We start from the raw sequence: 276,945 nt of genomic DNA on the forward strand, positions 1-276,945 counted from the left end.
TTCTTATTAATTATTCCCCACATTTCCTCCTGGAGTTCTAAGTTCTACCTATGTTACAACATCTAATTATCTGTACCGAGATTGCATGTAACCCTTGAAAAACTACATGCGCCACAGTCACTATAGCAATACAAGGTTGATGGGCATTTTTTGCCACATGTATTTAAATACGAAAGTGTAGGATTAAATTCTCTTTTCATGTTACATTCATTGGCTGGGTTTTGTGTAAAGTGCTGTGTGTACCTTCTTTCATTTTCTTTTATATGCTTGTTTAATAGATACATTTTAGAAAAATTAGGCCAAGAGAACTACTGAGACCAATCATGAAGCAAACAAAAACACAGATCTGAGGCTTTTCTTGGGAGCATCAGACAGCAGAGAATACTAAATAAAAAATTTCATAGTGGGCTAAGCAAAAAAGGTCTATTGTATTCAAATTTCCTCTCCAAATAAAAGATAGGAGAAGGGGAATTAGGGGAAATAAAAGGGATGAGCTATGGATTGATTTTTATTTATTTGAATATTATGTTTAAAAGAAGTAACTCCTGTTTCGTTCTGGTTTTATTTGTTTACTGCCAGTCTTCAAAAATCACTTTCTGTGAAGAACTAACTTTATAGGCATTTTGAAGTTAAAACACTTCTGCTTGTTTCTTGACAAATAATTTTTAAATTATTCCATATTATTTTCTAAATTGTAAATACTGTGTACATCTGTGTATGGTTTATGGCTGTTTCAATCAGGTAGCGATAAGGGAAGGTGAGGAGTGTAGCCATAGGGGATTGGATACAGTATTGGGTACTAACATGACCCACATATGATCTTCGGTATTTTACTGGGAAAGCTAAGTCCTGAAAATAAAGATTGTTTCACTTAACTTGTTTATTTTGGCTACCGCTATGGGTACTCTTACTGTATCTGGAATATTAGCAGGGCTTTGGTTTTTGCTACAAAACATCTGCTTATATGCAGAACTGCTTAGGAAGTTCTTCCTGCCTGCCAAAGCTGAAATAAAACTTGTACGATTTTGATTCAAATTCATACTTGAATTTTATTAGGCACGCAATTATTGTTCACAAAATTGTCTTTGCTAACTCCATTAGGTCTTGATTGTTTGTCACTGAGTCGTGAAAGCAGAATGTTTCTAGAGTTTCTAAATTTATGTCTGAAACCTTCTCAATGAAGGTCCTTGCTTATTGGCAAATTTGTCCATTTTGACTACAAACAAAATCAGAAATCTTTACAAAGGATCCTAATGTTTTTACCATTTGGGAAAAAATGCAATTTAGAAGTCCAGTAAATATGAATTTGTGTAGCCTGAAACACTACTGATGTTTTTTGAGGGAATGAAAGCAAAATATCTGGTTTTAACTTGAAATAAAAAGCAGTGTGGATTCTGAAATGCTGTGTTATTGACTTGTTCTAAAGCTGAGTTGCAGAGAAATGCCACCCTGGCTCTTAGTGGAATAAATCCCCAAGCTGAATAAAAGTCACATTAGATTTGCCTGCTCTAGATGAGAGACAAGAAACTTCACACTATGTTTACTAAATTTGCTGATTCTCTGCAACAGCCTTCAAAGACCCATGCTAATATACTGTGTCTGAAGACTGCATGTTATTTAGATTACTAAAAATCAGTGTTACTGATACAGCAGTGCTAATGCTATATATGATGCTGTTCTGTGCGTTTTCATTAATAACTGATACGTATGAAATCTTGTAAATGCGATGAAATTTAGAAGGATTTAAAAAATGGTGAATGAAAATGAAAATGTTTTTGGTTATATATTGAGGTCTCTTAAAGTCCTCAAAGGATTTATGAGAATTGATAGCTTATATTGTCAGGTGCCGAAAGTCTCTTGATGTTGAGTAAGGTTAGTATCTCCATGTGATGTTATGTTATGGTATGGTATGGTATGTTGTATGGTATGGTGTGTTGTATGTTGTATGTTGTAAGTTATAAGTAAGTTATATGTTATGCTATGTTATGTTATGTTATGTAATGTAAAAATTCTTTCTCTTTTCAGTCAAGTATTTGTATCTGTTTCTGTGAAGCTCTGTTGGAGAGATCTCTAGTTTCAAAAGCAAATGCGGTATCCACAGGCCTCCATCATTTTTAGTGTTACAGCCACGCCTGTAATGTGGTGGGTGATAGCTGCAGTGATTTCAAAGACAAAAATTTCCTCTAAGACAACAAGCAAAAAGTGAAGGAAGTCAGAGCATGATACAGGGTACTAATTTTAGAATTAATACTGAAAATGCATCTATAGCTATAATTATTTGTTTATTTGATTCTTGCTTAATTCTTTATTTATCTTAACAATTCAAGCATGTACCCAGTATCTCTCTGTGAGTAAGAGAGCTGTGTTGGACTGTAGTTGTCATTAGGGGACATTACTTCTCTGGAGGCCAGTGGTGCCAGTTTTCTGTCAGGTCCATCACCATGAAGAGGATGCAATCTCTTGCACTTAGCAATGCATGCTGGAAAGCTAGGGTAATTCCTAAAAAGTCTTGATGCTTTGAAAAACAGGTTTCCTCTCACTGCTCAGCAACAGAAGCTGCCTATTTTATGTTATAATTAAGTGAGACTATAATTAAATGCATATAGAGAGCATTTAGAACATCAAAATCATGTAACACACGTGCTTATAAAAGATGCAAGTGATGATACGAACTACACTTTGAGAGACTTTTCTGATCTAATCGTACTGAATTACAGTTTTTCCTATCTAGATGACTTTGTAGGTCTCCATTGGTAGAGCAGCCATGTGGATTTTTCCCTTTGTGTGCCATATACCTGAGACTGCAGCTCTGAAGTAAGAGCCTTCATCACAGAAATCCTGTCTCAGTAGCCCAGGTAGAGAAAAAAATACTTTAAGCCCAAATGTCTCTTTGAAGTTGGGTAATGAGCAGCTTTCATCCTTCATTTACTCTACTCATTCCTGGCTAGAGCAAATATCTAGATGTTCTTAAATAAAGGAAGTGTACTCGTGTTTCTCTTCTCAAGCTAGACAGCATCCCTTTGTACTTGACTGGCTAACTAGCATATTCTCATCCCTAAAATGAGTAAATCTTTTGCTCTTCCTTCTGTTGACTAATACAACTCTCAGTGTGAAGTGTTGGTTCGTGTACTCTCTCTAACTCTGTGAGTTAACAGACTTACATAATAAAAATACTGGTTGCTCAGTAGTGCCTCTAGATTGGTTAAGGCAGGTTAAAACTGTAGTTAACCAGACAGGCACAAGTGACTTCTAGCATTTTTGTCCTTGTTATACTGCAGTATTTCAAATAAAAAAATCTGGTAGAGTCTTCCTTCTGTTGTCTGTTCTAATTGTGTTTTATAAATTTGTGTGTCGGAAGACAGCTGAAGGTTAGGTATGATATTGCAGAACTAACTGGGGAATATCACTAGGTAGAAGGATGGTTTCCTGATGATGATGATGATGATTTTAGTGGGAAAATAAGACCTAGTTAAAAAACAAAAAACATCTCGAATGGTCAAGAATCTTATGTCACAAAGGCTTGTTTCTTTTTGTGCCGAAACACACTTCTGCTGTACATATTCAGGAAGGAGGGAGTGTGGAATAAACTGAATTTTTTCAGTGTGTCTTGAAATCTCAATTGTTCTGACAATTCTAGTTAAATGCATTTTTTCTTTATGGGATATTGCAGTTTGTCACTCACTACTCCCTCCACTGTTACCTCAGGTAATTCGCAATCAATCTGTTGCTGTGTTTGCGAGAGGCCAGATGAAAACTGTGGCGCTGTTTTGGTTATGTGGTAAAGCAGCACTTCAGGACTGTTCAAAAAGGTCTGAAGTGCATTAGGAGTATTTTGACATTGATCTGTACCTTTGAACAGTTTTAATAGTCATGTTACTGTAAACCTGTTACTAAACTTGGGACGCTTGAGTCCTGTGCCCTGGAAAATTAGCTACTAACAGTTCACGCAGCCACTGTCCCAGCTGGGTTGGTTTTTTTTTTCTGTTAGAGCAGAGTGAACAAATGAACACGTGCCTATTTCTTAGTCACTATTCTCTGAAATGGTAGCAAGAATATGGTGAATAGCTAAAGAAAAGTAGCATTTTAAAGTTTTGGAACAATGTGGCATAGAGTTTTGAGTGGGAGCATTTAATTTTGTGGAGGAGCAATGTGATTAAAGTTATCTCTGACCAGCATGAGTGAAGACTTTATTTTAACATAGGAATACAAGGTGCAAGGGCAATTGATTTTTGTGTCACATAGACGTGGACATGTTAACAAATAAATATGCAGATGATGAGTAAACTGGAAAAAATACTTTGATTTTGCTCTTCTATGTATAATCAGTAAAACTTGCTGCACATTGCATAGAGCTGCGCAAAGGTTCTGTGTTGGTGCTAGCAGTGAACTCCAGGCCACATGCTGTCCCGTGAGGCTGCATTTCACTGCCAGGGCACGATTCTCATTTTGTGGTAGAGAGCCTTTTGGAAAGGACGGCAACATCGTTGATTGGTTGTGGTAGGAAAGAGAAGTTGACAAAATAGTTGTACTTTCCTAAAAAAAAAAATCTGTTTTTTAAAAAACAGTGACTTGAAGAGATAAGAAAATACTTGTACTTTCAGATCATACAGAAAACATAGGTGGTGTGATTTTTTTAAGCAGTTAAAACCTGTGACTTGAAGAGCAATCTGTTCTTGTTCATGAAATGTATATAATATTTGCATCTGTATAAGTGTAGTAATATAATTATGTTAAGAATCTCCATAGAGTGCTGCAGTCTATTTCATTGCATTTGTGTATATTGCAGTAGCTTCTAAAAGTATGAGACAGACCCTGAATTTCTCATGTGATGTATACTCTACAAACACGTAACAAAAGCATTATTCAAAAAATTTTGGTGCATATAGTGTTAAGTTGGTTTTGGGTTGGTTTGGGGTTTTTTTTAGGTATCCTAAAAAGAGCTTCTGGTTTTATTTTGATTATTAGAACTTTCACTTTGCCTAATATTCACACTGATTGTGATTTAAATTTCCTTTGCAGTTTACGTGTGAACTTGGACATGGGTAAGGCAGCCTATGGGTGGATGATTATGAAAGATGAGAATATTCCTGGAACAGTTGTTCGAACTAGCACCATACCAGAAGAGTTGGGACGATTAGTTTATTTACTAACGGATAAAACAGGTATATCAGGTTACAATTCTGAAATATGATGTCTTTACAAAATTTCTAAACTTTATTCTATATTTGAGTGTGCTATATAAGAGCAGGTATACTGATTTTTGTTTTTCAGTGAAGTTTCAAGCATGTGCTTGAGGACTTTGTATCAGTACCAGTAGGCTTAGGTAGGCTGGTACTTAAATTTTAAAGTCGGTGTTTGGTGGTAATCTAACTTATTCCAGTGGGAACACTCCTACTATAGCAGTAGCACACTGGATAACATTAGTTAAGAGTACCATATATATCACTCTGAAAAGACTCTGGATTAGCGCTCAGGTTGCTGTTTTATTCTGCACCTCCTTCTACTGCAAAATTGTATGATAGTAACAGTTAAGAATGGACTTCCAGAAAGCAAGTTTTTTACACAACAAATCTTAAGATTGGTCTCCAAAATGACATCATTATTCCCATGAAGTTAGTTGCTCTTTATGTTACAAAGACCAGTTCTAGAGCTGCTGTATGATTTCATCTTCTTAACTGTGAACTGTTACTACGCCTGACTTAGTATATTGGGAAACCCAACACTTACCAGAATCAGAGTATAGGTAAGTGTGTGAAGAAGTAATAGCTTGTGCTAGGCTGCTGTCAGCTGTTATGGCTGAAACTTGTTATAGTTCTACCACACTCTTAGTTCTAGATGTATTTAAGAAATCTTAAAGTTTATTTTGAAAAATATTATAACAGATGTCAAGTTAAATTCTGTAGAAATATGGTATTTCTTCTCATTTCTTGATTATTTCTGTGATTGAATAGATCAGTTCTGGTGGACATACTGTTTTTATAAGAAGCTGAACTTTTGAACTGAGAAATATGTTTCCCAAACAACTGAAGAAATCTTTTAGTGACATTAAATATCATATAGCTCAAAATAGTGAGAAGGCATTTGAGGGGGGGCACAGGTTGGACTCTATTGTACTGTTCAGAAAGCATAATACATAGTTTACATCTCTTTCTGCTTGAAATAGTCCTACATTTCATCCCATGCTGAACACTCCCATTACTGCACATTTCAAAATGAAATGTAAATTTAATATATTGTCACAGTTTCAAAATATGCTTTCATTTTTTTCTATAAGTACGTATGTTAGCGTGTACACTTCCGAATGCTGTTCTCCTGTTTTGTAAAAGATAAAGACGACTGCCACCTCCTTTCTTAGTATGTAGAAACGTGTATTGCTAATTATAGTGTAGTAATTCTTCAAAGCAAGCGAACAGTTCTTTTAACAAGTTTTGTTTCAGTTAGCTAATGATCTGTATGCTATTTGAAACTGCTTATTGATTTTAATTGCACCCTTCATCATTATAATTTATGTAACTTTTAAGAGTGCTGTCTCATCAAAGACTTGAAATATGTAATTTATAGAATACGTTTGGAGAAAGGGAAGTATGTTGAAAATAATGAATTTTCAAAACAATGCAGTTGAGTACATTTTCCCAAAGCGCTACATTGTAAGCGAAACCAATGTATACTCATTATACTTTTCTGATGGAGAATCCAGATACCATACTGAAGAGGAAATGCAGTTCAAGTGTTGAGGTATTCTGCTTACAGTTAGACTGTACAGAAAATTTTAAGAGGCTTGCTAAAGAAAATGCTAATAGTTCATTCGCCCAACTCTACAATTATATTCTGACTCCTACTAGTCTGTTTGAGAAATAAAAAATTGATTGAGAAAGAAAAAAGAATTAAAAAAAAACCTGCTGTAGTTCTGCTGCTAGAAAGACAACAAATACACTTAACCTAATACAACAGTAATTAAAACCAAAGTTTTTCTCCTTAAAAAAAATTCTTTTTCACAACATAAAATTTAGTGATGCTGTATTTTTCCAAGCAAAAATACTGTGTTACATTTATAAAGCTTTGAAAGGATACATCTAATTGACTTACATATACAAAGAGAAACAACCCTGCTTTTGTTCTAGTTGTTTTTTGGCGTTTTTTTTTTTCAACCCACGTTATGCCACTTGCAATCCCAGTAGTTCTGTTTAATTTTAAGAAGCACTTGTATTCTGGCTTTTCAGAGTATGTGCTTAAAAGAGGCTCAATAGAGAAACGTTAAAATGTTTTTACCAGCAAATATGTTTTTGTATGCCTTGGAAGTTTGCTAGTATTCAACCTCAAAGGTTTTTCAGAGTACTGAAGGCTGCTGAGTTCTGGAGGAAGGTCTGAATCTGTAAGCTAGGGATGTAAAAAGGAAAATAAAAGCAGTATTCTAGGGCAGTACTTCCAAAATGTTTAGGACTAACAGTCAGCAGTGCACTTTTATTCAAGTGTTTGCTGAAAGCTGATGTAAGTGAAAATAAGCCTGGAGTGCAGCAGGCATCACCAGCTTCAGAACACTGAACCCAGCCTTGCTCTTCAGATCATGAAGGGAAATGCTGCTCAATTTTGTTAGTCTTAAATTTTAAACTGTTTTTAGTTCTGGACAAACATGTAGCCAATGTACCTCTTCCATGAGTGTATTGGTAGCTGCTTCCAGTTTCTCTTCCTGAATACATTTGGTCTTATTCTGCTTTTTAGCATAAATGTGAAACGTAGGTAATGAACAGGATCTGTACAGTTAATCCATTATTTCCATTGCATGGTTGTACACTGTTCCTGTGAGCTGGCTTCAGTACTTTCTCAGTTGAATTTTCAGTTCTACTCATAAAAACCAGTTGATTTTGTTCTTCTGCCCACCGAAGACTTGGCTTTCAGGGGAGAAAGAAGAGCCAGTTTTTTAGCTGTGTACCTCCCAGATGGATACTACTAAAAAGCAGGACTAAAAAAACGTGAAGTTTTTCTCATTGAAAAAAGAAAAAAGGGAATCCAGAGAACCGTTTGCAAAAATCTTATATTGTGGTCCAAGCTTCACTGGAAATGGTTGAGAATTAGTTGTTGAGACTAAGGAGCATAGCATTACTAACATAATTGCAAGGTAGTCCTTTATATGATTGTAAATTGGGTTTGTGCTTCATCAATAAGGTTTTTGACAAGAAGCGTCCATCACAGTGGCGCTCTCATTTGCCACAGTAGAATAGAAAATGAAGTATCCCAATAATTGCATTATAGTTTCCTTATTGTGGGACAAGAAAGCAATGTGGTATAATTAGGTTTGATTGGAGTGCATGTTTCCGGTAAGATCTGAAATTAATGATGTTGCTATAGTGACACATCTGTGGCCACCAGTGCGTGAAACATAAAGTAATTCATTCGACAAGAGAAGACATCTGTTAACTGCAAGGATGCAGAGCATATTGACACTGACCAGAAATACTAGACGTTATGTGATAAATGAACAAATGATGCTGAAACAGGAGGACAGATAATTTGTACTTAATCTGCTGGGAGAACTTTAATCTTCTCACTGGTTGCATTTGACAATGCCATTGTTTAAAGAACAATGCTGCAGAGAACTCATAAATTTTAAAACTTAACTCAGGGTGCAACCTATTAAAGCAATACATTAATTCCTTTGTTAGGGAGTTTTTATCTTCATGTAGAACAAAGCCATTGCTAAAAACACCCACTAAAACAACAGGTTTTTTAGGACTCACATTTTAATTATAGCATCCATTACCCAAAATGCCATGTTGTTTGGACTTGAATCACATATAAGTTTGACAGAAAGGCGTCATCCGTTGTGGCGGCGGGGGGGGGGCACTTATCGGGAAGGAATGGTTTCCACCATTTTCCAAGGGCAGCTGAGCATGATAGCTTCTCCTAGGTGCAAAAAGATTCTAATCGTGAAAGAACAATAAAGATATTTGGCGGTATTTATTGAACATTTCTGTTGCTTAGGACATGAGATGGCAAACATTCTGCCGTTCATGACAACTACCAGAGTATTCAGCTAAAACAAATGCTTGCAGTCTTCCAAGTGTAGTTATTTACTAATGCATAGACCTGTATTTGAGTTCTGTAATTAACATTTTAGCTGGTGTTTGGACCAAATGAGATACCTAACAGATTCAATAGTTGAACAGATGCATAGAGCAATGGGATTCTTGATTTTCTGGGGAAGCCTTGTGTTAGAGGTTGGTGGATATGGGTGTTTTTATTAAATGGGCCCAATGTGATGTTCTGTTAGACTAGTGAATTTCAGTAGAAGTTTCTGAAAATTAATCTTTTAAGGTATACTTTAGTTGAACATTTATCTGTTCAACATACGCTACCAAGAGAGAAAGAGTAATTAAAAAAATGCTGGTAGAATGGTGTTTCTTCTCTTTGATAGGGCAATAGTGTGTATATACATCTTACGCTTCCTCTACTGCTATGACTTTTAGTACCACTAAGGTTGCAGGGTGAGTAAAGCAGACTAGGAATGGAAAGTTTTGATAGAGAGATTCTACAAGAAGTTTCCAGACATGCACTCAAAGTAGATCAGTCAAAGGCACCTGTACTTTGTGGCTTCTGCTGCTCTCCCATAGACTGAAAATATACAGTGTATCCACTGAGCATCCATGTTGCTCTTAGATATTGTTGTAATGCTTCTGGGAGACAGAAGTCACAGAGGAAATAGCTGCTGCTGTTACCTCTACTGTTACCTTCTGCCCAGGAAAGAATGAACATAGCTCAGCTCTCTCTGCCTTCACATTCGTTTGTGATGGGTTGTACTGGCGTTTGTTTGGCTTGAGGTTTTGTGGTGGTTATGTTTATGGCCTCTTAGTAATGAAGCAGCTGAGAAAGTTGGCATATTCTAGATATGTGTTTACCATGAGGGTTTTTTTGGTTTTGTTTTTTTTTAACATTCTGTACTAGGTTATTTTAATTTTTTTTCCTGGGTTCATAGAAAGAATTTTTACTTCCAGATTGTTGCCAACAGTCTAATTATTAAGAGTGTAGGTCCCAAACTTCCTAAAAGTTTCCATTAAAATGTTTACATTTACACTAATTTTTCATCTGTTTAAGCAAATAGCTCAAAGTACTCCTATTTTATGAGTTACCATCTCAATTTCTCACAATATTATTAATTCTTCTGCTGTATATATTTTCTTGCTTTTTTGTTTTGGCCTTTTAGATTGTTGGTATTAGTCCAAATTATCATGTAGTAATATAGGATCAGAAAGATCTGCATCTGCTTCTCAAAAACAAAACAAAAAAAACCCTCTACTGCTCTGTTGCGAATCACATCTGTTACCACCCAGGGAATGATGCCTTCAGGACTTTTTGCTTAGAAATTAATTTCCTCTCTGCCTGCTTTACTCTGTGTTTAATGATACAATTGTAGGGAAAAGAAGAAGAAAAAAAGCACTCTTGGCTTCATTAAAGAACATACTAAATTTTTCCTCAACAATTATATACTAACTTTTTTAGTCAGAATATTTTTCCTGTGTGGTACCTGCATTCCAGAGCAAAATTTAAGAATGTGTGATAGTGATAGTAGATCATACATCGACTAGCATAATTTCTGGAAGCTTTTCTAAAATAAGCTCTTTTTGTCTAATAATTGTTCGTATTAGCAGTGTCCTGGAATCAATAAGTAGGTCTTGGAAAAACATTATTAAAAATAGAAAGCTCTTTCACTGTTCTTTATCACCCTGAGCAGTCTAGAGAGCTCAATTTTGCATTGCTTTTCATTCCTAAAGTGGGCTATGCTAGGTATCTAGGTATTTGAAGGGTTTGCATTTTGGGACTTAAAGTAAAAGATATATTGCTTTGTCAAGGTGTATTAATCTTCAAGTAATGACTAAAATTTAAGACAGAACTACTGCTAGAATTATAACATGACTGATTGGCACCATGTAACACAAGTGGGAAGCGTTTCTGTCACATTTTGGTGTTTCATTCATTAGAAGATTTTAGGAGTAAATTCTTAATTTGCACACATGTTGAAACTTGACTTCCATGTAGATGACTGGAAAAGGTGTATTTTGTATTATTTTTGCAGAGATATTTTGAGCACTTTCCTGAGTGCAGCTACCGATGTTTATCTAATATCACATCAGGTTTATTGTGGCTGTTGTTGAAAGCCTTATACTAGTCTTAAGAAGCATGAGTAAACTGAAATTGTTGTTTCTTTTCTTTCCTTTTCTTTCCTTTTTTTTAATTACAATTTTGTGTAGCAGGTGCCAGTGTTTTTGCAGCCTCTTTTTGTAGGTCATAGATGTTTCCTATTACTGTAGCAGATAAAAAGGATTGTGTGAGTAATGTATAAGATGCAAGTATTGCGTCAGGATTGCTGGGATGTTAATTTCTATGTCTTTATAAGTTGATTATTTTTCCTTGCCCATGTTTCCTAAACTCGCTTCCTTGGCTGCTGATTGTTGTAATGTAAGAAAATTCAGGCTTTTCTTCTCATAATCTTTTCTTCTCCATTTACTGACAAGGAGTTTGAGGAGTGGGGAACACACAAATTTTCCACATATCTACCTTTCCCTCACCAAGCATCATTTGGACCGATTTAATGGTGTCAGAGGAAATAATCTTTCCATATAATAATCATAGGGCTAATTTTGTTTCCTGCTCTGTTCTCCCAAGCAGCAATTACAGAACTAGTGGGAAGCGGGTTTGACAGTTGCCTGCTGTCTCCAGTTTTGAGTAGCATTTAGTTTCCCTACTCCTAGGGAGTGTTTATTTTAATTCAAAGGCTTGGCTAACGTTAGGGCATTGAGAAGATATTAGAAAGCCTGAAAGGTAAGGAAGGTGGTGCAGATTTACTTGGAAATTTCTTGCAATAAACATTATTGAGCAAATTGAAGGAGTTTGTATTTTTTTTTCTGACTGAGATTTTAGTCTTTTTTGTCTCTCGTGTTTGTTAGTGGAAAGCTAGATGTTTCTCACGTGCAAGCTGGAGATGGGATTTTTCTAGTCTATACTTAAAGTATAAAATTTAATCAGCAATTTTAACAAAAATTCTCAATAGAAGTACAGGTTCTAAAGGCAAAAGAATGGCTTTGTATCATTCATGTATAAACAAAATCTTTTCTTGTCCTTTGTATGAAAGTAGCCAAGAATTTTGTCCTTGCTAATTCTAGAGGTCAGGAACTTTTTCTTTCTGGGCTGTTTCTCCAACCTTGGGAATATTCTGCTTCTCATGTGAATTTTTGATGATGTTAGGCAAATTTTGTTGAAAATTTATGCACATAAACTTTTATTTTAAATTTTTTTTAAATTTCAATAATATGACTATAGAAGAAATAAAATCCTCAACAACGTGGAGGGAAAAGCAAAATGGAAGTGTAATTTGTAATGATAGAGGAGGAATTTGGAATGATCATCTAGTGCTGGTAATACAGGAAAACAAGGTTTGATAGTGCTGTATGACGGTACTACAGTTGAGATAAGTTTCATTGTACAGATATTACAAGAGAGCGAGAGTGGAATACATCTCAAGTGTAACTGAGAAGGCCATGAGACTTTTACAGCCCGAATGAATCTTTGAAGATCACTAATAGTTCTAGTCCTGTTGGATGCATAACAGGATGCTAGCTGTCCAAACAGTTCTGTTTTCCACATAGTAATTATAGCATATGTCTTGCGTTTAAGTTTCTCTGTGTATTTTGGCATACTGGGAAAAAGACACAATATAAAAAATAGGCTAGATAAACAAAATTAATATTAAATATTTAATTCTATAATTTTCAATTATAGGTAATTATTATATCTTCCATATTAAAAATTTTGTAGAAGCTTCAAGAATGCCCCCACAACACAGAAACAAAAGTGACTTTTTTATCGTCATATTTATGCATTTTAATGACCCCAAAATGTGTAGTTAAATATAAGAATAGCGTTATACTGTATTAATTTCACTTCAGCTGAGTAACCATAGGAACAGACTTTTGGGAAGGGCCATTGTCAAAATAACCTTTTGTGAGCTGACCGCGGGAAGCTAGGTGGTAGTGACCTTTTTTTGCCTAATGTGCCATATCATGGAAGGCTGAAGCCCCCACCCCTCAATTACAGCTTTTCCAAACCAAAGGATGTGACGAGTTGGCAGAGGTGGATGCAAAGTGTCAGCCTGTGACTGACACCCTGTAGTTTCTTACAAATGTGACATGAGCTCTGAAAACACTGGTTTTGTTCATTCTGACTTATTCCGGTCGTAGGCTAAGTCTGTCAGATTTGGAGGGAAATTGGGTCTTAATGACTTACTATAGGTAACATTGAATTAGCCTGTTTGCCAGAATGTCTGCCTTCATACATGAAGTGAAGGATATCTGTATGAATTTTGAGGGTTTGGTGGGGGATTTTTTGCCTTAGGTTTTCTGATACATGTTGCAAACTCTTCCATTTGCTTTTGAAAGTCTGTTCCATACAAAGACTACATTTTCTGTCTCTGACATGAAGAGAAAAGATTGTGTCTTTTTTGAGCTTGTATATGTAGTTGTGTTCCAGAATCAGCTTGAAGTTGGAATCAGTGTTTTCTTCCAGTATGACAAACCCTGATCTTTCTCCACAAACATTCCTTTAACTAAACTGGTGCTAACTAAGGATTAATTCCTTCTTTCCAAAAGAAAATTTTGGAGGGGGAGGGGGGAGAAGGGCTCTCGCTGTCTCACAGTGTTTTTTGCTGCTTTGTGATATATTGCTGCTTTATTACAGGAACACTTACACAGAATGAGATGATATTTAAGCGCCTCCACCTAGGTACTGTGTCCTATGGAACAGACACAATGGATGAAATTCAGAGTCATATTATAAACTCTTATTCACAGGTACCTCATTTCATTAATTATTTACCTTTAATATTGAGATTTTTTTACAGCATTGAAGAATTGTTGTTGCTGATTATGTCTAGAATACTATGAAGATTGAGATACTATGAAAATTCTTTCATTTGTAGGCGTCTTTTAACAGATGTGATGAAAGGGAGAAATGTAAGACAGGGTGTAGTTCTCTCATGATTATGATGTTCCTCATAATACCCACTTAAAGCAGTTTACTTTTCTATTCCCCACTAGCAGAAATCTCTTAACCTTTCTATGTAGTGCAGTCTTTCTGCTGCCAAATCTTCTAAGAGTAAGCTATTCATTACTGAGACTGCAAATTAAAAGTAAGTGTCCAGAACAGGACAAACAGTAATTATATCTTTGAAGATATAGACATTGAAAAAAACACATTAATTGGTTTAACCAGAAAGTAAAAAAATAGTTGTCAAAATAAAATAAAATATATGAAGGCATATCTAAACAGTGTTTTTTAAAAAAATGAAGATGACTGCACGCAGCAAAAAGCAGGAGGTGGAGGGCGGGTGTAGAAAATGGAAAACTATATTGCTTGAGAGCAAAGTATTCCTGTGATGTGTAAGAGTGCTTGGACTGGAAAGTGTACAAGAGGATTGTGCCTCCTTGTGTGAGTCAATTTTGGGGTGAAGGTGGAAGATGGAATTCTGCAAGCATCACTTGCATCTCCCATGTATTTGGGTGTTTTGTGCAAACCTTTCTAAGCACCTGATTCCACTCTGAAATTAGGAATCTTTATTTTTCATTTCTCTTCTTTAAAACAGAAAATGATTAAACATGGCACAACAGGAAATAAATGATAGGTCAACTACTATTTCTACATGTTGTGTACAGTATAATAAAACTTTTTATATAGAAGTTCTTTTCCATAATTAAATTGAATAAACAAGCATGATGGTCTGAGCCAGTTTAAGTTGTAGACTGGCCTCCTTGACTGTGTCCTCATTTTCACTTGTGAAAGGATTTTTGGTTCCACACCTGATTTTAATCTTTAGCTGTACTGTGTTTTTGTACCATGGCTCCATTCTCATTTCCTTAAAATAAGAATTAAAAAGTAGCTGTTTGACACAGTGCTGGACTTGGCTAATATGTAGCTTTTGGGAATAAAGGCAGGAGGGAAAGCAGTAGTTAAGCAGTGTGTGTTCTAAGTTTGTGTATTATTTCCCATCTAAATACATCCACAGATCCACTTCTTGACTTCCTTTTCCTTTGATATATCTGTTTCAGCTTAATTCTTAGTAGGTATAGCCATGAATAGTAACTGAGATATAATATGACTTAAAAATGAGCTATGGAACTCTTTTACCTAAAGACTGGCAGTCCAAATTTGGTTTAGAATGGGTTACTGAAAGTAACTGCTACCTGACTATGTTTATAAAAATCACCCACACATAGTTTTGTTATAGTGGGTTGTTTGGCTATTCACAGTAACAACTGTAGGAATAAATAATATTAACTAACAGTCTTGAGCTGACACACATAGGTCTGACTGAGTTTGGTGGCTACGCACCAGTCTTCCTAGAAGACTGGCTTTGTATCTTGCAGCTTAAATATGCTGTCTGAAAAGAATTGCACGATTGCTGGAATTCTACACATGGTTAGTTAGATATTTAATAATTGTAACAGATTTGGCACTGACATATTTAAATGAGGTAAGAAATGTGAGGGAAGCTTTTTTCCTTCAGTTGTGGGAAAAGTTATCCCAAATCTACTTTTGCTGTTTGTTGATGATGAAAAGAACTTTCCTGGAACTTCCTTTTTTTCAGCTTTGTAATAGCACTACTTGATGTTAAATAATGCTGTAATTATGCCTGTGTTGGTTGCAACTCTTTAAAACCGAAAAATGAAGGAGTCTCGGTAACAAAACAAGCAACTGTTAAACAATTGTTTCAATCTGAAAAAGTACGGTGAGGTTTTTATTTAATCTATGATAACAGAAGCTGCCAGTTAGCTAGGCAGTGGTTCTTGTGTGACATTGATTTTATCCCTTGTTTGTGTTCTGGTTTATTATTACAGTGGACCTACTAGACTATTGTCATCTTAATGTAACACACAAATCTATTATAACCTGATTATATTTCCCCACTGGAAGCATTTTGTGATAGAGGGCATAATCTTTAATGGAATTTGTGTGAAATTAAATTATACAAGCATCAATAAACATAACATAATTCAGAAGGAGTAAATCAGCTTAATTTATTTGTGGCTGTAATGGCATCAACGTTAGCAGAATGCAAATGCAGAGGTTGAAAGCTGAAAAGCAGTGCCAGATGAGCAGAAAGTTAAACCCTTTATTAGACAACACTGTAATTTGATGGGCAGAATGTTCACGGTTCAGCAGATTGCAGTCAGGAAGAAAAGAGCGTGGTTTCTGAAGAGGTTGTCTGAGTTACCCTGCAGTGAACAGAGGAGCTTTTGGTAGTACTGCTGATATATTTAATGTCCTGACCTTAAATAAAAAACCAAACAAAAAATGAAATACCAAAAAAACTCACTGAAGCCCCCACCAAACCTCACACATGATAAAGCCTAAAACAAACAAACAGAAAATAAGCCCACTTATTTTAGACTAATTATAAACATATAGTACTTTTTCTTAAAAGATTCATTCAGTCTTAAAATAGTGCTAATTTAGTGGTTATGCAACACAAATGTGATCTTCAAATATGTGTCAAACTATTACTTTGCACAATTAATTTAGTAGATTATTGAATTCTTGTAAGGACAAACAAACTTCAGCCTGCAACAAAAGCATAGAAACTGCATTAGTTCACAAATAATATAGAAATTGTAGGGTTATAACTTAAATCAACAATATTTGTATTTTAATGACTCCTAATATTTGTAGTTAACAATGATACTTGCTTTTGTTCTTTTCTTCATTAACAATGTGGCAGTCTTCAAAATAAGGAGATTTAGGTGAAGATTTAAAAGAAAACTTTTTCAATTTAATGGCATTGGACTTTGCAACCTCTGACTATACACAGGTGACAAACATACAGAAGAACAACACCACTCAAAACACCACCCTTGCAATGTTGTTTTGGTGGTTTTGAACTCATCCAGTTGGTTGCTGGCTTAAATGCTTTGTTAAAAAACGATTCTTAGACTGGAAAGGACATTAAAGAATTATTGTGACAAATCACTGAAAAAAGTAAATTCTGAAGTGAGGAAGCAGAATACAGTCAGCCTATTGACCCCTTTTGCTGCATGTTTGGTTTTCACATTTTTCAGTTGTCTGCAGGCTCTGTTACTGAAATCTGACTACAAATGCAAGGTGGTGATCCCACAGTTATGTATCAGTTCTACAGAAAAATAGATGAGGGGTTATGGATCACAAATTGAAGGAGTTAACTGCAGTTTATATAGAATAAATAAATGGTTACTGTCTTTATCATTTATCAACCTTTGTAAAGGTAACAATCATATATTTATGTTTTGTTTCCGTTATTATTTGTACTGCCGTTCATTGCGTTGGATCTTAAAGGTGCACTCTCAGAATAGTGGAAACAGTACAAGTTCAACACCATCTAGGAAACCTCAGTCATCTGCACCCAAAGTCCGCAAGAGTGTCAGCAGCCGGATACACGAAGCTGTGAAGGCCGTTGCGCTGTGCCACAATGTGACCCCAGTGTATGAATCCCGAGCTGGTGTGTCTGGAGAAACAGAATATGCAGAGGTGGATCAGGACTTCAGCGATGAAAATAGAACTTACCAGGCTTCCAGCCCTGATGAGGTTAGTATGCAAGGGTGAAAAAATGCATCTCTCATAAAGAACACGACAAGCTAAGTTTAAAAGAGCAGAGCTGTGGAAGAAGAGTGTTTTGGGCTGGGATTTCTTTAACATTAGCAGTAATGTGGTTTTATTTCCTCTACAGCTCTAGAGCAGTGAGCAGGTTGAGAGGTATCTTTGTTTTTTTTAAAGACATTCTAGCAGTGTTTGAAGCTTGGGTGTACCGTTGGTGATGTAGCCGCTGAAAACAGTCAAAACAAGGTTGTGCTAAGATGTGAAGAAGGGACTGTGTATCTGAAAGCCAGTATGTTTTTCTAGCTATACAAGTTGATCTAGTACAAGATCATATTTCTTCCAGAAACCTCATCTTGCCGCAGCATAGCCTATTACTCTTGGTATACATTTGGTTTATGAGTCTGATATATCACCATATGCAACACTAAAAAAACTCTAGCTATTCAAACTGTGGGCTGTAATTGCTAAAAGCAACAAGTCTATAACTAGAATTTTTCAGAATCAAGAAATAAAATTGTCTGTTTTCATGTATTTTTGAACTAACAGGCATTACATGCATTTCAGATGCTATAAACAGTTTGTAGTGTCAAAGGCTGGTAGAATATAAAGAAGTAGCTGGTTCTTGGTGATTAAAAGTGGCAATCAGAACGTTTTTAAGAAAAAACTTCAGGCAGGACTTGAGATGCAGGCTCTTTGGCTGAAATCAATAATCCATAATACTATATGTAGTGTTATATAGTGTGAGTTGATCAGCGTTTTGAATTAAGAATGCTGGAAGTGCATTTGTTTATGCCTGAGATAACTGTAAACATAGTTTGTTAGTGTGTTTATATAATGTTTGACTTTTATTATGCGTATGTGTACAAATATTCATATGCACATATTCATATTTGCTAAATAGATCAGTGTAATGAGCCTATGAGGTATTACTGAATATAATGAAAGACTGCATGAACAAGTATCTACCTATGAAGGTATGATGACAGCTACGGATTAAGTAACCATTCTGCTTTAACAGCCAGAAATGTTAATAAATCAGCTGAAGAGCCATGCAGTTGAGAGAAACTGTGGGTTTTCTCTCCCACTGGCTCTTCTCTCTCTGTGGGCTTTTGTACATTCATTCAGTTGTTTGGAACCTGAAAATATTGCCATAAAGAGCATTTCTCCTCCTCCCGTACTTGCTAAAGGAAACAGCTTGTAAAACTTGAGAATTATGCAAACAGTGCCCTGGGAAGACAGTAGGGAATTTGACCTTGGAAAGAGGAAAGGAAACTTGATAAAATGCTAATATGACGGACTGGGGGCTCAGGGTGGAAAAGGAAGTGTAAACTGGCAACAAATAAACTGTTAGTGCTGCAAGGAAGGTAAAGCACAGGTGTCATTTTACTAAAGGTGTTTTCTTTATCATCTTGACTCAAACATTCAAACTATATGACAGTGAAATTAAAATCTTACATTTTAGAACAGCATTAAATTTCCTTTTCGTTTCTCAAAGATAATGCTTGAAACACTATTAAAATTATCATATTGAACAAATATGCTTTAATTTAATGAGAAATTGATGCTAAATGGAGTCTTCTAAAAAGATGAAGCTACAAAAACATTTAAACAGCATAAAAATTGCAGCATGACAGCAAAAAGCATAAGAGTTGAAAGACTAACAGGTCTTTATCATAATTTTTTAAGGAGTTCTATTGATGCAATGTTTGCAAATCACTGGAGCCTAAGGAAAATAACATAAATGGTTCATTATTTAGCTTATTGAACTTTCCTGCAGTTAGGTTGACGGATGATGCCAATGTTTCCCAATCAACAAAGTACCATTTTAAAAGCATTTTTTATTGAATAAAGTGCTTTGAATATTGCACCCTGGAGCTTTATTTAGGGAAATGGTTCAATTGATGTTTTCTGTTTAACCTCAGCACTGACCTATCACAACATATTTGGCTAATAAGCAACATTATCATTTAATAGACTTAACCAGTTTTATGCAATGTACTTTCTCAACATTGCAACTCTGTTCTCTTAGATTTTGTTTATGGATCTGACTTGACTGCAGTCTTTTGAATGATGATGTTATTTGCGCTGTTGTCTGTTGAATTATATAATATTGCATGATACCACTGTAGCACATAAAGAGCAGAGAGCAATGTGTAAGTATAAGCTGTTCTTCCATGTAGGAAGCTATAAGAAGCAATTTAGTAGTACTTTGACACACTTAACGAATTGACTTGAGGAATTCATTTGAAATTCTTCACATCTGTGTGTGTATATGTGCGTCCATATACAGATTAAATGTAACCATAACGAAGTATGCACATTTCGAAATAGGTACATGCATCATAAAAGATGTATTTATCCATTGTTAGAGTAACCTGAGATAAGTAACTGATTTTGTATTCATAATGTGAACTCTACTTATGCTAAGCTCTTTGTTTCTTATGATAAGTGATCAATATTTCATTTTCTCTGAAAGAGTGGAAAGTTTCAGTTGCTGTCACTTGTCCTCTACAGCTATAGCATAGGAAAACATGCACCAAGAACTCACTGAAAAATGTGAAAACAGGTCCTACTTGGACATCATAGGTGTAAGTTCAGCTCATCTGTAGAAAGCCAGCTACTTTAATGTAATGAACAATCATAAAAGGATATAAGTTAAGTAGGTAAAGCAATGGAGTTCAAAGGTCACAGACACAAGCAATTCAGGGGCATGCTATGAACAGGAGCCTTTGAAGACCTTTGCTCCCCTTGGTCGGAAAAGATTGATCAGTCACAATTTTTAATGACTGCTTACTCTCATAAACCAGCTATTTATTCGTTATGCTTTGTCCTGCACTGCTATATTCTCAAGCATTTCTAATTCTAGGATTTTGACTATTTAAATTCTACCTAAAGTGTGGTCAGTTATTTAATTCCAACATTTCTGTCCAGAGACAAGAAGGTTGCTAAAATTAATTACAAGGATACAAAGCCAATCATTTAAGAAGAGACAGGGAAATGATATACCCTTAGTGAAGCAGCTTTTTTGTTTACAAAAGTGAATCTGTAATGTATGAGACATGTTGTATTGTTTAATTCATTTTATTGTGTGTGCTTATTGAAGCAAGACTAATTGTGTTGTTTTGTCAATGTATTGTGAAAAGCAAATCACTCAGTAGCATAAACCCATCACTTTCATGACCTTCAAGACCTGCAAAGAATAACTACTCCATAGCTTGTCTTGAATATTGATTGGCAGTTTTTTGACATGATCAAGCTGTATTTTGTAAACTAATAATTTTATTTAATTTTTAAGTTTCTTGATGAAAAGTGATGGACTGCAAATGTTAGTTATCACATCATTGTTCATAAATACAAACAAACCAGTGCTGACTGGAAACATATGCAAGTTGTTGTTGAACAAACCAAACAGAAATTATTGACAACACTCAGGCAGTGGAAAAAAAAAATCTCACTGCTTCTTCCCTGTTTCCAGCCAATAGCTTTAACTTAAAAAAGTCACATTTATAACCTCTATATACTGTACATGGCAACCTGATTTTGAAAGTAGATCCTATTGTCTGAAGAGAAGATGCTCTTAAATACTCTGCAGTAAATGAAGGTTGGTTACATGAGAATTCTTCTAAGCAGCAAAACTAGCTTACAGATTTTCCATTCCTTGTCCTTCTTTCTCACCCTACAAATTGCTTCCTCATATATGCCAAAAACTTCAAAGCCTTTATTTATATGGGTTATTTTCCACTTTAAGTGGTCAGATTCATAGCATGACTCCAGAAAAGCTGTCAGCACAACTGTGGGGGAACTGCTGGAGGATGGAGAGAACTGCCACCACCAGCTGCGAGGTGAAGGATCTTTTTCTCAAACTGATGTTAGCTGAAAACAGAATATAGTATGTTGAAAGTGACAATCAGTTGGTCATAAACTGGTTTGAGCAACACTTCATAAATATTGAACAGTCAGATACTTCTGCTAGGGAGCAGCAATGGCAGGCTGACCCGCAAGGAAAAGGAAGCCGGGAGCTGAGCTTGATAGCCAGGCTGCTAGAGGCAGTGGTCTCAGTGGTGAGGTGTACAGCCCCACAATATCCAACCTGAAAAGAGCATGTACCATGATGGAAACCAGAGACAGTCAAGAGTATGGATTTTTGTACAAGTCTGTGGTGATGAGGCACGCCTGAATTCAAGCCGAGAAGTCAACCCATTAAGTCAGGATCAGGTCCCAAGACAGTTAACCACTTTAGCCACGGTTGGGTGATTGCAAGTAGAGTTCATGGCACTGAAGCAGGTCCAAAGCCAGGAGGTGCTGTCTGCCTTTCAGGGCCAGGTCAGTGGAGTGTGTGGCCAAGAGTGGCCATAGCTGCAACGTGACTACAGTGTAGCTCTCACAGGACCAAGCGAGAGAGCCAGCTGAAAGGGGGAGAGCAGCCTCCATGGAGCCTTCTTTGATCCATTTCTTCATCACGTGAGCCAGCTTTGACCACAGCTGGTTAGACTTCCAGGAAGGAAGGTGCACTCAGGGACTTGACAGTTTCAGTCTAAATAGTTTTTTGAATATCGTTTCATAGAAATTGCTGTTCTTTCTTGGTTCATAAAAGGTTGCGTTTGAGTCAAGTAAGTATCTAATCTCTGTTTCAGTTTATCCAAGCTAAGAATGGGGTTGCATCTGTTTCTGGTTTTTATTTACTCACTTCTGCTTTCTCTGTCAAAATGTTCTGCTATTAAAAAAAAATCCAAAATTAGTGGGTTAGGCTCTTAAGACAAGCTATGTTCCAAAGAGACTAGAACTCAAAGGGAGCAGTAGTAGTATAGTGGTTTCTGTGTTCCAGTCCTGACTGATGTGGTATCTCAAGCAAGCAAGAACAGCCTTAGCGCATTTTTTGGCCTTCTGCCAAGCAGAAACAGCTTTTTAGGATTGATCCGGTAGCTGAAGATCTTGAGGATTCAGCAGGGTGCTTCAAATCCTCACTTTGTGGATTTATAACCTGATGTGCCCAAAGACAAGGCAAGCTTAATTTTTTCGAAGTGACCATAACAATTTTTAATTGGGACTTCATGCCATTGTGTTCCCAAGATGACAAGTAACTAGAGGTTGTTATATTTTCAACAGAGCAAAGGAACATTGTTACAATTCCCCAAACTGGTAATTTTTTAGACAGCTAAAGACATTTTTTAAAGGTATCACCCACAGCTGGGTGATGAGTGGTATTTCCTGTTGCTCTGAGGAAGCTAAGGAAGATGTTGATCTAAAAGGGAGTATCCTTTCTTGTAGAAGTTATTCATCCTTACAGGGAAATGTCAAGAGAATTCAAAGATGGGCTTTGAGTTGGGCTGTGCAAGGACAGTCCTGTAGAAGATATCTAACACCATTTCAGAGAGAAACAAACTCGTTATTTGATAGGGCACAGAGGTACTTAACTCTTTAATCCTTGGAGTTGAAAGTTAATAAAGATACGGCTGTTCCTTTAAATGCTTTCTATGAACAATCTGCTTCATCTTACACGTTGGCCTTTGTTTTGGCTCGTGTTAGGTCTTTGTAGTGTTTTCTGCCACGTAATTATTTTAATTGGAGTTCTTAAATGGGAGTCATAGGCTAATAGAAATTACTGTAGAAGAGATTTTTTTCCTAAAAAAAAATAAAATAAAGTTGGCACTGTACTTAAAAATATAATTTAGACTGTAATTGGCTTCTGATAAAATTAAACACACAAAGGTTTTTGTGGCCAACCAGTTTACCTGTTTTCTAATTTTTTTTTAAAAAATGTTGCTCAGTATTTATTCTAGGCTAAAATCACTATAATGTTGTAATTAAATATGCAGTTCTGAATCCACAACAGGAATAATGGCTTGGATTTTTTTTCTGTGATACTGGGTTTATGAAGTACTGAACTATTCATTTTCTTGGCTTCAGTTTTCTGACTGATAAAATAGGCAACTGCATCACTGTCATTTAACAACCCTGTGTACTTTATGGAGCTTTCTAGAATCTGCCTAAGATATTTATAAGCTGCTTGTTTTGACTTATTTCTATAGATGAACAATTCTAAACAAGTGGGATGATATTGTCTCTAAAACATGGAAATAGTATGCAGGGCTGCAATGGTCTAACAACAGCACTTCTGAAGTTTCCCTTCTTTGTGACCCTCTCAAGACACACACATTCCGCAGGCAACTGAGGTAGACACACTACCCTGCTTGGGGAAGCTGTTTCCACCTCTTGAGCTGTACTGCTGTAGGTTATGTTGTGGGTAGCACAATTACTGCTTGAAGTCTTTGAATTTGGCTTTGAGTGGAAATCTGTACTGCAGTAATTAAAGGGTTTGGTATTTGCAGCTGTGACCTATGGAAGCTCTGAGAGCTTGGTGGCCTCTAGTGGAGAGACACTGCTGGCAGAGGCAAATGGAGCTCAGCAGTGGTGGTATGGTAAATAGAAACATCTGAAAGATGTTGGGTAAGAAACACTAAATAAGAGGTGTTTCTCAGTAGCTTTTGTCAGATCTATTGCATTTCTGTTTCATAATGCAAGTATTTCCTACCTTCATTTGTAATTTGGAAGTTTGCTATTTTGACCTTGTTAAGTGATAGTAGCTAGCTTGTCTTTACCCTTTGGTTTGCTATTGAGGAGGAAGACAACTAGCAAATCAGAAGCTACCAAAGCTGTCTTTGACTCCATCTACATTAGCTGTTCTGGGAACACTATGAAGTTAGTAAGCTCGAATGCATGCCTGTGTCTCAGTAGTGGGGAAGACCCTGTATCTACCAGCCTGCTTCTGTCTCCCAGGCAGCCACTTTCCATAGAAGGGAAGCTTGGTGATAAATCAAAGAAGATCAACAAAATTTTCAAATAAGTCTGTAACCTGAATTCAGGGTGATTGACATACTTCATCTGTTTGTGTTAGGAAATTAATGCTTATTCACAAATAAATATTATAATTAGAATGGATTCTTTTTTTTTTTTAAAAGTAAAATGGTAGCACCACAAGTGAAGGCCTTTGTGTTTGTCCAGCCTTTGATTCCTTTACCTGACTCCATCTAATCTATCAAGCTCTGTAGAAGCCACAGGTGCTGTCTTTACCTGGATATTCTAGAGATTCTTGATGTATGTACCCTAGATTGCAAAGCTATTTTAATGTAAAGTTTCAGTAACGTAGTGAAAAGAAGAGAATGGATGGGGGGAAGGAGGGGAAACTTCAAGAAGGGAGACTTCTGAGCTCTATAGCCAGTATATATTTATTTGTTGAGATTTATAAATCAGATTTTCATGCCATTTGTGAAATACATTTTTGAAAAATGGGTATTTTAAAAGCCTCAGATACTTAATGGTTAGGTTTGGTTATGTTGGTTGTGGTGCTGTTGAGGTATAGATGCTCCAGTTCATTCTGAATGATAAGAGTCAGACTTAATGTCTTGCTCCTGAGTTTGTTCACTTGTTTTTTAGGCACCTGTTTGACACATGAGCCTTATTAACTATTTCTGCTATGATATTTGTGCTGATGAGTTTAAAAGAAAAAGGAAAAAGATAGTTGTGTGTAGGCCAGGTATAAGATTCCAAAATGACTGTGCTGCAAAATGCTACTGCAAATGGTAGGTGAAGCCAAGCATAAACGAAATAATAAACAGATGTGAGTCACCAAATATAGAAAACAAGTCCTAGCTGCAAAGGGACACAAATGAGATGATAGGGTATTAGTAGAAAGATGCAATTTACAGGTCAGAATGTAATAGTAACCTTTCACTGTGAAAATTGAAAATTAACCTTGGGAGTATTGGATCATTTACAGCTTTTATGGTACTTTTATTGAAGAAGAAAAATCTCCAAAAAAGACTTCCTGCAATTTTCAAGTTTTTTAAAATGATGCTTTTCAAAGCATGTTTTTTTCTCTTCTGTAACTGCATCTTGCTGTATTTTCATTTGCAAATGCTACACAGATGTCACTACTAGGGTTTCTTAGGGGTTCTTGCAATTTTTTCCCCCCAATTTTAAATTTTCATGGAAGCTACAGTGATTTACGTGCTTTGGTTGAAATTCTTAGTTAGCATTAGTCATCCTGTTGAGCTTATATAGGCATTTTACTGCCTGCATGCCTTTTGTCAGACTGCTTGATTTTTATTTTTTTATCTTACCTGAGATAAATAGGAGAGGCAAGTTCCATAATAACTTGTTAACTTCATTATAATTACCTTTCTAGTCATTTAAAAATCTGATTTCCAATAGTGATTAGTGTTTGGAACAATAAAAATAGAATTGAGGAGAAATTAATTTTTTTTAATCAGAACTGCTCGTTCAGATATGGAATATAGCTTGCATATAAACTGGAACAGTGAAGCATTTTTGTATTTATTTTTTGAAGGAATAAACCAGATAGTGGTGTTGATAGGAAAAATATCTGTTGCATTATTTAAAGCATAACATAGGAGAAAGTAGAAACTGGATGTCACTCACTGTAAAGCAGCAAACTAACTAACTAGCTAACTAAATAGATAAATACATAGATAAATAAATAAAAGCTACTCTAATGCATACATTTAAATGCCATGTAGAGGTAGCTAATAATAATTGTGGTATGATGCAGCATTTCTTGTCAAAGGGACTTTCTCAAGGGTGTTTGTGGGTTGCAGTAGTGTAAGCTTGGTTTCTATCTCACTTGATAGGGTAAGAAGTCAGTTATATTATTGTTGAAATAAAGTAATAAAATGCAAGTGAAGAAAGTAAGCTAAAAATAAGGTGCTTTGCTTGTCTGTTTTTTACATGTCATAGTGTCTCAGTTTGCATGAACTGTAGATCTTACCAAATGTTTTGCACAGAAATACTCCCAAAATCTTTTACTTATATAATGGTGTCTTGGTACAGAAATGGTATTCTGGTTTTGCAGAATTTCTGCTGTATGTTATTTAGGTATCATTGAATGTATATCTGGGTTGGCTTTTTTGATTAGAACTATTTCTGAACAATATATTCTAAATATCTCATTTGCAGGAATGATACCCATTTTTATATTCTTCAGAAGAATTTTTGTAAGCTTTCTGAAGGAAAATACTCGCTTGATGTATTAAGATTTCATAGTCAGTCTTACTGCTGGGCACATTTTTTTTTTCCTAGATTCTTGGAAGACTTTAGACTTTTACCCTGGCAACAGTTGTTTGGCTTTAGCCTAATTTATATAACAGTATAATAGATTTTTCACACTTAAGCATGCTTCTTTCTTCCTTTTTTCTTTCTTTAGGTAGCTCTGGTGCAGTGGACGGAGAGTGTTGGCCTCACCCTGGTTAACAGGGACTTGACCTCAGTGCAGCTGAAGACCCCTGGTGGCCACATTCTGACATACTATATCCTACAGATCTTTCCCTTCACTTCTGAGAGCAAGCGCATGGGGATCATAGTTAGGGTAATTTTGGGAGTGTTCTGGGTGTTGTTTTCTATTTCTTAAAAAATGTTTTTACTGAATGTTTATTTTTATAAAATTTAACAGAAACTTGATCCTTCAGGGAATTAATTTCACAAGATTTTCACATGGAAGGTATACCTTTGACATGGGTACACATGAAACACTAGGCAAGCAATTGTAGAAAAACCAGGCTAACCTGATCTTGCAGAGAGCTTTATAAAGGGCAAACTCTTCTCGTAGGTGGGAACATGTTAATCTCACTACTTCAGGCTTAGCTGCTGAGGCTGCAAATTGCCTTTAAGCCTTTGTTTTTCATTTTCCATTTGTTATTTTCATACAAAATATGTTGCTTCTTCAACAGATAAATTAATGGCTGAAATTTCTCACAATAGTAATTGGCATATTTCTATACTGGTAGTACTGCTGCTTTTCCAGACGCAGTATCGGTATCTGAACTGGTGTACATATATATCACAACCCACAGGGTCAAAGGTTTACGAAATGTGTGCTTAGTTGTCTCCTAGATGCCCAGTTGGGAGCACGGTAATCATCATTAAAAGCTCAGATGAAAGGGAACCACAACACCATGCTAAAAGGAAGGAAGGAAGTTTTAAATCTCTGAGACTGTTAAGCCATCCACACTACATACTTCTACCTTTCCCCAACCTAAAATCAAATACTGTAGCAGAACAGCTTCAGACAGCACTGTTAGATGGTTACATCAGTGCCAAGTCTCAGTTAAACACGTATCAAACTCATCCCATTCTTTATTTGCCCATGATGACAAACCTCTCATGCAGTCAGCCTTAGGCAAGGATACTTAAGGCAGAATATGTGCGTGCTCATATCTGGAGAGACCTTGGCACGCTTGTATTTCATTAGTTGAGGTTGGCACTGAGAGTCTGTTTAGTAGTGACATGTTCAAAGATACTCTGAGAAGCTTGCAGATCAGACTAATCCATTCCTTCTGCAACAGACCATGCATCAGAAACTCCTGAGTTTGGACTATATGAGGTTTGACACACAAAAAAAAAAAGTCTCTGTCTGTAACTCCTGTAACTCTATTTAACAAATTAAGAGAATCAGCTCTGATCACTTTCAAAATATTTCCCTTCCCTTCTGAGCTGGCACACAGCTGCATATGACACTGCCAATGCTCGAAGCAATTCTGCAGATCATTTTCTGAAAAGCTGTTGTGGATCTCCATTGTTTTTGTTTTCCCATCTTCTACTGATTAAAAAAAGGGTTCCTTTGAGTATCAACTTGATCTTTGGGATCTCTTCATCATAAGCCTCAGTCAACAATTGAAAAGTTTCTATCACTTCTTCAGTTTCACCAGAAATTTGATTTTAACTCACTGTTCTCCCTTGCCCACTGACATTTTCTGAACAGAGATAAGAAAACATCTGTATTTTAGCACACATCCACTTGTACTGAGTGAGATGATGGAGTTGAGCCTTGTCTCGCTGTGACAGATTAGAATATGTTCAATAACCATCTCTTTGTCTCTCCCTCCCACTCTTGGTTCCTGAGCTATAGGAGTAGTCTCGGGGTGTTTTTGTCAGACCTTTGGTACTTGGTATTGTGTCTGAATTTTCTGAATATGCAATGAATCTGTCATCATTAAAACATCTGTAACAAGCATTTACACTAGGTTATTTCTAAACTTTTAATTACTTCAGTCTTTCAAAGGTACAGAGCAAACTTTCTATTGTGGGTTAGATGGTGTATGCCAACAAAGAAACAAAATAGTAGTTAGGCTATACAAGTGATGTTCTCAAATTTAAGCAGGCAGCTTAGAGATGCTGAGAATCTGTTCCTCTCATTGACTTCAGTTAGAACTGATCCTCTTATATGAGAAAATAGTAGGGAATGTGCATCTCAATGGAATCAGAGATGTCATTGAAAGTAGTAACGTCAAGTAATAAAACTTAGTGACCTTTTGGGAAGATACTTACCCTTTATAAGTGATAATACATTAACTAGTTCAAAAGACAACTAGGTAATTGCTAGGTAATTTTGACTGTATAAAGACATATTTTGCTTTTCCCTCTCTTCTTTTGTAAAATTTTAGGATGAATCTTCAGGAGAAATTACATTTTACATGAAGGGTGCAGATGTTGCAATGTCCACTATAGTACAGTATAATGATTGGCTGGAAGAAGAGGTAAGAAACAAAATCAAAATTTGTAAAAATAAAAAATTTGTAAAAGCCAAAAATTTAGAATCAAAATATCGAGTGTTACTGCAATAAGTTTAAAGGAGAACCTAAGCCAATGCAGTAATGGGTTTTGAAGTTCAGTTACACATATCCTGAATGGTTTTTAAGGGATTAGAATTATTTCCAATTCTTGAATAACCCACGGGGGATGCAAAGCTGGTAGTCATAGCAGAAAACATTCCTACTTAGAATAAGGAAATTTGTTTTTCATTGACTGACCTTTCACAGAAAACCTAATTACTTCTGAGAAGTATTCTGCTATTTATCCTGAAATGCCCTTGTTTTATCAAATTCTGCAGTGAGGTATGATTATGAATCACAAAGTTTAGTAAGGGTTGCAGTCCAATCGAAATAGGCTTTTTGCCACATTTATTAAACTTAATATAAAATAGCAAGTGACTGGATTTCAAAACTGATTAATATATTTTCACTGTCTGGCTCTAGTAGGTACCAGCAGTCATCTTATTTTGACCCTACATACAGACAATATGTTAATACAATGATTACACCATGTATGTTCATAATGGTATTGGCAATATGAATCAATATCTGCTGCAGGGCAGTTTGATTTATTTGGGGACATGAATAAATTAAACTCCCTCAAGACCTAGCAAAATGTCATAAAAATTACTTTTGGCGATAATGATGCACAATTAATTGTAAAATACTTGTTTAATTTATTTAGCTTTATGAGGTCAAATCAATAAGTGTTTTGCATTGGACAGACAGCCTTGTTTTTCATTAAGACACACTATTCCATGGCTATTTTGATGTCTAGATATTTTTCTGATTAGAGATATGTTCAGTGGAAAAAGAAAATGTTACATGCCTCAAAAATAGTTTTAATTCATTTTAAAGCTTCAACCTAAAAGATATTTTCTTTAAGCTAGATAAGGAAATCTAATTGGCTTGCCAATAGCATGCCACTTCATTTGGGGCACTGGAAGTATAATTGCTCTTTATTCTGTTTATGGTTTCTTCAAAATTATCTAGGAGTCTAAAAGTTATGGTATGAGTATACCCTGTTAGAATATAGTATAAAACATGTACAAACAGTTCAATATTTGAATAACTATTCTGTGGTTTGGACCATTTAGTGTGGTAATATGGCACGAGAAGGACTGCGTACGCTGGTTGTTGCCAAAAAATCACTGACTGAAGAACAGTATCAAGATTTTGAGGTACGAAGGGACAGTGGTCTTGTGCTTCACCATATTTAGTTACTTCAAGTGAAACATTCCTCTTTTTTGTTCTATTAAGGTGTCAAAAAAGAGGATTCATATATAAAATATTGATAGTTGAGCTATGGCACACAATCTGTTAGAGATTTTGTGATTTGTAATTGACTGTTCTGCAGTCACACATGGGATACTGTTTTGCTTTATTATGTGACTTGACACTGTTTTCCCAGAAGCTAGCAAAATGTTAATTCTGTAGCTTCAGCATGACCTAGAATGTCTACTTGATCTCAAAGATAAGGGCAGCTCCTGCTTAGATGCTGTGATGCCTAATTTTTATAGTTCTTCATAAGTCTTTCTCTTGCAGTGATTTATCAGAAAAAAATGTGTAACATTGGGTGTAAAGTAATATTCACTCTTTTAATCTTATTCATCATTGAAGATCTTTCAAGACAAGCATTTATCCTAATGAATCTGTATTATAACTGATGGGTAGACTGAATGTATGCTTTATGAGTCATAGCAAACTCTATAAATGGTTTTGTGTTTGTGCAGAGTCGATATAACCAAGCAAAGCTAAGCATACATGATAGAAACCTGAAGGTTGCTGCTGTTGTAGAGAGTCTGGAGCGAGAAATGGAATTGCTGTGTCTCACAGGAGTAGAAGATCAACTGCAAGCAGATGTTAGGCCAACACTAGAGATGCTAAGAAATGCTGGAATAAAGGTATTAAACACATACTTCTGGCGCAACAGGTTGTCATTTATTAACTCTTTTTAACAAGACAGAGGTTCTATTTGTCTATATTCAGGTTCATTGAAAGTAAGAAATATGCCAAGTCCTAAGCACATTCTGGGCATGAACTAGCACAAACAAACAAGACATTGTGTGTGAAGTTCCCTTGTCCACCACTGGTCTCATTAGACTTAAGCTTACTTTTGCAGGAAGACTACCAATGGATAAATGTGTTATGACTCCCGATCATTTATGATCTGACTGTCTACAGTAAACTGTCTTAGCTGGCCGTAGATGAATTTGGCTAAAGATTTATATGGTAACAATGTTTTCAGGCTTGGCACTCAGGAGAAGCTCATTAATTTTAGTTAAAAATGCACATATCAGTATATTTTCTCTAGTAATCTAATCCCAAAAGGTACCAGAAAAAGGTTGGAGAGAGATGTTGTTTAGATTTGGAGAACAGAAACATTAATGTCCAGTGGATTAAATTTCTACATTATTTTGCAGATATGGATGTTAACAGGAGATAAACTGGAGACAGCAACTTGCATCGCAAAAAGTTCTCACTTAGTGTCTAGAACTCAAGATATTCACATTTTCAGACCTGTAAGTATAGTTCCAAGCTTTTTTGTTGGTTCGTCAAAGGACAGCTGATAATGACGTTGCTTTATTTGAGTAGTAGTTGGCAGCTTGTTGAAAATTGTTAGGTTATTGTGACGACTGTCATAATAAGGGCCCAGAGAGTAGCACTTAGGTTATTATTCAAAGATGCAGGATTACAAAGGATTGCTCCTATTTAAATAAGCTGGTGTTGATATGCTACAAAAATGTTTGTAGCCGTGTTCACATGACCCAGATTCCACGTGCATTTTACGTTGTTCGTTTATGCAATGACATAGTAAATTACCTCTGAATAATGATGGAGAGGAGTCTCTGTGAGGTGCCGAGCCAGCAGGAAAGAGCATCCAGGAATTTAGGCTATCTGAATGTGCTTCTTGTTTGTCCTAGCATTTTTATTGATCAACTCTTTAAACTCAAGCATAATTAATCCTGATATTAACTGTGATGCCAACATCCTCTGTGTAGAAGTAGTTCAAATCAGTATCAGAAAATTTCATTTTTTTTAATATCTTGACTTAGCCTAATAATAAAATGCAAATATATTTATGATAATTATTAGAAAAGTAAACCAAGTATCTTTTTTTTCTGTACATTTTGGTTATATTTCCATAGCATCAACTGTTACTGAAGCCAAACAAAAATAGGTTTTCTAGACCTTGATTGATGCTATGTGATCAGACATAATATGTCTGTGTTTGTGCTAAATTAACCACTTGCACCTACAGAAATAATTATATGAATATAATTTACATGTAAATGTAGCTTCTTCCGAACCATCAGAATGGCAAATTAGGCCCTGCAGACTACTATTTGCAATTAAATTATTAATGCTTCCGATAAAACTTCAGATCAATTTTTGGTGACCTTTCCATGTTGCAACACCACAAATTAAGTCTTCTGAATAAAATCTATTTAGTTGAGTCAGATTTTTATTTTCATTACCTCTACTGGTAATAAGAAATCAGCCTAAAACTCTGTTAACTTAGAGTGCACAAAGTTTTAAATTAGAAAATGGATTTATACAGAATTATTTCTGTGGCTGTATTTATTGCAAAGAACTAACTGCTGGATTAAAGTAAGAAATGACCAAGAACACTGACGCTTCTATTTTTGTTATAAATTAGTAAATAAAGATGTATTTACTATTATGAGTTCGCCAAAAGATGCATTTTGATTTCAGTGCTGTTAGAAGTTTCAGCTGCTTCATTTTATAATGAAATTAATTGATACAGTGTTCCAGAAGTATTTACAAAGTAAAAAAAATACCTTTGTTAGGTGAAAGGTAGAACAGAGTGGGCAATTACTGCTCAACAGTATGCACCAAATACTGACATCTCTTAAACTCTGTAATGTAGAAAGGTTATAGTGAACTAGTGTAATCTGGGGTTCCTAACAGCTGGCAGACAAGGACCTCTCTCTTTACTTGTTTATTTGTGGGAAAGGAGGAAAAAAATTATGAATTGGGGCACATGCATGCGTTTTTCTGTTTGCGGGTGCTTTTCAGAGTAACTCAAATTTTATGCGTAGTATCTGGAGGGAGGAAGGCCTTTGGCCTGCATCTTATTTTCAGTAGTGGTGGGTGAAAGACAAAACTTTATGTTCAGACCTAAGACTCATATATTTTAGAAGTTACTTAAAGTTCCGACAGAGCCAAGCTTAGATGTTTCATCAGAGTTTGTGTTTTGTTCTGTGCTTGGAACTTTGTGTTGCATGGTAGCTCTAAAATACATTGATCTTTTATTGGAAAAAAAAAAAGAAAACAAACATGACTGCCAGTCTCCTCAAAAGCTGGGTTATAATTTAAATCTTTCATGTTCTGTGTCCTAGCTCAAAACTTTCCCAAATCTATCTGGTAAACTTTGATTGTTACTTGCATTTCACAGCTGGGCCTTTCTGAAAAAATAATTATGTACATTAAAAAAATCTATGGTGTAATTCTTTTGTATTATGCTGCTTGATCCTGCTTGCATACTCGTGCAAGATCCTAAAGGATTAGTGTTAATGAGCATTTTTATGTGCCTTTTGAAATCTGTCTGCCTTACTCAAACTGAAGGAACTATTAATGTGAATGATTTGCATTATTCTAAGAACATATTTTACTGGATAATAAGTAAAAGGTTTGGGGTTTGCTCGGGTTTTTTGTCTATTTTTTCTCTAGCTCTGCCTAGGAAATCTTCTAAGTGAGTATTTTTTATTGAAGGTTACCACTCGAGGAGAGGCTCACTTAGAACTGAATGCCTTTAGGAGGAAGCATGACTGTGCCTTGGTGATATCTGGGGACTCACTTGAGGTAAGAACTTGGTTTCTGTCAAATTAATTTTATCTATATGCTTATGTTCAAAAAATAAAGTATGTCTTCATGCTCTTAAACTTTTTTCAAGTATTTGGCCATACTTTAAGTTGTTCTTTTGTTTTTTACTGAGTGCTAATTAGAGGATATAAGTTCTAGATGGGTGGATGTTGTTGATTCTCTGGTCTCCTGTATGGTAACCCCGAAGTGCGTTGGCTCTTTAAATGAAAGAGAATGTCTGTTTTAAAGTCAGGAGGACGTGGCTTTTTTTCTCCCAGGTGGATGTTGTGCAAGCAAAACTCCATAGAAGTATTCTTTTATATTGTGCTTTTGTGTTAGGTTACATGTAGTAGTATTAAACTGTAAGTAAATTGTGTGGTTTGTTTTCCTTAGGTTTGTCTGAAGTATTACGAGCATGAATTTGTAGAGTTGGCTTGTCAGTGTCCTGCTGTAGTGTGCTGCCGATGTTCTCCCACCCAGAAAGCTCATATTGTGAAACTGTTACAGCACCACACTGGAAAACGCACATGTGCAATAGGTAACTCTTGTCACGATCTTCATTTGCAATAGCTAAAATCTGTAACAAATTTAAGCAGTAGATGGCACCATTGAGAAATAATTGAAACAGAACCAGAGAGCCAGGTATTACGTAGCTGTAGCAGAAAATGCCATTCTATGAGAAAGGTATGGTTATCTTCTTTATTCTGGATAGTCTTGATTGCTGAAGTAATTAATTATAATCCATAGATTAATTGTAAGAATTTAAAGGTGGATATAGGAGGTTTCTGTGGTATTGTGAGGCCAGGAGAGTAAAACCCCTTAAGAGCTGAATATTGCAGTGATATTTTCCAGGTGATGGAGGAAATGATGTCAGCATGATCCAAGCAGCAGACTGTGGAATTGGAATTGAAGGCAAGGTAATGTTAATAGTTTCATTGTCAAATATGTGCCACATGGTAGTTTAGTAACATGAGTGTAGAAGCTTTATTCTTAAACAGTAGCAAATTGTTCATTTCTTATCGAAGCATGTTGTAAAGGTGATAAAAATGCTTAGTCTTTGAACTTTGCTTCTTTGCCCTCTGCTTTATCTCTTTAAGTGTAAAAAAAAGAAAAAAGAAAGAAATAAGGTATGAAAAGCAGAAAACACTGTAGTTATTTCTGTGTATCACTTAACTGAAAGAAGCAGGATAGACAATTAAGTTTATTTGTTACAGCCACTACATCTTAGAATACACACCAAAAATTGTCTTCTGTGTCCTGTTGCAGGGTTGATTTCTTAAGCAGGAGCAAACTTGACTTTCAAAATTGTCACTTAGAATTTTGAAATTTAAAATGCATCTTTTACACTGGATTTCATATTTGCAATGTTTTTGTTTTGTCCTAGGAAGGGAAACAAGCTTCCCTAGCAGCTGACTTCTCAATCACACAGTTTAAACACATAGGTAGGCTGCTGATGGTACATGGTCGAAACAGTTACAAAAGATCAGCAGCACTTGGTCAGTTTGTCATGCACCGAGGCCTTATTATTTCAACTATGCAGGTATTTAAAACTATTTTCTGAATAGTTAAAACCACTATGTCTGTCTTTTTGAAATGTCACAAAATCTTAATCAACCAGTATTGCTGTTTTTTTCTTTATTGTAATATTTCTATGTAGAATGATATTAAATACGTATAATTATCTGCTTTTTGTAGGCTGTGTTTTCATCAGTCTTCTATTTTGCATCTGTTCCCTTGTACCAAGGATTCCTAATGGTAGGGTAAGTCAAACCTCACAGTTATGATAACTGTAATAAATATAGCAAACTTTTTAAATAAGATCATATAGTTGATGTCTGCCACCTTCATCATACATTTGTCATGGGTACGCTACCACAACCTGGAATGAGCGTACAAAAAAAAGTCAAAGTAGGTTGAATATTCACAGTATGAGAGGAGGAAGTCTCATTATCGGCTCTCTGAAGAGCGGGATCCGTGTAGACTTAGTAGAAGATACAAGATTTCACATGTACCAGGTGAAAACAGTAGACAAAAGGTCCTAGACCAGTTTCAGCTGTTACACAGATCAGCACACAAGCCTCTGTGAAAATCACAGGTTTTTCTCTTAAAAATGGAACTGAAGCTACTGACTCTGGGTTTTCCTCTGAGAGTGCACTACCCAAGTCTGCCCTATAGATTTCCATTCAGGTGAATGTAGCGCCTTTATCTTGTTGCAGAAGCTGCTTTAGTAATATGGTTCCCCAAGTCATACAACTGAGGCGTGTGCATATATTCATGTTTGTCTGTCTCTTCATTGTAGTTGGATGGTCTGTAACAGACTTTCGTCAGGCTATCTGCCTTGTTGGCCTTCCCCCTGATTCTTACCCATAATAATTAACCCTATCATCACCATCATTAAGATCTAGACAATCAAACCACTCCCTGTAACATACAGAGCTACCCCACTGCCTCATCTTCTTTGCCTATACCTTTTGAATAGTTTATATCCATCCATTGCAGCACCCAAGTTGTGCAAGTCATCCCACCATGTTTCAGTGATGGTGACTATATCAGAGTTCTCCTGCTGCACAGTGGTTTCTAATTCCTCCTGTTTGTTGCCCATGCTGCATGCATTGGTGTAGAGGTACTTCAACTGGACTGTCAGGCATGTCACCTTCTCAGAGGCACACCCCTTAATTCCTTTGAGGTTTTTCACTGGTGTTTCCCTCTTGGCTCATATTACCTCAGTGGCCCCTGGCTCATATTTGTACTACTTCAGCTGTGTTCCAGTGTACCCAGCATGTCTCAGAGATGCAGACTGAAGGGCCCTCACTAGCACCCCATACCTCTAGCCTTGCCAATATCATCCCTCTGCTTGTCTTGGGCAAGCCCCCTCCCCCTTTCAGTCTAGTGTAAAGCCCTGCAAGCTTCTAAGCAAAGATCCCCTTCCCCCTTTGAGAAAGGTGATCCATATCAGATGCTTTTAGTAGGCCTGGTGACGTGTAAGGCACCCCAAGAACGCAAAATTGTGCAGTATATCCAATGAATTGTTAATTAACCTCATTTTGAAGATGGTTTTTCTGGTTTGCTGCCCACAACTGAAAGGAGAGGGGAGAAAACCTGTGTTCCAGATGCCCTTGCTAGCTGTCTCAATGCCCTAAAGTCTCTATTGATTGCCCTTGGACTATGCATTGCAGCTCCTACATGGAAGAGCAGTAATCAGTAATAGTCCAAGGGCCATACCAGGCTAGGAAGTTTCCTAGCAATGTCCTTAACCTGGTCCCCAGGGAGGCAGCAGACTTCCATAACGGGAGGTTCTTTCTAGCATATTGGACCCTCTGTTCTCCTTAGAAGGGAGTTGCCCACAACTGTAACCTGTCTTTTCTTCCTCGTGGAGGTGGTCTTGATACGGAGAGCTGACTTTTCTGACCTTGCCAGCACCTCTGGTGTAGATCAGCCACCATCCTTATCGTCCATTGGCTGACTTTCTGCCTATTGTACAGAGGCACCTGAAAAGGTGAGGTGGGCAAGAACAGGGTTTGCCTGGTACCCCAAGTATGGACTTGCCTCCATTCACTCCTTTCCTTTGAGGTACTGCTTTTAGCCTGCTGGGGAAGGGATACAGGGTCCCCTTGGATTTTTTCTGGTGGCCATTCCTGTTTCTCTCTCAGGAAGGACAGAGCCTGGCTCCACCAGCCTCCCTCTTCCTCAGACTTCCTGATGCCCCTTAGCCTTTCTACTTCTTCACGTAGTTTTACGACCAGGCTCAGCAGATTGTCCATAGTCATTACGCCAGAGGCAAGCAGCAGACCTCTCCAAAATAAATGTAAATAGTTGTGCTAAGTTCTAGGCAAGTACATACCAACATATACGCTTGGCACATGCATACTAAAATCCAAAGCCACTTAGAAACTTTTGTTCGTTCACCTACCTATATATACCATGATGTCTGGAATGTAGTGTTTGTTTTTTCTTCAGTTTTCATGCCGTTGTCTGTGGATGAATTTAATTAGCAGGTCTTTGAACTGGTTGTCCAAAGTGCAAGTGCACAGAGAGTATGGTAGAAGGCTATAAGCTTAGCTGATATGTATACAGAAGGAAGAAATATATTTACTGGTTTTGAATGTGTAAAAGCTCTGTAGCTTCTCACAACTGACAGCTCTCAGAAGCACAAGAGCAGGTTGCATGTGTGAATCTGTATTGGGAAGCTATCTCAGTCCTGGGTACATCAATTAATTTAATTCCACTTACATAAAAAGAATAATTGAGCTCTGCAGATCAGTTTGCAATGACATAATACAAAAGTGCCAGTTTGCCAATTTGTGTGCTTTCCTTTCACCTAGGTATGCAACCATATATACTATGTTTCCGGTCTTCTCTCTAGTATTGGATCAGGATGTGAAGCCAGAAATGGCATTGCTATATCCAGAACTTTATAAGGATCTCACAAAGGTATGAATGTCCTCAGTGCTCAGATATAAACAAATGCTGAAATCTCCAGTCTGTAAAACTGGGAATTCTTACTATCATTTCCTTAAGATAGTCCATGCAACATGGATACCCAGCTAAGGTAATGTAGACTTTTGTACTATGAAAATAATCCATGGTGGCAAATGTTCCACTTAGTTTTATTAATACATTTGTTAAGTCAGCAATGGTTGGACTGAAATAATTCAAACATTAAGATAAATTGATGTAAAAGTTGCTCTCAGTCTGGCCCCAGGATCTCTGATCTAGTGTTATTTATGCTTACTTTTTCACAGATGTTTTTTTTTATTTTTAACTGGTAGATTAATTCAGGGGGGAGTATTCTCCCTAACTTCCAGAAATTACTATTGACATCTCCAAAAGCTGACTTTCTTCAAATAGCAGATATTAATAATGAGATATTTTAGCTGAATCATCTGTAGATACTGTCTCTCTGGGTTTGCACATACTTTAAAACAATGAAAGCATATAATTTCTTTACCCAGAAAAGTGAAACAAATCTCAAGATTCTGTTTTCATAAGCTTTTTGAAAAGTACTTCTGCTCCATCTTAAACTTTTAGCTCAAGAAGTTATGATCCAAGGCAGAATTAGATAGTCCTTTTCAGAGATAGCAGATTCCTTGACAATGCGTCTAAAATTTCAGTAGCAGACTGTAGTTGAAGAGGGTCCAAACTTTTCAGATCCTTTGTCTTTTTAATCGTACTGTATTACTCATTAGCCATTTTTTTCTCTTCTATTGGAGATCTTGATTTTCTCTTTTTCGTCTTCAGAATCTCTAAAGATTCTTTGTGAGATTTCAGCTTATGATTAATCTCAAAAACATATGACCTTACACCTGCTAAAGTTAGTTGTAAGCTTGCCTGTGGAAATCTGTTGATGGGATTTGGAAGCATCTTATTTCCAAAGAGAGAAGTTAACCTGTACTCGAAAACTGCGCAGGATGGGCTAAGCTTTTTGTTTAGTCTTAAATGACAGTTCTTGGAGATGCTGAATCGCTGGCTTTCTCAGCTTGTGCTGCACCTCTATGAACATTAAATCAGTAGAACCTAAATACTTCTCTTTAGAAGAAAAAAAAAGAGTTTGTGGAGAAACTGGAGAGTACAGTTCAGTGCGTTGTGTGGAGCAGGTGATGATCAGTGAATAATTATGGACGAGTAGCACAAAATGTTGTTTGTGTTACATTTCACTTTGGCATTAAAAGGTAATCTTATTGTGAGTGTGTATTGCAACAATTTGATTATGCTGCCTTAGTCATGATACTATGAAGCCTACGTATTTCTGAACATCGTTTTTCAAATTATGGACTCTAAATGCAAATCTCAACCAGTGCTATTCAACTAGTGCTACTCAAACACATGTTGACATGGACTGTAATTGTATTCCCTGGAACTGGGTTTCTTTTCTAGTTTATGCTAATGACAAAAATGCTTTTTAGCTTTTTTGAAAGAAGAAGATACAGTGGCACAAGTCGCTGACAGACTTTGCTCAGATGCAAGAAGAAGAGAAAATTAGCAAGGTTCAGAGAGATAGGTGTGGCCACGTACCCTGGAGGACACACTGATTTAGTATTACTGTGGCTCCTACAGAGTTATAGCTAGAAAAGCTGATGAAAATTTGAAGGGAAGTACAAGTAAGAGAGTTCCCTGCTTTCATCTGAAAATGATTCAGAGCCTGTTGTGCAGCATTCTCCTGAGGCTCAGGAGTGACTTACCCTTTCTAGTTCCATAAAGGTGAACCATAACTCAGGCTCATTCTTATTTCATGAACCTCACTTAGTGGCATGCTGTGATCAGAGGTTGAAGCAGTGTCCAGTACTCAAAGGAAGATGAGTAGGTGCTCAGAGGAGAAGATTTGAATGTATTAGGTAATAGTTACTTGCTGAAGCTTTATAGTAGTCCTGTGTTTATTCTATGAATGCAAACAGACAGTTTATCTAAGTGTAGAAGTGGTTAGTAACTACAGTTTTGCTTGAGGATTCAGTCACTAAGTACACGGTGCTATTTTTCTTGAAGACTCTGTTTTACAAAACAGACATAAAAACATTTTAAGTAAAAAATAAACTAATTTTACTGTAATAATGCCTCTGAAAACCAGCCAGAGCATTGCAAGGGAAAGCATCTTTGCTGTTTAAGGCCGTAACTGTCCCACCCCCAAATTTAGACTTTGTGCGATTCGTATACAAGTTTGTAATGAGTCATAAAAACAAGTAGAAGCTTTTTAGCCTGTATCACTTCAAAGACTGTTTATTTTACTTGTAAAATGTCTCTCTAGTGATTAACTATTAAAAATATATGAACTGAATAGATTTTTTTTTTTAAGTTGTGTTTAACTATCCTCCCATTTGTTTCTCTTAGGGAAGATCGTTGTCATTTAAGACCTTCCTCATCTGGGTTTTAATCAGTATTTACCAAGGTAGGAGAGAGTCCTAACTTTACTAAACCGAGAATTTTTTCTCTGCTATTAGCAATATTGTTTTTCAGCTGCAGGTTGAATTCCCAAAGCTTAACATTTCATCAGCAGTTAGATATATTTCTTTCTATTTATCTCATAAATCGATATTCCTGTAGTGTGCCAGACCTATTCAAAATATGGCATGGATTGGTGTTTTTGATCATGCATGTCACCTGGAAGAGGACATATCTTTAATTAAATGCTAATCCAGAAAAATTTTAATGAGTGCTTATCACGTTGCACATATTTACCCAGTAGTTTTCTTTCATGGAATGACATAAGTACTGTTGAAGAAATCTGAATTATGTAGTCGGTTAAAAGTAATTACACTTTCAACAATATCTCATTTATTTGTAGCACTTGACAAAATGAGGTTAATTAACAGTTCACCAGATATATTGCACTAAAAGGTGTTTAATTTTCTGGTAGTTTTATTTCTTTACGGCTTTACTTTGATGGTTTTATTTCTCACAAGGCACAGTAAACATCATTTCTGTTCTTTTCAAAAGATCACTGTTGTTATACAAAAAATTACTGGGCAGTTTTCATAATAAGCTATCAAATGTTCAGTGTGCAGTTATAGAAACTAGTACAATGAAATTTCACTGCTTAGTGCATAGCTAACTTTGTGTGCCTTTCCTAGGTGGTATTCTGATGTACGGAGCCCTGCTGCTTTTTGAATCAGAATTTGTACATGTCGTTGCCATTTCCTTCACTGCCCTAATTTTGACCGAGCTCTTGATGGTTGCACTGACCATACGAACATGGCACTGGTTAATGGTGGTGGCTGAATTCCTCAGTCTTGGCTGCTATGTGGCCTCTCTTGCATTTCTAAATGAATACTTTGGTGAGTATGACTAAAGCAAACAACTATGCTTTTTATTTTTAATATTTTTCTCATTTTTTTTTATTAAGAGTAGATGATTTTACACTTTGTGAAATACAGCTTTCTCCATAAGAAATATAAATGAAACTAGGCTTAATTAATCTTGGGTTAAAATATTCTCTTATCCTTTTCTCCTGAAGTTTGACAATCTTTATTCCTGTTATTATGATTAGGTAGAGGATAAACTTTACTCAAACCACAAGTGCTTTTCCCCTCCTTGATCTGATCTTGACAGTCCAAACTGCATATCTTAAATTGGATTTGAGATTTGCAGTATTGAAATGGATGTGATTTTAAAAAAATCAAGATCTTTCACTGAGCTGGTGAGTTATTTTGCATGCCAGACCACATGGACCTCATTACATCTAACCCACAAGATTAAAAGAGCTGAAGTATTGCTCAAGAGTGGGGCAGAAGGCTATTAGGATACTGTATATAAGAATCATTATTTCATAACTATATTAAGCTTGTATTAAGCATGCTTTACTTTAAATTGCAGCATGCCGTACTGTGTCTTAAGGTTCTGATTGTTCATGGTTCCCAAGACAAAAGAATGCATTTTAACTGAAAATCATAGCAGTCAAGGATATGACCATCAGCATAACACATATTTCTTCTTATATCACATTATCCTTCGTTAAAAACAACGATGTCAGTCTTAGTGTGATTTTACAAATGTAAATTTTACAGCAATGCATATAACAATTTTGATTATACCTCACAAGCAGTAGAATCCAGCTCCTCCTCTCTCTTTTTGCAGGAGCTGATCAGTAAGGAGTTGTCAGTTCTTCAATTGTAACTTCTCATAGCAAAATTAAATGTTATATGGTAGTTTCTAGGAGTCTCATATTTCTGCTTTTGCTCTCTGATGTCCCAAGTCTAGTTCAACACTAGAGTAGTGTATTTACATTATATAATTATTTTTTAATCAGTAAATGCTTCACCTTTCCCAAGTGTTCTGCTACTTCCTAGATTTCTCAGGAGTCAAATTTTAATGAAGAAACAACCTTGCTGGGCCTGGTTCTTGTATTGTACGTTATTTCAGGCTTGCCAGAGTACCTTTTTATTTTCTCTGACACCAATGCACAGACTTTTTAATAGAGATTATTGGATTGAGTCCTGAATCTCCACGGCCAGATTACAAATGAAAGGAATAAGCAAGGACAGACAGAGTTGTTGACTCTTAAGTCCAGACTTCCAGGAAAAACTTTATAAAGCCGAACTTCCTGCTTCACCTTTGCAAGTCTTTAGTATAGGTGACAACCAGTCCTATGCTTTGTAGCTGTGTTCGTGAAAAACACTTCTAGGTGATGTTCACAGTTGTGTAGAAACTGCAGGGTCTTTGTTTCTTGCAAACCTTCCTGTAAAGAGGAGTGCTTTACTATCCTCATATGTTTGCTGGGCAATTCCTAGCATGGCTCTTGCAGGTTGGGGATGTAACTTATGTATTTTTCTCATCTTTAAGGATACTGAAAAGGCTGCAGTTAATCAGTTCATTTGAGAAAATGCATTTCAGTTAGTCTCACTTCTGCTTAATGCTTTACTCTTATGTAATTGCCACATTATAACTGGGGGTAGGGAGCCTTTTTTGCACATGTTAATGTAGTATAAACCTAAGTTATGGTTTACAGTTCAAGATATAGAACAACTTCCATGTATCAGGGAGAACAATCCAGTCCAATAGTGCTTGACCTCATTGGCAACTAAACTGTTTCTTTCAATAATGTTACTTATAAGCATCATCTCCTTGCCAAAAAAAATAGAATAATAAGTATGACAGGGTACTTCAAATTAGAAAGGCAAAAATGCTTGGTACTGCTTTACAGCTCTGACCCATGGAAACAAATATATTTTTAGGTTTCTGAATTAATTGCACACCACAGCCTTATTAGCTATGTCCTATGATATGTTACATAGGGGTTTAGGATGTCTAACCACACTTAGGCTAAAACTGTAGAACAAATTTATACATTGAAATCTAACATATGAAGTATTTTTAATGAGTAAAGTTGGAGCAGTAAATAATTTCTTTACTGCATTGTATGAAGTGAATTTTCATTCACATTAGAACAGTTCTGATCAAGTTGCTTGTACAGTAAATTATACCTTGAAGTCAAACATAAGAAAACTGCCTACCTACTTACAACCTTAAAACACTATCAAATATAAAATCACTCTATTTTCTAAGTGGTTTGGGTTAATTGCTCTTTAAAATATTCTGATTGTGATGTGAAAGGCAATAATATTCCAGTTAATGTTACTAATGTCTCTTTCATTTCCTTTTTGTGTAGCTAACCTCTGTGGGGTTTTTCACGTAATTTTCGTATTTTCTGTAACTCTGTCCTTTCATTTTCGTTCTCCTTCTTTCTGAAACAGGTATAGGCAGAGTGTCTTTTGGAGCTTTCTTAGGTAGGTGAACTTTAACTTTACTTGATATTTTTAAGTCTTTAAAATTCATTAAAGAGTAGTAAATTATTTAGTATACACATTTGTAAATGATGAAAAAAAAAGCAAAAAAAAAAACCCTACTTCTTCACCTTAACTGGGTTCTGGCATCTTCCCGTGATAATGAAGTATGATCTGACCATTGCAGATATCATAGAATCATAGAATGGTTTGGGTTAGAAGGGACCTTAAAGATCATCTAGTTCCCCCGCCATGCCATGGGCAGGGACACCTCCCACCTCTCCAGGCTGCTCAAGGCCCCATCCAGCCTGCCCTTGAACACCTCCAGAGATGGGGCATCCACGACTTCCCTGGGCAACCTGTGCCAGTGCCTCACCACCCTCATAGTGAAGACTTTTCTCCTGATGTCTAGTCTAAATCTTCCTCCCTCCAATTTAAAGCCATCCTTCCTCGTCCTATCACTTGCCCTTGTAAAAAGTCCCTCCCCAGCCTTCCCATAGCCCATTCAGGTACTGGAAGCTGCTCTGAGGTGTCCCTGGAGGCTTCTCGTCTCCAGGCTGAACAACCCCAACTCTCTCAGCCTGTCCTCATAGCTGAGATGCTCCAGCCCTCTGATGATCTTTGTAGCCCTCCTCTGGACCTGTTCCAACAGTTCTATATCCTTCTTATGTTGGGGATTCCAGAACTGGACACTGAGCTCCAGGTGGGATCTCATGAGAGTGGAGAAGCAGAATCACCTCCCTCAGCCTGCTGGCCATGCTTCCTTAGATGCAGCCCAGGATACGGTTGGCCTTCTGGGCTGTGAGCGCACATTGGTGGCTCATATAATATAGTCAAAGAATTTCAGTAGCAAGTGTAGAGTGTCACCATTCTTGTTAATCTTTGTTCAAAAAAAAAACCAGCTTTCCACTGTGACATAGGGCAATATCACTACATTGTTTTCACTTCATTTTGGGGAGTTATAATTTAATCTTTATGGTTTAAGAATCATTCAGTCCAGTGGTTGTGACTGTTTCAGAGAAAAATAATCTGAATATGGTATAAAGGATCTGCAATGGTATCAGAATAACTGCTTGGGAGCTAGTATTATTGTGGCTAAAAATCGTTCTTACTAGTAGGAAAAAAAGCTGGCTTAACAGGTTATTATAAGAAAGTCTTATTTTTAAACTGAGATTCTGTTTCCTCTAAAATTATTTTGTGCTGCAAACCAGTGTAAGGACCGTAAAGGAACTCTGAAGTTCCTGTCTAAAGAAAATAGTTGGCAAAAGAAACCAAAACGTTGAGGTTAACTTTCTCTATCTATTGTTTTGTTGCTTTTATTATTTTTCAGTTTTGCATGATCTTGAACAATAGCATAAGCAAACAATTAAGAGAGTTTTATTGACTTTGCACTATGGAAGTTCCAGTTTCCATGTTATCAGCTCCCATTTCTTATTTGCCCTTTTTCTTTCTGCAGATGTTGCCTTTATCACAACTATGACCTTCCTGTGGAAAGTGTCAGCCATCACTGTTGTAAGCTGTCTTCCACTTTACATTATCAAGTACTTGAAGCGCAAATTTTCTCCTCCAAGTTACTCCAAGCTTACCTCATAAAAGTAATTATATTACTATGGGTTTTCATTCACACTGGTCTGCAAAGTGCACATTCACTGTGCTTTAGTGTCTATGGATTTATGTTGGACTAAAGAAATTTTAAAAAATCAAAAGTGATAGAGTGAACAGAGCACAAAAAGACAAGGAAACATCTGACAGGTACAGTAACACAGAAGTACAATAACAAGACTATCAGAGATAAACTAAATTTTCTTCATGGTTGTTTTTTTTTACTTTCCGCTGCTATGATTATAAAATAAAAATGAAACACCTTTGATTTGGCAGTGCTTCTGAATTGTTTCATTGCCACTGTAAAGGATTATTTTTCCTACTGTACTAATCTTCTGCAAGTTGAACTGAAAGTTTTGTTATTTATTATACAACTTCCTTTCTTTAATTATTACATAACTTCCTAATTCAAGTCCTTTAATGTTTATATATGAAGTTCATTCATCCATACTTGCTATAACAAACCTAATACCTGTAAATGCCCGTGTCTGTATTAGCAGCTAACTGTTACTCCTCATCTGACATTGAGTAATATGCACTATTTGAATTATGTACAGATGTCTGGCATAGCACAGTATTATTTTAGGAGCTGTTGTCCTGTTCTGTACTCTCCATTTCTGGCACCAGTAAATATTACAGACCTAAGATGTTGACAGCAGTTCTTTAAATGCACATTACAGCCAGGTTGCACAGAAGCTGTTAAAAATTGACTGATAAATTCTGTACGTAATTCCACTGCACCTATTGATCTGTACAGATGTCAAAGACATGGCTGCTCAGTGAATATGTTTTAAAATTCTTATTCATTTTGTATTTGTAAAACTGCAAATAGTGTCAAAGTACATTTCTATATATGAGAAGTCCAGTAAACCTTGTATTAGCTAATATGTTTAAATTGCCTTGTAATCTGTTTACTTAGGTTACTCAGGTAAGATAAGACAAACACATGAACATTATGGTAGGAAAATCTATCATCTTCCAAGTTGTAAACGTTATGCTTTTATAACTCAGTTTGGGTGCAAACTTGTTTAAAGAAAAATCAAAACATTTTTGCTTGTTGTAAACTGTCGGAGTTGAGTATCTTGGCTGAGTTATGACACTTCACAGCAGTTGAAGATTTGTTCCAGAAAATCATATATACTGATACAATCTGAAGGGTCCAAATCTCGCATGTACTGGGAAGTAGGATATATTATTTCAGTTTTCCATTGTGATACAACTTTGCTTTCTCAAGAAGTGCGTATAACAAATTCAGCATAGTCTGTTCATCAGTGGAAAGGTACATCAGAACTATATGTGTATGTGTATGTTTTTTTAAAAACACTTGACGTGAATGTCATTTTTACGTTTGACTGTATGCCTTTACAACAGAATTCCTTGTTTAGTCTCTCATAATTTTCCACTTATGCCATTATTATATTGGACGAGTAATACTTAAATGATTAATAGAACTACTTCCTGGGAGAGCAGAGGAAACTGCCGCAGAGCTATTTGGACACCACTCCACTTCATTAATTTTTGGTTTGAAAGTTTTTCTTACTAGCCATTTATCTGCTTTCTTTTTATTATTATTATTTTCATTCCTCATTATAAAAGCAATAAAGCCTAATTTATACCAAATATTACTAATGGTACATGTGTTAAATGAACTACTGAAGTAGTGTTTCTTTTAATTACACACTGTTGCTAGTAGTTGCTCTGTCCCTCTGTGAACTCACTTCTGTAAAACCCCCACAAGATGTCACTGTTCTTGCACACTAGCAGAAGCCTTTCTTCATTTTGGCAAGATATTCTTGGTTTATATTTTTAGTTTAATCCTGTGATATTTTTGTTGCTGATTTGCTTTAATTTCTCTTTTCCCCCAATATGTGGTAATTATTTTTAATCCATTAAGAAAAGTCACTGTAGTGCAGTTGTTCTGAAACATTGATGATGTTTTCTTCAGAATTTTTTGTCCTACACATTGTGAGTCTTGCAACCACATGAATAGGAGTCAGTAGATAAGCAAAAGCATCTGGTTGGTCATCCTTCATCTGTACATCACATCTTTGACATTAGGCAGAAAATCAGAAAAAGCAGCAATTAAACTAGCAGTATGAAAGTGTTAGTGTTACCGTAATGCAGCTGTATGAGATAAAATCATATCCATATGTACAGAATTTATAGCATACATATATTAAACCCCAGCATTAAGTCTGAGGTTAGTGTGATAGCAAATGTGTAGATCCTATGCACAAACATAAGACTTGCAAAAACTGTGTCGATTCTCTAGAGTGCCTGCTTTCTTGGGGTGTTTTCAATATATAGCAGAGGTCTCATTTCAGCTAATGCTTTATTTTGAAGGCTGTGGAAGTCTGATTTAGGTGACCTACCTTGCTTCTGAGGTTCAGTCGCTGCAAAACTATGGATACCAGCAAAGTCTGCTTTCTATTCATTGATGTCACTCAGCGCCAGCCCTGTAGAAGGGAAGCACTACCAAATCACAGTGGCTTACGTGTAACAATATGAATACAGAATTTAAGTACTGTAATATGACATCTTTCAGTAGAAAGCTTTAGTGCATTGTAGATTTAAGTACAAAGTCAGCTAAGCAACATCGCAGTCTCTGGCTTTTAAAACAGACTAGAATGGTAACCTTTCTGGTTCGCAAGTGAATAAATTTTTCATAAGAATCTCATTCTATTGTCATTTCACATGAGTATATGTCAGGAATAAGCCTGGAGCACCAGTTCAGTTTACATAAACACAGATTTAGGCCTTGGATCTGCAAGTTACACCCAGAAGCTTAGTTTTACTTGGTATCAAATACATGGTTAGCTCCTATGTCAGATAAGTATTTCTGAAATGGTAATCATTTCTCTTTGAAAACATATTTGGAAAACAATTTCAGAATTGAGATAGGATGGAGGAGCAAGACGTGAAATGTATCTTCACCAAATGTGGAAATGTATCTTCACCAAAACATACGTACCAATAGTGGCCTATTGTGGACCATGTTTAATAAGTAGATGAGATCAACATCTGCTAAATTTCTGATGTAGTTTGATGGAAGAACACAAAGGAAAAGGAGAATCCTGAAAAAAAGAGAATATTGGTAATTATTACACTGGGTTTTTTTCTGCTGCTATTCTAAACTTGTGTGTTCTTGTAATTGCTGGAAAACATTTTGCTGCACAAAGTATTTCGCAAATGGAAGCCAAAATTAAATCCTTGCATACGTAACATTAAATCTGTAGCACTCTTCCATGAATGTGAGTGTTTACAACAGTGTTTTTATGTTCAAACTCAGCGTGCCAAACTGACACATGCCGTAAGAATTCAGCTGTGTGGTATCTCCTGTTTTCTTCCTAAAATTTCTGAGTGCTTGTCCAGAAACATGCCATTGCTTTTGTACAAACATGGGAAATGTGTGTTATCATGATGAGCAGCGTCCAGTCGAGCCAGCCTGTGTTATAAATGTCCTCCTATCTTTTGTCTACAATAGAGTGTGAGCCTAAACATTTTTTCAGTCATGTTTTGAAATATATCTGCAAGAAGGAACTAAAGTCAGGAACCTTTTCAGACTGGACACCAGTTCTACAGATATTTAAGCAAGAATTTTAATATTAACTTCTGTAGCTAAGCAGCTGTTAGTCATGGAGGTCAGCTTCTGTAGAGAAAGAAGAGATGATTTCTGTATATCCTGCTCTTACTTATGGCCATTTATATATGTTAGAGAGCAGGCCTAAGTGGTATTGTCCGTACTCCTCTGCAATGTTATTGTTGTGTCAAGCCAATCAGATTACTTTGAGGAAGAACCGGCCTCAGCTCTTCTTGCTCTTGAGCTAGGCAGTGCGTTCTTGGGGTCATCCGCATTCTTGGGGTCATCCTCCATCCATATGCCAATGCACACCACCGCCTTGTGCACAAAATATACTGGAGGTTTCCTTCATTGCTGGAGGTTAGGGCTCTTCATGCCTGAACCAACTTTGTTTGCATATCTACCTCATGAAGGAGGGTTGTGGGAGGGTCTTACTGTTTAAATGACAGTTTAGACTTCCTTAGAGGATTTGGAGATGCACTGTCAATAAAGATATTCTGACATGACCTTTTTCCCCAGTTTTGCTGAGCTCTGTATCCCTGGGTTTTCTATTGGTGGGACAACTTCAAAAAGGGCTTTCATCCATTCCACACTTGCATCCCTTCGCATGTCCTAAAGTGTTAATGTGGTTCCATCAGCCCCTGCGGGACAAAGGAACTTATTGTGGAGCACATGCAAAGGGAGAGTGCTCCTTAAAAAGCAATAGCCACAGGAAAAGAGGTGGTGGTCTGATCTCATTACTGGTGCAGAAGCTATGCTTGTGGGTCCTGCTTGCTCATCCATTTGAATTTTAGCTCCCATAGAGTTTCTCCTTATTTTTGCTGGCTAGATAGGAAAGAATTGGGCCAGCAGTCTCTTATAACACTTAATAACCTTTCTGTATCTAGGCTGTCATTACTACAACTCAATTGAAACTTGAAAGCAATCAAAAAAAGCTTTCTGATATTTTAGCCCCCTGTAGGAAGAAAGATCAGTAGGAGTGAACAAAGACAACATGTATTGAACATTATATGTAAACAAACAGGAGGTGCAATATCTTTTAATGCCGTCTTAAGCATAGGAATTCCTTTTGTAAACAAAACACACTTAAAGTTAGATATTTCCCAACAAGTATTAACTACCTAGCAGATGTCCTCAGCAGGGTTCACAGCTGTTCCTGTAAGTGAATTTGCTAAGCCAATTGCTAACAAAATCCTTCTCAAATAGGAAATAATACTGAAAGACCTAATCGCTACTTCATCAACCAAAACCATAGTTTTGATAAAAATGTTTTACAGGAGGTTGTGAAAACCAAATGCCTTGAACAGAATAAGGTGACAGTGCGCCACAGTTGAGTTCATGAATTCTGTTTTATTCTCCCATTCCTGACCAGGTTTTAGCAAAACCTGCAGCTGAGATTTCTCCTTATTGTAGTGTCCTCCTGTCCTCCAGCATGCTTCCAACTTGAGATCATAATCAACAACAGTAAACCTCTAAATTGTTAAGGAAAAAGTGAGTTTGAAGAATACTCAACCTTTTTGCATTACTGAGTATAAAGAAAGATCATCATCTGCTCTAAGAGGAGATATTCTATAATTATGGTGCATGGTAAGTATTTATGGCCCTGCTTTTGTTCCTCTAACACTAAACAATGTTTATTTTGTCTTGTGACACCACTAGTAAGAATAAAAAGGGCTTTGGTTATAATGCTCTTGTAGCTTTTAGCACGCAGTACACAGAACAGACTATTATGATTCTTATTTGTTCAACTGCTTTCCATTGTTTCTCTATACTACACACATCAAGGGTTTTTTTTCTATGGGCCTTCTGCATTTTGCTGTGTTTTTCTCCCGGTTCTAAGTATGAACTTGGTTTTGCAAAGGAAACACACATTGTATGGAAGCAAATTATAGATAACTACTTCAAAAGTCTGTTGTAAATGAATTCCTGGCCGTTTGGGCTGGAGAGCTGGAGGATGTGAGTGGATGAGCAGGGCTAAATGCGAGTACGTATGTTTAGTATTTATTGCAATCATCCATTGGTTGTTTGAAGGACAGATCTGGGAATGCTCAGTCAAGATTCTTCCTTGGGGAAAACCTGCATGCCACATGTGCTCAGTAGAGGAAGATAAGCTGTTGTCTCCCCTGTGTGTCTCCTTGCTGATTGCTACCTTCTCTTGACCTTGAATTCCAAATTCATCCACAGGAACACAGCTACATATGCCCTTCCTCCCACAGCTTCTGGTTTCCAGAGTGTCTTCTCCCTTTATCTCAGGGTACTGACTCTTCCATGACAGTCTTTTGAATATAACTCCATTGCCTATCTTGATTCCAGCTGAACAGAGTTTATCCTAGCTGTAGGAGGTAATTTTTCTGACTGTCACTATTAATATGATACAGACATAATCTAGTAAGTATCTATCCCTCTCCAACTGCAGCTAAAGCAATTGTAGGCAATCTGCAAGTTTAAAAAAAAGAAAACCACCAACAACAACCAACCAGCCAGACAAGCTTCTACAGTTCTATCAAATTCTGTGAAAGAGCAGAAAAGGAAAACAAGATTTATTGGCTTCTACCCTGTGGCTGTAGTGGGTTTGCCTTGCATAGAGGCGCTTTTCAACTTTTGGCATAAACTTCTTTGCTGTGAGAATATAAGTTATTAAAAATATAATAATAATATAATTTTTTAAAATATCCTAGCTGGAGGCCTTCATATTACCTTCTTATTTGTGCTTGGCTAGTTTGATTCTGCTAGATCCTTTCACATTATTTTTGGTATCAGAATAGATGGAGGTTTGAAAGCAACATGAGGACATCTGTGCCTTTGTTAGGAATTGGGTGTTACAGTGAGGGATGCCAAAAAATTAAGAAATAAGTGTCTTGAAGTGTTTTAAGCTTATGTATATCATGCAAGCCTGGAAATAAAGGCGGGGGAAGAAATCTGTTGCTCGCAATAACTTGGATTTGTGATGCCTTTAATGTGTGCAGTCTTCAGAGCAAAAACCCACATGGAAATCTTATTAAAAAGAAAAAAAAACCCACACATTCAATAACATTTTCAGAAAGTAAGCCTTTTAAGGCAATCTACACCTGAATGACTGGAGTTACTGAGGGAAATCGTGTTTTTAACACCCCAGATCAGGAACACAAGATGGAAAGAAACAGTGAAAACGCCATGCATTTCTGCCTAGCTCTGCTATTGAGTCTGGCCCTGCCTGTGTTAGAAGAGATTTTTCCGGACCAGGATGAGCTCTGCCAGTAATATCCAGCAGCATCTCTGCACGTTTGCCTGTTACTGCATTGCACGTGTGTTGTTGCATTATCCTGAGAACAGTGATCATGCAAAGGTGCCTCTGTGCTTCGGTCCAGCTGTGCCCACTTGCTTGTCAAGAGACAAAGGAGTGGGTAGTCCCAGCCAGAGAAGTTCTCCAGTTGTTGAAGCAATCAGCTTCTGTGTAAACCGGTTTGTAGGGCTGGAAAGGAAGCAGGGCAGAGAAAAATAAGCTATCACTGTATAACCTGAAGCAGATTTCTTTTGGGAGGAGTGGGAAGAAAGCCAAGCTGCTAGTCACATAACCACACTACTAGCTCACCATCTGTCCAAAAGCAATTACTTGGAAATGGCAGGTGAGGCAGGAGAACAAGGTTATAGCTCAGCTCTAACACAGAGCCAGCCTGAGTCACTGATCTAGTACTCGGCAGCATGAGAGTCTCTCTTCTTGACATGCAGGTAACTCACTCTGCCAGTTCAGATGTACCAGCACAGTGAGTGATGGAGATTGCTGCCAGAGAACTGGGGAAAGTCTTCTTAAAGCAAAGCTTGTTCTGCCTTGAAGCACAAGAGCAGAGATGTCCAAAACTGCAGAACTTTGCATGTTCTGGTCAGCTCCAGGAAATGCCTTCAGAGGCAGAAGGCTGGGAAAGAAAATGAAAGCATGGGGGAAACTCAATTTTGCCCAAGACTCAACAAAAACATCCCTTCTACACTCTTTCCCACCTCCACGCCTTGCCCAGTGTGGTGAAAAATCCAGGCTGTGCCATGCTGCAGGATCAGTGCAGGTCTCCACAGCTTCCACTTCTCATTCACTACTGTGTCAGGAAAGGATTTACTGTTCAAAGGCGTCAAATTCCTACCCTTTTTGTTTTACCCTGTACCCAGCTTCTTTGCTGCCTACCATGATTAGCAGAGGAACCTAATGACTCCTAGTCCATTGGGAAAATCAGAAAGCTGCTTGCAGTTACCTTGAAGGACTCCCAGCGTGTGGGGCTTATCTGTCTGGTCCTGTGCTGCCCGGTGCTCGGCATGGAGGTGCGGAACCTAAGCATAACATGCTGCTTTGCCACAGGTTGGAACCTGACCCTGCACGCATAATGTGCCACTTGGGGATATCAGGAGGTCTCCCTCATGAGCTTGTCTTCCTGCAAACCATCTTGTAGATCATTTAATTGCCGTAGCCATTCCTCAGAGTCTTTCTAGCATTCCTGCTTGTATTTTCCTTCTGAGCAACCTGGGCGCTGGGGTCTCTTTGAAATTGCAGCCTGCTGATCTCAGAATCATAGAATCATTTTGGTTGGAAAAGACCTTTGAGATCATCAAGTCCAACCGTACCTGTCCACTACTAAACCATCCCTAACCACCTCATCTACCCATCTTTTAAATACCTCCAGTGATGGTGACTCAACCATTTCCCTAGGCAGCTCTGCCAGTGCCTGAGAACCCTTTTGGTGAATGAATGTCTCCTGGTATCTAATCTGAACCTCCACCAACACCCAACTCCCTACAGCCTCCTTCCCTGCAGTTGTAGACAGTGATAAGGTCTCCCCTCAGCCCTCTTTTATCCAGGCTAAACAACGCCAGTTCCCTCAGCCACTTCTCATAAAGCTTGTTCTCCAGCTTCCTGACCAGCTTCGTTGCTCTTCTCTGGACACTCTCCAGAGCCTCAGTATCTTTCTTGTAGTGAGGGGCCCAAATCTGAACACAGGATTTGAGGTGTGGCCTCACCAATGCTGAGTACAGGGGCAGAATCACTTCCCTGGACCTGCTGGTCACACTGTTTCTGATACAAGCCAAGATGCTGTTGGCCTTCTTGGCCACCCGGGCACACTGCTGGCTCATGTTCAGTCAGCTGTCAATCAACACCCCCAGGTCCTTCTCTGTCAGGCAGCTTCCCAGCCACTCTTCCCCCAGTCTGTAGTGCTGCATGAGGTTGTTGTGTTCCAAGTCCAGGACCCGGCACTTGGCCTTGTTGAACTTCATCTTGTAGCTGTTGACTCAATTGTAGTCACATCTGCATGGAGTAAACTGACTATAGTAAAAAAATAAATGTATTTCTGTTGTATTTATTTTTAAAGATGGGACATAAATTCCATGAGACAGACTCATCTGGTGATCATGGGAAGAGGTTGAGCAGCTGCTTGCGGCTGAGGTTCTTTCAGGCAAGCTGGATTCGGCACATGCTCTGCCAGTCAAGGAGAAATTTTGCAGGGGAGACACCAGACAAAAAGCCCTCCAGTAGCTCAAGGAAAGGCTTCTCTATGGTCTTTCTTGTTATCTTCCAGTCCTGTTTGAATACCAGACATCTCCTGGCTTTTTGCAGCCCTATGCAAATTTCAGTGAGAATATAAAAACTCGAGGCAGGAATGAAGAACTTAAGAGTCATGAAGTGGGTAAAGGAGGAAGACTCATTTTTGCCTATATAACAAGTTCCATTCCCTGTTGGAGAGGGTCTCCACCAGAAGTGACTGGTGATTCTAAATGCTACTATTATATTTTTACAGTGGTTGTTTTGTGAGTAGGAACTGGTTTCCAAAAAAGGATGCAAGGTACTCACTGTACAAGCCTTCAGTCTCTAGATAGATCTCAAGCTGGGCAACCAAAATCAGCACGGAATAAAAAGAAGAGTATAGGAGCAATGAAGAGATAATTGTTGTTGGTATCACATTCAGGGCCCTGCGGAGGGTGCTAGTGAGGACAATACAAGTTATTCAGAGAGAAGGAAAAAGCCCCTTTACCCATTAATTAAGAGACTGACAAGGTTTTGCCATCACTGAGAATGGATGGAAGTGAGGAAAGATGACAAGAATAGAGAGATGGGACTGCAGCCAGTGTGTAAAGAGGAAGGTCCTAAGACCTCCTCTAAGTGACTGGGGAGGAAAGAAATGGTACCTTTTTCTTACAAGGAGGCAGAACTTTAATCAAGGTGGTAAACCTGCTAACTTAAAATCTTAGATATATGGGAGCTTGATGGTATAGTTTAGACGAAGAGCAAAGGAAGGACTTAACTTTCAACCTGAGTCTTGATCATCCCACTTTTGTTTGAGTGGCACTTCACCTTAAGGATTGCTTCACTTGTGTCTTAATTTTTTTTCATGTAAACACGTTGTGATTTTTTTTGCTCTGTTCAGGAGTGGTCACTCTAGAAGTCAGCTGGTTAACTTCAGTGTAATTCCATACTTGTCACTCCATTTTCTTTTCATTCTCCTGACTGCTGCAGTCTTATGCAAATATATGCGCTTCTGAGTACACTAAATACATCTACAGAGGCTTCTGTCCTGCTCAAAGCTCTGGCTTGGTACTGCTTGGAATGGGTCCCACCTCCTGCTCTGCCCCCTCCCACTGCCCTAAGAGTTCCCCTACCAGAGCCTGGCTACCAGTTCTCTGCTTTGCCTGTCTTCCAGTGCATGAATTGCTTGAACACTCATTAATCGTGTCAATGGAAAAGCATGGTCACACTGCCAGAGGTGATTAGCGTGGAACTTAATCGATAAAATTGTGATTTCTTAGTACCGTGTTATGATTGAAATAGTTGTAAATTAGCTCTAGGGAGCAGAGAGAGAAGGACTGCACAACTCTGGATGCCGGCATGGTTTCACACGCCACGTAGCCTTATAACCCAGCCAGAAGCACCGTGTGCATCCTTTCCCTTCTAATTTAGCACTCATGCTTCCCAAAAATGGTCTCGGGTTCTGGCTGAATGACTGATGCTTTCCAGTAGCTCGGAGTCAACATCAATAAACATGAGGGGGTCGCCTTACTATTTTATTTCTAAGGGAATCGCAGAAATTCTCGTGAAAGTTCGTATTTCTACACAGGCCAGAAGAGGGCGGTGGAAGCTAACAAATAAGTAAAATCCTGCCTCCACTGCTAGAATAACCAATTAAAAAAAAAAGCTGCTCTTTCAGGGCACAAAGTGCCCGTTTTCTAAAATTGTATTTCCGTTGTATGGGAAAGAAAAGTTTCCCCGATGGCTTAGTCTTAAATCTTCCAGAGAAGACAGAAATCACTGTTAAGGAAAGGACTTATTTCCAGTGCAGCCACTGTCAAACACCATCACCTGCTGCTGAGGTTGCAGTCTCCACCCCGCAGGCTAATTTATCGGTGCAGAAAGGTGAAGGGGTTTCTGACAGCAGTCCATCCAGGCTGGTTTCAAATGAAAGTCTTGGGTGGTTGCAGCCTTCACCCTCTGAAGCAAGTTTGTGTTTTCTCTGTTGAACTTTTAATTTGCTAAATGGAGGAGAAAAGGCCCTTAAGAGAAAACTACACCAAGTAGCGTTTACTGTGATAGCCCGTGGACACCTGTTTCAATAGTGTTGGAGACAACTTAGTGACCTTCCAGTACCTGAAGGGGGCCTACAGGAAAGCTGGAGAGGGGCTATTTGTAAAGGCTTGTGGGGATAGGACCAGGGGGAATGGGTATAAACTGGAAAGGGGCAGATTTAGGCTGTACATTAGGAAGAATTTCTTCACCATGAGAGTAGTGAGACACTGGAACAGGTTGCCTACGGAAGCTGTGGATGCCCCATCCCTGGAGGTGTTCAAGGCCCGGTTGGATGGGGCCTTGGGCAGCTGATCTAGTGGGAGGTGTCCCTGCTCATGGCACGGGGCAGGGTGGAGCTGGATGATCTTTAAGGTCCCTTGCCACCCTAACTATTCTATGATTCTAACTGGATCAGAACAGACTTTGTGTCAAGGCCGTAATTAGCCACTTTTTGCCAGATTTGCCAGCTATTGGTGCTGACCATCAGATGCAACATGTTCCCATGCTCCTTAGCAAGGCAGGATGTTTCATCTCAGCAAGACATTCCCCTCCTCACCACTTCTGAATCATCAAAGTCCATAGGACTGCTGTGTCAGATCCAGCTCTATGGTTGGGTCTGTGACCAACATCCTGCCTATTCCTGCCCCATTCCAATCTTCACACTGACATTCCCGAAAGACCCCCATCACTGACCTGGGAGCTTATGCTTCATCTCCCTCCCTAGTTACACACACACTTACCCCAAGCTGATCTCTTACTATCCTGCCTTCACCCTCCTCTGATCCACCACTGATAACAGCCTTAAACTGCAGCTTGGCTGCTCATCCAAGCCAATCCAGGATATAAGAGGTGTCACTCTGAACTACCTTCAGATCCCTCCTCAAGACAAACTTTTACTCTCAGGTCACCAAGTCTGGCCAGCCAGGAACTCCAAATGGAGGAGACAGTTTTTTTGTGCATGTGCGCGTGTGTGTGTGTGTGTACACTCACGCACCTCTGTGACCATGCATGCACGATTTCTGAGGCCTCTTTCGGTTAGATCCCTCGTTTGCTCTGTACCTGCTGGCATTCAGACAGCAGTGACCAGAGGCAGGATCCTCCAGTCGAGGTGCTCCAGAGCTCCGTGCAGCACTGGACCTCTGCAGCCCAGCAACAAGCAGAGGAGCTTGCCAAGGGTGGGAGCAGAGTCTGTATGTGGGTGGAAATGGCCTTTCATTGTCCTGCTAGAGGTTGCTGGCCACTTCTGTAAAATCGGTCTGCATCTACTTATGGGAGAGCAGCCAGCAAAAGCTGAAGCCAAATCTCAGGCTTCCAGACTTGACAGCTTTGACTCCTGTAACTTGAGAAACACCAAGAAAAGCATTTCATTGTGGCACAGCTCTTACGGCCTGCTTGATGCATCAGTGCTGGGCAGCAAGCAGACAGCAGCCCTTCAGCAGTAAATCCAAGTGGCTTTAATCTCAAAAATTCACCTCTAGTGATGGATTCTTCAGCAAAAGACCCTAAGTGTCCTGTGAACCAATTTTCAGCCCTAGTCTTTGACCTATCTTTTCAACCTGCCTTCCCCAGAATAAGCTTGATGGATCAATCTAGCCTGAGTCTGTAGGTCAGGCAGGTTTTTCTGCCATCGCTCCCCCGCTTCGTTTAACAAAGGTGTCACTGTCTGCACGTATCTGCCTATGCAGTTTGTTTTCTCTTTCACCACACACACGTCTGTGGGGAGCCTCCTTCTCACACACCACAGTTGAGAGGCTTCTTTGATTTCATAGTTTACTTAGTCTGCTTAAAAAGCAACCTGAAAATATATTTAATTGGACTTTTGGGAGGAAGGGAGTAGGGAAAGGAATGTTCTGGAAGCAAAGAGGAGGAAGATATTAATTTGTATCATCTTCATAGTTTTCTTTCACTGTTCCAGGATTGCATCTGATACATCTGCATTCACTTGATGTGGAACAGTCTGTTGATGAGACCTGAACCACAGAGCATACCCAGGGCTTGGCGTCAGGCGGTTGTGTGACTTCATGGCACTTGTAGTTTCAGTGTTGCACTAAAAGAGGGTTTAGAGTAGAATAATTGTGATGTGCTTCCTGACATTTTTCTTAACAGTGAGGAAAATGATTCTCTGGCTTTGCAATGCTGAGAGTCTCATGTCTGAACTTCTGGGGCTGAAGAGTTCATCCTGGAAAACTTTCGCGTGGCCCTTTGCAAAGTCCTGTTCTGCAATATGTGCCAACAACTGAAACAACTTAACACATTTGGTTTTGAGACACTCTACTGAGGGATCCTGGAGAGAAGTTTGACCCTGCTAATGTTTGCAAATGTGTCTTATTCTAGTTGCTCGTGAATTTGCTCTCTCACATACAGCAACAGATGCAAAGAGAAGAGGTGGGGTTCTTCCTGAGACTTTCTGGTTCTGTGTGCTCATTTGGAAATCAATTTAATGCATTTTAATTGCCTATTTTTCTCCTTAGTTTTCTCTTTACAGCTACACACCAGAAAAATACAATCAGGTAGAGTCTAGCCAGGCAGCTGCTAATGAGGAAGCTTGACTCAAGAAGATTTTAATTTTCAGCATTTGTTCTTCAAGACAGCTATTTCAGCATGCAGGGTTGTCACAAAACAGGAATGCTGCCAGTAGCTAATGGAACAAAGGCATTGAGCTTGTATATCATTTTGTTACATGAAGAAACAAACACTTATATCCTTGACCAAACTATAGGAGTCCAACAATCCATTTCAGGATGCTAGTCCCCTCAGCCAAATCATCTCTATAAAGAAAACACCCATAGTGCATGAAACATGGTGTGAAAAGAATGAGGGAGATACAATTCAAGCTGCAAAGAAGGAAAGGGATACATTAATAAGCCCAATCACTTGCCAGCCTTTCAGAATCTCCCCGATAAAGAGAAGTTTCTGGCTCTGCCAAGCTGATCAAAGAGCTTCTCATAAACGCCTCATCCATTGGGCATTTCTGTGAGAAACAGGATTTAGCTGAGGTCTGTGACATTCCCTGAACAGCCAGAGCAGGCAGGGTTGCGCAAAATTGGACAGAGTTAGGATCAAAACCAGCCTGCTACTGAGGTGTCCCCGACTTCACAGCTGGTGAAGTTCAGTCATGACCTAGGTACCACTGAATAATCTATCGCTTGCCATCGCTATTGAACTAGTATCATACAGGCAGCTACAGACATCTGTGTTCAGCCTCTCCATCATAACCTTTCACATCCAATATCACTCAGCTTCCTATCAGTTCATCTTTTTGGCTGAAAAGCTTTAAGTTTCATCTCTGTCCAAGGCCACTGTCTTTGTACAGGCTGAACAGCTCAATGCTTGGTGAAAATAAGAAGGGAGGAAAGTTTATTGCTTTACACCATCAAGCTGTAGTTCGTCATTACCTACTTCACATTAAATATACAGGATGCTCCTCAATAATGCAGAGCCACAAGCGAGTTAACAAAACCTTGGCACCTCATTTCATCACCTGGAAAATATTTCCTTTCTCTCCCAATACATCTCATTCCCTGCATTGTCCTATCATGCTGAAAGTGCCGGGGAAAGGGGGAGCAGCGACTGGTGTTTGCAAGCATCTGGCACAAGGGTCACAGTCAAAATTGCTGCTAGAGTAGTCCAAATCCTATTCATAAAGTTTGTGAAGGTGAGCCCAGAAAAGCTTAAAGCAATAATTTTGTTTGCTGGAATTTAAGGAGGTTACTCACTCTGCAACAGCAAATGAGGTCAGTAAAAAGTATACAAGTATTTGAATATCGATATTAGAAGGATAAACTTGGGTTAGAGAAAAGTGCAATAAATAGGACTGCGCACACAAAGAGAGCTAACAGGCCATATCTCCTGGGGCTCTTCTGTTTAAGAGTTTTGGACAAATGAGGCCGAGGTTGGCACAAGCTGCTGGGTGTCCAGACGTGGATGACATCATGATAGGAGGGGAGGCTGCTGATAAATTTTAGGAATGCACCAGACTATTGGAGGATTTGGAGAGGCTGCGGGAACAACCAAATGTGACGGAATTCAATATTACACAATGGAAGGTTATTCGTTTAGGGAGAACCAACAGCACATTTAAATGCAAGTTTAATGAACTACAGAAGGAGGAAGCTAATGAAGGAAAAGACTCAAGCTGGTGTTGAGGAGCAACCCAACAAGTACATAATGAAATTTTAGAAAAGAGGGCTCAGGCTGCAGCCAGTGAGTCTAGGACTTCACATCGGGTCACTTGTTTCATGTGGCAACCAGAGTGCTCTCAGCACCAAACTGAAAGTCCAAAATGGACTGGTCCCTTATTACAGAGAGGGAGGCTACAAAGGCTAGCCACTGCCAGACCTGTTCTGTGTGTCAGGACATGGAGCCTTGGATCCAGATGGAGATGTTAGCATAGCATGCATCTTGGTGAAGACAGCTAAGGACATGTGTGGGCCCCCAGGGCACTTGATTGTGACCACAGCTCAACAACACATGCTGCCTTTGGTGTAAATCAGATCGGTCTAGGTCTCTTTTGCCTGCAGGGAGGAGATAACGCTCTGGGACCGACTACCAGCAGAGAGAGAGGACAAAGAAGAGTTACAGGGCCCTGTTGCTAAAACCAGACTTTCCAGGGAATGTAGAGCTTACAGATTTGTCAAGAGGGTAAGGAGCCCCTTTTACAGTGGAAGAGACACAAACAGCCTTTTCTAACTCCTGCCTAGCACAAGCTCAGATCCTTGCCCCGGGGCTGCTGGGTGAAGCAGCACTGCTGCACATGCAGCCCCCCCAGGCCTCATGTCCATGGGTCATCACTTCCACAAAGCCTCCTGCAGCAACGCCATTCCTACAGATGAAACATAGACATCTGGGAAAAACTGCTTCGTGCTACCTGAAAACAAAGGTGCGATCCCACACCTTGGAGGATGGATGAGGTGAAAGCCACAATCCCCACAGTCCACAGGAACCAATACTTACCACAGGTCCCAGTCTCCTGCAGACATCGTGATTCTGACATTTCCCACCCTCCTTCCCTGAAGAAGAGTATTCTGCTGCCAGCTCGAGTCTCTGTGTACCCAACCAACCTTTCCTTCATTAAGTATTATTTTTTAGGATAAGGCAGAAAGCTTATTACCACTCTCTGCACCAGCAGCTGGGGAAGTCAGGAACACATTAATTCTTTCTGGAACTAAAATCCATTGTATGGTAGAAAAATCTGTCACTGCTCCTTTGCAATTCTGTCTATACTGCACAAGCATAAAAATTTACCAGTTCTTTAGTACTATTTTACAAACAGAGCATTATACATGCTTTTATTTTTTTAACCACCCACTGTATTGCACAGTTCATTGGTAGAGTCCGGGAAGAAATGCAGAGTGCCAGTATTTTCACTCTTGACAGTTGTTTTGTCAGGGAAGGGGCATACCTGAATCAATGTGGCAGGACCCCAGAGTTATAGTATCAATCGTAGAATCACTAGGTTGGAAAAGACCTCTTAGATCATCGAGACCCCACTGTCAGCACCCACCTCAGCCCAGCCGCAGAGAAGAGATGCTGCGCTCTAACCCCAGCCAGCAGCGAAGGTTCCACCCAGAGCACAAGGCACGTACCTGCCTGTGATTTGGGTTTGTAGAAGGGGCAAACTCCAAAGGAAACAAAGCGGCTCCAATGCAGCGTGTATCATTATGAAATTATTTCTCTGAATTAATGTCTCATTTTAATTTAGGCTCCGCTTTCTGTATATGGGTCTGGTGTGGCTGTCTGATGTCTGTCTTGATTTTTTTAAAAGTCGCTGTCTAAATGGATGACTGTAGCTCCATAAAGGTTTAAGGTCCTTTGCCTGCAGTCTCTGGCTGCATTGCTAAACAGTCGTTTAAAAAGAGTCCACTAAATCAAAAGCCAGGTAAATCAACAGAGCACTCAGCGTTGTAATGAGACCGGTTATAAGGTAAATTACAACATTATTCAAGCACACAAAATTCCTCCTCTGGCATTTGTCCTGTTAAGCGCAATGCACCTTTAAAGTGGTGAAATGATTTCTGGCAGCCTGTGAAAGAGGCCGAGTCTGGGGGGGTGGGAGGCTGAGCCCAGCCCCTGCCTTTGCATCAGCTTCTGACTCTGGGGGGCTTCGTGCAGTAGCTGGCCACTGCTCAGGGGTGCTCTGTGCCTTGTTTGGACAATTCAGGAGGTGCTTTCAAGACAGTGTGGTACTGACCACAAACATTGACCCTGTGATCTCACACTTCCCAGCAAATCTTGTTATAATTGTCAAAGCGAAGTATAAGAAAGATTTTAATTGGGAACTTGGTTAGGGAAACTTGAGACTTATAAATCTTTTCTTACAATGAATGAAATTTTGAACAGATGCTGATGCTTTTGAAGCCGCCAAAACCCAAAATACGGGCACACAGACCCTAAGGAGATGGTCATTATTATGTATGTTAGATATAAAAGGCTATGAGGATATACGGACAAGAAGCCCAAAACAACAAAAATTCTATGCAGAGCATGGGTGGCATTTTATGATATGTATTGTGGATTATAGGGATCTATGCATTTCATGTAAGAAAATATTTGATATCGATAAACACTGGAGAGACAGGTTCCTGCTTTCAAGACACTTTTGTGCAGATGAAACTGGAAGATTCTCATTTTAAAAGACACAATATAGAGAAACAATTTGTCCCAAGGCCTGCAAGCAGGTCAGGGTGCAGGTCAGTAAGAGCAGTCTGTTGTGCCATGCTACTGACCTATATTCTCTGGTGAGATGATAACTAAGACATTTTGGTTAAATAAGAAGTTCCCTGAGAAACAGTATAGCTACTGCATACAAAGCTCAACGCAACCCCTCCCATCCAGCCTACCAAAGCCCAAAGAAAAGGAGTCCAAAGGAAAATGGGGCGGGGGGGTGGGGGGGTACACACACTACTTAATGTAACATGAAACTAACCTAGTGAGCGTGAATCAGACTCTTCAGTGATCAAAGCACTCTGTATAAATCAAAATACTCTGCAGGTTTAGGAGGATTTTTTTAAAGGATAGCTCTACATTTACATGCAAGAGCTGAGGACAGAGGGCGAATTTATAGCTTTGCTTGCAAAGATTAATTGAAGGGGTTAGAAACAATCAGAAAGTGCCTGTTCAAGCCTGCAGCATTTCTCTGCTTCCTGCAGCAGAGCAGTGTGTGTGATTTGGAGGTAGTACATGTTGGATGACTGAGCTGCCCTGGGCAACTCCAGCGTTGGAAGCATACAGCCCAGTACAAATCGATTGCCCTCAGGGGAGCAGAAAATCACTGGGAACCTGAAAAGGCTGTCTTAAGACAGATGCTCCATGGCCTGCTGTATTGCCTGCTGCACTAAGTCCACTTCTTTACAACCTCTTGCCCCAGTCCAGCTGGTTCCCTTAAGGCAAGCACTGGCTCATGCCCTCCTCCTTGCTGTGGGACTTTTGGATGGAGAAGGACTACCTAGGGACCTTGTACAACTCCCTGCAGCAGAGATGGACTGTGATAAAAGAGGGGCCGGTGGAACTGGTCGCATGGAAAGCTAGAGAAGGTTGACTGCATGGCAGCAAAGGAGAGTGAGACATGGCCTGGCAGAACACCAGTGGCAAGAGAGGGTGTCTTGTTTGGACTTCAGTAAAGCCTTTGACACAGTTTCTCACAGCATTCTGCTTCAGAAACTGTCAGCTTCTGGCCTGGACAGGCACACACTCTCCTGGGTTGAAAACTGGTTGGATGGCCAGGCCCAGAGAGTGATGGTCAATGGAGTTAACTCCAGCTGGAGGCCAGTTACAAGTGGAGTTCCTCAGGGCTCAGTACTGGGTCCAGCTCTGTTCAATGTCTTTATTAATGACCTGGATGAAGGCACTGAGTGCACCCTCAGCAAGTTTGCAGATGACACTAAGCTGGGAGGAAGTGTGGATCTGCTGGAGGGTAGGGAGGCTCTGCAAAGGGATCTGAACAGGCTGGACCGCTGGACCGAGACCAATGGCATGAGGTTTAACAAGACCAAATGCCGGGTCCTGCACTTGGGGCACAACAACCCTATGCAGCGCTACAGACTGGGGGAAGAATGGCTGGAGAACTGCACGGAAGAGAACCTGGGGGTGTTGGTTGACAGCCGACTGAACATGAGCCAGCAGTGTGCCCAGGTGGCCAAGGCCAACGGCATCTTGGCTTGTATCAGAAATGGGGTCACCAGCAGGTCCAGGGAGGTTATTCTCCCTCTGTACTCGGCACTGGTGAGACCGCACCTCGAATACTGTGTTCAGTTCTGGACCCATCACCACAAGAAGGATGTTGAGGCTCTGGAGCGTGTCCAGAGAAGAGCAACAAAGCTGGTGAGGGGGCTGGAGAACAAGTCTTATGAGGAGCGGCTGAGAGAGCTGGGGTTGTTTAGCCTGGAGAAGAGGAGGCTGAGGGGAGACCTTATTACTCTCTACAACTGCCTAAAAGGAGGTTGTGGAGAGGAGGGAGCTGGCCTCTTCTCCCAAGTGACAGGGGACAGGACAAGAGGGAATGGCCTGAAGCTCCGCCAGGGGAGGTTCAGGTTGGATATCAGAAAAAAATTCTTCACAGAAAGAGTCATTGGGCACTGGAACAGGTTGCCCAGGGAGGTGGTCGAGTTGCTTTCCCTGGAGGTGTTTAAGGAACGGGTTGATGAAGTGCTTAGGGACATGGTTTAGGGAGTGTTAGGAATGGTTGGACTCAATGATCCAGTGGGTCCTTTCCAACCTGGTGATTCTGTGATTCTGTGATTCTGTTGGGGTACGTGTTTGTTTGGCCCTGTGTATCCAGCCCAGCAGAGCCTGCCAAGCTCCCACCAGCTCTGCTTTGATTCACCCACAAGGGATTAAGGGTGGTCAGCCTTGGATGGGAGAAGCCCATGCCTGGTCTTCATGCCCGAGCTGCCATGAGTCGATTCCCAAACAGGGAGAAAAGGAGTGATGGGAAGCAAGGCAGTGGGAGCAGACACATCTCCCTCCACACTGCGCACTGCCAACCCCTCCCTGCGCATCAGCTGTAGAAGGCAGTGCCGCCATCCCATGGCCCAGGGCATGAGTGGAGACTAAGCTAAGTGCAGAGACCTCTGCCTCTTTCATCCAGCACCTGGGAGGCAAGGAAGTCCAGCCCTGCTTCAATAGGCAAGGGAGGGGTCCTGTTTCAGGTCCTGCTGACCCAGCACTGGAGGTCACTGTAAACTGCTCCAAATACTCCAAGATGCTTTTTTTTTTTTCTATCGTTTTTCTTTTCCTTTTTCTTTCCCTTATCCTTCTTACTCTTTTCCTTCTCATTCTCCTCTCTCTCTGCTCCTTGACCTTCTCCTTCTCCTTCTCCTTTTTCTTTTCCTGCTCCTTCTCCTTTCCCTTTCTCTTTCCTTCTTCCTTTTCCTTTTTCTTCTCCTTCTTCCTCTGCTCCTTCTCTTCATCTTTTCCTTCTCCTTTTCCTTTTTCTTCTCCTTCTCCCTCTGCTCATTCCTGTCCCTGTATTTTTCTTTTCCTTGTCCTTTTCCTCCTTCTTCTTCTCCTACCCCTTTTCCCTTTTCTCCTTCTCCTCCTCCCTTGTCCTTCTTCTTTTCCCTTTTGTTTTCCTTCTCCTCCCTCGTCTTCTTCCTCTTCTTTTTTTCTCCTCCTCGTCCTTCTTCTCCTTTTCCTCCTTCTCCTTCTCCTCCCTCTTCTTTCTTCTCCTCGTCCTTCTTCTCCTTTTCCTCCTTCTCCTCCCTCTTCCTCTTCCTCTTCCTCTTCCTCTTCTTTCTTCTCCTCCTCCTTGTCCTTCTTCTCCTTTTTCCCCTCCTCCTCCTTTTCCTCCTCCTCCTCCTCCTCCTCCTCCTCCTCATTCTCCTCCTCCTCCTTCTCCTTCTCCTTCTCCTTCTCCTTCTCCTTCTCCTTCTCCTTCTCCTTCTCCTTCTCCTTCTCCTTCTCCCTCCTCCTCCTTCTCCTTTTCCTTTTCCTCCTCCTTCTCCTACCCCTTTTCCCTTTTCTCCTTCTCCTTCTTCTCTTTGTCCTTCCCCTTTTCCCTTTCGTTTTCCTTCTCCTTTTCCCCTCTCTCCCCTCCCTCAGCGGAAGGCGCTGTATCTCCGCGCTCTCGCAGGGACTCGGCACCTCGGCAAGAGCCTTTCCAAAGCGTCCCGGGCGCGCTCGCTACACTAACTCACTGAAACAACAGCCTGCTAAAAATAAGGTTGTTTTCCGCGGGGAGCTCCTTTTAACTCCGTTACTCATCGCCGGCTCCCGAAATAAGCCCCGCGAGCAGCCTCTCCCGTCAGCGGCCGCGAACGGGAGAAGGAGCGGGGGCGGCGGGGCCGGGGGCAGCGCGGGGCCGGCGCCTTGGAGCAGAGCCACCGTGCTCCGGGCAACGGCATTAAACAGGAGGAAACAGACGGGGGATTCCGTCATTCCAGCTGGGAACGGGAGCGGGGGGGCGGAGGCGCGCAGGAAAGGAGAGTCCCGACGAGGGCAGCGCCCAGCTCCCTCGCCCGCCCAGCTCCGCAGCGCCCAGCCCCGCAGAACCGAGACCCGCAGCCCCGAAGCGCGCCGAGCCCGCAGCGTCCAGCCCGCAGCCTCGCAGGGCCAAGCCCGCAGCCCCGAGCACGCAGCGCCGAGCCCGCAGCACCCAGCCCCGCAGCCCCGAGCCCGCAGCGCCGAGCCCGCAGCGCCCAGCGCCGCAGCCCCGCAACCCCGCATCGTCGCACCGTCCCCGCTCCGCCGGGCGGGGGCGCTGAGGTGCCGCCCCACGCGCGCCCCGCCGGCAGCGCCCCACCCCGGGGTTTTCGCCACGTGTTCGCCACGTCGAGGCGAGCCGCGCTGGGTGCCCCGGGGGGAGCACTCGGGGACGGGGCGACAACGCTGCGGGGGCTGAGAGGTTTTCTCTCTGTTTTCTCATTCGGTTTTCCTTGAACGGAAAGCTTCGCCGTTTTGGTTCTGGTTCTTCCCCGCGCGGCTGGGTGCGGGGTGCGGGGCTCCGTGCTCCTCCTCGGGCGCGCTCTAGGGTGGGAATTGGCTTCCACCGCGGTTCAGTGGAGGAGCTCGCCCCCACGAACTAGCCGCGTCCTCCAGCTCCCCAGGAGCAGGCAGGATTTCGTTTATATTGGGTTTATTTTTCAAGCGCATATGGGTGTCAGGCACTAGATTTATGATTTTTTTTTTCATACACCAGATATGCTCAAAACCACCCCAACTCTCTGCACGCCGCCGTCCAATCCGAATAGGAAAGTACGGTCCTCTCCTGCCAGCTGCGGGAGCAGAAGGGAGCAGGGCTGGGAGCGGCGGAGTTTCCTATCCTGCCCGTCGCCCCGGTGCCGGGCCGGGGCACCTCAGAGGTGCGAGGTGGGAAGAAGAGTCGCTGCGGGTTGGAAACCTCTTCCCCCGCTCCGCACCCACCCCCCCCCCCCCCCAGAAGTGATGAGCTACAACTGTGTTGCTGCGATATTTACAGAATAATAAATAATAAGAATAATAAATCTGGAGCGACTGAAACCAAGTCCGCCGGGTCTGTTAGTAATTTAGCAGAATGGGATTTTCCTTTCTCTCGGCTGCCAGTTGATGCTCTTTTCCAAATTTCCACAGCGGGGGAAGCCTGCGATTTTTACATAATTATTTCAGCATGCGAGGGTGCCTCGCTTTTGCTTTTTTTTTTTTCACTTTTTTTTTTCCTCCCCTCCTCCCGGGTGGATGCGGAGCGCTGTCCCGCCGGGCTCTCCTTCCTCTCCCGTCGCCCTCCAGGAGCGCTCCCGGCTCCCGCGGCGCCCGGGGGCCAGTGCTGGGCGGGCCGGGGCCGCCGTGCCCCGCAGAGGGACCCGCCGGTGCCCGCCTCCCGCTGTCCGCGGCTGACATCACGGGGCCGGGGCGGGGAGAGGGGCCGGGAGGGGGAGGGAGGTGGGGTGTGTGTGAGTGTGTGTGTGCGCGGAGGGAGGGGGGAGCGCGGGGGGGTGGTGGTGGTGGTGTTTTCCAGCTTTAAAAAGGCGGCGCTGGGCGCGCAGCCCTGCGTCAGAGCGAGACTTCCCCGCTCCGCACACCCGCTCGGCTCCGCACTCCGTCCCGTCCCCGCGCACCCCCCGCCCTCCCCTCCATGCCCCGCCGCCAGCTCCTCTGCCTCCGCGGAGGCGGCGCGGGTCCCGTCCCCGGGCCGTGAGAGCCGAGCGGGCGGGGGTCGGGGCTCCGCCGCCCCGCCGGGTGGATGCCGAGCGCTGCCCCGCGGGCCGCCGCCGCGCCGCCGTCGCGGGACGCAGCCAGAGGGAGAGACGGGCCGGCGGCGGAGCCGAGCAGCACCATGAAGGCGGCGGAGGAAGGTAACGGGAGGGAAGGAAGGCGGACGGCGGTGTCCCCCGGTGTCCCCCGCGGCTTGCGGAGGTTTTGCCTGCGGTCGCTTGCCAATAGGTGTCTCCTTCGCCTCTCGCACGCCGCCCCCCGCGGTGCCGCTCCCGGGGCCGGGCAGGGGCTCGGGGATTCCCTGCGCAGAGCCGGGCTCGGTTTCGGGGGGGGGGTGCAGAGGACACCCTGTCGCTGCAGCCATCCGTCGCTCTTGGGAAACTGAGGCAGCCCTCCCCAAAACGCGGGTGCCGGGCGCCGCTCTGCCGGCAGCGCTCCTTGCGCCCCGCATTGGCTCCCGCCGCCTCGGGGACCTGCGGGCTCTCCGCCACCCTGGTTATCTGTTATGACTTGTTGCTGTGCCTCTCGGTAACCCTGCTGCGACAGTGCCGCTGGAAACGCAAAGTTTCTAGGGAGAAGGATCGTGGGCTCGGGAAGCGCTTCGCGGGGGGCTGTGCGGCTGCACTGGGTCCTGATGGGGGCAGCGTTCGGGCAGAACCGGGACCGGCTTCAGCCTCGGCTGTGCCAGGCGGGACCTTGTCCCCTCCCCCCGAGCATCTGCTTGCTGGGGGAGCTCCGCACCTCGCTTCTCCCGGGCAGCGGGGACCCGCGGGCGGTCCCGGGCATACCCTCCCCCCGGGGCAGCCCTCTGTCTTGTGCTCCCCCGGCATCCCAACTTTCCTTGAGACCTAGCAGTGCCGCCGCTTTGCTGCTGGGACTAAAATGGTTTTAAGGGCTCGAGCCCGCGCATCGAGGAAGGAGAGAGGTGTGAAGTGCAAGGCGTTTATTCCGCAGCGTTGGGCAACGGGCTCCCTTCCCCGGGTTTGTCCCCGTAAAGCTGGATGGGTGCTCAGGACCCACCTTTTCTTTTTAACATAGATGTTTTCGCTGCAGGGTTCGCTTCGTTTGACAGGATCCTGCCAATACAAAAGCTATAAGCGCGGCTGGGACTGCGGCTCCGCCTTTGAAGCGTGCGAGCGCCTTTTTGGATGAAAGTTAATTACGTTTTGTTTAATTGCATTGGCTCACTTGCGTTTCGCACGCTCGGACCTCCGAGTGCTGCGTGCATGGCGCTCCCATCGCTCTGCGCTTCGAGGGCACTGAATGCACTGACTTGTAAGAATTACACCCCGAGGCACCCGACACAAAAAGCAGACTGGAGCCTCTTGTCAAAAAGAAAAAAATCTCCCTTCTGTATTTCTGTGGCATTTCTGATGCCCGTGTTAAAATGTTGCCAGCCCTCGTCAGTGTCTCCCTTCCCTGTTGATGTATTTTGTAAGGGATTAAGAAAATGAGGCCAGCCAGAAAGTGTGACCCAATGCAGGAAACACGTAGGGGAGCCCTGCAAGTCAGGATCGCTGCCTGCAAATTAAGGTGCCCCTTGACTGCCAAACTACGACAAAGGTTTGTTGCTCAGTCTGGGAAGAAACTCTCGGAAGGTGTCCTGGTCATAGGACTCTGCTTTTTGTTCTCTGGGTCGTGGTGAGGGGCAGAGCCCTTTGTCTCTGAGAACACCAGTGGGTTGACGCCTTGGACAAGTCAAATTCTCTTTCAGGTGCGGGGCTGAACTAGAGCAGCCCGTCCCTGGGGCCTTTCTCGGATCTTCGTTTGCACCAGGGGAGCTGGGACACCCGGGCTGACCGCAGGGGGGGCTGCGGTGGGACAGTGGGGGGGCTCGGGGATCCTCGCCGGGGCGCATCGCTCGCCCGTCGCTCCTTTCGCTCTCCCCAGGTGAATGACAACTGTTTTAAACTGGATTATTAACTGGCGCGACGCTGTTATTTTCTCCCCACCTGTGGCATAGCTTCAGTTTTAGCTTTCCGTGGAGTACATCTTTCCTCCTTCTCCAAGGGAAGGGCGCCAATGGAAATACTTCATTGACAGGAATGATATTTATGGCGCTGGCAAATCAGGCCGCCCGTAAACACTTCAGGACGATTCGCCTGTCCCACAGGTACCAGATGCGGGAGAGGCAAAGGAGCGAGAGCAGCGGGTGCTGAGGAGCTCGTCCTCGCCTCCCTTCGGGGCAGAGGATGGGGAGCAGAGAGGCGTCGGGAGGGCGAGTCCCGTGGAACCGAGGGGCTGCGCGGCGGGGGTCGGGGCTCGGGGGCTGCCCGGGCTGCACGCCCTGGGCCGGGTGCGGGGTCCGCCGCTGGGCAGGGGCTGCGGGCACAGCGGGACCCTCGTCCCTGCGGCGCGGCCCCTCTCCCGGGCTGGGGCGCCCCCCCCTGCTCTGCCTCGGTATCCCGAGGGGAGCACGGCTCCGGCATCCCGAGGAGGAAACGTGTCCGCATCCCGGGGGGAGTCACGGCTCCGGCATCCTGGGGGGAGCATGGCTCCCCCATGCCGAGGGGCCACGGCTCCGACATCCCAAGGGGAGCACGTCTCCCCCATCCGAGGGGGAGCATAGCTCCCCCATGCCGGGGTGTGTGTGTGTGTGTGTCACATCTCCCCCATCCCGGCGGAGCACGGCTCCGGCATCCCGCGGGGACCCGGCCCCCGCAAGGCGGCAGCGGCAGGCGAGGGGGTTCCGCCGCTGCCCAGGCCCTTTTGCACGCTTGGATGACTTGGCCTCCGCACTTCGGAGCAGCGGCCGGGACCCCCAGGGCAGAGCCGAGGTCCCCGCGATGTCCCGGGGCTGCGGCGCGGCTGGCCGGGACGGGGGTGGAAGCACAACGGGCTCTGATGGAAAAAAGTTGTGTTTTCCTGGCACTTCGTAACGGAGATTTAAGCCGTACGCCTGGAAAATGGTATTCCCTGAGTTTATAAAGGGATATCATTTCCATAACCGCTTTGAAAAACTATTCCTTTTGACAACCGGCCCGAAGCTCGGGGATGTCGGGAGCCGAGCTGCGGGGGCGGGGATCTCCTTTGCCTGGCGGAGACTTTCGAACGGGGCGGTATCGTCTGACAGAAGAAGCGCGTTTCTGAACAGAAAGGGAGTCTATTTTTCCCCGATTTTTAACCCCCGCGGTCGGGGGAGCGCCCCGCCGTGCCCACACGACACCGCGGACCTTTCCCTCCCGGGCGCACGGCGTTACCGGCCCCACTCCCATGCGCTTTTTATAGCACTTGGCACTAGTGGGTGCTGCAACTAAGTCGAATAAATAATGAATAAATGAAAGCGAAGCCTCCCCGGCTCGCAGGCGCTGGGGACTCTCAGAGGAAGCCTTAGCGGCGAGGAGAGGGACAGAGCGGGAACCCGGCCGGCAGGCAGCGCGATCCCAGCCTTTCCCCCTCCCCTGACCCCTGGCCGAGGGCGGGAAGCGCCGCAGCTGTCCCGTTCGGCGGGAAACCGGCATCCGCAGCAGCGAGTGGGGCTGCCGGGCGGGAGCAGGTGAGGTCCACCTGGAGCACCGTGTCCAGTGGTGGAATCCGCAGCATAAAGCCAAGTCTTGGGCCACCAAGATGATCAGAGGGCTGGAGCACCTCTACTGTGAGGACAGGCTGAGAGAGTAAAGATTGTTCAGCCTGGAGAAGAGAAGGCTCCGGGGACACCTTAGAGTAGCCTCCAGTACCTGAAGGGATCCAGCAAAGTTGGGGAGGGACATTTTACAAAGGCACGAAGTGATAGGACGAGGAGGGATGGCTTTAAATTGGAGGGGGGAAGATTTAGACTAGAGATTAGGAAGAAATTCTTCACGGTGAGGTTGCCTAAAAAGTTGTGGCTGCCCCATCCCTGGAGGCGTTCAAGGCCGGGTTGGATGAAGCTTTGAGCAGCCTGATCTGGTGGGAGGTGTCCCTTTCCCATGGCGGGGGGGCGAGTGGAACTGGATGATCTTTAAGGTCCCTTCCAACCCGAACCATTCCCTGATTCTATGACGTCCCTCTGTTCCCGGGCTCCCCATCCCGCCCCCGGGCAGCCGAGGTTCTGGGCCCCCCCCCCCCCCCCCCCCGGTGCCGCCCCCACCGCAGGGACGGAGCCCGGGGGAGGGGGGAGGCGGGCACCGCCGTTGTTTGTATCGACCCGGAAACATCAACAGCAGCGGAGAGGGCGGGTCGGAGGCGGCGGCGGCAGCGAGAGGGGCAGCCCGTCGGGGCCAGGCTCACGTTACCGCCCGCCGCCGCCCCGAGGTCCGGCCGTGACGAGGCGGCACCGACGGCGCGGGGCGAGCGCGGGGTGCCGGGCAGCCATGACAGGCGTGGAGACCGAGCAGGAGTTCGATTTCGATTTCCTCTTCGAGTTCAAGCACAGTGATGAGGGCGGAGGTGGGTGGCGGCGGGGGCACCTCCCGGGATGCAGGCGGAGGTGATGCTGCGGGGGGGTCCTGCCTGGCACGGCGCGGGGGCGGATACGTTTGTCCTCCCGGAGCAGCTCCCGGGATGTAGGCAGAGGGATGTGCGGGGGGTCCTGTCCTGTCCTGCGCGGGGGGGCACGTTTGTCCCTCCGGGCTAGCTCCCGGGGAGCTCCCTCCGGCTAGCAGAGGGAGGGATGCTGCGGGGATCTTGTAGCACCCGAGATGCAGGGGGAGCGATGCTGCGGGGGTCCTGCGCGGCTCGGGGCGGGGGGAAAGGTTGTCCCTCCGGGAGAAGCGGGGAGGAGGAGCCGCAGTCCCGCACGGGATGTGAGTGCGGTCCTGCCTGGCGGTGCCCTTGCAGCACCCGGCCGCGGGGTGCGGCTCGGGAGGCAGCCGGTGCGTGGTTTGTGGCACTTAATGATTGTTTGAGCTCTTCCAGCCGGCTCCAGCAGCCCGGGCGATCTTCGGGGTCTGCGGGGCGCGCCCCCCCTCGCATAGCGCTCGGAGTCCCCGGGAGAAATTAGGGATCTGGGGCTCGTCCATTGCGGAGTTCAACAACCCCCAGTTGCTGGGTCAGTTCAAGAACCACCTCCCCCTCCCCCCCGTGAGCCGGAGAGAGCTGTTGGGCGCGGGATTTAGCTTGAAGGTCATCTGTAAATAAAAAAGAAGGGCTGGAATTCATCGCAAGTAACACCATTCCCAACTCCGGTGTCTGGGTCTGGCTGCCTGCTTTGGTGAGTTCTAACGATACTTCAGGTGGAAATGAGACAAGTCTGGAATGGACGCAGAGAAAAAGCTGTCGGTTCCTGGTATGAGTTTGGCTGCTTACGGGTCGGCGGTAGCTAGGCACCATAAAAAGCTCCCATACAAGCAGATGATTGAACGCAGCGTCAGAGTAAGGCTGTCTCTGTGTCTGGGCTTCATCTTTTGCCTCTAAATTTAAGCAAGTTCCCAAATCCTCTGTGTACTGCAGCCTGCCAGGATGCACATGAAGACGTAACGTTCCCCAGTCGCCCAGCGCTCTGGCATGTTGTCAGTGTCCAAATAGTTTTTAGTAAAAAGGTAGTTTTAAGAGTATCGCACCAAGCCTTTCAGATGTGTGTCCTGGTAATCAGACACCGGGAAAGTGGAGGGGCCTAAGCTAATTGTCAGAAGTCCTAGTGGGACAAGTACCTAACTCAGTTAGGCAATTTTGAAAGCATGAATTTAAACACAGACCTTGACTTGGCTTCATCTGTAGAAAATGTGGAATAACCCCTCACCTGTGCTGAAGCTCCTCTGAGATGCAGGTCTTCAGCATTCCTAATTAAAGACTATAAATAAAAACTGATGGTGCTCAGGCCCTTGCAGGGTCAGCCTTTTAATGGCAGAGATGAATAAAACCTTTTCTCTGTGGAATTAAGTGAAAAACAAAAAGAGTTTTTTATATTGTCGCAAAGTGAAATGTAGTATAAGATGCACTCACAAATCAGTGTGTCCAATTTCTTATCCCAGGTATGCTGAGTGTATATGTGGATTTGTTGGAACAGAACTGTTGCAGAACTGCACTGGCCTGTCTCATACTGGGGTTTGGCACCAGCTATTAAAATACACTATTAAAAGCATTTTGATAGTAAGTGCACTGGTCCTGCGGGCTTCTGTGGATCACGGTCTTGAGACTGACTCCATGCTAGAGCATTACTTTCCTTTCATCCCTATCAGCACAGTCAAAATATCCTGTGTGGCTGCAGTATGCAGTTTCATGCCTCTGTCTACCGTCTGTCAAGACTGTCGAATTTACCTTGGGCAGGAAAACTTTAGCATGTTATGAATGCTGACTGTATATGTGCATTTGATTAATTTTGTAAACATGGGCGGTGTGCAGAAAAATGTGCTTTTTCAGAAATTATAGCCAGTGGGTTTTAGCTGGTGAACCAGAAAGTTTTACCTAGGGTATAAAGCCCCTTTGGGGCTTTTATATTTGGTAGGCATACTTTGTACAGGCTGCCTGAAAATTTAAGATATCTAAATATGTTTGGAAGGCTTTGGATCTTGCTTCTTTCAGTTTTGAGTACTATTGTGTGAGTAGTTATATGAAACTTTACTTTTCTTGGCCCTTTGAAAGCTGGCTTTGAAAAATATTCATAGTAGTTCTGAAGGAGGCTATTCGTTGCCATGGGCATCAGGGGAGCTTGTTGCTTGGAGCAATTGAGTCTGTCTTTTAATTATTTTTTTTTAAAGCTGGATTCCAAAGGCTAGTCTGAGCCCTTGTATTGCCTATTTGCCCTGCGCTGCAGATCGCCAGCGGACTTCAGTGCTTGAATTTCATCTTAGTTGTGCATTAGATTTCAAGACAAGTGCTGGGTTCACAGTCCTTTCTATGCAAGTAATAATTATCCCTGCTGTTTTGTTTCTCTACCTATTTATTTTTGATAAAAGATATAAAGGCTCTGATTTTGCAGTCAGCAGATGCTGCTGTTGCACCCCATCTGCAAAGCCCATCTGCTGGGTGCTGAGCTGGGGTAGTGCGTGGAACCTGTGGTCCCCTGCCTGGAGTGTCTGGCTGCGTGATGGGGACAGGCTGGAGGCAGCATCCAGCTGTGCCATGTCACCAGCATCATCCACCTGCACACTGGGCCAGGAGGCTGTGGAAGGGTCTGTGCAGTGTTCATGGAAGAGCCTTACTGGAGTCCCAGTACCAGCAACATCACCTTCCTCTGAAGATGGAGGAAGAAGTGAAGGGGTTGAAGCTGCTCTGAAGGCACTTGCTTAGACCCTTTCTCTGAGCTGATTTCTGAAATGGAGAAGGTCTTACCACTCTTATACTGCTTCGGGTTTTTTTTTCCTTGAAGAGTGAGAGGGAAGTGGTGGTGTGTGGTGACACTGAGTGGCCATGTGGCAGGGCAGAACAAAAGGGACTAATTTTGGAAGGAGGGACTTTGGACCCTCAGGCAGATCAGCTCTTCTTATCCTTTTCAAAATAGCACCTCTTTCTCCACAGTCCCTACTTGCCTTGTTCTTGGAATAGAGAGTGAAGCTGCAGTGTGATTTGAATAATATGGTTTTATTTGTGGCATGCTCTGGTGTAATTTAATGACCCTTCCTCAGTAAATGGCCAGGCTTTGAAGGCAGATGAGAACGTGAGTTCAAAAGTTGTTGCTAATTGTTCCTGATGCTTACCTGACATGATGTGCATTAGCTGGAACATCGCAGAGTTGCTGTGAAACTGCTACAGGACATTAATTCTTCCTAAGTACCATTTGCCTTGGAGTTGTTGCCAGCAAGAAAGGTGAGCGCGGGATGACTGGAGGATGACACCAGAGAGGGCTGAGCTGATAAACAAAAGAAAGAGAATAGCCTGCTGCGCTGGTGTTACCAGCTTGGAGGCTCGTTTGCATCTGCAGCGCTCCCGGGGAGTGGGTGGCATTGGGAATAACAGCTGAAGTAATTAACAAAGCTTTCCCGCATCTCCCTAAGGAAGGTGAGCAAGGGTGATTGCCAAGGAAGCTTGTCTTCTAGGAAGAAAGGGAAATCTTCCCAGGACCTGCTGCAGCCAGGGTGGATGCAGAGTTTCCCGGTGTCCTGTAGCAAAGTGCCACTGCCGTAACAGACCTCAGGGAATGCTGATGCGCTGAGAGTGCAGCTTAGGACTGGAGCTGGGTGCATTTCCAATATGCCAAGAGGAACCTGCAGAACAGCATTACCCAGACCCAGAGTTCAGCAGCTGTTGTCTCTGATACAAAGGTTTTGCTGTCTTTTACCGGTAAGGTAAGAGGTACTGACATTAGGGGCTCTGGCCCACATGTGCTTGGTGAAGCAGAGCCTCCCTGTATCAGAAAGCACGCGGCGGGGGGGATACACACACACACACTCCTGATGCTTGCACTGCTCTGAGCATCAGGGGCACATTGCCCTTGGTTAAGGGCTGCCCTTCTCACTGTGCTTACCCCGTTGGTGTTTCCAGGTGGCAAAAAAAAACATGTATGCAGACGTGGAATGGGAGAGCAAAGCTGAAAGGGTCTCTTGAAGCTGGCAAAACAGTGGGGTGAGGCAGGGGTGGTCTCCTGCAGACCAGGTTTGAGGTGCTGGTCCCCGTAGTGCAGTAGAAGTAGAGGCACACAAAGGGCAGGTGCTTCCCCTGTGCTGCGTCAGTGATCCTATTGATGTGAGTCTGCGATGTGATCTGTCACCTTCCAGGTGTTCCGCACCGAATGTGCAACTCTGCTATTGCTGGTATACACCTAGAGCTGTTAAATGGGTGGACCATTGGCCAAAAGCACGCTGCTCCCAGTGCCTAGTATTTTGGCTATCGTGAAATAGTGAGAAATCCATGCTTGTCCTTCACCTGGCCTCTGCCACCTGAGCTGGAGGATAAGTAGTCCCAGAAACCAGAGCAGGTCGATAGATCCATCTTGTTCCAAAATCCTACTTAACTGGAACCAGTTGGAAACTTGAGGTAATGGAAATTTCAGTTGTGTGTAATTTTTTTAACAGGATGCAGTTGGTCATGGTCTTTGCTTTAGTCTGCCTCCTCTTTTGTTTTCTGTCCTGTGTTTTTTCTGTATTCTAACTTTTCAGAGAGGGAATTAGGCTCACTTATGTAAAAACATATCTCTTGAGCGGCATTGCAGCCTGAATGCTGAAGCACCGTTGCTTGAAGACTTGTTTTTTTGTTTGAAGGTTCACATAAGAAGAGTGTCCTTGAGACAAACTGAGTTCGTGTACATCCCCCTCCCAAGACAGCTTGTCTTGTGCTTTTCAATAAGTGGCATTTTCAAGGGTGCTAGTCTTCAGCTTCTTGCTTAGCGTGGTGCGCCTGTGGGCTGGGTTGTTAAGAGTGCTGTGCTTTTTGTGCCATGTCTCTCCATAGCAGCTGGAGTGAGTATATTTGTGCAGCACTTCATATAATTCTTTTCTGTTTGTTTGGGTTTTTTTTTCCAGAACACTATAATTATACGTCTTCAAACGTAAATGCTGGCTTGCCCCTAAATGTGGCACATTCCTCATTGTCAACTCCATGTCATGGCCTTCAGACATCAAATCCTGTCATTTCAGTTGTTCCATCGACAAACCATCCTTCTGGATATGGAGGACACATAGACAGCGGGGCCTCTGAGTATTACATGCCACCAAACATCAGGCCTAATGGAGCTCCCGCGCTGGAGAGCCCTAGAATTGAGATCACTTCTTACATGGGACTTCATCATAACAACAACCAGTTTTTCCATGATGAGATTGAGGAGGCCATCCCAAATGCCAAGCGGTCGCCGTCCACTGCCACTTTGAACTTACCGAACATTGAGGCATACAGAGACCCGTCCTGCCTGAGTCCAGCAAGTAGCTTGTCTTCCAGAAGTTGCAACTCTGAAGCGTCTTCCTATGAGTCCAACTACTCGTATCCATACACTTCACCCCAGACCTCTCCGTGGCAGTCCCCATGTGTCTCTCCAAAGACCACTGATACAGAGGAGGGCTACCAGCGCAGCATGGTGGCCTGCACTTTGCTCAGTTCCCCAAGGCACTCTCCCTCGACATCTCCTAGGACAAGCATCACAGAGGAGAACTGGTTGGGGGCTCGCAACTCCAGACCTCCATCTCCCTGCAACAAGAGAAAGTACAGCCTCAATGGCCGGCAGACCTCCTACTCCCCGCATCACTCCCCCACACCTTCTCCACAAAACTCGCCACGGGTAAGCGTCACGGATGAGACATGGCTGGGGAACACCAACCAGTACACCAGCTCTGCCATTGTCGCTGCCATCAATGCCCTCACCACTGACAGCACCATAGATATGAATGATGGGATTCCCATCAAGTCGAGGAAAACCGCCATTGACCACACTCCGTCCATGACTCTCAAAACTGAACCAACTGGCGAGGACCATGGGACCATATCACCAACTGCCGATCTGTCACCAGAAGACTTCTCCAGCTTTCAGCACATCAGGAAAGGAAACTTCTGTGAGCAGTACCTGTCTGTGCCACAGCATCCTTACCAGTGGGCCAAACCAAAGTCTCTGTCCCCGACATCCTACATGAGGTAAGGGAACCCCAGCTTAGAGGGCAGTCCTGTTAATGTCTTTATTGCATGCTTTTTTTTTAATTCCTTCCCCTTCTTGTCTCTGCTTCCCACCAAATCTGCCCATCCACTCATTCTGCTTAGCTTTTTCTTGCAGCACTGCCTCCATTGTCAGTGTGGTGCAACCATGAGTAAAGCTTTGAAATATTAGAAAGTCTGTTCAAGAAGTTGTCCAAATGTGGGTTGTAAATGGTTATCTGCTTCCCAGGGGACAAGCCCCAGCCTGGATAGTCTGGAAACGCAGAAGCTTGTCAGGCAACAGGGCAGTTTTGCGCTAGACAGTAATTTTATTCCCCCCTCCTCCCCTTTCCCCACCATTTTTGTGTTTAAAGAAGAAAACTTTCTTTGTCAGATTATAGGATACTGGTCACATGTAGGTATCACAACACAACCCTAGGTAGGAAGCACCACAGAACAGTCAGCATTTCTGTGACAACCATTGCTTTCTCTTTCGGTCTTAGTTATGGCCTTTATTTTGAAGTCTTCTTAAGGGTGTTCATGCAGTGGCACATGGTGCAAGAAAAGAGTTTTGCTTTCTGAAAGTTTGCACACTGATCCAAGTCCTTGGTTGTCATGGCCACTCCACTACCCAACCACTTCTGTCTCTTTAGTTTTGACAGCAAGGCTGGCTTTCTCAAAATGAAGGATGTGGACATGTAGCTGAAATGTTTTAGTTAGCAATACCTTCCCTGCTGTCAACCTTTCTAGTCTCATTTTTCTCCAGGCAGCAGCTCTCTGCCATTTGCTGTCTCCCAAAACTGAGATTGAGCTTTGTGGCCCTTTGTGTTACCGTCTGTAGTGCTGTGGTCCTCTTCCTCATAATTCTCCTCCTCCTTGTCTCTGTGTTGCCTAAGCTCCTTGCAGGACCCTGGCTCAATTCAGTGCTGCGAAATGCAGTAGTCCCTTTGGGTGTGGCCAAGCCAGCCAGGGGTAAGCACTCACTGCCTTTTGGAGCTGAGGTAGAGGCTTGTAACACTGGGCAAATCTGTCAGAGCGTTTCTGCATTCTTATACAAACCTTTTGTGTTCTGTTTCTGCATTCTTATACAAACCTTTTGTGTTCTCGCACAGAAGTGCGAAGTAGCCTGTGTTCATCAGAGTGGCTGGCCGTGGGCTTTTGTGTCAGGGAGCTGCTTTTTGCCAAAGACAAGGCAGTAACAGGACAGTTTGACCAAACAGGATTTTAGCTTTCTGTTGCAGTGAGCGGTCTGTAGGCGCTTTGCTGCAGTCCGTCAGGAGGCACCCGGCGTGCCTGTGCGCTAACACAAACAAGAATGGTGAAGCGTTGTGTATTTAACACTTTTTTCCACTGTTTTGGTTTTGTATAAAATATGTTTCCTGGTTCACAATATGTTTCCATGTGATCTCATTAACTCATGCTCTGGGGCAGTTGGAAGTTACTGTCGAAATGTGATTTTAAGTTATTTTACCAATCAGATATACTGACTGCGCTTCCTTCGACCAAAAATACCTCTCGTTTCATGTATATGAAAGTGCTGGGCAACTGAGCACGAACGTCAACAGGATCACAGCCTACGCAACAGAAACTATGTTATTTTAAATCTTTCAAAAAAAATTGGTTAAGAATTTGTCACAACAAAGCTGGATTTTTTTCCTGTTATTTTACACATCTGTTCCATTTCAAATGCAAGGGCTGCAGGGTTGGGTTCCAACAAACAACTCGTGCTCCAAAATCTACCCTGTCCTAATGATTTTGAGATAACCAGATTTGATTACCTCCTCTGTCTCTTCCTGAATATGCGGTACAATTTTCATCAAAAGCCAGCGTGCCTTGGAAAATTACTGACGCCTTTCCCTGCCTCTCTTGCATTCCCATCTCTTTGGGGCAGAGGGGAGCAGGCTCCGGCAGACTGTCAGCTGGGTGCTGTCTCCATTCCCAGGGCTTTGTAGTGGGCATCAGTCTAAAAGGGAAACCGCTTCTTTGTATTGCTTCTAAAAATGATGATGTTTTTCATTTTTTTCTGATTAAAGCTCAATCTGCTTTAAGCTTTTCAAGTCCTGGAGCAAAGGAATAATAAGAGCGTGTAACAAGTGTATAAAAATGCTTGCCTGAACAGAAACACAGTCTTTCTGTGCCGCGTGCTTCTCTTGGTTGCTTAAGAGGACTGTGATGTTGAAGGCTCAGCTCAGTCCTTGGGCTGTGGCCTTTTCGGAGCAGATTTGGGCTCCTGTATCCCCCTCAAGGGCCATGAATATGTGACCCTGTTCCTGGATGGAACAGAGTGCTGAGGATCATGAGATGGGGTGGGAGGGCAGACTCTGATGCTGCAGCTGAGGCTGAAGCTGCCCAAGGTAACTCAGGGTTATCTGTGATGCTTCAGTTGCAGCCTAGGGCCTTGTGCTAAATCTTGGGATGTAGAAAATACTTGGAGACCAAGAAGAAATTTTCAAGGGAAGCTCTGGAACAAGCCCTGAGGCAATGGGAATTGCACTTTTTCCAGACCAAAATGAGTTACCTAAATAAACCTGCATGCCTCAAAAACTACTGGAGTTAAATCGTTATGCAGAAAGTCCAGAGATGGTCTTTGTGAAATTCTGCTTTAGCTTCTAGCTCCAAGGTCTCTTTTTTCAAAAAATTTCAGTATTTATGCATTGTACTTTCTCACTCAAATGCAAGCAGCTTCTGTCTGTAGTCCATGTTTTGTTGTTAATGTAGCATATAGTTTAAAAAGAAGCACTCTACCACACAGCTTTTGTATGAACACGTGATGCTCTGTGTTTGTCAGGCCCTTGCTGTCTCAGTTGTGTTTCTTTCTCTGACATTTCTCCATCACTTCTCAGTGCTGCGTACTGCAGAATCATAGAATCGTTGGGTTGGAAAAGACCTCTTAGATTATTGAGTCCAACCATATGGGCAAAAATGTCAAAGACAAAATGGTAGTGCAGGAATGGACTTCTGCCCTCGGGTATGGGAGCAGTGCTAGTGCCTATTTTCAAAACTATAATTCCATTTTTATTGTTTTATGTGCTCATTAACGTGTCCCAAATCATCCTGTATTACAACAAAAAAGTGTAGGCACTCACAATTCCTGATTATCTTACACAGTTTGGATGCCTTCCTCTTTAGATGGTATATTTAACTAAACACAACCTGAAATTTCCTAGAGACAGTTTCTTGCACATTGAAAAGTAACTTATTATAGTTATTTCAAGTGTCATCAGTTTAACCCAAGAAGTTTATTGGCCTATAAGACTTGGCTTTTCATTTAATGTAGTGTTTCTTGGGGGGAGGGGAAAAAGAAATGGTTGGGTTTGTTAGTGGGACGTATGGCATGTTTGAGGTCTGCCACACCAAAAGGAGCTTCCAGGAATTGGTGCCTAGTTCCAGGTGGGTCATAAAGGCTCCCTACTGTATTTTCTTGTACAGTTTATTTTTTTTTAACCATTGAAAGCTAGATTTTCTTTAGCTGCAGTCTCTTTTTAGTCTCAAATATATATATATCTGTTCTTGATGACACAGAGAGAGTAATGTAGTTTTACATATTGAGGCTGTAGTTAGCACCCAGAGAATGTGTGGCTGGATACCTGTCTCCCAGTTGCAAAAGACTGTTTGGCTTTTATCTGCACCAATGGACTTCGTTTTTCTAGATTTTTTTTGATTCTGCTTTTGTGACTGTGACAGTATTAAACTCAAGCATGCAAAAAATGCTTATCAAAGGCCCAAACCTTGATTTCCTTCAAAATTGTGATTTTAAAATGTTGCATGTTTTTTCCTTCTTTCTTCTGATTTGTGGACCTTTCAGATGCTCTAGATTCTCTTTTTTTTTCTTTTAATAGATGTTTTGTTCCAGATCATGAGAAAGAGGACAACCTCTTTGTTGAGTTGAGTTGAAGGGAGAAGTTGAGTTTCTCAAGAAATAGAGGTTTTCTGAAGGTGGAAAATGGCACCAGCTATCTTAAGATGAGAAAATCACTGGTGCGGCAGCACTGGATTTGCTGACCTATGTGTTTATGGCAAACTTGTAAGTTTATGGCAAGCAAGAGGAAGTTCCTTAGACAAAGCAAAGGCATAGCTGCCTGGGCAAGACCCAGTGGAATGGGAACTTGTGGCTGTGTGTCGGTGATCATCTCCTGGGACTCATTAGTGTTAATTGAGGGATGGCTCTAATGTATTTCTCTCCCTACTATATTTATGCTGGATGGAGATACTTATATGCTTCAACAAATCTGGTTTGCCACCATGTAGTGGCGGCTTTTGGTTACATTAGATTGCTATACCATAAGGCTGAGGACTGCTTGGAAGCCTATCTCAGTTAACTGATTTTTATTTATTTGTTTGTTTGTTTGTTTGTTTGTTTTAATCCTCCCCACGTTTCCTCCCAGCTGGTTTTCAGCTCATTCAAATGCCTCTGTGAGCATCTTATTAATGGCCTTCCTTCACTAGCTCATTTTAGCACCATGTGATTCTAAATTCAGAACAAGCAGAGATGTGATGCCAGCCACTTGTTCCCTCCGTTCTCACAGGCAGTTTTTTGTTCTTTCACTAAGCCAACAAATGCAAAATTTCCCTCCTAATCAATCTCTGAATGTGGAATTTCAGGATTGTGTTAAATATTATCTGGGAATATGATGATCACTTGCATTTTTAGACTTAAGCGTGAGGAATCCCAGTGCACCACATGCACTCCACGCAGGAGCTGCTTACTCCACATGCCAGCAAAATACAGCCAAGTCTGGGGTGGGACGCAACATCTATTTTAACAGCTCGCAGACAGATTGCTCAATTGTCAGACAGGAAATTAAAAAAAGAGAAAGAGAGAAAAATCCACCCACGCTAGCTCATAGGTGAAATACAAAGCAGGTATATTTTTCTGACCACAATCTAGTTGATAGACATATAAGCATCTTCATTGTTTTCTTACCCTTCCAAAAACACACAAGAAACTTCAGCAGACATCTGCTTTGATGTGAGACAGGGGCAATAAATAATAAATTGTAACCATATTTGTATTTAGTGCACAGTTGGAGCAGGGCAAGCTAACAGCCTGGTAAAAGTTTCAGCAGCCCTGTGGTTTCTCTAGTTAATGTGTTTGTTTCCAGAGGAACACTCCTTGTTAGAAAAAAGAAGTAGTGCAGGGCACCCAGTCTCAACCACAGTGCTTTTAAGTCACTTACCATCCTGCTCTTCCAGGCAGTGGCTTATGCTGCTGTCAGGCAGCTATCTGGGAGAGATGACTCCATGCTGTGGTACTTGGCCAACGAGCAGCGTTTGTCCCTGTGTGAGACAGTTGTTCTGACACACAGCAGCCTAGTTAAGGACAAACATGTTTGCAAATCTCTTTTCAAGTGGCCTTGGGTATCTAGTAGCTTAGAAAGTGTAATGATAATTTAATTTTCAAATGCACGGCAGTCATGTGACAATGGGGCTTAAAGACCTTTGCAAAGTTTAGTAGTAGTTTTGGCTTTGTTTCCTCCCGGTATATATTCCAGTGTCCCCAGTGTCCTGTTTAGTATCTTTCTTCCCCCCCCCCCCCCCCCCCCCTTTTGTGACTTGATAAATCTTTCTGCTAAAGGCAGAAGTCAGCCAGACTGGATAATCTGTTTTTGATTTAATCATATTGTGTATCTGGTGTATGCAAAATAAATCACTATTCATCTGTTTTGTAATCTGATTTATGTAGGATGGGCTTACATAGAGTGAGTTTTCTGCAGTCGGACACCAGGTTTTGTGAAGCTGCATTGAAACAACCGCTCTTCACTAGAGCGTTTAGGAGGACTACAGTGAGATTTATTACAGTGTAGAAAGGAATAGGTCGGGTTTTCAGTTGGTGGAAAATTCGATCTGAGGGAAATACACCAATGTGTATTTGATAGGAAGACTGCATGAAGACCTTTTATTTCTCTTCTTGACCTCCACATGATGCTGGCTAGATCAAGTAGTTTGGGCCTTTGCAAATTGATAAGGTTTCCTTGCAGCAACCAGATTTGATGTTACCACTACACCATTTGCTTGGTGTCTTTTTCCTTTAACCACATTCAGCTGCAGGAAATTAAGTGCATGATGAAGATAACCTAACATAGGAAATAGCTCTGACAGCCCCAGCCCATGACACTGTTAAATGCATCACTCTGCTTCCTTTATCAGGAAAACTGCCATTAATTGTCAATTTATAATTGGGCAGGTGTTATTTCAGAATTTTGGTGATAGATTGCAGGCAAATAGCAAACTGTATTTTTATTTTCAGGTTTTATTTGAGAACATGAATTTTACAACTTAATTATATTGACATTTCCAGGTGCTGATTTGAAAGGGGGTTGTGTAGGTTTTGTTTTTTTTTTAAAAAAAAAAAAAGGTGTGAGTAGTTACAGAACTGTTACTTCCAGGTATCTTAAAAAAAATTCACTTGAGGGCTACAAGCTGCTGGTCAGGTTTGTCTTTTTTAATTGAGTGTTAAAAATTCCTAATCTGATAGATGTTGTGGCCTCAGAAAAAAAGAAGATCCATCAACGCAGAATTTACTTAAAACCAGAAACATCTGTTTAAAAATGTGTGCTGATCATCACCAGGAGAGACACAGCTGTTTTGCTCTGCTCTTTTGTCATTTATCATTAGTCAAATATGGTTTATCCAGAAATTTTTTTGAGACTTTTTCAGACTAAAGTATGTGTGGCTAACATGCTAGGCAAAGAACAGTGACTATATACAATGGCGAATTGTCTGTGTTTTTTTTGTCATCTCTTTGCATGACTGTCTAATAGCTGAAGCACTTCTTGCCTGCAAGGTGGGCCTTGGCCATTTTGTGTCGAAGCTTACACAGGAGCTCAGAGGATGTAGTGTCCTGACTCTAGCCAAGGCTGGGGCTCCTGTGCTTGGGGGACAGTGACTAAACTCAGGATTTGTCCCTGGATCTTGCCTTTGCAGAGGGTGCCTTGCTATGTCCTGCTGGCCCCAGATATTCATGAAAGCTGGGAGCCCTCACAGAATCATTACAGTTGGAAAAGACTTCTAAGATCATCAGGTTCAACCATCAACACAACACCGATATGCCTACTAAACCATGTCCCAAAATGCCACTTCTACATGTTTTTTGAACACCCTCAGGGATAGTGACAGAGGCAACACTTTTCTTTTGGACAAGCTCCCATTTGAGCTGAGCTGGGAGCTGTATGGCTAATTTCTTCTCTCCCTCTCTGTTATTTTTGATGATGCTCTGCATCGTGAGGGCTGGAGTACAGAGTAGCTGGAAGTGTGAAGCCTGTGACTTGCCAGCAAGCCGTGCTAGGGTAGCAAAGGATGCCCAGGAAGTGAGAGTGGTCCTGGTCCTCATCCAAGACTGAGACTCAGTGGCTCCAGCTGGTCGCTGTAATACATTTAGTGCCTGTCTAGAGGCATTCAACTCACAGAGCTCAAATTGGCAAATTTATAAGCAATGAAGAAGTATAATGTAGATAAACTTAGCACACCCTGAAGTCTATATGCACATGTGCACTAGCAGGTAGGAGTTAAATATGCCAGTGATAAAGGGCTGGATTTAGAAAAAAAGAAAAGGCAAGGCAAAACAAAAAAAAGTCCCTGGTGTAAGTGGTTAAGGTCTCTAAGGTCTTCATTGCCCTGTAATATATGCATCCAGTGTAGAAGCTCTTTTGCGTCCTTTCCCTCCCAGCCAGCTCATTTCAGCCATGATTCACACCACTCAGACTCTCCTTGCCCCAGGGCTCTAGCAGCGATTCAGGGAACCAGTAAGTCCTCAGTGGCCAGCCTTCTCGCAGGCTGGGGTGGGAGCTGATGAGCCCTTCAGCTTCCTCATCTGCAGGTAGCCCCAGCCTGTGGCAACAACAAAAGGGTTGAGAACCATGGTTGTCTGCTTGCTAGTTGTCTTCTCTGGCCTGATGGGAGAGGTAGTCAAATTTGGTGTATTAGGACAATGTTGCAGTTGTGCCATTTAACTATATGTAAAGTCCTTTGAAAGAACATCTGGTAGGAGGATTCGCCAAAGGAGGGAATATACGCTAGGCTTAAGATTAGTATTTGCATCATGAAGCTTTTAGCTTTGATTTTAAGATCAATAAATTTGTCTCAGGCCAAACACTGTTTCAACAGTCATTATTTGTTTCTTTCTCTATTTTTTTACCCCAAAGCACCAACTTGGCATTTCTTACAGCTGAGCTCTCCTAACTATTTTTAAGTGTGTTTTTACATTAGAAGTGGTTTCTAAGAATGACACTTCCTCACCATTGCATGCTGTTGGTTCTGCTTGTTTGTGTGATAGTAATGAGTCCTTAATATTTCAGTTAATTGCAGAGTCAATACAGGGCCGGAAGAGCGAGCAGGATTTATCTTCTAGCTTGTGTATCATTGTTAGTAGGATTTGTAAGCAAGTTCTGTCTTCAGAGCTTGTTTCTGTGCAGTGCGTGAACCAGAAAGAAGCCAGCATTACTTTGAGACTCTTTGAGACTCTGATGTGTTTTGTGTTGGGAAAGAAGCTAGGAAATGACGTTTTTTTTCTTCTTTCCTCACCCTGAAAACTGAGCAAATTTGTTGAAATCCATTAGATTCATTAAATGCAGAATTCCTACAGAGCTGGTTTGGCATTCACTTCCACAGCAGAAATCCTCCTCCTTAAATTCCTCTGCGTCTTTCTGCCTACCTTTCTCTTTTTGGTTCAAGAATTAGTATATTAAGATACTTGTAATCTGTATCTTAGTGTTTTTCCATTTTGTTTACAAACAGGATAACATCTGGGCCATCAGGTATGCTCAGCTCATAAATCTTCATAAAGTAACCTTTACATTCTAAATTACTTATGTTGTGGCATTACCCATATTGATGAAATTTTAAATGTAACATGGTGAAGGATGAACTGCGAAACGTGGTCTCTAAAGTAATAGTACTGGATGCTTCTGGTTTGTGATACTGTACTTGATATTAATTTTTAATACATTTTCCTTTCCATTATAGCCCATCCCTGCCTGCCCTTGATTGGCAGCTGCCATCACACTCAGGACCTTATGAACTGCGTATTGAAGTGCAGCCGAAATCCCACCACCGAGCTCATTACGAGACAGAAGGCAGTCGAGGGGCTGTGAAGGCATCTGCAGGAGGCCACCCCATTGTTCAGGTATCAAAATATATAATGAGAGGCACAAGTTTTTTATTTTGGTGTTCTGTGGTGAGCACCCTTTCTTCTCCAACCCCAAAAAGTGATGGGAGATTTTTCCGGTGCTCAAAGATCACTGTGTGTGAGTGCACATCAGAGTGTGTTTTAAACCAAGTCTTTATTAAAAACAAGAGCATCCACTTGCTCTTAGCAGGATGAACACGGCACAGGCAGTGACCGTGGACCGATCTGCACAGTCAGATTCCAGACATGCAGCGTGTACTCAACTCAGCTGGTAACGTGCCTCAGTATTCTTAGTCCTTAACTTGTGGTTGGATTAATTAGAGCTGTGAACACTTGTCAGAGGGCAGAGCCGTAGCAGTAATGTGGAAGAATGTTGCTGGTTTGGATGTTGCAGTGAATGCTGAGCAAAGTAAGGCTTTTTGAGTTTCTTCTATTTAGTTTCTTAAATCCTTCCAGCCACTCTTGAAAACATCTGAGGTCTGAATCTAGTTTCATGAATGCTACTGAACTCTTCGATTACTGTATGTAAAGCATTTAATGTAACAACACTGTAAACTGACCCTTAAATTCATTTATATGACTAGTCTCATTCATTTTTAATGACTTTTCTCAGGAGTGCAAAGAACAACATTTAGTTGTTTAAACAAAAGCAGAAAAAAGTAGTAGGAGAGAGGCAACTATGCCTGTCCTTCCTCAGCTGCTGCTTTCTTACCCAGAAGTTAAAATTTAAGTGCCTTCTGTTGGGGTTGTGACCTCCTGTGCAGCATAGCCCAGGTTTTATCACTGTCCAAATGCCACACGACCCACGCGCGTCAGGATACTGTCTGTGAGAGAGAGGCAGGTGCTGCCACCGTGTTCACGCTGCTTGGGTTTATGCCACAATGCTGCAGTGGCTTGTCAAAAGACTGGATGGTGTACAGACCACACGTGCAGGACTCATGTGTGTTTGTTTATCTGCTGCAAAACTGTGTTAGCAAACACGTCGTTCAAAGGAATGAAGCAAGTTTGAGATGACATTGGGCAGGGAATTCCACTACAGAAATTGTGTGCTGCTGTGGCAGCTGAAAAAGGAAAGTGATGGGAGTTGTCAGTGGCAAACACAGTTTGCTCTTCGGCTCTGCCAAGCTCATCAGTGGCATGGGATTATGGAAGTTATCTGTTGAAAGACGAAAGGTTTTAGCAGAACATTTGTGAATGATATTAAAGAGGGGTTTGTGGCAGACGCACTTGGTGACAATTAATACTTAGTCTGTTTGTGGCTTGATGCAAGGAGACGTAAATGGGGAGGCATCAATTCACCGTGGCCAGCCTGGCATTTAAAGTTTTGTACGTGCTTTTTTGAAAGACTGAATGTGATGCCAATATTTAATTGGACTAAATGCATCCAGACTTTTCCCTGTCCTGGTCTGTCATGGGGGAGCGTGCTACTTCCAAACACAAACAAGGAGAGGAAATTGCAGAAGGGCATGAAGAGAGAGAGGAGGAAGCAGCTAGTTCTAGCCCTGTCAACTGGCTCTACCGGTTTAATAAAGATTAATGTATTTTTCAGTCCCTTTACTACAACCTGAACATCCTTTTTTCCAAAATGAATAGAAATATAAAGCACTTCTCCACGCTGACATTACCATCCCAGCCATAGTTACCTGTTTGAGGAAATACTTAAAAGCTTCTGACTTAGGCCAGAGTTGGATGGATGCGTGGTACTTTCAAACCCAAAAGAAAATACTTATAAATACTTTTTATAAGGGAAATAGTAAGTGCTATTATAAGTAAAGAAGTACTTGAAATGAAAATACTTATAAATAAATTAAAATAGGAGGAGGATATCTAGGGAATAACTTCTGTTAAAGTGACTGACAAAAGCTGTAAAATGCATCTCTGAATCAATGTATTTCCAGATGTTGCAGGTGTTTGGATCGGGTTTGATTCATTCCACTGTGTTATACAGAAAGGAACCCAAACTTTAAATTTCACACCCAGATAAAAGCTGAAACAGTATCTGAGTGTCTTCAGGTGCACTACTCTGTTATGTCATTTTTTTGCCCTGTGTGTGCAGCTCTTTCTTATGTTGCTGCTTAAATTTTACTTTTGTCCAAGGTCTTTATCTTCAACAAGAGGAGAATATGGAAGAGGTGTATTCCTCTCTTGTCTGTGTCAAACCCCCTCTGACTGGTATCCTGCTCCCCAAATCTGAATCAAAGGTTTCTGAGGCAAGCATGCTGGATGAGGAGAGGCATGGTGTAGGAAGGCAGGAGTCTTTCATGGGTGTGATATGAATTCCAGTGTTGGAGACCACTTTTTTTCCATGGCGCTAGTAGCTCCTGCAGGCTGTTGACTTTTCTCTGTAGCTGGGGAGGGCTGCATATAAAGCTAAAGAGCTTTGCACTGGGACACAGCGGCATGCTCAGTGCCTGCCAGTGTATGATGTTCCTCTCCTCTGCAAACCTGAGCCTGGGAAAGGGCAGGAAGTGCTGAGCATGATGCGCTGCCATGGGAGTTTACACTCACACACAGAAGGGGTAAGACTGGTGGGTGGTGGCAGCTGCTTATGGCTGCAGAGTCTTGCCCAGACCTGGTGCTGGAAGGTGCCACTCACTCCTTATTATCTCTCCATCATCTGCGTCCCCAGTGTATTTCTTGCCAGCAGGATTTCCTATGGATTTCCTTCTGTGGGACGGCTGCACCCTCTCTTCTGCACTTAGGAATGATACAGTTGTGAGCTCTTTAGAATGCCTCTGAGGGCTAATGAGCCCAGTAACACAATATTTCTCTCTCACTATTTGCCTTTGCCTGCTTGTTTTTTTGGCTGCTGTAGCAGCCCCAAGCTATTGCTGTTCTCAGTTGCTAAACACTTTGAGAGTGGGATGAACCGGCGCACCTAGACAGCTAAAAATGCTGCAGAAGATTGGCAAGTAAGTAGTGCTGGGGATTGGTGCTTGTGAGCTCACAGCTGGCATCAGCTTTTACCCCTTGGCTTGGAGAAGTGTTTTGTGAGTTGTCGTTGCTTTGGTGATTTCTGACTGGGGTACTCGCCACTCTGAGTCAGTACGAGGCCAGTGTCCCAACTGGCATCAGGTGTTAAAAAGCTGCATGCCATACCAGGTGAAGCTGAAACCCAGGACCACTTCAGCGAGCAAAATTATGCCTGTTAGCATCCTTCTGGCACCTCCATGTTTGCAGGAGTTCAAGACTACGGTGAGGATTTGTCTGAATGGAGCAAGATGAAGCAAATGGGGGCTTTAGGATACCCACGGATTCAAATAGCTACAGCCATATTTTAAGCAAGATGAATTTAATTCAATGTTTTACATCCAAAATGTCTTAAAAACATCCTCCGTTTGGACCTATCTCCCATTCTTCATTTTAAAAGTGGTGATGAGGAGTTGTGCAAGATGGGGGTTACATTCCAGGCAGTGATGGCTCGGTTTCAGCTGCAGGTAAGTTTTCTGGCAGATAAAAGTTTGAGATCCACAGGGAGGGATGACACTGGATTATAAATATGTGGTCTATAGATATCCTAATTAATAACTCATCTTCAGAGTAAGCCAAGCACTTTGGCTGCCTGAGAAGGAATTTTTACAAGCAGGGTGTGGTGTATCTGTGAGATAAAATCTGAATACTCAAGAATGTTTAATTAAAGGATATGATTTACTCCCATAGAAGACTGGACTAGAAGGTGAAAGAAAATATTCAAATGCACAGAATAGTCTAGGTAAGCATTTTAAAAAGTCATGATTATTACTCATTTTTTTTTGATGCAACATAGGCTAGGAATTTTCTTCAAGATCGCTCTTGACGTGAGGTATGTAAATCCATTAGAAAAAGGGGATAAAAGGAGTGTAGGGGGGGTTCGGTTTTTTTTATCGAAGTAAGAGTACTAGCCAGAATTTGTTTTCTTCTTGGAAAAATAAGTCAATATTGAAGATACAGTGAATGCTGCCTTGCTTTTCACTGTATTGCTTGGTAGAGGTTGTCTGTGGCTTTTGCACTTAAATACAGAATTTGATCGGAGCCTGTGAACAGATGAATAGTCTGAGCTGCTTCATTTTACAGGCAAAACACCATGATTTGTCTGCTGATTTCTATAGTCAAAATGTTGTCTGTGCCAGGAGACTTGCCCACAATAGTTGGCTTGTGTCATTTCTCAGCGAGATCTCAACAGGCACTTTGGTTCTGATTTTGAAAGGCCTTGAGGCATATGTTGGGATTTTTAAATCTGTTTATGAGTAACAAGTGTTAAACTCTTCTCTAAAGCAATCACTCTCTCAGTACTTTTGTACATCTCCGCATCACCATGATTAGGCACCGACATCCCTCTGAGCTATTAGTGCACCCTGGTAATAGGTGGAGCATGTTATAATTTGCTTCTCATAGATCAGCTGATATTGTTGCTTTTGGATAATGAGCTCAAGTAGTCCAGGTCAAGGTGCTGGCCACTGCAGGTATCTGTCAAGAGTCCTTTCATATTCTGGACCCAAGTTCTATGAATAACTTTTGCAGACCTCTTGGGGAATAGAAGTTTGTTGATCAAACTATTGTAACTTCAGAGGGCGGTAGTTGGTCTAGCTCGGGTTGTGGCTTTATGTTTTAATATCACAGTCTCATAGAACACTTCTCTGGCACTTGGCTTTGGAAATATTTGATAGCATGAGGTAATAGGGTTGTGCAGTCACACAGAAGGCTAGGTGGAAAGAAGAGAAAAATGAAGAGCTAGAGGAAAAGCTTGGAAGGAGGTTTGCAGCATTGATGACAGGAAGGAGATGAAGGGATAAGGAAGCTGAGAGGAAGGCTCTTCCAGTCAGAGTGGGCCAAGTTCTTTGCAGCACTGCTTCTTGGTGCTGCATAACATGAGTGAGCCTGTGGTTAATTTTTAAATGTGTAAGTGTATCTAAGTGCTTTTCTTGGTAGGGGTCCCCCGTGCTGTGAGTTTGTTTTAAACAACAGGGCTGCCATCATTGCTGAGTGAGTCAAGGGAAATTGAAGGAAAACAGTCCAGCTCATGGCCATCTGACACCTGACCAAGAGGAGAGGATATGGAAAAAATCGTGCTAGCCTCTTTGCCCTTCCCTCTCTGGGTCTGTCAGAGGAGGGAGCGTATTCTTTGTTAGTAAGCAGTGATTCAGTTTTTCATGCTAGAGTGGACTTCCTCTCTGTGCTGCTCTTAACTTCTTTTTAGAAGACCGCATCACGCTTTTATCCAGATGGAGATATAATCCTTTCTTATGGTGAGGTTATAAAGACATTGGCAAGCACCTGTTAGCCAGGTTGCAATTAATAGCACAAAGCCATGCAACCATACAACAAATCGGAGAGGGAGCTTATATTTTATAGCCTTGTTTTAGACAGCCGGTATTTCTCAAGAATAAAGCTAAGCTGCATGGCTTTCTCACTTTTTGCATCTGTACAGTTAAAGCTAACCTCACACTAGCAGAAAGATAATCAAAACTGAAAAGTAGAATGCTTTGGCAGATGTTTTAAGGTTGCTATTGCTTCTGTAAATCCACCAAATGGAAGAAAGCCTATTGAAAGCTTTTTGTCATGGTTTTTCATCATTAGAAGATTGTATTTTGGGAAGGGGGGAGTTAGTTACTCTTTTTTGTTATTTCACATGAAATTGTTCCCATAGGGTAGCTCACAAGCACAGCTGTATAGGTAGCTTATGGCTTCCCTGAGAAGGGCCAAGTCCAGAAGGGAGTTGTTCTGGACAGCATGCTTCTGTCAGCCAGTGAAGATTTCATGACTCTGAAAATACAACTTCAGCTCTGATTTATGAACAGTCTTGGAGGTAGGCTTCTGCTGTTCTGGACAACTGCCCTTTCCAAATGAAAAACAAAGTATTTTTTACCAGCCAGCACTTGGGGGATGCACTCTGCTTTCCTTTAAAAATGATACCTTGCCTCACGGGTGCTGCAGTACATATCCAGGTTGCTACGATGCCAAGATATTCAGTCTTGCTTTCCAGCCCGCCGGATTTAGCCCAGCATCCTAGGTTTGCCTTCATTTGGGATTCACTGGCTGCCAGCAAAGCAGAAGGTAGTGGTGGCCTTGAGGTAGACGGAGATGGAAAGCGTTTCTACTCCTCCATCATTGCTGCTTCTGGTCCCATGGGAGAGGGGATGATGATACCAGCTCCCTGTTGATATCCAGCCTCTGCCCTGGCCTTTCCCGGTTTCCTTTCTGCCTCATCCTGTGTGACAAGGGAGTTGGTAGCATTGCTCTTGCTGTGTGGGCTATCTTCTATCTGTCTTCTGGTGGTGGTTCATAATGCAATGGCCATACCATCATCATTTCACGATACCTCTTGTACACAGCTGAGTGGTTGTTTTCCATTATGGTTGGATATAGGAAGGAAGCAGAGGAGTCATCTTTATCTCCACCATTGGTCATAGAACCATACTTTCTGCTTCCTTTGTCAGGCTGGTTTGGGGCGCCAGCAGCACACACACCCTGAGTGTCTAGAAACCATGCCATAGAAGTGTCTCTATGACCAAGACAGACAGAACATAAATGTAGTGGTCTTCCTTCTCTTATTCCTCATTTACTTTGTCCTCAGGTTTCATGCTGCATCCGTTCACTGGGTGAAATGTTTGCAGCAGTTTTTTCTGTATGTTGTCTAAAGGGAGATTCATCAGTCTTTTGGAAACATACCTCAAAAACATGTATGTCACTGCTGTCTAGGGAGGAATCGGGACTCACCTTTAACTATTCAAATGCGATACTGTTCTTGACATTTGCATCTCTTTTGTCCCCAACTTAATATTGCATCACTCCTGCTAAAAGTTTCAGACACCATGTCTCTTACTCTGTCTCCAAATTTTCTTTCTAGAAGTTGCCATTTCCCTTTCCTGCCAGTGGTCAGGCCCCAAGCAAGATAAGAAAAATCCCCCTTGCCTTGTTTTTTCTACATAACAAAATAAAGTACAAGTTTGTCTGTGGGCCCTGGGAGTGTTTATCAGTGGGTGGTGTTCAACAAAAACAGAAACAAAAAATCTAACATGATCAGCAGTTGAATAGGTGATTTCTTTGCAGCAGTGTGCAAGGAAAATACCTGCACAAGCCACAGCAGCCTTGTAAAGGTGTTCATGATGCTGCTAGTGAAGCTGCTGCAAATGTGCTTATGGCACTAAATGTTCCCAATTCCTTCTTTTGTACTCTCTGTTGAGATGTGCTAGAGCTCAGGACCCTGTAGTGTGATCTGTTCTCTCTCGTGTTTATGGTTAAAAAAAAGTATTAGAAAGAAATGTTCTGCTTAAATGATGCAAGAAGAGAAAAAACACATCCAGAGAGATTCCTGAGGGTTTTAGCACACTTGAAAGCTTCAAAAATGATCATAATGTAAAATCAAAAACTGGCAATTGCTTGGTTCATACTCTAATAGATCTTTGTCATTTGGGAATGCTATTTGAATGCCTGAGGTATTCTTGTTAAAAAATAGCCCCTGCATCTCCATAGTGATTGCTTTATCACATGGACAGTTGTTAGTGGTGATTTTTTTCTCAGTAAATTTGTGGTAGATGCACCCTTCCACTGCAAATGCATGCATCAGTGACAACACGTAGAAGTGATGAGAGTCACAAAACCAGAGGGCCATGGTTCTGCAGACCTCTCTGAGCTTCATCAGCTCTTCTTCTGGCCTCCTAGAGCCCAAGAAGGAGCTGCAGACACTTCTGGTTAGCCTAAAGAGGCTTCCAGTAGTGCTATGAAAGGGCACTCACTTTTCTAAGGAAAGGTACAGCATGAGTAGACCTTTTGCTTGCCTCAAATTACCAGACATTAAAAAAAAACCCCAAAACAACAAACCACACCACATTCTAAGCAGTATAGGGACACTGCTGAAGTCAGGATAGCTTGCTTAGTTCAAACACATGCTTAGGAGTTTCCTCACTTAGTCGATTCAGCTGCTTTTAAGAAAATAAGACTTGTGGCTTGAGAACTGGGTTTAAGATGGCTTCACAAGGAGGTTCAGGTGATACGTGAGGCTGTGGTCTGGGTGTAAGCCGTGGTTGTTACTTGACTTAGTTTTGGTTGTCGTTAAGAAGATCTACACCAAAGTTACCAATGAGCAAATCTGCTCCAGACTTGTCAGATTATTGCACGTTGACGTGCACCCAGGAGCTGAAATGAAACACGGTTAAAATTAAAATGCAGCTTTACCAAAAGCCAGATGCTTCATTATGAGCTGTGCTAACTTACCTGCCAAATACTGCTAACCTACATGAGGCAGGCCATTAATTTTTTACAAGTCTGCTTCAGCAACTAGACATCTGTCGTCTGTTCCTAAGAGTAATATCTCAGGGCAGATGATTTTGGTTTTTTTTTTCTTTTGCTTCTTGGTACTCCAAATTACATAAAACATATATATGATGAAAATTATATTGTGTGCATTCTGTATGAAGATATACTGGAAGCCAGTCAGATCACTTTCCCACCTATGTAACTCCATTAGATTCTGCTTTTATACTTTCTAATTTTTATATGTAAGAAGAGTAAAAAAGTCACATCTCTAACATACCTAATAATGTGCAATGTCAGTATCTGTGGTTATAATATAGATTTTCCATTTTAATCAGTCATTGTTCCAACTAACAGACTGAATAAGTGGAAAATATGGTGTCAAATTACTCAGTTGCACTCTCAAAGTACGTTACAGCTTTCATTATGAGCAGGGGCTTATCATTTCTTCCCTTGTGAGGAACAGCTCAAAATCTTCTTTGATACGTGCTGTGAAAGGGAGGTGATCCATTAAAGCATCTGTCATATACATACACGTAAGTAAAGTATATTGCAGGCGATAAGTACAGCAAAATCAAATAAACTTTCTCCTCCTTCCACATGTCTCAGACATAATTTAGCAGGAGTTGCATATTTTCACTGAAACAGTTAAAACATGCTGGTGATCAATTTACTTGCACGTGGTAAAAATAATACAGGTTGCAGACAGATTGGTAATACAGTTTTTAAACACCTGTTTTTAATGTTTCAGTAACCAATAAAGTGGAGAAACTCCTGCTTTTGGTTTGTGTGCAGACATTATGTACATTGGGATTTAAAAGTCTACTGCCTAGGTTTCAAATGCAGCCCTGTTCAAAGCCGTAAACACTTGCAGGCACAGCGTGGGTAGGTTTTTGGAAGTTCCTTGGCATTTCAGTTACAGACACCAAAGTCCTGCTCAAATGGGGTTTGCTGTTTGAGGCACTGATACCATGGTGTTAACTGTCAAATGGGAATCCTGGCAAAAACCTGTAATCCTCACCAGAAAAGGAGCTCCTCCCCTGCCACTTGCAATCCTGCTCATGTAAAAGTATTGCTGGTCCAGTCCTATGTAATGTACAGGAAAAAGTGTAAAAGAGGTTTAGCAAAGTGTTCTTTCTATTACAGTGCAACAGAGCATTTAAGTACATCCTTAAATTTTCATGAAGTGGGATTAAATGTTGAACGTGTGCTTGTTTTGTACCAAGCAAGGATACATTGATGAACTGGCAATTAATGTGTCATTTACTGTCATTCCTCTGCCTATGCCTTCAGCCCCTTTGATTTTGGAATCCCTTAAAATGATTGCATCTTCTTTCTGTTCAGCCACCATTGTGCCTGCCCATATCTGATGGGTATGTGGTGCCTGTGCCTCTGAAGCTTTTACTAGATGTCTTGAAAGCAAGTTAGGCATAATAATGCTAGAGCTAAGCTTCCCATCACTGTGCAAAATCTTGCCATTATTTTCCTCTTTCTTTGGACAAACTGTACCTTTATTCATGTCATTTAAGTCTGTAATTTAGACTGGCCACTGAAGTCTGCTATATTTAGCCAGTTCCTGTGCCTGTGCCTGCATCAAAATAGCAGTACCAGCGTATCATGTGTGTTCTGCGCAGGACATAAAATCCTGTATTTGCTGTACTTAATAAGCTGCACGTTGCCATTCCCTAGTCTTTCTGCTGGTGAAAGGTCAGTGGCCGGCATTTGAAAAGCTTGCAGCATATCATTGCTGTACAAATGATGAGGGAGCAGGTACCCTCAGCAATTTTGTTTGATAACACAAAACCAAGAGGAGTGGCTGATGCACCGGAAGGCTATGCTGGCATTTGGAAAGATCTGGATACACTGGAAAGGTGGGCAGAGGAACCTAATGAAGTTCAGAAAAGGCAAGTATAGGGTTCTACACCTCGGGAGAAATAACCCCCTGCACCAGTACAGGTGAGGGGTTGACCAGCTAGAAGGCAGCTCTGTGGAGAAGGATCTGGGAATCCTAGTAGGTATCAACTGAACCATGAGCCAGCAATGTGCCCTCATAGCCAAGAAGGCCAGTGGTATCCTGGGGTACATTAAGAAGAGTGTGGCCAGCAGTTTGAGGGAGGTTATCCTGCCCCTCGACTTTGCCCTGGTGAGGCCACATCTGGTGTCCTGTGTTCAGTTCTGGGCTCCCCAGTTCAAGAAAGACAAGGAACCACTAGAGAGTCCAGCAAAGTGCCACAAAGATGATTAGGGGACTGGAGCATCTCTTATGAGGAGAGAATGAGTGAGCTCTGCCTGTTTAGCCTAGAGAAGAGAGGACTGAAAGGGGACCTTATCAATGCTTATGGGTTCAGGAGGATGGGGCCAGACACTTCTCAACAGTGCCCAGTGACGGGACAAGGGGCTACTGGTACAAACTGGATCACAGGAAGTTCCACCTTAACATGAGGAAAAACTTTACTGTGAGAGTGACAGAGCACTGGAACAGGCTGCCCAGGGAGCCTGTTGTGGAGTGTCCTCTGGAGATGTTCAAAGCCTGCTGTAGGTACACCTGCTTTGGCAGGGTGGTTGGACATCACCAGAGGTCCCTTCCAACCCCTACCATTCTGTGATTCCGTGAAATAGGTAAATAGCTAGAAGGGAGTGAGTTGGCTCATGCTTTGTTTCTGGATGGCTGCCATTTGTGAAGACTGAGTACAGCTCAGGCATAAAGAGTTAGTGATGAGTTGTTATCCCAGTCTTAGCATCTTCACCTGGGGCTGCTTCTTGGGTTTAGCGCTGCAAGGAGAGACCTGAGCCCATGATGGTTGTGATATGTCAGGATTAAGAAGCTCAAATATGGCTTGCACAGTGTTGCTTGTGCTTGCCTTGGGGCCAGGACTCACAGTGCCATGACTTTCCTCTGTGTGTATGCAGGGATGTAATGCTTTGCTTATGAGCATGAGATGGAGAAGGGATGTGAATGCCTGTTTTGGATGAGACTGGCCACTGCCAAACGTGCACAGGCACCTGAGGCAGCAAGTACCGGTGGGGCCCTGGATGGGGCCATGGGGTGACTGGGCAGGTGCTTGTGTGGGTGCTGAGGTCCCATTGCCACCCACCTGCCCCCAGATCTTGGTCTGCATGTTGTTGTTATGATTGCTATGGAAATAATTTCAATATGTTTTGTAGATCTGAGATGCTACGTCTTGCATTGTTTGGCTGGAAAGCTGCCTGACTGGTTTTGGAGGGTGGCTGTACATGCACAAACAGCTGTTTTTTTTCATGGTGGAAAGTAGGAGATTCACAGCATGGTTTTAATTAGAGTTGTGCATTTAGTCTTTCACTGCAGAGTGTTCTTTACTTGAAAGGTAATTTAATTTTCTTTGTTTTGGAAGATTTTCTTGCTTGTCTGTGGGAACTGTCATTATTTACTGTGCCTCATTGTGCTTTGTGCATAGCTTTGATTGTAAGCAGAGTCAAACCCAAAAATTTCCCTGGGCGGTATTATTTTCCACCTGCTGTGGCTTTTAATATAGTCTCACTGCTGTAAGTGTACCAAGTGCCTGCATTTTAGGAGAAAAACCCTGTAGAAAATTGTCAAAGCATGCAGTGTTAGATTCACCCATAAAACTCTCATTGACTCGAAGAGGAATAACACATCTAAAAGTTGTGAAGTGCTGAAGAAGTGTGTCTGCTATGATTTGGGTTGTTTTTTTGTCTTGGAGAAGTTCACAGAGGATCATCCTTGATGAAAAAAAGGCAAACTCCCCCAAAATCCTGCCACATTTTACAGAACTTTCTATTAAGGTCTTTTAACGCCTCTTGTGCCTGTGGAGAGTGTTTGTCTGGTTGGAACACATTAGAGGATGGAGCAGTTGTGTTTATGTGTGTAACAATATTTAGATAGTGCCTGTCCTCTGAGAATAAAGAAAAGCTTTATGTATTTACATTAAATATGTAAATTTCTGCCTATATATGCAGGAATTCATAAATTGGCTTTGAATGTGCAGCTTTTATGCATCAATAATCCTTAATAATCCTGCAATGATTTTCCAAATGTCTTTCAAATTCATTTTCAACCACTTCTCTTGCAATTATGTTGTTTTCATTATGTGCATCTTACGCACTGTAGCTCTTATTCCACAATAATGTAATATTACTCAATATAGACTCAAATATCATTACTGAACAGAGGTTATAGAGTATTATTGGCTACAAAATGGCATACAGTTACAGAATTTTACACAACCTCTCCCTGTAGCTGCAAACATTAGCTGCCAGGGACAAACAAATTTAGACCGCAGTTTGCAGGCACATGTGTTAGCATCTAGGTACGCAAGTAATCTCAAGCACATGTCCTGAAGACATCAAAGCCTCATTTTCTAATCCCTCCCAGTTGTGAGGAGAACCTTAAAATATGTGAATTTACTTAGCCCAATGCTGACTGCAAGAGTTGAAGTTCAGGCAGGTTGGAGAGGTTTCACAAAGAGACTGACAGTGTAGTGGTATAAATGAAGACCCTGAAACGCCCAAACTGATTTTACGTGGGTAGTTGCCCTAATCACAAGGCAGCTTTAGCCTAGAAGCCTAGCTGTAATAGCAGATGTTTTTACGAGTGTAAGCATTCTTCTGTTACTTCAGTCTTGTGTAAAGTAATGTAAGTAAAATGAAGAAAAATGTGATGAAATTTGGCCTTTAGCCTCTCATATCTCCAATTATTTGTGAATGATCTTTTCCTTTCTTGTGTTAGAAAGGTATGTAATACATGTTTGAATTTAATATAAAAATGAACATTATCAAGAATAGTGCTTGGGATTGTATTTTTGTTATGATTTTATCATACATTCAAATTTTGAAACCACAGCAACAGCAAGGCCACCCAAAATGTACCTGCCTCTGCTCCAGAATTTCCTGTATGCTCCAGAGCTGAGGTCAAGAGCGCTGCTGGGACTGTGGCGACTGAATGAGTTGCTCTTTGCTGCACCTCTCCCCTGAGGGAGGAAAGGGTCGTTAGTCCCATCTCAGGCATGTGGAAGCCAACAGGGGAGGGAGGCTGCAGGTGGAACTGGTTAAGTGTCTTGTCTCCCAGCCGTGACCGCTGCTGCCGCTGGCTCTAGATCCAGGGTATGTCAAACACCCAAAATCAGGGTGGAGGAGTTGAAGTGCTGAAACTAAGCTGAGGTGCAGCTGATTTTAACCTTTTCCTTTGGCATTGCAAAGCGTTGCAAAGTTCAAGCTGATGGTCTCCTACCCCTGCTGTGAAAAGCTGTGGGTGTCTGTCTGAAACACATGAGGGTGAAGTGCAATCATTGTGTCTGCAGCGGGCTCTGTTGCCCTTGAGGTCTTGTTACAGAATTTCTGCTCTGTGTCTCTGGGCAAAGGTAGTGTGCCTTTCTTGCAGCAGTGCCCTGAGTTTGTGGCACACTTGTGCTTTGAACTGTGTCCTCATCCCATTGCAGAGGTAACACTACATTTTGGGTTTATTTGGCTGACTGTAGATGTATGCAACTGAGCTTATTGCTTTAGTTTCCCCCTGTAATCAGTCCGCACTGGTGTGGACATCTGAAGCAGCTCTGGTAAGTCACACCTTCAGAGTGCATGTCTCATTTGGCTGGCTGCGAAGGCAGCCAAGGTGACAACTGTGTTAGGTGGTGTGGATCACTTGGCTTTTCCCTGTTTTGTTTTTTTTTTATTTGATGTGTTGTATATGCTTATGTGTTGCTGGGCCCAGCAGGTGTTAAGATCTTACCGGTTCACCAGGACCAAGGTTCACTTCTTGGGTTAGATACACTAATAAGGCTTGAGTATGATGGGGAGGAGCTGTGCCTTTCAAGATTGGCGTTCCTATATCTGATTTGGGTCTTCACCCATGCCAGAGCCTCATGTTTGAATAGGTTGATATAGATGTTGTCTCGGTTTGGGTATAAAAACATGTTTTGATCACCAGTACTCATCACACGACTCGTCGCAGGAGAAAGTGTTGCCTTCTGCACCCTCCTTAAATCACAAATGTGCACGGATGTCCTGCTATACCCACTGTAGCTACATGCCATACATATGCAGCAGCAGATAACATACTCTGTAAAGCTTTTCTTGGCAAGTTCTGCCATTAACAGTTGCAACAATTTTTTTGGCCATCTTACTAGCTTTAAAAGGGGTTGTGGTATTAGCTTGTCAGTATTGGGATGAAATTTAGTGCAACAGCTGTTGCTAAATAATATTACTTAATGTGGCAATATTTAGAATGATCATCTGAAAATAGTCCATATACATCGAGAAAGCTTATTCAAGAGATTTGCATGCTTATTTAATTTACTTGCTGTTTGAGATCACAGGCCTTTCAGTTCATTTTAGTCCTGTGGCCTATTGGACCGAGCTGCTCACATTATACTTGTTGGTCAGAGTCTGCACTTTTTGGTAAAACAAGTGACATCAACCAACCACATCACCATTGTTCTCAAACACCTCACAGTCTGGAATCCAATCTCTCTGTATTTTTCATTTTAATCAGACTGTCTTGGAGGTCAAAACATTGAAGCCGACCTATGAGATATACCTGACCTATTTTTATTGCTGCATTAAGATGCTTTCCATGGAAGGCATGCTGTCAGATAAAGCCGCAGCGTAATTGGAGATGCAGGATCAAAGGTGGCTTGTGGAAGGGGAGTAGAAACAGAAGTGTGTAGGGACCTGGCAAAACACACTGCCCTTCTCTGCTCTGAGACAGGAGTCACAAATAATTTGTTTATATTAATTGTTTGCATGTGATGACAGCACTTTCTGGGCTTGAAACCATGGAAGCAGAACTTGTCTTGAGGAACATACACATGCAGACAGCACCTTTCTGACTCCAAAGAGCAAGGGAGTTGCGTTAACCTGTTTAATTCCCCAAGGAATGCAGGTGTAAATTGCACAAAGATTGGAATCAAAGGGCTGGGAAGTGCTGTGTTTTCCATAGGGAAGAAAGGGCTACCCAGCCACATGGCACAATTACTGGCTTTTATTTTATAAGAAGGCTGAAGCATAGATTAATAAAACATAGAGCAGGCTGGAAATATGTAAAAACATTTTATGAAAATTTCTCTGCTCTAATCAAATCATGTATCTGTGATGAAGCAAAAACTCTGGCAGAGCGGGAGATGGGAACTTGATCACTCTATGCTCAGCTTGTTGCTCCTTCTGCTGCAAAGCCATTCTTACTCTGCGTTATTGTAAAATGCCTTGAAAAGCTTTCCATTTTTAAAATCATTTGTACATTAAAAAAAATGGACAGAGGTACTGTAAAAGTTGGAAGCCATCAGTATTCATGTGATTTGCAGAAGAAGCAAGAAGGTTTATTTCAGACCTTCAGACAGCCTCTCTTCCTGCTGACTACTTTCCCCAAACACATAAAGTAGTCAGGGCTCAGCTCATGGATTGTCTCATTATATGTAAGTCCCACTTGGGACATACAGCTACATAGTGTGCTAGTGCACTATGTGCTTTGTCTACCTCTATCACTGAGTTTTCAGTTCCTTCTCTGTACTGTGGCCTTTGACTCTGATGGCTAATTAAATAGCAAGATGTCTTACATAAGATTTTTTTTCTCTTTTTTAAAGGAGTTCTTGGCAAAACAGAGAAATTAAGAATTGGAAATGTATTTATAGCAATTTTCATGGCAACAGAACAGAAAGTCCAACATTCATTATATGAATATGGCTCAGTATTTATAGCTCTCCAAATATTTACAGAGATAAAGCCTTTAAACATAGCCCCAGCTTTCTGTCTTCAGTAGCCATTTAAATAAATGTCATTTGGGTAGAAGTTAAAATTTAGGGGGAAAGCAACCATTTCTGGTCTAATACTATCTCACTGTTGTCTATGAAACCCAGAGGTATTTTGCCTGAAACTGCGTTGCCTCTGTCCCATGTGTTCATCTTGATTTACAGGAAGCTACCTCAAAAGCTTTGACCCTTAAGCAGAGGATAACCCTGGGGGTAGCTGAGCACTATGTTGCCCTTGAATTTGCAGGGGTGGGAATTCATAGTCATGCAGTTACTGCAGCACCAGTAACCCACCGAGTGATACCACGGCATCTGGGATGTGGATGATGTCTTGGTTTTGGAGAAGTCACTGTTGGATATTGGCAGTGGTGCTGTTCTGTGACTGGGACAGGCATTGGTGAGGGCATCACGCCCATCCCACGTGCGCTTATGCCACTTGACACACGCCCAAGGATCCTGGGCCAGCCTGTGCTCACTCACAAATGGGAGCTTGCTAGATGTGAGCTATGCGTCAGCAGTATAGCGAAAGGCAGGTTCACAAGTATAAGCTTGCCTGGAGTACCTGCCTGACAGTATGTAATAAGTTCCTGTTGCAGTGCTCCTGTGATTTATTTATTTATTTATTGACTTTTAAATGGCTATGGGTGTGACTGTCCATACTGAAAACTGTTATGGATGCTGAGGACAAATGTTTGAGTGGAAACTGAGTGAATTGAGGGGTTGGGTAGTTTCAGGGAGGGCACTATTGTGTTGGACTTGGCCCCAGACCCAAATTTTTACTGTACGGCTTCCAGAGCCTTTCTCTCTGTTGTCAGTGTGCGTTTACTTAATTGCAATTTGAAAGCTTCCTGTGCTTCAGCTTCATACTACTAAGGATCCCATCCAAATGCAGACACACTGAGGCTGCTACGGTAGAGAGCCCCAAAAGGTCACCTCTGGTGGCTGTGCTGTAGGACAAGCTCTCCAGGAGAAAAGTTGTCCTCCCCCTTAAAGATCAGCAGCTGTCCCGCTTGGGGAAGAGCAGGGCTGTTTGTGGAGACAAAAATGTTTTCATTTAAGTGAACTGCATGGCATGGGTGCCAACTCCATCCCTCCACAGGGGAACAACTCTTCTTGGCCCTGTCCTGCAAGACTTTGAAAGCTCCCCTAGATGCAATCTTAGAGATGGGCTGTGGTATGGGGATGGCTTCCTGCCTCCACTCTCCTGAAACTGGGACTGGGGAATGTGATGAGGCAACAAGGGTTAGGGGAAGGACATCTCTTTGGTCTCATGGTAAAAGCTGGCATGAGAGCAGTAATGATTTCCTGATGTCCCAATGAATAAGGTGCCCACGACTCGCAAATTTATTCTGTTAGTAACTCCTTTTTTGATAGGTATCCCTCTTGCGAGTTTCATAGTTCTAAGAGAAGTGTGATTTGGGTTGGTTTCTAGGTACATCTATTTTTAAGGAGGAAAATCCTTCCAAGAAATAGAGAGCAGCTTCTTGTGGCTGTTTAGACAAGATTTCATGGCTATGCTCAGAGCCAGCAGCCACGAAGGCTGTTTATCTGTGGGTAGAGACTGAAATTAGTTGTGAGCCAGTGACTGAGTGTACAGCATCTCTATTGCATTAGGATTAATAATTTCTCACAGCGTATTTGCAGATGTAAGTTTTATATAGATCTTTATTCATCTTGATGTGTACAGCTGCTCTTTTGATGCACTGTTGACTTAAAATCCAAGTGGCAGCACTAGAAAGTGCCACATAAAACACACTGCTGCTTTTTTTCCATTCACTCCTTCTCCTGTCCAGCTCTTGCCCTCTGCCCAGACTCAGCCCTTTGCAGGATCAAGCTATCTTATTTTTATTTGTGGACCAGCTCTGACTACGTTTGGATCCTAAAACAGAATTTGAATGAATCCAAGGAAAACAAGGAAAGCAGAAGAAAAACCTGTAGGAATTCTGTTACATTTTTATTTGGAGTAAGTGAAGGACTAAGGGGTAGTAGCATGAATTTTACCCTTTTTTTGGTTAACTGTGTCAGAAGAATTCAGCAGAAGCTATTAAAACCAGAGGATCACCTCAGCTCTTAAGGAGTTGTTTTATTTTCTGTTTTGTTGTTGTTTTTTTTTCTTTCTTGTATTGTGAAGTCTGTCTGCTCTGCTGTTTCGGATAAAACATTCCTGGTTTTCGCTTGTGCTCTCACCAGAGGACAGAGTATTCAGAAACATATGAGTAGCCCAAGTTTAGGACCTTCATTTTGAGTCCACACTGACAAGCTTTGCACCTCATCTGAAAACTGGCACCCCCTGTTGCATGCCTGGTTGCCATCAAGGGGAAGAGGTGTCAGGATGATGTGCATCCCTCAGTCCTGGATACAGTGTGGGCTGCAGTAGCATTCTTGGCCAGAAACCCTAAAATGCATGAAAGACGTGTGGGTGGTACAGCAGTGGCTGAAACATATCCATCTGCAGAGCATGAAGCTGAAGATGGAGAGAAACATCTGGAAAGAGACAGGGATGCTGCGAGACCCTGCAGCAAGGTGGGTGCTGCAGTGGTTTGTTTGTGCCCCGTGGATGCTGCATGTCTGTCTGAATCAGCGCTGCCAGGGCTGCCTCTGCCCCTATGGAGTCCTGCATCTCACAGCTCAGGGATGCTTGCCCTTGCCTGAACCCTGCTCTGTAGCACAGGGTACAGCTCCTTGCTGGTTTCCTGCCACTGCCCTGGGGCACACAGGGCACCCTTGATCTGCAAGAGGGCTGCCCAGCTTCCCGTTTGAGCAGAGAAGTCCGGTGTACTTTGAGTCCTGCTTAGTCAATAAGCTGTATCCCATGGCACTTTGTGTTAAGCCCTTTGGTTTGAGATTGGAGGCTGAGCAGAGAGCCTCTACAGTCCCTTGCCTCAGGGCAGCTGAGATGTGTTTTTTCCTCAAGCCTCCCCTTGCAAAGGAATTCAGAGCCAAAACAGTGCGGAATAGATAGAGGGGATTTTGTGATGAGGAGGGCAGTCTTCCTGTGTCTTTTTTTTAACTCAGAGGTGTAGGTTGCTGTCTCTCTGAGCCTTCAGCAGCAGGTCTGTGGGGATTTTCAGCCGAGGGATGCGGAGGCAGGGCAGTGCAGTGGCTGCCCAGGCAAAGGTCTGGCAGGATCTCTGCAGTGCACATGAAAGTGAATGCCTGAGTCTCCTGACATCGCCCTCAGTGCCTTCGCTTCACATGATAGTCATTGCCTGACTTACAAACTCAACTTTTCCCTCTCCCCATTTAAACCCATGATGAAATAGTTTATGTCTTTGAGTGCTTCTACATGGTAGCTAAAAGTAGATTCATTTTGTTAAAAATCAAATTGATGACCCTGTTTTTATGCATGCTTGGTCCTCACAGCTAAAATCAATACCCAAAATGCTTGGGCACTTTCTTTGTAGTTTAAAGATCTTGATGTTCAATTTGTTTTTAAAAAATTTGAGTACCCACTGATACTACTTTTGAGGCTGTATATTAGGAACATTTTTAAAACATGACAATTTGTTTCATTTGAACATTCATCATATGCAGTTACTGTAACAAAAAAAGTAAGACCTGCTGCTTGAGATAGTTAGCAATAAGGCTCTCTGTTGTGTAGCTCCTAAAGTTCTGACTTAAAGAGACAAGCAGCAATTACTTTAAAATTTTCACTGTTCTGTAGATCTTATCCCGTTTGGATAAGAAAACATTGGAATTACATTCCAAAACACTCATGGGAATAAAACGGGAAGAAGCCCCTTTTCCTCAGATGGGATGTCTAGTCTCACGAATGATTATCTCCAGACTGACCCAAGGTATCCTTGAACAGTTCTAGAAATGCAGCTGGGACAGATGAACGTTTAAGGCATTGCTGAGCATAAGTGCTACAATACCTGCTGGAAGCAATGTGGACATCAGTTACATGGTTGGATAAGAAGATGTTGCTATTGTTCTTACTATTTTTTAGAGGCATAAATGGATGTATTTACGTCTTGTCTTTATTATGTACCAAACAGAAAGAACAGACAGACATATGTAGATGTGTTGCTGATATGGATGCTACCTGTGGATATTTTTGGCACATGACTAAGGATGCAGCCCCTAGTAGCCTGGAGAGCGTCAAGCACAAGGTGCTGGCTAGTTAGAGAGTGAATGCTAAGTCCATGGTCGTGATCCACTTTTTTTTGTTAGTGGGAGCTCTGCCCTGAATGCATTGTAATGGACTAAGCCCTAAATCAGCTGCTACAGTCATTTAATGTATTTGCAGAGTCAGAGCCTTGGAGGAATGCAGCGCTGTAGGGTTTTTGCAGTGTTTTCCTGGAGCTCCAAGTAAGTACACTTAAAAGCTATTATGTAGTGTAGCTCCCTTTTTTTCCCTGGTGGCTGAGGGGATGCGGAGAGCATACCTGGCTGGTGTATCCCATCAGAACACGGCCATTCTTTCATTGGCCTCCAGGAGCCTCTCCAGGCATAGGAGCTTCTTGTTGTGTTAGGTAGCTATCGTAGCATTTCAACACATGCTTCAGTATAGCAAAAGCATAAAGCACTTGGAAGGGAGCATGCAGAATATTTCAGCTGCTTTTCTTAAAATAAATGCTATGGCTTAAATAGTAGAAGTTTTCCCTACAGACTTGAGAATAACCACCGATGCTGAAATAGCATTTGAGTTACTGGGCATGAAGTTTGCAAAAATTCCTCAAAACTCATAGCAAGGTTTGAGGAGGTTTTGCTTATTTTTTTTTTATAATGCTTGTGTTAAAAGCACTTCACCTCCTTCTGCTCATCGTTTTTCAAGTATGTTTAATTCTGATTACCAGATTTCATAGATAAGCTGCACGCGCACAGTTGAAATCCAGCCAGACTGGGTATGCTCATGTCTGTGATAAACCTCAGATTTTCATCTCTGTAGGACTGAATCAGATAATAACTTGCAGTTGGATGTTTGCTGCTAGGGGTGAAACAGTGTTGTTTCCCTCACGCTTTGGTGGCCACTGTAGGAAGATGCCTGATATTTAGCCTGGACACACATAAACATTCAGCCCCAATGCATACCGTGCAGCGTGTTTCAACAGGGAAGGGCTGGGATTTGCTTTGGCATCCTGCGCCAAGATGAGCAGCAATCTACTGGTGAGAATCAAGACCTGTTGGTGGGAGGGGACATTGCGAAAGCAATGACAGAGAGGTGTAGGAATCCCAGGGAAAGCTTAGTGCTGTGGAGCAGTTGCCCAGCCGTTGCAGCCTTTCCCTCGCTCTTGTGTAAGATGATGTAAGGTGACAAGGAACTTAACTGTCATCAGTCCTGTTCTGGAGTTAATTACCAGTGCCTGCATTGCTTTTGAAAGAATTAAAGGAGTGTATATAAGTTCTGCAGTTAAGTGTGATTTTGATCTTAGCAGCTTCAAACATATAAATGCAGATATCATTTGAGACCAGCTCAAATATTTTTAACAATATTGCTCAAAAAGCAAACGAACCAAGTAGTGGTCGGTCAGAAGAAGAGAATATGACCTACTTTCGTTTCAGAACCGTAAACACTGAAGACAGAAGTCTTACCTGCAAACTTAAGTTTTGCCTGCATCTTTCGTTTGTACTAAATCAGGCGACTGCTGTATCCTCACCTTTATTTGGGAATGGAAAATGATTAAAAAACATTGTGCACCTGATCCTTATTTGCACCTAAGTCCTGTTACCCCTTCGCAGTGCTGGGACATTTGGATCTACGTATTTACAAGCGAAGCATGTGTGGTGGGAAAAGCGGATCCCTTATTATGAATGCTGTAGCCGAGAGGAACCTTTGTCACCCATACTGAGCCACTGAGTTATTAAGAGAACTTCGGACTGTGTTGCACAGAGAAAAAGATAAAAATAGGGTGCCTGACGCATGCATCTCGTGTCGCACGCCAGGAAACAGAATCGTTATACCAGTACAGAATCATAGTATTCCAGAGCACACGTGGAAAATACACATGGGTATGAATGCATGAGATCTTTCCTCACCAAGAAAAACACTCAGTCTCCCTTTTCCCCCGTCCCATTTTGCATGTCTTGTTTGATATTCCCTTTACCTGTTGACAAATCCAATGGCTTAGAGTTCTACAGCTCTGCCTTTACAGCCACTGCTCCTCTCATCATCTTACTGATGTGACAGTAGTACTGCTCTCCTGTATTTTGAGGGAGCTGCAGAATATATTCTTGCTGCACCCAGCTAGAGTAAGGAAAATCTTGCCCATTCTTCAGACATTTGCCATGTCCCGAAAACTGCCAAAGCTCAGCTCTGTCTGTCACAGAAATAGCACGCTGGGTGCATAATCTAAAATTAGTCATCCACACTATGTGCCCCTTTAAATGTTAATCCTTGCATCATTTTCTTCTATTGCTTCTGTTCGCATACACATTTATGTGACATAATATAAAAGTAAATAAGGTGATGCAGTAGGTAAAACTCATGCTGGAAATAGATGCCACTGACCACAGAATATGACATAAAACTTACAGTGACATGACTGTGGATTTTGCCTGTTTTGAGGGCAGCAAAATCAACTATATAGTCAACTAGATAGGGATTACTTTAGTCTTTCTGGATGTTTTTGACACTTGCCAGCTCTTGAAAACTCATGTTCCTTCACTGCTGTAGCCAGTATTTGCTTTCAGGCACAGAAGTAGCTGGCAGGGAGTAAATAACTGTGGGTAATATATCCAAAGCAAAGCCCAGCGCTGCTGTGTGACAGGGCTTTTAAAACAAACAAGCATTAATTTAGTTTAAAACTCACTAAACTTAAAAAGCAGCGGATGACATGCACCTGAGATCTTATTATTTATTTTCCACCATATCAACATTTCTAGAGGATGGCTGGTGTGTGAAACTGAGGACTTTGGGTGTTTGATCATCTCTTGGTAGGAAACCAGGAGGCTCAGGACTAGGTTACAAAGTACAGCAGCAGCTGAGTTCAGGTTTAAAGATAAAGCCTGTAATAGCAGAACCGAGACCAACATTTTTTGACCCCTTTTCCTGGATTTAGTAGAACATATGGGTACCTTGGTGTGTGAATTTGCTTTTACTGAATTGAGTTTTGAGTTACTCGCTAGTCTATTTTTACCTTTTTAGCAGCCTTGTAATTAAATATGTGTTTGTTTTAATTTTACACTCTCTGTAAAAAGCACCATCCATGATGAGTCGGAGAAGTGAGTGCTAATACATAGAAATTTAAGCGGATGGTGTGTCACACTGTCTTACTTTTCCCCCCTGCAAACCTTCCACTCGTGATCAAAAGTACTCTGCATTACTCTGCATTTCCTCCATCAGCTTGGCATTGCTACTGACACTGTGGAGATGCTGAGGTAGGGTGGGATCAGTCTGGGCTGAATCCAGGTCACTCTGCGTGCACCTGTGGTGGTAGCAAACAGTCAGTGCTGTGAGACGGCAGGCACAGGCAGTGGTGAGTAGGGTGGTGACTTCCCCATGACCACCAGCTGTGATAGGAGCCCACCTGTGATTGTCCACTCCCAGCTCAAGCAGCATTTCCATCTGTGGGGGTTAAAATCAGAAAGCCCTCTTTTTGCAGCATGGCACTAATATTGGTGTCAAGGGTCATAGGTGGGAGTTGTTTTGTGTGGAGCTGAACTGAGACGTGCTGCCTAGAGCACCCTGCTGAAAGCAAGATGCCGGCTTGGCTCTGCTTTTCTCTCTGTTTCCATTTGCCAATACTGCAGATTTTCAAACTGTGCCTGATGTGTTTTCTGTTTGACAACACTGATGTGGAAACCCCTCATATCATATCACAACTCCTTGGCTCTGAGCTCCCTTTGTGTGGTGTCTCAGCAATACAGAGCTCATAAAATACTGTAGTGCTGGAAATGAGCCTCGTTCTCTGTCCCTGCATCCTCTAAGCATCCATAGGCTTTAGGTAAGGGTGTAAAAATGGCTACACCAAATCAAACAAATGAAAGTGCTTCTGTTTTCCTTTTGGCTCTACCAACCAAAGCCTGAGATGAAAAGTCTACAGTGTGTGTGATCATTGATAAAGATGTGTCTAGGCACAATGTCCTTCCTTGCTCATGCACCGATCACTGTGGTACCTGAAACACGTGCCTGTTTGCACTCACCAGAATTTTGCCATGCCCAAGGAGCAAAAGTGACTTGAGAAGCTCGACATGAGCCGGCAATGTACGCTTGCAGCCCAGAAAGCCTATGATATCCTGGGCTGCATCAAAAGAAGCGTGGCCAACAGGTTGAGGGAGGTGATTCACCCCCTCTACTCCTCTCTCATGAGACCTCACCTGGACTATTGTGTCTAATTCTGGAATCCCCATCATAAGAAAGATCTAGAACTGTTGGAATGGGTCTAGAGGAGGGCCTCAAAGATGATCAGAGGGCTGGAGCACCTCTGAGAGGACAGGCTGAGAGAGTTGGGGTTGTTCAGCCTGGAGAAGAGAAGACTCCAGGGGAGACGTTATAGTGACCTTCCAGTACCTGAAGGGGCTACAAGAAAGCTGGGGAGGGGCTTTCTACAAAGGCACGTAGTGATAAATGAGGAGGAATGGCTAGAAATTAAAGGGGGGAAGATTTAGACTAAATATTAGGAAGAAATTCTTCATAGTGAGAGTGGTGAGGCACTGGCACAGGTTGCCCAGTGAACCTATGGGTGCCACATCCCTGGAGGTGTTCAAGGCCAGGTTGGATGGGACTTTGAGCAGCCTAGTCTGGTGGAAGATGTCCCTGTCCATGGCAAGGGGTTTGGAACTGGGTGGTCTATAAGGTCACTTCCAACACAGACCATTCTATGAATCTATGATTCTGTGTTTCTATGATATTTGTTCTTAACAGCATCCTTGCTGTCAGATAGTGTCTCTCCCTGGAGAGAGGGGTCATTTTATTATGAAGCCACAAATTACTTTTTAAGACTTAAGGAGAGTGAAAGGAAGCAAAATATGACTATCAAGACCTTTTGATATAAGTTTCACTACTTGCTTTGGGCTTTATTTATCTTTGAACTTGGCATGCACTGTGAACTAAAAATGTTGCTCCTCACCACATTGTGATCAGTGGTCTAATTTTGGTCTATCAGATTTAGTGATGATGCAGTGATAACTCAATATCCAAACCTAGCTGAAGCATTCATAGAGGAAACTATACCTGCAACAAAGTGAGCAGGTTTAGTCTGTGTCCTGGTTTAGCACACACCACCACCTCCCCAGCCCACCCTGAGCCGGGATATTAACCATACTAGGCAGCTTTATCCCAGTTCCCCCTCACATAAAAAAGGGCGAAGGGAAATGAGAGAAAGAAGACTTGCAGGTTGGAAACTAAAATTAAAACAGCTTTAATGAAACAACAATAAAAGGAAGATAATAATGTTAATAAGAAAAGAGTAAAATACATACAAGTATACAAAACCAATTCAAACTTCCCAGATGACATCACCACTGATGCTGCAGGGCAGGTGTGGGGGAGATCCCAGACAGAGTTCAGCAGGACTCAGGAACACATGGATGGGCTCAGGTTCAAGTGCAAACAGGCAAAGTCCTCCTTGAACATTGGCCATTGAAGAAAAGGGGTGGCCCTTATGATCCCTAAGCTTTTATACTGAGTATGAGGCATATCGTATGGCGTGGAATACTTTGTTAGTTAGGTTTGGGTCACCTGCCCTGTCTGCTTCTCCCAGCAGGTTCTGGGGCCTCTCTGCACACCAGTGGACCATTACCTTGGCGATAACTATCAGACTTATAACTTTGAAGGCAATCACTGCATTGGTAAATTGTGTTGGTAAACTTCAGGAGCTGAAGCTTTAAAAGAGACTTAGCTGAAAAGTCAGAGTGTATGTTCTGCTTTAGCTCAAATTAGAACCCTCTGCGATGGTGCATCTGTTGGGACAGCCCATCTTGCCTGTGTTCCTCTCTCCTATAGTCATTGCATCCTCCCTTCCATTGGAATGGGGCTTTGCAGCTAACCACTACAAGATAACTATATTTGTGATACTCATTTCCTAGCGTCAGGCAGCAGTGTTAAGTGGAGGTTGGAGTTGTCCCAAACAGCTCCACCCATGGTCTCCTTAGCACCAGCATGAACCCAGAGTAGCTTCTTCAGGAGATGGTGGGGATGAGGTCAGATTCTGCTCCTGCTCTGTCCCCACCCTGCGGCAGAAATAACTCTTGTCATCAGAACAGTCGCTGTAACATGGATGAGGTTCAAGTCAGGCCCACTAGCTTCAATGAGATTTTTGTGCGATTATAACAAGAATTTGACACACATGGTGAGCTACTAGTCCTGTATATGTGATCTGTCTCCACGCTGTACCAGGAGGTATTCAACAGTGTAAAAATCAGTTAATGAGGAGACATGTCCCATGCAGCAGCCTTCTGCTGCACTAGGGATGACCCAGGAAGCTCAGGGATGGATGAGCTGTGTCCTTTTCCGCATGCAAACTCCACTGGTTTTGCCACACTCAGTACTGGGAGGGAACATTTACTTCATTGTGGGTTTTTTGCTAAATGTCATGGCAGAATTTATGCAAACTTTTCTGTGTACGTGGCAGGTGTGCTCAAAAGCTTACCCCATCTAAAATGCCTCAGGTCCTTTAGGATAATGAGACATTTTCTGAGTGCACCTTTTTATTGTACCAGTATTATGTTACAGGAAAAATAGAAGGGAGGAACTTAACACACAGCACCTGTCACAAGTTCTCTTCTTGAATTAGGCTCTCCTGCTTATAAAAATTTAATTGATTCCTAGCAGTTTATGTGCATGGTGCTCAGTGGGCGTTTTCTGTTCTCTTGCCAGCTACATGGTTACTTAGAAAGTGAGCCACTCACGCTACAGCTGTTCATTGGGACTGCAGACGACCGCCTGCTGCGACCCCATGCTTTCTACCAGGTTCATCGCATCACTGGGAAGACCGTTTCCACCACCAGCCACGAAACAATACTTTCCAACACCAAAGTCCTGGAAATCCCACTTCTTCCAGAGAACAACATGAGAGCAATGTAAGACTCAAGCACTGTATCTGACTCTCAAGCACTTTATCTGACTCTTAGCAGTTTCCTCTTGGTTACCCCACTTGATTTCTTCTGTGGTGTTTTGGGGGTGTGTGTGTTTGTATACTATTTTCCTTCTTCTTTTTTTTAGTTTTTTTTCTCTGTAATAGTAGGTTTCCACAACTTGTTGGGACAAATTGCCCCTGATCAGCTTAACAACAAAATGGGCTTCACAAATATTTATGACAACTGATTGCTTTCATTCTAGAGTTTCAGCCAATGTGCTTATTTGCCATTTAAAATAAGTATCTCGGTTACCAAGCTGTAAATATCTCCTACCTCAGCTCCTGCATTTAGTTTCTAAATATGACACCTCTTGCTCCTATACGCACTAGCACAAGGAACAGTGACTATTAAAATTTACCTTTGCGTGTCAAAGGAAACTCTTAAAGAGCATTTGCAAGTACCCTAGTGGTTTTTGAGATTAATAAAACTACTCTTACTTCTTATGTAATAAAAATAAGCATTTTTCATGGCATTTGTTCAGAAGCAAGGCTTCTAGAACTATGAAGAGGAGTGAAAATGATACAACTTACAGACTGGATTTACTAAACTGTGGTAAGTTTAGTCCTATGCAGAAAAATAGGCATGGGCGTCTTAGGGTCTCTGAATTAGTAGGAGTTTGAATGATAATTAAATGCCTTCTAGGTCCATTACACACAGGTAAATTTCGTTATAAGTTTGTGCATAAAGGGTGAAATACTCCTCTATGTATGTGACATGCATGAGACCCTTCAATGTAATCCTGTCCTCTCTGCCCACCTCATTCAAATTATCTTAACCCTTATCCAAGATGTCTGCTTTGGGAGAAACGTGTGTGTGTCTGCGTGCTTGTATAACTCTTGATGTGTGTATGAATGTGAATGTATTCATATTTATATATAGATGCATGCACCTTTGTGTGTGTATTTATAAGGAGATTGAAAGATAACTAAGTAGATAGACAGAAAGCAAGCAAGAAATCCTGGCCCCAGCAAACCAGATACCATGGGAGAATCCCAGGGAGCTTACTAAAACAGCAATTTCACTGCTTGTTATTCATAACATTTTCTGTGCATTAATAAACTGAAAAATGATATCAGACTCCTGGAGTCCTTCCACATGTAGTGGTTTGTTAGAAACTGGTTTGCAGTGTCATGTACGACATGCCCCAGAGTACCTTATGTAAATAGAAGGGCTAGAATGTGCTTAGCTGCATTGCCAGGTGGGCTTAGGGTGATCACTCAAGACCTGAGGACCTCTGTCAGTGCATTGTGTTAAAAGTCGTGGCAAGCCTGCAAAATTATTGGTTGCATTTGTTTTCATCAGAAGCTGGCATGACCTCATTGAAGTAATTATTATTGAGGAATTTTCACCAATTTGTACACATGTAATATTTGTTTGGCCCTTTATTTATGCAGTTTGAGTAACATTTTTGGCTAGCTAGGAACATGATTACCGTTTCAATCGTCTGTATCCCTAGAATAAAGGTAGTTAGCAGTTTGGGAGCCAAGCTGAATGTTTTCATGATGTGCATGTGAGATAGTAGTAGAGCTCTCTCAAGAAATACAAACAGTGCTTTGACATATATAAGCCTTACACTTCAGTAGTCTAAAACCTCATGTATGACTAATAATGAGTTGAAATTTGAAGCCAAGGACTCTTTTTCACACGTATTTTTTGTGTTCAGGCCTTGATTCAGTGCAACTCCAAAGCTCATCTGCACGTTTAAAGTTTTGCACATTTAGCGACTCTTATTGACTCCAGATTTTAATGTCTATGACATTACAAGTCTGAATTTAAATGCTTTTTTTCCCTCTGAACTTCCCTGGATCTGAGCTAACTGCCATTAAGTACTTATTATTTGTTTCACGAGTGTTGCTATAGGAGAGACAATATTGAGAAGTGCACTGTTTCATCCATGTCATGGATCTCTGCGTAGAATTTTGACATGGGTACAAATATTTCGTACTTCTTATGGCTACACCTGCTAATATGTGTTGTTAAGAAGCTTTATACTTTCATTAGTTTCTTTGATCATATCAGCAAGGGCCTTTTTGTTATTCTGAAATTCAGACTCGATAAAAAACGCAGATCAAAACCGTGCTACCATAGTTCTTGTTTGCAGTTTGCTACAGAGCAGAGCTTCAAAGGCCTGGAGGGAGAATTAAACGTTTTGAATGCAAAATAAAATTAAACTATGAATATTCAGTGCAATAATGCATGCCAGAGACCAGTACCCAGAAGAAATTGCTATATAGGCTTTGTAGTTGTAGCCAAAGCAGAGATATTTTTGCAGTGGATTTTTGAGTGTGTATGTTTGTATATCTTTTGTTCTGGGAACCTCCTCTGTTGAAGTTTGCTTTGACAAAAATCCTGACTTCTAAACTCATCCGTGAGAAAACCAACGTTTTTTAAAAAGCAGAGAGAGGTCAGGAGTAATAATAGTTCTATTTGACATAAAGTACGTTTTTCCCTAATGTGGAGGGAGGACTCTGAGTAGCTTATTTCGCGCAGAGCTTCAGCTGGGGAGGCATTTCAAACTCATTCAAATGTAAACACATTGACAGTAGAATAGACCTCAAGGAGAGCTGTATTCATTAATAAGTATTTTCAAGACTTTGCCCTAAAATAAAAATCACGTCAGATTTTTGTCTAAATCAGCTGTAACAAGTGAAATTTTAAGTAATTCTGCCTTCTAGATTACTAACACTTTGTGCATTACCCATTGACTTTTCTAGTCTTGCTCTTTGTTTGGGCTTTAGTTAATCTGTAAGCACCATCCTTCCGGTTTGTGTAGGAGAGGAAGGATCTTGTAGATTTTCATCCTCTGGGAACTGAAGTAACATCCTAAATTTATGTGCTCAATAGCAGCTATTACCTTTTGCTTCTGGTAGCCCTGGCTTAGCTACTTATGGATGCAAGTTCTAGGCTTAACAAAGTCTACTGTGATCAGCCTGGTCATTGGCTTGTGTCTGACTTAGTTATTTAAGAAGGATGTACAGGAGAGAGGGAAGATATTACACACTTCTGTCTTCCTGAAGAAATAAATTCAGTTGCTCTGGGTTTCCTTTTGGATAGCATCGACTGTGCTGGGATCTTAAAGCTCCGAAACTCTGACATCGAGCTGCGCAAGGGAGAGACAGACATCGGTCGGAAAAACACTCGTGTGCGGCTGGTCTTCCGGGTTCATATCCCACAGGCAAATGGCAGGACCATCTCCTTACAAGTAGCCTCCAATCCCATTGAGTGCTGTAAGTAGCAAAAAAATATCCTTCCCTTGTCGAGTGTTGTGCCACCCCACATACAGTCTTTATTTAGTGATATGCTATACATTGGGTTTGCTTTACCTGTCTAGTTGGTGAGCCTTAATTGCTTTCCGAAAGCATGTTGTTCATACTGGAGACAAAATACCTATGTCTTAGAAAAAAATGTGTAGCTTTGTGCATTGATTTCTATAGGAAAGAACGCACTTGTGGCTTCAGAAAACCAGAAAACCTCCACTAACCAGGTTTCCACCCTGGGGTCTCTTTAACTGAGCAGGCTGCATTTTATCAGATACACTAGGGCACCCTCCAGAGATACCTGTATCATTCTTGCTTTGTAAGCCTCATCAGTCTCCAAAGCAACAAAAAACTTGCTTTGTGTAGCATTAATAATCCAGCATAAGTGGTGGATTTCAGTCTAACTCCCAATGCTAATTTGATCAGCTGGATGGATGATGGATGGACACAATTTTTTAAGGTTTTGTTGGAATCCATAAAGTGGAGCTTTTTGATGCTGACATGATAGGGAATAACTTAACATCTAGCGGGTATGTGGGGGGTGAGCTTTGGAGGTGGGAAGCAGAGGGGGTTGAGAGGAAAGCTTGACCATCTTCAGCTTCATGCGCTCTGGAGGGTCACATCTGCACTTGTCTCTGTGTCATTGCGTCATTGCCAGGCTGGAGTCCCGCACAATGTGTCTGGAAGGATCTGGAACATATCAACATCTGATCTGTTGGAGGCATGTTGCTTTTTCAGTGATCGTTAATGGAGAGGCTTCAGGAAAGAGCATCCCTACATTCCTTTTGCAAAAGAATGGCATTGTTGACACTTTCAAACTGGAGACAGTGTTCCACCCTTTCGCCTAGGGTAGCACCACTGCCGCTCTGGTAGTCCAAGTCTATAAGGGAGGCAGAAGCTGTAGGAAAGGTTAGTGCTGTTAGGCCAACAGGTATAGCTTATCTCCTTCACTGTCATCCGTTTAAATAAACAAATGGGCATTGGTAGTTGGAAGGGAGTTACATTAAGATAAGCCTATGTTATTCATGAAGTACAGCAGAGCCTCCTTACCTATAGCAGACAGCTGGCATAAAGCCTTGACTTCTATCCAGGCTATATATGAGATTAATAATTTGTCCTTTGTTTCTTATTCAAGGACAAGTTCTAGGCTGTCTGGCAAAGCAAAAAAAGCTTCATCCTGCTCCTGTTAAGTTGATGAGAGCTTTTTGATTGCTATGTAGCAGAATAGGGTGCAATTTCAATACATCTTAGAATCATAGAATCATAGAATCACCAGGTTGGAAAGGACCCACTGGATCATCGAGTCAACCATTCCTAACACTCCCTTAAACCATGTCCCTAAGCAATTCATCATCCTTAAACACCTCCAGGGAAGGTGACTCGACCATCTCCCTGGGCAGCCTGTTCCAGTGTCCGATGACTCTTTCCATGAAGAATTTTTTTCTGATATCCAGCCTGAACCTCCCCTGGCGGAGCTTCACACTATTCCCCCTTGTCCTGTCCTCGTCCCTTGGCAGAAGAGGCCAGCTCCCTCCTCTCCACAACCTCCTTTCAGGTAGTTGTAGAGAGTAATAAGGTCTCCCCTCAGCCTCCTCTTCTCCAGGCTAAACAAGTCCAGCTCTCTCAGCTGCTCCTCGTAAGACTTGTTCTCCAGCCCCCTCACCAGCTTCATTGCTCTTCTCTGGACACACTCCAGAGCCTCAACATCCTTCTTGTGGTGAGGGGCCCAGAACTGAACACAGTACTCAAGGTGCGGTCTCACCAGTGCTTAGTACACAGGGAGAATAACCTCCCTGGACCTGCTGGTCACACCTTTTCTGATACAAGCCAAGATGTCGTTGGCTTTCTTGGCCACCTGGGCACACTGCTGGCTCATCTTCAGTCGGCTGTCAACCATTACCCCCAGGTCCTTCTCCTCCGTGCAGCTCTCCAGCCACTCTTCCCCCAGTCTGTACCACTGCACAGGGTTGTTGTGCCCCAAGTGCAGAACCCGGCATTTGGCCTTGTTGAACCTCATGCCATTGGCCTCAGCCCAGTGGTCCAGCCTGTTCAGATCCCTTTGCAGAGCCTCCCTACCCTCCAGGAGATCCACACTTCCTCCCAGCTTAGTGTCATCTGCAAACTTGCTGAGGGTGCACTCAATGCCTTCATCCAGGTCATTGATAAAGACATTGAACAGAGCTGGACCCAGTACTGAGCCCTGAGGAACCCCACTTGTGACTGGCCTCCAGCTGGAGTTAACCCCATTTACCATTTTATCTTGATCTGGTCAGTGCGAAAGTACCAAGCTCATGAAGCCACTGAATATGAAGCCAGTTGGATTGGTATCAGTGAACTTCAGTTTTGAGGGTTGTGTAACAAGCAAAAGCATGGTATGTGCCTCCTACAAGAAGCGGAAAACAGTAGAAAAAATAAATGCTAGTGTTATTTCCAGTGCAGAATGTGGAATAAGCTGGTGCCAAAAAAAACTTTATGCATCTCCTAGTGCATGTGACACCAGGGGGAACCGTGTAATCTGGATAAAATGTCACGTCATCCCTTGAAGCATAGCCACACTTGTTCCATGTCCCAGTTGCGAGGGATAAAATATGTGCCACAAGAAAACTGAGTTCTATTTGCACGAATCCACTTCTGCTTTGGCACTGGTGTGCTGGTGGAAATAGACTCGCTAAAGTGTGAACTTCTGCTGGATTGCGAGGCCCATGGCTGCTGCTGCTGCAAGTCAATTTGCAGAAATGACAATACAGTGTACAGTGACTGAAGCATGTTTTGGACATGGATGGTTATCTTGTCACATGTGCCTTGTAAACACACAGATATGTGTTCTCAATAACATAACAGAAAATTATTTTAAATAAACATATTTCAATAAACATATACTTTTTGATATAGTAAAGCTCAAGCTGAGTTTTAAAATCTGTGCTGCTATGTTTGATAACCCTATTGTTTATGATCAAGGCGCTTGAAAACTGACCATGCTTCCTGCAAATGTTCTGACCTTTCTTTGTTGCTATATCAAATTCAGCTTATCTTAATAGGGTAAGCATTAAGTTACTTATTAATGCAATATTTACTTATTTGTGAGTGTGTGTTTGTGGTTGCATTTTTTTTATCTTCTTTAAAACTCTCCAGCTCAGAGATCTGCCCAAGAACTGCCTCTGGTGGAGAAGCAAAGCACTGACAGCTTTCCTGTTACTGGAGGGAAAAAAATGGTACTGACTGGCCATAACTTTCTGCAAGACTCCAAAGTCATCTTTGTGGAGAAAGCACCAGGTATGTGTCTTCAATCTAGACTCCAGTCTGCCTTTTTCCCCCGTTTTAAAATCTCTGCCAAATGATGAAAGCCTAAATATGGTAATGACATTGTCTTCTGCACATAATATGTTTTCCATGTTACTGAACGAAGCTGTGAAAGTCATCTGAGCCGTGCCTTACGCTGGGGTTTCACATTGTGGCAGGTGTAGTTATGGGCAGACAATAGCAATATTGAAGGTTGATGTTTGGCATTTGTTTTTGTAGAAAACTATGACTGTACCAAGTAGGACCTGTGAAAAGTGTTTGAAGCCTCTGGTGGCATATCCCCATAAAACCTGCAAGGTGGTGCATCTTAAACCTTTTTGTAATTTGTGGAAGAGGGAGTGGTGTTGCTGCTGATGTGTGTGCACGTGTCTCCTTCTGTGGCAGTTGAGACCGTGGGCACTTAGAATCTCTGCTGTGCGGAGGGCTTGCAGCACACTTGCGCTTATTTGAATGAAGTGTTTCTGGTTAACTTTGAGGACTCAGGGAGGACTGAACATGACCCCCCCTCCCAGTGCTGCTTGTGCAGTGCATTGGTAGTGAGACTGATCCTCCTGAGGAAGGGTCCCTGGATGGGCTGAAGCAGGGGTTACAGGGTGAAAATGCGTAATGCACATGAATGCCCCTTCAGGAAAAGGCAGTGGAAGCGGAGCTGTGAGTCAAAGTCAGGCTCTGAAATGAGATCGTTAAGGATACTTTTGAATCTTGTTTTGGAAAGGGTTTCCGTGGTGCTGGCACAAGCCATGGATTCCTCAGCTGCCAGTTGAACACCCCCCCATGAACTTTAAACAGTCTTGGGCGATCCTCAGGCCGCCAGCACCAGCTTTGACATTGCGCCTGTTTAACTCTCCATGTCCATGAGGTTCCTGTGCTGTTCTGCCTGCAGCTGCTGTCGGCAGCGCAGGAAACTGGGCTGCGGGAAGGGATGATGGGGCTAGCAGGAGGGCTCTGGAAAGGAAGGCATCTAAGTCTTCAGGCTCAGGGGAAGAGCAGAAGACCTCCCTGAGGTTTCATGGCCACGTCCTAGGTTGATGAGGTTTAAGAGACCAAAAGTGCACGGAGGGCAGAGGTAACGCCTCAGCTCTTTGGCAAGAGCCAGTCACTGCCATTTCTGTGACCCCCATGCACCACAATGCGCATGGTTGGGCTGTGGCTGTGAGATGAGTAGAACACCCTTTTTCTTAAAAAAAAAAGGAAATAGGGTGGTATTGCAATTAAAAAAAACCTGAAATCTGGTCTTTGCATAGTGTGAGGGGAGGGAAGAACGTGACTTCCTTTGCTGCACAGAAGTGGGTTAGTGTGGTGTGTCAGGAGCAAAGTCCTCAGTCTGTCTCATTACAGGAAGGAAACCATGTTAAAGGGTGTGTTCCTTCATACTTATTTTCTCTCCTCTTTGTTTATTGAATTGGACAAATTTTGAAGTATCACCTCCCAATAGATTATGGTGGTAATACTACTCGCCCACCAGCTGTTATGATGGTGTGGGTTTGGACCCTGTCTCCCTTAGCATTAAGTACACCAAAAGCAGCATGTTTGCTGTATAGCCCTAAATTACAAAAATGCAAACCAGGGCCAGCCTTATACCTCTTAAACAGACAGATACCTCCCTCAAGCAAAAGGAGCTTGAGGATGCACAAAGGCAGCATATAGATAGAAAATAATTTATATAAGAGACATTGTGAGAGGTGTAGAAGTGTACTGCTGTACACATAGTGTGCTGATGAGGAAGAAAATGATCAAAAGGCCTTGCCCATCACCCTGAAAAACTCCTGGAAGAAACTTCTTGAGTGCATGGATTGGCAGTATGGATCAGTTCCGGAGCGTCTCTTCTACATGAAAGCACCACTGGAGATCCCCCTGGCATGGAGGCAGGAGCAACCCTGCAGCAGTCAGTACATGACGCTGCTGTCATTGAAGAGTAATTAAGATCATTAAGTCAGTATTGAAAGATCAGATCTTAAACTGCCCTGCCTAGTTTTAGTAGTCTCATAGTAGATTTGTTGCAGTTGCACAGCAGTACTGTTTTGTGGAAGGTACACTGCAGACTGAGCCTTTAAAGTTGAGAATGTTCAGCATCACCAGGAGCTGCAATTGTGTCACTGGGAATGGCACACAAAAGGCAAAGTTGTCAGCTGATCTGGGCTGAGCAATTTCTAGGGCTTCTGTGATGAGTTGTGTGCTACGTTTCCTACCACAGGCCGATACATTGGAACAAACAGACAAACATGATGCATCATTGTTTTAGTGGCAGACTGCTCTGGCTCAATTTTTGAGCAGAGTCACTGTATTTAACGTCAAATGAGTAAGCATTACTAGCCTTCACTTTTGTAAATCAGCACATGGTGCTTCATTCCTTTTCACCTCTTGCACATCTATGAAAGTAGGTCAAGAAAGGGAACACCAGCATAGGTTTTCTTCCTCTTAAAAAGCTGGTTATGAACTTTTGTGATCAGCTGGAGGCATTCAGTAGTTTTGCTACTGCTACCACTTTTGGTTTTGAATTTGAAATGTTAATCACGTTCCTAGTGGGTAGCAGCCAAACACAGCTTTTACAAAGTAATAGATCACAGAAATCATTGCACTCATAAAGAGAACGTGTCTTTTATATAAAATCTAAATATTACACTACGTGAGCTCATGTCTTCAGTCCTTACTTAGGCAGAGTCCCCAAGCCAGGAGGCAGTCTCTGGAAGCTCATCTAATTCTTGCTGGTCTGTATATTTAATCAGTTAATGCAAAGAGTTTGAGAACACTTTTTGTTTGCCTTCCCCCTTGCCCCCCCATCCCCCGCTTTCTGACCGAATAATTTCCTTAAGTCTGCTGAGTGCATTGTGGTCCGCTGGATGTTTTTCCAAGCATGAGTCCCAAGCTTTCCATCTTCAGGGCTAGCCCTCAGCTGTTGTAGTCTCTGGAGGAATGGCATTATCCTGGCCCCCTTGCAGTCGGGAGTCTGTCTGAGCAGTGACTCATACAAGAGGGAATCCCTGAAGAATGATCAAATCAATCCTTCAGCTGGGGAGGCAGCAGTTTGATGCTTTCAGCTTAACCCTTTCAGCCTTACTGGCTGGTTTTCAGCTGAGAAGCATATGAAACAGAGCAAAACATACTTTGCAGCCCTGTGACTGTGCATCTCCAGAGGAGGAGTGAGGCAGCTTAGAGATAAAGGCAAGTGCACTGAAAGACTGCTGTCAGGACCTCCTCTGAAAGGAGAACCCCTTGCGGTGTGGTTCTGTGCTCAGCCAAAGGGCACCTCTCTGGATAAATAATGAGTCTGTTGAGAAGTGGACTAAAATTTGCCTAAGCCTTTTACAGTACTGCGAAAAAGTTTTCGTGTGCTGAAACGAGTCCTTATTTTATGGTATTTTGGTCAATGTTTTATTGCTTGCACACTAGACTTATTTTCCTGTAGTGAACAATGGTATAAAACAACTGTCCAAGAAACTTAGCGGTGGTAAATGCGTGAATGCTGAATGTGCTTTAAATTCAAATCAGAATTTTCTCACACTAGAGAGTCCATGATGACTATGTCTCTTACCAATTACAGTAATAATTGTCTTTCTCCTTTCACTTTCTGTCTCTCTCTGTAGTCATGCTTTTTTTCTTCCTAAGTTTCAAAAGGCTTTTGTGAGTCTGCATGTTGTAGTTGCTGGATGCTAGGTTTAGGACGTCCAGTACCGATCTGTTTTTCATTAGAAGAATTTGTACTTTCTGAAAAAATCTGCAACTTCTTACTGGCAAAGGCTCTCGATGTCTGTATGCTGGCATTCACTGGGGTGGCAAGGTGTGTGTTTTAGTTAAAAAAGCAGATGAAATGAAGTTGATGTTTGTTAGCTATAGGAGGTGTTCGTCTAAGAGGGGCGAAATGTTTCCTGTCTAACACACATGTCTGCAAGTCCACGGATCATGATCTGGAATTATAATAAAAGGCACCGATTTATTTACTTATCTTTTAAAACCTTAATTTTTTTTTTTCTAGATTATAAATGTACCGGGCTACAAAAATCTTGAAGAAAGTTCAGAAAAGGCAGAGGTGTTTGGAGAGTATGTTTTAGGGACTGTATATGTCAGCTACCTTTTTTTTGGTAACATCTTCTGTGAACATTGTATGTTTGTTTTCAAAACCAGTTTTTTGAAGGCAGTGGTAGTTACCGGACACAAAGCAACACAAAGGCCTAACAGAAATGACCAGACTGCTGGCTCCAGGTATATCAGATTATGATTAGTGATCTATAAAACTGAGTGCAATGGAAAAACCCTAGTTTCTCTGCACTCAGTTCACAAAATGTTTCCTGTAACTGACAAGTGAAAGCTCACAGGTGAGACAGAAAGCCAATATGCCAAGGGCCAGAGCACAAGAAGGTTATGTGTTTGTCTTACTGGCACATTCTAGGATGTAGAGTTGCCCAGCATATTCTGAAGTTTAGGAAGAGTCTTGCACTAAGATCTGAAAGCATTAATATATCCCCAAAATCACTCTTTGCTTGAAAAGGATCTAGAATTGTTTCGGCACTGTAACTAGCTCAAATATTTCTGGACTTCACAGATTTAGCCAAGTCTAGACATACTTAAGAGATCAGATTAAACGGACTGAAATCTTCATTATTAACAAGTTGAAATCTCTGGGAAAAAATGGATATTTGGTGTATTTTTATTAATTATAATTGAGGCGAGTTTCTACTAGTTAAGTTAGAGCTCCAAACTAATTTATTTGGTTTTGTGCTTAGTGAACAGACCTCAAGGCAAGAGTTTTAAAGAGCAAAAAAGAAAGAAATTTAACACTCCGCTGAGGATTAGTTTCTCAAATAACACTGACATTGAAATTCTGATTCTAGGCTGTTAATGTTGAGGGCCATTTTGTCCAGGTCAAAGACCCACATTTAAGCTTCCTTGTGACAAATGCCCCTCCCTGTAGATGCATCACTCTCTTTGAAGGACTAGGGTTCACAGTTTTTAACACTCTAAGTAACTCCAGGCTTATGGACTTGATTGGTTTTAAACTTGTTGTTAATTCCTCAGTCTTCAGTGATCCTAGCATCTACATACTCTGTAACCTAATTGTGTAATATCCACAGCTATTAAGCCCAAAGCCTTTGAAACTCAAGTTCCTGTAAGACAGTACTTAAGCAATGTTTCCTCTATGGATTTTTCTCTTTCTTACTATTTTCAAATAAATTAAAGAGTTTTTCAGACTTAATTATTGCTTCAAACTATTAATTCTGCTGTTATTTTATTAAATGGATTTTTATGCCAAAACTGTCGCTCTTCTCTGCTGGAATGTTTTTTGTTCTTAGAACATGAAGGTACTGATGTGGCATGGTAATAGAGCAGATGAAAGATTGCTGGGTGAAATCACCAAACTTTTTGGTGTGTATGCCAAAGGAAATCATGCTTTTCTGTAAGTATTTCAGATGGGAAAACTTACAGTTTGCCTCCCATTAGACATGTGGTCAAGATTGGTCAGCTGAGTGTTTGCACGAAGTAAATGCAATATGGAAAAGAAGGAAGCTGGATGAACTTAAGTGTTCACTCAAGCATTTCACAGGGTTTTTGTTCCTCTCAAATGAACTCTCTCTGACAAAGACTAGAATTAATCACTTGCTACTTTAAGGTACAAATGTCAGTCTGAACAGAAACTCATTTCTGTTTCCCATATGTTGTGTGAGCAAAAGTTACCTTGTTCTATGGTAGGTAACTTCAAATGTAGTATTTTACCTTCAGGACAACTTATAAAAAGTTCTGGAAAATGATCCGTTGATGAAACATTTGAGTGCCATGTGGATGGAACAGATGCGTTGGGGAAGCATGTGGGCTTTTTGATTTGACTCAGCTGCACTTTGGATCTCAGGGGTTGGAGTCTGTTTTGACGTGAGGTGATGTGATGTGATGTGGAGACGGGTGACCCGAGTCTTGGCAGAGCCCCATTTGGTAAAAGATCTTACATTCTCAGAGATCTTTCCATTGCTCTTTCCATTGCCAGTAGCAGTCACAGTTCGGGGGGCAACTGGCCAAAGAGGGGTCATGTTTCACACTGGTAATCATACTGTAGCTCACATAATAAATAAGCAAGTGGCAAAACTCTCTTTCTCCCTCTAGTCAGATGGACAGATACTACATAATTTTGTCTTTATCTGTCTGTTTATCCCAAGTTCAGGACACATGTTCCAGTTGGCAGTGAGCAGTTGCACGCTGAATCATGAGCAGTAAGGTTAAAAATTCTAGAAACTAGATAAGCTGGAAACTTCAAAGGCATATAAGTTGGGAGCATGGAGTTCATGTGAAGGTCACTTGAACCTATTTCCTAGAGATGTATTGATAGCTGAAGGGGTTTCTGGCCACTGACCAGAAACAGATATCCTTGGGCCAATAGCGTCATCAAATGGTGGAGTCATTTGATGGTGGAAGCCTTTCACGTGCATGCAGGAGCAGTGATGCAGCTTGTAGGATATGTCAGCGTGTTTCAGTTTTTCCTGGCTCTTTAGTCAAAGGAATGGCAAAGATGGAGTGGGACAGCAGCCATACGCTTGAGATGGTGTCAGTGGCAACAAGCCTCATCCAGGGTGTTGCTCTCACAGTGAAGAATGAGAGCAATCAATCATAGATACTTACTGTGGACAACAGAGAAAAAAGGAATAACTATATTGTCTCTAGTTAGAAGTCACTTGTCTGAGTAATCCTGTAATTTTTTAGTTATTATAGAAATTGTGACTGAATACATGAAGTTTATTCTTTCATATATTTGTTAGACTAAGTGGCTTCAGGCAGCTATATCTTTGCAATCAAAGCTATGTGTCTGTAATTGTATAACTAACACTAGATTTCAGATATTTTTTACTGTTATTGCTCCAGTAGGACCCTCTGTCCAAACACACAGGAATTCACTGGCCTTACCAGAAAGCTGAGAGTCTAATGAAGTGCCTAAAGACAGTAGAGGAAAGGAATGTGGTGAGTTGACCTTGGCTGGCTGCCAGGTACCCATCAAATTGATCTCTTACTCCCCCTCCTCAACAGAATCACAGAATCACAGAATCACAGAATCACAGAATCACACAAGGTTGGAAAGGACCCATTGGATCATCGAGTCCAACCGTTCCTAACACTCCCTAAACCATGTCCCTAAGTACTTCATCCACCCGTTCCTTAAACACCTCCAGGGAAGGCGACTCGACCACCTCCCTGGGCAGCCTGTTCCAGTACCCAATGACTCTTACTGTGAAGAATTTTTTTCTGATATCCAACCTGAACCTCCCCTGACGGAGCTTCAGGCCATTCCCTCTAGTCCTGTCCCCTGTCACTTGGGAGAAGAGGCCAGCTCCCTCCTCTCCACAACCTCCTTTCAGGTAGTTGTAGAGAGTAATAAGGTCTCCCCTCAGCCTCCTCTTCTCAAGGCTAAACAACCCCAGCTCTCTCAGCCGCTCCTCAGAACAGAACAGGGGTGGGGGAGAGGAGAAAATAGAATGTAAAAGCTCGTGGGTTGAGATAAAGACAGAGAGATTGCTTACCAGTTACTGTCACAGTCAAAACAGAATCAGCTTGGGGAAGATAACTTATTGCCAGTTAGAAGTAGAGTAGGATAGTGAGAAGCAAAGGCAAAACTAAAAACCACCTATACCCCCTCCCCCTTCCCAATATCAACTTTACTCCTTCACTTTTGATTTCTACCTTTTCCTCTTGAGTGTCTCAGAGGGACAGGCATTGGGGCTGCAGCCAGTCCATAACAACTCCTCTCTGCCACTTCTTCGCTACAGTGTTTTTGTGCTCCAGCATGGGTCCTTCCCATGGGAAACAGTCCTTCATGAACTGCTTCAGTGTAAGTCTTCTCCATGAGGTTTAGTTCTTCAGGACCAGGCTGCTCTGATGTAGTCCCTTACAGTTGCAGTTTCTGCCAGAAACTCTCCTTTTGCATCGGCTCCTCTTCACAGTCCACAGCTCCTGTCAGGAGCCTGCTCCAAGAATGAGCAGGCCCAGGGTAGGTATGTAAGGGCCCCAGGGTAGATATGTGCTCCAGTGTGGTTGTCTCCATGGGCTGCAAGAGACAACCTGCTTCACCATGGTTTTCTCCATGGGCTGCAGGGGAATCTCTGCTCAGGTGCCTGGTGCTCCTCATCCTTCTTCACTGACCTTGGTGTCTCTCTTTCACATATTCTCACTCCTCTTTCTCATAGCTGCTGTGCAATGTTTTTTACCCCTTCTTAAATATATTGCCAGAGAGGTGCCACCAGCTTTGCTGATGGACTCAGCTTTGGCCAGCAGCAGGTCCATCTTGGAGCCAGCTGGATCTCTCTCTGTCTGACCTGTGGGCAGCTTCTGGCGTCTTCGCACAGAACCCCTGCAGCCCCACTGCTACCAAAACCTTGCCACATAAACCAATAAAAGGGGATACCTCCAAAGTTCTGAAGGTTTTTTGAGGGTTCATCTACGTCTTTTGGAAAAGCACAACTCATTGTCTCCTATTTCCCTGACATTAGGAGTTGGTTCAAGTCTCAGGTGGGTACCACATGAAAAGCTGGAGGAGCTGAGGGAAGAGGAGCGTGTTCCTTTTGGGTCTGTTGAGGGAGTAAGGTTACGTTTCAGGAGCGATGTGGAAGAAAGTACAATAACGTTTAAGAGAAGGATAGAAAGAGAAGACATTTTGAAGGTGTGCCTTGTTGTAGGGAAGATAATGTCAAGGCAGATAGTTAGAGGAGAGGAGGAGGGACCTCTAAGATTGAGCCCAACCTTCTTGGACAAGAGAAACAACAAAAGGGACATGAAGAGGACAGTGAGATGGAAAAAAATAAAAATGCCTTTCAAAAGCTTACTTTTTAGACTCTGCTGAGGAATTGTGAGGTACATGTATCTGGAAGATGAGATGGCCCTATAGATAAATTGAAGAGTTCGTGTCTTAAAAAATAGTCAAGAAGGAAGAATTGAAAGCATTCGGATCAAATGTACAGCTTAAGATAAGCAAGAAGTAGGAGTAGCTGTAGTACAGGTGGTGGTTGTTCTTCAAGCACAGATGAAACAGAGGAAAAGAATTGTTCATGGAAGGAAAATTTGGAACTTGGCTTAAACTGGCTGTGAGATTTGTTACTCCATTAGTCTCTGAGAAAATATGAAACAGATTAGAATGAAGAAGATGGACTAGGAATATTTTACTCAGTTTCAGCTGCAAAGTCATAGCTTCAGCCTACTAGAGATTCCCAGAGGAGAGTAGAATTGTAAACACAAGGAGATGACATGAGTGTAACCAAAGACAGAGTGAAGTATTGTCACAACTGCTGGTAAGAGGCTGTACTGGGTGTGCTTGGTTCAGCCTTCCTGCTCTAGAGAGATTTTGCAGAGATGTCAAGCTTCAGTTTTTCTTAGAAATTGAGTGCCTTAGACTTGGAATTACTGAGAGTTATTAAACCCTCAGACCAACAGTAATTTGAATAGGGGGAGGTGCCGAAGAGCACTAATCACATAACCAGCTTTCATTCTGCTGAATATAGGATCTGGCAGGTCATTCCAATATTTTTGGCTCAAAATGAATCCTGATCAGTCAGTTGTCAGTGCAGTGCCTCCTTTCAGTTACCTGGACTAAAATTACAGTTCACTTGCAAACACTTGAAGGCAGAATAATTAAGTCTATTAGACATACTATAGTAAAAGCAACTAAAAGCAATCACTGTTTGGGCAATGTAAGTCCTGTAGCTTTTGGCTCATGCAGCTGAGCAACCAGAGAGGAAGATCGTGTCTGGCACAAATGCCAAAGCACTGTAAGATACAGCTCATATGGAATTTTTATCACCTGGTTGTTGCACAACTTTTTTATTGTTAATGAAAAAGAGACAAAAAGTAACTTGAAAGCATTGCATGCATGACAGGCACTCCTAAGACTACGTAATATTCAGCTCAATACTGCAAAACTGTATAGCAAAAGGAGTGGACAAAATCCATATACTTCAAAAATGCTTATAAGAAGACACAAACAAATGTAGCAGCTCTGATATGGAAATATGAATAAGTCAGTTATACATGAACTCTGCTGTGCATGGACTGATGCATGCCAGAAGACATGCCAGGAGTGGGAAGCAAAGCTAAGGGGGAAGTCACTGTATCAGGACAGTAGGCTGTGAGGCAGGCAGTAGGCAGGAGGAAGGAAATTGTAGCAAATGTGTAGCAAAAGTAGAGGAAGAGCAAAGAGGAGAACGGGGTGCCTGGAGAGGCAGATGTGGACACGATGCCCTGCAGCAGGCATGCCATGGCACCAGCAGGACCAGCAGTGGAAGTTGGAGCTGCTCTGCAGGTGGCTCTGGGCACATGCACGACTGGAAGGCATTTTCCTCCTCGCAGAGCCCAAAGAGACTGCAGATCTCAGGAAGGTGAAGTGCCATTGAAAGAAAGGTCTTGGTCACTTATGTTGCAGATGCATACTCTGCTCCCTCTGCATTTCTGAATGTTTTCGTTCTCTGTTCCTGCCCTGTCTTCCATGTACGTCCCATGGCAGACTGCTTGTCTAATACTGGTTCATCCTTATAGCCTGACCATTGTGAATGTCTTTAAAATGTACACCAGTGTGTAAACATGGGCATAGACTACTACCTACAGATTGTTTGGCTTGCTGGTGTCCAGCTTGGGAAATGTTCACAGCAAGACACCTGCAAGGTCAGCCTAGAAACATGCCGTGGATCCTTGTGGCATCCCCATATCCAAAGGGCAGCTGCCTCTGGAGCAAAATCCAGCACTAGTATACTCATGCAAATGCGTATTGGCCAGCAGGTGAGACAGTGCCAGTGGGTTGTGCCCAGGACTGGCATGGGGAGTGCTCTCCTCTAAGCAATGGAGACACCTCTTTGCCTTTCTCATTGCCATCCCAGGTGCAGACCTGGCCCAACCTGCCTTCCACCTGTGAGCTGATAGCATCTCTGCACAAAACTGGATGACTCTTAAGTCTGAATGCCAGGATTTTGCCTGAGTATTCATTCTCTTTTCTGTCTGGAAACCCATACTTTCCTTCTGTATATGTTCACAGATTAGTCATCTCTGTGCCGTGAGTGTGCTTCCCAGGGAAAAGAGTTTGGGGTGCAAACTGAAAACTTGCAAACTCTTCAATCCTAAAGGATTTGAATTTGGCTGAATATCTTTGCAGAGCACCTCAAAATTGTGCTGCATAATCATTTTGCATTGCGTCTGTGCCCTGCCTGTTGCGGACATGTTAAAGTAATCTGGAATGTAATGTAGGTATTATTGTTTAAGGTAATCTCAGAACACGTTAATCAAATAGTGTGTTCCTTTGGGAGAGTAGAGATAGTTTCACTGTCTTACTTGCAGAATATGAATGTAAATACTGATTTACAGTCCAGTCAATGCAGTCAAACTCTGTTGAGCCACAGGCTGGAAGAGTATATAATGTACACTGTGTATAGGCAGTGAAATCCTAGATAGTGTCTAGTCATCTTGTATCTCAAGTGAGCACAGGGCTACTAAAGAATATAGACTACTTCAACCTCCTGTATTAAAGTGAAAACAAATATATCTGAATACTCCCATTATGCCCATTTCATAGAGGCAAGGTTTAAGTGGTTGCCAGATGTTATATCCTCCTACATTTTCAGGCTTGGGTTTTTTTCAGTACTATATATTCTTTCCCCTTTCAGCAATCCATCAGTCTATAATGAAAATTACATTAGTGATTTGACTATTGTGAGCTTGCAGACCACTGACACCACGCTTGCGATTCATTGGGGTAGGAAGGTAAACCCAGCTCTGGAAACTCTTGTGAATCTGTCCTGATGGGCAGCAAGGAGGGGAAGAAGGTAGAAAAATTTCTTGGGAAAGTCTTTATGGATCTTTGTGTTGCTCTTCCATGAAGAAAATCCGTATGTCGTGGTTTGCTAGGTTTTATGTGTGAATAACTGATGCCGCTAGATTTACACAACTACTTTTTAGCACTGCTTCTGTGTTAAAAAAGGCCTCTACAGTGCCTTTTTATGCATAAGTCTTGTAGCTGGGTGTGGTGGGGAAGCCGTTCAGTGACTCATACTGCAGGGAATTCCCTGATGAATTAGAGTATTTTTACTTGTGGACTTGTGCGCAGTTTCCTTTAACGCTGGATCAAGCGGCTGATAAGAGCAGATTACAAAGGCCCATTCACAGTTCAGCCATAGCATGTTAAAATGGCGTGTTTATGTTTTGCAAAGCTGAAAATCCAACTCATATAACACGTTAGGTTTGCGGTATTTTCATCATTAGCAATCCCAGGTGCTCTTACTGTCACCGCGCTGAAAAAAAAGGCTGAAGCAGCCAGTGGTGAAGTACACCCGAAGCAGAGATGGCTATAAATAACAACCATTGGTCTGTAAATGTCAGGCTTCCTGACAAAACCCAGTGTCTTCAGTGCTGATGGCCATCTGTCAGTGTAGCACCGGACCTGGCTGCAGTTGGAGACCCAGTGCAAAACAGGAGTTCTCTTGCTCCCTTGGCACTGCTGCACTCTTGCACTGCCTTTTCAAAGGTGTAGGCATCCAATAGTGGTTCTCCCAGCCCTCGGAACAGGTTCCTCTGTGAAGCCTTGGCTTTGTCAGGTCAACTGCTAGTGCTGGCACCGGGGGAGTGGTGCACCCCACTAAGGGCTTTGCAGGGCTTTTGCCCTGTGGTTCTGTGCGTGGATGTTTTGGTTTTATTTCCCTTTTGTAAAAAAAAAAACCAAACCCAAATGCAGTAGAAAACCTTGAGACAACTTTTTAGCCATATAAAAAGATGTCTTTCTGTTCAAAATATTGCACTATAGGTCTTAAAAACACCAAAACAAAGCCAGGCATTTGGTTTGGAGTAGAAAGTTCTTATTACATGGTAAATGTAAATAATGAAAAGAAATTAAATTAGACCTTTGCAGAAGCCGTTTTCTCCTTTCTCCCTTTTCCTCCCAGCCTCCTCCTGTCCTTCCTTTCCTGCCTCCGTCTCCCCCGTTCCCTGTATAACAACTGCCCATTTGGGTATGGTAATTCCAGAGAGTAAACTTTAACGGGAATGCCTGAAATGTGTCTGCTTCAACTTTGTGTTATGTCTGTAATTTGAATTATTTGCATTTTGGAAAGGTATAAATTGCTCTGGTGTACTTTGGTTGGCCGTCCGCCAGGAGGGAGTTGCCTCTGGCCCTGGACCAGGCAGGCTGCTGCAGATGTGGCAGGAGTACAATGGAAACTTTTGTGGTTGAGCAGCTCTTGCTCCTTCAGCACACGCTGACAGGAGGCGGCATCCCGCCTGCTCGCCAGGGTCCCCCATGTATGGGTACTGTGGGTAAAACCATTTACTCCAGTGTAGGCAGATCGTCTTGATACTTAAGGCTCCCACAAACCATTCCAGAGCCATTATTCCTTTCTCTCTCTCTCTCTTTTTTTTTTTTTTTTTTTTTTAATTTCAGCTGAACTGTATAAACGTGCAAAACATGTTTACTGTAAGAGGTTGACGTAGTGGTCTAAGGTTTCCCTCCTGGAGCTGGTCCCAGGTCATGGGTGTTGAGATTTCCCTCTTGGTTCACCAGACGTAATATGAGGAATTGTCTTTTTTTTATTATTTTTTTTTTGTCTCTGCTTCATAACAACTTTTCCTTGCTGTGTTTTTTGTTAAATGGGAAGTCACTAACTGTTAATGAGTTGTCTATTCCCTACTCTTCCCTCTCTTCCCCTTCCCCTCAGTCACTCAGCAGCAATGGTCTGAACAGTCACAAGGGAATTTCTTGGAGCAAAACCTGTATTGTTCTTATTAGCTTCCAAAGATGAGCCATGGCTCTAGATTTTTATTTTCCTAATAGTTTAGATTACGACATTTAAAATATTTCTGAACAAACTCTCTTTGTCATTATAGAAATTTCAAAATTGCATAAAGGCAGTGCTGCGTTAAGCAATTGAAAGTTTAGCTAGAGATGGAGTCATTTTGAATTTTACTGAAATATCGGCAGAAAATAAAAAGCAGAAACCTGAATCAGGTCATTCGTCTTGCAAAGCAGAAATTAAACACAGCAAAAACACGTGAACTTCTGGTAATCCGTTTGCAAAGGCAAATTGAACGTGTTAACTACTAGTCTGGAAGTCTGTAGCTTTTTTTTTGTTGTTGTTGTATTACTAACAAACCTCTTATGAAGCAGAAGTTCTTCGACTTTGCAAAATCTGTGAGTGTGGGTGTTGTGTTACTTTTTCAACTGATGGAATTAACTGGGGGAGGAAGGGAGGAAGGGCTACAGGGGCTCTACAGTGACAGAGTGGGAGATAAAGGAGGCTGCTTTCAGTCCAGGGATGTGTCCTGGTTTCCTGAATTTTGGTCAGGTTTTTTCTACTGACAGCTCGGGGAGCGTCTGTTGGATAAATTGTGAGTTGATCGCCAGTTCTCCCAAGAAGTCTGTTTCACTTCTGGTGCTCTCAAAAGGCATTGTTAAGGAGACTCAAGTATGGTCTGGCTACTCTTTCTCTCCATGCAGCTGAACGTGGCAGTACCTATTGAAGCAGCTCCTTTCCTATTGTCACTATTCAAAATGTAGGAGGAAACTAAGAGTTAATCTGCTAATTGTTTCCTACAGAAGAACCTACCAAATCCACTGTGCTGCAGCTTCCACGTTGCGCTTCTTTCCACGTGTTAAAATGAAAGGGGTTTTGGACGCTAAAACAATCACCAAGGCTAGTCACTCAGCACATTCCTTTCACAGTAGGACAGCTGTACACAAAAATATTATTTACAGACATTTGTAATAAATCAGACAGTTCTAAATGTGTCACCTGCATCCTGGCCATGAAAGCGAAGGGAGGAGAAAAAGTGTATTCACTCTTTTACCTTGCTGAGAACTGTTTTTCTAAGGCAGGCCCACGTCTATGTGATGAACTTCAAAATAGCTAATATTTGCATTTGCATGTCCCAATGCTGCAATAAATATACAAAAGAGATGACATAAAGTCTTATTTTGCCTTTCATTCCGGTGACAGCTGACAATGGTGGGACTCATGAAGCTACATGTGTCCCCACTGCCCAGCCTAGACAGCAGTCTGCTTGTGGCCTTTCGTACACGTTTGTGTTTTTCTAGGCCTGCAGAATGGAAACCTTAAGTTTCATATTATTTTTCTAATTTCTTTGCCTTTGAATTTTGAAGCCACAAGGAAGGGAAAAAAAAAAAACCCTCGTTATTGACCAGTGACTTCTGTATCAGTGAGGCACAGGGAAAATGACCAGCCAAAACCAATTTCTTCCACAAGACAGGTCCCCAGAAAAAGTGATAGCTGTGGCTTAAGTCTGGGTTTGTTTGAAAAAAGAAATATAGTAAATTAGAAGGATCCAACACACCACTAGAAGCAGCTCTAGAAAGCTGTAGGTGAGAGCACTGTAGCTGAGCTAGACCAGTGTGAAATGGAGTCAAAAGCTGTGTGTACTAGGCTATGGCTTTGCTTCTTGATCCAAGCAGCAGAATTAGAACAAGACAGACTAAGAATATATTAAAAAGGAATCCTGCATGGCTGAGGAGCTTCTTTAATACTGCTTGTTTTGTGGGTGTTTTTTGTTTAATATTAATATTGAATATGACTTACTGTATAGGTAGTTATCAAAAGGCCTCATAGATAGCAGTGATTTTGTCTGAAAGTTTGGGAAGCAGAACTGTAGAACAGTTGCATATTTTTTCCGAACTAGTGACAGAATAAACTCTCAGTGGCTTTCCGCCATCACAGTATCGTGCACTCTGGGTTGTGGTTCACCCCTTCAAAAAAGCTAAGTGAACTCCTGTTGCGGGTTACCCAGATGGCCTCCTGTTGGGCAACGCTTGGGCAATGCATTTTGAGAGCTGGTTTTCATATATGCAGTGCCTCTTCAAAGAGATTTTTTTGCAAAAGTCATTCTTTTGTAGACTTGGGAGAGGAAAAAAGGACAGAACTAGATATCTTTTTCTTTTGTCTTTTAGATGGTCACCATGTGTGGGAAATGGAAGCCAAAACTGACAAAGAAATGTGCAAGCCAGTAAGTCTGCCTTAAGTATTTTAACATGAAGTTGAAAAATATATATTGCCTTCTCCAGCACTGTTACTAAATAGGGATTTCCAAGGCTTTGGCACTGTGTCTCCGCACTGTAACAGAACAAGTACTTAGGCCTCCTCTCCTGGAAATCTTTCTTTAATGGGAGCATAGGGTAAAAAGCCTGTATTGGAAGCTATCCCAAAAGTAGGAGAGACCATTTGGAAAATATTTTTTCATTGTCCGGGATGGGCCAGCCCTGTCTGCTCATCTTCTGTCTTGCTGGGTCAGTTCTTCCCTCTGCTCCAAAGGAAGGTCTGATCATTTTCCTTGGCTTTGGTCTACTGTCAGCAGAAGAAATGTGAGTACCCTCACAGGAGACCAGCCCCATGGCTGGAGAAGTGTAGCTCCCACAGCCATGACTGTAAGTGGGAAAATGGCCACTATACCACCTCTGCAGGAATATGCAATAGTTTGTTAGCTGCAAAGCTGCTGGAGACATGCAGGCAAACAATTTAAAGACCTCAGTTGAAAGCAGGCCAAATGCTAAGATGAACATTCTCTTTTATTCTTCCAAAAAGTGCCAAGAGAGGTTTTGATGGTCATAGCAGATTTAACTGTGCGCTTGTGTAAGCTGATGCCTTAGTAGCTAAGTCGTTCCTTAGCCCTGTGCTGGAGCATTTGATGGAAGATCATCTACATGCTCTTCAGCCTTTCTTCCTGTAGCACTGGGTGTTCTTGCAAGATCTCCTGTCAACAGAAGCTAGCATACTTAAAACTTCCCGAGTTGTTGTATGAAAACATTTCACTGTGGAAAATGGAAAGATTTGAATAAACATATGGTGATCCTAATTCTCCTTTCAAATAAAGTTGTGTTAGGGGGAGATACACTGGGGATGACCAGTCAGCCAGGTGGTTGTGCTTTCTGCTGCTGAGTTAGAGACCATTGTTTGATTGTGGTCCCAGATTTTTGTCAGAAGTAGGAGGGATAGACCCTTTTCCATACAGTGTTGTATTTGCTGTCCAAAGGGAAGAGGTGAAGGCTAGTGCCTTAGTAAAGACCTGAGCTGTGCTAAAATATTATTTACCTACTTCTGGAGTCCTTATTGTATAGCTCAACTGCCAAGTCATGCCTTAACTTTCTGACTTGTTGCTTTTGCAGAATTCGTTAGTAGTTGAGATACCACCATTCCGCAATCAGAGGATTACCAGCCCTGTTCAGGTCAACTTTTATGTCTGCAACGGAAAGAGAAAGAGAAGCCAGTACCAGCTTTTCACCTATCTTCCTGCTAATGGTAACAAAATATATTCCTTATCTCTACTAGTACAATGAGAGATAATTATGATTACTTAGAAAGATATATGGCTCTGATAATTATTTGGTGTCTTAAGTAAGGTATCTGGAGGTATACCTGGTGCTATAAAATGGAGTGAGAATAAAACCATGAGAGCTGCCTTTCTCTCTGCTGTCCAGGCAGGGGACCTTCTACAGATGATTTTCTTTTCTATTGGTGACTGAGACCTGTTGGAACAAGGACTTTTTCTGCTTTTGGGAGCTGAAGAGGCCCAGCACAATCCCATGTGTGTAGCCACAAATTGTAACTGTACTGAGCTCACTGCTAAGTTGCTCTCAACCCTCAGTCTGAGTTTGTGGCCCTAGAGGGAACGTTGCCTTTGAATAATATGTCTGCATTACCACACAGCATTGTAAACATTCTGGGCTCTGAGCTGGAGGTGGTGTTATGGGGATTCTCCTTCCAGTTATCCTTCACCTTGCTATCTCACACATGGTGAAAATAGTGCTCCAGGCTGATGCTGCTTTTCGGTAGCAATGAAAAGCACAGAGATGGAGATCAGAGTGCTCTATACAAAATGCTTCATGTATAGGAAACATTTAGAAACACATAGGCCAGTTTGTTTTGGAAGCTTGTATTACTGGCTGTGAAGTGACAATAAAGTACTCATACTAGCTGAATTACAAGCAGACTTTTTTGAAAATTTCAATAGCATGTATATTTAGATTTTTTTTAATTATTATTTGAAATTACTCTTTCTGAGAACACTTTTTTGTGGAAAGTAGAAAAGAAGGGTGGTTGTTTTGTTGTAGTTGTTTTGGAAGGAAAAGGAATTAGAAAGCTGATTAGGTTCATCGTTTTTTTGTAGACTTTCTAAATGAAAGTAGTCCTGAGGAAAATTTGCACAAATCAATACTTGAGTCTTGTCACATGACTTGAAGAGACCTGCCAATATTTGCAGGTGAAAGCCTATAAAATATACTTTTGGAATTTCACCTGGTTAGCTTGCATACACACCAGTCTTCTAGCAGGACTTTAATTTGACTTTTATCAGGACTTTAATTTAAAATAAAAGTACAGGAAACGTGACACAGGCGACTGCCTGCTTATTGCATATGTGTTGTATAGCCGTGCTTCACTGAATCAGCCTACTTATGCAAACTTCATCCCCAGTGGGTATGTCTGTGTATATTTAAAGGCTGTTCGTCTCTTAAATTGGAAAAAAAAGAGGTTTTATTCTCTTGCACAACACTTCTTCAGCAACAAAATCTGTTGTAGAGGCTAAAAGGTATTGCCTTGCCACCCAAGTTACCGTCAGAAGTATTTCAAATACATACCAATTGTTGACTGCTGTGTATTAAGCATTGTCTTTCCTCTCCAGCATTTACATAGGTCATTTTAAACCATTTTATTCGAAAACATGGGAGTAACATCTGCTGTTGAAAAGCTGATTTATGCTACCACCATTCTGAGTTTGAAACACTTGGTGTTTTATTTGATGTAAAGCAATGGGATTAGCTATGTAGTGACATGCAACAGAGAACTGGCTTAGGCTTTGTCCTGCAAAGACATCTTTAATTATGGTAATTTTTGAAAACATTGGGAATCTTGTTTAGTCTGTTGTGCTGATTTAAATTCCTGCGAAATCTTCATTTCAGTGTAGGGAAACTTGAAAGAAAAAATAGAACACCAGAGCAGGGGAAAGAAAGCAGATATTGAATACTAGATATGTCTTTCCCACATTCCTGTTTGGTTCTCCACTCACATTCTCTTAATATGTATGTATATGTGCATATAGGTAGTTGTAAAACATCTTCAGTACTTTGCGGACTTTCTCATAACAGTGAGTGTGGTTCTGCAATCATCAGAATAAATAGTATGGTATATTTTTATTATGCCTCTGTTGTAGCTGTAAGGTTTTGCCCTTATGTTGCTGGTGGTTGTTTCCATTGTGCCTGTCAAAGATAAATACAATCACATTGACTTTGTATGCAGAAACCATGCACAAGGACTGAAGCAGTCAGTTACTAGGAGGATTTTTTCTAGGAGTCATTTTAGGATGTTTTTTTTTGTTTTATTTCAGTCACAACATTCTTTTAAAGTTTCAAGACATTGTAGAAACCCAAAGTTTAGTTTAAAAAGAAAAATACTTGAATCAACAATCACTGCATCATCAGTGTAAAAATTTGTAAAGGAGATAAGCACTAATTTGGTCCAGGTAATAGTTTGTCTCTTGTTCAAACAAATCCCACAAACAGAGAAGGTGTAGGTTTTTGAGAAGATCGTATCCTATAAGCTTGTTCTCCTTCTGTGGTCTAAGACTAGTCAAAATGCTAACATTTCAATGCCTAACATAATTTTGCAGGTATTTCTGTATGAGGAATCTTTTAAAAGCTGCCTGATACACATTAGACATGTATTTTACAGCTCAACTGGACTGGGCCAAAACAAAATACTGTATGTGGACTAAAGCCTAAATATTATGAGAGCCCACTGGCCATGCTCCTGGGGTGGGTGTAGGCATGCACAGATGGTGAAACCAGAGGGAGAACCACAAGCTCACTGTGCAACTTCCACCCCAACTGCAGAGCAATAGAATATTTTTCCTGTAGCTCCTGTTTCTCCTCATTCCCTAGGGGAAACCAGCCAGTGGATCCAGGGACACATGGCCTCACTCATCCCACGTCCTGTGGATGGTCCTATAGCATCTCCATGAAGTACAGCTCTGTGACATGCAGTCAGCACAAGCTACCCTCTCCATCAGAATATTATGGTTTTGCTACTCTAAGGCTTCTCCCATGCTATGGAGATCTGGCAGGATTGTACTTTTCTTCTTTGTTAGCTCAAGTGTTTTGCAGAGCAGGGACTTACTTGGTGAAGACACGCTCCTGCCTCAGAAAAAATAATGCTGTAAAAATGGAAATCGTACTACTCTGTAAGTGAAAAGTTTAAGTAACAAAACCAAAGAGAAATCAGAGGCTTCACAAATGAGAGCCAAGGTCTGGAAAATGGGCTTGCTTAAGTCTTTGGCTTGGGACAAACCATAAACCTAAGTACTCATAATCCAGTTTTAATTGAAATTTTGATTTACTGTTCTGCTGAATTTGAGCGATCCCTGAATCCTGTATTAGTCTATATTGTACAGAATTGACTGTAACATTATTTTTTTAGTATTGCTTGATTATGCATCACTGAGCAATTGCATATCAGTTTTGTTCTGGAGCCTGTAGGCTCTTGAGACTGCTCCCCAGACATGCCTGTCACAGACGTATAAGTAATTTCCATACCATTCAGGCACAGGTGAATTCCCACAGCTCATATGGTAAGTAATATGTTTTGCATTGCCACATCCCATCAGAATGTGAGTAGGAAGGTGCAGGACCAGACGCTGAAGTCAAGAGTCTGAGCAAAGCACAGTGAGCAGGTGCTTGGATGTTTGGCTTTTCCAGTCACTCCACTGCTGCGGCTGTGTGCGGGTGTGCTCTGCGACTCTGTTACGTGCAGCAGAACATTTCGGGAAAACATTGGTGAACCTTGCGTTGGTGAACCCTACCCTCTAGAAAAACTCTTGGCTTTCATTTCTGTTTATGACTGCGTATCATCTTGCTTCCATGAATTTATTATATCACTGGCCCCCGTATGCGCTTCAAACAGGAGGAATGGTCTTCTGAAGTGACTAGACATAAGCAGTAGCACTTGAGGTATAAACTAACTTGAAGAGTCTTAAGAAGCATACGAGCAATCAGATGTGTATGCTGTGGTTCCAGATCGTGTGCTTTCATCTGCTATGAGAGCTGAAGGAATTCTCCAGCTCAGACAACTTTAAACAACACATGGAATGATAAGGGTTAGACCTCTGTTTATTCAGATTTCTTTTAAGTAGGTACATCAAAACAGAGGAAGTGTGTTCAAGAACTTATTTTTTTGCAGATAGGAGTGAATGCGCTCTATGGTGTCTGTTATCTAATGAATATTGATATCATGAATGGTGAACATAGAAAAGTTTCTTTGAATTTTATTTAGACAAGCAGTGATATTTGAGCAAAGACAGGCTAGTTTGTGTAGGAAATATTTTGTAAGATGGAAAAAGGAAAGTTGATGTGTTTCTTTTACTGGAATTAAAAATACACTTTTGCAAGGAGTTGATGATTAAGTATTTCCAGTTTCTGTTTTTTAATTGTCAAAGCATTATTAAAAATCATTTGACCACTTCTAATATTTACTAAAATGGTGTTGATATCCTGGGCAAGTTTTATCTTGAGATGCATTTCACCACCCATAGGTCCAGATTTCCAAGTGCACAGCCTTCACTTGTAAAGCCAGCTTTCCTGCAGTTTCTTTGCCTCCCTCCAAACACCAGGCACAAGCCCCCAGTGTGCAAGCTCCTTGAAAACCCTGGCCACATGGACAAGTGACCTGGTAAGGATGGAGGTCCTTTGAATCTGCAGGTATGGAGCTGTGCTGAGAGCCTGCCTGTGGTGACTAGATGTGCCTTAGTAGAACCATAGAATCGGTGGGGTTGGAAGGGGCCTTGAAGATCATCCAGTTCCAGCCTCCCTGCCATGGGCAGGGTCACCTTCCACAAGATAAGGTTGCTCAAAGCCTCATCCAACCTAGCCTTGACCACTTCCAGAAATGGACCATGTTGTTTACATCCTGGTAGCATGAAAGTGAAGCTCTTGGTGTGCTTCTGAACAGGGTGAGCGGTGCCCACTGTGGATTGCTGTCAACATCCTCCTGACTTCCTGCCTCTGCTCTAAAATTATCTCCCGCCTCCTCTACAGATTAGTACAATCAGCAGTTTTCTAGTGATTGCATTGAGCAGTCGTGCCTCTGTTTCACCTCAGCTCTTCTGCCCAGAGCTCACTTTCTAAGTTAAAGATGACATTGGCTGACTTAGCAGAAAACAATAAAATGATACAAAGCATTGCCACTTCAATGTGAAATGGCTTTCACTGATCATCTCCTGACACCTCTTACCTCTTGAGTATTTGTTGAGTTTTCATGCTCGAGGCTGGCAAAATTATCAGCCTAACCATGTCTGCAAAATGGTAGTAATTTGGGGGTGTTTGGGAAATGGGGCCAAATACCACATCTGGGCTGCGAAGGGATCCGAATCTCCAGTGTATGCAACAGGGCTGCAGCAGAGCCACGTCAGGCAGTGCCTTGTTGGTGCCTTGCAGCTAGCCTGGGGAGCTGGAGGAGGGGGTAGGGAAGTCAGTAGGATTACATTATACCCAAGCCTCCCTAAGGACAGTGGCATGTTCCTGGGGCCATGGATGTGGGGAACAAGCATGACCAAGCATGAAGCCTCAGAGCCACTGGAAATGTCACCATCCAGCCCAAGGATCAACCGGTCTGCTGCAAATCCTGTGCATATTAGGGCAGACCAACAGGGGAAGGTTGATCCCAGGACTGGGGTTTTTTTTTATAATTTTAGGTGCAAATATAAATCATGGTTGTTCATTTTTAAACTATATGTCGTTACAGTTTATTCCATTTTTGCTGCTAGGTGGCTGATTGTTACTTTTGTCATTTAACAGAGTTAGCAAAAAGCAGCTCAGATGTTGTTGAAGTCCTGTTTCTATTTAAGAGGATCACAAAATTCATCATTGCTGGGTGCATCATCCCCTTTGCTCTCTTCCAGTAGCCGTGTAAGGTCTGTGACAGAGCAGAGGAGAGATGCATTGCAGTCACCAGTGTTATGCCCTCAGGTGCTTTTGCTCCCGGTTGCTGGGTTCTAACTAGAGCTACTCACACTTCGTCCAGGTGACATCCCATGTCAGCCATCAGCTGGAATCTTGGTATTTAGATGCAAAACTGTGCCTCACTCTGTGGTGCTCCATCTTCATCTGGAAGACCAAGAAGGAGCATTATCTGTGTGATGTCATTGCAACAGACAGGGGTGGATGAGCCCCTAGCTTGTGTTCTGTATAGAAGCCCATGGCTGTGTCTGACCAGCAGGCTTTGTTGCAGCAATAGTGATCACCCATCACAGAATCATAAAATAGTGAGGATTGGAAGGGACCTTAAAGATCATCTTGTTCCAACCCCCCTGCCATGGACAGGGACATCCCACTAAATCAGGCTGCCCAAGGTCCCATCCAACCTGGCCTCAAACACCTCCAGGGATGAGGCATCCACAACTTCACCGGGCAACCTGTTCCAGTGCCTCACCACTCTCATAGTGAAGAAATGCTTCCTAATGTCTACTCTAAATCTGCCCCTCTCCAGCTTATACCCATTCCCCCAGTCTTATCACCACAAGCCTTTATGAATAGACCCTCTCCAGCTTTCCTGTAGGCCCCCTTCAGTTACTGGAAGGTCACTAGAACATCTCCTCTGAGCCTTCTCTTCTCCAGGCTGAACAAGCTCAACTCTCTCAGCCTGTCCTCGTAGGGAAGGTGCTCCAGCCCTCTGGTCATCTTTGTAGCCCTCCTCTGGACCCATTCCAACAGCTCCATATCCTTCTTACGTTGAGGATTCCAGAACTGGACACAGTATTCCAGATGAGGTCTCACAAGAGAGGAATAAAGGGGCAGAATCCTCTCCCTCGACCTGCTGGCCATGCTTCTTTTGATGCAGCCCAGGATACGGTTGGCCTTCTGCGCTGCAAGTGCACATTGCTGGCTCATGTTGAGCTTCTCATCGACCAGCACCCCCAAGTCCTTCTCTGCAGGGCTGCTCTCAGTCACATCATCCTCCATCATGTACTGAAAACAGGGATTGCCCCGACCCAGGTGCAGGACCTTACACTTGGCGTTGTTGAACCTCATGAGGTTCTCACAGGCCCACTTCTCCAGTCTGTCCAGGTCCTTCTGGGTAACATCCCGTCCTTCGGGTGTGGCAACTACACCACTCAGCTTGGTGTCATCCACAAACTTGCTGAGGGTGCACTCAATCTCGCTGTCTATATCATTGATAAAGATGTTGAACAGCACTGGTCCCAGTAAGGGACTGGTTAACTTCCAGTGCCTAAAGTTGTCTCTTGGCAGTACCTCCGTTTTCAAATACAGATGACAGAACCCAGTCTGTACTTTTGATCACCAAATAAATCCCTCTGCATGAGCATTTCAAGGATGTGCTCCCTTACTTCCCAGTGGTTTCACATGCATATATTAGCAAGCATGGGGCTTTAGGATCTTCCAGTCAGCTTAAAAGCCAAAAGGTAGAACTTGTGTGAGGAAGGACAGGGTTTAGAATTACATGGGCTGGATTAAAGGAGATGCTTATTTTTGTTCTCCTTGAGTGGCTGATGACCATAATAAGTCTAGCCCAGTGATTGTTCCTAAAGGAGATGTGGTGGTGGTGGGTACTGGAGGTGAAATGAATGGACGAGGATGTGTTTTGTTGCCCATGGGAGGGACTGCATCCCTCTCTGAAAACAAAGACCATGTCAGACCCCCAAAAAGTTTTGCTTGGGTTACTGAACAGGGGGCTTGTACTTTCAGAGGGCAGTGAGCCCATTGCCTCTCCCCAACACCAGACTGCTCCAGAGTCAAACAAAGGATGAGATCCTTACTCTGATCAAGCCTGCTGGATCCAGCTGATGTGGCCACGTGGAGATGTACATGGAGATTTGTTCACATCCCCAGTCAGACAGCAGCAGAGCAGCAGCAGCACTTGGGATGACCTGCACAGCATCTTCTGAAGGAATGTCTGGATCATGGTGAAGAGAGTGTGCTGTCTGTCTCGAAACTGAGTGGTGGGACAATTTCAAAGGCATAAATGGCATTTCAGAGCTCAGCCCAGCAGTGAAGATTTAGTCACCTAACTCTTCAACCATCTTTGAAAGTCTCATCCCAAATTCTTGCCAATTATGAGATGTTTAGTCCAGAAGTTAAGGAAATGTGTGTGTGCACATGATGAAAAAAATAGTATTTTGATTTTCATCTAACCAAAATCTGTTTGCCGGTGCCAGGGAACTACATCATAGTCTGCACCATGAAAGGTGGTCATTTTGCTTCATAGATTCAATTGAACTTAAGGGTAAAATAAATATATTGTAGTGCCATAAATGTGTTAATTGATAATACTACATGTAAATGGGAATTTGTTAGCTTAATGTTAATCAAGATAAACATCTGTTTAATTTGTATGATTATATTTTCTCAGTTCATGTATTTTAATACCACCTCCCCAAAAAGAGTTTAAAAATCCATCTGGATTTCTAAAGTGTAAAGGCAAACAGATTTATTAGAATCGTCAAAAAAATGCATATAATTTATATTTAAGCACTTTCTGACTCCCTTTACTGAATGTGCATGATTTATTATTTTTCTTCAATGTTTGATATATTAATTTTTTACCTGCTAGAAAGGCCTTTCATTTAAATGTGGACTTGCAGAAGTGGCTGAAATACTTCTCCCAGATTCAGACCTACACAGAAGGACCATTGTCTTCTGCTCAGTGCCTCAGTGTGATGTCATAGCCCTGGTCTCTCTGAGTAAGAAGCTCTGAGTTATAGACAGGGCTGCTGCCAACATACGGTTCTCAGAAATCCATATTAAATTAGATGACATAATGACATGAGTCCAGAGTCTAAGAAGGCATCACCAAGCCATTGAAAACCAATTAGCACAGATTAAGTTGCTTATCAGACTAATTTAGAACTGTGAGCTCTTGTCATATTTTAATATTCAAAATCAAGGACTATTTAAAATAATCTGTCAGCCGACCTTATGCATTGTGAAATAACAAGCATTTAAAAATTCACCATGCAACCCAAACTTACATTATTTTTTTTCCTTTTAATGGCAAGGGCCTAATCTTCAGCAGAGTCTCTTAAACAAGTAACATTACTTGTGAGTCTAAGTGTAAGTAAAATCTGCATCACCTTTTCTGTTTACAATTTCATACATTTTGGCTTCATTTGCTGCAATTTATTATCAGCAAATCTCAGTTTATGGCAAATTCAGTCACATTTTTTCATTCGAGCCAGCTGAGAGCCTGTGAGACTGGGTGTTATCTCAGCACCACAGAGCAGCATTGAGACCGAATGCATGCTGCCATTTGATATGGCTTAGTTTAATTTAAGAAATAGTCCAGTTTCTGCTAAAAACGCTTGCAGATTCTGAACAGCTGAAGGGCTTTCTAGTTAATTGCCAGTCCAGGGTGACTGTGTCACTAGGAGTGTCTGTTTCAGCTGGCAAGCTTTTACCAAGTCATTTAAGATTTGAAATATTTGAGCTAGAAGTTGGTCAGGCTAATACTGATCTCTGTTAAATATTAATCCTGAGAAAATTAAGTGTAGTCTCCATGTCACATCACATATACCTGTGTGAAATGTTCACTTGTGCAAGCGAGTGACAGTGGAAATGGATCTGTGCTATGGCATCTAGCTTATCACGCGTCCACAAGGACGCATTTGAGAACGAAACCACTTTTCTAGCTTGAGTCTGTAAAGATTTGCTTAATTGGGCATGAGTCTAAGGTAAGCAGTGGTGCTAGTCCACTGCTGGCTGGTCATCAGCCCCTGCTGTTCTGGAGGAACCCATCAGGTTCCTGCCTGTGTGAAAATGGTGAAGGTGGGCATGTAAGGTTTCTGGCTAAAGCTGCTCTAAGTCAGCTGCCGCTGCTCCTCCCAGCTGAGGGTCTCAGCCTCTCAAAAGTCGGCAAGACAGTGAAAGAATGTGCTTGGAACTGGTAGCCTTATTAGATACAAGTATTTTTACCTGTTTGAGTAATGCCATAGACACCATGATGGTAAGTGGGTAACCAGCGAGTGCAGACACCAGCTGTTTCTGCATTGGTTTTGGAAGGTGTGCCTTGAAATACACACAGCTTCTGCCTTGAGCTGTCTGCAGTCCTTTATGAAGTGGAAGTAAACGGTTGCCCTTTTAAAGGATATAAGGTGATTAATGCCAACTTCTGATGTGCTCAAGTATTTTCAGAACATGGAGGTCAGACCCACAGCTTATTTGACTTTAGAAATACCAACATTGGCAAAGATTTTTAGCCTGTGTTACTTCAGTTGGTAAAGTTACATAGACTGGGGAGAAGCACATACAGGATATAGTGTTAACTGGTGTAATGGAGCAGTTTGTGGTATATCTGTCTTCCACAAGTCAAGTCATATAGTTCTTCATGTGAAATACAAAAGTTGAGGTCTAGCCAGAAAGGGAAGTGTTACTGTCTTATGTTTCTGTAACATGCTCAGCTTTGCAGATCTAATTCCATCTGGGTCATTAGTACTGGTTTGTCCAGGAAAAAAAAGGAGAAGGTCCTTCCTTCTCCAAACTTGTACCCTGTGAAGACACTTAACGCTTCTTCAGAGGGTGGTGAGTGGCTGCCATCCCAGCTTGATATGATCCATACCTTCACTCTACACAGGGTTCAAATGACTACACAAATGGCAAAGCACTGAAAAGTCAGATACAAATACCTTCACCATTTTACTATTAATACTTTTTTTTGTTTCAGTGTTTTACCTATTCTAGCAGTGAGAGGAGTGTACAAACAAAATATGTGATATTTGGCAAGGGAAGACTTTTCTACTGTGTTGAAAAAACACATTAGAAAGATAGTGGAGACAATTCAGCTGAACAAGTTCAGACATCCCTAGGCCTAAGTACAAGTAGTATCTGTTCATTTAAAGGCAATTTATTTACCATTAAATGAAATAACAGATGCTCAGGAGTATCAGTTCAGAGCAATACAAGGGGACAGTGTAAATAGATGTCAAATAACGTAGGACTTCCCCTTAATCTCATAGTCCTCCTTCTTGATTCCTGCTCTGGCTTCCAGCCTACCATTAGCAGACAAGCTACTGTGACTTTCCCTGACTGGTCTTGTAATAACACCAGTCCCTGTTTTCCCTCTGAGCTCTGAATTTGTGAGCAGACAGGAGTATCCTTTGTTGCTGTCACCATCTCCAAGAGAGTTTAGGGACTAACAGGTCTGGAATAGAGTCCCTTCTGCCCATCAATCCTTCACGTAGTGCAGAGTAAGACTTAATGGTTATTCTCTGGTTTTTTTGTGGCAGGTGTATTTCAGTGTAGCAACCTATGAAAACAGATTGCCAGTGTTCATGGCCACTAATCATACCTCCGAATGGGCCCCATAGCATTGTTTTTATAAAGTTTAAGTTCAATGTGAAGTGACAAAAAAGTGCCCAGTAAACCATGTAGCAAAGATGTGCCGTAGAAGAGCTGCAGTGTAAAATCAACCTGAGATCAGGAACCTACGTTCTTTAAAGCCTCCAGCCTGCCTGCCATCAGGGCTATAACCCTTCTCTAGGTTATAACAAGTCAGACAACTCAAGGGTTTATTGGAGTTGAATTGCCAGTGGCTGAGCTTGGAATTATTTAGCACAGGTGTTTCTATAACAATGATATATTGGGAAAATTCAGTGTTCAACAACCATCGTATTTCCAGCTGTGCTATGGTTAGTGCTAGTACAGTGAACCTAATATAAAACATGTGAGAATATTTGCTAGCTCAGGAACTTGTTAAAGGTATTTTCTTACAATATCTGAGCTGCTATGTTTATCTAGGTGTGTTTCTTTGGTCTTGCATTTTCATAAAGGGTACGATATTGTTTTTATAAAGCTGTCATTAAACCTGGAATCTGCTTCTCTGCAACCAAGTACATTAGTAGCCCTGCTAGCCAGTGTGCAGCATGAAAGCAGGTGAAAATAAGATTATGAGGAATCCAATGACAGTCCATTATCCTTAGTACATTCGTCTTGAGCAGCACCTGTGCATCTGTTACATGTATAGACATGTTTTTACTAGAGGTGCTAGAAATCTTGAAACAAGTGTTGCAAACTCCTATGTGTAAAAGAACATAAAAGGATCAAAGTTAACAAGAAGCTAGGGGACTGTAAAACAAGGGTAGTGAAGTGCATTCATCAACAGCAAAGTTTGTGAGTTTTAAAAAAGAGGTTTTATGTGTACACATGCACACGTGCATTTTTAGGGGTTTGAAAGACTTGTGCATGAGTAAATGGCTGGAGATTGTATGAGGCTGTTTGTACAACACATGCAATTAAAAATACAGTCAGAGACATTCACATGACGTGCTTCAGTTCCAAGTTATGCAAAGTTGTTTCATTAATAACTTTGTGCTGCAACAGTCATCTGTTCTAATATTCTGAAAGATAGTCTCTGTTGTCTGTCACTGTAAATTGCCAACAGCACCTTCAAACAGTGACTGTTCTGTGGGTACAAGATAAATGCCATTGTGCATCCATGCTCAGTTGTTGTATGCATCTGGCCAGAAAAAAATACATTTAGAGACTATCATGGTCTATTACTTATAATTTTCCTGACAGAGAAAGAGACTGTCTTTTATCTATGCACTGCATAGGTTGTAGGAGAAGCAGCAAGGGCACCTACATCTGGTTTGAGAGAGAAATCCAATGTAAAACAGACATTTTGATTTGAGGAAGGGCTTCTTCTCTGATTTGAGAAAACAGCTTTTCATTTGTTGTGACTGAGCTGATGCTTATAGGCAGTCATTCTGCCCATGTGCTTGTGGTATTTATAGACGTGGCTTGACAGCTCAATTAGAGCCTTTTTTTGGGACAATGGGTAGAGCAAGCAGAGATCTAGAATACAAGTCAGTTTTTCTTGGTAGCCAGAGACTGAGTTAACATTTGCTACATTTGCTAGGAGCTGGCATTAGCAATTTCAATCCAGCTTAGAATGACTTGAGAATTAGGTGCAACTTTATTTTACACCCATTGGCTGGTTAGTAAGATTAAACATAATCATGTAAAAACTAAGCCTTACTCTTTCAAAAATAGCCTCACAATTGAAAACTTCTTTTACAGAGTGTTTTGTCATATATCTTTGCAATTTTGATTTTCACCGAACTCTGAAAGCCCCATCTCTATCTTACTATGCTCCAGTTTACTGAACACGCAGATGTTTATCAAATGGGCCATCAGTAGCTGTAGAAATGTGGTAGTATATCCAAGTTAAAATTCTTGCTTTGATTACTACAAATCCATGGAGCCCTTGGGTCCAAAGCTTCCACTGAAGCACAGCTATTTGCAAATAGATTTTTATAGCACATTAGTGCTGGTGGAGAGTCCAAAGAAAATAGTCTTTTTCAATATTAGAAGCAGCTGTGACTTTCTTGTGCTGATGACTCATTCTTTTTTTTTTTTATAGGGTGGGAGAACTAGGCAAAAGACACACAGAGTCTTATTCAATACGTTGTTTGTTTTGCAAAGGGTATCCTAGCCACAAGCCAACTTGATCATACCAATACGCAACTCATGTTTATTTAAAACTTTTTTCTTTTAACAGTTCCAATTATAAAAACAGAACCCACAGATGACTATGAGCCTGCTCAAACCTGTGGACCAATGAACCAAGGCTTAAGCCATCTTTCTAAACCATACTACAGCCAACAGATCATGATGCCTCCTGATCCTGGTTCCTGCCTCATGACTGGCTTTGCCTCCTGTCAGCAGAGAAACGCTGTGATGTCACCGTCTCCCAATGCAAGCCCCAAGCTGCATGACCTTTCATCCTCTCCTTACAAGTGCATCCCCAACCCAGGCCACAGCCACCTCGGACTTCAGCAGCCCACTGGAGGTGTTCCCATCATACAGGAAGTGCCAAGGTCTATAGTTGTGCACCCAAGCTCCCCCGAGCAATCATCTCACATCATGCTGCAGCCGCAGGTGAGTCAACATCTGAGCAGTAGCTGTTCCCTTGGTTATCAACAAACACTCTGTCCCAACAGTCCCTCTTCTCCAGTTCCATCTGTTACCCAAGAGCCAACCTATTTGCAGTCCTGCAGTCCAACTCATTCATCCATAATGGGTCAACAGCAGCAGCAACTGCCGAAGGTTCACAGAAATGAGTCTCCAACAACCCAACCACTGTCATTGCCAGAGTTGCATGAGGAAAGTAATCATAATTTGGCCCCTATTCCTGTAACGATCAAGCGAGAACCTGAGGAATTGGACCAGATGTACCTGGATGATGGTAAGTCTTCCACAGCATAGGTTTGCGTTCAACCATGTTGCTATATCAGTGAGTTCCCTTAACCCCCTCCTCCTTTTGAATCTTGTTGGAAAAAAGTTGAATTAACAGCTTGGTGGAGTGGTGCAGACTTTTGCTTGGATTGTCTCTATATGGGAAAGGGTTGTTTAATTTCATTTGCTATAATGAAACCTTAGTATCTAAGCGTTAAATGCTGTTAGTTACTGTGGAGCTAGATGCATGACCGATAGCTATATTGCAATAATCTTAACCGTATGGCCTGGGCTTGAGCCCATGCCAGTGACCTGCAGAACTGCAGGGTAAACATATTTAACATTGTCCCATCCATAATGCAGTGAAACATCAGATGTGCAAATAGGTTCACTGGAACTAAATTATAAACTGCTCTGTCGTAGTTGAGAAGGTTCAGATTGAAATGGAGGCACGTCTTTCAGCGTAACTTTTCAGTCTGGTGTCATCTGATGTGAAGAGTAGTTTTTCATTTACCTTTTGTAAGTCATCCAAAGATTTATTAGTCAAATGCAATAAAAGCAATAATCTGGAACTTGATTATTTGACCTCACTGTACTGTCATTTAGCACTTGCTGCTAAGTTTCCCAGTAGTGTTCTGGACCCTCACCTTCCTGCAGTGAGTTCCCTTCCAATAGCCACATAACTTTATATAACATACCATGATATTTGAAGAATAAATGCTTTTGAAATGGCTGCATTGAAACTATTTGGTGCCAAGGAACATCTGAATGTGATTGTTTTTCAGGGAAAATTTAAAGACAATTCATTACACTGTTTTTTTAAGAAAAGAACGTTTAGTCATTCTATTTTAAACAGTGTGGTACTCACTGAATTAGGATTACTAATTAATGTTTTCGAGATTGAGTAGGTTTTTATGCTTTACAACTCTAGGAAAATTATTTTTCTTAACAGAAGTTGTTATTGGTTACATGGTAGACAGGTCTAAGGAATATTTCCTAATTAGGAGTTCAGTTCACTAAGGGTTTTGCACAGCACATCTTTTGTGACAAGGTTTTCTTTGTATAGCGTGCATTTTTACCAGGTAACTATGCTAAAAGGAGCAAGATTTCAGCAAACAAAAGAAGTGTACACAAATCAAAACAAAAAGCCATGCCCAGATTTTGGTTTTGAGAGAAACCAGAAGTTATCTATGGAAGGAAGAGAATACAGATAAAATCTAAACCTAGTCTATAGCGTCCTTCTAGAAAAGCACAAGAAATGGGCAGTCTTTCTGTGTTACATCTCCAAAATCCGTCAGCCACTTCTCTGACAGCAGCATGAAAGCTGCTTTTGGCTAGTCTTTGCTGGAGAGATGGGACTGTGGCTCAGGAAAGAAGGATGAAGCTCCTCAGTCATGTCTACTTCAGGTTTCTCCTGGAGGAACAGAGGAACTTTGCTACCATGCGGTCTGAAAGCGAGATGATTGTTTTTCAGCAATGCTCATCCTCTCTGACAAAGCATAAATGGTTCAGTCTTCACCCCATCTGTCTTCTATCCTCTCTTCTGGACACACATGCACACCAGTCCTCTGACGGATAATCTGACAGAAAAAATTAACTTATGTAGTTCCAAAACATTAAACACCACCAGTTCCTGCTAAGGGTCGTAATCAGGGATTATAACCAGAGGAAGCCCCTTTTCTATGTCTAAACTGAAATTAAGGTTTGCCTCAGGGGTCACCCTGATGGAGTGTAACCCATGTGAACTGCCCTTTCTCACCTATGCCTTGTCTCACTGCCTGAAGAAAAGGTCATCCATTCTGTGTTTTGTGTTAACAAAATGAAGCCCTTGTAGAAATCAGGATCTTGAACATGTTCTTGCTACTTCCTTTGAGTCATATCAATTGATTATGGAACAGCATAGCAGGTTAATCAAAAATTAACCTGCCAAATACAGCAAAACACACATAGGTTTCCACTAGGTCAGCTCACGGAACCACATCCCCTGGGTCCAGCCCACAAGCCTGGTGCTGTGGGTCAGGGAGTGCAGCGCGACAGCTCTGGTTGGCAGCAGCCCATCCATAGGCCAGAGTAAATGAGACTTGGAGAGACATCTGATGTCATTTTTATCCTCCCCAGCAACTATCTAATCGCCTCATCCTGTCTTAGTAAAAAATCCCGTTCTTGTGCTCACCTTGCAGGATCTCACAGGGCAGTCTGGCCACCATGATGACTGCCTGGAAACCATTAGTAATTGCTCCTGGTGTTTCTGTAGGTGCTGTACAGTGAGCTCTGTGCTGAAAAGGCAAAGCATTCCATGCATGCAATGCCTTTGTGCCTGGTACCATTTCTTTCAGCTCTCCAGGTCTTAAGTCTGGAATAAGTGAGAATGGGTTTTGCAGAGTGCGTCATACCAAATAAGAGCAATTCCTTTTTCTTGTGCTCATTTTTCTTTTTTTTAATGGGAGTTTTTAAGTCATTGCCATTGTTTCTTGTTAGTATCATATCTATCTTAGTGTGTTCCTGGTTGGAGGAGTGGGTGGGTTATCTGTGCTTTGTGACCATATTCTGAAAACCATATCAACTCACACTTGTGAGTAAGGACAGTTACTCTTTTTTTTCTGAAGATTGCTCCTCTACCTCTTTATAACTTGTCGTCTCACTGTTTCAGTTCATACCCCTTCCTACAGCATGATTTAAACTTATTTACAGTATTTTTTCAATCTTTGCATCTGTGAACAATATGAAAGCTAGAGAGAGGTGACGTGTACATGCCTGTTTTCCTTGCCTGCTACTCTAAGTATACCAACTCTTTCTCTCCTGCATAAAGTAATGAAATATTTTAATGAGATAAAAAATTAAATTCTCAAAGCACCACTCCATTTAAAAAGTGTATCTTCACGGTGTCTTGTAGCTATTTAATACCTCAAGTTTTACCTGAAAGTAGTTATGAAGTGTAAGGTATAGACATCTAACATACTTATGCTTATGGGACTACCAGACAAATAAAATATCTAACTGGCTATGGCAGATTATATTTGCTAAAATTTTAGTTGCTTGTTTACCACTTCAGAGAAGTTTGATTTATGTATCTAATATACACATAGCAATCTTGGACCACGTATAAACAGAAATTTTTTTGGTTTCAGCTTGTGGGATCAAAGCGATATTCATTCCTTTTGGTCTGGAATATCTCCAAATATAGAGCATCTATACTGCAGAGTATAGATGGAAAAAAACAGTCAGTAAGTTTGCATAAATACATATCCTGTATATGACATTTTTCTCCTTCAGTAATGGTGGGCAGCTGAAGTGATAACAAAGGGAGCACCCAAAGATACTTCCATTTTGGCAAATAAGTTTTGGTCTTGGCAATCTTGTTTTAGAGCAAAAACTACAGTAGCCACCTGTCTCCTCATTAAATGTGCTGTCCATTTTCAGTACGTGAATATACGATTCAACATGTAGAACATATTTGAAACTCACACCATAAAGTGATACATGATATATTATGGCTATGCTCTTGATATTGAAAGGTATCTGGCTTGTATACCAGCGCTCATTTCAAGTAATTCTGAGTTCAGCCTCCTGAGAAAGATTATGCCTGACTCCCTTTGCTGCATTCACAGCAAGATTTGATTAAAAGTGGTTGAAATGTGACATTTTTGCCTGGTTTTACTCCTCTGTGGGGCCCCATGGTCCTTTGCAGCAGAAGAGGTGATGTCTCCTGTTCTCCCTGCCAGAAGCTCTTGCAGTAATCTGCAAGGGCTAGCGCTGGCTCCATGTGCCTCTGCCACCCCTGCCTTACGCACTGAAGGTTACCTGACATTCCACTTTCAGATCTAACCTGGGAGCAGTGCACAGGGCAAGGGTGGTAGAGCTCATGGAAAATCCTTAGGCAGGCAAGCTTGAGGGATGTCTTCAGCACAAGTCCATGCAGATAATTGCTTTTAAGAGAAAATGTTTTATGTGGACATCGATGAGTGTAATGTGCTGTTTGAGACGTGAAGTGGAGTTAGGATTGACTGAAGAGATGACTAGTTTTGGAGAGCTACAAGCTGGTGAAAATTCTTCCTGTTCCCTTGAACCCATTGTTCTCTCAAGGGGATTTGAAAATTTACCTAATTTATATCTCACGTTTGAACATGCTCCCCTCTCTAGCCCTCTAACTAGGTCTTGGGTCGAAAGCTGTGCTAGTGCTCTTGAACATATCCTGCTTATTTTCTGCTGACCAGGGCAGGTCAGATAGTTTTTCCAAATTTTAAGTGTTTTTCTTAGTTGTAGAAGAGACTGCAAGCCAGAGGCAGTGGTGTATAATTTCACACAGCTTTCAGGATGTTCAGGCTGATGGTAACTGGTCAGACTCACAACAGGAGATGCTAGAGGTGACTTAAAATCACCTTCTTTATCCCCATTTCCCTTTCCTGTACCTAGTGTAGCCTGGGTGGAACACATAGCTGAGCTCCAAATATTTTATTTCACTGGGATGGAGAGAGTTCAATTAGGCATGCTAATGCCAAGAAACATTTTTCCAGGTTGTAACTGGCACTCCCACAAGCTATTACATTTTTTACCTGCAGCAGAATGACATTCAGTTGTGAAATTATTTCCTGCCATTAGAAACATCAAAGAAAGTTTTCATTACAGATGAAAATGAAGCTATTTTGAAAAAGCAGGGGGGAAGCACATGGGGACTAACAGGAAAAAAATGTATGACTTAGTTTCTCAGCAGATTTCAAGATGGATTGTACGCGCAGTGATTGCATTTGTTATAGTAATGCACAGAACTTTTTGAAAGTGGTTTTTAGTTGAAAGCAAAGCAGCATCCTGGAGGATTCTTTAATAAAGGTGTGCTTGAATACTGAAGATGGTCTTGGCTTCATTGAGCTTTGCCTGGGTTCTAATCTCAGCTTTTGAGATGCACTCCCAGCTACACTGGAATCAGCAGCACGGTCCCATTGCAGGCAGTGGGGCCAAGGTTCCACCCGGCATTGAAAAAAATGTTTTCCAGAATGCCCCGAGTCCTGTGTACATGCCAGAACTGGAATTACAATAGCTTAAAGACAAATCTCTTGTCTGAAGTTCTGTGTATTAATTCAGCGTCGTCTCTCCACACAGACACTTTTATAAAGGCCTCTGTCCTGATCTTGACTTGATTGGATCTATAAATCTTTGTGTAGTACAATGAAAATACATAGGCTGTAAGTGAAAGTATCTGATATTTAGATATGTGGCTAACAGAAAGTATCAGAGCCGTATCATCATCTTTTCTAAAACAAGGAGGCTTTTGTTCTTGTGATTGTCTTTGCACAGCTGTGAGTTTTATAGCACCATACCAATGAATGCTCTCATTGCTACTTTTATTTTACTCTGAAAAGGTAAATTGGGAGCATTAAGCCTGCAGTAAGTATGTAAAAGTGGCAAAACCACAGGTAAAGTGTTACTGAAAGCTGCAATCCTGCCAACCATTTCATTTTAAACATGGCTCTTTTAAAAATAACTTTTGCAGTAAAAGCTGTAACTCCTGGATGTAATATGAGCTATTGCTAATGTCATTCCCATGAATTGCTTACAGTGTTGAACTGTTAGATGTCTGACAAGTCCATATATCTCCTATACCGTATATACGAAAGTTTTTTTGCCTCTAAACCATATGTTCTTCTTTTCACTCCTCTATATTCTTCAAGTGCACGTGGTTTGGTGATATAGTTTATTTGAACAGGAACCGTAGCAGACAGAATTATTCTTTTGCTGAAATGTATCCTTTTTCATACATCTCAGCTTCATGATTAAAGCGGTTGTATCTGGAGGCATTAAGTTTAGTCTGCTGCTGCCACAATTATGCCTTTGAAAATTCCTGAGTGCACTCAGTGATTTCCAGTAGTCCAGATGTCATTAGAACAACATGCAGGTAGTCTGCGAAGTCCAGTAACACTGTCTACACTTTGGTCTGGCTTGGGCAAGCTTTTCTCTCCCTCCCTCTTGGCCAAGTTTTGCAGCTCTGGGAGAAAACAAATAACTTTCCTCATGGAAAGTTTTACTTAATCTGGCATGGTGCCTAAGCCTAGACCCTCCTAGTCTCTAATGGTGATTCAAAGCATACATGCTACTGTGATAAAACATGCTGAGTCGTTAACATTTGGGGCTTGGGTTGTATGGGATGAGTAAGGGAAGACTGAATAATGTGCTCATGTCAGACCTTTGGTGGACTTGCACATCTGAGTTTCAGTAGTATCCTGTTGCATGAAACTGCACACCTGCCAGATCAGGTTTTGCTGTTCCTAGCGGGTTTGCTGAATTGGGTCTCACTGGAAGCACACCAGAAGAAAGCTTTCAGAAGAGCGACTGACCAGACTAAGTGTCACTTATGTTTTTCTCCAGTCCCAGGCGTGCAGTTGCCCACAGAGCAGACCTGGCTACCTTTTAGCAGCAGTATGCTGTGAAATCTGACATCAGATTTCCAGGGAGGTCCTTGAGTCTCAGGCTTTCAAGGAAGGGTCTGGTCCATTCAGAGAAGTTCTGAGTGCCTCCCCCTTCATTCAGTGATGGCAGACACTGGTGGAAGAGAAAAGAGGCTGGCCAAGCAATGGGAAAGCTGCAAAAATCAGCAGACAGTGCTTTGCAGTGTTTTGATACTCAAGAATACTTGTAGTGTTGAAAACCTAGCATTTGCATCATCTGCATACACACCTTCATGTTAAACATTTTAAGTCATTAAGTTTTCAGCTGAAGCTGTGTTGCACTCCCTCTTTTCAGCTAAGAGCTAGCTTCACACTGAAGCCCTGCTAGTGTCTCTGCCATCAGCTGGGGAAGAAGTCGCTTCTCCCTCCCATGCCTGATTCATTCTCCTATTTCCACAGTAATGGTTGTTGGCATTGCTGTTTCAAATGGTAAAGGTTTTGTGGGTTATTTTCTCTTAAGTTTTCTTTGGCAACTGGAGGAGAAGAAGTTGCTGTATCTGAGCCTTGGTAACATTTACATCTGCTTTTAAGCCTGGAGGAGTGCCAAGGAAAATACGTGGCTTGCAGAAGCACAAGCTTCATGAGAAAGCTTTGTTCTGATGCGATTCATTTTAGGAATATGTTGTTTGTTTGAAACGTTTCTGCTGAGCTGTGCAGTGTTAGCTGGTCAGGTGTGGCTGCATGGCTTATGTACAGCCTCTGTGTTCTCGTGTCCTGAACCCGCCTGACAAAACACTTGTGGGGAAGTTGTTATAGAAAACCCCTCTCCCCCAAGGAGCAGAGGATCTCACAGGCTCCTGCTGTGCCTCAGCAGAGCTGGGCTGAAGCAAGGTGCTGGCTAAGCCCAGCAAACACATACGTGTCAGAGGAAGCACTCTCATGAGTAAACTCTCTAACTTCACGTACGGCACTCTTGGCTGAGTGCTGGCAAGCTGTAGTGTTGCTAGATCGCAGAGCAGCGAAGGGACTGCCTCTGCTCCCATTTAAGTCAATAACACCATTCCCTTTGGATTTCTTGGGAACAGGACCAGGCGTATGGCTGGTAGTTAAAACACATAATAGCTACATTCAGTGAAATCTGGTTGCTGATAGGCAGAGAGGGAGTCTTTTCTACCAGAGTTCTGCATGGCATAGTTAATTGGTTCATCTGCATCTCCTGGACAACAGGGGGCTCGGTCATGGGCCTGATAGCAGCTTGACAATCACTGTTGAGTGTGGGTTGCTTGATAACCTGGCTCCTGGTCCTTCCTCCTCTCTGAGGAACTAATGCTGATTACAGCCAAAGGGGGCACCCAGGTTTTCCACACTAGGCTTATCTCCAGGCTAGGAGGAAGCTTGTGAAAAAAAGCAGACAATCAAAATGTGCCTCTCCTCCTTCTCTGGGGAAGCCTGCAAAGTCTGGACATTGAAAATACCTAGAAGCAGTTGGTGAGTAAGAAATACAGTAGGAAAACCATGGCACTGTTCCTTGTTGGCCAGCCTGAATGGATTTGTCTGCAAACCAGGGAGGTGGATCAGACATCTGCCTACTTTACAAGGCTTCGCTTTGTTGTTAGGTCTTCTACAGTTTGCACATTTTGAAGCCTACTGCAAAAACAAGTATCAAAATGTATCAGAAAGTGAAGTGAGATAGTGCTGCAAGTGTGTCGAAATTCCCAAAATGTATTGTCCCTGAGTACATGAATTGCAATATGAACACTCAAACGGTCTTGAAAAGCAATACCACAGGCTATCAAAGTCCATAATTAGTGGATTAAATTCTTTGGTCCCTACGTAGTTATTGCTCATGTTATCCAAGCATCTTGTATGCACAGGAACATTCCTCACTTGCTTTGCCTTAGCAAAACTGAAACATGATTTTTCTACTTAATTTTGGCCCTTCTGCAGCCATATGCGAGCGCAAAAGACAAGATTTGACTTTTCATGTCTGTGCTGTCCGGATTGCTCTTAATGTTAGATTTCTGTGTGAGCTAGAGCTGAAGATTTATTCTGTTTCATAACTCTTATGATACCTTTGGGGTTGCAGAATGGATATTGCCGTACATCTTAAGAATCAATTTTGTTACCCTAGGAGCAGCAGTCCGTTCTCTTTCTAGTGCTTTAGGGAAAATATGTGTTTCATTGTCACCTCATAAGCAAAATCTTCTGCAAATTCATTAAAAAAGAAGAAAAAATGCTGTTTTGGATCACAGGAGATGCCTCCAAATATGTAAAACTGAAGAATATTTATTTTAACTTTTATTTCTATCCTGTATATGCAAATCCATATAAAGTATGTATGTGCACGTGTGTGCATACATAGAGACATATATTTAATGAGCTATAAGACTTAGTATACTAATTATTTTGCTTCTTTGAAGTTATGGTGGGCGGGAGTGAAGTAAGTCTTTTTCTACACATGACTGACTTCTTTGAAAATGTTGCAGGTGCCTGTTGAATAAAACCTTTTAGAAACATGAGGTCAGGTGGAAAAGCCCATCCTGTGGACCTTCTGTTGTATAGTTAGTTTCTGTACTGAAATGTCTGTTGCAGCTCTGAAATCTGGCTCCACACTGCTGCAAGCCTCTGAGCTGAAGTTGTCACTGCTACTGAATGTTTCTCAGGCATCTGAGCTTTTGCTATCCAGTTATTCTTTTGCAAGACCAAAGCAACTGCTAAAGGTGATGTCTTTGCTCTTAGTTGACTTTTTTCCCCCCCATGATAGCTCTGTTCCACTGTGCTCCAGGCTGCTCTTGGACTTAGCTATTCACTTGAAGGCTTTCATCTCAGAGTATCTGCATAAACCATTAATAACTTCCCCAGTCTCTGAGTCGGTACTACTGGGAGGTTCAAATATGCTTCTCAATCTAAGATGACTGTGTGTGAATTTTCATATAGAAAAAGGTTAGCAGAGAAACTTTTCCTGACCTTTTTCAGTCACACACACTCCTGTTTGTTTTCTTTCTTGAGAGAAATTTCCCCAACTCATTGTTAACCATTGCATGAGATGATACAGAGCTGTCCCCTGGGCCCTAGCAGTCAAAGGCTAGAGCTTCCTGAAGTTGCTAGAACTGATGCAATGAAATTCTGATTTTGTAGAAAAAAATAATGAGTCTAGGCTCTGGCTAGATGTACCTCACCCAGACACTGCACGAGTTCTCTTTGAAAAGAAAGGGCCTCCAGCAATGGAGATGGCTGCTTTATTTCAGTCTCTGAGTTTCTGGTAACTTTGAAAGAGTTTGTGAGATTGTCACTTTTTTTTGTCCACATAAAGAATATGAGGGTGAGAAAAGACCTCATTGCAAAAGAAAAAGAAGCAAAACTGATTCCAGGGCAAAAAGTGCCATCAACTGCAGGGAGACTATGCTTTTTGCATAAGTGGACAAACACAGCGATAATGGCTACTTTGGAGAACTTCCCAGGAATTGTTGCACTATTTCCAGAAACTCAGGCTGGATCTTTACAGGCCAGACAGCACCACTACAGTCGTTTTAAACCATAAACTCAAAGCTGGACATACTGTGTCAGATTACCTCTTGGTAGGGACCTGCAAACCTCCATTTTTGCCAGACGAACTCCTGGTTTCTGCCCTGTTCGGCTTATAGCCAGAATAGTAGTGATAAAAGTGACCATCTCCTTTGCAGACAGTGGTAAACCAAGGTCCTAAAGTGGAACCATTAGCGCTGAAGTCAAAGAAAGGTTTGCTAGAAGAATCTACTAATGAGAAACCATCTTCTTGCATTGTTCTAGTTGCTAGTTTACAGGTGCAGATGTAGCTACAGCTATCAGCTGTGTTGGTGCATGCTTGCTGTCAGAGTCAGATCTGTGTGACAGGACTCCAAGACCCCCAGCTGAAGCAGAGGCTCTGCATGGGGCTGCGCCACGATAAGGATTTGTCACAGTTGGGGGATTTGGGTCCTTTGTGACAAGTGCAGGCAAGTGCATGTGTGTGTATACATTTATTCTAATTGGAGAACATACTAAAAAAATAGAAGCTTTCTCATGATGCTGTAGCACAGTTAGCAAGCACTTCAAATTTTCCGATGTAGATTGTGTCTGTGAAACTACCTGGTGTAATTAGAGTGCAACAAGGCTTGAGAAAAAGAGAAATGAGAGGAAAGTTAAATATAACATCCTCATAAAAAAAAAAAATGAACAAAGATGAATTTTGGAAGAAGAGGGGAAAGGGTGAGTGTGGGTGTGAGAGAGAGGAGTTTCTCTAAAACTGAAGTGGTACAAATGAGTAGTAAGAGCCCAGGATTTGACTGCCATGGAAAAGTGTGTCTAAAGGATGCCTCACTTTGCCCCAAAATAATTTAAATATAGAGAAGAATGAGGGGAGAGCATGAAATGAGCAATGTGCTCATCAAACATATATATCTGAGGAGAGAGTATATCTGAGGAGAGAGTTTGTCTGAGCAGTAAGCTTAAGTCAGAGGAGCTCATCAGTTTGTCTGTATTGATCTACAGTGAGATGGTTGCACGGCATGGAGGTAGGAGGTTTTGGTGGCCCAGCTCCACTGAGGCAGGACCCACAAATAACCCTAGAATTTATTTCCATGCTTATTGCAAAGTTTTCTAAGGAGCAAGGAAAGGGCTTCAGTGCTGCCACTGGGTGGAGAGAACTTCTGTAGGGAGCCCCAAAAAACCCTGAGAAATATGGGAAAAAAGAAGGGGGTGGGAGGTGCTCCTTGAGTAAATAGCCAAGTCTACCCAAGTGGGGTAGACTTTATTTTTATGAAGAATATTTCGGATTCACGCACTCAGCGGAGAGTATGAAAAGTGAGCAGATTTTTGGTAGGGATGCCATATTTACTTCCAAGGAATCTACAAATGGATGGACCATTTCTTTGGTTGTTAAGCAAATAGTCAGAAAAGAAATCTGCTTTTTGAAGCAAACTGGGTTGGTTTTTTTCAGTCAGAAAGTGGCAGGAGACAGGACTGCCTGTCTGGTCATGTGAGTTGTGACCCTAAAAAAGTTTGGTCAGCCACCTAGAGATCATCCAGCCATATACCTGATGTTTCAGTGGCTATATTTATGGTTTCTCTGATGATGAAATCTAGATTTCTGCAACAGTCAACGTAATTTCTCTGCTGTCAGTTAAGACCTTATTTCAGGGAGGAGCTGGCAGGTGTTTATGATACCAAGTGAGGCTATATCATGCTTTCTGTTGTTCATGGTCCCTTGAGCAATTGGGGCCACTGCCTCCCTTGTGACAAATGTCAATGTTCAGTAAGTTGTCTGAAGACAGAGTTAAATTTCATATGAAAAACTTTCCTTGAGGAGAAGCACCACTGCAGTGGGAAAACCTCACACTTTGGCACACTAAAATGGTTGCAAGAATTCTTCTTTAAGATGTCTAAGTAAGAATATTTCTCTTAACATAGAAGATTTCTAAATTTTACATTGCTGGTGCAAAATGAAAATCTTAGAGTGGGAGAACTTACCTTTAGGTATTCTTGGTAGAGACAACTAGATTAAGTCAGCATAGATCCATCTAGATATAGTGCAGCTGCACTGAATTCTACCTGTTTGGACTGTGAACACGTTTATTTAAGAATAAATGTACTAGCTGCAGGGGTGATTCTTCTAGCCCCATCCTTACTTGAGATTACACCGTTTTTATGTACAAGCAGACGTTTCTGAGGATCTTTTCCTTTACAGACTTCTATTTATATTATATATCCGTATCTCACATGCCAATGGAAATTAGGAAAGGAAATTAATTTGTGTGAATAGACTTCATAAATTTCATGATTTACCAGTAATGAAATCCTGGTTTGCAGAATGAGAAATAATAGGGCTTTTCCAAAATATCTTAATCCTTGGCTATGATTAGTGACATAAAATGAACCATTCTTTCCTATGTGTCTAAAGTCCAAGTTGTGCTCCTTGTAGCTATGTGATGTTCTTTCCAGTCTCATGTCAGTAAATAATTGCAGTGCTGCTCTTTAGTCTGTCTCTGACCTTCGTTATGCCTGCCTTTCCTGAACAAAATCTGAGAATCAAAAAAGATTGATCTTCTTCTGTGATCTGATCTAGTCTAGTGTGAAAGTTCATTAATCCTACTCACAAATTCCTTAACCAGTTTACTGTAAATGTACTACTCTATGAGAACATGTAATACAGAACAGCCATAACAGTGCTTAAAACAGGATTAGGCAATACCTCATATTTTTAACTCCTCTATTTTTGCAGAAATACAAATTCACTTTCTTTATATTGTCAATAAAACTATGTAACCAGTTCAGGTTTTATGAGTTTAGGCTAGAATATTGTCCAGTCTGTCTAAACATGGCCAATTTGTATAATTCTGGTTGTTATTACCTGAACATGGAACAAAGATGTTTTGTATTTTAAGAAGCCTCTTTAGGGGATGGGACAAACCAAGTAGCTTAACATCATCTTGCTTTAAGAATTAAAAGTTGGCAACTGAGCTGTGTAATCAAGCAAGTGAAGGATTTTTAGGCCTAGAGAAATGTTTTAGAATAAGGAAAAGAAAAAACACATGCTACTAAAACTCTGTATATGGTTTTCCACTATTCCCTAGAAAGTGGGTAGGGCTTTAGGATCAAACTGTACCCGCACGCATATGCATTAAAGCCAAGAGACTGAAGTAAAAGACTGAAGAAATGTGGCTGTCCTCTTTGAGTGGTAGAAATCAGAAGTCTGCTGACATCAAAGAAGTTGTCTATTCTTCAAAATTCAGGCAAAACAAGAGACCAGATCTACTTGCCTTTTTTTGCATATAAACGTTAAAACACTTCAAATAATTTTTAGGGAATAATAGGCAAAATAGGGTGTTTACAATGCAGTGATTGATTCTTTCCTGCCATGCTATGAGGCCTTGTCTGTTTGTAGGCTACCTTTACATATCTGCCTGTGTTTAATTAAAACTTGATGCAAAGCCCATTAAAGCAAATATGTATTCTTTCATTGTCTTTTATGCTCTTTGGATCAGGCTCCAACTTAGAATCATGAGAACCTATTACTTAGTGCTCTTAAAGAAAGTCCTATGTTAAAAAAAAAAATAATGTGTGAAAATCTGTAATACTGGATGAAAATTTAAGGGCCCAAAAGTTGATTCAGACACAAGTTATAGTTCCCAAAGTAACTATAAAAGATTACTTTAATACGTAAAGGTTAATAGCACATACAATAATCCGAAATACTGTCTGTATTGTACATGTAGTGTGACTGACTTAGAGGGTTTTAAGAACCCTCACTTTGGTTGTGCTTATATTTAAAGTAATGTTTGTGTTGGTTACAAGGCCTAGGCAGAGGGACCTCAAAGAGTCCTACATTCTTGCACGTTGAATAGTAGGTAGGTGTATTTTGGTTGAATGCACTGTGCCTTTTTCTGTCCCCTTTATGCCAGCAGGAAGGAGAAATTTCTCTCCTGGAGTGGTTGTAATACCAGTATGTAAAGTCCTCTTGAGTTGCCTTAGTCTTTTGTGTGGTCTGTAATGAGACAATGGCAGCACTGCACCATGCATTTTCCTTGGAAAATGGGATAATTCCAACAGTTTCCCGTTTTCTGTGATGTTTTTCTCTGAAGTGGAGGGCCTTCTTCATCTGTGCAAAGCTTTCTCTTGCAGTTCTCCATAGATAGCCATGACAAAGAGAAAGCATGAAAGCTTCTAGGGTAGAACATTCATCCTCACTTATCTGGCCCTCAGAGACATTAGCTAATCAAGGCACGATATTCCATACAATAGGACAAGTGCTGCGACACTACTTCTGTTATCCCAGTGAACATGGAGACTTATCATTCCCATGGCTATTTTACAGGATTTGTTTTCTTCTGACAACAACATCCACAGCCTTTGGTGCTATCAACGCCAACAATGAATCTGATGGTAGCTCTGTGTGTTATCAGCTCCCTAATAACTGCTATTTGGGGTTGGCTTTTTTTTTGTCTTTCCCACCCCATTTGTGAGAATTTGTCTCCTGGAGCTCCTGTCTATCAGGCCCCTGCAGCTGCTGTTGTTTTAGATATGGCAGGATGTAGGTACCGGAAAACAGTGAGAGCTTACTGTGCTCGGAAAAATCTAGAAATTCCTCTGATTTACCCCAGGCTCTGGCTCCAGTCAAAGCGAGTTGCAAAAAAAAAAAAAAAAAAAAAAAAAGGACAAGGGAGGAAGGGGGTGTTGGCGTGGGGAAAGGCCCCAGCTGACAGCTGTGTCTGGGCTGCGTGTGTCGAGAAGAGTTTTAGCCATCCCTTCTGCAAGGTACCGAGGAGAAGCCATGTGAACTGGGGAGCGCTTGACTGGGAGCGGAGTTCCACGCTGCCGTCCAGCACTCTCTTTTGCCAGCCGAGAAATGCCCCCTTCTTGCCTCTGCGGGTACATGCATTTCTAAAAGCCCATCCCTTTTTTATGCTCTCCCCTCTCGTGCCCAATGTGCACCTAAAGTAGATCAGCTTACTCAGTCATCCGTCGGGCTCCCATAAATGCTTTTAGCAGCATTTAGCAAAGAGCGCCAGCCAGAAGTACTGGTGGAAAGTCACTAGAGCAACACTTACATCACTACTACTATTATTCTCATTATTACTACCACTATTATTATTATCATTATTATAATTTTACAGGTCAGGTGGGATACTTCTTAATCTGCTAAGCAAAGACATTTTTAGCTACTTTGACCATCTTTTAAATCGTGCTGACTCTGGGAATGACTTCTAAAAGAGAAGAAAAAAAGAGGAAACAATAAAGAAAAACACCTCCAAACCTTTCAGTTCAACAAGCAGTTTTTAGAAAAAGACACCACCACTGCCATACACGAAGACACACGTAGAAATGGTACTACCTTTAGAACTGTTTTTAATAAAGAAATCTTCCTCTTTGACACAGCAGATAAAGAGGAAGATGTCCGCCCACAGACATCTCATACCATTAGCAATCTAGTTAACATCTGTGAATGTTTTAGGGAAAGAAATTACACTTTGAGACATTTCATTTTTAATTACAGGCTCCAGATGAGATTTGTTAGAGCAGGAAAATGTATCCCATAGCGACTGATGTCAATAGCAAGCAGTCCCTAAAGCCAGCCAGGATTGGGAAAGCCATGCTGTTTGCTGCTCTTGGCACTGCTCCCTGCTTTCACAATGTCAAACTTAGAACCGCCTTTATATGCACTTTCCATTTTTTTTCCACAGTAGCTGTTGCCAGCAAGCTGTAAACTACCGTATATCACTCAGATTTAAGAACCTAAACTTTAAAACAAATTAAACTCTTGTTGACATTGTAATAAAAATCAGAATCGAACTGAACTGCTCAGTAAAATTGCACTTCAATTATTTTATGGATTTAAGATTGTTTTCTAGGATTCCCAGACTCCCAATACAGCAAAGTTATTTCCTCTTGGCAGATGTCTGGAAAAAAAAAAATCATTGAATGGATAAAATTATGTGGCAGACACTGGGTTGAAGCCTAATGGGAGGAAATGGTGTCTCCCCAGCACCTGTAAATATTTGCTCTGTCTTGACCAGAAGAGCCTTTCGTCCGTACTTTGAAAAAAAATTTAAAGGTATTTATTTTGTGAGTTTTTAAGAAAACAGAGTTTTCATCTGTCAAAACCCAGTTCCTAACTAGGTGTTTATGTGGCTTTGAATGAGAACGGCAAATATGGGTCTGACCCATCTTTCAGAACTATGGCCGAACGCAGGTAAATGCACGCAGTACACAAGTGCCTCCAGTTGCTGGCCTTTGCTTATCTTTCATCTCCCTATTTAGTAGTTAATGCTGGGCATTGTTTCTATAATTCTCTTTTTTTTTTTTCCTATTCTGTGAAATGGAAACAGAGGTTTCCACCCGATTAATTGCCAGGTTTCCATTCTTTTTAATGTTTCCTTTCAAAACAGTTTGGAGTGAAAGTATTTCAGAAATGTGTGTAGATGGAAGCTACCAGAGATAATAATTTGTTTCATGTTACTGTGTTTTACAAAAGGTGTGGTGCACAAGAGAGGCTGTTGCATGCAGCAAACCGCAATCAGTTTGTGCAGCCTTTCACCAAAACCTTTGTTGCACTTTTTTTCTTTCATCACATCTGTGAAATGTCCTTTGCTGTCCCTAAGGCATCAACCTGGTAAGCGTTGCATTTCCAGGGTCTTCAGTGGGAGCTGACAATGCTTCCTAGGTTGCATTCATACCTTCATCACAACAACGTTTCTTAAGATCGAGGCAGATCTGCAGGGTTGCACATCTGCAGCCCACAGCTAGGTCTTGGGGTTTGCCTGTTCTGGCTGAACTCCCTGGAGAGTGGAGAGCCACCTATCCCTGAGTTGTATGAATGTTTAGTTGGGATTTTCCAAAGCTTCTTTGTTCGGCTCCATGCGTTCACCTCCTCATCTGAATTGGCTGACTTGACCTGAGTGAATCTCACGTAAGCAGTCAATTTTCTTTATTGGAGCATTTATAATTTTTTTAAAACTAGTCTTGAATTACTTTTAAATCTTTTCCACTCATTTTGTTGCCTGGAGCACCTCTGAAAAGTGCAGGCCAAATGCCTGCTGTAGTTTGGATGTGTTGCCAGATCACAGCCTGGGCCGTGGAAGCGCTCTGCCATTTCTCAGGTGTTGAGAAGCTTGGGATTTTGAGTCCAAGTACTCAAAAAGAAGCAGAAAAGAAGTCTGTCATGAGTGCTTGTTTTGAAAGAGTAATGCAAATGTTTTGAATAAAATTTCAGGTCCTTAAGTGTCCTTGAGAGGTGCGTGTTATAGGCTTGTGTTTCCCAAGTGCCTTTTTTCCTAGTTTTATAGTGCGGGCCACAGGTTTGCTGTGCCTTGTTCTTGGGGCAGAATAAATTTCTTCTCTAGTAGAGAATACTGAGCTTCAGCACAGTTCTTGTGTCAAGTATTGAGCTACAGTGGGTGAGGTTTCTTCTTTCCTGGGAACCCGACTGTGGTTCTTACTGAATTTCTGCAGCTGTATGTGGTGTTTTTTCTGTTGACATTGTTCTGTCGTTCCAGCCTAAGGAGACATTCTACAGCTTAACACAGCACGTGGGAAGGGGGGAAAGAGGAAAAGATATTTTGCTATGTTTACAGCTCTGTCACACTGGGACCAGCTATTCTGATTTGAGGGGCTTGCTATAGGTGGTTTTAGCATACAAGGAATACTGGAGTCCAGCAACTGTCTGAATGCAGTGGTTTTCTGTGCTGGGAGAGCACCCAATAACATCCAGCTGGCAGTTCCCCTACCCTGGCCCAACTTGCATTGTCTCCAGTGTGGTTCCACTAAATCAGCCTTTGGGTCAAACCTTCCCAGCCAGACTGGATAGGAGTTTTGTCATGAAGAGTTCTTTACCTGGTGTAGTTAGTGTGGTGCAAAACCAATGCAAGAGTATCACTAACCACTGCCAGTGCTCTTCTCCAGGGAGCTGCCACAGACAGCACATGCGTTCCTCTTTGAACTGCAGTGTTCTTCAGCAACAGATGCTGCCTTTGTTAGAAGTAAAATCCTGTGGCATTACGTACAGCTCACATTATGGTCGTGGTCATTTTGCCTGTATAATTTTTTTTTTGCAGACTCTTCGCAGCCACCAGTGCAGATTCCCAGAGCTAGCCCTGCTTTGGTGCCCACTGTTGGACATTAGCAGACGTGTTTCATTACCTAAGGATTTCCTCCAGCTGGCATGACTTTTCCCAGACTAGCCCCCAGCAGACTCCTAGGTTAAATTCTTTTCCCTTATCAAATACATTAAAAATTGTATTAAGCCCACCCTTCCTTTCTCTTCCATCAAACAGCATGTGGCCACTCACTGAGTCATACAGCCATAGTTTTATCTGCCTGAGCAAAAATCCTGTGAATTAGAGGTTTGCAAACAAACCTGAGCCTTCACCACAGCATAGGTAGGAATGTGGCCCGATAATGGTTGCCCTCCAAAGCATCACATAGGTACATCACATAGGTATTGTATATGCAGCGGCTTCATAGTGTTGTCCCTGCCTCACCACCGTTTTCACTAGATGATGTTATTAATAGCATTGATCTTCTCTGTTTAGCTGCACTTTGAGGTTTGCTGCTGAGAAGGGCTATAAAGGAAAGAGGTGCTGCTGATGGTGATCATAATGGGGCAATTAGGTCTATTTAAAAAAAAACAAAACCCCCTCCATGATCAGAAAAAGATAAGATAGATCCTATTTTAGCAGTATCTCCAAGTCATTTTTGGTGTTGAGACCTGATGTTACTCCTACTGAAGTCCATCAGAATTTGAGGCTAGTTGAGTTGAAGAATACCTGAGTGTTTTGGCCATTCTCTGCATTCAAAAGAAAATGGCACTCAGCAAATACTCCTGTGTGACCCAAGATGCTCCTTTCTTTCTTCCATTCATTGTTTCTTTGCATTATTTTATATGCCCAGCTGCACCTGATCTGGTTTTTTATGAACAGCAGTGCAATGTGGTTCATTTTGGAGGATTCTGGATGATCGCTATGGGCCACATTATTATTTCATAAAGTCAATTAAAGAGCATACATGCACATCCCATTGATTTGATTTAGAACTAACAAAAGCTTCAGTAATGTGCAATTACAAGATACTTAATGACCCCTTTATATTGAATGCAACTTCTGTGGCACCTAATATGCTTTGATGAATTGCTCATTATGTGCAATATCGGAGAAGCTTCTAAAATGATTAATAATTGTATAATTGGTACAGAAATTCAGTCTTATTTGGCTTTTTTTTTTTTTCAAACTCTGAAATCAGTAAGTCACAGAGATTCTGGATGCTCTCTTACTCCCATTTATGCCCCTGTACTCCCATAATTGGGTTTTTTTTTTTGTGAAGCTAATCTGTCACTTTTCCAAAATATGGAGAAACACCTTCTTGCATTATGTGGACAGGTCTGGCCTGATACATGGTTTCTGTTTAAAGTCCAATAGGCTGGTGCCAGCTGCCAGTAGAAACTGCCGGTGCTGGAATGGATCCGTGCACATGGCTTTGGCAGGGCAGGAGGTCCCTAAGTAGCAGCCTCCATTACTGGGCTGAGGGCTTTCCAGCACGAGCAAGACCCACTCCCTGTCTCCTGTTCTTTGCCTGTAAGCTTCTGGAGCTGCCAGCCCTTGGGGCCATCAGGTGGGCTTTAACCTTGCCCTTCTAGCTGTGAGCTGCTTTGAGAGCCTTGCGTCTCAAGTGTTGCCCAGCACTGCAGTTAACTCCCAGTTGTGAGGTACAGCAAACTTTGTGGGATTGGATCAGAAACTATTAGATTAAAAGGGATAAAGGAAGTTTCGCTTGTGTTACATTCAGGGTTTAATAAATACTGCCAGAGATGGCTGGAGGTTCAAAAACAGGCAAACAGAGAATTCCTTTAATATTGTTTTGATTTGGAATCCACTCTTGTCATGCTTCAGGGCATAATTCATGAGTTTTGAATACTGGGGTCTGACAGCACTATTTTGCTGTTGGGTGCTATACTGGAAAGTAAAGTTGATTGCCAGGATCAGCTCGTATTACTGTATTTTTTATAGCGGGGCAAATTTCTGTTGTCTCTAGCAAAGTGGTGCATGCTCTTCCTTATTCTTTCCTGACTGGTACCCTCAAAGCTTCCAGCAGTACCAGCCTTGGGTTTTGGCTGCCTTAGGTAGCATTTGCGTAGTTCTTCTGTCATGTGGAAATTTTGTGTAAAACGTAAAATATGTCTGTTTTGTTTCCCTTACAGATGCTCTTAGGAACGTAAACACGTAATTTTGGTTAAAATGTGGTTTATTTGTCCATTGCCCAGCCCTGCCCTCACATGTGTGTGTATGTGTGTGTCAAATGTGGCTTGCATCATACCGGGACAGATCCTGCAAACTCTGCAGCCCAAACTCCAGCCACTCCAGGCAAGGTTGGCCTCAATGAGGGCTACTGAAAATTCCTTTTGACTCTCTTGATTCTTTGGTGTAACAGTTAAACCAGGTTAAGTGCAACTACCCTCAGACTGGAAGTGAAAATGGCTAAAGTTTAGACCCCAGAGTGCTGGGAGTCACTGCAGCTCTGCTGATTCCTGCGCTAATTCCTAGCAGCCAGGGAATTCATCCCTAAGTGTTTGCAGAGCAAGAGATGCGGGGCTTTCCTGGGGTTGCATATGGGAGAGATGAAAAAAATCCAAACCAGGAGTTTTGGTGTGATAGGATGGGACTAATTTAATCTGGGCACCTAGTCAAAGACGCAGTTAAATTACTGTCACACAGTGCTGTCATCACACTACAGCATGGAACCTTTTCCATTAGCCCTCCGCAGTGCAGCCGCTGTGGGAGATTTTGTGTTATTTGGAGTTGTCAAGCTAAACAAGGCAGAGGGTAGAGCAGGTAGGAAAATGACTCCATGTTAATGACTGTCGTACACAACAATACTATCTATCGTTCCAAGCTGACGCTCATATGGGAGGATCATGTTTTATTAAAACCTGCTACTTATTGTCACTCACTTGCTCCACTGTTCTATTCACTATCTCCAAAAATAGCATGCCTGGTGGTGGTGTCTTATTATGATTAAACAGATAAAAATAAGTTTAAGGTTTAAATGCATGCAGGACACCTGAGGTAATACAAGATCTGACTTCTTTATGGAACATGTGAAGTTATATTTTCCATTGCTTCACAAGTCTTGTTTTGTTTGGTTTTTAATTCAGTAAGCTTTAATATGATCTATAGTTTTGCATGACAGGCTGTCACCTTCAGGAATGTGTAACACTATTTTCTGATTTTTTTCCTTGTCCACGGGACAATGCTTACCTGCTTTGAAAAAAAGAAATTCTGTAAGATAGCTCTGGGGTTTTTTTCAGTTATTTAAGTAATGATTCTATATTGTTTGCTCTATCTTTCATATGTCAGAAAGCAGTGCTGCTTATTTTAGTAGTCAGGAAGTAGATACCCTGATAAAAACTGTAAGATTTCACTCTTGTGTTGGAGTTTATACCAGGAGCTTCGTTTCTTTCCTTGCTGTATATATGTCTATATTTAACCAATTTTCTCTTTAAATAAAATCTGTACATAGAAATAAGGGAAAACATTTTTTTCTTCCTGCATTTCTGCTTCCCCTGCATTAATTTGTGACTTAGAATTCTTCTTCAGTGATGCCAATGTGTGGCATTCCATCTGAAATGAAGGGCATACAAGAGCATGGGAGCCTCGTAGATCAAGATGTGGCATTGCTGGTGGAAAAATTCAAGGGCAGTAATTAGAGACAGCAAAATTTATGTCATACGATGAGGCATTACTACAGGTAGTATTGTGTCAGCATCAAATTCATAGACTCCAGAATTATACTTCCCTGTTTATATGCTGCATAGTGACAGTGTGGTCAGAGCTGTACCTGTGAGAGGAAAGCACAGTTCCCACTCCATGATGCTCGTGAACAATGAGCTGTAGCCAACAGTGGAAATTCAGAGCACTTATGATTTATGTGCACCCTGTGTAATGAAGTTTGTGGAGGGATCCGTGCCCTGGGAGTCGCTGTAGTTGTACTGAAGAAGGAAGACTTGACCTGAGCTAGTGAATTCTGCTGGAAGACAAAAATGATGAGCCAAGGTGAGGCAGTTTTGTTTTCAGAATTGCTACTCTTTTCTGAAGCTTGCTCAAAGGTGGCACCTAGATGTGCAATTTGACCCATGTCAAACGTGGTACAAACGTGGTATCCAAACATGGCACTGCATTGGTTGTGAAGTTACACCCATCTGAAAGATGAAGCATTATTGTCTGGTCTCAGCAGAATCCAGGCATTATTTCACACAGGCTTTTCACACATGTAGCTTGAAAGATGCAGCTGGTATTACTTATACTTTCCATGACAGTCAGATAGAGTCAGTCAGAGCTTTTGTGCCTTTTCAGCAAGACAGCATTATGGCATCTGAACCTCCTGCTTCCGTTATGCTCCATGGTAGAGACAATGGTCCCCAGTGGTCACAGGTGAAGGTGAAGTAACAAGCAAACATTGCTAGTCAGCTGTGGAAAAGTTTGACTTGACCCCAGAGGCCTAGATGTCTTGGGAAGTGCCATGTGGCTCTTATTGATAAGGAAACAAAACCATCCTCAAGAAACTCATCTGACGCTGTCACTATTTATGCAGGAACAGGGACCCATACACATCTAGTGAGTCACAAGGTGTCAACTCTGCATAAAACCTCTCAGTGCCTGTTTGCTTTAACTCTGTCACACCCCTTAAAATTGAGAGTGGAGCAGAGAACCATGAAGCTCACTTGTGAAAGAGAAGTGTGCCGTCAGAAAGGAGTGTGACAGTAAATGCAACCCACAGCTCTGCTACTCAGTCTCCATGTAGAAACCTCTCTGTGCTGCTGGTGAAGTGGACTGAAGTCAGTGGAAAGATGGTCATTGACTTCTGCAGCCTTTGGTGTGTGATGTGTGAAGAGACAGCAGCTTAACGTGGCCAGAAACTGGAACCTTAATGTTCCCACTAACAACAAGAATAAAGGTGGGATATATTTCCAAAATGCCATCATTCCCTCCCAAAACTGTCGACTCAGCTCTTTGTAATTGTGGGTCTGACCCTGACTCTCGGCTCACCTTCCAGTTTTTCAGACTCTTGGAAAACATTCACCTTTGTGAGTGTGAAGTCTTCCCAGATCTTATGTTTGTAGCCCCAAAGAGCTCCCCACTGGTGGAAACCCCCTGCATATGCCTTCACCCCACTCCCTGCACTGCTGGCCTAGTAGTTTCTTTGATCTGAGTGACATCAATATCTGAGCTGGAAGGCACAGCTTTGTCTCATAAGAACGGGTATTTTGCTAAAACAGAAGTCCTCGATGTTACCCATATTAGTAGTCAGATACAAGGAAAGTAGAAGTCTGTAGAAATTTAAATTTTTGCCAGTTGATGGAATTCATATACAAACACCGAATGTTAAAAATATTCCATTTCCTATGAAGCTCGCATCTATATATGGAACCTCCATTTGTTCAGATATATCCGGTTGTCCTGTTTGTGCAGGAACCCAAACTGTTGCATCGGTAAGACACTGATTTTGCCAATTAGTAAAGCAAAAATTTCCATTGCAAGGGCATTTTAAAGTAAAATACAAGAAGAAAAAACTCCTCATTAAACTAAAATGTAGTGCAACAGCTCACCACATCCTGCTACCTCATCATCTGCTGTTTAGCAAAGGAAAGGTTCCTCTTTCAGGCTCTTTAACAGGTAGAGTGGTCACGTGTTTCTTGAATTTCTCAGCATTATTATTCATTTTTACTTTCTGTCAGTGGAAAAGCTGAACATGACAATGGAAAATATCAGTTGAGGGAGGGCATTGTGGGGAACTGTAGGTGTTAGCTATGAAGTGACTGTGACTCCCATCCCCAAAGCCAGCAGAAAAACAGTGGCAAAAAATCTGATGACAAAGGTGTTGTAAATCATTGTACTCTGCTGTTTGATCTGATAGGGATCAACCTGTTGCTTTAAGGGAAGTATTGTGCTATTCTAGGCATTGAAAATTAAACCACTTGCATGTTATTCCAAATCTGCTGCTAAACTGTATGTAGGGCCTCCAGCAAGGCAAGTAATTCTTTGGGTCTCCACTGTCCTGTCTATAAAATCTGTCTTTCTGAGTTCACAGGTTATTTTGTTTTAAAAATGACTGTAAAGCCTTTGCAACCTTTCTTTGAAAAAATGTTGCACTCATTCAAAACACAACTACTCCTGGAACGGTACTACAGACGTGAATGGATGCGTATCCAAGCAGCAATGAATTAAAGACCAGTATTTGCTTTAGGAATGAAACTCAAACCCAGGCAAAAATTCTGCTTGCACTGAATTACTGCTTTTCTGTGGAGCTCACATAATCCTCTTGGAGTAACAGGTTTGTAAGCCAAAACTTGAGCATTCAAGGCAGCAACCAGCTGACTCTCCGCAATTATATAATAAATATTTCACTGGAAAGGTGGGAACTGAGAGAAAAACACCAAGTATTTTCTCTGCATAAATAGTATATCTCACCTCCTGGGGAGTTCTGCACTGGTCCTACAGGAGTGAGTGGAGCCCTGAGGATACTGTGAGAAAGGAGTGTGATGGATGGCAAAGGAGATGGTGAACAGAGAACAGCGTGCTCCTTCACACGACATAGGAATGAAGTTATCAAGAAGCAAATTTAAAATAAAAGTACTTTCTCCATGAGCACAATCTTAAACTGTGGAACCCATTGCTGCAGGAAACCATAAAGGCCAAAGCAAGTTCAGAAGATTATTAGAAAATTCAATGGAAGAAGGGTCATCAAAGTTCACTAGAAACAAGGATGCAGATCTCCTCTCACTCACAAAGCCTTCCAGCAGAGTAAAGATGTACTGAGATAGCATCACTGATGGTCTGCCTGGTTGCCGTGCTCTTTCCCAAAGAATTGCCTACTGCTCTTGTAGTAAATGCAACACTGGTCCAGGCAGACATACAGGAGACTTTACTTTAGTAAAGTACAGGAGAGCTGTGCTTTAGTAACATAGTTTTTGATTTGCTTTGCGGAAAGAAAATCTTGTGTGAACCTGCAACAAGAATATTTGAAGTTTTCTTGCCAAACCAAAATAAAATCAATTTTGGGTCAAACAAAAATTTCCCAAACATTCCATTAGATCCAGAATAAAACATTTCCTACCATGCAACAAAAATGCTGTTAAGTTTAGGAGTCTTAAAGGAAGCAAATTTTCTAGAAAGTTGGAATTAAAAGCTGTAGATGCTAAAGACATTTGAAAGTATTTGGGAAATGTAATCTGTATTTCCATGTTAATTTCCCAAAACTACATCCGACTCCCACCTCCCAACAAGTTTTTCTTCAACATCCGTTTCTCAGATCTGGAGGGAGGGAGAAATGTCTTCGTGGTTTCCCATGAAGACACTAGACTATGCAGTAGGAGGTGGCAGGGAACATCTTCCTAGCTGAACCTAGCGAGCATCACCCAGTGCACCTCATGTGTGCTTGCCACCTGGATTTCCCCTGTTCCCACCCACTGGTGGGTTTTCCTTACAGCCTCAGGTGCCTCAGTGGGCAGCACGGGAAAACCCACTCTCAGCACGCTTCCCCTTTCAGCTCTCATATTTAGTGCTCTCTGATAGGGGTCTGCCTCCACAAGATTGGTTGCTTTGCTGAATCACGTATTGCTTCACACCGGGCCTTATGCTTGCACTCTTTTCCCTCTCTGTAGGTTTTTTCCACTATGTTATTGGGAATTTTTGCATTTACAGCACTGTGGTGTGTAAATGGGGACAAATGGCAGTGAAATAAAGATGTGTCCATGGGCCGCCGTGGATGAAAGAGATGTTTAATGTCTTTTTGGCTATTTTGGCCCCATTTGATTGTTATATTTGGTGGCAGTGGGGATGCTTTGGTTGAGGTTAAGCTCGTGATTCCATACTAATATTGCATAGTGGCTGTTTTTGAACAGCCCTCAGATGTTGTTAGATGAGGACCCCAGACTTGACTGCTGCTCACCAAGGTAGCGAAAGTCCACCTCTGTTAAGAAAGTAATACATAATAAGAATAAAGCCAAAGGTGTAATCTGTATCTTGTTGGAGTCAATAACAAAATTAAGAGTGATTTCAGCTGGGAAAAGATTGGTTTGTCTGCTGAGGTCTGGAGAGAGCATGACCATAGGACCACAGTGGTCTCGTGGGTGAGCCAAGGGCACTTTTCTCCCATCTGAAAGGAAAAATCCCATCGTCTCTAGGGTAAACTGTATGTCCTACAGCACTTGAGTGACAGAGGATTCAGCTGAGTGTGCCTGGTGTGGCTGGAAAGGGCAGCCTCTTGAGTGCCTAAGCTGATCTTGGAGATGGACCTTTGGCTCTTAGACCCTCATGTCATCAAGTTGCTTCCGACATACTTTTACTAAGTGCTTTAGTAGTGGAAAGCATGGGCTGACAGCCTGGAGGATGTGACTTTTGAAAGTTTTACTGAATGAATCAAGCAAAAGTACCTCAGCATGTGCTATAGCATTAGTCTGAAACTCAAGATATCTGAATGCTAATCCTGACTGAGATGGGAAGCTCCTCATTTTTTTTCTCCTCTCTGTTCAAATTTGTGAATTACTGGTGATACTTAGGTTCACATTTTATAGAAAACCTGTGAAGATTAGTTATTTAATGTTTCTAAGCACTGCTTATACATTGACTGAAGATTTCCTTGAGTAGTATCTTAATTTTATTTGATGTAACAGAAACTTTGAGGGAAAGTTAGCAAAAATGTGACACTGTCTGGCCCATAGGAGGAATTATTTTCATGGTTATGCTCAACAGCAAGATACCACTATGTGTTTTTGGTGCATATGCAATGTTGCTTTGAGATGTTTATCTGAGAAACTATCTTTACAGAAGCATCATGCGAAAATCACCCCACAGAAGTGCGCTGTTTGCATTCCAGGCAGAGACTTAGTCCCAAAAGCTGTCTGGAGTCTTGCAGCATGTAAATGGGGTAGCACATCTTGCTGCATTCAGATACATGCAGGGCAGTCTTTGTTTCAGGGGAGGACTTGCTGCTTGAATTTGTTTCTGCTGTTTGGTAATATTAAAGATGAACTCCTCAGCACTCTGAAGAGAAAGAACTGCTTTGTCTTCACGCCTCTTTTCCACACAGCTCTTAGATTGCTGCCATAAATAGGTAGTTACAAATACAACTGATATTTCTTTTCTGAAGTATGGTACGCATATCCATTGGTAGAAGTGGTTTTGGTGGCCAGGATCTGTGACACAAATCCTGACTGATTCATGTGTTGCAATTACTAAACGGGAATGGGTTTTCAGGGGAAAAAAAAAAAAAACAAACCAAAACCAAACAACACCAAAAGAAAACCCCATCTTCTTTCTTCAGGAAGTTGGTTTTAGACAGGCTTGGTCTTTTCCATTAAACACATGAAGTTATCTGGATGGCTGTGAACAGAACCCACAAGGAAAGGAAAATGCGGCTTTTCCGTAGTGCTTCCGTGACATGGGCATGTGTTTCGCACTCACAGTAATGTTGGGGAAATTCAGAAGTGGTGATAGCCTTACTGATGGCATTTTGTCTATCTTCATGCCAATCGGGTGGTGGCAGTTGCTGCAGGGAGGTGGAGTGGAAATAAAAGGGATGTTGTGTTGTCCACTGTAGATGGCCTTTGCCAGGTTCAGTCATTTCCTGTCTATCTGCCAAAAATCACAAGCTGATAAATGGACATAATTGGAGTGTGGGAAACTATTGCTTGATGGTCTGCAGGGGAGGGGGAAGAGAATGAAAGAAGACTGTGAATAAAGAAAACAACACTTTATCAGTGGAGATGAAGTCTGACTGGCTGATGCTGAGATAGCGGACTCTGTTTATTCTTTTCTCTGACTCTTAGGAAGGGGTTTAACTTGCTCATCCTTCCCATCTGTCTGTGCAGATAAGAGCGAAGATTATGCTTCCAGTGTGTGGGTCACCATGAAAAGAGGGTATATATTTACATATACTGGTCTCTTACACCAGCTCCAGGGAATTGGCAAGCATGCAGCAGTTTCTTCTCGTCTTCTTTTTCTTCTTTCCTTTCTTTTTCCCCCTAATATCATCCCATAGTGGAAAAAATCAGCATGTGAAGTCGTATTCTGTCTAGGCATTGCAGCTGCGTATACTCAGGTTCCGTGGCTAGCAGCTCTCTGCCATCAGCACCTATCAAGGCTAACATACTTTCCAAACAGCTCTTTTTATGGCATGGGTAGATTATTCTAAGATTTCCTGTGGTTCACTTTGCTTTACGTTTCCAAGACAGATCCTAGAGCAAATGAAATGTTGTATCTGAAACTGATTTGAAATGTTAAATATGTTTGATGCAATCAAGGATCCAGGATGCTGCTGGTCTTGTGATGTCTGGTTTTACACAGTATTTAGCATGTTTATAACCTTGTTTAATCCTGCTGGTTTGCACTGTGATCAGCCTATACTAGCTATCTTGTGATATTTTCCTTACTGTTCAGAGCTGTACTGAAGCCCTCAAGGAACGGATGCAGGTTTGGAAGGGCTGTGTACTGAAGAGACCAGCCTGCAGCAGAGAGATGCTAATCATTTCCTTTTTTGTTTTTTCTTTGCAGTAAACGAAATTATAAGAAATGACCTTTCCAGTACCAATGTCCATTCATAGCTTTCAATACGAGCCAAGTATGAAGTGCACACACACTTTTGACTTGTCTGGTGTGTCAACTCAAGTAGAGAGATACTGAATAAACTGAAAATGTTGCCTGGTACCACTCTGATCTTCCACCTTACTGAATGTCAGGAACTGAAGATTTACCTCTTGCTTACAAAGAAGTAGCTCCACAGCTTCAACTGATGAAATGGCTTCTTTAAAGAAAATCATCTCAAAAGAAAGAGGAGGGAGTACGCTCCGAGACGGCGCATTTCATGGGACAAAACTAGGAAACTCAGCAAAATCTGAGTGCTTCTTCCCAGTGCTGATCTTTTTGGCATGGCACCGCTGGAATACAGCCCTGGAAGTGCCTTATTTTACCAGGTTGTGGCATCAGGGCATTTTTAATAAGCTTTGAATTTGCTACCGTTAAAAGTGTTGGTAGGTGCAGAAGCTTGCATTCTGGAGAGTGACATTTGGGAAAAAGTGTAGGACTCCGCAGCAAAGTAGGGAGAGCAATCCCTACTCCAGAAAGAAGCGTTTATGAATTCCAGAATTTCTTCAGCTTTTCCTCTGCTGTAATGTACAGCCTGTTGCCTTATTGTCAGTGCATTTCAAAAGCCTCCTGATTTGTCATCATCTCAGCTTTCTTTTGCATATTGTCTTTATTATGTGCTAATGAATCATAGGGTTGTTAGTAGTAGCATGTTAAGATTTTGATTTTAATCTGACTTCAGTCGTAGCACAAGTGAGTTGAATAGCACAAAATAAAAAAGGTTGATGGACAAAAAATTGAAATCTATCTATTACAGGATAGATGAATGTGTATGCATGTACATACATACTAGTATATATGCATATATTTATATATGGCAAATAATATAGATGATTGCCTAGTGAAGGCACTGAATTTAGCAATAATTTCAATTTCTGAGAATGCATTTCAGATTCACAACAAATATTTCAGCTGCTTCTTTTGAAGGTTTGTTGCACCTAAAGCAGGTATGCATTTTCTTTCCTCATGCGGTTAAGCAAGCACTTTAGATAGGCAAGAAGGATGCATACAAGATACATGTTATTTACCAAATGACAAAATATGAGTTATAGTAACTGTAAATACCATTATGGAAGAGTGTAAAATATTTGTTCAGTTATAATGTTATTATTCCGCAGAAGCCTTATAACTCTCTGCTACATGTATGAAAAAGAATATTACCAAAAAACCACAAAGGTTTAATATGCAGCGCTGTATAATGTGTTTTCAGATTAGCTAATGTTTCTGGAGCTACAGGTAGGCAAGTAGTGTAGCCTTTAACATCGTATTTTTTACAATCAATAGCTTATTATATAACTAGCAGCAACTATTATTTTATATAACAAAAAAAAAAATAAAACCACCAAAACTAAAATAAAATAGCATGACTTAAATTAAAAATGTCTAACATTAATATTGTGCCTTAGGAATCTCTGCCCCCTGCTGGAAATACACCTGAACTACGCCTCCGTGCTGGGGTGGCTCCTCAACCCTAACGCAACGAAGTTTGAGCAGATTTCACAAAAAGGTGAAATCAGAAACATTTTAAAACGCTATTCTGTATGATTATAGCTTACTTTCTTTAGAAAAAAAAGAAAGCCATATTTGTCACATTTGCACATTACTGTGAAGACATGAGAATATAATATGGCTGTATGTACATAATTATGTTGTTATTCATTATCATAGTAGTCTGTTATTCCTCATCTGTTTAATCCCAGTTATTTACCCTGTATTTAGCATTGTAGACGTTGCATGAAACATTTCTTATAGACTACCATATGAAAAGTTAAAAAGCTTGACAGTTGTCAGCTTGACTTGTAGCTAGCAAATAGATCGAATAAAGCAAAATGTTTTGCTGGAAGCTAGTCTTAGAGTGGTTCATTTTATGTTATCTTGACAAATCTTCCTTTCTCATTTAAAATAAGCATTTTTACGTTATATACACATATATAAATCTGTACCTCCATCTCTTCTATTGGAAACTGTTTGCATCCTGCTGCATTCTGCTAATATAACCATCTTGGGGTGGAAGTAAATTTTCTTGTCAACAGATTCTTCTTCATTTTCCCCCCTGCATTAAAAGACATGGCTGCCAAGGACTGAAAATTATGTAAGTCCGAGATTTTATTCTCTCAGTATTTCATAAATGTCAACAAAGTGTGCGTGGAGGGATCACTGGTTATGCCAAAGCATTTGTTTATTCATATACATAAATACCTTAGGTGAGGCTTTTACAATACAGAACAGTACACACACACATCCCTCCACATGCTGACATTTCAGCAGTAATTTAGCGAGGTTTTCAACTGTATGGTTTGGATATGTTGCACCTCCTTCATCTTGTTTTTGTTTTCCTCTTCAAACTATTTTGGAAAAAAAACCCACAAAACAACCTGTTACTTTTAAGCCTGGATAATGGAAGATTATGCCTCTCTTGTATATGTATTCATAAAATAAAAAAGAAAGCGGAAATATCTCCCGTATGAAACTGCTATCTTGTTTTTGTACGTGTGTTATGGTTGTTGCTGTCAGTTTACAAAAATGGTTTTCATCAACCCATTTTGAAAACAAAGGAAAAACAAAAAGTCACAGCACTGAACTTTGAGCGTAATCCTTGTAGATGTGTTCAAAAAGAATTTTGCCATGGATGAGTCTGACTATTACAAACAGCCCTCTGGATGAATTTGAATTGGTGAAACAAAGTACCATATTAATCATACAACACAGTACTTGCATCTGTATATATTGATTGGACAACAGTTTCTTTTAGTGTTGCTGGAACTCTCTTTGAAATGCATGGGTTGCTAAGAGTGGTCTTTGGATCTGTGGTCTTCAGTGCAGTAGATACAAGAGACTGGAGGCTTTCATAGCTTTGTGAGAGGAGGGCTGCACACAGACTGGCAGGAGGGGATGGCTTGCCACGAGCTGCGTATGAGCGGTGGATCTGTATGATGTATCTGATCTGTATTATGGGTCCTACTTCCTGAATCCCTCCCTCTGCCCTGCCCCGAAGGAGAAGGGGCAACAGGAGGATGTTGAGTTAGTCAAAGCTGATCTGAACACAGGTCTGAGTTTCTGGTTACTCCATCAGATGGTGCCTTTATATGTACCAACATGCGATACCTGGTGGGGAAATCATCCAGAAACACTGGAAAAACCTGAGCTTCTTTGATTTTTCTAGACCAAAGGCAAGTTATGAAGTATATAAGCACAACGGTATGGGGTCCTCCTTTAGGTAAACATTTAAGCATGTTTCTAAAATTCGCTAAGAAGAAAGAGACACAAATACACACTTTAGCCTTTGTTGAAGAACTTTCTCTGTCTTGGGTTTGTCTCCTTCTGAGTAGAGGGTGACACACCCTGCTCACTGTCACACCTGGCACCCCTTAGGCTGCTATTAAATCTGACGCAATTTAAGAAGAGGCAGATACTCTAAGCCCATTAAAATCCAGATACCGTCCACCTTCCTGTCTGGAGAGTGAAAATAGTGATATTTACTCCTCGTGTGGACTGTGTGAACCATATTGTTGGTGAGGTTCCTGAAAACTCGGTCACAAATTCCCTATGTCCACCAGAGACCATAACATCCTTTTGTACCAAAGTAAGATGTCTGATCACAAACTGAATTCATCCAAGCAACATACATCAGTCATTGTGCTACCTGGCTTTCTTTGAGCTTCCTTTCCTTCTCATCCCCTCCTCAAGGCACAGCAGACCTGAGCAGGGCTGCATTAACCCCATCTTGACCAGACTTTTTTAGGCAAAAGTAACCTTTAGCAAGCTCCTGGATGACTCTTCATTCATAACCAAAGCAGAAGGTGAATCACACACATCCATCTGGTACTGTTTGACTAACTAGCCTTGGTGGAGTCATGCGTTTAAGACTTCCTTTCCAGCTGAAAATGGCAGGTTTGAAGGAGTTAAATTTCCTGGACAGAGCTGTACTGTCTTGAAGCTAAGCTAAGCCTTCCTTCACCATATGTGTAATTTTATTGCATTCATCCCTGTAAATCTATTGAATTTGTCTCAGTAAAAATAAAACAGAATCCCTCTCATCAAGTATATTACAGAGGAGCGTTAAGGTCAATGGCATAAGATCTTGATTTCTGTAGCTCTTTTCTAAACAAATTGTCTAATTTTATGTCATAGTCATCGATTGTACTGCTCATCAACCTAAAGTGAGTCCCATCTTCTCCACCTTTGCACATGCTCATCCAATACTGAGGTCAAGTGCTTGCCTGTTTTAATTTGTCTGTAATGTTTCCTCTTTATCACCAGTTAATGTTTTCTGCTTTGAGTCTCTTTCTGAAAAAAAAAAAAGGCTTTTGATTCTCTTCAGGTAGCCAAATAATTTGTTCAGAGCAGATCAGTTACAGATTCTCATACTGTTGGCTTTAATTACAAGCTGTGCTTGGTTCCAAAACCAGCTTTATTTTGGCCAAAGAGACTGTATTTTTGGACTGTGCAAACTCACAGAGCTTTAACAATTCAAATGTTTGCGTTTTCAGGATTTAAAGCAACTGGTAGTATACCTGGCACTTGCTGTCGCCCATGGGCACATTAGCTTTTGCCATTTAAAGTGAAAAGTTGCTGACTGTAGCACTTTCTTAGCTACTTTCAGGGACAGGCAGCCCACAAGCCACTCTGCAGATGTGGCAAATTAACTTTCAGTCGTTTAAGGAAATACTTTTTTTCTCAGCTTGGGGAAAGAGTTTCCAAAAATGCCGTCAGCATCAGTTTCCAGCACCACTTCTGAATTAGTTTCACACTTGCAGCTCCTGTACTAAGCCTGTTTCCAGCACTGGTGACAGAAGACTTCTGGATCAAAAAAAACCCAGAGCAAACGCTGACAGTGGGTGTTGGTGGCAGAGCTGTCCTAGTCCAGGGCTTACTGTCAGCCCCGTGGGCAGTTCACTGACTTGCCTTCCCTCATCCGTAGCTTCTCTGATGGGAGCAGCCGCTCAGCTGGGCAGTCACGCACTGGAAGGTGACTGTTTAAAGCATCTCCAACTATGCCTCCCCCTGCCCAGCTGGGGTTGCCCTGTATGTGCCACTGGGGCCACCACATGCCCATGATGTTGAAGGTGTTTGTAAGCAAGCCCACGGCACCTGAATTGATCATGAGTTTGCCTCCACTGGCATCACTTTCTTAGCTTCCCCACAGCAGTTTCTGCCAGCTCCATGACCATCTTTCACCCTCAGAATGATCAGGACAGGGATGCGGGGACTCACCAGCTGGAAAGTTGTTTGTGTGCCATCCTGGGAGGTCCCAGGAGAACAGACTCTGCATTTTCAGATGCATTTTTAGGCCCTGCACTGGTGACAAACCTGATTTTGAGGTGTGAAATCTCCAAGATCACCCACAGCAGGAGGCAGGGAGAGGAGATGAAATTCAATGAATTATTGCTCCTGTCAAGCTGGGGTACATTCCAGTGGCACCAGTTTCATGGCAATGAAGTAGAGCAGCAAACTCTGGGCCTCATCAGAAAATATTTCAGTGCTTGTCAGGAATTTTTTAACTGCAAGGTTTGAGGGTTTTTTCGTCTGGTTTGTTTTGGTTTTTAATAGGAAAAATGACATTTCCTCCAATACAAAATCTTTTGCTCTACATACTTTTTTATTTTTTTAATTTTCTACTTACAAAATACAAACCACATATTATTTGGGATCAGATTGATCCAAGCTGCACCTTCATTCCTCCTCATCCCCCTCCAAATCTCTGGGCTGGGCTGCTTTCCCAGACGATGACTCCCCCTCCACCGAAGCAGAGCCGCACAGGCGTCATGCATACTAACTCTGCCTAACTTCTTGAATGGTTTCTTTGCAGGAAACTCCTCATGGATCTTTCCTGACTCCCTGGCCTCCTTCAAGGGCTCCTGCCTGGGCGAAGCTGATCCAGCCCACTGCTCTCATCCTCCTGGCAATCTCTTCGCCTGATTTTTTTTTTATTATAAGCTTGTATATTTTATCCTATAGAAAAGATTGACCCTAGCTGGATGATGACACTAAGTTGAATACGCACCTATTGGCATATTGAATGTTTTCCACAGGCAGCCACTCCTCTGCTTTTTTATCCCATTTGCATAGCTGGGCCACTGGGATGGATTCCACCCAATGATGAGCTCTTTGCAAGGTACCCCACAGCTAGAGACTCAGATGCCAGCTGCACACATAGAGGGAACAAGCGTTCATCACTGCTGATACAGGACTTGTTAGCTCAGGGGACCTCATGAAGGACCTCACCAGCTGAGCACTCCCTATTCCCGCTGCTGGGTGGACTGTTCTGAGGAAGAGGCACTGAGCCTCTTGCTCTAACCCACTGCTACTGTCCTGCCCTTGACAAGGCAGAGGGAGGAGAAGCACCGCATCACACTAACCCGGTTGCTGGCAGGGAAGATCCCGAGCAGCACAGCCCATGAGGCCCTGACTATGCTGCCCCAGCTAGGAGAAAATGTGGGACGAGAACAGCCACAGTTCAGTGCACCCATGGAAACAATCTGTGTGCCAGTGTGCCCCTGGGACAAGCCCCAGGGAGACTGCCTGTCACCATCCTTCTGACAGGTGCTGGTCAGTGTGATTAAAGTGCATTTATGGTGCTTTCACCATCCAGAAGTCTGGGGAGAACAGGAGTGAAGGGGCTCCAGGGCCAAGGCTGCACAGCAGGAGCGATGAGTGGGAGGAAGTGAACTCTGCCTGACTCCCAGGATGAATCTGCGTGGGTGGGTACTTCTTTCTTTAACTTTCCAACTAGATAATGTCATCTGGGCAAAGGAGGTATCAGGGGGACCATTTCCCTATCCTTCCTTGCCTTCAGGAGCAAAACTTTCAGCAGGGAAGTGCCCCTCGGAGTAGGATGCACCAGGTGATTTGGGGGTGCCCTGGTGCAGCTTCTTATGTGACTCCCACTGACCTCAGCCACACAAATGAGAACCTGAGCATCAACATGAAAACGCTGTGTGACAAAGGAGTTTCTGGCTTGGTTTTTCCTGCAGTATGCATTGCTATAGATGCTTTAGAAAGTCAATTTAAAGAGTGATGATCAAGATCAGGAAACTCTTGCTCTCAATTTAGAAAGTCAGTAGTTTCAGAGTTTAATCCATAGAGCACGAGCACACACGTGTATGCAGGAGGGACAGTACCTGGGTACTGCTCTCCTCACAGTGCTACTTGCCCACTGAAACACAGCAGTGAAGCACCTGGCCCATACCAAAGGCCATCTTCATTGCAGATGACCACTTGAGCATCCAGGTGATCATCCAATTACAACGATCATCTTGCTTTGGTGTAAGACAGCAGGCACTGGCAATGCCAATGGTAATGTTCACAGGCACAGGATGCCACTTGATGTCATGCCAACTTGCAGGCAGGGCTGCTACTTTCAGCAGACAACGCTTTGGCATTGCTGCTACTTTCAGCAGACAACGCTTTGGCATTGCTGCCAGCAACCAAGAGGGACAGGAACTGCTGCGTTAACATGATATGTCAGTGGAACAGGTTGCCATGCAGTAAAGAGCACAATAAAAGCTTAGATCTGGTAAAAAAATGTTGGTCTACCCAATCCCTTCTAGAATATATGGGTGTACAAAATGATAAGTAGAGAAGTAAAACTTATTACTAAAAATATAATGGAAAACAATTGCTACATTTGCGGTTTACATGTATGTGGCTTTATAGGCCTAGAGAGTTAAAACAAAGAGTAATAATGTTAAGTAATTTCTTGTATAACATGATTTGTCCTTAAAACATTTTTGTGGTTGAACTATGCACATTCTGGTGACTCAAGTACACTATCTGAGCTCTGAAGCAACGGCCAAGTGCAGTGACAGCACATCACTTATCACTGCTACCTACTGGTCCAGTGGTTGACCTAAAAGCCCAGCATTTCCTTTCTCTGCAGTCCAGGTTGTGAAGTGTAGGATAACGAACACACCATATGCTGTCTGCTGACGCACTTCAGTCCTGATGCAGATTATAGCACAATCTTGCAAACTATCTTTCCCTCCCCCAGCTCTGCTGGATGATGGAAAACACAGAAAAGTCTTTTCTTTCTAGGCATATCTACATCAGCTTAATGTGTCTGAACCACTCTAGTCAAAAGGAAAGACACTGAGGCAGCCTGGCTATGGGGTTTGTGGTTTTACACACTAATGCTTTATCTGAATACTTGCAACTGCCTTGGTTGGGCATCCCCAGCTTGAGGGCACTTCTCAGAACAGCAGAAAGGTACCCATGTTTGCTTCCCAGTGCAGGGGACATCTCCAGCTGCTGGCTCCTGCAGACACACTGCTGAGTGCTGCTGAACTGCTGGAGAACCAGTGTGGTCTCAGCAACAGGCATGGTATTTCGTCAAAATACTTTGAGAATTTTTTATCCAAGAAATCAAGATTTTAGTCTTTTTGGGCCTTTCTTTAACATCCTTGCAAGGACGGAGAGCACATAAAGCCTCTCGTTTACTAAACCCAGGGAGCCTGATCTCCCCTGTGTAAGGCTTCTAATACCTTTGTTTCTAGGATTTTTTTTCTTCACAGCTATGCTTTATAACCATGACCAGGGATGAGTTTAAGTCTCTGTGGTCACACATGTAGTTAATCCAAACCAATACACGGTTGGAAGACCAGTCAGTGCCTGGGGTTTCACTCTCCTCCATCTTCTCCCACCATGGCTGCCTGTAGCTTGGCACACAGACATATTTTGGCAAGGTACAACATCAACAGATTCCCTAGATCACTGGCTGTGCAGTCAGCACACCATGTGTTTTGCATGCATGCCCATGAGCTGCTGAAAGTCCAGCTATACTGGGGCAACCACAAGGAGCAGAAGAAGGTTTGTACTTCAGGGAGTTCTAGGTGCTATGGACCTTGAAAACACACCTGCAGGGATGGCAGTCACAGCATGGTGCTGACCCTTCAAGGGCCTTTTGATCTCCTGGTTTCTTTGTAGCTTACTGAGCATGGTAGCATTATAGGACCAATCCTGTATATAGAAATCTTGCCTACTGGATGCCATTCCTCAGCATTGACCTTCCATATCAGCAGCATTTTTCAGCTCTGAGAACTGACTTGACAACACTCAATGGATTTCAGTTAGTGCTCTTTAATAAATGAAACCACGCATCCCAGCATTGACATGTTCTTCCCGGTAATACAAATTGCCTCTGGAGACAGTATCGGTACTGTTTTTGGCTGATGGGAATTTTCCGATTTTTGTTTTCTGCTGTAAAATTTTGCATCATAATGCCAAATGTTTAGGTACTGTGGGAATTTTTCCTGCAAAACTCTTTTTTTTTCAATTAGCTAAAGAGCTAGCAAAAGAATACTGAACTTTGGAGGAGAGGAAATAAAACAACTCTTTTTTTTCTTGGTATCTCTATTGTTCATGTCCTCTTCTTTCTGCAGGCCACAAATTTTGCCTTGTTAAAAGGAACTGGACTGATTTTGATCTTCTACAGGTATAAATGTAGTTACTCCTGAATTATGCCAGAATAAGTGAGACCAGAATTGGGCTCAAAATTCTGCTTCCCCAAAGCTTTATGATCAAAGTTATGTTGTCCAAGAAACACTGAGGCAGTAAAAGGAATAGATGACAATTGGCTTATTGCAGTCAAAGAAAAGGGTTAGTGCAGTACCTGCTCTACATGCGCTGCAATTCTGCTGCCTCACAGAAGCAAAAAGCTCATGTACCCCAGCTCCATCCTGGCTTTTAGAGAAAGAGAAGTTGTATCACTGTCATCTTAGCTGCTTTCCAGGCTTCATCTGGCTGGGTTGTTGGGCCTGATGGATGCTGATTATCAGTGCTGCAAGGCACATCAGCCACCTGTTCTGACCTGGGGTGTTTGGATGAACTTGTGGGTCTGAGGTCACATCTGCTCCCACTGGCCTCCCAGTCTGTTTCTCCTCCTTCATCAGGTCAGAAACTTATCAGCATGTTACATGGAGCACAGTGATGACCATCCCATAGTTTCCTGCTTCTGGCTTTTGCTGGTTTGATTCCCAGAGAGACAAATCTGAAGGGAGAGACACCATGTCTGCACATCAGCTTGCAGAGGGGGTCTTGCTTCAGATGGTGCAAAGCACTGGGGAGGTATGCAAGTGGGAAAACTAGAAGCGTCCAATGAGAGGCTACTGCAAGGTAGCCAATAGATGAGTGACTGGTGCATCACTCAGCAGACACTGAGTCAGGGAGACCTTAACGTATGGACTGTCGCTCAGCTGCTGGAAACTTTCTCCTGCCAGTGAAGTTCTCTGGACCCTAGAACACTTTCTGCTGCCCAAGTGGGCCAAACTGGTCATATCCCATCCTTTTGTTGTTGCAATACCCCAGACTGCATCCTGGAGGGGACTGAAGAGGGTGAAACGTAAATCTCAGTGCAGAGGCAGTGCTCAAGTGTTGAAAGATTTGAGCAAAAGTAGTTAGTATAAATGCTATTGTGTCTAAGCAGTCTTACAGTATTGCAAGTTCCTAGACCACGTACTACCCAAAGCAGGTGTCCCTGCCACTTGCTCCTGCACACAAAATATCCTTTGGGGTGTGTGCATCTCCTGCCAGAAGGAATTGGGCCATTACTGGCTGCTGCCTTCTCCAGCCATCAAGACTGCTGTGATGGGGAGCCAGGCTCAGCTTGGTCTGATCCTGTGTCCTTCACTACCTTTGTTTCTACTCTGCTAATGTGTGCAGCTTTTGCAACATGAAGCTGGGATGCTACACAACCTAGCAACAACACATATTTACACAGACTCATAGAGTCTCAAAGTTATCCTTGTTGAGGTTTCACTCACAGATAAAATGATAGAAGATTGAAAAATAGAAAGGAACATGCCCCAAAAGATCTTGTTTTATTTTGTTGGGGTTTGTTTGTTGTTTGTTTGGGTTTTTTTCTTGTCATTGCTGTTTGTACTTGAGGTTGGTTTTGCTCCTTATTTTAGGAAGACATTCTTTGCTAGGTTTTATGCGTGTCTTTTTTCAGTTACGCTGTGTAAAAATAGAAGTCAGCACTGACTGTCAATGCATGAAGCAATTATTTTAGAAGGACAGTAGCTACAGTACAATCCTTCCTCTATATGGTTTCCATTGTGATTTTAAATGCCAAAAGGAAGCTTTGGAAGGAATTTTATGTCCAGAGCTTTGGAAAGGGAATGCACCCTTGTTCCCAGATTCAAAAAAAGGGGTGCAATGTTTCAGGGGGGCTACATAATGAGGAAAATGGAAAAGCTAATATTCCAACCTTGGCATGTTTATGCCAAATAGCTGAATGTGAGGTTTTGGTTTAACTCTCCTTTTCTCTTGTGTGGCTGAACTTCACAGATGTTACTGAAGCTTTGAGCAGGGTCTTTGTTCCCGGTGGAACCCATTCTCTGCCAGTGTGATTAAGCATGGTAGATTCATGCCTGCCCTGATGGAAAAGGGCTGTAACCCAAGCCAGAGTTTGCTCAGCTTTCGACATGAACAAAGGCCTCACTGACTGTAGCTTGCTGCAGAGTAACAGCCTCCAAACAAAATGCAGCATCACCGTTTCTTTTAATAGTTCTTTCTCAGCAGAATTTTCAGTATTCTGTTTTTGAACATGGGCACCTTCGTTATCTATAGGGAAGGGAAGGGAAGGGAAGGGAAGGGAAGGGAAGGGAAGGGAAGGGAAGGGAAGGGAAGGGAAGGGAAGGGAAGGGAAGGGAAGGGAAGGGAAGGGAAGGGAAGGGAAGGGAAGGGAAGGGAAGGGAAGGGAAGGGAAGGGAAGGGAAGGGAAGGGAAGGGAAGGGAAGGGAAGGGAAGGGAAGGGAAGGGAAGGGAAGGGAAGGGAAGGGAAGGGAAGGGAAGGGAAGGGAAGGGAAGGGAAGGGAAGGGAAGGGAAGGGAAGGGAAGGGAAGGGAAGGGAAGGGAAGGGAAGGTTTTGGAAGTGCTAAGTTATGCTAACAGTGATAAAGCAGCCTCTGAAAGCAAGGTAGTGTCTGCCACTGCCAAAGAACCATGTTTCATTACTTTGGAACAACATTTTAGGGCTCACACATCTTATTTAAATACCTTTATAGTGACCTTCCCCACTAGCAGTGAGGTAGGGATGTATCTGCCAGCATCTGCCAGCCACTAATGCATATATTTGTTGCTAAATAAGGCAAGTGAGGAACAGCTACTGCAATCAGAAGCACAGAGGTGGTTTTAAATGAGGAAACTGCCAGAAATTGTGATGTGCTGGAATGGGATTTGGCGAGGACACAACAGCTAATGCCTGCACAGACACAAGAAACACAACAGGATCAGTGACTTTGACCACTCAGAGTCTCCTGTGTTGCCTGAAAACTCTCCCCAGAAACATCATCATTGTGAATTGGTCCAGTGAAGACTTAGCCTGAAAACCACAATTTAATGAACCTCCAACCCCATGCTGTGCGAAGGCTCTAAGTCCAGTGCAAGCTGATCCAGGAATGGTGGAGACTAATGGAAAACCTCCCCTGCATGCTGCCAGGTGCAGCTATCAGTCCAACTTGGTTACTGTAACGTGTGAGTTCCGACAAAAACATAGTGAAAAAAGCAACAGCTGACCACAGGCAGATTTCTTCCTAACTGTGTCACTGGTGAACACCGTAATTCCAAGCCAGAGGTGGGAGAATGGGATTGTTTTTACAAGAAACCTGTCAATGAAGAAAAGAAAAATTGGAGGAGAATTTAGCAACTGTCTGAATTTGGCAAATACTTTCAGCTGGAGAAAATAGCTAAAATAGTTCAAACTTGGGGGAGTGAGAGAAGAGAAATTTTGAAAATCCATTATTTGTGCAGCTCCCCTCTGAAGAGCTTATATTATACTGCCCACTACCACCTGGCTTGAGATTTATGTTGCCTAATATTTTCCGTTATAAAAGATTCTTTCAACATTTTTATTTTTTTAGAAGATCTAACACCTCCATTGTTTGCAGCAGGCCCTTATAATTTGGCAGGGACAAAGCCCCTGGGCTCGAGAAGTGCCTTTTCTTTCATCCATGAAATTCCATTCAGGTTTGGCTGGATGAAAAAAAAAAAAACACAAAACCTGTTAAAAATCACCATTTCCCTTCTTTCTCTTATGTGCCCCAAGAAAATATGCTGGCAGGCCGCTAGCATAGAGAGTGAACGTGAACGTTCTCATTAAATTGAGCCCAGGCTGTCACCAAAGCAGCCATCCAGACTCTGCTGGGAATGTCTGGGGGCTTCCATGGCAGCTGCAGCAGCAGCAGCAGACTTGAGAGAGACTGAGCACCACCCTGAGGAGTTTCCCCAGCAGAAGGAGACAGAGAGGGTAAGGAGCTCCTCCTGTCAGAGTTAAAAGATCTGGCAAGCCAGTCTCTGTGCTGTGGGGCTCCTGGCCCTATTTCTTAGACTGGGAAGCATAGAGCCAAACTTTCGCTCAGCCAGCTGTGAAATAGCAATGCTAAGCCACTTGCCTCCTTCTCCTTCGTCTTCTCCTCAGGAACAGCAGACTTATCTTGCTCTCCCCTAAGATAATTAGCCTCGTGGTCCTAATTTCATCAGTCTGTTCTGCAGTGCTGAACAGAGAATGGGTTTGGTGATTGTCAGGGTTTTTTTTTTTTACAGCACTGAGGAGGGGATAGTTGTATTGGAAAAGTTTCTGGCCTGCAGACTGGAATGGGACCAGCGCAGAATGCTGTGCAGGAAGAGATGAGAATGTAGGAGCCAGACTTACTGTGGAGGTAATTTTCAAACAGTGGACAGGAAATAGAAATGTGACCATGTGTACAGAAATGAGCCCAGATAGCTAATAGGAGTGGAATGGGAAATTGGAAAATTTGAACATCTTTGTGCGGGCGACCTGGTGAAGTCCTGGAAGACCATAAGTAGCCAATATAATCCACCCCTGGCAGAGAAGACTGTGTTATGGAAGTCAAGATTGAGTGGAGTACAGTGAGATGCGCACTAAAGCGGAAGGGAACATAGAAATATATCACTTGGTGGTACCCAGTCTAGTTTTCGGCGTCCATGAGTGACAGTGGAAAGGATGGTATAAAGAAGCTCTGCAGCCAGCAAAGTCCTGCCATTAGTGAAAATTCTATTTCAATCCTAAATAGCAAGAAAATGGTTTATGCCACAGGGTATCAAGTTTTATAAGTCTTCCCAAATCTGTTAGCTTTAACTGAAAATTTGATTGACAGTAAAACATCAGGGTACACCACAAAGGAAAAGTTTGCCTGTGCAGATCTCTTCATTGACATAGAGGTGTAGCTGTCAAGTGAATCTAGCTAGACTTCACAAGGGATGTGCTTATCCACAGAAAAGCTGGTAGTACTCATTTAAGAAGTTGGGTTGTTGCCTGTAGACGACAGGAAGAGAAGAACGAAAGGTCACCTTAGCTCTGTCATCCTGCCCCTGCTCTGTTGGCCATGTGTGAAAGGTTCAGTCATGGTCTGACCCTTCGGCCCATGCAGAGATGGAGCTTCAATGCCCTTTTAGAAATAAAACTTCACCCTCACATCTAAATTCAAACAGTTAAATCTGTACGCCTTAGGGAAAGTGGAAGTTCAAAGATGGGTCTTGGGCTTCCAATCTAAAAAGAAAAGGCTGTGTATTTTCCCCTTCTGCTGGATATTAATTGTATTAATTAGCATGATAACTTTTGGAGTACAACTAATAAACCTTACGTTCTATGACTTTGGCCATAAAAACCTTCAAAATATACATCATCAATTCTTGAAGACAGAATATGAGTACCTGAAGACTCTTTCTTTGAATTGCAGGAGTGGGATAACTTGTCAGGAATGAGTAAATTGGAATCAAATACTTTTAGAATTCAGACTAGCTAAAGACAGAATAATCAAAACCATCAAAGCTTGGTGCATAATCATTTGAGACAAGTAGTCTAGCAAATATTGTTCTAATATCATCTTAACCACAAGGGCTGCTAGATGTGTTTCTTGAAGACATCTAAGTTAGCAAAGAATACTCATCATTAATCTTTTATAATGGCTTTTGGGAGCCACAGTTCATTTAAACATTTTACATTTTTATTACTTATGTATGCAGGGCAGCAATTAAAGCTGTCGTGGTCATATAATGAAGACTAATGAAAGCAAGACGAACGCAGGTTTTTATTTTCTGTCAACCTGAATATCCATCTGCTTCTGCCGTCTCCATGCCTCTTCCCCCCCAACACTTTTTTTTCTTTATTTGCTTGAAAACCAGCTCCCTGCTCCCTAGGACTTTAACCAAACACCTTCACAACTGACCAGAATGAACTATGAAAACTGAGTGGTCCTGTCTTTTCTTACACTGAAGAAGCATACTTCTTGGTAATCAAACAAGTACCGTAAAAGGCTCAGTCTTTCTCAATGCAAGTAAATGCGAGTGATGCAATAACATCTTTATGGTATGTTTTCTTGGTCACGGTGAAGTAATAGTTTTGGAGGGGAGACAGGGATTAGTCAACCCACAATTCCTTATTCTGCAATGTAGTTTGACTTGAGAGATCTGTATTTCAGAAAGGTGGTTCTGAAACCATAGGTCCTATTTTCAAATACTTTCTGCTTTGTCCCTTTTTTAATTGAAAAAAGAAAGAAAAAACATTCACTCTATGTTTCATGTGCTTCTGCAGTCATGTTTCTATTTCATCTTCATACATGCTTTCTTGGCAGCTGTGACCAAACCTCAGTTTTGGGAAGTACCTGCTGTCCGTGGTGGCTTTGCCTCACTGGGCTCACTTCTGCTGCCAGCAGATCCTCCATCCTAGCTTGTCTAAGGGAGAGCCCCCTTAGGGATTAGCCTGGCTAGGTATCCTAATGCTAGTTAGTGCTGCAAAGGAGTGGTCAAACATACAGGGCCAATGCTCCCTCACATGTATCTGCAGTAACCTGGGAACCCATGAGGGAAGAGTGCTCATCAGCACTTGGCCAGATGTGGAGGAGCTCACAGCTGCTGCTGGATGGAGCTGTCTGGGGAGTGAGCTGTGACCTGGGTCGCCAGGAGGCATCTACTTCCTGAAGGCATTTGACAGCTTTGGGAACAGTAAAGGACAGAGATAGCTGACCCAGAAGTCTCTTCTTTTGCAATAGCTAGAAACTTTGCTACAGAAAATTGGTTCCCTTTAACTGGAATTATTCTGGGTCAAAAAGGCAATGCAGATGTTTTAAAGTGTTAATCATAAATATCAGCGGAGAGGGAGCTTAATGGCAGAGCTCCCGATGAGTAATGACTTAATGTTTGGCCTCAAATATTTTAGCTGGTAAGATGTTGCATACTTCACTGATATGTACATGGCAGCTCCACAGCTGTCTTAACCATTTCATTTTTGGAGTGACTAGTTGTGATCTCTCCTATGCGTCACAGAAAGAGTGCTATGGAGCAAGGTTTGCACTAAGCACACATTCATCACTCGTCCAGCCACCTAGAGCGGATTTAGTCCTCGCCTTATAAGCTGGTCTGTTTCATCAGATCTCCCCATCACAGCAAGAACCTGGATCTTCTTTCAGCTGAACTTTCTCCTAGCTCTTTGGTATTTCTCCTTTGCCAAACTCTTGTCTCCTGAATGTATTCCACGCATACCAAAGCCTACTTGAAATTTGGCATTGAAACCCTTCCATAATTATTCTTGTGCTGGTATAAATAGAGTTAATATCTTCTTGTTTCAGACATGTTGTTGTCATTATTACTTACCAGCCCAAACTCTAAACACAAAAATCAAATCTGGCAAAAGAAATACAGAGCGAGTCATGGGCCAACTTGATTTGACTTAAAACAGCATTGAAACAGATGAAATACTGTGTTCCATTTGGAAAAACCGCAGCTGTGTCTGTACAGTAACTACTGTGCTCCTCCAAAGGGTTTTTCCCACATGCAAGGCCAAATTCCAGCAAATGTAGCTTGAAGTTAGAAGGTAAAGCTCCCATGAAATTCCTGGATCAATCTGTTTGAAGATAAAAACAGGGTTACTTGATTTGAAGTCAGCCAGAAGCAGTATACATCGCACCAACCATGGGAATTCAGTGTAACATCTCTGCTGATGGCAGTCAAGAACTGAGCAGAAAAACTCCAGTCCACAGGACACCAGCTATAGACAAAGCCTTGCTTCTCAACCATTTCCTCTCTGCCTATAAGCAGATGCAAAGGTCTGTACTCTGCAGAACAGCAATCATTATAATTTGCAATGATTTAATATTAAAATGTCAACACCAAAGTGCAAGGAATTCTATTTCCCCCCCAGTCCCAGCGTGTGGTAGCTATACACAGCTGGCATCTTCCCACAGCCCCAGCATGGTATAGGCCCCTCATACCAAATGAGTGCAAACATGCTGCAGTTACAAACTGGACTCTTTTCTTGTTTACTGGAGAACCTTGTTTGGTGCAAGCATGATGCATAGTGATCTTATCACTAGTCATGTTGTTTAAAAGGTAAGCTAACCTGAAACAAAACTCTCTGAGCAGACCTAACAGAATTGGTAGCTGCATGTGTAACTCAGCAGGGACTTTGGTTGCGTGGTGCTGCCCCTGGAAGCTGAGTCCCCTGGAGCAAGCTCGATTCAGACCTTCTCTCAGTGACACCTGTACAAAATGCTGCCAGGGTGGAGCGAGCACTTCAATGCTATTGTAGTGGAAGCAGCATCTGAATTGTTTGTTACCTTGAATGTGTTATAAGTTTTAAATTCTGATGGTTTGTTTGTGAATGGTGTAGCTAAAATAGCTTGTAGATCCCAAAAATTTACTTTTATTTCTTTATGCTTCACTGCTGAGTTTTGTGTCTCAAAGTAAAGGGGAGAAGCCAGTTTTCTGATGACACTCATGAACTCAACAGGGTGTGCATGGCATGCCTGCATTCCTGAAGCTGAACACTGCACTCCAGCTGTCGTAGACTCAAAAATCAAGGCATATCCTGGAGGCAGCTCCAGTTCTTTTACACAGGAATGATGTAGGGGAGGCAATCGAGGCAGATGTAATTAGTAAAAATCAGAAACTGCAGGGCAGCTTCTCTCTCTCGCTACGTTCTTGCAGGGCTCAGCATAAACAAAGCAGCGTCTCCTGAGCCTTGGACTCCTTACAGCCTAACAGAAAGAAGATCACTACAAGCACCAGGTATTTCTGTTAGTGGGAAGCCTGGTAAATGTTCTTTCCGTGCCAGCAACACCTCCTGTTGGCAGGCTTACTTGGCAGGCTCCAGGCACTGAAGCAAACATACTCTCTGTTTTGTGAGATTCACCAAAGTGGGGCTTATACCCTGCCATGCCTCAGAAGAGGGTTTGAGGAGCCAGCTGTGGCCCTTCAGTGTGAGGGAATGAAGTGGCCAAAACAAATGAAACTGCGTAAAAAAGAGTTGCCCCTTAGTTATGCCAAACAATATGGAAATAATTTCAGGGCAGGTTGTGTTTCACCCTTTTTTTTTTCCATAATCTCACTTATATTTTAAGTCTAGGTTTTGCTTTATATTTATTTTTTTTCACAACTCCACTGAACATTAAAAGAATGAAAGAGTCAGTACTGTGTAAAGAGGGAGAGCAAGACACAGAAAACAGGATGCAAAAAGCCTGGGAGAAGGAGCCAGTCCAAGCTGGACACTCAGTGGTACCCAGAAGGATCACAGGATCATTCAGGCTGGAAGGGACGCTTGGAAGCTGACCATTAGCACTCATCCTTCAAGTAACAGTAAGAGCACTGAGGTTTTGTGCAGTCAACAACATCCTTGGTGTGCCTGGCTTATGCATAGCCAGTTCTTTATATTAAACCCATCTGGTGGTAAATGTTAGCACCACACACACCCAATTTTACCTTCTACTTGTTGCTGCCTCCTCTCCCTTTTAATATGTGAGTAACAGAGGCAATCAAAACCCAGATGACTTGCTTGAGATGGTTTAGCGCAGAAGAAATGTAGGGCCCACACCTGTCGGCTGCTGAGTCTTCACATCGTTAGGCGTTTCTGCTGTGAGCACATCCATGCACTCAGCATCACAGAGACTAGGCAAGCCATGGAATTTCTTCCAGGGGCAGGGGACGAGACTGAGGCAGGTGGTCCCACAGCACAGCATCCCTCCTTCACCTGGCCTTGATGTGACCTGGCACTCCTCTGCCTGACCTGCCCGTTTGCAGCAGCTGCCCAAAGCCAGTGGACGAGAGGACTTGACCCTGCACTGCTACACCCAGAAATGGGTTATTGCTGTGAGACTCTAAACTTTGCATTAGAGTTTGTTTGGGAAGGGTGGGAAATGGCCATACAGAAAAGAAACAGGCAAAAAAAAAAAAACACCCCACCCTAGAAAAATAAACTGCAGACAATATCTCATTGATACAGCGTCTGAGGCTGGCACTGTAATTCAGGCAACATGCAGAGGATAGAGGAAAACCCTGTCCCTCTGAGGAACCTGTTCACCTGTACTGCCCATGCTTCCCCACCTCCAGGCAAGACTGGAGCCAGCAGAGGTGCCTTCAGAATGTCCACAAGGGCATTTTTGCTTCTGCTGCTTTGCCCACTCTCATTATGGTGAGACCGCACTGCCACTCCCGTGCCATTGCCGGCTGATGGCTGCTGCTCAGGGAGGCTTGGGACTGTGCTGAAAGGGCATCCCAGTGTCCAGACCTTATCCAGAGGGCTGGACCAGCAGCCACAGCTGCCCAAGTGCAGCTGTCTGCACAGCCTGCTCCTGTGTCTGTTGAGTCACCCCACTTGCTACTTCTTTCTTCTTGCTTTAGGTAAATCAGGCAATCTGCCCTGCCCTCACAGGACTGCTTGACACCTGCTGAGGAGCCTGGTTCATGCCAGCCATCGGGGGTCTGCGCTTGCTCTCAGGCTGTAGTTGTTGCAGTCAAGAGAATGAGCGAAGCGCACATGAGGAGAAATGCAGCCCTGTATATCTGTCACATAAAACTCAGAGCCCGGAGTCTGGATCTTTATCAATTATTAGCCTGCTACTAAAAGAAGAAAATAGATTTCATAACTGTGTTTCTGTTCCACACACCAGACAGACAGTCTGGCTAAACAATTTACGGGTGTGTTAGTGCGTGTGTATGTGTAAATGCACATATGGTTCAAATCCTATAAAGAAGAGTCCTGCCTCTGTGTGTGTGTGTGTGCATTTAATGTTTTATATGGTACATCATTCCTTTTGTGTGTGTGTCTGTCTGGTTTTTTTGGGCAGCACCAGTTAGATTTCATTTTCTTTTTTTTTTCCTTTTTCTTTTTTTTTCATTTCACATGGGTTGTGGAGCGGAAGCCAAGAGTGTCTGCCAACTTTGAGGTCCCAAAAATAAAAGTTGACACTCTCCTTCTAGAAAGTTATCTCTACAGTGTAGTCATGGTCAGACACACCCACACCCGTCCCTTTCTTGTAACTGAGGCTGAATTTAACAGTATACTTGGCTGCTTTAATATCTGAATTAAAATGCCAAAGATTGAAAGACTTTTTTTTTTTTTTTTTTTTTTAAGAATGCGCAGGACTTAAGTGATCCCAGAACATGGCACTTTCTACTGTAAGTATGCACGAAAGAGTGGACTACTCTCCTCCCTATTGGCTGCTGGGAACTGCACAGCAGAAGCCAAGGGCAAAGGTGGAAGCGGTGGTAGGAGAGTCACCCCATCTCCTTTTCAAGTTAAAATTCCTCTCTTTCCATGTCCACAGTAAATGGGCTGGTACCATTTTCAAATTTCCTTGAATTTTTCATTTTGGATTTTGAGGTTTTGGACTCCCCCTCTTTCCATGCCTTGAGTTTAACTAGAGAAAGTAAGCAAATATTGATTTCACCCCAATGATAAGTGACATGAACAGAATACGAGAAGGGAAAGTTTCTCGGCCGTGAAGACAGTTCACATCCCTCCCTACCAGAACTGCAGGAGGGGGTTGGTAAGAGGACAGGACATGTTGTGCACTCTTAAGTTATACTTGCCCTGTGCAACTTGTTTTCTAAGTCACTTGGCAGAAAAGTAGTTATTCAGTGTTGATGCCCTAGATGTTTCTGAAATGGTGCTTTTAGTAAGAGGTGGCACTAGCCCATGGAAATGCCCGGTTCAGACAGGAAAACAGAAAATGCATGGATAATCTGTTTTCCCTAATCATATCCACTTCAACCTGTACAATACTGAGACAGCAAGTGAGGTTCTTTTAACGATACAGTAAGACATGAATGCAATATGACTATTAGCACTGCTGTTGTGAAGAGCCATGACAAAATCTGTGGAACCCTCATGTTTATTTCTCTCAGTTTAGGCATAGTAGTTTCAGGCTCCCATATCATGAAGACTCTTAGGCTATGCTAGACTGCTGGTTCTGATTTTTCTGTCCATGAGTTCTAGCAATTGTAGCTGATTGGATGTTTTTTAGCTTCCAGAGTTGAACAGTTCTCACTTACAGGAGCTGCACAATGTGGTCAGAAATGTGTTTTGAAACCAGTGGTCAGATGGAAAAGGGCTGATGTGATGACTGAAGAACGTCTTATAGTTTTCACTGTCCAGGTGAGTGTCAGCTGAGTGAAACCATTGGTTATAAAACTCACTGGCAACAGAGATTTATCAGTCTAAATACCTAAGGAGCGTCTTGGATCATTTGCGATGGGTAACTAGTGGAGTTGTTTGTTCATTACTTTTGGTGAAAAGGAGGCGTGTTTAAGCCTTTCAGGACAACAATTAACTCAGCATCTGTTTCAGGATTTTTTTTCCTCAGTGAGCATGTGAGAACAAAGTTCCAGAGCAAAAGGGTGTGTTTTGTTACCCTACAAAGCAATATTTTTGGCACTGTAGGTGCCATCAGAAGATGTACTTTAGCTCTTGTGTCTGTGCCCAGCTTTTGTAAAGGTAACATTAAGTATTTTGGGTTGTTATTACTTACATGTTTTTGCAAACAGACAAGAATTGCATTATGAATTTGTAAAAGTCAAATACCAAGTTAGTCCTGGCAGACTTAGAAACTTGGACAAACTAACTTTCTCCATCATGAGAAGCTTGCATATTTTGTACAAGAATCAGCTTGGATTCAAGGTAGCTCTCTGCCTATTTGCCTACTTTGAAGACTGTGTTAAGCTGATCTACCTGACTTGTAAACTACCAGATTCCACCCATAGATTGCGAAAATCAAGACAGACCTAAGCTGAGATTCATACTGCAATTTGACTATAAACCAAGTGTTGTTTTAGGCATGCATCGAGGCTCTGAGCTGCTGTATGAGAATGTCTTTCATTTTCCCTTCACAACAAACATAGGCTTCTAACAGTGGCTCAGCACGGCACTCAAAACTGTCAAGTCTGGAAGAAATTGTATGAGTAGTAGTTTGAATGCTCGCCTTTACATATGATTGTATAGCCTGTAATGAGTAATAGCTGTTCATCTTTCTCATTTCTTTAATATCTTATCCATCTTTCATAGACATTAAAAAAGTAGCATTTTGGAAGGGGTGTTTCTTCCTCAAAACATGCTTATTTTTAATGGAAGTGGTAAACATGCTGAATTGGTTTGTTCTTTATGGCTGCACTATACAATAAATATAATAATATAAATAAAATAAATATATAAATGCTTATAGAGACCATATGAGTATTTAGAGCATGAAGAACAGCAGACACTGAGCCAAACTTTCAGTCTCTGAGAGGTTTTCTGTGGCATTTTCTGTGAGAGGTGTCCAATAGTGCTTTCATTTGGAGGTATGACCATCTTTATATAGCAATTGATCTATGTATTGATGTGCTTAGAAGGAGTATAGGCACTATATTTGAGTGCTAGCCCGACACCTAAAATGCTTCAACTTGCTCTCCTGCTCTGGGGAATCTCTGGCAGTTTGATTAATCTCTTTCGACTATTTCTGTCCGTCAGATGGCAACTACATGAAATATGTTAACGGCTCTGATTCTGAAAGCCAGCCAGGTTGTTGTCTATCTTCTCACAAAATGTTGAAAAGAGGCCAGTAGGCATTTGAATGTGGCATCTCCATCTCTGAGGTGGATAGCTAGGGTAGATAACCTGGTTGTACTAGAAAACCACAGTAAAATAGAAATCAGTGATCTTACAAACATGAATGTTGTGGAAGGAATCGGTCTAGGCTAGTACTGGAGTGATAGAAAAAGATTTGTACATATAATAGTACCAATAATCTGCAGTACCTCTTAGGTGAAGGCCGGCCTCTTGGACCAGCCATCCGATCCTTGCTTTCACTATGGGCTGGGAGTGATAAATTATGAGTTACACCTTACCCTGAGCAGGAGAGTCCTTGCTTTCAGTACAGTGAATTAGCTTCCCCTTGAGAGCTATATCAGAATGAATTAGGTGGGTTCCTATTTTGTGAGTTGCAATGTTCCCCACTGACTTCAGGAAGCCTTTATCTCAGAAATCAGGCTGGAAGGCCACAATAATCAAAGCAGAGGTATTGCATAGGAAAACACACAATACTTGGAACACAATTTGTTTAAAAGCAATTTGAATAGTGTAATGCTGAACTAATCCTTCATCTCTGCATATTTAGGAGTTTGCTGAGCTACATGCAGGGACCAGCACAAGAAACCATGCTGGTCGGAGGAATGATGCGGTGGAGAACTGCTGTAAGCTGGAGCTGAAGTCTGCCCAACCTGTGCCAGGAGCACCCGCCTGCAAGAATGTGGGAATTCAGTAGATATGGGCTACTATGAGAGCCCAAGAGCTGATACAAAGGGTAGCCAGAGGAAAGCCGACTGCCGTGCACAATAATGTGTTTTATTAAACCTGCAAAACTGAGAAGCTGTCTAAGATACAGACCAATTGCTGGTGTCTCTCTCCTGGCATTTTATCTATTAATAACCATTTACTTACAGAGTGATATAAAATACTCCTGTAATGAAAACTGATCATCACGGAAGGAGAGACCTCTGCTGAGTTGTGATAGCATCTCTTTTAAGAAGGAACTTTCTCTCCAGTTTGCAAATGCAAAGATGCAATCTTTCCAGTGTGAGCACACCATATGACAAGCTGATTTATAGCTGGGATTCCCACTGAATGTTCTTTTTAAGGTGGGCAGGTACTTACCAAAGATGTAGCCTTGTGTTGGCTTCTCATGGCATCTCAGGAAGTGGTTAGTAAATCTGAAATTTTAGATGCACTTTTAACTAATACATGCAATACATGGCTCTGGTGACTGAATGAAGAACAGCGTACATGTGGGAAACTGAAAAATGTGTCACTTCATTGCTAAAATCCAGTGACTGGGAGAAAAGCCACAGTAAATGCTGAAGTCATGCTGAGACAGAGAAAGAGAATGAAATGGAAGGCTCTTAAAAAATGGCAGTACTTAAACAGTTATTTCACAAAGTATATACATATATAAGAACATAGCATGGATGTGTATATGTGTATATACCTTGGTAACAAATCTTTTTCTGTATGGAAAGCCTGCCTTAGAAACTACCAAATATCAGTCTTTTCTGGGGAGTACACCTGGAAAAAGGGAGAAATGCAGCTTTTAAAAATTGACAGAAATTTTGTGCTACTCATCCATCAAAGTTTCTAAGAATGATTGTCCTCTACAATTACTTATTTTAACAATCTGCATCAGGGTGATGTGGAGTAAAAAGGATATTTTTCTTCCCTTTTCATAACTATTTTGCACTTAGATAAATACAAAGCCAGTCTGCAGTTTTAATTCAAAGCTGATAGAAGACGAAATACTAAATAACAATGACTGATGTTTTTTAAAAGTAAATGTACACAGTTCTTTAGATTGCCATTTTTTACTGCTTCTGCATAGTAAGATCCAGCACAGTTTGCATTCACAATCAGAATTACTTTCTAATGAGGTTGAAAGCCATGGCCCCTACAGTTGCTACATGGCCCCTACAGTACCAGGTCATCGGGGCTACATGCTCCTTGTCTCTAACAATGTGGGCTATATGTGTAAGGTACAAGATGGACGTCCCTCCTAGTGACCTGTGTTTTGGTCATATTCAACATATCTTTTCTTTCCAGTTTCAATATTTTAATGAACTTTTGACTCACAGCAACAATCCTCATTAAAAAAAATTAAAAAGAGAAAAAGTAGTAAAGAAATCTAATCTCAGATTATCCCACTCATTCCTGAGTTGTACTTTCAGGAGCTCAGTGGGTGCTTGTTGCTAATCAAATGAATCTGAGTCATAAAATCTCCCACACGCTCTCTTGCAGCATTTTCTTTCTAGCATCCCTAATGTAAACATCAACAAGGGAGCACCTAAGTGACAGCAGGCAGTAAGTGCTGGGAGAGATCATCACAGTGGAACAGCCATAGAAAAACACATTTTTCTGAAGAATTCTAGTTTGGGATTTGATCCTTGTGCCTTTTTGATCAGCACGAATCAAGAGAAGAGGCTCTTAGCTTCATAATGCCTTATGATATTGCACAGAACTTTATGGGAATAAAAAAATCTCGCACATCATCTGTTTATTTGAGTCTGTAATGGACACACGTTAAGGGTATCTGGGAGTTGCTGCATCCTTTCAATGGGTTGCTAAGAATTAACAGGACTAAGTCTTTCAGTTTGTCCTCTGGGGACCCAATATGAATTTTATAAAGGTAGGGAAGGTTGGTTTCTGTTTGTTTCAAGACAGAAAGAAAATCAGAAAATTTAAAGAAAACCTAGATGAGACTTGAAGCTATCTGTTAAATGCAAGTGAAATATCCAGGGCTACTGACCAGAATGAGCCTACTCCCAGCATGGAACCTCTCCAAGGAGTTGCCATAGATCAAGACGCCTGCTGTGGTGGAGGCCACGAGAGTCATGATTCACACAATGAGAATGTGAAGTAAGTTGGTTATTCTTTCAGAATTTCACAATGGCAAAGAATGGGAACCAATACACTGGCCAAGAAAACAGGCAACAATGGGTAAGGTTATAAACATGTAGGGCAGACATATAGGGGGCAGGCAGCCAACAAAGAGGAAGGAAGAAGCTAAAATAAGCTGATGAATGAACAGACAGGAAATATTTTGCAGTGAAAGAGATAACGTGTGACTTAGCATGAAATAAGAGGAAAGAGTTACAAGGTTAAATCTATAAAATAATACAGTGGTTATTCGGAAAAATGGAATAGACAGAACAAAGAAATACAAGAGAGGTGCTGTAAAAGTCCCGGCAAACAGATGGCAGTGGCACCTTGCTCCAGCAAAGACTAGCCAGCCCCTCTTGGACTCTGGCTTATCTTGGGTGACAACCTTGATGCTATATGACTTCTCTCATCTGGCTTCTGGAGTTTCTGGAGTCTTCTGAGCACTTCTTTCCAACCTTTGGTCTAGATACCCTCTTGCCTATACTTTGTATAGGTCATACATACCCTGTGCTCTGTACTGTTTTGTGATTCCAGCAGGGAGGGCTGCTGAGGCTGGTAGATTTGTGTTCAGGCTATGTTCACACAGAGGAGGGCAGAAAGAACTATCCCAGCCTTAGCAAAGTTGAAAGGAGGTAAAAAAAACCCAGATGGGACTCACTGAGGAAAAATACTGAGTTTCAAGTAGACCAGGCTATTTCAACTGCATTAGCAGCACACATCCAAAACCAGTTTCTTATCTCTTCTTGGGCTGGGCAGAATTGATGGCAGCTTTTTGTCTCTAAGCCTCTGGTATGCTTCCAGTCATGTGCTTTCCTCCCCTATAGGTACTATGGGCTGGTTGAACTATCCTGAAGACTGGATTCAGACAGTAATTCATAGAGTAATTCATAGAGAAAAATATCCTGAAAGGCCTGTTTTTACAGGTTAGTGAATAAGGTAATGAATTTCTGTAGTGGAACAGAGCCACAATCCTGGGCAAAATTTTATGTTATAAAGCTGTATTTTTTAGACAACTTAATAGAAGAAACAGCTGGATCGACACAGAACTCCATTGTTTTATCAGAAGTCAATACAGGCAAATATGGGAGAACTTGACTTCCAGATTTGAATAGATTTGAACCCATCAAACCTATAAATGGTTCCACATTGTTCTATGGGGTTTTTTTGATGTGTTGTTTTTGTTTTGGTTTTTTTTTTTGAGAGAGCTCCGAAATATCCTTTTGGGGAGATACCAGAAAATTTCAGTCTGAGAAAACTAGTCATCCATGAAAGAGGAACAGAAGTTATGACACTAAGAAATAGGGGATGATGATGCCCCAGCACAGCTTCCTTATTCAAAATTAGAAATAAGGAAGTGGAAAAGGAAAAATTAATTACTTTGCTTTGCTCAGCACAATACTGTGATTTGAGTGCAGTGCCTGACTTTGCTCTCAGTCACCCTGAGAAATTCAGCGTGATCACAGTGTAAAAGTATACCTGTACAGTTCTCACACATGTTTACATCTCACAAAGCCTTTTGTATGGGACTGGCAGAGTGCTCAGAATTACTCAAAACACAAAGGCAGGTATTGAATTCTTTTGGAGATTACCATTTAAATAGAAGCACCTTTTTCTAGATTCTCTGTCCTAGATTAAAATGAAAACGTGGAATAAAATGTATGTGACTATGGGAGCTTCTTCTAGTCTTGTGCTTTCTGATCACCAAGGGACAGGAGAAATCCTTGGCCTGGCTGCACAGGATCAAGACCTGTGGGGCTTTATGTTCCTGAGGAAGGTGCTGTGTCGTAGGAAGAGTCTGACACCTTTGCCAGCATATCTTAACTGCTGCTGTTATGTACAACTGCCAGACTAAAGTTATCACAGGTATGTCTATCCATGCTGCAATCACACATTCTATTTTTGTGTAGGCAAGCGCTTGGATACCCTCTGTAAATGGTGGCAGTCTTCCAGCTAACAACAGTGTCTGGGGTCTCTACAGTACTACCTGCTTGAGGTGTTTCCTACAACATGCCACTTCTTTATTTACCCTTACTCCTGGCTCTTTCCCTTCAGACAGATCTTGGCAAGCAGCCCCGTGGCCATTTTCTGCACTGAACACATGCCAGAGGAAAACCGCTTGAATAAGGACTGGGACATTTTGACTGAAAGCAAGGTTGTGAGTCTCAATGGATTTTTTTTTTTTTTTAATGTGTTTATTATCACTATTGCTTTTTCTATTTTTGCTGTATGAAATAGTATTCTGTCCTTGACTAGTGCAGTGATTTATTATTCATAAATTTTTCTTAAAAGTCCCTACTTTGGTATGGCAAACATCTAAATTCCCTTCATTAAACTCTTGTTGTTGCTTGAAAACAGTATAGCAAGAAAATGTATGGCAAAAACTTGAATGTATTTGCAGCAATGCTTTCTTATTTGCTTGAGTTTCTAAAAGTTAATTGTTAAAAAACACGGTTTGATTGTAAATGCATTTTCATGATAAGGTGATTTGAAAAAACACTTCACAACTGCCAGGCCAGCTTGGTCAATTCTTGCTTACATCTGGACAGTATTTTGTGTAGTGGAGTGCCAGCTGGAGACCTCTAGATGCTTCTCTGACAGAAGCAGTGCTAAAATAGTTGCAGCATAAGACGAACTATGCCAATCACCCTTACAATTAATAGAAGAGTTGCTGTTTCCATTTTCTTTTTTTCAGATAAAAGCTGTTCTTACAACCTCTGAGCCCACAGCATGCCATTTTTGAAACCTTCATTTTCTTGTTTTTATTTAAAAGATTCAGCTAGCAGACCCCTGGCAACTTCAGCTATGTTTATGGATAGTTATTTGCTTAAGAAATGCTGTCGTTGCTGTGCCCTGTGAAGTGATGATAAACATCCTGAACTTGTACACAGAAAAAGGTCGAAGATCAAATAGATTTCCTCACCAGGGAATTGTCCAGTAAAACACAACAATCCTGTTGTTTGTATGGTAGTACAGGAGTTACAGACTGCAGACAATGATAGCGTGGACTGGATTGAGAGATTTTGAAAGACACATCTAAGATGTTGGATTCTTCAAAGACAAGAAAGTTATTGCCTTGTCGTTGTGGTCCCTGGGTTGAGTCCTTCTCATGATAATGAGGTGAGAGGTAGGTGAAATGAACAGTTGCTGCTGGCCCATGTCAGAAACCGGTGGAACAGTTCAGTTGGGTGACATATGATCTAAATGAGGTTCTCCTCCACCTTGCAGGGTAAGAGCTAGTTGCAGAAAAAAGAAATTTAACCTCTAATGGTGTTATGAAGATAGCAGCGACTATAACCATTAAACAAACCAATGGCAAGTGCTGGGATGTGTCTGTGTGCATTTGCTTCAGCGCTTGTTTCCCTTTTGCTGACTCAATTGCCTCCAGCTAGCTGTTGCTTAGATGGCAGGAACACATAAAGTGACACAAGTGTTCAGGACCGCACTGAGGCATTTGGGGGGAGCGATTAACATTAGTGTCTTCATAAGATTTCCAAATTCCTTTCAGCCAGGAGTTTGCATTTATTTTGGGGATAGAGTCAGCATTGGCTGGACAATTCCATTGTCAAACTAAACGTTAGTCTAAAAAAACATAAACATTACTTAGTCTAACCACTCCGTTGATTGTTGTGTAGCCCACAAAAACTGTGGTATGAGCTGCCCTTGCCTGCATCAGTAAAATTAATTTTTCAAACAAGACAAAAATGTTACTTTCCCTAATAACAAAAAAAAAAAAAAAAACCCTAAGCAAGGATATTTCTGTTTGGGTCTGCTTGATGTTCATGCTTTCTTTTGCTGTTCTCTAATACTAGTTCGTCTGGCATTCTCATTATATCAAGGCACCATCCTACAAATATGAACCAAGTGACAGCTATCACCTTTGGAGCAGAAAATAAAAATTATTACATAATACTATAAGTTGGTGTAATAATTGAATAATGGGGGTGGAAGAGAAATTACAAGGCTAGCAACGGCAGGAAGCAGCTATATAGACTGTGTGTAAAATTTGCAACTTTGCAGTATGTGTTAGGTTTGTTTCTCTAAGATTCAGAAAGACAAAAAAGATTGATGTGTCAGTAGTTCCTGCTGGCCACCTGCTTCACTGTTAAGTTGAAAAGATGAAAGTACATTTCTTTTATACATCAGGGTACATTTTATGCTTTCTGTAACAAAGCATACCATGTTATTTTGCACAATTGCATTTTCTATTTATTTATAAGAACATGAATCTGAGTAGAAGTCATAGATCCTTGAGCACTCTGAGTCTGCTAATTTTGTAACCAACAAATGTGTAGCATGTTGCTTTGCCTTTCCCTTATAAATATTTTCCAGAGGAGTGTTATCTCTTGTCTGGACCATCTTGTGACCATTAACAGGGAATGGAGAAAACAGTGAGTGATGAGTGCCGTGTTTGAATGAAAGCCTGCCAAACCAGTAGTACAGCAACACACAACACTTCTGCTCAGGCTTTAAAGCAAACATCTGGCTAAATAATCCATTTTTCAAGGGTGGGATAGTGGTATAGCCAATAGTTACATGTCATAAAATGACAGAACATATACACAAGTACATATAATATTATTTTCTCTGTGTGTGAGGGAGGTTGAGATGAAGGGAGAAATCAGACTGCCATTTTCTCAGTGAAATCTTACCATACATCAAAATATAATTTTGCTTACATTTGCAGGGAACAGCATTATTTCTTTAAAAAAAAAATAAAAATGTAGGATGTAGGTCCTGGTTCTACTTAAAGCAAGGAGCAGGAAGGAGGGCTGGCCAAGGAAGGCCGGCAGCACTGTGCTCCAGGCAGGTAGTACTTTGCTGCCAATAGCTACAATGACTTCACTGAGTGCATCACAGGGACTGCCAGCTGCAACAACAGGGCAGACAAACCCAAGTACATGTAGCCTGAAGGACACAACTCTGTTCCCCCAACTCGGTGTGCCTCTGAAGCAGAGGAACACACCACAACACACACCTTTTTCATTCAAGGAAAAAAAGAGGAACAATAACACAATCATGCCAGAAAAATGGCCACAGGGAATTGCTACAAAAAAAGCTGAAAATATATTTTCTATGTGAGAAGTCTGATTCATTCTGACACCAGTTACGAATTACAGTTAGATTAGACACTTCTAAATTTACTTGCATGTAGAATTAGGCTTAGACTTAGAGTTAGGGTGATTAGAATTAGGGTTAGGGTCAGACTCAGAATTATGGTTAGAGTTTAGTGTTGAGTTTAGGGTTATGGTGAGGATTAGGGTTAAGTTTAGGGGTAGGGTTAGGTTTAGGATTAGTGATACAGTCATCAGGATTAGGAGTTGGTGTTAGGCTTAGGGTTACAGTCATTAAAGTTAGGGTTAGGTTGAGGGTTAGGATTATTAAGGTTAGGGTTAGAATGGGGGGGCAAGATTAGGCTTACAGACGTGAGCTAATCTGTGACACCAAGATTGGAGGCAGTCTGGGATGCAGGGACGACACATTGATGGAGTTCACAGTCCTGAGGAATATTGGTCAGGAAAAGAGTAAAATCAGACCCTGAAAGGAAACCTCCAGCTCTTCAAGTCAATAGGACCCCCTGGGAAACTGCCTTTAGGGACAAGGGAGAAGAACAGAGCTAGCAGATCTTCAAAGATCCATAGAGTGCAAGAGCTCTCATTCTCCAGGTACAAGAAATCAGGAAATGAAGGCAAGAGACTGGCATGACTGAGTTAAGGCCTGCTGGTCCAACTAAAGGGCAATAAGGAAGCGCACAAGCAGTGGAAGTAGGGACAAGTACCCTGGGAAGAGTATTGGAACACTGCCTAGTTATGGGGTCAGGAAGGCCAGGGTGTGGCTGTAGATGGGTTTGGGAAGGGATGCATAGAATAATGAGGGCTTTTACAGGTATATCAGTCAGAAAAGGAAGGTCAAAGAAAACATGCACCTCTCTCTCCATGAATACAAGTGGCAAACCGTTAACAACAGGCAAGCGGAAGATTGGGATACTTAACAACTTTTTTGTCTCAGTCTTGTCTTCTCTTTCTTCAACTCTCAAGGGATGATGCATGAGACAGGGATTGGGCAAAGCACAGTTCCTCCCACTGTAAGAGAACAGGAGCTTTGTGACCACCTGAGGAACCTGAATATAAGTAAGGACTTGACAAGCTGCATCCCAGAGTCCTCAGGGAATTGGCTGATGTAGTTGCCAAGGCACCCCCCATGGTATTTCAAAATTCATCTCAGTCAGGTGAAGTCCCTGGTGACTGGCAAAAGGAAAGCATTGCACCAAGTTTTAAAATGTGTAGAAAAGAGGACTCTGGGAACTACCAACCTGTCAACCTCACATCTGTGCCTGGGAAGATCATGGAACAGATCATCCTTGAACTTCTGTAAGGCTTTTGACATGGTGCCCCACAACATCCTTCTCTCTGAATTGGAGAGGTATGGATTTGATGGATGGACTGTTCAGTAGATCAGGAATTGGTTGGATGGTTGCATCCAGAGGATACTGGTCACTGGCTTAATGTCCAGATGGGGACTGATGACCAGTGGTGTCCCTCAGGGGTCTGTATTGGGACCAATACTGTTTAATATCTTTGTCAATGACGTAGAGAGTGGGATCAAGTGCACCATCAGCAAGTCTGCAGGTGAAACTAGCAGATGAATGGTGTGATTGACATGCCTGAGGAACAGGATGCCATTCAGAAGGAGTCAGACATGCTTGAGAAGTGGGCCCATGTGAACCTCTTGAGGTTCAACAAGGCCAAGTGCAAGCTCCTGCACCAGTGTCAGGGCAAACCCCAGTATCAATACAGGCTGGGGTATAAAGGTATTGAGAGCAGTCCAGCCAAGAAGGACCTGGGACTACCGGTGGATGAAAAGCTGGACATGAACTGGCAATGTGCATTTACAGCCCAGAAGACCAACAGTATCCTGGGCTGCATCAAAGAAGCGTGGTCAGCAGGTTGAGGGAGGTGATTCTGCCCATCTACTCTGCTCTGATGAGGTCCCTCTTGGAGTACTGCATCCAGCTCTGGAGCCCTCCACACAAGGAAGACATGTACCTGTTCAAGTGGGCCCAGAAAGCCACAAAAATTATCAGAGGGTTGAAACATCTCTGCTGTGAAGAAAGGCTGAGAGAGTTCGAGTTGTTCAGCCTGGAGAAGAGAAGGCTCTGGGAGACCTTACTGCAAAGCTTAGTTACTTAAAGAGGGCTTACAGGAAAGATGGGGACAGACTTTTTAGCAGGGCCAGTTGCAATAGGACAAGGGGCAATGGTTTGAAACTAAAAGAGTGCGGATTTAGACTAGATACAAGGAAGAAATTTTTTACAATGAGGGTGGTGAAACACAGGAACAGGTTGCCCAGAGAGGTAGTAGAAGCCCCATCCCTGGAAACATGCAAGGTCAAATCAGACAGAGCTCTGAGCAAACTGATCCAGTTGAAGCTGTCCCTACTCACTGCAGGGGGGTTGGACTAGATGACCTTTAAAGATACCTTCCAACCCAAACTATTCTATGGTTGCTGCTAGGGATTATGGTTAGTACCATCAGTGTTAGGGTTAGTGTTATGATCACGTTTCAGAATTATGGTTACAGTTAGGATCAGTGTTAGGGGCAGGGTTTATGGTTAGAGTTAGGGTTAGGATTAGCTTTAGTGATAGGGTTAGGATTAGGGTTACAATTAGGCTTAATATTTTAGTCATTAGAGTCAGGGTTAATATTAGTGTTATAGCCATTAAGGTTAGGGTTAGTATTATTACGGTTAGGGTTAGCGTTAGGACTAGGAGTTAGGATTACACTTACTTTTATAGTCATTAAGGTTAGCATTGGGTTTAAGTTTAGAGTCATTAGAGTTAAGGTCAGGGTTTGTTTAAGTTAGGGCTAAGTCTTAGTGTTGAGGGTAGGATTATAGTCAGTAAGGTTAGGGTCTGGCTTAGGGTTAGATTTAGGTGTTAGTGTTAGGGTTTGGGTTATCTGGGTTAGGATGAAGGTTAGGGTTTAGAGTTAGGATTTAGAGTAAGTGTTATAGTCGTTAGGGTTAGAGGTTTCTAGATTTGCTTTCATGTAGGACTGCTGAAGTTTCTTTGCTCCTCTTTCATTACCTTCATTATTTTTGCACTACTGGAATTCTTTAAATGCTAACTTATCTGTCCCTTCTAGATCTCTATGAACTCCTTGTCATCCCCATTGTCATCCCCTCTATTTTTAATGTGGACCATGCAGCCCAGGCTGCATGAGCGATATTTCATTCTTGTATGTTTATATTGAACGAAGAAGTGTCTACTCTACATACAAAGCATGTGGTACCTAATGCTTGCCATCAGAAGACATATTTTTTCAGGATTTGAGAAATCTGCCAAATTTTAACTGCTGTGGTGGCTTAGTCAATTGTTTGTGGTAGCACCTAAGGACTTCTGCATTATGCTCTTTTTGTCTGAGGCACTGCACAAATGTGAAGTAAAAGGAGCTGCCTGTCCAAAAGAATCGAGGAAATCAGTTATACAAAGCACAGAATGGTAAAGCAATCCTCCCACACGCACACCACCCAAGGGGAGTATGAGAATTAAGAGGTGGCTTTCCTGACACCAGGGCTCTACCTGGTGGGTTGTGCTGCAGGGGTGATGATAACAGCCCTTTCAAGAAGAAACTTCTGAACCTCCAGAGGAAAGGAGCAGTGATGCAGGATGTGGATTCAATGCAGTGCTTTTTCTCACATGCCTCCTGTTAATCTCTAATTAATCACAAGCCATTGATTTATTTTCCATCTGTATGGATTGCTATTTATGCATTGCAGAATGTTTTTTTCTTTACCTGTTTCTTTGGAATATTTCTTAAAAATGAAATCTTTGTGGTAGAAATAATGCTTTGTGCAAAAAACAAAGCAAGTGGCTTAGGAGATGAAATGTTTGCCCCTGGGATCTTCCCCCACGCATGTCATCCTCAGAAGGGTTTCTCCTGGCGCTTCAACTGAGAGGCTCTCAATTTCCTGACCAAACACCACATGGAAAATTAAACTTCACAGAAAATATATATAAAATCCAACACCTCTCTGTAACAAGTAATAATGGAATGGCCAGATATTAAGTCGTTAATTCTTACCACAGTTTAATATGCAGTGTTTGACTATCACTATATAATACTGTACAGAACACAATCTTATAATGTGCTGATCAAATTGCAATTTATTTCACTTTTTTTTCTTATCTATTCTGATTCCTCCCTTCCATTTCCTTCTGACAATAAAAGTCTTTTCTCCCTCTTGCTTTCTGTGCAGAAAGCTACATGTTATACAGCCTTCTCCCTGCAACGTGTACAAGATTTCCTTAGCCTTACTGGGACAGGTATCTGGACAAACTTAACTCAAAAAGCACCAACACAGTCTGCCTCAGACCCCTGCCTAGGACAGCCTTCCTACCTGCAGCCTGAACATGGCCCCAGATCTCACTCAGTGGGGAAGAGAGGAATGAGCAAAATAGAAGGAAGTATAAACAAAAAAAAAAATGACTGCTTTGGTTTCTTTTTGCTGTAAAATCTTTTAAATTCTATGAGCTTGTGCAAGTTTACATCTGAAATTCATGCATGCATACATGTATGCATACATATATATATAGATGCATACACATAGATAAACGCAGCTTTTTAGAGGTTGCTGAGTACTGAGTCAATGCCCCCTTCCTCCTTCCCTTTTTTAAAAGTCATGTTTTAGATTAGGAAGCCAACCATGCTGATAAATGACATGCCATTGGACAGCATTTGGTGAATTTTCTGCCACAAGAAGAGGATCAGAGCTGCCTGCTTTTTTGTGCAGGGATACTTTTGGAAAATAAAAGAAAACAAATTTGTTCCTGTAGGGGGGAGGAATGGGGAGCCTGGAGCAGAAAGGCCTCCATGATTCGCATCTGCCAGTGCCACTAGCTCTAGGTGGTTGGCTCCCCATGTGCTGGGGCAAGAGGAGAAGTGAGCCGCCAGCCCCGAGCTCCCAGAAGGAGGTGGCTGCTGCAAGCCCCAATGCCACTGCCCTGCATTTCGCTCTCGCCCAAGACTCTCTCCAGCCTTTTTTCAGCTTTATGTAAACTCTGGGATCCCGCCGTATGAAAGTGCTCTCTGTTTTGCAGTGGAGCTGTGGGTTTTGGATTTTACAGCCCTAAAATTACTTCATGATAATCCAGAGCACACATCACAGCCCAGAAACCACACGGGAGCTGTACTGGTAAAGGAAGCTGAGAGTTGCTGAAGTAGCCAGACTGAAATTTATAACCGTGACCTGGGCCTTGTCAGACCTTTACGACACAGTGTAAAGTGAATTGCTGCTTAGTCACCAATTTGCTTGGCAAGATTGGCTGGATTAGGAAATACATAAAAGGTCAGACAGTAGGAGTTTGTCTAGACATCCTATTTTGGATCATATGCTCTACATGTTTCTGTGGCAACCCCTGCAAAACATTCATATTTTAGCAATATTTTTGAAGTCTCCTTTTCTGTAATGAGCTACCGAAGCTTTTGTGAGCAAAATTAACTTGTTTCTCCACCATCTGTGGCCTGGTGGCTGCCCAGCTACACCCTTTCAGGAAGCAAAGAGGAGCCACCTCAACCGCTCAGCTGTCTGGCTGCCAGAGCGCCAGCACCACTGGCTTCTTCGCGAAGGCAAAGACCATGCCCGCACTGGTGGCCAACAACCCAGGGAGGTGTGTGGTCCTGCCATCACTGAAGGAGCCAAGAGACAAGGACCACAGACTTCCCTGCAGCTGCCAGACCATGCCCTTCGCCAGCCCAAGCTCTGTGCTGACCTTTCCAGCAGCAGAGGGATGGGGGAATGCAGAAGAAATAGGTACTACCGCAGGTTCTCTGCTTGTAAGCAGCACTTTGAGGTCTGTGAATAAAAGAAGCAGCACCATGGCTTGCCACCTGCAACCAAGTCCACTAGGATTTGAGCAGGGCTGCTTGGAAGTTTTAACAAAAACAAATGCAAAAAAACCTGGAAGTATTATAGCAAGAAGAAAACCAGCCAGTCAGGCATAAACAGGCTCCATAGCCAGATTTTTAACTTCCGTGGCATTATTGTTGTTTACTCCCCTACATCCTATCCCCTTGCAAATGAGAAGTGGGAAGAATTTCATATTTAGAGCTCTGGAATTCTTCTTCTCATTTTTTAAACTGAGGGAGGGAGGAAACTCCAGGAGTTTCAATGATGTTAATTGGATTTGGCCAGGTTTTCCAGGTTGAATCAAATAGATGCCAATTTAAACTAAATAGAATGTAGCAAGAAAGATTTTATGAAAACCAAGGGCAGATTTACTTTGTCTACTCAAGTAAAAATTAATGAATAAATAAACACTCCAGACAGCGCTTTTGACCAGGTTCATTAAAGTAAGCACATGCTTTAATTTTATGATTCCCATAATATGATACCTAAAAAAGCTGGCTTTCAAATTCATTTCTAAAAGTGCTGGCATTTATTAGGACTGGGCAGTTTTCTTTCCTTTTCCTTATAATTATCTTCTGGATAAACAGTACTGAGAAAGGGGGTTTGCATCGCTGTCTGCTGACATAGCCAACACCTGGAGCAATGGTGGTGCTAATTCAGTGGTGCAGCAGACATTCCTCTGAGAGTATCATGAACCTTCTTTGGTCAGTCCTCTTCCTCACCCACCTCCAAGCCCTTTGGAAAAGCCAATATCATTATCCCCACTCTGCAGCTGAGGAACAGCTGGAGGAAAGCAGGGCTTAGAGAAATAAGCAGGTGGTTTTGAGAAGGTGTGGGCTATTTGCAGCTTCCCTGACACTCTTGTGGTAAGAGTGCCGTTTCTGTCACCAGTGACTTTTCATATGTGTGTTGAGAATGTCTGTAATTAGTTTACTTTGTAAACTTAACTGCAAAACACTTTACTGAGTTATAGCTGGGGTAGACTGAGTTGCTGATCCGAGCAGTAATTTCAAAGTAAGAGCAAAGAATAATAGCTGCTGTGCCGATACCCTTTGAATTTGAAACCTAATGCTCCAGCACTTCCCAGGCAAAGTCAGTCAACACGCATTCGTTGTTTCTGGCACAGGCAGAGGGACTGCACATGAATTTGGGGAGTGTAGCCACACCCCCAGGGCTGAGAGTGTGTGTACTGATGTATGTACTTGCATGTATTTTATTCTGCACTCTAAAATAACCTCAGGCAGGTGCATATTTCATGGCCTACCTGTTCAACGTGGCTCCCAGCTGACAGCCTGTGAGTCAAAAACAACGTGAAACTGAAAGGCACAGTGAAAGGAAAGTTCCAGGTTTGACCAAGCAAACACTTCACTGCTTCTAAATTATTTTCAGCCAGCTCCCTTTGGTCATACTTCCTTGGTGATTTGCCTATAAAATGAGCTTCTATTTAATGTTTTGAAATCTGTGTTTATAAGAAGGCTATAGAACCACATCAGATATTTCTACATTCCAGCACAAATCTGTTATCTATTATTATTATGATGATGATGATGATGATGCAAACAGCCCTGTTTAGGCAAAGAAGCATTGCCACACAATTTGCCAAATGAGTAACAGTTCTCTGCCCTAAGGAGCTTAGAGTCTAAAGGCAATTTTGGCAAGAGTTTCAAAGGTGTTGTATACCCACAGTTTACAGTGACTTCAATAAGAACCTTTAAGTACAATGACAACTTTGAAAATCATGCCAAATATAAACAATTACTTTTTTCCCCCTCTTCTTTGATATCTGGAAGTCACTCATAACTTTTTAATTACAAACATATTATCAAGAATTACTGTTTGACTTTCTTAGTACCATCTTTCCCTTTCAGGACTGATCTTCATTTGGTTGACAGACTCTTCTGCAACATAAGAGGAGCCTGATTGTTCTCCTAAAGACAGCTAACCACCACCAGGGAACATCCTACTAAATGTAGAAGCTATTGGGGTGAATGACATTCCTATTTTTATAGATAAATATAACCAGAAAATTGCCTGTTACTTGTAAATGGTATGTTGAGGGAACAGATTTCACTAATGATTACAAATATAAGGGGCAAGTATGTGGCATATTTTAGATCTCTGATAATATGTAGATGCCTCAAGGCACAGGAAGGGAGGTTTTCATAGGTGCTTGTGCATAACAGTGAGGATATTTAAAGTAGTTTTTAAAAATAGGCTTCCTGGAAAGCTAATATCTCCAAAATGCTAGGGCAATAGAATCTGTAGCAAAATGTATCATCACATTTGAAATCAAGCAAGTGGCACACATCTTATGGTGTTTTCTACTATTCATAAAGCTAGCTGGATGTGGGATACACAATGCTTATTGAGGATGACCTCTGATCTCACCTTACTCCCTAATAAATATTGCAAAGCAGTGTATATTTCTAAAGCGAGGTAAAGGGAATTAGCAGATTATGCCTAGATTAGGAGGAAAGTTTTTTTAATTTTTCAGGGGACTTGGATGATGTTACTACCACTCTGCTCTAGGACTCCATAGTCGTCTCTCATTTACTTTGAAACTAGGATATGAAATATAAGAATTTTTATGAAGTAGAAAAGAAAGTAAAAAGATAAGCCTGTTGATGTGATATAGGTACTAAGGAGAATGGGGAAGCAGTGCACAATATGTGAAAGTCTTGAAAATTAAGAAGACAATTAGTTCTATGTACACAGGAGGAAAAGGTAATTTTGATCACACACGGCTCTTACTTAATGCATTTCTCTTGCAGATCTCAAAGTACCTTAGGGAATCAGTGATTACCACTACCTGATTTATAAATGGGGAAACTGAGGAACAGATAGGGAACTTCACATGCTCAAGGCTGCCCAGTATACTAGCTAGAAATAGCACCAATACCCTGCTGCTGCCATGCTGCATCCATTAAACCATACTCACTACAAATGCTGATTCATGTGAAATCCATGCAAAAGCATTGTTGAATTGCCACCAGTACTGGCATGCAAACTACATGTCTTAAAATATGCTGTGAAAATGGCCTGTTGCCTCTGATGTCAACATCCTCACTCAAACCTGCCATGAGACTCAAAAAGGTAACAGGCTCTTCTGATGACCTGCTCAGCTCTTCCTCCTTTGCAGGTGAGCAGAGGCAAAGCCCTTTCCAAACTTCCCACCCAGCTTGTCCTAGAGAGCTTCTGTTCCCCTTCAGGAAAACTTCTGGATCATCCTCCTGTGCATTTTCTCTGTGCGTGGGATCCTGCCACAGCTACATTCTTTGGTAATCTCCTCTTCATCTTTGCGTTGTCCGCATACATGCATTAGTAACAATAATTGTAAGTTAAGTAACTGTAAGATAAGTATTATCTTATTTTGACAACAGTTTTCTAGAAGATAAAATAAGAATTCTGCTGCTTTTCTGAGGTTGCTTGTCTCCCTTGCCGAGTCCTCACCTCTTTCTCTTCTCCTTTCTTGTGTCTTTTCCAGTGTCTCTTTTCCTTCCAAGTAGTTTTCCTTCTTGGTGAATATTGTACGCTATTAGCACTTTTTCTTCTTATTTCCCTCTGCCTTTTTCCGCCTCCCACATTTTGTTTCTGTTCATGACCGCCATCCTTCTTCTTCTGTGCCTCTTTCCCACATTCCTCCTTTTCTATCTGGTTTGTCCCACTCTTCTCAGACAGAAATGGATCAATTGTGTTGGGAGATTTGGGGAGTTTCAAAGCAAGAGCATGAGCAACAGTTGGTCAGACAAAGCAAAGTATCTGTATTCAGTGGTTTCTCAGCCATTTTTCATGTACCTTCTGCTTGGTCTGAGCATATGGAAGAAGACGCAGCTGCCACATCTGCTGGAGAGGTGCTCTGTAATCATAACAGATGAAGAGGTGATGCAGCTGTCCAAAGACTAGAGTGCCCATAGCTTTTCATTCTGTTTGCACAGCTGGAGCTCACCTCCACTTTCCTTAGACATTTAGAAAAAGGTTTTGGGCATGAACTAGGGCAGGGCTAACTCATTAAATATTTGCAAAACCCCTCAAATCAGACCAGTTATGTGGCTAAACTAGAAGAATAGCAAGGTCAGCAATGTTATTTAATACAGTGAAACAGATAAACTCATACAAAATTGCCTGTGTTTAAAACACAGCTTTAGCGATGGTCTTCTGAGTACTTAGGATACTGCCCGGTCAGTATCACAAAAATAGCATTTAATGAAAAATATTACGTGCAGAGAAGACATTTGTGTGTTTAATTGGCCAGTCTGATTCAAAGGTATTAAGAAGAAAATTTGTACAATTGCCTGCCTTCATACCCAGTTGTGAAGGGTATGCAGCAGGGTGGGTGTGACCCAGTGTGAATGTTGTATAGGAGAATGATTACACCAGCACTGGAAACAGCATTCAAGGAATATAAACATCTCAAATTGTGCTTATTTTGCAGACAGAGCTGATACGAACAGAGGATTCACCTGCTCCCCAGGACTGATGCCATGAGTCTTGAGGCTTACTCCCTGCCCAGCCTGCCCCTCTGCCTGCAGAAGTGGCCACCACAGGAAGGATGGGGAGGCAGACAGTCCTTCCTATGCCACCAGCCTTTCAAACACTGTTCCATGCAGATGCGGTCTCAGTGGGGACAGATGCCTAAATTGTCTGGGGTTCTGCCTACTCTGACTTCTATCATCACTACTGCCAGTGGAAACATTGTAGACCAAAAAAAATGCTTCATGTAAATGGACTCTTGTTTAAAAGCTTAGTGCTTTCAGCTGTTTCTGACTGAAGCCTGTCAAGGTGTAGGAAGGAAGCTCTAATGGTTTACTGGGAGCTGGGAAACACCAACTTCCATGAAATATCTGTGGCCAGACTTAAATATTCTTAGAGGTTTTTTTTTTAACTGTTTCAGTAAGTAAGAAATCTCAAGTGGTTGTTTGGAGGATAAGTAAATAAAGTGTTAGTAATTTAATATCAGCTATGTACTTGGCCTCATAATTTCTCTGTCAGTTCTTCATCAAGCCACAGAAACCAAACTTTAATTATTGCCTGTTCCTCAAAACAACACAATTGCTTTTGCAGTTCTCTCCTTGACAAGCTGCCAACAGTGCGTTATCATATAAGCAGGTTCTTTTTAAAAGCTGTGTATCATCACAAGCTAGTTTCTAGTAAGAAATAGTGTAGCTCTTTCTCTACAGAAACAGTAGTTAGCTATGAGGTAGATGATATATTTCTAGATGATGATTGCAGAGTTTGGATGGTGATGTAAGGGCTGCAGTGAAGGCAGTAACTTTCTGAGAATGCCTGCCCAGTATTCCTCATCACTGAAGAATGGCTAAATAGTCCATAAATTGCAGACTGATCAGCTGGGGGAGAATTCAGCTCCAAATTATCTCCCACAAACACACATACTGGAATGAGACATCTAACCGAGTTACTATGATGTTTGGGCTATCTTCCAGCCCACCCCCAACCCATTTTTTTTACATTCTGTTCTTGAATAAAAATGCTTACTGTTTTTCTTCTCCTTCTCGACTTTTCCGATTTACATTCTCCCCCCTAACAATTTTTTCAATGGATCTGCCTGCTATCTATACTGAGTAACTAAACAGATCCCTTCACAAAAGGCTTCATAAGGGAAACTGCCCATTCTGACTGGTGAGGTGAAACTTTGGTCTTCAAAACCTTGTTCAAGCCAATAATCCATCTGTCCCCTGACACACATACAGATTTAGTATCTGCTTCCTATTAATATCCTGCTAAGTTGTAAGGCATCTGGACTGCTGCTTCTGCTGATACACTGTCATAGATTTAAGCTATCTGTAACACACTCAGAGGTTGCTTCTGCAGATAACCTCAGTGCAGTAGAAACATACTTTTATACAGCTTTCTTTCTTATAAAATTGTTCCACCAGTGCAATTATAGAGAGCACTTCAGGTCTGCTGGATTTAGGTGTTACAAATCAAGGTAATTTTTCTCTTACAATTAGACAGAATATCCCTTTTCAGAGTTGTGTTACTTTCAGTACTTAAAAAAACCCAAAACAACAAACTGAGCAGTTAATTGCTGCTTTCAGGAGAAAAGAATTTTGCTTGCATTTATATCTGAAACCTTTCCAATTAAGGTTTCTACTTAACAGTTAATCCCATTCATAATTAAGCTCAACAAAACCCTGGTGTATCTTTCTGAGTCACTACACCACCAAAGTCATAGATTGGGAAGGATCCAAAAGGTGAAAGTAAGTGGCTATGCTGTGGTTAATCACAGATAAATGCAACACAAAGAAAGGAGTGAGTGTGTGGACAAGTTGTCTTTGGACTAGTGGATATCCCACTAGCACACTTTGTCAGTCAGACACTGGGGAGCTACCTGTTACCATCAATTCCCTGCTGCTGGACTCAAAACCAGGCAGATCAAAGTCAAATTGCCGATTCCAAGAATAGCCTTGCAGACCACAGAGGCTTGCACATCACAGAGGACAGGGTTGCCCCCACCTCAGACACCAAAGTAGTCATTTCAGGCTCCCCAGTTCAGTACCCAGTTCAGTAGTGAATCATATTGGGCAGTTTATCCTCTTTAGGAATGTCTCTGCAATTGGATAAGTACACAGCCTAAACTGATGAACTAAACCATGGTGCCTAATATTTAGTCAGTTAAAATAAATGATCCAAATTCTGCTTCAGTCTGGAACATTTCTTTTTTAAACAGGCTTAGGAGACTAAAGCAATGTTGTAGTGGTAGAAGACTTATATCCAGCCATATGTATTACCAAGACAAGAGCAAAGAAGGTAGTTGCTGCTGTCTCTGCATCCTCTGAAATCTCTCCATCTGTGTAATTATTCTGCCACTGTTGGAATATGTCAACATATGTTAACTAGTGAATCTTAGAAAGTTCAGTTATATTAATAATTTCATGTATACATACCCAGGCCTGAAGCATTGTGCTGGATTGTTCACCTCACCTATATTTGGCATTTGCGTAACTGACACGAATTGATTAAGAAGCAGCATGAAATGACACTGGCTTCTTCAAGCACCAATTTAATACCGATTTCCAGTAATGGAAATGTGTGGACAGTTGGGATGGAGCAAAACATTTTTGTTTTGCTGTTGTTTAAAAAGAAATTTACAAGACAAGGATCATTTTAGTATGCAGCTTTAGCTGGCTTGCAGGTGTAAGGTGCACTGAATGGAGACTGTGCCACCATATCTCCTAACTCTAAGTAGCTTTGTTTATGTGAGCTGCTAATTTCCATTTGCAGGATCAAGCTCTTCATCAGTCTCCCAGTCATTTTGCTCAGGTTTTCACAAGTCAGTAGGCGCATTTTATTTTAGAAGAGGAAAATACTTGTAATGGTAAGTGCAAAAAATTACTTGGAGGGTAAGTCCTGTTGGTTTACCACCTGGAATGGCCTTGGCTCATTTGTATATACTCATTTGAGTATAATTTATCTTGATATTTGGCTTTCCACAGAAATTATCTGCTTTGTTTCATGGGTTTATCTGTGGTTTTGAATGAGTGAAGGAGCAAGAGTTAAAAAAAAAATGCTTGAGGTAGAGAAGGAGACAGGGCCATATGCTGTTACAATTTTCTTTTTGCCAGATGTCTGCATTCAGAGATAATTTTTTAACAGAATTCCTGTATTTTCTTGAAAAATACTATGTAGTTTCATGTAGTTCTATGAGATTCTTTACACTAAAGTATTCCAAAGTGATTTCACCTAAGAATTCACTGGTTATATATACTTTTAATGAAATGGGACAACAGAAGTGGCCACTGATTTATGGTAGATTAGTTTTGAGTCCTAATTGTGACACAGTTAAGTGGGAAATATTTCAGGAAGAGCTGAGTTAGGTTTTCAAGACACTCTGAAAGCATAATTTCTGGTATTGCTACCTCACAGATTTTCACTAACAACCTGGTGAGCCTGACTAGGGTGGCACAGTAGTGTGAAGAGAGGAGGCATTCTTGTCTCATTTCTCTTAAATCAAGTGGTAACGTGGGAGGGACTTCAAGTTATCATCACCAAGGCATAGTTTGCTGGAAAAACATTTTTATTCATGATCTAAACTTAGAGCCAAAATTAAAAACTTCTGAAGTAAAGAACAAAAAAATCCTTTGAGAGTCTATCAAATGTTTTCTTGGAACCAAGACTGTGAATTAGGCTTCTATTTTGTTCCGCTGAAGGTAATGAATAATATTTAATAACCTCCTTATGTTATTACTGGCCTCTCTCTGAAGGGGTTACCCTGACTGGCCAGTGTGCATAATGGATGTCAGAAAAGGTGCTAGGCTATTTGTATATAACTTGTCAAAGATTTTACCATCCTCATTCCAGAGTGATATGGGTCTTTACGAAGTGTATGGTTTTACAGCTTCTTTGGAAAAATAATCATTCTTGCTGCATTTAGGACGGATAGGAGAAATAATTTGGAAAGCTGTCTATGAGGTGCACACAGTGCATAAGCCCTTCCTTTAACTGGCATGGAAGTCTAATCTGGATAGATTTCCCCTAATTAAGATGGGATCCCATGTCAGAAGGGTTGGCCACTGCCCACCATCAGGGCAGGAAAGCCTCAGTCCTTTCTTCAGCATTTCCTTTCATCTCCTGTCACCGTGTGCTATATCCACTGACCATCAGTTGTTCAGGAGCCAGGGTAGAGCCATGGTTGTACAGAAGAGCATTAGCTAAGTGTTCAGTCTCAAACAGCTGAAAGTCACTCACTCAGGAGCTGTGCAACCAAAACTGTCAAAGGTCTCTCTTTCCAAAGTTATAAATAAAACCAATGTCAAGTACCCCACCTCTGCTATTGAAATTATTGCCTGTAGCGTAAACAAATGGCAATGTAAATCACTAAGCAAATATCAGCTATCCTTCTTCTGAATTTTTTTTATTTACTGCAAACTGAATAAAAGCTGTTCAAGTTAAAACAAATTGTTGTGATGATTAGCTGGCATATCCCACATTTTTCTTCTTTCATCCATTTTCTGCAAGTGAGAAAATGCATAGATTCTTTGGATAGTCCGAATGGTATATCTTGTCTCACTGTGAGGTTTCTGGGCAGCACATGTGAGAATACGGACCATTCCTGTTCCTTTGAGCACTTTCATGCTTTGAATTAAGGCCATTTTCAGGGTTTTTTTAATCAAAAAGTGCTGAAAAGTGATAGCAAACTGTAATTGTTTTGCCCCTTTTTGGACAGGACTTATTGCTGCACTGGGGCCTGCTGATCTGTCATCATATCCCACAAAATTTTATTTTTCTTCTAAATCCTCTAGAAGAGGATTCTCTGCATTTCACCATGTTATGTTTTACTTAGGCTGACATAAGAACATCTACTGTTTCAGCTTCCCAGGTTTTGTGGCCGACCCCTTCACTACAAGAGAAGGAAGCATTGTTTCAAGCCTCTCTCTTGTCAGTGTCTCTAAGTATTCCCTTCCAAGAGTCACCCAGCCTTGTAGCTATCAGAGGAATTTGTCTGGGTTCACTTTTTTTTTTGTCCTTTTTATTCTAGGCAGAATTGACATGAGAATTTTCTAGTTTTGTTTAGCAGCTGCAGCTCTACAGAGCTGTCCTCACCACCCCACTGGCAGGAGTTCACTCAGATGCCACAAGGTCTGAAGCCAAAGCCACCAAAGCTTCTCCTTTCTGCAAAAAGTTCTCTTGACTGATTGGGTCAGGAAGAGGCAGTGAGAGCTAAGCACATTCCCAGCGAGTGTTAAGGATCTTGTAGTTATAATATATAAACCCTTAGAGGTGCAGCTATCCATGTATCTCACAAAGCACATATACAAGTACAGTGTTGTTCCAAATATCACTGGTGACCACACAGAAAGCTCTAGTTGAGCCTAGGACTTTACATAAGGTTTAATAACTGGCATTTTTATGCCCTACTAGGTAGAATGGGCACCTGATAAGAAAATAGCACTGTGGGTTTTTTATCTAGGAGAGAAAAGCCTTTTCCATAGATTTTTGCTCAGTGCTTGCTGGCCATATAGCTGAAGCCACCTGCACTTGGCTGGCAGCTCCCTTGACTCACCCATCCCCAGTGCCACTTTCACTGCTATGTCACCCCTAGATTCCCTCCACTGCCCTACCACAGCCTACGTGCTGCAGCTGAAGGGGAGCTGAGAGGTCCTTCCTGAACCTGTAAACCCTTCTTTGATCTTGACATCTCCTCATGTGGGGTGACTCCACCAACCTCCTTGCCATGCGCCTCCTTCATGCTGCTCTCCTCCTCTGCCAGCCTCCTCCACCTCCATGGGCAAAGGAGAAAGGGAAAATAAGAGGGTTTGAATGAACTAACACATAAGAAACTTCCTTCTGGCAGTACATCAGATCTTTCTTGAAAGCTTTGAAGAGCTTCCTGAAAATACAAGCACTAAAACACATGATCAAACTGACATAAATCACTCAGGTTGGGTTATCGAGCCTACATCTTTCCCTCAGCCAATCTATTTCCCTACAGACATTTTAAATTAGAGCAGGGACAGCAAAGTGTTTTTTGGAAGTCATTTGCTGCCGGCTGCCACTTTTAGCTGCCAGATTGGGCTGAGCTGAGGCTAAACCATGACACCAAGACAGTATAACTCCTCTGCTGTGATATGACTAATTATACAGATGTTTCTTCTCATCCATGCTTATTCAGTGCAGAAAAGGGCTCCATGCTGTAGCAATAAGGGTTTATATTTCTTGCCACAGGAGGACGTGCGGGGGTCATTGGTGTATGGATCCCTTCTAAGACTTCTAAGCCTTCTAAGGCCAGAGGTACCTTTCCTGTGAAGTGAGAGCAGTGGCATAAATTCCTTGTGTTAAATAAGACTTTGATTCTTGCAGCTATAAAATTGCACTTCAGTTTATGGAAGAGAGAATATCAGGATTTGTTGGTATTATGGTAGTGCTCAGAAGCCTCTCTGGAGAGATGGTGCTCATACGCACATCCCAAGAAAGAAAGACCATTCCTTAGCTATGAAGCTTAGATTGTTAGCAACTGAGAAGGTAAAACAGGAGATCAAAACAGAAAAAAAAAGAGGCAAAGACTAGAAAATGGAGAAATGAACAACCGTTGATTGCAAAACCAAAACTGCAGTTTACAAACCAGATCAGGATTTTATCTTTCTGTTTTCTTGAAGGTATAAACTTAGAGAGGTGCACAGATGTTGAAATTCACACTTTCATTGCAAGAGTTATAGGTTTGATGAGGCACCTGCAGTTTCTGAACCCACTGTCTCTGGGATGTCCCATGAGGATGGCAAGGGAACACCCTGGAAAACCCTTACTGCTGCTGTGCCAGTGGGGAGCCCTGGCTCTTTTGGTCTTGCAAGCTCACTTCACAAAGAGCTTCCTTCCAAGACTATGCTGTGCTCAAAGTGCTCTGTCCAAGGAGCATGCTGCTGCTGTAACCCACAACAAAGAGACTGCTTTTGCAACTTGGTTTAAGCACTTAACCTCTCCTTTGCTGACCTTCCTTTTCTGTTCTTTAGAGAACTCTTATGGCTCAGTCTTAAGATACACTGAGCCAGCCCTCAGATTCCCAGATGCGCAAGGGTCTGCACAACTGAGAATGTTACACAGCTCAGTGGACTGCACAACCTGGGAGACTTAGTTCATAGTTGTTCTTTGGCTACACCCTTATGTTCAAAACATATGAATAAGGTCCTGAAAAATCATGGTACTTACTTCGTGGTGGTGAGACTACAAAAAACCAAATGGGTTTCTTTTTATTTACTTTTTAAATTTATTTCACTTTTAGATGGCTCTCAGATCAGTGTTCAAAGCTCTTCTCCATAACCAAGAAGCCTACAAGTAGATTTAAATCCAGGACCTGGAGTTTTAATTAAAAAATTGAATACTGAGAGATTCATAGTTAAATCAGGAGCACTGGCAGCCTTGAAATCACAATTTACTTTGTTTCACACATCCCAGCTTTAGAGCGGTGCTACTTGATTGCATCTTCAGTGTGAGCAGAGGACTTGGGAAAAGAAATATAGTCTGGAATTGGGACCACAGTTTGGTGTCCTCATTGAAGATTGTGAGCCACATCACACTACTCCCACATCCCTTGAATATACAATGCTGTTCAGAGAAGATTTCTGTCTGACAAGTCTGCTTTTCTGGCCCAATACTTACTGTCTCCGCATTGCAAAGAACCCATCTAATATTTAAAATGTCATGAACTTTGGTTTGATTCCGGGGAGCTTGTTCCAAATTGGGTATAGGAAGAGTAAAATTGTTTTTCTCTTCTTGGGAGGTGAAGAAGAACAAGGCTGTTAGTAAAACTGTAGTAAAAAGCAAATGTTCTAAATGAAAGTCCCCCCTCTTTTTGGATGGACTTCTCTCCCTGGAGAAACTGAGAGCACTGGAAGTCTCAGTGACCTGGATCCATCACAGGAGTAAGACAGATTAGCTTGTGAGTCTTACTCCTGAGGTTTTGTGCAAATGAACATTCACGTAGGCCTTTAAATACAGCCTAACTGGAAAGTCGAATTTATGTAAAGCAAATGAATTTGGTCAGACAAGTTTCCTGGAAATTAGAAATGAGTTCAAACTGCACCATTGCAAGCCAATTTTTAAACAGTTCAAACTCTAGCCTAGTTGATCATCTTCTCTTCTTCCCCCTTCCTGCCAATCCATTAAAGATTTGGCCTTTGCAAGTGCATTATTAAAGACAGGAGAAAACTGCAAAATGCACATTTGGAACCAGTTTTGGCTTTTGGAAACCCTGATATACTGAAATACTTAAACTCCCCTTGCTGAATATTCTTCACAAATTTGAGGTTTCTGATGTCAGCCTGAGCTTGGAGTCTGGTGACACAAAAATATGAGGCCTTCACTTCATTCCATATTTGCTGTTAAAGTCTTGTGAACAGTGGGCAGACCATGAACTCCTGCCCCTAAAACAGCAAACTTTGTACATTTTGAAGTTTTTGGAGTAATGCCAAAACTATAGATGGGGGAAAAAATATTAAGTATAATCTTAATTTGCCCACAAAGATTATGATGAATTCACATGAGGAAAGCAACCTAATTTGGAGTATGGAGTTTGGGGATTTTTTTCCTGTGGTCATTTCCATAATTGGTTAGAAAATCAGCCCTGATCAAGGAATGTGTTTATTTGTTTTAACTATGTCCTACTTAAAGATGATGTAATAATGCAAACCAATTACATTAAGGTAATTTTATTTTAATAAACATTAGTTTGGCATTTCAGTCTGGAAATAGGGCTGGTACCCTGAACCAATTAAGCTGTGAAATGAATATGAGAGGGTTGATTGCAGTTTGTGGAGTGCATTTATTAAACCAGTAACAAATAATCTATTAATCTTTCTCTAAACTTCAACAACATGAAAGAGTTCCTCACCTCAAATTCAGTTGCATTAAATAATTTCACGTGAACAAAATGAGATGCCAGAACTGCATGTCTGGATATGATTTATTGCATGAATTAGCTGCTTTTGTGTGATGAAGGGTATAATTAAAATCCAGCGGCAGCATGTGGCCAAAGCAAATGGCTTGGCAGAGAGCTGATCTCTGGAAGACGGTTCACAGAGAAAAGGGTTTGTGTTGCTGGTGGCACCAGCAGTCGGCGGGACAGCCTGGACCCTGGGCAGGCTCCTTCCTACCTTTATCACGCACAAAGGAAACACACGGGTTCATGAAGAACGAGGCAGGCCAGAAGGTACTATATATGCCCAGTGAGTAAAACACAATAGCCTGTGTCAGAATAGAAACATTTCACAAAAGCCTTCTGACCAAGACTAGAAGTACTGCAGGTCAAAATTGCAAAGGAAAAGAGTCAACTCACAAATGGCATTACTTTTTGAATAGGTTTTACTTGTGATGCTGGTGCTACTAAGCTGAATGATAGAAGGAAAGGCTTCCTTTGGCTTCCTTTCCTCCTCAGCCCTTTTTTCTGCAGACATTAAAAGGTTCTCCCTGTTGCTTTTATTTCTTAAGCAAAACAGGAGAGAAATGTATTTAAAAATCGGTAATGTTGGGAATCTGTAGGCTACCCAGAGAAATGGGAAAGCTAGAGGCAGTTGGGATAGATGTCATTTCAGAAACTCTTCACATATTCCTTTTCTGCTGGATAGGATCTCTAAATAGCCAAGGGTCGTCTAGCAAGGCCCCACAATGAAGCCCTCTGAATCTTCCAGAGCAACAGCGTGCATGGGTAGCCAAGGTTTGTATGTAAAGATACCATTGAGCTTATTCACAATCTATATGTTCAAGCAGATGATTTCTTTGTTCCTTTAACACCTTAAAGGGACACTCTGCTGCTATTGCCTTTGGTACTTTCGAGCTTTTAGTTCATTACCATAGAAGATCTCTCTCATACGGCAGGAAAAAACAAATAGCCTGACTTTGTTGTTAGTGAATCATAAGCTTTTTATTTACTTGAGAAAAAAATGAAACAATGCAGTATTTTCTTGGTCTGACATACCAATAGAAAAATTACTGTCTCTATAGCCAATACTTTTTCACTGGAAGCATCACCACAAGTAATGAATTTAAACTTTAGATTCCTTATATATACTGCTTCTCTGTTTTCACTTTTTCCCTCTCTAAATTCACATACTTTTGCCTGTTTGATTTTCTTTCACACTGTAAGAAAGACCATATGTTCTTTAATGCCTCAGTTAACAATCTTAGCATCGTTTAAGGTGGCCAAAGGTGTGTGTCAGCAGATACAAAGCTGATTTGTAATAATCAACATGACAGACTCAATAATGTATGTAACCTACCCATGAACCGGATTCGGTATATCATAGAGATTATTAGGGTGCTTTTTTTGTGCCTATGTGTTATTGAAACTAACAGGGGCTGCTGGAAGAGCAGCTGAGGATCCAGCCTGTCTTCACCAAGGACACAAACACTAGTTTATGTTTGAAATGGTAGTAAGCGAAGCTGGAGAGCTGCATCATGTTTTTTTTTTGACTCTACTAAAAAAAAGCATGACATGTATTGCTTAGTTTAAAACCTAGATTTCAGAAGATTGCTGAATACTTAGAAAACCTCTTTTATGAGGTGAAGGTAGAGACAACTGCTGAGATTTTGGATCCTCTCTGAGCAAAGCTCTAGGAAAAGGCAGACGTGCATGTTCCTCTAGGAAAAGGCTGTACTGATCTGTTGTTACGTACCACTTTTCTCTCTTGTGTGTTGTTTTTTAAAAGCTTTGGTTTAGAAAGTCAGTTTGGTTTCCTGACTGCCATTGTCATGGCACTTGGAACCACAGACACTGAAGGTAGAGTCATACTACTGAGGCAGGCCCATGTAATGAGAAAGGAGTACAAGCTGCAGCCTTGCCCAATGACACCTCAAAAGAGCTGATGTAGGTTAGGGTCTGAGCAGATGCAGCTGTAAGGCAGGAAGAGTAAGAGCTGCAGCTAGCCAATGAGCTGTGACCAGGGTTCTCTTAAACATAGCCTTAAGTTACTAGCCAAATGGCTTCTGGTATGAACTGCTGGTGCCTCGTGCAAGGAAATGGGTTTGTTAAAAATGGTGGGTTTGAATGGGTAGCCAAAAATTCACACAGTATCCAAAAGAGCTGATCTAAGAGCAATAGACAGAAGGGTTCATTATCAAAATTGTCATGTATGGTTTCTATCTCTCTATTTTAGGTACCTGTCATCACTTATTGGTTAAGACTTAATACCTCAAAGAGAGTATGACCCAGCACTCATTGCCAGAGCTCCAAAAGCAAACATTGCTGCTATTTTTTTACAACAGACAGCAAACCTTTCAGAGCACTTTCCCCAGCAGCCTGATCCTTACTCTCCCCAGCATCCTTTCTGCAGCAGGGCAGCTGAAGCAGCTCATAGCCCACCACTGAGCCAGGACTGAGCAGCAGCAAGCATGGCACAGGGGACCATGGCCTTGCAGCAACCTCCTCTGGAGGCAAACAGAAAGCTTCGGGCAGGCTGACCCTATGGCTCTGTAATGAGGCCAGTAGGTCTCCACCAGTGTGCTTTCTTACCACTCATGGTGCATGAGATAATAGTGAACTTCTTAGCCTCAAAGTTTATTAACCATTCAACAAGCCTAAAGGTATTACCATAATACATCCTTCAAATTATAACGAGCAATCTAATCCAAGTTACCTGTAATGCATGAATCGATGAAATAATTTCATTGGCAAACAAGAACTCTATTTCTGTTTTAGGGCTTGGAAGCAAGTCCCTCTTGATTGAAAGCCATAAGACATATATGTCAATCAATCTCACAGTGAAGTCTTCTGTGAAATGTGAATTCTGGTGCCCTGATACATAGAGTTTCTGTCTTCTGAACCATCAAGGCTAAAAGTTGTCATGGGAAGCCTCCCATGATAAGCCAGGAGCAACCATGCCTCAGCTCATGGAAACTTAAAACAGAAGGCAAGAATGGTTTTAAAATTATGCCTTTAAAGATCAGCTTTTTTTTCCCCCTTGTGCAAAAGTTCTAATGGATTTTAGTCAGGCAGCTACAAAGGCACTTTAGCCCAACAAAATTTTAAACAGCATTGTAAGGCTGTAGGCAATCAGAATTTTATTTCAAGGTCTGTGCAACCAGTGGTAAGGAACAGCTTGATTTTAAACAGTCCCCAGCTCCCTCTGACCACAAAATGAGCTAAAAACAAGTCCACCTGTAGTTTCTCCTATCCTACAGTTTCAAACCATGTGGTCAAAAGCTCTGAAGACTCATTTGGGCTTTAGCATCTCATGTGATTTGCTTCCAGCAACTTAAAGAAGAATTCTTAGCACAAAAAACTTGCTAATATCAAAAAGAAAGGCATCAAACCAACCCAGAGACAAACAGAATAAATGGCTGCTTTCCTGAATACAGCCCTTTATTTCTCAGCAGTTTAAGTTTGTCATAGTAATGTGTAACAAAATCTCATTCTGCCTTCTGGGAAGCTGAATGGCAAATCATTTAGGTCATGAGTTGTGCAGACTCTATAATGACAAATGCAATAATTTATTGTGTCGCATCATATTTCAGTTCCAGAAATTCTGACACTGACTTAATTTGGACTGGTTCTTTTTTTCCACTTTAACTACTCTTATTATTTATGTCAGGCAGATGCTGTGCTCTCTACCTGCAATACAGACAATTACTACAGTGTTTTACATTTTTGTATTTAATTCAGTTCAGTGTACCTTTAACAAGGCTGCTGATCTCATCCCAGTGCAGTAACCTTCTTGATATGAAATATCATTGGAAGAAAGTTTTTTGCCTTAGAGTCATTCATATACATGAGCTGCTGCAACCAATTAAAACATTAAGGAATCTACAGTTTAATAAATATCAGTGAAAATATAAGAAGAATGGAGTGTTAGTTTTCAGCCAGTTTTATGGAAAGTCAATCAATACCCCGAAGCCCAATTACAGGGAATGTTTTTGCAGTATGAAATAAAATTGTAAGAAATAGAGAAGTAAATGAGGGTGTTATAGGCACCTAGCATGCTTTTCATCCTGGCGTAATGAATTGGTTAAGAAGAATCACTATTAAGTTGTAAAGATTAAATTCTGCTGCGAGTTGCATCTCTTTAAATCTAGAATAATTTCATAGATGTCACAGAAATCACACTGGATATAAAAGTAAGAAACAGGGAGAACTCTCACCCTGACAAGCCAAACTTCATTGTCCCTTTTGGCCTAAGGTCCACATCCCTTGCCTGTTTACTGCAGTTCAGGGGCCAGCTTGGAAGCCAATACCCTCAGTTAATAAGGAGCAACAAGATAAAGGGCAGCATTTCAATCCTCACTCAGCTACTTTGGGATGTCTGAGCAATGTAGCAACTTCTTTCTTTAGCTGTGTATTTCAAAAAGAGTGAGAAGGCAGATTCATTTTGGGCCATATAGTCTCCTTGGCTTTATGCTTCTGTACTTTCTTCTGTTTTCTTGCAGATAACCTGCCAGCAAGCCCTATCTGCAGCATGCATGGGACTGCAGTGTCACCCTGTCCTGTCTACCTGCTGTTTGCCTCGTCAGCACCTGTAAGTGCTGTTTACTTTTCAGTATCCAACCTGTGCACCTCTAGTGCTGCCAGGTGTGTTTGGTAAGACCTACCGAGCCATTCATTTAAATACTTGTTAAACAGGAAACTACTACTGGAAAGTTTAGTGCTGTTTTATATTTAAACAAATAGTGGGAACAGGCATGAGTGTCATTTTGTGATACAGTGGAAAATGTGAATGACTTGCATTATCCCACAAACACCCCCTTGAAAACAAGCCTGAAAGGCTCTTAAGGATCCTGCTGACATCCATAAGCTTTTGCACTGGTAACAGCAGTAAAGGGGTTAACTTGCACAGTTCTTTCACTGCAAATGTAGGCGTTTAGGAAAAGTGATGCGCACAATAGTGTAGCACTGGTTTTTCCCTTGTGACTGAAGGAAAGCAGTTATTAAGGTCAACCATCCTTATTTTTGGCTGATGTGGAGCCCCTTTCAACATGAACACTCCTAAGGAGTGTACTTAAGGTCAAGAAAGTTGCATATTTTGTGAATGAAGTAAACAAGGGAACCAAGAAATGTTGGTGTGTTGAGTACCTCCTTATATTAGCTTTGAAATATTAAGGCTTAAGATTTTGATTTAGCTTCTGTCTCCTGCAAAGTTGAACATCAGTATTGCCAGGGCTACCAGCGAGGTCAGCTGCAGCTGAGGTGTCTCCAGAAAGTTTGAGGAGAGCAGGGAGGTGCCAGGTTACAGAGGTGTGGGAGGCTCAGAGATGCAGCCAAAGTGCAAGTGGGTGGGGTCTTTTGGACCTCCAGATGTTCTGGGAGAGCATTGGTTCTCACTTGGCTTTTTTTTTTTGCCAGCTCTTTCTGTTCTGCAGGAGGTTTTTGATTCCTCTGGTCTCTTTGTTTATGTTTTGATAGCTTGTCCATCTGTAGAAAATGCATGAACTCTTGGAAGAAAATAGACCTTTTCCTCTTTTGTCATCCGGTGATGGTGTGATACCTACCACAGTGACACAGTGTCTTTTTTACCCACTGTAGGCTTACTCCTCAACAGTGAGAGTCACAGCAGTTTACACAGATGATGGTGCACACCAAACTTCACATCACAGCCAGGAGAGCTTTCCTGAGAACGCATTTGGAAACACGCGTTAGAGTACCACAGAGGCACGCATTAAGGTGGAAGAGGAGGAGTGCCTTACATTTTACCTTAGTGATCAGAATGGTTTGCAGCTCTAGTCAGCTTCCCAGATATAGCACAATATTTTTTAGTGGTCATCACACTTCATTCTTCATGCTTTCCTATTTGTCTTTCTCATTTCATGTTGATGAATTACATGTAAACTGTATTGCTATTAATAGAAAAAAATAAGTTATATGTATATATATAATGCATACATTTCATGAATTATACAATTAGCATTTTAGTTTTTATTTATAATATATGGTCTACAAATGAAGAAGATTATTGATGGTCCAATGCCAAGAAAATACTTTTAATTCTAAATTCCTTTTATTGTGACTTTTTGTAATAATTTTCTTCTTGAGCTTAGGCATGCACTGCCTTTACAATATTTTGGAAGAACATCTATTTTCTTCAGTCTCTCTACTTAACATTTAATATATTCTTGACTGCTGGCATGTTAGACCGAGCTTAGAATTGCATTGCAAACTAGAGGCTGTTATTTCTCCTGTGAATGCTTGGAAGTACAAAAAGTGGTTTTCTGGTCTTGAAAATCCGGCCAGAAAAGCATGCAAAGTTATTCTCTGTACAGTGGGCAAGACTTTACAAAATCTCATCCTTGGTCATGTAGCGTCTGTAGCTGCTGGCGGCATGCTTCCTCCTGGCAGCCTGAGTAAGCACTGATCCCTTTTCCCTGTGGAGCCCACTCTGATCCCAAGATAGGCAGGTGAGGTAATGCAGATGCATTTTGTGACTGTGACCCAAGAGGGTGGTGGTTTTAGGTTTTGGGGTTTTTTTTTGTAAGATTTTGCCAAAACAGAAAGTCAGAATTAGTGTGTACAAAACACATCTAAACAATGGAACGCATACAAATTAGAGTACCCACCCACAATGCCTAATACATAACCAGTGAGTCATGCCCAGAGCTTAGTGTGAGAAATCTGTGTAGGTGGGTTCTATTTAATTTTTTCTTTTTGATTGCAGTTGTGTTTCTCTCTAGCTAATAATTGTTGTGCTCTGAACTAATAAACATAAGGATCTGAGCTTTCTAACACATCCAAGTGGTAAATCTTAATTTGTTAGACTTAAAATTCGATTCCTGTGGAAATGCAAATTAAGTATGTCTTAGGACCCTAAGCCCCTTGGTGCACATTTGAGTTCAGGATTAAAAGTGCCATACTGATCCATTGGGATGAACCCAGTTCAAGGTAGCAGTGACAAAAACAGTCACCATTAGCAAGTTATTCAGTTACCTATGCAAGATGCAAAATTACACAAACAGCAATAGTCTTCTGCAGATAAAAGGACACACCACAAACATCACCAGCAGTACTGGCTTCTTTCTTATTAGGCTCAGTAAAGATGGCAAAGGTTTCAGATGTGTGGAGTCTGAGCTGCCTTCTCACGCCCAGCGATGGTCCCTCCAGGTCAGGGCTGGGGCTCACTGGCAGGGCAGCACCGTGAAGAACGCGATGCTGCTCCCTCCTCTCTGATCAGCCTCTGATAAACAGGGAGAAGCCCAGCCTGTGAAGATACAAAATTTGCACTTCTTCTGAGTGCTGCACTTAGCAAACCAAAATAATGAAAGAGCGTGTAGAAGCTTAAGCTGTTTGAAAATACAATTTGACTTGTAGTGATTACTATACATATAAAATAATTTAATTATTCTGAGAAACAGATTTTCTAAGCTCCATAATAATTATTATTTTTACATTATTTAAAGCAAATTAGTTTTCTAAACAGCTTCTGAGGGCCTCAAAAAATTCCTGTGTTGTAATTGCCAGTGGGTGTCTTAATGCCACAGACATCTGAGGATTTCCGGAACATCTAATTGGACATTGGCTGTAATTTACTAGCCATGAGTATTGCTTGACGTCATTGTTGCAGCAGCTGTAAGAAAGCAATGTAATTCTAAGGTAAGATTTTTTTTAAGTGAGTTTTTTTAAGTTTTTGCCCACCTGACTCTGCCATCTCTACTTACTTTTGTTGCCAGCATCAATGGGAAAGTAATGTCCTTTCTAGGACAGCAAGACACTCTTGAATTTTTTTTCCTTAATCTACTATTTCTGCAGGGCTTCCACTTTATTTCCCCTCCCCCCCTTTCTTACTGACTTCTAATATTTCCACACCCATTGCCTCCATCTCTAAGTCAGTATTATCCTCACCTTTGATCTGAATATCTCCTCTTTTTCCTTACTGTCGTTCAGGGTGTTCTACTAGTGTTGTTTTCCTATTGCACTCATTATTGTCCGTAGGCAATAAGGTGACTCATTGTGACCAATCCTCACTTTATGACAAGCCATAAAAATCAATACTTCCCCACCTCAGTTGGAGCTATCCTTACTTTCTGATCTTATTTAATTGTTCATCTGACCTTTAATAAGGTCATGAAAAGCACTGCATAACAAAGATTTATTTCTGAAGTTATTCTAAAAGTACAGTAGCTTTCACAACTACCACTTATTACAGGAAACTTCAGTGAATGGATTGGACTTGCTCATGTCTACAGTTGCAGCAATTCAGTATTAAAAGAGAACAGGGTAAGTTCAATGTTTTCTGACCTACAGAAGTGCTCAGGCAACATACACAGACAGTGTTTAGGACCCTCGCAGCTCATGATTAAGATCTTGGTGAGAACAGCCCAGCTTATCTGCTGGTACAGCAAATGTTCAATGGTATGAGTCACATAGACCCAAACACACTGAAAAATGCACATTAGAGGGAAACCTTTATTCAGCCTCTTGGATTTGTGCAGCTTTCCTTTCCTCCATCCTGAATAGGAACACTGCCAGGGCTGACGAGTGCAAAGTCTCCTGAAGTCATGGTCTAGACTCAGCAGTTTTGGAATGGACTGTGGATTATCCTCTACTACCCAGTCCAAAGCAGGCACCACAGCAAGGAACTTGGATGCTGGGACTTTCAGTTCTCAATGAGATTTTGGTATTCCAGAAGGATTAAAATTCTCTCAAAGCAGATGTATTGTATAGTCATTGCTTAGTGCATCCTCCAGCATTTTTTTTCAGAGTGTGTGAGTTCAATGGAAATCTGATAACTTATTATAAGTTATAGAAGCTCCCTTTCCTACAGACACATTTCACAGCCAGTCTAAACCACTTTCTGCAAATAGTAAACACAATTTCTTTCCCTCATTCCACTCTAAATGTTGCATGTTTTTCAAGTCTTTTGTTGGAGAGAAATGTCACTTGAAGGAAGATGAACACTTGGCAGCTTTCTCTCAGGCCATGATAGACAGCTCTTCTGTGCACTCATGCAGCTGGTTTACTCATGACCTGCTATGTTTCACATATTCAGAACTCTGCCTGTGGTAAAAGCAGGAAAGTAACATTTCTATTGCACTGAATTTTTTTTTTATTAAATATTATTTTCTTGGAGAGGAGAAATTGCAAGTGGAATTGGAAAGGTGGGAACAAAACTCCTTGTATGACTGCATATGCCAGATGCAGTCCACAAGTAGCCCCATTATTGTTAGCTGTCCTCTTAGTAACTTCTCTCTCTTGTGCATAGAAGAACGATTGCAGTCACCTGCTTCTCTGAGAACAGCGGATAATTTAGCTTCCATGGTAATTACAAGAAGCACCTCAGCCACTAAGTGGGGATGCAGAGTCCCAAGACTCAATCTCATCTGGAGCACAGTTCTCAGTTCTCCTTAAAACAAGGTGATGTTTAATGCATGGTGTATTAGAAGAAAATAGAAGAGTACCTTTTTCTCCACATCTGATGTTTTCCAACTGACTGCAGGAGCAAATGTGGGGAATAGAGATCAATGAGATTATGGAGTGCTACCAAACTGTTCCAGTGATGTGCTTTCCAGATGTTCTGAACAAGACTTCATTGCCACAAGCTCATTGTACAGAGTTCAGTGGGTTGTTAAGGTTCAGATACTACAAATACAACAGTTAATGGCAGTTTTGTCAGTGATATACAGGGAAACATAGTAGGTCCCATTTTCAAGAACTACATTACACTTTCAATCAGCTCAGCATCATTACTGGGGTTTGGAAGTGGTATGTCACCTGACTAACGCTCTCTCTGGGTCCAGCCTGCAGGAATGGAATAACTCTGATGCTGGTGAAATGTCACACATGCAAACGCTAGTAAGACACAGAGCCCCAAGTCCAGGTTTGGCAATCTGTGTTCCTAAGATTATGGGACCACCAAATACTTCCCACATCAGTTCACTGTCAGCAGAATAAAATGTTACTCTGGCATTTCAGCCATTTTAACATTTTGCCACTGTACTCCATCACTTTCTGTGACAGCTAGTCCTGCACAGAGGAACCCCCTGCTCCTCTGGTCATCTTCCTTCGTGGATCCAGCCAGGAGACATTATGAGATGTGGAAAGGATTGGGATGAGAGAGAGTCTCTGTTTCACATCTATAAGAAGAATATCCAGGGCCACTGAGACAGCTTCACTTGCAGGAGGGAAGGACTGACGTTTCCCATCTCTAGGGCAAGAATGGGACTAAATAAGGAAAAGGGGCAAAGTGAGGTGGGGATCACCCAGTGAGAAGGTTTGGTGACCATTGTCATTAAAGTGCAGAGAAAAATCCCACCTGCTTTGTGATCTCAAATCAACATTTCGCATCAGGCTACTTCAATCAGCCACATTTACCACTATCACACTTCCACTGCATAAGTTGGCCCACCTCAGTTTGTTCCTTGTCTCTTACAACATCCCACAAATTTTAGAAAGCACAGTATCTTGTAGGGTTTTTGCTGATAAAAATATTTATGTCCTGTTACAAACTAAACTGAACTAAACTTCCTACTGCCTCTTCTACAACCAAAGTGAGAATATGAAACAAATCACGGATGCTTCCTGGAAATTTTAGCTCATAATTTGCCCTGAGCTGCACTTTTTCTCCATTGGCTACTTCCATGTCATTTCTTCTAGACCATGACTCTCAGGTGGTGGTGAAACATCTTGAAAGTTATATCATTATTAATCGCATTTTTTTGTTGTTGTTGTTTGTTTTCATGCTCTTGCTTTCCAAAATTATTATTCTAAAAATGAGAGATGACAGTTTGGGAGAAATGACAGTTTGGGTAAACACTGAAGACGGTAAGCTTCCTACTTGGACAGAGCTCACATTCTTCATATTCAGTGGAACTTTATTTAAACATGAAATATAGGCTCAGATGTGCAAAGAAATGTAAATACGGGCTTGATTCTGCAATTAGGGAAAACTCTCACTGGCCTGAGATGAATTTTCACCTATAGAAAAGCTGTAGGGCTTTATGCTGTGTGGACTCGATGACCCAGTGGGTCCCTTCCAATCTAGTGATTCTATGATTCTATGAAAGACATACAACAGCCCTTTCTTCTTCCCATTTATTTAAAACTAACACAGTGGTCTGAGTGGTCTTTTGTCTTTTACCTTCACTGGAATTCAGATTTTTATGTATTTGTCAATGGAAATACTTTAAACGACCCTAAGTAGACCTCCAATGTGTTACTGATCTTCTAAGAAGTATCTCTCTCAGAGATGTTTTGGTTGTTAGAACTGTAATCAGATAAAGCATCACTGTATAGAAATAGTTGCTGAATTTAAAAAAAAAAAAGAAAGGTGGTACCCTATTTGTCATCCACGTAGCAAGTGGTATGTGATTTATTATTAGCAAGCCAAGTACAAGAGGAGGTCATCATCCCAAGGAGTCTCAGTCTATGAGCTCTGTCACGCATTTTATTTGCTGCTGGTCCCGCATTCTGGAGGGGTGTGCAACCTCCACTCCTGGAGGCATTTTTCTTGCACTATGTTGTGGTGACCAAAGTGCCCCAGGAATGTGAAGAAGAGTTTCTTCCTGCCATAGCCCTGCTAAAACTGTTTTTCTCAAGCAAACTCATAAGAGTACTTCGTGTTAGTGTGACTATGAGAAGCATGGAAGTGAGTTTTCTGTGCTATACAATTTCCTACTGTGCACCATAGAGGAGAATTGAGTCCATCCCCACACTAGATAAAATTGGCTTATTATATTTCCTTTTAAAATTTATGGTAAACCTCCTACTGATTTAATGGGATGTGGATCAAGCATGAGAGGCGCAGGAATCTGGAACAAGCAGTAATGTGATCGTACATTTTTAGTTTGTGTTTGTATACGTGCATGTAAACACAAACCAGCTGAGAGGATTGATCGTGACAGTAAATTAGCTCAAGCTTTACTGACAGATGAAATGTAGAGGTAGAATCTTGTGGTGAATGTTATTGAAAACTCTAAGCAGACAGAATGAAAGAAAACACAAATATAGGAATACAAAGTCTTTATCTGTGCAATTACTGAATATGTGTTAAGAACAAGCACAGAGCACTAGAGACTAGAGCTGACCCAAAGCTGAGGAGCAAAAACCACAGAGGCATGGACAAACACCATAAATGACTCTGACATGTATCTATCATTAGATCCATAGGCAAGACCACCTAGAAGGCCAGAGGGAAAGACTCACCAAAACTGCATCTTTTGCTGAAAAGCATTATGGCTGGAGATATGCTGCTTGCTGTAGAAATGTAGCTATTTTGAACACTAATAGTAGTGTTTCTTTCCAGGTAGTATAAAGCAGGAATTGTTTCCCTGTTAGAATTATTTCACTTATGAGACTGGCCTGACATAACCCAAAAGCAAAGAGTTATAAGGTTATTTCATTCACTTAATTATTAAACCATCTTGATGAGTCAATCAAAAATTATTAGATATATTTTCTCACAGCTTAAAAACATTCTGTCTATTTTCTTTTCAAGGAGTTGCTGTGACTTCCAGTACAGATAAGAGTTTTCCCCAATGGAGATAAAACAACTTTGCTAAAACATTTATCTCATCATTATTTAATCAGGACGTTTTGGCAGAGAGAGAAGGAGGTTCTGCCTTTTCTCCCTGTGGCAAAGAGTGTATCTGACAAAAATGTAGTCCTATTTTCCTTTCTATGTTTCAAAAAGATGTCTATTGTCAGCCCAGTTTGCTTATTTACTTTTTTTCACTGGGAGGAGGAAGAATTTATTAAAAGTTCACTTGGGAAAATTGAAACTATTGTAACTTGTTTACGAATGGTCTGTTGACAACTGGCCATGCTTAAATTTCATGAATCATCCTAATATGCCATAGATGACATACAAGAGTGTGTGAGGAGACTACATGGGCTACTGTTTCTCTTTATTCTTGAGATGGTTGATGAACTTTTTGTTGGTTTCTCGTGATTCTTGAAGGCAGCTTTATGGACATGTTGCCTCTCTATAAGGAAGAGAACAAAACTGCAAAATGCAGTCAGTGGAGCAACAAACTGGATGCTAACCTGATGTTTTGAAAGTTTAAAGAGAATTTTTTATGTGGATCGTTCTTGATGCCTGGTAATAAAGTACTCTAGGCTGGGCTCTATATGGTTGACATGAATGACACTCAGCATGGGTGCATAGCAAAGGATGAGGCAGAGATAAGTATTTCCAGCATTCTCAAGCGTGTATTACTCAGCAATGTCTTGTCCTAGAGTTTCATGCTTGGCTTTCAGAACCATAGGACTATCAGTTTCACAGGCAGTTTGTCACTGTGCTAACTTCTCCATTTCCAGATTCAAAAAGGAAATTCATGTGACATAAGCATTCAGCAGTTTTGTCTGGCAGTACTAAGTATAACACAATTTAAAGAAGAGTGTTTTATAACATGGAGCTATTACTTTCATATTTGCTTCACCACGAGTACTGAGGGCTTCTCAGCCAGTGCTGATCTCCATGCTGCTGCAGTTTAACTGCTAATTTAAAGCTAGCTCAGGTGCTGCTGTTCTACACCAGACATCCATAGACAGGTTAAGTGACTGACACTTTTTCTTGCAGGAATAGAACTGCATCATGCAGTCTATAACAATCCTTATAACATCGGTATTGCTTTTGCCACTGGCTTCTGCTAACACTGGGACATTGGATTAGATAAAAAATCTTGTCAATCATCCAAGAAAGAAACAACAGGCACTCTGAAGAGTTGAGCAAAATGATTTGCAATTTAAAAAGACAAATCAATATTTGAAGTATCTTCTGGGTTTGTGCATCAGTTCTTAGTATAATGTTAGTATAATGATGCAGAAAAATGGGCAAAATGCACTAGCTAGGGTTCCGCGTTAGCACAAAAGAGTGAAGAAGAAAGGCCATTGAGGTGGGGAGATATGGGATGTTTTTTTCTTTATCTCTGCTGCTAATATATTGTGTGACCCTATGCAAGTCACTTCTCTGAGCTATCTGCCTGAACAAAGAATTTACAAATGCCTCATTCCATACATATAGAAAGGCATTTAAAGGAGCACAATAGACAAAAATGATCATTTCTTTAAGGTATTTTATGGCTATCCAGTTTGCTGCTGTGCGAGTCTAGTTGTGTCTGTCTCCAGTACCGAAAACCACCATTTCTGTTTGATCAAAGGGGAAAATATTTTCTCAGTATGACAGTCCTTGAATTTAATCAGGAGTTATTTTTCCCATTTTGTATTAGTATTCCTTTAAAGTAAATGGTAGGTTTTGTTTGTTTCACAGTTTATATCCACCCCTTTTTATCAAAGTAACAGTCTGAGCTGGGGAAGAACTGCTCTGACTTGAACAACCTAAAATGTTTTTCCAGAACACGTGATTCCTTGAATCAGATGAAGTCCTCCTGTTGTTCCACAAAAGCTGGACCTGAAGTCAGTCTGCTCATGACAAATCTCCAGTCATATGGACAATTCTTCAGTTTTAGCTCTGAGTTTCACAGATGTTGGGAAAACAGGATTTGCCTATTTGGTGTCTTTGAGGGCGAAAGGATCTCCACATCTGCCCCACACCATGTGCAGTGATCGTCAGAGTTGAACACATCTGACCTGTGCAGCAATACTGCACCTCCACTGATACTGGAGCCTATATCAGCCTGGAAAAAAGCCTTTTGGACACCAAGCCAAACAATTTCTCACTGTAGTAGCTACCTTTCTTAATCCCTTTAATAAATTCATCAGTCTAAAATGGTCTTTGGCAGTTGCAAAATGGTAATGTGGTGCCTGGGCTCTAACTTTTGGACCAAAGAACTGAGTGTCCACAAGTTTTAACAGCACGGAAGTAGCTAAAACACCAGTGTTCTAAGATTTTGCTTCAGAGAGTAGTTGTTGTAGGGATTTTGTACCCCAGAGAATATCTGTGGCCAGCTACTACTTCCTACATATATAAAGCTAAGCTGAAATTGTCCACAGCTCTGAAACTGTGTGTTAGTGTCAGCAGGTAAAGGAAGAAAAAGAAAAAAGGAAAGGAAGATGGAGAACTGGCCCAGAGACTCTGCTTCTGGCTACAGGGGCCATCGGAGTTGCCAGCCACATAGCAGTTTGGACAAACTGAATTCAGCATGCATTACTCACCACTTCACCTGCACTCAGCCCATCACATTCCTCTTCTGCTGGATCACCCCTAACATCCCAGACCTCAAAACAGCACCAAACAGAAAGCTCTTCTTTCTTCCAATCAATCTGTTGCAAGAAGTATTCTTTTAACAGGATTCAAAATTTTATTACTCAAAATAGTGACTTGAAGAGCATTGAAACTGGGAGGAGAATGACAAAACTAAGACCTACCACCTAGAAATGAATGCTAGATAGTGAAAAATACCTCTAGCAAGTACCTAGTAAAGCTCCTCTTTACCCATAAACAGAAAGCATTTTATTATATTTGTAGACTAGACTTCAATACCATTGACAGAAAAAAAAAAATCTTTTTTCTTCTTTTGCTCTCCGAGGGTCAGTTTTACACCGTATGTGCCACCTTTGCTTCCTGGATGTTTGACACACCACATTAACCCTACATCTCAATTTTCAGCTCCAGGAAGCCAAAGGGACACACAGTGATGTGGCATTTAGGCTTAGTGGGCTCTCCTGCCTAAATTATTTGTGGTTCCAGCATTCTTGAACTGTGTGGGCTTTCCTAAGCTCCCACTGGGAGTCTTTGCACCATTCCTTCCTGGATCAACACACAGCTTCCCTTCCCTTCCCTTCCCTTCCCTTCCCTTCCCTTCCCTTCCCTTCCCTTCCCTTCCCTTCCCTTCCCTTCCCTTCCCTTCCCTTCCCTTCCCTTCCCTTCCCTTCCCTTCCCTTCCCTTCCCTTCCCTTCCCTTCCCTTCCCTTCCCTTCCCTTCCCTTCCCTTCCCTTCCCTTCCCTTCCCTTCCCTCACCCACACCCTTCTGTTATTTTTATACATTGTAGGGCTGGCAGCTGGAAGTGTTTATTGCTGATGTTTACCTTTGTGTACTGATTATTGTTCTGTCCTCATGTAATTTTTTTGGGTTTTTTCTGTACTTACTGCCTGTTGTTTGTGGGCAAAGGAGAGCTACTGAAAAAAGCAATGAAAAGTATACAAGGAAATGAGGGATTGGATTGACCCTCATGTATACATTCAGTTGACAATGGCTTTTGTCAACTTGTTTGAAACTTCGTGGCATTTTTCCCGTTGCTCTTTTTCAAATGCACATCACAATGAGGAGCTGAGCGCAGATGCAGGGCAAGTGAGGTGGTCAGTGGCAGCAACACCCCCCAGCATTCCTGATGCATGCTGTCTAGTTAGTGTCTTAACATGTGGGTTTGCTTGTCTCTTACTTGCATGGATAAGAATTGCTTGGATTCATAAATCATCTCCTGACAATTGTTTTCATGCGATCTGACCTCCAGAAAGTCATCAACACCAGAAAGGAGAGAAACTGAGCGCAAAGAAGAATGAGTGCCCAATAAAATGGGAAAGTATACTGCCACACAGCTGAGACTGGTGTTTCTCATAAGGAACAACATACACAAACCTTCACTGTGGATTTTCATTTGAACAGCCATAAGGTGCAATATTTGAACCCAAATCTAATCTTCCTTGAAGTTTAAGTTGGTTTAGGTTGGTTTTGGCAGTTGGTTTAAGACTATCTTTGATGTCTAAAGGCTCATTGATTTTAGCTCAAAAATTTTAGTTTAATTTCATCTCTGCTGATCACTCCAGCCATACCCAGTAAATCCTGTCAGCCTACATACATTTAACTGCATGCAAACACATACGCCACCCAACAATTTGCAGCTAGAGCATCAGAGCACATTGCAGACTTGACACACAGAGAGTGTGTGTCTTGACAAACAAAGAGTTTATTGCAGAAGTGATGGAAGACAGAAAAAGAAAATTACAAAAGGGTACTGGAAATTATTGTGCAGTGACACTGTTAAACTAATTTGTTTCCTGTTCACACCATGAGTTTTAGATGGCTACCAGTGCAAACATTTGGGCATATACTTAGGCAATAGATATGAAGGGATGGAAATCAGAGAGTTTATATCAACGAAGATGATACCTTTCCAGTAATTCTGGTTTTCCATTCACTGGAAAGCAAGTTTCAGAGGGGTACCACCAGAGAAGAGTGAACCTCAGAGTTGTGAACAGCATCTAAGTTGTCTAGAAAATTCTTCCCCTGGCTCATCCCACAATTTCCTGCTTGTCGTTGGGCTTTTCATTTTCTAATGTTTTTACTCATCGGGTTTACTTCAAATCCCTGATCCAGCCAGGTGCTCTTGTTGAGAATAAACCAGAAGCCCTAAAAAAATCTATTCCCCCTTAACAATGCATTTAAGTACAGGATTGATATTAAGTATATTAATAATTTCATGAATAATGGTACATCAGCTTAAGAAGTCTTGGCCATGATGTATCACTATTCAGCCAAATATTTAAACATGTACTTTAAATTCTGTAGACTTCAATAAGATTTAAGCCCGCACTTAGAAGCCTAAACATTTAGATAGTTTTTTCCCTTCTTTTCACAGTAAGAATGACTGACTTAACCTTTCAGCAATTTAAGATGGAAAAGACTGTATAGTTTATCACAGTCCTTCCCTGTGCAGGCATGTGAGGGATTAAATGCGTAGAAGACACAGACCTAAGGTCTAAATTGAACTCACCTTTAATTTACTCTGCTCCATGGGTGGGAGTCTGAAGCATCTCTTCCTGAGTCTTCAAGTCACCTCTTCACCATCCAAACACCCTATTTAACAGAAAGCTTCACGTGTCACTCAAGACCTTGATATAAGCAGAATTTTATTGTCAAAGCCATTTGAAGTTGAAGAGAAGCCATTCCTCACTTTTTTAATAAATAGAGATACTGTTTATATGAATAAAAGTGAGAAGTACTTTCCCTAGATACTTTTGAAACTTGCAAAAATAGTCCTAACTCTTGGCCAAAGTTACTGTTGCTGAGCTTCCTCAGGAGAGCATCAGTACATGGTACTGCCACATGAAATAGTCTCACTGCCAGTTAAACTGGTGAGAAATCACGCTTTAGTGGTTTTGCAATAAACAAAATATTTTGTGGCCTGGCCCCTAATTCTTGGCTTATTTCTAAAGAAATAAAAGGCTGTTTCCATAGCTACAAAAATAGGGAAACATCTCTGTAAAAAATTAGGCTGCAGTCTAAAACTGAGAAATTTCACAATTTTGCCCATAGTTAATCAGTGATTCAATCTTCAAATAGAGAACTTATTTCTATTTGCAGTAAAACACTGTACTGTATGAAATACGTGTTTTCCTCTTGATAGAATTGAGATGTGTAGAAAAGAGATGTGTAGGTAGGCAGTTTTCATACAAGTTACTGCACTGCTCTGTCACAGGACCTAAACCTGCAAGGTGCAGAGTGCTCTCAGCTTCCAGTCATGTTAGGAGGAGGAGGGGCCAAACGAAATCTTTTTTATTCACTTTTTCATTCCTTAGTTTGTATCAGGAAGAGCTAGATTTCGGACTTACTTCTGCATTCCTTACCTACCTGAATAATTCCATAGAGCAACCAAATAACAGATAACCAGATATAAGCTGTAGCAATGAATTTTTTACTTTGACATATCAATACATGTGAGTAGAAAAGCCATTCAGACAAACACTAACAACAAAGGGATGCAGTCAGTAATACCTGCATATTGTTTTCTGTAAAGGGGGGACTATGTACAAGATAAGCAATCTTTAAGGCTGGCTATGCATACTGTGGAAAAAATTAAGTAGATCAGTACAATAAAGTAGAAGAAGATCTGTCAGGCACCAGTGTCACTGCCATCAATTTGTTTTGAATGACGTAACTTTTAGTAGTAGGCAGTCATTGGTAAAACTACCTGTGTGGGGATTTTTTTCAAATACCATAATTATCCACTCTCTACAAAATATAACTTTATGAATGCATGCCCGCATGTGAACACGTAACTAATTAGAAAGCAGGAATTTTAAAAATTAACACATTCTAGTATTTTAAATTGTGACTTTAACATAGCAATGTACAATTCTGTGAAAGTGTAAGAAGCACAATGATTATTTACCAAATTATAACGCCTTCATGAAGCCTCAGCACACTGCAAAGAACAGCGGTCATTCCCCTTTACGGAGAATTCATTATTATTCATTATTATTTTTTCAGAGACATGATGGTCACTTAGGATAGAACAAGTGCTGTATACTTCTTGCACCTTCTCAACATACAGCCTGAGATGATGGGAACCACCTCCTCCAAACTATCCAAATCTTCTGAAATACTTTCACACTTCAATTCTGCTTCATTACAACTGGGGCTTTGTTACACCTGCATCATCATAACTAGGTTCCTGTGCAGGCATCAGCATGCAGCTGCCACTGCACTTTGCTTGTCACTGAAGAGAAGCCCCTTTTGGGGAGCAGAAATCTCCATCGTTGCTATCAGTTCCTGCCTTGTACAGTGGCCTAAGAAGTGTTTTCAACTTCATTGCTACTTTATATTCAGGACTCTCCTTCAGTAATATGCACGAGTGCGTTTTCTATTAGCACTGTGGATGGTAAAATCTAGTATTATAGATGGGGTCACTTAAACAATTCATCTATTGCCAACCTACAGACGCTTGAATGTTCAGCCATTTCTGGCCCCCAAGAGAAAACACTGTTATAACTGGACTTTATGTTAACTAGCTTAGGTCCTGTTTTTCCACAGAGTAGGTTTGGAACGAGCACTCAGCAGTTCTCTCTTGTGTCCCATTGACTTGATACAGACATGTCTTATTGAAGCACAGTAATTAGATTTGCTCTTTAGTACTTTGAAAGGTAAAACAGAGGTTCCGCTTGGATGGATATGTCAAGCCTGCATCTCAGGTGCTAACTGTAAGCGTGTTTTAATCTATTTTAGATATTGTAGGTTTGTTTATAAAGTGTGGTGAAGCCAGTTACACCTACACTGTTTTGAATCTACTCATAAAAGAGAAAAGCCAGCCCATCTCTCAGATCATCTTTCTCCAAATTCTTAAGAAAAAAATATGAGCTTAAGCAGCACATCTGACAGTTCAGTGAATTGCTGATCTGAGGTGGCTTTGGCAAACCTTACCCTGCTGGCCGTCTTTCTATCAGCTGAGCTCTTAACCAAGTGCTTCTTCTGATGGACATCTGGTAGCACACTTTGAGGGGAGAGTCTGTATCCAGAGTTTTAAAGGTCTGTACCAATATCTTGAATCCTGCTGACAGCCAACACAGCTCGGAAAGTGCTGGTGTTACAAGCTGTCAACTTAAGCCCTGATTAATACATGACTGCTGCATTTCTGTCTTGCTTCAGACTCTAAATGCTCCTAAGCAATAGCCTAAAGCTGAGCATGTAACAGGAGGCCAATGTTGAGGTGAAAAAATTGTGATGGAACATAGCAAGTTCCTTTTAGAAGGATTCTTTTTTATTCTAGGTAGATCACACATTGTGAGATAGAAATTAAAATGTGTAAGCACCTTTTGGACTGCAGCACATGTGAGTGACAGCCGCTAAGGGCATTGAAGTGATTTGACGTTAGACATTCTGGGGATGAAAGGAGTAGCATTTCATTTTTCTACAACTGCTCTGAGTTTGCTCTGCCTCCCTGCCTACAGTTTCTTCCCCTTACTTTTTGACCCAGTGTCAAAGAGATATTGATTCCCACTCCGGACGGCTAGAAAATGTTCAGTTTCATCTTTCTTGTCTGCAATATGTATGCACAGAGATTTTGTTTGGGTCTCATTAGCAGATTGCTGCTGTTGTTCCAGACAAGTTAGAATAGACACTCAGAAAAGAACATATTAAGTTCTCTCTAATAGACTTGCATGTTTCTAACAGCAGTAGAGGAGTTGTGTATAGAAATGTGCATCTCATGTTACAAGCAGCTTTTTTGGAATATAATGTCCCACTAAAGTTGGCTCAACTCCCATATTCATCAAAGGCCTCTGACTTTTACAAGATAAATGAGGATTTAAATTCTAGGAAACAATTTGCTATATTGCAAAAAAATTAATGAAAATCTTGCTGCATCAACAGTGGTAGACAGAATGGTGGAAAAATATTTAGCTCTGGGACTAATTAATAAACCAAGGGGGTTTAATGCATTGGGTAGAACTGAGCCAGAGATTAATTTGGCCCACATTACACATACTTTGGGTAATGAAAGATATTAAGTTCTGTTATAATACAGTGTTGTAGGATTCCTACACATTCAACACAAGGCTGCACCAGTTTGCAGTTGTTCAAAACTGAGCCCTTGGCAGACATGGTGGCAGAGATATGGTGTATCACTTTAACTTTGTATTGAATTTTGTCTATAGTCTTATTTTTCTCTATAATACAACACTTTGTCAGAATCTTCTGTAATTTCTAATGATGTGCAGTGTCTTGCCTTATTGCTTTCAACAGAACATTACAGAAAGGTGACATTTCAAGAGTATATAGACCCTAACTCCAGTTAATCATAAACTAAAGATTTGCAGAAAAATCTGCGAAATGCGGTTGTTGCTGAGGCTCTTTGCGTGACTCGGTAGGAAAGAAACGTGCTTGCTTGTTCTAGAGATCTGCCCCTCAGTGGCAAAAGACCCTAGCCAGGCTGGAAGAGGACAGAAACAGAGGCATAAGAGGCAAAATTCAGTTTTCACTAAAGAAAAAAGATGAAATAAGTACAGTGATATGGCTGTTGCATGGCATTAGGTAAGATCCTTTTGTTGTGTCTGTACTTACAAACTATGGGAGAAGCCTTACTGTGAAACCATCTGTAGCACTTTTTGTCCAGGGTCTGCTAACACTCTCCTAGACAATTTGTAAGCATGTTTTTGGGTATAAACACAGAGTAGGAATCATTCCTAGTAGCTAATTTGAAAGCAGACACCCTGTTTTGGCTGAAGTCTTTCACCATCTGTATGGACATAAAATAAGTAGTGCCAGTCATTTCAGTGCCAGGAAATGGGCAACAGCCCATTTTATTACCATTTACTGTTAATATAGAACAATTGTACACTAGTTATTCTATGTCTGCAGTAATAGGATGATTAGTATAGACATAGCCTCAGAGACCATTTTGCCTCACTTCATTCATTCCGTAATATAAGGATAGTGAGATTGGTCTACCCACTTGCCTAACAAGGATGCTGTGAGGATTTATGCTCTATTAATGGCAAAGCACTTTTGCCATTAATGTTTGGGACAGGAGGACCAAATTTGAGAATTTGGGGACAGGAGGACAGGGCACTCATTAAACAGGACTTACTACTTTTCATCTAACTTTGGCATTATGCTAACAGCAGCATTTCCTGCCTAGCACCCAGTATTTTATTTTTTTTTTTCTGCTATTCAGTGAAAGGGAAAAGCCCTGTTTAAATTTATTAAACTTCTGGACAACTGCTACAAAAGTGACTGTCTCCAAAACAAGGATGTGGTATAGTGAGTTTGTCTTTATGAAGAGTCTGACATGTAGGCCATGGGCAGAGGGACAGGCACGTACATATTCCAATATACAGTAAAACCTGCTCATGTAAAGGTCACATACAAATATTAGCTATACAAAATAACAAGCTGGCTATCCACTGTCCCTAGGGTCAACATTCTCCAAGACCTTATGAAATCAAGTTGGCAGGGTATGAAAGATACGTTGTTTCTCCCACATGGCTCATGCAAAACTTCAGGAAATTGCATTCATGTTTCTTACACTAACACTCACAAATGTGTTTCACCTTTTTCAGTGCAAGGGCACTCAGAAAGACATATTAAATATCTGCTATCCCCATCCACTCTGAGGTTTCACAACATTAAGTATTGTCTGGAACAGCAAAACCAAGAATATTGGAAAAACACCAGGAAGAAGAAGACAAGAGGGCAATTTGTCTGCTGAGGATGAGAGAAATAGAAGAGGAGTAAGGCAGCAGATCAGTCTCTGTAGACAAACCCAGGAGAAGAGCCCTGATGTTGCCATGTGTCACCCAGGAGAAGAGCCCTGATGTTGCCATGTGTCAGAGGAGCACAGGTCCTCTCCAGGAAAAAGAAGGCAAGAGGAGCTCGAAGAGGGGCATAGTGCCTGCCTCCACCTTCTGTGAAAGCTGGGGGAGAAAATATGAGAAGTTAAAGCACTAGAAAAGACATCTCAATTTCCTCATCTCCTAAGCTGGAGTGCTTATGCGTGCTTTGGGCTTTGCAGTTTTTCATTTTACCCCATCTTATATCTACCTTTACTAGGGCATAAAGAAAGAGCAAGCTTAACATTTCCCTTTCCTTGTTCCAACAGGTATCACAGATAGTGAGAGGAAGAGCCCCTTTGTGCAAAAGAAACTATATAAAGTAGAAGAGGCAGTCAGTCTGTTACCTGTCCCTTCTTCCATCAGTTCAGGGAATTAATGCTTTCATAAATTCAGTAATCATAATTTAACAGATCCCCTAATGCTGATGCTGCCTTGTTCATGCTTTTATTTTGTTGTTTTACTCTAACCTCTTCAGGCAACTTTGATTGTCCAGTAGATCAGTTGGGTGTATTTCTTCACTAGAAAGCACTGTCTGGAAATTGTTAACGATGTGGTCTTGCTCAGCTTTGGTGGTTTTTTTTTGCTTTTGCACTGAAGCAGACACAGAGTCCTTGTATTGCCAATGATGATACTCAGAAAAGGAGCAGTAACAAAACAGTGAAGCAAGGAGGGGAGATTAACTTAAAACACACCAGCTCAGCTGGTGATGTGCACTCACTTATTCTGCATGAAAAAGAGGTCTTTGCCACGTGAAGGTAGGTTAGCATGTGGTAAACGTACACCCAATTGAAATCATTGTCCTAGTCCAAGGACATGGGAGAAGTTTAGGTCTGGAATTGTGCTTTAATGCTGAGGCTGGGACAGCTAGCAGAGATAGCTGTAGAGTGTGACCTGTTTGTTTGCAGATATTTGGAGATCTCTATGTAATAGAGATGAAGTCCTAGACGTTTAAACAGATACTCAAGTTCAACTTCAGTGACAGACCACGACACAGAGCATAGGTGAATTCTGTGGCTTAGGGGCCACATGAGATGGTGATAGTTGTTCCATTTACCCTTCAAAAATTTTATAACTGTAGAATTTTTCAGTCCCTAGAAATGTTCTACAAAACTGATTTGTCATGAAGGCTCTGTCTAATGAAATTATGTGTTCTGTTGTTTAGTTGTTTTTTGGGGAGAAATCATAACTTAGAAGAAAAAAAATCTTACCGAGTCAAACACCAGGGTTTCTGTTTCAGGCAGGCACCTGGGGAACAAGCTAAAGAAACTGGTTTATAATGGTTGTTTGCTGGTGACCAAGCTCTGAAACAGGTGCTGGGTGTTCAGCCAACTGCTAACTGCAGCCACACTGAAAAGAAGCTGAACCACAAGAGCCAGTCTGAATTTGCACACCAAAGGAGGCCACTGAGAATGGACTGAGGAAAACTCAAGAGAAAAAAAAAAAAGCTGCGATTTTATTTCACAGTTCCATTGTAAAAGAAGTCTAAGAAGTCATTATTGAAAGTTAGCTTTGACTGGTGAATTTTTTCTTGCTCAGCCAAAGGTGATGTAGCACAGAACTTGAGTGACAGGAAGAGGAAGGTTTGAAAGACGACTCACCACCTTGTTTGGAAACAGAGATGAGTACTCTGTAGTTATGAGGAATATGAAATTAATACCTAGACAGCCTCGTTGCTGCCTTTTAATAATAAATAGGAGTACTGCTTCTGGTGGCATAACTCTGTATATTTAATTCAGCCATCCTGTGAGGAGTCTATGCTTTTCCCCTGGTGTTGGAAAGATGCTGCACAATCACCATGTAGCAATAAATGTTCTGAGCTTCTGTACTTCCTGCTTGTAACAGACACAGAAAGGAACAATCAGGCCTAATTATGACTGCTAGTAAAGAAGGGATTCAAGCCTTAAGGATTCTGAGTGCTTAGCTTAAATATAATTAAAAGCTAGAATTTAAAGAGTTAAAAGCAGCCTGATCCAGTAAGCAGAAAAATCATAAATTTATCCTTTCCATCTAGGTAGATAAAACCTTTTCAGAGTATCTGCATCTGCTTAAAATAAACCCCTAGTAATCCTACAACACATCTAAATACCCTTGGTACCTAGATCCAAGTAGTTCATAGGGAAGGAAAAAGGAATCTGGGCTGCTTATACATGTACTTGGAAAAAGCACAGTTAAAAATCGCTGCAAGTCAACCATGTGGCTTCAGACTCATGTCTTCTCAGGGTGACGCTATGCCAGTGCTGGCCCATCTTTCAACTCAGCTGATCTTAATCACCATAGTAAGAGGTAGGTCAATAGGCAACACCACAGATTTCCTCAATATTTTCAGTTTTGCATGCTAAAACGGTTCTTGACTGTGTTTGCTGGCAACACTGTTAGCAGAAGCTACTTAGCACAGCTTTCCAAGCTGGTGTGTGCTGCATGCCATCATCTAGCCATGCTTTGTGCCACTCGCTCTCTGCAACAGCGGCTCCACACGCAGTGCTTTACAGCAGTGTCTACTTTGTGTTAATACTAGATGTGAACTCCTGCGATGAGATACGGATCTATAATAAAGGCCCTATCTTCCAACATGTTCAGGCTGAAAGAAGCAATTTTCCACATACATGGGCTTCGTCTCCATGTTCAATCGGTAGATAGGGAAAACAAGACAAAGACAACTGTTTTGAACCCTGGAAACTTCCTTGTGTCAAACCACTTGCAGCAGAAGGGATGCCATCAAGCAACTGACAGCCTTTAGACATGCTCCTTAATCTGTTTTGCGGATTCATCTGGTCAAATTCAACTGCTTGACCCCCACTGCTGGGTTTTGGGCAGGTGGCAGAATGCTACAGATCTGACTAATTGATGCAATCAGGTCACCAATATCTTATGGTCATCAAAAGCTACCTAATAAATAGAGTATTACCTTTATCAAATTTGGGCCTCAAAGTTATCCTGGTCATCAGCTTTTCTGTGCTAGACTGGTCTGAAAACAAAGTAGCCCACAAGATATGCTGTCTTTTGTCCAAACACTTCTGGAATTACTTATCTTCTGCTTTCTGATTGCAAAAGTAATTCGCAGTTACCTTCTGCAAACCTCATAATGATTTGTACAATAAAAAGCAACAATCTGCTTAGTTCAGATAATCTGACCCTCTGTCCTGTCAATAGAATTCATCCACCTACTAAGATACGTGTTTGAATTTCCAAAGTGCTCTCTGAACTCCAAGGACGTTGTAAAGGTGCGCAGCTGTGATCTTTAATGTATGCGCCAGCACTGTCAGAGCACTTGTCTACCATGACTAACATCTTGAGGTCCTTTCCAATATTATGGTGGGGTTTGTCCATGGAATGCATGTCCTAGGAAAAATCTCCCTTCTGTTTCTTCCAAAGTTCTTTTCAAGGACCTGTCAGAAATTCCTGAGAAAATTAGGTGGTGATATAGAGAGATTGTCAAATAGCGTTATCTGTCTTGTACCTACCTGTACTGGGCATCGGCATAGGCAAAAGATCAGTCTTCAGAGCTCTTAGCTTAAGTCATTGGTAACTATTTAGAGAAAACTAATGCATTAGTGGAAAAAAAATTGGAAGAAAGGCCTGTTTCTTGCACATCATCAATGCATTTGCTGGCTTACACATGTGTCTTCATTTCCAGTGATTATTGTGTGCATTAAACAATGTAAAATCACACATCTAAATAATCATCTGCATGGCTGATCTCCTCGTCTAATGAATACAGTTTCAGACCTAGCTCTTCAGCATATAAAAATGTTTCCTTTAGGATGCACCTTCTCAAACCACCTCTGTAGACAAAACCCCTAACATAGATGTCTTTTTGGTTACTCCCTGATGATAATGGGTTTCTATGACTGATGTGCTTATTAAATCTTTCTTTTTTTAATTAAAAAAAATTCCAATTAAAATTGTGTTTAAAAACCACCAGGGGTTTTCCTTGGCTAAGTATTGTAGCTTCTCTTACAAAGCAACCACATAGAAAACTATTTAAAGAAAAAAGGAAACAGTACCTTTAGAGCAAGATGAAAACAAGTGTGATTGATCTGAACTACTTCTCTTTTTTTTTTTTTTTTTAAATTCAGAAGTTTTTCCTTCCCATTTTGTTCAGGAAAATGTGCCTGTGTGCAAAAGTATATGATGCCTAATTGGTTCTAAAAGTAGAGCTCGTCTGTAAATGGAAGAAGACAATGACAAATCTTGTCTATTACTCACCAGGATAGAGCTCTTGCTGATTGTCAGTGCACAGTTTCCTGAGCTATCACAATTCTGTTGGTTAAAGCCATATTTCCAGAGTAACAGGTATCTGTTTCTGTACTTAATTTAGTATAGAATATTTACAGCTAGTACATGACTTAAGTCTTGGAGTGCGTTTTCTCCTGCTAGCATTTATGCTAGACCAGAAAAGGTGGGAGGAAGGAAGTAGAAAAAGGAAACTTTAACCTTTTATTATTTAAAAGCAATATTTTAAAAGCAAAATTAGGGAAATACAGTTAACAAAAATAACCAGGGGAATATAACACTTAAAATTAACTAAAGAAAGCATATTTAGTAAGATCTTTCAAAGACAGTATAAAGTCAACAGGGTTGCAGTACATATCTCAGTATTGCATTTTTGTGGCAATATTTTTCATAGGTTTTCTTATGGCTCAGTCTCTTTCATTTTCCAATATTCACCATTTGGGGAATAGTCAGGGCATAAATAAAGGCACTGGCAGATAAAGACTAGACCCATAAAGTATTAAGTTTAACTCAGTCAAAATGTTGTCGGATCCAAAGTCTAGTCTGTCTAAAGATAGTTCTTGCATCCAAACACTTTCTCCCAAATCTCTCTTTATTGGCATAACTTGAGGGTTATATAGATACCAAGGGGTTAGGTTCTTTCCATCTTTACTGTAGGAAATGTTCCATTTCATATAAATTATTAACTACCACTGGTCTAGAAATTAAGGTAGAGGGATAAAAGCACGAAGAGAAGACACCCTGACTCTCTAGCCCATTAGGTGGGAAATACAGCAGAGATCAGATTTCAAATATCTTCTCAAATAAGTACATAATTATTAATGTTAAGTGGAGCACCCCTCACAGGAGAGGGTGAGAGAGATTTATCCCACGTTAGCCAGTAGTGTGGTCACTCAAGCACTCACCTACAATACAATAGACCAAGTTCAACTGCCTCAACTCCAGTTTGAAACCAAAGGTATGACGCTGTGTGGGAGGGAGGATTGACATTCAGATACTTAAGCTAGGAGTCTAAGTTAGGCTCTAAGGGCTCCGAGTTAGGGCTGGGTAGCTGCCCAGAGGAGAAAGACCTGGGAGTGCTGGCTGATAGCTGGCTAGACATGAGCCAGCAGTGCCCCCAGGGTGGCCAAGAAGGCCAAGAGAGTCGTGGCTTGTATCAAAAATGGTGTGGCCAGCAAAAGTAGGGAAGTGATCATGCTCCTGTACTCAGCACTGGTGAGGCTGCACCTCAAATACTGTGTTCAGTTCTGGGCCCCTCACTACAAGAAAGACATTGAGGGTCTGAAGTGTATCCAGACAAGAGTGACAAAAGTGGTGAAGTGTCTGGAGAAAAAGTCTTACGAGGAGTGGCTGAGGGAACTGGGGTTATCGCTTTCTACAGCTAAATGAAAGGAGATTGTAGCGAGGTGGGTGCGGGTCTCGTCTCCTAAGTAACAAGTGATAGCACAAGAGGAAATGGCCACAAGTTGCACCAAGGGATGTTTAGATTGGATATTAGAAAAAAAATTCTTTAACAAAAGAGTGGTGAAGCGTTGGAACAGGCTGCCCAGGGAAGTGGTGGAGTCTGCATCCTTGGAAGTGTTCAAAAAGCATGTAGACATGGCACCTTGGGACGTGCTTTAGTAGGCATGGTGGTGTTGGGCTGAATTGGACTGAATGATCTTAGAAGTCTTCTCCAACCTCAATAATTCTATGATTCTGTGATTCCAAACTACGATTACCCATGTTAGCAGGTACCTCTGAGAAGCTCAGCTGCTGGTCTGTGTTAGGATGGTTCTTGGTGTTTTCCTTAGTTTAATAACTAAGAAAAGCTTACTTAGACAAATACTTCACACAGTACTGGAAACCCACTTCTAAAAACATAGTTCATTAAATACATTCAAGATTAAAAATGTTTAAATAAATAGCTACTCTCTACTCTGCAAAAAATAAAAGTTTAATAGGTCAGACTATTTCTCTGCAACAGACATCTGTTAATGCTGTCCTTGGTATTCCCCTGACATGAGGAAGTAACTGTCATCTAGCTACTAAGGATGTATTCATCATACTCATTGACCACAAGGAATGAGTGTAAGTTTGGGTACCTACATGAGGAATCTTTGCCTGGAACAACAGCTGGATTTGTGTGTGTGTCTATTTTTTTCCCAGTAGTTATAGAATAAACATCCACCAAGTATAAGAAACTTGCTGAATTACTTCCAAGGCATCGTACTGTGAATATTTATCAGTAAGGTCTGCTCAGAGATGAAGTGTGTTCTGCCAAATGCTGTTAAAACATTTTTATAATGTATATAAAATGTATAAGTGGGAGATGCAATGAATTTCTGTTTAGATCCCAGTATTAAAACAAATAACAGGTTCAAAAACCCCTTACCTTTTTCTGCAATATGTTCAAAATTTAATGTTAATGTAAAGAATCAGATTGCTATTGGAAGGAGACAAAAGATACACATTTCAACTGATCTACGCTTGCACATAAGAAGAAAGATGAGCTAATGATAGGGAAGGGAATGAAGCTATTAGTGGATTGTCAAAGGAAAGGGAGTGCTGGAGAAGAGGTTTTGGAATTAGAAAACTGATGAACATAAGTTCTGGTCAGAAAATTTGGAGAATGGATTTCCCACTTGAAAACTGACATCTTTCAGCAGAAGAGTGGTAGCTTCAAAACTGTGATCTATAAATGCAAGTGCAGTATCTCATTATAGTCCAGAAGCTCCATTCGCCTGAGCAAGTGTCCCCATTACCCTGCACTTCCCATGGCAGGGCACCCGGCATGAGCACAGCTCTCCCAGCACACTCTCTTTAGTGGGAGCTCCCACTCTATTTAGTGGGAGCTAAAGCCAGGAGGGGAAACTTTTTTTTGTAGAAGACACTGAGGAAAACAAGTCACTGCATTACATTTTTCTAAGAGGTATCACTGTGTTACATTCAAATAAAATTGTTTGGGCTTGAATATGCTGGCTGAAACATTGCATTTCCTTTTATTTTCCAGGCATATTTCCTTATATTTTCAGGCAGTCTCTTTTTCAGTTAGTCGACATTTTCTGTGGAAAGCAGATACTCTTCTCAGGTCTACCCTCCACATGCACAAAATAAAAATACTCAGTCTTCCACAGAAAACAGATTTGAAAATTTTCAAGCAACAATCAGATTTTAGAACTATATTTGGTTGTAAATTATGAAGCACTTCTATTTTTCAAATAATTTCTGAAGCTTTGGTTAAGCAGTTAGCAGGCTTCCTGACTAGTTGGACCAATGACATTTCTCGACTTTGTAAAAAGCATAAAGGGATCCTTAAGGTTAGTCTGTGAAACCAGCTTTCTCCCTGATTATCATTTTACCTGCCTGGCACTGGAGAAAGACAAGCCTGAATGTGGTCCTGAAGGTCTTCAGTAAATTGTGTGCTTATTTTTCCATTACTTATTATTATTACTTATTTTTCCATTTGCTCAAGCACTTGAATACTACCAATTTGTCATTGGATCATTTCATCTCGTATTTATTTTTCATTGTTTGGGGCTTTGAAAGTCTCAAAGAAGAATCTTTATCACAGAAGTAAGCCTTGCCATTGAATCAGTACATGCTGCATTATATGTTTCGCATGATGTGGCTAATGTGGGGGTGGCAGGAAGGGGAAGCAAAGCTGATATTTGTTTCTTTAATTCCTCACACTGTTCCACCAGAAAAGCCATCTTGCGCTGAAGTTTCCCCTGATGTTCACCTCCTAATAGCTTGGTTTCACTACACTCCATTGATTCATTGGTCCAATCTTTCTTCAGATTTGAACAAAGGAGGGAAAAAAGAGTGTTTTGCCATCTGCAATAGAAATTCCTTTGCTGGTTCTCTGCCTTTTACTGTCAGAGGGCTATGGGTTAATACCTGATAAAGGGAAGAAGTAGGTATTTGTCTCTTGCCTGGAGAGAAATTCTTTGCCTCTTTGCCAGGGAAAACATCTGATCCTGCTGCAATGATTTTTCTTTTAATTGGAATGCGAAGATCTTATCTTTTTATTACTCCTTTATTGTTGATAACCACTCCACTTTCTCACTCTCGACAAATGTCCAGCTTATATATACAAGCAGGGAAGCAGTTCATTTTTCCTCCTTTTTAGCTTTAATCATTTGCCTAACAACTGAATTGTGCCAGAGTGGTTCATATATCCTTTCCTGCACTCCAGCCTCTTTCTCAGATGCCTGGCCTGTGTCTGTCTCTCTCTAATTTGCAGGCATAGACTGGCCCAGGGACTGCCTCTCACTCTAATAACTGCCCGAGGTGTGGCAGACCACTTATGGGAATTCAGTCACACTGGCCTATGCAAAAATAACAGTAAATGAGAAATTTGCAGTGAAAGGGAAACACTGTATGCAAGTCATACGCCCACTACTCTTTTAATTTAGTTTCTTTGTGGCTTTGCGTTGCCATATGTTCTGCAATGTCAGATTAGTGCGTGGGGAAGCGACAGCCTCCTGGATAGAGCCAAGGCGCAGGAAATATGGGTTTTATTCTCAGCTCTGCCCAGCTCCCGCAGATGCACAGCTCAACCTGCCTGCTCGCCAGCAGTCACGGAGAGCCTTGCAGACGGCCACCCACCCTGCTGCTCAGCATCGTTGCTGCAGCTGAAGGATGTTCTGGGAGAGGAGCTGTGGGTACTTCCAGAGCCTCAGGGTTGCCACAACAGCTTAACTAGGTGCCAGAGCTGGAGGCATTTGGGACCTTCTTGTAACCAGGGCAGCCACAGATGGCTTAACCCTGCCCCTTTCTTTGTGAGGTAGCCTCTCTCCTCCTAATTGCCATTTTCTGCCAATTCTGACATGTGTATGAGCACGTGCAGGCAATACCACTTGGTCTTTTACTCTTTGATTATTGTTACTCTTCAAAGCGCCCTCTCTCAGCCCTGTAGGTCCTCAGACAGTATCTTTAGCCTCTGTGACCTCTGTGTTTCCTGCCCTCCTCTCTCCACTTCCTTCCTCCTTCCCATATTCCTCTTCCCTTTGCCCATTTTTGGTTCTGGATTTGACCACCTCTTCTCCTCCCTTCTTCAGCCTTAAACTGCACCAGACAGAAGCGTTTGGAGAGAGGCACATGGATGAACAGGCATTGAAAATGATACCTTCCAAAGGGGGACAGCTGAGCTCCAGCTCAAGTAATTAAAGGCATTAGAGGCAACAGGCAATGTTTGCCCATGGTCATGGTCTGCTTCCATCACCACTGCTCAGTGTCTGCACCCTTCTGACCTGAGGTCCTGGTGCTATTGGATCATCTGTACCCCTGATATCTAAGCTGAAGACCCCCACCACTACATTACTGGTTTGATCTCTTTCATATTGCAAACTCTCCTGAAGAAGAATATCTACTTCTACATGGGCTTGCAGGACAACAAACCTAGTGAGACCTTTATCCTAACTGTGATTTACAAGGAGGCTGTCCTATTCACCTTCTGTCCCTGCTCTCCCCACCAACCCATAGTGGTGGGTGTTCATGTTGTGGGCGACATACTGCTTCACCCTTATGCTGCAGCTGTGGCCAGCCCTGCCACTGGCTGCTATGCCAACATATATTACCACCATCGGGAATCAAAATAATTACCTGTGCCACAAGGTATTTGTGAAGCTTAATTCCTTACAGGTTGTGTGACATACAGTTGTGTGGCCTGCGCAGCTGTGAACTTGCAGTATCTCTTTTTCGGCAGACTACATCTTAAAATGTATCGGAATATTAGCTGTAGTACTAAAGGTTTGGTTTTGAAGGGTTACTGCATTTGCACACACACATGCACTCCTTATGACTACATGTTACTATTTGCCATGTATGAAAGAAGAAAATCCAAATTGTATCATTTCTGGAAAAGAAGGAAAAAGCTTTTGTATAGTTTAGAGTGAACAGGTAATTGTTTTTCTCTGTTCTGTTTAGACAAATTAGAATGCAGCCACGTCTCATAATAAATAGGCATTTCTGTTCACTTTTCAGTTATCACTATAACCTTAGAATAGATGCAGAAAAAGGTATGTCCTGAAAAAAAAAAAAAAAAAGTATTCGTCTTTTTAGACAAAGAGGAGATTTAACTGATGTTAACCTTCAAAGAAAAACACCAGATTTATATGTTACTCATATGGACTGAAGTCTAAGACTAACAATATAAGAATAGCACTTCTCTCAGATATACCTAAGACTGCTGGGTGCTACTAGCTACGGAAAATGCATTTTTCCTCCATTAAGTCTTCCAGGGTAGATTCCAGCTACATGCAGGCTGCTTCTGTATCAGTCATCCCGGAAACCTTCTGAAACATAAAACTGCCCTTTACTGGGAAGGGGGAAACGCAGAAGTAAGCGCTACTCTGTTCCGTTTATGTGGAGCCTTTGTGACACCTCAAGTAACACTGCTAAACTGTATGCTTTGCTTATCTATCAGTGGACACCTGGGACTACTAAAACTATATCTGCTACAAGAAGGGTAACATGATAAGTAACCTTATAAGCTACTAAAAAGTGACAGATAGCTGCCCCTTGAAGTACCCTTTAGCTTTTGTTTATCAAAGTATCAAACTATTTGCCCCCAGCTGCAGTAGAAGCAAATAGGTTAACATTATCCATGTCTTGGTTACGCCTCTCGGAGCTGAGAACAGGAGTGGCAGAGTTCAGAGCTGAGGTTGCTCGTCCTTCACTCCTCTGCATTCATACTGGGCCCCTAACATCCCTCCTCGCTCAACCACTGGGATGATGTTAAAGGGCAGATACCACAAGCCTGCCAGTCCCAAAGATTAAAGATCATAAAGCAGGTCCCAAGATCCAAAGCAATACTCTAAAGGAGGTAGATTTGCAAATTAAATATGCCTCCATGTTTTTGAGCCAGAGAGTTTATATTTTCAACTCTTCTGTTGACCTGTGAAGTTTTTTAGTGACAAGCTGTGAAATGATTGCAGTTGTCAATATGTCACTCAGTTTCCTGGAGGTCAGCTGCGTAGTCTTTTTGCAGACATCTAGCTGTGCAGCCAGTGCAATTCACTAGCATGGATGTATTTACCAGTAAGAAGTTGAGTGTACAGCAGTGTTTTAGCAGCAGTTCAAAGCAGGATGCAATGTTTAAACCCTGCATACTCTACCACATAGCTCTGATGACACTCTACTGTATTATATCCTGAAAAAAAAAAAATGTCAAGAGGCAAGCTACACCATCAGCATTTCACTGTGAACATCACACCAGAAAATAGTACGTGTGACAGCAAACCAGTGACGGCCTTAAAGTTTTCATCAGCTTTGCCATCTCATTAAGTAGTTTGGGCATAAGGTGCAGGAGGGAGGATGATCCCCAGCTCCCTGCTGCCTCCTTTTGTCGGTCCTGGTACCCAAGTTGCAAGCCAGATAGTGGAACTAATCAGATTTAAAACTGTTCCATTTTGTCAAGTACATTTTCAGACAAATCAAATTCCCTGATTTACCTCACAAAAAGAAAATGGGAACATGAAGCTGGAGCTAGAGAAGGAAGGCTGAACTAGCCTTCTGGCAACTGCTCACAGCTTAATCAGCAGAAAATGCTTGGGGGCCACACGAGCAAGGGGTGTACCTTAGCACACGGGCCAAAGATGCAATTTGAAGACACTAGCTCCCTGAATTCAAAAGTTTCCCAGAATACATCACTTAAATGATCTTTGCAACATAATTTGTACACTGAGAGGGGAGGAGGGGAAAGGTGTAAAGCAATTAAATGCATAGGAACAAAGTGAAGGTGCATTTCTGAAATGCAGCATTTATGGCAACCCCTCGTGTGCCGCAGCATTCTTTTCATACTGGTTCTATGTTTTCATAATCCACCTCTGTTTGAGAGGAAACTAGTATCTTTGTTTTCAAAATGGAAAAAGACACTACTGGTTTTAATTTTCTGCCTGACTATGCTGTCACACGCACAAGGCACGTACACATGCAAGAGAAACAGAGGCTGAAATTAAAATCTTGCACTGCCATCCTGTGGTGGAATTTAGGAAAAAATTATGTTATCCGTCTCATAGACACAGGATTATCAACAGCTCCAGGACCAAGAGACATGCCAGGTGCTAAACCAGGAAGGAGAGAGTAGGCCCTCAGATGCCATTATTCCTCATTATTTCTTTCCCAACATAGTATCTTCTGGAGACCTTTCAGAAGACATGCAGTCCACCCCCAAGAATACAGGGTCTTAAAAGAAAGAGAAAATATTCTGGGTAAGCAAACAGTGAATAGCAGCTAAAACATGGCAGGCCAGGTGAGGCAAGTGTAGGCAGCCTTGACTGAAGTCCTCAGGAATGACTTGGAGCTTGACACAGTTTCTAAAAGGCAGTCTGGGGGCTACTTTTGGAGTTGACTTTGGCCAATATAAAGTACAGTGAAGTTCACTTGTAAATAGGTCATAAACTCCCGCTCACAGGCTAAATGGATTTTTTTCCAGTGAATCACCACTAGGCTTCAAAAGAGAAAAAGGAACAATCCAAAAGGGACAAAGTTTGCCAACAAGGGAAAGACAGAAAAAGATATGTCATGCAAATAACATGCAAAATATGCAGTTGAAAAGCAAAATGTTTACCAGAGTCTCAGTCCTGCAATCGGTTCTGACTTGTGATCTCACACCTGATGCTTGTTTTTCTACTAGACTAGTAGGTTTTCCTTCTGGAAAAATGTGAATCTGGTATACTGAACAATGCCCCCCCAGATACCTACCCTTTTTGCTGGCAGTTCTAAGCTGGAGGCATTTTTTTGTCAAATTGAGATGCATAAAATACACAGAGTTGTCCAAAACTCAGTGGTGGAGTATCCCAGGATACTGTGGCTTGCTAGCTCTTGCTATGCCTCCTTCAGGGGATTGTTCTTGTAAAAGACTGCGTATGCTAAGACTGTGCTAATTGAGAACTGGCCTCTCTGCCTGTGTAATGCACCAAAAGCTATAAGAAACTGGCATCTAGAGCAAAGCAGATGCTGACTGAGTTTCCTCCATAGATCATCATTAAGATCTCTCCTTTGCTTTAAAATTGCCCATCAGCAAGACCAGGATAAGTTCAAATTTTGCCTTCATGAGGACAGAATATAAAAATGTCTCTCTCCCTCAAGGTATTCCTGAAATAATGCAAAAGAAAAATCTCAGCACCACCAAGATGGCAAATTTTCAGATAAAATAGAGGGGGGAAAAGGATTGAACTCTCAGTTTGTGCAAACACCCACATTGTTTCTGCATGTCCAATATATGATTATAGGTTTCTTAGTAATGTGTATGGAACTCCACTTTCACCAGTTCAGACGCTCATGACTAACACTGCTGCCGTCATTTTTGGTTTGTGCGATCAGCTTATGAAGCTACCATACTTGTCTCTATGTTAACGCAGCATAACATATGTCTTCTTTGTTCATTTATGTGCTTGTACTATCTTCCCTCTTCCACTTCAGATGTACTTGTTTTCACCCCTGCTTTGAAAAAAAATGGACCTTTCCTCATCCTGTTCTCACCTGCTAATGACTTCTGTCTCCAGGCTCATCTTTCCTCAGCAAAGCACCAGACCAAATTATTTTTTTGCTGTCACTTCTATCAGCAGCTCCATTCTTGATCACTTTTGATTCAGCTTATCTTCTTTGCAGTGCTATGATTTGTCTCTTTGATTAAAAATCACTGCTGACAGCTTCTTCCTTTCTCCCCTACTTACTTGCTTGGTTTTCTGAACTTTTCCTCAGCCAGCAGAAGCAGGGAAATATTACCTTAACTCCTGTTCTGAATTTGAGTCTTACCTGCTACCTTTCACTTGTGCCTGTGCAGATGAAACAACATACTTTTTATTTCCCTGATGAGTGGATTTTTTCCCCCATTGCTCTAAATAGATATTTTTCCCCATTTAAATAAGAGTTGTGATATTCAATATCTTCATCATCTCTCCTCCTCATGTCACTCTGTGACACCCTGCTTGAAGGAAACTCTAGAGAAACATGTGTCCTCGAGGCTGGGGGAGAAGTCTGGCTCTGCCACCTGACAGGGAGAGCATACAGCATCACCAATCCAGCCTGTCACAAAAGGAGAGTCCAATATCTCCATTTTTTCCCAAGGGCTGGAGACTCCCAGTAATGGGAAGGGGAAGAGTTGAAGGCAAGGGCAACAAGTTTTGGTCTAAGAAATCTTTTTTTTAAAAAAAAAAAAAAAGTTTTGGTATTCCATTAAGGAAATAGTAAAAAGTTTTTATCTGAATAAACTTTCATGCAAGTCCAATAGGAAGAACACGTGTTTCATTATGGCAGGGCTTTTTGGCTATTTACTGGTTTTCACCTGTGTACATTTTCCAGTGGAGGTGAGGGAAGAAAGTTTCATATCTGTAGATTACTTAGACAGAAAAGTGTCTTTCTTAATCACCATCTGTGCATCTGCCAGCCACAAAAGCTGGCAGAGCACAGGCTGAAAATCCCTGTTTTAAAGTTTTGCAGTCGCAACCAGCTTCAGTTACAAAAACTGCCCATCCTGTCTGGTCAATGGCCCAGTCTAGAGCTTGAATGAACTTCTGTTATGAGGAGACAGGAATTTCTCTCATAAGCTTCTCTTCTAAAATGAAAATGTTTGGACATATTCTCCTTCTGCAGAGGAGGAAGGGGATGTTAAGCTGTACACATCCCTGCTAAGAAAAGCAGAAGTTTTGATTCATGTTTCCAAGTCATGCAATTCAAAACAATGTGGGCTTCCAAGAAGTGCGAAGGCACTGTGGGAGTAGCCCCAACAAAGTAAATAATGGTTTACTTTATGAATAAGGATGACTACCTGTAGGGTTCTCAAGAGGTTGTCTGTGCTGGGGCCAGTAGCCACACTCGGGTAGATGTGTTTGTGATAATCTCTTGTACAGATGAGCTGGCATGAGCCAGTTTATATACTGTCACGTAGAAAAATACCCATCCAAAATTATTTGCCCTGCTCTAAATACACCTGTGTGGATCCATCAGTGTAAAACTGACCCCACTTATAGAGGAGGAGCAGTGGGGGAAAAATAACTTTCACAGATGCTTTATTTTTTATATCCTTTTCTTTCAGGTTGCCCAAGAAAAACAGAAATTGAGAAGCTAAATTAGTCCTTGCTTGAAGAGCATAGAGTTTTGCCAAAGATATCTGCCAGAAAAAAAAATATCTTATGTGAACAGAGCATAAAAATCACATTTTCAAACACAAAGAGCCAGGTGATGCAAAAGCTGATGACAGCACAATTTAAACTCACTGCTAATTGATTATTGTGATGCTAGAAATCTGCATTGTCTTCTTTTGAAGGCAGTTGACAACATCTGCAATAGTTCAATGTGAGTGGGATCAAGTCCCAAATATGCACTTTATTGTATTCCATGTGTTAAAGTAATTTCTTGAGTTGCTTCTGTAAAAGCCAGCAGAAACCCTGGCAGAAGGTCCTTGGCTGAGAATTCAAGAGTCTAGAAACAGGAAAGGACTGTTACAATGGAAACTACTGAATCCTCTTTTACATGGGGTGTTCACATACAGCAAAAGCTGCTCTAGTTTCTGATAGTCAATCTCGTCAGCTTTTGAGAAGGGTAAATGCTTAAAAAACACGATGAGGTTATTTCACTTCCTCAAGTGAAATCTAACACTGGTTATCACAGTGGATCGAATAAGATAACTGCGCACAGAAGAGCTATGAAAGCTTTTGAATGGCTCAATATTTATAGAATCATAAAATGGTTTGGATTGGAAGGGAACATAGAAGTCATCCAGTTCCAGCCCCACTGCCATGAGCAGGGACACCGTCCGCTACACACACACACACACACTTCAACTTTTGAGGTTGCTCAAAACCTCAACCAGCCTGCCCTTGAACACCTCCAGGTGTGGCTCATCCACCACCCTTCCAGTAAAAAATTTCTTCCTATTATCTAAACTAAATCTATCCTCCCTCAGCTTAAAACTTACCTCTCATCCTATCACTGCACTCCCTGATAAAGAGCCCCTTCAGAGCTTTCCTGTAGCTCCTCTTTCAGTACTGGAAGGCTGCTGTAAGGTCTCTCTGGAGCCTTCTCTTCTCTAGGCTAGACAAGCCCAACTCTCTCAGCCTGTCCCCATAGGGCAGATGTTCCAGCCCTGTAGTCTTCACCACCTTCCTCTGGACTCACTCTAACATGTCCTTCCTCTGCTGAGGGCTCCAGAACTGAATGCAGTACTCCAGGTCAGGTCTCAAGAGAGCAAAGTAGAGGGGCAGGATCATCTCCCTCGACCTGCTAGTCATACTTCTGATGAAGCCCAGGATACGGCTGGCTTTCTGGGCTGCGAGTGCATACTGTCAGCTCACGTTGAGTTTCTCATCCACCAGTACCCCTAAGTCCTCCCCAAAATCTTCATCTCTCTAATTTAGAGACAAGAATGTCATGCATGACAGTGTTGAATGCTTCACACAAGTCCAGGTGAGTGATATCATTTTCTCCTCCCTTATCCACCAGTGCTCTGGCCCTGTCGTAGAAGACCACCACATACATCAGGCACAATTTGCCCTTAGTGAAGCCATGCTGGCTCCTTATTTTCAGCTCCTTATTTTCTATGTGCCTCACCAGAGTTTCCAGGAAGATCTCATCAATGACCTTGCAAAGCACAGAGGTGAGACTGACCAGCCTGCAGGTCCCCATGTCTTCTTTTTTTCCTTTTCTGAAACTAGGAGTTAGGTTTCCGCTTTTCCAGTCAGCAGGAACTTTACTGGACTGCCACGACTTCTCAACCATGATGCATACTGGTTTAGCAATTTAATCTGCCAGCTCCCTAAGGACCTATGGATGCATATCATCAGGTCCCATGGACCTGTACAGCTTCAGGTTCCTTAGATAATTTTGCATCTGATCCTCTCCTATGGTTCTTCCATCTCCCAGTCCCTCCCTCTGCCTTCTGCAATTTGGGTGGTGTGGCTTGACCCCTTGCCAGTGAAGACTGAGGCAAACAAGTTGTCAAATACCTCAGACTTTTCCATATCCTGGGCAACCAGGTCTCCTTTCTGCTTTCAGAAAGGACCCACATTCTCCCTATTTTGTTGTAATATTTAAATGTGATATTGCCTTGCAGACTTCTTACAGCAAAGATTTACATATAAATAGCTGTAAACATCCTGCCATAGGGACTGGCTGGTCTGTGACTCTCGAACAATTTTTGCATCACTTCTGAGTGGTTCATATGCAGTTTTCATAATAACATTACATCACGTAATTGGCAATGGGGCTGTCTAGCACCAGGACAGCTGCTTTGTTCTAATCCCCAGCCACAAGAGAAAGCCAAGAGCAATTTTGCCCAGCCACCCTACACTGTGTCTGCACACCTACTTTGGACTGGAGTGGGGTCCGTGGATGGCTGATGAGCTGCCGTTAGATCTTGTCTGCAATATACCCCATAGTTCTCCTGGGAATGGTGAGGTACACAGTGTCTGCTTCCTGGCTTTTGATCGTTTGCAGATTTCTGTAAGCTGTTTGGGAGGCTGGCCACCTTGTGCTCTTCAGCCACCCAAAAATTACAATGGAACAGGTATTAGTGTCGATTAAGTATTCTGTGACAGGCTTACAGCATCAGTCATCAGTCTGAATGGGAAAACACTCAGCCAAGTCACTTTGAAGAATAATTATACAATGCCTTTTGAATTTTCATTAAAGCTACAATACACAAAGTAGGGTAATGTGTCTTTTATTTTAAGTGAAGTTTTAGCTAAGCATGTTTCAACCTTAGGTAAATAAACTGCATATTATCTCCTTTATCTTCTTAGAAGTCAGCCATAATGAAGGCATGTATTTTTAAAAACCTATCACTTCCAAGAAAATAATCCCCCCACAAGGCTATATCTACCACCCCAGCGCTTTCACTCACGGTTATACAAAGCTGATATCTACAGCATATGTTTTTGTTCATGCTGCATATTCAAACACAAAGGTGTGGTTAAATTCTTATGTCCTTTTTGAGGGGAAGACTGAGGAAAACATCTGCTTCTTGATGGAAGCCATCTGGTGTAACTAGACATGAAGTCAAGCATTTTAACAGAGCGTGTTTCTTAGAATTATACTCCCTTAAAAGAATTACAGATTCTTCCCCTAATCATATACCATCTCAGGGATTTTCCCTTGCACCTATGTAGGATTGATTGGTGCAACTATTTTGTAAAGCTTTGTCTCAGTCCAATCAAAGTAACCAGAAATGATAATAAGAACTATGTAGATTTCTGTTGTTATTTTCAACAGCTTCGTTTATCATCTGCACAATTACAGGTGCAGAGAAAATCACAAAATTATTTCTGTGGAAGGAGGAGCTGCAGAGGCTTTCCGAGATCCACGGTACTGTAGAAGCTGCAGCACACTCTCAGTTTGTTCCAGAGATAAGAGTCAACATATCAGGGTTGGTAAAGTGAGGTGAGTGCTTCTTACTTCATCCCTTACCTGTAACATCGCCAATTCTAGCCCTGTGCTGCCACACTGTGTCAGATTTTGGTCACTGAATTCTTACAGGCATCAAACCTGCCTGTGAGGGATCAAACATTGTCTCTCCTTATTCATCCGAGGAGATTCGGTAGGACAGATATGATGGTGACATGTATAAAAGCTGTGTGGTAAGCCAGCTTTCATGAAAATGGCACATGTTCTGAAAGCTGCATGACCTTAAATGTATGGGTTTGGGTGAAGCAGATTAGCAGGCAAAAGGAAAACGGAGGAACCATTGATTCAAGGTATGTGTAGGGCAAACAAAGCCACATCATTTTACGACATGGTTCTTCTTGGCTGCCAAGACTATCATCTCCACATACACCAAAAGGGCATTCAGTACCAACAGATACAGTTTGTTTAATTGAGCTAATCTTCACACACAGGGCAAGATTACACTCAGAGAATCTGAAGAAAATTTGTAGTCTTTTCTCGTTTCCTTAAGAAGGTTATTCCCTATGGCAGAAAGGGGGGGGCAGGGAAGATATTGCATTAATATGAAGATGAAGCTGGTTCTTGGTGCTAGGAGTGTCCTGTTACTAGTCACCCATTCACTAGTGGATAGTCCACGGGGCAATGCCAGAGCCGACACTGTTTAACATATTCATTAAAGCTATTGACAATGGGCAGAGTAAACATTCTGCAAATCTGCAAATGGTACAAAGCTGAGAGGAGCAGGTGACAGGCTGAATGGTTGTGCTGCCATTCAGAGGGACTTTGACAGTCTGGAGAAATGGGCAGAGTGGAACTTCATGACTTTCAAGATAAGGAAATGCCAAGTCCTGCTCTTCGGGAGAAACAACCCTAGGCACCAGGACAGGCTGTAGGCCAAGTGTCTGGAAAGGAGCTCTGCAGTAAAGGTGGTCTGGTGGATACCAAGCTCACCATGAACCAGCAAATATAACCCTTGCAGCAAAGAAGGCAACAGCATTTCATGCTGCATTAGGAAGAGCACTGCAAATAAGTTTCAGGGAGCTGCTCCTTCCTCTGCACTCAACACTAGTGACAGCGTATGGGGTGTGCTGTGTCCAGTAAAACAGCCACGGACACACTGGAGAAAGTGCAGCCAATACAAGAGAGCCATGAACATACTAGAGAAAGTGTAGGCCACAAACACTATTAAAGGGCTTGGAGCATCTCTCATATGAGAAGCTGAGAGACCTGGGACTGTTCAGACTGGAAAAAAGACAGCTCCAGAGGGATTTTACCAATGTCTATGCGCATCTGATGGGGATGGGTGAGGGTTGATAAAGAAGACATGAGCCAGACTCTTGTCAGTGGTGCCCTCTTAAACGACAAGAGGCCACAGGCACAAACCAAAACACAGGAAATTCCACTTAAACACAAGAAAAACCTCTTTGAACTGTAAGGTTGGTTGAACACTGGCACAGGTTGCTCACAGAGGCTGTAGGGTCTCCATCCTTGGAGATATTCAAAACCCAGTTGAAGAGAGCCTTCTTGCTAGTTGTCCTGCTAGTTGAGACTACATGATGCCCAGAAGTCACTTCCCACATCAGCTACTCCTTCAATCTTTCCTTGACCATCATGACTACCACTCTTAATGAAACAGGGTTTTCCTAGAGCTGGAAGTCTATAGAAGTTTTAATGATAGGGAAATTCCTGATGAAGTCTCCTGCTTTTTGAGGCTATGTCTTATCCTTTGCACTGTTGAGGCAGACCTCCGCCTGCTGCCCCTGAGCAGAACATTATCAATCCACTCCTAAAAGAAAGAAGCCTGGGTGTGAGCTAAAAAGCATTGGTCAGATGAGAATTGAGGAGAAATGCTGAAAGTCGGCACTTCCTGGTGGAGTCTTGTCAGTGGTCACTGGTGATGTAAACTTCAGGCTTTATGTGCAAAAGTGTGTGGACGTGTTTCTTCAGTGCTGATTATTTTTATTTCAGATTAAAAAATAGCAGACAGAGTAACATATGTAGTAGAGAGATACTGCCAGCTTCCCATTGAGAACTGTGCAGTGATGTGAAACAAGGAATAGCATGCAAAAAGAGAACTACTTACTTACTGCTTATGATGTAGCTTTATTTCATGCACACGACAACATTAGAAGTATACTATGAAGAATAATACACCCTAGGCTGCAAGTCAAAATAAAAAGAACAGCTAGAGCTCACATAGCTAATGTTCAGTATTCGGTTTTAAATCTAATGTTCAGCGTGTAACCTTATCCTCTGTTTTTTCCCACTGTTCAAACACTGTTTATTGCTAAAATAACAAAATTTGTTGGAAGTAAATCCCACCAATAAGGGCAAGGCATCATCATCCCCTCACACTCCAGGACAGATTGTTTACACAAGCACTTAAAACTGTGGCTGAAGTCACTTGCTTTGGACAAAAATTCTGGACCAGAAAGAGAATGGGCAAATACCATTCTCCTAAGCAGTGTCCAAATGCCTCCACAGTCAAACTAAACTATTCCTCTCATAATTCCTTAGCTTCATTTATAATATACCTCCCAATATCTGTAGCAAGCAATTGGAGAACTAAACAGTCAATAGCCTCCTTGAAGCTTCCCAAAAAGCAGCTCCCTTCAGCTCACACTAGGAGAAAGGGAGCTGGTGACATATGCGATCATGCAGTATCTCATTTTGCCTGTGTACAAGGAGCTGGTGAAAGATGTATGGCAACTTTCACTCAAGAATTTCCCCATCACTGGTTGTTGCTGATGGTGGCTGTCTCACAACAGTCTTGTCATGAAGTTCACAGCAATATCTTGCAGGCCAAATTCACAACCAGTCCACACTGCTCTTGTTTTAAGGTTTCTCTACTGATATATTAGGAGGAAAAACAGCAGAACCTGACGCTCTACAGAAGGATCTGGACAGGCTGCAATTGATGAGCAGCAACCAACAGGATGCGGTTCAACGAGGCCAGATGCCAGGTCGTGTGCTTGGGACACAACAACCCCATGCAATGTTACACGCTTGGGGAAGAGTGGCTGGAAAGCTGCCTAGTGGAGAAGGACCTGTTTGACAGCCAGCTGAACATGAGCCAGGCCCAGCTGGCCTAAAAGGCCAGTGGCATTTGGGGCTGTGTTAGGAACAGTGTTTCCATCACAACCAGGGAAGTTATGCTTCCCCTGTACTCAGCACCAGTGAGGCTGAACCTTGAATACTGTGTTCAGTTCGGGGCCCCTCACTACAAGAAAGATATTGGGGTGCTGGAGCGTGTCCAGAGAAGAGCAACAAAGCTGGTGAAGGGGCTGGAGGACAAGTCTTACAAGGAGCAGCTGAGGGAACTGGGGTTGTTTAGCTTGGAGAAAAGGAGTCTGAAGGGAGACTTTCTCGCTCTCTACAACTACCTTAAAGGAGGTTGTAGTGAAGTGAGTATTGGTCTCTTCTCCCAAGTAACAAGGACAAGAGGAAATGGCCTCCTGTTGTGCCAGGGGAGGTTTAGGGTGGAATACTAGGAAATATTAGTTCAGTGAAAGGG

At 41.8% G+C, this 276,945-nt stretch overlaps 2 protein-coding genes across 11 annotated transcripts in view; both read left to right on the forward strand.

Moving 5' to 3' along the window:
* ATP9B (ATPase phospholipid transporting 9B (putative)) overlaps nucleotides 1–49,908 on the forward strand; it is a 163,819-nt gene extending 113,911 nt beyond the window's left edge. For 2 of the 4 annotated variants that reach the window (XM_054057839.1, XM_054057840.1), the window contains exons 13-30: nucleotides 5,020–5,162; nucleotides 13,726–13,838; nucleotides 17,353–17,601; nucleotides 26,834–26,995; nucleotides 29,070–29,162; nucleotides 30,314–30,397; nucleotides 30,950–31,120; nucleotides 31,640–31,738; nucleotides 33,954–34,043; nucleotides 34,437–34,581; nucleotides 34,896–34,960; nucleotides 35,428–35,583; nucleotides 35,739–35,803; nucleotides 38,366–38,474; nucleotides 40,866–40,923; nucleotides 41,606–41,809; nucleotides 44,225–44,257; nucleotides 45,711–49,904. In XM_054057839.1, the coding sequence (XP_053913814.1) occupies nucleotides 5,020–5,162; nucleotides 13,726–13,838; nucleotides 17,353–17,601; nucleotides 26,834–26,995; nucleotides 29,070–29,162; nucleotides 30,314–30,397; nucleotides 30,950–31,120; nucleotides 31,640–31,738; nucleotides 33,954–34,043; nucleotides 34,437–34,581; nucleotides 34,896–34,960; nucleotides 35,428–35,583; nucleotides 35,739–35,803; nucleotides 38,366–38,474; nucleotides 40,866–40,923; nucleotides 41,606–41,809; nucleotides 44,225–44,257; nucleotides 45,711–45,847 (2,176 nt within the window). In that variant the 3' untranslated portion in view covers nucleotides 45,848–49,904. Of the gene's footprint in view, nucleotides 1–5,019; nucleotides 5,163–13,725; nucleotides 13,839–17,352; nucleotides 17,602–26,833; nucleotides 26,996–29,069; nucleotides 29,163–30,313; nucleotides 30,398–30,949; nucleotides 31,121–31,639; nucleotides 31,739–33,953; nucleotides 34,044–34,436; nucleotides 34,582–34,895; nucleotides 34,961–35,427; nucleotides 35,584–35,738; nucleotides 35,804–38,365; nucleotides 38,475–40,865; nucleotides 40,924–41,605; nucleotides 41,810–44,224; nucleotides 44,258–45,710 lie in introns of all 4 variants that reach the window. The other 2 variants (XM_054057836.1, XM_054057837.1) reach the window with 2 other exon arrangements.
* An 18,994-nt stretch (nucleotides 49,909–68,902) lies between these two features.
* Nucleotides 68,903–184,316, forward strand: NFATC1 (nuclear factor of activated T cells 1). 7 transcript variants are annotated; one of them, XM_054059044.1, is made up of 11 exons: nucleotides 68,903–69,218; nucleotides 78,396–79,494; nucleotides 88,453–88,612; nucleotides 115,346–115,548; nucleotides 118,660–118,832; nucleotides 121,995–122,135; nucleotides 138,061–138,116; nucleotides 139,273–139,405; nucleotides 152,663–153,042; nucleotides 153,154–153,349; nucleotides 181,775–184,316. In XM_054059044.1, exons 1-11 carry the CDS (start codon nucleotides 69,107–69,109, stop codon nucleotides 181,822–181,824), a joined length of 2,703 nt encoding a protein of 900 aa, XP_053915019.1. In that variant the 5' UTR covers nucleotides 68,903–69,106; the 3' UTR covers nucleotides 181,825–184,316. The 7 variants fall into 7 exon arrangements, with proteins under 7 accessions (XP_053915019.1, XP_053915017.1, XP_053915022.1 ...); XM_054059042.1 differs by having other exon boundaries at nucleotides 152,663–153,349; XM_054059047.1 differs by lacking the exon at nucleotides 153,154–153,349.
* Nucleotides 184,317–276,945: the final 92,629 nt, after the last annotated feature.

Source organism: Cuculus canorus, chromosome 2 (genome assembly GCF_017976375.1).
Source record: "Cuculus canorus isolate bCucCan1 chromosome 2, bCucCan1.pri, whole genome shotgun sequence".
Lineage (NCBI taxonomy): Eukaryota > Metazoa > Chordata > Aves > Cuculiformes > Cuculidae > Cuculus > Cuculus canorus.

Coding starts and splice junctions, on each gene's coding strand:
- NFATC1 (XM_054059042.1), top strand. CDS start 69,107: ATGCCGAGCGCTGCCCCGCGGGCCGCCGCCGCGCCGCCGTCGCGGGAC. Junction 122,136..138,060: donor CTTTGTGGAGAAAGCACCAG/GTATGTGTCTTC, acceptor TTTGTCTTTTAG/ATGGTCACCATGTGTGGGAA. Junction 153,350..181,774: donor CCAGATGTACCTGGATGATG/GTAAGTCTTCCA, acceptor TTTTCTTTGCAG/TAAACGAAATTATAAGAAAT.